The following is a 288,358-nucleotide window of genomic DNA, read 5'->3' as shown; positions in this document are numbered from 1 at the left end:
GTACTCACGGAAGATGATAACCAGTCCAGGGTCGGCATAGGTGGAACGTGGTCCGCCGCGTAGGGTGTCCGCGGAGACCCTGCGGAGCGTCACGTTAGGGACGAGAAGCCAGAAGGAACCCAGGCGGGTCGATTACAGGGTAGCGCGCCTCTTCCTTTCGGAGCCCCCCTTCGAGAAGGGGTAATGACAAGTAAAGGGACTTACCACTGGTAAACATCGTGCTCGGGACATAACCATGCTCACGCAGTCAGCACGGCGAACTCTGGATGTCCCCTGTAAGCCGCAGGGGCCCGCCACATTCGTCTCTTCAAGATGACATGCCCCCTCTCTCCGGAGCCCTTTGGGGGAATGATAATGGCAATAACACGACTTACCGCTGGAAACGCAGTGTCTAGTTGCTGTTCGTGATCAAACAGCGACTCCAGTGTAGCATGCCCATTTTGTCCGAAAACCCTCTTGGAGAAAGGCATAATGATACTGACAAGACTTACCGCTGGTAAATTTCGTGTCCGGTTGTTGTCAGTGATCACGCGGTAACTCGGCGAACTCTGGATGTCCACTGATTACATCAAGGGTCCGCTCCAAATGTCTTAAAGGAGACCTGCGTGCACAGAGAGAAGAGGGCTGTCCGTAGCCTTACGGCTTGACTCACCATTCCTAGCAGGCTACTTGTCATGCGGCAAAAACATCCAGGTCCTGCTCGGAGTTCACCAGAGGTGAAACGCCTGGGCCATCACCCGAGAGGTCGAAAGGCTACCGAAGGACAGGCAGTCTGGACCTGGGGATTAAGGTGAAACCTGGGGGGCCGCAGAAGATGATACCTGGCGGGTACGCTTCCGGCAGAGGAACCGGCCCCTGGTATGGGACTCACCTCCCCGAGGGGATTGCGCCAGTCCTGTGGATGATCTGAGAGAGCGTCGGCCAGGGACGCAGCGCATGCGCACCAACCCGAGGAACGCCAGCGAGGGGATTTAGCCAGAGCCAGGCGCCAACTATTCGGCAGTGGCGGGGAGCAGGGGCGTGCAGTGCCAGTGGCTGCGGTGGATGTAAAAAACAATTGAGGGAAGCGTAGACCTGAGCTTACCGGTCCAAAAAACAAATATCCCAAGCTGAGACCTGTAAGAGTTAATAAACTCAATCTACATATATAGTAATAACTCAACCCATGAACATAAAAAACCTACTATCGTTAAAAATTGTGGCTATTTTTGGGCCCATTTTTCCCTGATAAGGGATGCTGCAGCCTCAGCAATCCGCAGATCAGGAGTCTGCCCTGATCCTCTTTTTTTTTTTTATTTAAAATGGACGCTGAGGGGTCTGGGGGCGGACCCAAGAGAGCGGGAAAAACTATCCACCACCCCCCTAGTGATGCCTGGAGCAGAGCGGAGGGCGGAGGCAGAGAGGCCGGCGGCCAATAGCGCTGCGCGGGAGGCGGGCCTGGGACGCCGAAGACAGGGCCGAAGCCGGGGACTAAATTTTGAAGCTGCGGCGGCGGCGCAGTAGCGATGCGGCGGCAGCGCAGTAGCGATGCGGATCCCCCCGACCTCGGATGTCGGCAGGGAGCTCCGCGGACGTGGCCGGGGTGCCAGGCGGCTAGGCCCAGACCGGGGACTAAATTTGGAAGCTGGCGCCGCGGGCAGAGGCAGCGCCGGCGGACCCACTCACGAAGCGGCGGCGGTGCAGCGGCGATGCGGACCCTCCCGACCTCGGATGTCGGCAGGGAGCTCCGCGGACGTGGCCGGGGTGCCAGGCGACTAGGCCCAGACCGGGGCCTAAATTTTAGCAGCCGCCCGATGACCGGATGGGGACGTGGGGGCGCCCGGTGAGTAGGCCCGGACCGGGGCCTAAAGATTGCATCCGCCTGGGAGAAGGTAGGAGAGGGTGTCCTACCTGAAGGGCGGCGTCGCATCTGCCAGTGTGCAGGCGTGGAGCTCTGCACCCGTGCCCCTGTGCTCCGCACACCGGATGACTGGCTGCGGCAGCCGGAGAAGAATGAGGCAGGCAGGCAGGCAGGGAGGTGGACGCCGGTGGGGGGAGGAAGCCCCTCTGAAGTGTAGCAGCGCTGCGGGCCCCATCACACAATCCAGACGCGCTGCGAGGTCCAGTCCCTGCTGTATGCCCCTTGCACCCTTTGGGGTGATACCGCAGGGTGAATAGGGGGTGCTCAGTAAAGTTCAGCCCCACGTGCCAACCCGGGAGTGGTACCGTGGAATTGGACGGGGGAGAGGGCCCGACGACTCAAGCCTCTGCGACCCAGGGGAGTGGTACCCACACGGGCTGCAAGAGCTGAGGTAGAGAAACGATACCTGTAGAAAAAGAGAATTACCACAGATGAGAGCGACGAGCGTCGCCGAGAGAAAAAATGAAAAAATATACGCAAAAAATCAAGTGGCTGAAGGGGGCCCAGTCGGCCCACATCAGCCTCCTACGACACTAAGCAAAAAACTGATTGAGCCCGCCTCCGGCTCAGGGGTTATACTGCTGGGGAGGAGCTAACTTTTTCTGTTTACTTAGTGTCAGCCTCCTAGTGACAGCAGCATAACCCATGGTCCTGTGTCCCCCAATGAAACGCTAGAGAAATGTATATACACCAATCCTCGTTATGCAGTGTGATATGTATATACACCAATACTCGTTATGCAGTGTGATATGTATATACCCCAATCCTCGTTATGCAGTGTGATATGTATATACACCAATACTCGTTATGCAGTGTGATATGTATATACACCAATATTCGTTATGCAGTGTGCTATGTATTTACACCGATACTCATTATGCAGTGTGATATGTATATACACCAATACTCGTTATGCAGTGTGATATGTATATACACCAGTACTCATTATGCAGTGTGATATGTATGTACACAATACTCGTTATGCAGTGTGATATGTATATACATCAATACTCGTTATGCCGTGTGATATGTATACGGTATATATGTCGCATGTGTTAGATATACTTTGTATTGATTTTGTCATGTATAATGAGTCTGCTGATATGAGTGTCTGTTACGTCTGATATGTTGTACATCAATGTATCATTTCTGCAGATTTACAGAACTATTGCACACCGTGATGTGAGTCACAGTTTATGACATCCTGCCCAAAACGTCAATCTGTTTAACACTATAAGAGATGTCAACAAATTTGCCCGACTTTTAACAGTAAAAAGCCATTTTTTTCTGAAAATAAATCTGATACTGCAGTTGCATCTGGTGCAAAATGTATAGCCAATGACTTTATGGATTTGCAATATAATGCACAATGTGCCCTCCTGGACCTCCGGCATCTTCAGGGTGAGAACCATAATAATCTGTCTGATGATGAAATCACAGTTAATTTTGGGAATCCTTCATACTATCCATTGCAATCAAGAGTTCCGCTCTTCATTTATTCCAGCAATTAGTTGAAAAAGATGTTAAAGAATTGTCTGATGATACTAACGTACTCCCTTATACAATGCAAATCTATACAAAGATTTATTCACAGCTATCAAAGAATTAAAGAATAGAAATGTCACCAGACGATCAGATGCGGCTGGAGTTGTGGTGGTTCTGGACGCCATGTTATATCGGGATCAGGTACAAACTGTGAATAATCATAGAACGTATAGGAAGTTGCCGTTTGATCCAATGTTGGTGTGAAAAAGATACACTCTCTAAATTGGGTGAGGAGGGTAAAGCCTTGGAGATATTTAAGGATACATATAAGAAATATCTCATTCCTGAACAGCCAATAATTCCAGTATTTCACGGCTTACCTAACACATACGTGTGATTCCCCCACCATTACGCCCCATTATTGCAGGAATAGGCTCTCTGAATGAAGCCCTCAGCGAGTGGCTTGATGAACACGTGGGACCTTTGGTCACCAGGATATCTGGTTATTTGAGAGATAGCACTTCAGTTCTTAATATTGTTGATAAATTTATATGGGAGAGACATTTTTAATTTTTTAGTTGTGATGTGACTTATATTCTACTAAACTCCATCATTTGGTGAAACAAGCAATAAGTGTCATTTAGAAAAATACACTTCATTTTCGGATGAGGGTAATTTATAATCATGGTGTTGGAATATTTATGAAGTCACAATTATTTTTCTTCTGACTCTACATTTTATTTACAGTTGGAAGGAGCTCCAATGGGGTCCAGTTTCTCCCCGGCTCTCGCCATTCTGTTCATGGCATGGTGGAAGGAGAAATTTATTTATCACATCAACCATCCATCTTTTGGTGACATTGTTTGGTATGGTCGCTATATGGACGACTTACTGTTTGTGTGGTCGAGTCCCATAGCGACCATAACCAACTGTGTCGCTTTTCTTAACAACAATGATTGTAATTTGGGGATCACATTTGAGGGTCCAGATACCAAAATCCCCTTTTTGGATATAATTTTAGGAGGAGTTCCCAGTGCAGGCAGAGTACAGCCATCCTTATGTAGGAAAATAGTAACAGGCAATACTTTATTGCAATCTTCTAGCTGTCATCCCGCACACACCATCAAGGCTATACCCTCCGGTGAGTTTACACACGCTCGTTACATATGTTCAGATGACTCTGCTTTCTCACATGAAAGTGCAGTCATCAGACGCAGACTTATTAATAAAAAAATCTATACATACTGCATTTAATGATTCAAGTAAAAAGTCTTTACTGGGTAGAGTTGGTCGTAGAAATCATACAACTGGAGATTTATTACTAAGATTTAGCGCCCCATATAGCTTACTATTTAATAAAATAAAAAACCTTCTCTCTAAATTTCTATTTGTGGTTAGTCAAGACAAGACCCTGGGTAAAATGACTGAGGGTCAGGGTGGGTGTAGATATGTTGTTAGGGGGGGTAGATCCTTGGGAAACATTTTATCTCCTAGTCTTTTTCAGTCCACCTCTAGTAAATCCACCCGGCTCCCCAGTAAAGGGATCATAAATGCGCTGGTTCCGGTGTAATGTGTGTAAATATGTGATGAACCGTGAGTTGGATTTCTCATAATTTCAAGGTGCGATTTATGATATAAAGGATTTCATAAACTGTGACTCACATCACGTTATTTACTCCATTGAATGCACCATCTGCCAGAAAAGATATATTGGTTGTACTATTGGAAACACTAAAAAGCGAATAGCGGAACATAAAGCCAATATAAATAATAGGAACAGTTGGTATTCGGGTGCGGGTGACACTTTGTGACTGCACACAATGCAGACCGGGCAGGTATAGAAGAAGTCTACAGGTGGGAGGTGGCAGAAGGTTTCATTATTGAGGGAGGCTTTCTGGATACTCACATTAGACACCAGAGGACCAAGGGGATTGAACCTGAAAAATGACCTGTTATATACATTTATATATATATAATTTTTGATAGAATGTAGAGAATTGTTGGTGTATTGGGTTTAAAATAAAGTATAAGAAAATATTTTATATAATGTTTGTGCAATGATCAGCTCTGCATTACGTATATAATGATAAATGAACCATTTATATTTTGTTTCATACTATATAATTCCCTTCCAGCACACCTGGTTTGGTTAACCCTATGTGGTGGAGAATGTATGGAATTGGTTAATTCATCCTATGCAATGATTGGTCTGTGTGTGTTTATAACACTTAATATATTTGTATATAAATGAGTCCTTCCATTTTCTGTTTGTGCTATGAGTAAGGGCGCACCTTGCCCGAAACATGTCGGCTTTAAAATGGATCCTGCTTAAATTTTAATCCTTGGAATAAACTTTTGATTTTATTACCGTACAGATTGTGCTGGAAATTGCCTTTCTACTCTGCATTATAGAGATTACTACTTTGACCCCATAGAGTTCAGTGATCTGTCCATGTTCTTTGGTGCAATGTATGGTTATATCTACTTCTATGGAGTCTTTACATTAGTATATTGTACACTCCACTCTATTTCTCCTGGATATTCTATACATACTCTAATACTTAGTGGATACTTATACACATATATGTCTCCATAACTTTAGTATTACTGCTGTATATATTCCACTCTGCTTCTATGATGTCATTTTACCTTTACTCCATTTATTGTGGGTGTATATACAGTATGTGCATATTATGATGGGTCTATATAGCTTTGTCCCATGGTAAACATTATTAGTCTGATGTTTGCCTGTCCCCGTCTCTTCTTCATACAGACCTTGTCTTACACGCTGACCTTTGTATGTTATATTTGTATTCCATATATTTATACCTTTTGAGATATTTCTTCTGCCTCCTTTTCCTTTGGAATAAGGAATAACGTTTGGAACACCATTCTAAGTCCGAACTGGGTGCAAAAACCTAAAAAAACATCACTATGGGGAGATAAGGTATGCACACCAGTGACTATGTAAGGGGAATACATGGAATAGCAGAAACTGCTGTGTGAATACTGACTTGAAAAATCCAATAGCTATATGTAAAGTGAAAATGTGAAAAATGGAATCTGCATTACTGCCATGAACATATGAATCAAGAGAAATTTAGCTACTGAATTGATCAATGCAATAGAGCCCCAACACTACGCCAAAGTATTTCTCTACGTTGGGGTCCCTAGCTTGTGTGTGTCCTCTCATGCAGTTAAAAAACTTACCGTGTATGGGAAGCTGAGACCCAGGCTATATATGCGTATGATATGGATTGGCAATAGGTGTGGTTGGGGAGGGTCTCAGCCTGGGTCTCAGCTTCCCATACACGGTAAGTTTTTTAACTGCATGAGAGGACACACACAAGCTAGGGACCCCAACGTAGAGAAATACTTTGGCGTAGTGTTGGGGCTCTATTGCATTGATCAATTCAGTAGCTAAATTTCTCTTGATTCATATGTTCATGGCAGTAATGCAGATTCCATTTTTCACATTTTCACTTTACATATAGCTATTGGATTTTTCAAGTCAGTATTCACACAGCAGTTTCTGCTATTCCATGTATTCCCCTTACATAGTCACTGGTGTGCATACCTTATCTCCCCATAGTCCTTTTCCTTTGGAGACTTGAACCTGCAACGGTCGTTACAAAAGTTTTAAGAAACAAATTCTTGTGTGATAGAAATTATGTGTAATTGTGATGTAAAATAAAACCCTGAGGAGATAAAGGCCGCACTTTTTATACATCTGTGGGGAACAATCAGACCCTTCCTGAATTCCTACATCTAGATGGGTTTGCGAAATGGGTTTCATCAGGTGTTACGAGACTCAGCCGCCTATTGTCCAATAATGATTTTTGCTCGTTTCAGCAATTAGAAGGATGTAACCTCCTCATAGATGTTGTTATCGATATATTCAGATTTGATCCAGTAAAAAGATTTCATTACACAAAATAGAATTAAAAAACCTGAACTGCGGTTGTGGCGCCCCTGACCTGGTCAGGCACCACTGAGTACTGCACCCATGCTGGGGACAGTACAAAACAGGTAATCCAGAAGGCTGACCGAGGTGTGACTACACAGGCGCATAGTGATCAGGTCTCACACATGTACCTTTGGGAGGACCCCTGGGGATCCCAGGAGGGGGCGAAGCCTCCATCTCCACTCAAGGGGTGTGGTAGAGAGCCTGGTTGCTAGGTGACGTAGGCAAGAACAGGAGAGGAGGGAACAGTGAGCCGAAGAGAGTTGAGTGGTGAAGTTCAGAGAGAGCAAAAGCAGACCCTGTAGCTCTACACAATTCTGACAACGTACGCGCAGTGACTACCGACGGGGGAGAACGGTCACCTGGTAGTGCTGCCCGAAATCCACCCACAGCTAAAGAGAGAGCAACGGAGTGGAAAGTAAGGAGACTGTCAGGGAGATACCAGGCCCAAACGGGTAACAGGTCCCAGTGCAGGGATAGATCCACCTGTCCTTTGCCAAACCTGCATGAGGGGGCACTTTACACCCCCAAGACAACACCACAGAGTCCGCAGCCACGTAGCAAAGTGAGGGCCCATAGCTCACAGGAGGCAAGCAGCCGGAGTGACCTGGTCCAGGCTACAAGCAAACGGGCCAAAAAGAAGGGGAGAGAGGAACCAGCAACTTCCCTGGGCGACCCCAGCAGGGCTTCAAGCAGGGGTTACCCCAAAACGCAAAGGGCTAAGGAAGGCGAGTTGGTAGCCACCCTCACAAGTCAGCCTGAAGGACACCTGGTTCCAGCCTGGTTCATCCCAGCTACGCCCGGGTTACTCACCCTGCCACCATCAGTGAGTAAAACCCCTGAAAGACATCCTGCTTGTGCGTGTGAGTCATTCTGCGACTTGTAGTTCCACAGACCTACACGGGGCCCTGGGGCATGCCTCACTCTCAGGAGGCTATTACAACTGACTGCACCCACTATCAGCCCCAGGCACCCCTAACCTGCAGTGGCGGTCTCCACTGACCGCAATTCTGAGAGTGGCGTCACGACAATCAAAATAGAGGATTTCCTACCTGTGACAAGATCCAGCCGCGTGGAGTCCCTGAAGGTAATGCACAGCTGCACCGACACCGAACCTCGGGGTCCCACAGATCTGGCGTCACGAACAGGATAAGGACTAGACCTGTTCAGACAGGTGACCATGTGCCTGGGCGGTCCGCTTGGAAAATTGGAAGCGCCGCCATATTGCCACCATGAAAAGCGCGCTGAAAAACAACAGCAGCCCGCGCTGGGAGAAGTTACCGCCCACGAAGAGGTGTGGCTACCCAGAGATCCCCTGCAGGGTCCTGGCCTCGCAAGTGAGGAGAGAGGAGGCGTTCAGAGACGTCGGGAAAGAAAGGGAGCCAGAAGCCTGCTACTAGAAGAAGGAGACGCAGAGGAAATGGCGTCTGAACGCAGAGACCCAGAGCCAGGCTCCGCTGCCTGGTGGTATCGCAGATCCAGGGTCGTATGGCAGATCAGCGAGGGACGCACGGAGCTTCTGGAGATGGCTGCAGCGGTTCAGGCCTATGAGAGGGGAACCGCACGACGAGTGCCAGACCGAGCGGCGACGACTCAGACCCCGATGATGTTACCTATGGGTGAGTCCTGTGTTGCCCCTGTCAGCGCGAGTGCCCCGACCCCTGCTGCCATGCCCGCGGTCCCTGGAGAGATGCCCGGCGCGGCGACGCTGAATCAGGCCGCAGCCACGCCAGGTGCGGCCCGCCGAGCCCAGGCCGCCGCAACGATGCCCTGCCCGGCCCGCAAAGATCCGGCTGCCACCGCGACCCTCCTCCACGCCGCAGGTGCGGCCCGCCAAGGACCGGCTGCAACTGCGACGCCGAACCAGGCCGCAGAAGCGCCCAGCGCGGCCCGCCAAGACCCCGCCGCAGCGATGCCCTGCCCGGCCCGCCAAGGACCGGCTGCAACTGCGACGCCAATCCAGGCCGCAGAAGCGCCCAGCCCGGCCCGCACAGATCCCATCGCAGCTGCGACGCCGAACCAGGCCGCAGAAGCGCCCAGCGCGGCCCGCCAAGACCCCGCCGCAGCGATGCCCTGCCCGGCCCGCCAAGACAAGACTGTACAATTATCTACCCCGGCCTGCAAGGCCAGAGCAGACACCGCTCCCCAGTCCAAGGAAGTCCCTGCTGGGAAGTCCCTGCTGGGGGAGGACCCCGAATACTGGAAGCTGAAGGCTGATCTAGAGGCCCACTTCCCAAAGGAGATGGTGGACCGGTATCTGCTCCCTCCGCATACCCACAGGAAGACTCCTGCAACATTCATGCCAAAGGGTCCCCCGCCCTGGCCTGCTGATGAAAATCCATCCCTAGCGCTGCCACAAGAGGAGTGCCCAGAAGAACTAAGGGGGAGGGGAGGCCAGGAAGCTGAGAAGCTGACTCCAGAGCCATCAGCAGTGGATGCAGCACCAGTCCAAGAGCCAGAGATGCTGCCGTACTCCCGCTGGGAGGAAGAGGGCCCGACATCCTCCGCTGAGGAAGATCTGTCCAGATACATCACCTGGGAGCCTGCAAGCGGTGAGATAGCAGCCAGGCAGGACCCAGCCCGCAGGACACGGCGCCGCAGCAGGACAAGGGATCCACCTGCACAGCAGTCTCCCGAGAAGAAGGACGAGGTCACGGCCAGAGACTTAGAGGAAAAGCGGTTCTTGAGAAGGGCCAAATCCCAGGTCAGAGGCCCACTTTGTCGAGGAGTTGTAGAAGACTTCAGTCTAAGGTCTGGATATGGCTTTATAGTAGCACCTGGTGTAAAGGAGGGCATCTTTGTGAACAGAAGGGATGTAAGAGCACATTTACCTAGAGGACATCCAGGAAGAAACCTACAGATAGGAGACCCAGTAGAATTCACAAAGCACCAAGGAGAACGCGGATGGTACGCACTAGATGTCACACCATGCCCCAGAAATCCCTACAGTAAACCTGCTATCTCAACAACAGAAGATGAAGATACAGAAAAAGAAACAGACGACAGAAACACAGAAAATGTCAGGTGCCAAAGCCCAATAGGCAAAAGCCCTGGTGGAACGGAGTAGAGAAAAGTAAAGAAAACTACAGCAGTTTGAAAAGTTTTGCAACGTTCAAGTTTAAGCACGTGCCCACATGAACTTGTGTGAGAAACCCTTTTGCACTTTAACCCATGAACCTTAAGGCTATGAACTGGCTATAGCCACAAACTCTCGCAGTGTTTATAGTTACCCCAGAGGTACAACCACTACCAGGGAGCACGCCTGTTTATGGGGCCTGGCTCTCCACCACAAAGAGGGTACCTGGTCAGCACCAACTGTGGAGGCCGCCTCTACATCCTGCCAGAAGAGGCTGAAGGCGCGGCTCCACCAGGCCAGGTATACCCTGAAACCACCAGACCATGAAAGCCGCCTCTACATCCTGCCAGAAGTGGCTGAAGGCGCGGCCAACGGGAGAGGCAGATGGGAAGAAAGGTCTGGGGAAGCTGATGGCCCAGACCTGGTTACCAAAAGAAACCGGTGACCTGCCGCCTGAGAGGGTTTAGGGTGGGTTAACGGACTTGTGGGTGGAGGGTGGTGATGTATGGTACCTGATGGTTTTAAAACGTTTTACCATGTTTTACTGTTTTACGCATTTTAAAATGTTGTCTTGCAGCCCGAGGACGTGCTGGTGATAACTAAGGGGGAATGTGGCGCCCCTGACCTGGTCAGGCACCACTGAGTACTGCACCCATGCTGGGGACAGTACAAAACAGGTAATCCAGAAGGCTGACCGAGGTGTGACTACACAGGCGCATAGTGATCAGGTCTCACACATGTACCTTTGGGAGGACCCCTGGGGATCCCAGGAGGGGGCGAAGCCTCCATCTCCACTCAAGGGGTGTGGTAGAGAGCCTGGTTGCTAGGTGACGTAGGCAAGAACAGGAGAGGAGGGAACAGTGAGCCGAAGAGAGTTGAGTGGTGAAGTTCAGGGAGAGCAGAAGCAGACCCTGTAGCTCTACACAATTCTGACAACGTACGCGCAGTGACTACCGACGGGGGAGAACGGTCACCTGGTAGTGCTGCCCGAAATCCACCCACAGCTAAAGAGAGAGCAACGGAGTGGAAAGTAAGGAGACTGTCAGGGAGATACCAGGCCCAAACGGGTAACAGGTCCCAGTGCAGGGATAGATCCACCTGTCCTTTGCCAAACCTGCATGAGGGGGCACTTTACACCCCCAAGACAACACCACAGAGTCCGCAGCCACGTAGCAAAGTGAGGGCCCATAGCTCACAGGAGGCAAGCAGCCGGAGTGACCTGGTCCAGGCTACAAGCAAACGGGCCAAAAAGAAGGGGAGAGAGGCACCAGCAACTTCCCTGGGCGACCCCAGCAGGGCTTCAAGCAGGGGTTACCCCAAAACGCAAAGGGCTAAGGAAGGCGAGTTGGTAGCCACCCTCACAAGTCAGCCTGAAGGACACCTGGTTCCAGCCTGGTTCATCCCAGCTACGCCCGGGTTACTCACCCTGCCACCATCAGTGAGTAAAACCCCTGAAAGACATCCTGCTTGTGCGTGTGAGTCATTCTGCGACTTGTAGTTCCACAGACCTACACGGGGCCCTGGGGCATGCCTCACTCTCGGTAGGCTATTACAACTGACTGCACCCACTATCAGCCCCAGGCACCCCTAACCTGCAGTGGCGGTCTCCACTGACCGCAATTCTGAGAGTGGCGTCACGACAATCAAAATAGAGGATTTCCTACCTGTGACAAGATCCAGCCGCGTGGAGTCCCTGAAGGTAATGCACAGCTGCACCGACACCGAACCTCGGGGTCCCACACGGTCAGACATGATGCTGAGCACAATATCTAATTCACAGAGAACGTCTTGTGAGATTTCTGGACTTTATCAAGTGCCGCCATCCAAATATGTGGGAAATTATCCTCTTGTTATTAAGTGTAAATGGGAAAGGGACATTGGGCCGTTACTGACCATCAATGGACAAGGATTTTTTAAGGGGTCAGATGTATATCCCTAGTGGACATTGTAGACTGTCAGAACTATAAATCATCCATAGGGCATATATGACCTTCTGTTCCTCCACAAGGTCGGCATACGTACAGAGGATAAAGGTGGGAAGTGCTGAGCGGAAGCTGCGGATCTTATACACAGGCTGCGGATCTTATACACACGCATAAAGTTATTACAATTGTAAAATCCTAATCAGCAGGTTTGGTCGGAGACACCAAGGTTTTATATAAGGGAATATAGAAGAACTGACACTGGACACACGTGGGAAAACTGTGGTAGGACATTTATTGTTTCTTACACATAAATTGATAACATTTAGATGGATTCAGACGACTCCAACAAAACGTGATTAACAAAGTCATTACTACAGGACGGTATGAGAAGGGGATTTATTCTAAAAGAAAGTCTGGAGCCAAAAATGAGAGGATCTGGGCCCCGGGGCTGGAGACTTTGGGCTTCCAGCGTGTCAGTACAATACGGGGTCTTTGTCCCTGGAGCTTCTCTACTCGGTATAATGAGACTCACTGATCTTATTCGTATAAAAAGCGTCTGAGTAACATAGAAACTGCCGAAATATGAGGAGCTTGTCTCATCTATAAGTCACTGTATAAAGAGCTATGGAGACAGCGCTATTCTTCTGTATAACATATGTGATGTTACTGTAGCCCTAATATTTCTGTACATGGCGTCTCTGTATAGATAATTAGTGATGATTTTATAAACTCGATCACACCAGATGTTCCCACAAAGAAGGAATGGATCGTAGATGGAAATAACATTTGTAATATCAACATGTTTATTAATGTAGTATAGAGAAGTTACAGACATTGTTCAGACATGGAGATTTTGCGCTGAATGTAAAGCAGGCTTTACACGTTGCGACATCGGCAACGAGATATCGTCGGGGTCACGTCGTTAGTTACGCACACCCAGCGCCGTTACCGACATCGCAGCGTGTAACGCAAATGAGCAACGATCAACGACCACAAAAACGTCAAAAATCGTTGCTCGTTGTCACGTCGCTCATTTCCATAATATCGCTGCAGCGACAGGTACGATGTTGTTTGTCGTTCCTGCAGCAGCACACATCGCTGTGTGTGACACCGCAGGAGCAACAAACATCTCCTTACCTGCCTCCACCGGAAAAGGAGGAAGGAAGGAAGGAGGTGGGCGGCATGTTCCGGTCGCTCATCTCCTTCCCTCCATTTCTATTGGGCGGCGGTTCAGTGACTCTGCTGTGACGTCGCTGTGACTCTGAACGAACCACCCCCTTAGAAAGGAGGTGGATCGCCGGTCACAGCGACGTCGCAGGGCAGGTAAGTGCGTGTGACGCTGCCGTAGCGATAATGTTCGCTACGGCAGCAATCACCACATATCGGCTATACGACGGGGGCGGGTGCTATCGCGCTCGGCATCGCTAGCATCGGCTAGCGATGTCGCAACGTATAAAACCTGCTTAACTGTAATGAATGGCAGATCGCTGAGATTGGGAGTAAGGAAGAAAAGGGAGGAGGAATGTTGGGGATTTTTGGGGGAGGATTGTAATACTTTTGTCCATATATTGAATATATAAAAATATAATAATGTAAAATGCTCGATGCACATGGAATATTGCTTTTTATTTGATTTTTAAAAAACAGACGTCTATTAGTAACTGTATATATTATAATTCTAATGTAACTTCTAACGTGCTTTCCATTTCTTGTTTAGTTTTACTGTCACGTTTGTGTTTTCTTGTTCAATTTGTCAAATTTATATTTTCTCCACATGTGAATTTTTTTTCCCCAAATATATTTTATTTTAATTTTTTACATAACAATCAATACATATCACAAATCGGTGTAACACTACGATGATATTAACAACCACCACAAGCAAAATAAGGAAAAAGGAAAAGAAAAAAAAAAAAAAAAGACAGGGGGAAGGAGAAGAAGACACCAATTTGGTCTATTCTATAGGTAGGAGTCAATAATACAAATACATCAAAATCCCATGGGACAAATAGCCTATAATGAAAATGCCCTAATTTTTCGGAATTCGTTTTCTTCTCTCTACATTATGGCCAAGTGTAAACTCATAATGAAAATAAGGATTAATTTTCCTGACAAGCTCCTCAACCGAGGGAACTGAAGGGAGTTTCCACTTTATAGCCTGACATCGTCTGGCCAAGGTAAGTATATAAGCAAAAACAGTTTTCACATTTTCAGGGAAGTTATCGAGTCCTATATTCAAGATTGCCAGTGGAACATCCATTTTTAAATGAAGACGAGTTACACATGAAAGTAGATCAAAGACCTGCTCCCAAAATACCATAACTTTAGGACAGGACCACCATACATGCCCCAATGTGCCTTTATGAAGACAGGCTGTCCAACAGAAAGGGGTAAAATCAGGGCTCATGTGAGCCAATTTGCCTGGAAACAGATACCACCTTGTATGAATTTATATAATTTGTTCTAGGTGATTTATACAAGCTGACGTCCTATAAGTCTATTCCGAGGTGGCCCACCATTGTTGAGCAAAGAATGTGAAAGATAGCTCTTGCTCCCATTTTATCATGTATGACAACTTCACATCTTCCAACGGGGAGCTTAAAAAACTATAAAATTGAGACACCATTAATATTATATTCCCCTTTTGAAAAAGTCTATGTAGATCGAGAGGAGGTGAATTGTGCCCAATATCAGATCTAGTACTAAAAAGAAATCTCACTTGGAGATATTGATAAAGACAGCTTCAATGTAATCAAAAATTCTCAACCATCTCCAAAAAGGACGTTAACTGAGACTCTCTATAAATAGCCGCCAATTTAGAAATGCCACTCTCTTCCCAATTAGGAAAGCTTAAATAAGGGATATGGGTTTCTAAGAATCTAATAGAAATATTCAATAAAACAAAAGAGAGATTCCCTTCACCCCACCTCCTCCACCAATACCAAGGAGAGGAGATAGTAGGGAGGTCAAAAATTGCATTACATGTTTAATTACCTCTACTTCAAAAGGCTTCAAGTAGGCCATGTGATTTTTTCTTAGTTGTCAACAAATTAAAACCTTCTAAATATGATAATGGTTTCTCCCCATGTAAGATTTGTGATGTTTAAAAATAACCCATTTGTGTGTAAAATATTTCCCTCATTCTAAACATGTCATGGATTTCAGCCCTGTGTGAATTCTTTGGTGTTTTGAAAGATATGATTTATGGTTAAAACATCTCCCACATTCTGAACATGAAAAAGGCTTCTCCCCTGTGTGAGTTCTCTGATGTCTAAAAAGATGTGATTTAAGTGTAAAATATTTCCCACAATTTGAACATGAAAAAAGCTTCTCCCCTATGTGAGTTCTCTGATGTGTCACAACTTGTGATTTTTGGTTAAAACATTTCCCACATTCTGAACATGGATATGGCTTCTCCCCTGTGTGAGTTCTCTGATGTGTAATAAAATGCAATTTATGTGCAAAACATTTCCCACAATCTGAACATGAAAACGGCTTCTCCCCCGTGTGAGTTCTCTTATGTATAACAAGATGTGATTTATGTGCAAAACATTTCCTGCATTCTGAACATGAAAAAGGCTTCTCCCCTGTGTGAGTTCTGTGATGTATAACAAGATTTGATTTTCGGTTAAAACATCTCCCACATTCTGAACATGAAAAAGGCTTCTCCCCAGTGTGAGTTCCCTGATGTCTAAAAAGATGTGATTTATGTGCAAAAGATTTTCCACATTCGAAACATGAAAATGGCTTTTCCCCTGTGTGAGTTCTCTGGTAACTAACAGATTCTGAAGAAATTCTTTTCTCCGTGTGAATTTTTGGATATTCTGAAGCTGAAAATGGCTTCTGTGCTGTAAGAGCACTTTGATTTTTAATGCTGCTTTTGTGACATTTATTTTTCTTAATAGTATGTGATGCTTCAGAAGGTAAGACTTGTTTAATAAAATCAGATGATAAATCTTTGCTGTGAAGGGAAGATGGTATATCTAGAATAGAGGCATTCAGTTCAGTTATTTCTTGTGTGATATCAAGGTCATCTGATTTAACAATTGAAGATGTCACTTCTGCCTCTAATCTCCAGATACAGGCATCTGCCAAGAACAAAAATTATTTTCAATAACATATACAAATTTAAAGATATAATTTATAAAATAGGTTGTAATGCTGTTACCGGCATCCCTGCACTGTCCTGCACCTTTTCCCGGGGCATATCTCCTAGGAGTGCCATTAGCTCACGCTCACATATTCTTAAACACCTAACCCGGAAGTTGCTCATAACCTATGGCTGAGAGGCAATAGGTATTTAAGGCATCCTCTCCCTATGGGAGGTGCTTGGGCAACGTGGTCTATCCTTAGAGATGCGTTGATAGTTGTCAGTGACCGTGCCGCTTGCTGAGTCTTATCCTGTGTGTGTTAACACGTGTCTGTTTCCTAGTATCCACTGTAGAAGCTGCGTCTATCTATACCAGCTGTGCCTGTCATAACAGATGCACTTGCTTACACCAGCCATCCCAGCTGCACCCGACCACATCAATAACTGTCAGTATCCAATCGCCAACCCCTGCCATCACAGTACAAAGACTCTTTGGCGTAGCATCTGGTGGATACCTCCCAGCACAAGCCTTTTCTCACCATCAGAGGCTGAACATGTGAACTTATAGTGAACATGGTAAATAAAAAGTAATTGTGTAATTGCACCTCTTTTTGCAATTTCACTGCACTTGGAATTTTTTTTCTAATTTTTCAGTACATTATATGATAAAATGAATAGTGTAATTCAAAAGTACAACTCATCCTGCAAAATAATAATCCCTTATATGTCTATGTTGACTGAAAAATAAAAAAAAAAAGTTATGCTTCTTGGAAGTAAAAGGGAGAAAAACTAAAAATCGCCCGGGGATGAAGGTGTTACATTTTAGAAATCATGTGGGTGGGCTGCCCGGCCTCCATGTACCCACAGTGTGATAATCCTAACTTCCCTCATATGTTACAGTTACCCTGTGCCGAACTTTGGATATAAACGCCCCTATCAGCAGATTCATCAGAAGGGAGAGAAGGAAGATCCATCAATAAGATGCCGAGATTCTAGGAAGATGGAGTCATTGCTCTCAGTGGAGAAACAGTAAGAATCTTGTAGTTATGATACTTATTAATGGAAAATAAAGATAAAATAAATGATGTTACAGAGCAAGCTTTCCAGACTACTGAGGTCTCTTCAAGTACAAGATTATTATTTTATTTCTCCCACTGAGAGCAATCAATCTTTATTCACCTGGAGAACACGGCACCAAACTAAGAATATAGGACGTCTCCAGCATCATTACCCTCCGCTTTCTCTAAGGCCCGTTTCACACGTCAGTGAAAAACACTGACGTTTTTCACTGGCGTGTAAAACACGCACATGCTCCTCCGTGTGCCGTGAATTACGGCACACGTGGGTTGTCTAAGTGCAATCCGGGCTCCGTTCTCCGTGGCCCGTGATTGCACTTAGAGATTAACTCACCTGTGCGCGCTCCCGCTGTCCATGGTGCTGATCGCTCCCCCGGTGCAGCATCCGGCCGGCGCTGACCCCCGCAGCAGCTGCTTCCGGGTCGGCTGTGTCGTGCATCATGAATATGCGCGACAGTAATGAGCCGGCTCAGAAGCAGCAAGCTGCACGGGCTGCAGAGGACATCGCTGGAGCCGGGTGAGTAAAAATGATTTTTATTTTAAAAGCACGTTTTTTTTCTGGCACGTGTTTCACGGACCACACCACTGCGTGGTCCGTGGGACATCAGTGATGCCAGAATAAAATGGACATGTCTCCGTGCAGCAATCACGGACACGCGGGTACGCCGCATGGAGACACGGTCAGTGAAAAATCACTGATGTGTGAGCAGACCCATTCATTATAATGGGTCTGCGTATGTCAGTGATTCTGGTACGTTTGTGCTTTTTTAAACGTACCAGAATCACTGACGTGTGAAAGGGGCCTTAGGGGTCCACCATACAGATTAGATTTTTCTTCCCATGATTTTCTAAGTTGTCTGCACATTCTACATACGCTGTCATTTGGCTTTGCAGATTAGAGATCTGGGCAGCTAAGGGTCAATGTCTTCTAATTTCAGGGGATAGGATAGATCCTACCTGTAAGATCTGGCTGATACATATCTCACTCCAACATAAGGGTGCCCAATGCCCAAAATAATGGGGACAGTTTTGGGTGGAGGAGCATGTGGTGGTCTAGCAGCAGAATGGTGACCATTTGATATGACCGGACTACAACCCTGATAAAGCAGCCACAGCCGGTGACTGAGAAGAATCTGTGACTTCTCTGCATTTAGTGGTCACTACTCACCTGGGCGGTTATCTGTAGGAATCTCCTCTTTACTCCGCTCATCACCCCTCACATATGTCTCTGTAGTATTAATATGGGGCAGATCTTCCCCCTGAAACAAATATTGTAAAAGTCACAGACGGATGGAGAAGTCCCATCTATGATCAGCTCTAATCCTGCCATCTCCACCGCTCTCATTACACAAGTATAACACATATAATACTGGAGGATAAAACAAGACTGAGCACAAGACCTTCACAGCCGTCTACACATCATAGGGGGATTTCATGGCACCTTCTCTCCATCTACCTGATGATCCTGAGGAACATCGGGATCTTCTTGTTTACAGTCCTGTGGGAGAAGAGGACGGGGACATCTCTCTGGTGTTGTCCTCTTACTGGATAGAACTGGAGGAGACACATACAGGGACTGAATTCATTCCTTACATACAGATAATTATAGGCCGTGTGTATTTAGTCCTGTCTATTACCTGGTGATGTGAGGGGCTGGGGAACCTCCATCATGACGTCCTTGTACAGATCTTTGTGTCCTTCTAAATACTCCCACTCCTCCATGGAGAAATAGACGGTGACGTCCTGACACCTTATAGGAACCTGACACATACAATGATACCGTCACCCCCGATCCCTTCATAGCGTTACTGTATAATGTCCCAGCATTCCCAGCAGTGTCACCTCTCCAGTCAGCAGCTCAATCATCTTGTAGGTGAGTTCTAGGATCTTCTGGTCATTGATGTCCTCATGTATCGGGGGGTGAGGTGGAGGCCCCGTGATTGGGCTCAGGGGTCTTCCCCATCCCTCAGACACAGGGGCCTGACAGCGCTCACTAGAGGTCTTCTTCACTACTGTGTAATCCTGGTTATGGAGAGACACAGTAATAAATCTCACTCCAGACATTTCCAGAGTCCTCACCTCTCCAGTTCTGTCCATCTGTTATTCCCATAGATAAGAATGATGTAATGTGACGTCATCAGAATCTCTCACCTCTCCAGTAAGCCGGAAGAGGATCTCTAGGGTGAGGTGTAATATCTTCTCCGCCATCTTGTCCCTGTCCATATCCATCCTTCACGGGGCAATCAGGAGAATTCTCTTCTATGGAGCGATTGTTCTCCCCCAGCATCTAATGTGTATGGAGCCTGAGCCCAGTAATGGGGAATCTCCACACACCTCCACCTGCAGAGCCGCACACTAGATATATAATACCCTGCACCTACCTCCACCTGCAGAGCCGCACACTAGATATATAATACCCTGCACCTACCTCCACCTGCAGAGCCGCACACTAGATATATAATACCCTGCACCTACCTCCACCTGCAGAGCCGCACACTAGATATATAATACCCTGCACCTACCTCCACCTGCAGAGCCGCACACTAGATATATAATACCCTGCACCTACCTCCTCCTGCAGAGCCGCACACTAGATATATAATACCCTGCACCTACCTCCACCTGCAGAGCCGCACACTAGATATATAATACCCTGCACCTACCTCCTCCTGCAGAGCCGCACACTAGATATATAATACCCTGCACCTACCTCCACCTGCAGAGCCGCACACTAGATATATAATACCCTGCACCTACCTCCACCTGCAGAGCCGCACACTAGATATATAATACCCTGCACCTACCTCCACCTGCAGAGCCGCACACTAGATATATAATACCCTGCACCTACCTCCACCTGCAGAGCCGCACACTAGATATATAATACCCTGCACCTACCTCCACCTGCAGAGCCGCACACTAGATATATAATACCCTGCACCTACCTCCACCTGCAGAGCCGCACACTAGATATATAATACCCTGCACCTACCTCCACCTGCAGAGCCGCACACTAGATATATAATACCCTGCACCTACCTCCACCTGCAGAGCCGCACACTAGATATATAATACCCTGCACCTACCTCCACCTGCAGAGCCGCACACTAGATATATAATACCCTGCACCTACCTCCACCTGCAGAGCCGCACACTAGATATATGGTAGAGTCTAACTACTTTCACACATCCGGTTGTAGCAGTGCAGCACAATCCGGCGCTCTGCTGAAAAAACGAAACCGTTTTTATTGCCGCTGGTTTCGTTTTTTCCTGCATTGGCACCATATTGTGCCGCATGGGCTTGCGTTCCGTCCGTTTTTTGCCGCATGCGGCAGATTTAGCCGATGTGGCGGCCGGATGGAACGTTCCCTGGTACGTTTTTTGCTCCGGCAAAAAAAACGCATTGCGCCGCATCCGGCCGCTGCGGCGCATTTTTCAATGCATGCCTATGGACGCCGGATGCGGTTTCTTCCACTTCGCATGCTCAGTAGTGTGCCGCAACGGGAAAAAAACGGACGGGCCGCATGTAAAAACGTATGCAAAGGATGCGGTGTTTTCGCCGCATCCGTTGCATAGGTTTCACAGCCGGATTGAGCCGCAGTGCTCAAACCGGATGTGTGAAAGTAGCCTAAATCCCAGTGGCCAATGGGACCTCTGTGACGTCACGCCCATGTGACCGGCCTCTTGTGTGGGAGGAGCCTGTAGTTGCCGGCAGTCAGTGCGCAGTTGCTGTCTCCAGCCCTGGGTGTGTGATGTAACAGGAGGTAATATCTGATGGAGATTATCACATATGAGCCTCAGGGGGAAAATAAAAAGGAATTGTAGGTTAACGTCTCTGGGTGCAATAGTGTGCAGCAGTAGGTGCAATGCTCTGTCTGGAGGGGGGGGCGCGGCAATGCTCTGTCTGGAGGGGGAGCGCGGCAATGCTCTGTCTGGAGGGGGGGCGCGGCAATGCTCTGGAGGGAGGGGGGGCGCGGCAATGCTCGGGAGGGAGGGGGGGCGCGGCAATGCTCTGTCTGGAGGGAGGGAGGGGGCACGGCAATGCTCTGTCTGGAGGGAGGGGAGGTATGGCAATGCTCTGTCTGGAGGGAGGGGGCGTGGCAATACTCTGTCTGGAGGGAGGGGGCGTGGCAATGCTCTGTCTGGAGGGAGGTGGCGTGGCATTGCTCTGTCTGGATGGAGGGGGGCGCGGCAATGCTCTGTCTGGAGGGAGGGGGTGCGGCAATGCTCTGAAAGGAGGGAGGGGGCGCGGCAATGCTCTGTCTGGAGTAAGGGGGGCGCCGCAATGCTCTGTCTGGAGGGAGGGGGACGCGGCAATGCTCTGTCTGGAGGGAGGGCGCGGCAATGCTTTGTCTGGAGGGGGGCGCGGCAATGCTCTGGAGGGAGGGGGGCGTGGCAATGCTCTGAAGGGAGGGAGGGCGTGGCAATGCACTGTCTGGAGGGGGGGCACGGCAATGCTCTGGAGGGAGGGGGGGCACGGCAATGCTCTGGAGGGAGGGGGGGCACGGCAATGCTCCTTAGGGAGGGAGGGGGGCGCGGCAATGCTCTGTCTGGAGGGAGGGGGGCGCGGCAATGCTCTGTCTGGAGGGAGGGGGGCGCGGCAATGCTCTGTCTGGAGGGAGGGAGGGGGGGGCGCGGCAATGCTCTGTCTGGAGGGAGGGAGGGGGGCAGTGCTTTGTCTCACCTGAGATACATCGGTTTGCGAAAGTATACAACCCCCTTGGCATTTTTCCGTGTTTTGCTACCTCACAGCCTTGAATTTACCTTTTGCGTTTTTTTTTTTGTTTTTTTTCAGGTTTTACATCAGTTCATGTAAAGAACGTGCCGTCAACTGAACATTTTTTTTTGTGAAGCAAACTACAAATATTTTTTTAAAAAAATAATCAGTGTGCATAACTATTCACCCCCCTAAAGTCAGTATTTTGTGGAGTTTCCTTTATGTGGCAATTACAGCTGCAGGTCGCTTTGGATAAGTCTCTGAGCTTTACACATCCTGACACTGGGATTTTTGCTTCTTTCGTCTCCTTTATTTGATGGTTTCCTCTGGTGAGCAGCGTCTTCACGTCTGACCACAGAGTCTTCATTCCGCTGGTGAGCAGCGTCTTCTCTGACCACAGATTCTCCATTCCTCCGGTGAGCAGCGTCTTCACGTCTGACCACAGATTCTCCATTCCTCTGGTGAGCAGCGTCTTCACGTCTGACCACAGATTCTCCATTCCTCTGGTGAGCAGCGTCTTCACGTCTGACCACAGAGTCTTCATTCCGCTGGTGAGCAGCGTCTTCTCTGACCACAGATTCTACATTCCTCCGGTGAGCAGCGTCTTCACGTCTGACCACAGATTCTCCATTCCTCTGGTGAGCAGCGTCTTCTCTGACCACAGATTCTCCATTCCTCTGGTGAGCAGCGTCTTCTCGTCTGACCACAGATTCTCCATTCCTCCGGTGAGCAACGATCTTCACGTCTGACCACAGATTCTCCATTCCTCTGGTGAGCAGCCATCTTCACGTCTGACCACAGATTCTCCATTCCTCTGGTGAGCAGCCATCTTCACGTCTGACCACAGATTCTCCATTCCTCTAGTGAGCAGCCATCTTCACGTCTGACCACAGATTCTCCATTAGATTAAGGGTAAGTTTACACACTGCGTTTTTTTGACGCTGCGTTTTTGTGCGTTTTTTCCCGCAAAAACGCACACAAATGCAGCGTCCAAAAAAACGCCTGAAAAAACGCATGTGTTTTTGTGCGGTTTTGGCTACGTTTTTGCTCACTGCGTTTTTATGCATTTATCAGTGAACAATGCCATTAAAGATTGTTGGAAAAAAAAAAGTTCTGATGTCTGTTCCTTCTTCAATATGTTCTTCATTCTCCACTAGTGTATGCAGGAGAGCAGACAGCAGCTGCAGACCTACAAGGCTCAGCATGCTCCATCCAGGACTGTATGCTGGAGGGAGAGGCAGGGGGAGCAGAACTACAAGGCTCATCATCCTCCATCCAGAACTGTATGCAGGAGTTTTTTACCCCCCAAAAAAATGACGTGGGCTTCGCCATATTTTTGTATGCTAGCCAGGTACAGCAGGCAGGTACGGACTGTCCCCAACCCTCAGCTGCCTATTTGTACCCAGCTGGGAACCAAAAATATAGGGAAGCACTTTTTTTTTTACATAAATTTCATGAAATAATAAAAAAAATTAAAAAAAAATGACGTGGGCTTCGCCCAATTTTTGAGTCTAGCCAGGTATAACTAGGCAGCTGGGGATTGGAATCCGCAGTGCAGGATGCTCAAGCTTTCTGGGTACCCCCGCTGCGAATTGCAGTCCACAGTTGCCCCAGAAAATGGCGCTTTCATAGAAGCGCCATCTTCTGGCACTGTATCCAACTCTTCTAGCTGCCCTGGTGACGGGTGGCTCGCTGGGTAATAATGGGGTTAGTGCTAGTTATATATTATCAGCTAGCCCTAAGCCTGAAATTCATGGTGTCATGCCAATATTAGACATGGCCACCATGAATTTCTAGTACAGATAAAAAAAACACAACACACAGAAAAATATTTTTATTAGAAATAAAACACAACACAATTAGTGACTCCATCTTTATTGAACTTAAAGACACCCCCCCCCCCGCAGTAATCCTGCATCAAGGGTCCTGCGCCGTCCAATCCAGATCCAATATCATCTGAATCTGTTTGCTGGAAGGCAAAGCGATCAGATTATGTGTCAGGTTCAAGGACGTGAATCACACTGCATATCAGCTGATTGTATAAGGGCCGTTTATACGATCAGCTGATGCATTAGTGCAAAAAGAACTCACTTCTGTGCAGACTCCCGTCTGATCGCTGCAGGACCTGGCGGTAATCAGCCGCATCAGCTGATCGTTTAAGCCGGCCTCACAGCTGCACTTATACGATCAGCTGATGCGTCAGGTGACCGCATCAGCTGATCACCGGCAGGTCCTGCAGCTATTGGACGTGTCCCAGAAGTCTGCACACAGCTGGAGCAGGGATGGCTTTACCGGGAAGAGGAGCTGGGAGCGGACATGTACTGGGAGTTTGCAGACAGGTGAGTATGAGATTTTTTTTTTTTTTTTCTCTACTGTTCACTTTTGATTTTGCAGCTGCTTCCACCTCCCATCCGGACATGGCACCGCACGGGAGCGGACATGGCGCCGGACGGTAGGTGGAAGCAGCGGTGGCGGTTACAGGAGGATTCACGCTTCTGTGTTTACCAACACAAGGAATCCTCTTCCTGTACATGTCACTGTACTACCCACCCCTTGCGTTTATAGCTGCATTTTTAGTCATAGAAACACACTAAAACGCAGCTATATTTGCAATTTGCTTTTTTCATTGCGTTTTTGAATATCTCATTGAACTCAATGGGTGGAAAACGCAGTGAAAAACGCAAAAATACTTGACATGCTGCGTTTTTGTGGTCACCACAAAAACGCAGCTAAAAAAAAACGCTATGTGCAGACAGCAAAAATGAAAACTCATAGACTTTGCTGGTAAAGCAAAGTCATGCAGTTATCTGAACAAAAACGCAACCGAAAAACGTGCAAAAAACGCCGTGAAAAACGCACTGTGCGCACATAGCCTAAGGTCTGGCTGTGACACGGCCGCTCCAATACATTTCCACGTTTCCCCCTCCAGTGCGGCTTTAGCAGGAGCTTTGGGTCATCGTCTTGTTGGAAGGTGAAACCTCCGTCCCAGACTCATCACTAATCACAATCAATCATCAGGATGATAATTAAAGCTCAAACCTCCGACCAACATAAAACCACATTTTCCAGATGATGCTGATGTAAAGCCGACAGGAGGGAAACGTCATTTATTAACCATGTGAGGTCTGACTGTCTGGATTAAATGGATAATCAGTAAAAGTTTGGACATTACTATTTTGTTGGTCTTTTTGTAAAAATGATGATGTTTGTTTATTTCTAAAAATATCAACTTAAATTTACCATTTAATACAAATCGAATGTGATTGTATTTTTTTTCTATCTCCAAATCACTGCGACATCTTTAAAATATTGCAGTTATTACCACATAGTGAGCTATCAGATATTGTCTGGTCACTGAGGGGTTAACACCATATTTGCAGGTTAATAGCATTTTTAAATGAACAGGTTCCCTGTAATGTAAAATATATACTTGTATTAATATTGTATTTTCCAAAGTTTTATAATTAAACATATAAGCTTTATATTGTGTCAGATTTATTTTTAACACCTGTGTTTTTCTCCTTTTATTTTTTTAGGGGGTGGGGTACACACAAGGCTAGTACTGTGAAAACACACTGACAGAGCTCTGCTGTATCACTGTAAACTGATAGCAGAGCTGTGTACTGTATGGAGCATCATATAGGGCACATTATATTATGGAGCATCATATAGGGCACATTATATTATGGAGCATCATATAGGGCGCATTATATTATGGAGCATCATATAGGGTGCATTATATTATGGAGCATCATATAGGGTGCATTATATTATGGAGCATTATATAGGATGCATTACACTGTATGGAGGGCTATGTGGGACGCATTATTCTGTACAGAAGACTATATGGGGCACACTGTATGATATGGAAGGCAATGTAGTGGGAATTCTAGTATATAGAGGACTATATAGGGAATCTAGGTGGTTCAGTAGAATGAATATTACTTTCTAAGAGCTGCAAAGCTGGGAGAAAACATATACACCCACCACCCTTAGAGCCGTGTAGCTAATACCCATTACATTACATTAAGAGAAAAAATTACCAGCTCACCCACCTGGAGAACTACCAAAGAGGAACGGTGCAGAGATCAGGAAACAGCCAGACCGGGCTGCAGGCAATCACTGAACTTGAAGAAAAAGAAGGGATCCAGCATCCAAGTTCCAATTGAATTAAAAAATTTTCTTTATTCAACAAAAATAAAAGGGTTCTTCCATAATAATAAAATCCAGTTTACATGGCAGGGTAGAAAAAACAGAACGTGTTTCGGAGTGACAACTCCTTACTCTGAACCCAGGGTTTTTTCTACCCTGCCATGTAAACTGGATTTTATTATTATTATGGAAGAACTCTTTTATCTTTGTTGAATAAAGAAAACATTTTAATTCAATTGGAATTTGGTTGCTGGATCCCTTCTCTTTCTTCAAGTTCAGCCATTACATTACATGTACTTGATTATCACAGGTCCACAAATGAAGAGTAAAATATTCATGTAATGGTTCTTTACTCTAGTAACAGAGCAACCAATCCTGGATAAGACCAACGTTTCGGCCTTGTGGCCTTTCTCAAGGTCTCTACATGAAGGTTGCCTGGAGGAGTATGTCCTGCAAGCTGTTTCAGCCTGACCGACAGACTCCTCCAGGCAACCTTCACGTAGAGACCTTGAGAAAGGCCGCAAGGCCGAAACATTGATCTTATCCAGGATTGATTGCACTGTTACTAGAATAAAGAACCATTACATGAATATTTGACTCTTCATTTATGGACCTGCGATAATAAACTACATACTGTATAAGATTTTTTTTTCTCATGGACACGACATTATTTTGCTGGCATTATATTCAGGGATATTCTCAAAAATACCCATTACATTGCACCACTACTCCCATAGAAGTGGACAGAGGAGGGTCACACACATTTAAGGGAGTAATAGTGTAATGTGTGACCCACGCTTCGTTATTTACATTGCTATTCCCATCAAAATAGAGCGGGATCACATGTTTGTATGTGAGTAGTAGTGTAATGTGTCCACTTCTGTGGGAGTAGCAATGTAGTGGACGGAGCAGGGGTCACAGATTACACCACTGCTTATATACAAGTGGACAGAGCGGGGGTCACACATTACACTACTGCTTATATACAAGTGGACAGAGCGGGGTCACACATTACACCACTGCTCCCATAGAAGTGGACGGAGCGGGGGTTACACATTACACCACTGCTTCCATATAAGTGGACGGAGCGGGGGTCACACATTACACTACTGCTTACATACAAGTGGACAGAGCGGGGGTCACAGATTACACTACTGCTTATATACAAGTGGACAGAGCGGGGGTCACACATTACACTACTGCTTACATACAAGTGGACAGAGCGGGGGTCACAGATTACACCACTGCTTATATACAAGTGGACAGAGCGGGGGTCACACATTACACTACTGCTTATATACAAGTGGACAGAGCGGGGTCACACATTACACCACTGCTCCCATAGAAGTGGACGGAGCGGGGGGTTACACATTACACCACTGCTTCCATAGAAGTGGACGGAGCGGGGGTTACACATTACACCACTGCTTCCATATAAGTGGACGGAGCGGGGGTCACACATTACACCACTGCTCCCATAGAAGTGGACGGAGCGGGGGTCACACATTACACTACTGCTTACATACAAGTGGACGGAGCGGCGGGGGTCACACATTACACCACTGCTCCCATAGAAGTGGACGGAGCGGGGGTCACACATTACACTACTGCTTACATACAAGTGGACGGAGCGGCGGGGGTCACACATTACACCACTGCTCCCATAGAAGTGGACGGAGCGGGGGTCACACATTACACTACTGCTTACATACAAGTGGACGGAGCGGCGGGGGTCACACATTACACCACTGCTCCCATAGAAGTGGACGGAGCAGGGGTTACACATTACCACTACTGCTCCCATAGAAGTGGACGGAGCAGGGGTTACACATTACACTACTGCTCCCATAGAAGTGGAAGGAGCGGGGTTCACACATTAGACCACTGCTTACATACAAGTGGATGGAGCGGGGGGTCACACATTATACCACTGCTTACATACAAGTGGACGGAGCGGGGGTCACACATTACACCACTGCTCCCATAGAAGTGGATGGAGCATGGTAACTATGCTTCTGCTGTGATGACGTTACTTTGGGATATAAATCTGCTGAGATGTGGGTACGAGCTCTTATGGCTCCTGTATGTTTTATATTACAGAGGTGTAAAATGAATGCAAAGAGAAATGATTAGTAGCTGAACAGATGATGCCTGTAATGAGGATATCTTGGGGGACTGTAGAGAAACCTGATCATGGGAAGCGTGAGCAGAACATGGACGCTATAATGGTGACTGGAGCGGGGGGAAAAGCTGCCACAAGGCGCAAAGATGACACTTGAAAATGGAAATAAGCAACTTTACTAAAGGTAGAAAGCTAAAGATTTTTCCAAAGCTAAGTAAAGGCTATGTGCACACGCTGCAGTTTTGTTTCTTCAGCAAAAAAAACCATCCACCGGCTGAAAAAAACCAAAACGCATGCATTTCGGTGCGTTTTTGGTCCAATGATGGGGACATTTTTTTCTTTGCCATTTTCCCTATATTCAATGCAGAAACACAGGTCAGAAAGGCTATGGCTATGTGCGCACACTGCATTTTGTAATGACCACAAAGATGCACGTTGTTGGCCTAAAAACGCATAAAACAAATCGCATGTTTTGCCGTGTTTTTGATACTGCATTTTTTTTTTAAAGGAGAAAAAAAACAGGATAGGATAATTGGTAGCTAGAATAGATAAAACATAGAATAGATAAGAAAAAAAACAGACTAGATTCTGTTATGTCTATCGATAGAAGGATAGCTAACTTAGCCAGCTGTTTTTCTTATTTATTTATTTTTTTTATTTTTTTGGTAAAAAAATAATGTGGACTCTCCCCCATTTTTCATATCCATCACAGGAACAGCAACAGCTGCGGACTACAACCCTCAGCTGTTTGCTGTACCTTGGCTGGCTATGAAAAATTGAGGGGATCCCAGTTTTTTTTTTTATTTTTTAAAATGACGTGGGGTCCTTCCCCCCTCTTTTTCTAAAACTAGCTAAGGTGTAGCAGACAACTGGGGGCTGAGATTATTAGAGTGGGAAGGGCCATAGTTATTTGGCCCTTTCCAGCCTAACAATAGCAGCTCACAGCTGCCCCAGAAGTGGAGCATCCATTAGATGTGCCAATTCTGGAATGGGCTCTGGCTCTTCCCGTTGCCCTGATGCGGGTTAATAAGGAGTTAATAGCAGCCCATTGCTGCCACTAAGTCCTACCTTAGTGATGGCAGGCATCTGAGACACCCATAATCACTAATCTGTAAGTTAAAGGAAAATAACACAAACACCCCAAAACTCCATTATTTGAAATAAATGACAAAAAAGCCCCCTTTTTTACCACTTTATTAACCCCTAAAACACCCCTCCAGGTCTGACGTAATCCACTTGAGGTCCCACGACTCATCCAGTACTGCTACATCTGAATCTCACAGCAAGAGCCATAGAACATGACTGCTCGTATTGAGGTTCAGGCCGCGACTAAAGTGAGCCAAGCAATCAGTGGTGACATCACTCGGGTGATGTGCGGTCACAGCTGGAGTACTCAATCTGACCGGAAATCACATGAGTGACGTCACCGCTGATCCCGCAGCTCACTCCAGTTGCTGCATGGAGCTCACAGCGGGCAGTCTTGTTTTATGGTGCTCATTGTAAACTTCAAATGTAGTAGTGCTGGAAGCATCGTAGGACCTCGTGTGGATTACGTCGAACCTGGAGGGGTGTTTGGGGGTTAATAAAGTGGTAAAAGAGGATGCTTTTTTGTCTTTCATTTTAACTAAAGGACTTTGGGGAGTTTGTGTTTATTACTTTCACTTACAGATTAGAGATGGGGGGGGGGGGGTCTTATAGATGCCTGCCATCAATAATCTATGATTAAGTGGCAGCTATTAATTACTTATTACCCAATTGCCACTGCACCAGTGCAATTGGGATGATTCTGCAGACTGATATTTTTAGGCTGGGGCAGCCTAATAAACATAGGTCTCCCCAGTCTGAGAATACCAGCCCCCAGCTGTGGGGCTTTATTTTGGCTGGGTATGAGGGGACCGCACGCCATTATAATTTATTTTACTACATGATATAGACCAGCCCACCAGCGGTTGTGATGAGTTGTAGTCAGACAGCTGTCATTCAGCATGGGGGCGCTTCTGACTGCAACCAATCACAGCCATAAGTGGGTGTGGGAAGCAGTGAATATGTATGAGCCTAATGAGCAGCCCAGGAAGAAGAGAGGCTGTGGGAGTAGTGTGACAGCCGTGCCATTAAGTATGAAGTGCTTGTTCCTACCCCTTTGCGCCAGATTCTGGTTCCCATAGACTTTAAATCTGGCCAGTTACCGGGGATGAATCCCCTACCGACCTCGAGTCAGCGGGGGATTGATCTGCCAGTCTTCCAAAACGCAGGGACAAAAGTGCAAAAAGAATTGACATTCTGCTTCTTTTTTTCTGCAGCCAAAACTAAGAACAAAGAAGCGACGTGCGCACAGCCTGTCTGAATTCTCATAGACTTTGCTGGGGAAGGCAATGCATGCAGTTTTGGGCAACAAACTGCACCCAAAAATGGAGCAAAAAACGCAGCGTGTGCACAGGGCCTAAAGATGGAATTGCTGCTGGTCAACTTGCCAGACCTGTCACAGTGGCCGGTGTGTAATGTGTGGCAGACAGACAGGAGGTAGAGAACGGCCTCTGAGCGGACCACAGCCTTAGCTCTTCATTATATTATCTGGCCGGTGTGTAATGTGTGGCAGATGGACAGGAGGTGTGAGAACGGCCTCTGACCGCACCACATCCTTACCTCTTCATTTTATTACCTGGCATAACGTTACTCACTAGTGATTGATGGGCCCTGACAGAAGTTATGAAGCATTGAACGACCGCCCTATTACATGGAATACACTACTTTGCAAGCTGCAATCAGACACATTTGCCCTAGATGATGATTATGGCAGCTTGTACATCATTGTGAATAGATTTATTTCATAAAATTACCACTTTAAAGGGAAAAACCTTACATAGCAAAGTTTGTAATAGTGAGTTGAAAGAAAAAAAACATTTGCAAAGGGCGCCCTGCAACTAAAGGTCTTGTCCTGATTCACTCTTTTTTTTTCCCTTTGATCCCATGTATAACAACAACAAGGAACTTTAGTACCACTACACGAGTTCAGAAGTGTCTTCATCAAGACATTGGTCTCTTGCAGCCAATCACTGACCTCAGCAACTTGTTCCAGCTACATCGGATGAGCCATGGAGATCTGTGATTAGCTGCAGCAATGTTGAAGTGATGTCACAGCCAAACAGCATAGAACGTGAAGACCATGCTCAATCTGGTTTGGGACTGTAAGGGTATGAGCAGTCAGTGTTTGCAACGTTTTGGAAGTAGCGTGTTTCTTCTGACTCCAGAATGCTGTGTTGTACAGTACAAGCACAGTGGATGGATTTATAGAAATCTCCTGCCCACTGCGCTTCTTTTCTCTGCTCCATAAATTGACATGTGGTGTGGCTTTCTGAGCCGCAGAATGTCAATTTATGTTGCTGTGGCCTGAATGTTCTCCATAGGGAGAAAAAAGCAAAAGTAGGTAGCGCACAGAACCCTGATCGTAGGCACGGGCTGCTGCATTTTCCTGCGGAGCAACTCTCGCACTTCCACAGGCGGGCTGACACTGCGTCAGCTGCTTTACATGCAACCTACAAGCATAGGCTATGTGCGCACGTAGCGTTCTGCCCTGCAGAAATTTCTCCAGCGATTTGAACAGCACACGTGCGCTTCAAATCGCTGCAGAAAGAGTCCGTAATAAAAAAAAAAAAGCCGATTCCATGCGCTCTGAGTACAGCCCCTCCCATAGACAGAGCAGTTGCTGCAGGCAGAGCGCAGGAAAGAAGTGACATGTCACTTCTTAGAACGCACGCTTCGGGCAGCAGCCGAAGTGCTGCACTCTAAGACGCCACGTGCGCACGTCTCCTGCATAATCTTCATAGATTATGCTGGGGACGCAGGACGCATGCAGTTACGCTGCGGTGCAGATCGCAGCGTAACTGCATGCAAATATGCAACGTGCGCACATAGCCTTAGATTGTAGTCTTCCACATCACTTAGCCTATGTGAAAAAAATTAATGTCAACACTTTCAAATCTAGTACTACGAATATACTAATAGCATACTGATAGATGACAGACTGAACATGAGTCAACAGTGTGATGCAGCAGCAAAAAAGGCAAACACAATTGTGGAATGCATTAACAGAAGTACAGAGTCCAGATCACGTGAAGTAATTATCACTCTCTACTCTTTGGTCAGACCTCATCTGCAATTCTGGGCACCACGTCTTAAAAGATATCAACAAATTAAAGCAAGTTCAGAGAAGAGCGACCAGAATGGTGAAGGTCTACAAACCATGTCCTATGAGGAACGGTTACAGGATTTGGGAATGTTTAGCTTGCAAAAAAGAAAACAGAGAGGAAACTTAATAGTCTACAAATATCTGAAGAGCTGTCACACTGCAGAAGGGTCAGCCCTATTCTCATAGGCACAAGGAAAGACTAGAAGCAATGCAGTGAAACTGATTGGGAGGAGTCACATATTAGATTTTGGATTAAAACCTTTTGACAGTGAGGGTGATCAATGACTGGAACCACAAGAGGTAGTGAGTTCCCCTTCAATGGAAGACGTAAAAAGGAGACTGGACAGACACCTGTGTGGGATGATGTAACGTCCGGGTGGTGGAACCTCTGGACCGTACACCGGTTTCTCTTGAGGAGGCAGCCAGGCAGGTCACCCCGCCAGAGGGTCTGGGTGCACGGCAGTCGAAGCACTAATGGTAGCCGGACAGTCCGTAGGGGAGCAGGAAAGGTGGACGGAGTTCTGGACGGTGGTCCGGGTGACGAGGCTCAGAGTCCGAGGCCAGGTGGTAAGGTCAGGCGGGATCCGGAACTTGCTGAGCGATGGAACGGGTCCCCAAACGGAGCCAGGGACTGGAGACTGGCGGAGCTGCAGAGATGGTGGAACATCCGCCGAAGTCACCGTCAGGGTACGGGAATGAGCGTGGTTCGGAGCGGCTGGCGTGGCAGGACAGGCTCTACGAGACAGGACAGGGTTAATGCAGGCAAAAGCACAAGGCAAAGCAATAGGGGACCTGAACACTAGCTTGCTAAACACGTAGAACAGGCCCCGCCCACCAGGAAAGTGATTCTTAATATACCCTGTACCTGTCTATGCAATTTCCTGTTTCTAGGTGCTGGCCCTTTAAGAGAGGGTCAATGACCGCGCGCGCGCCCTAATGCGCATGCGCGAGGCCCGGGTGCCAGAAGCCAGAGGAGGGAGCGGTGAGTAGGAAGCAGGAGAGCCGGGCTGAGGCAGAGTAGCCGACGGGCGCCGGGAGCGGGGACCGGACTGCCTGGGGATCGCAGGCGATGGAGCAGGAAGGCTGCGGAGCGGGGGACCGGGAAGCCTGGCACGGGAGCGGCGGAGCGCGACCTGGGAGCGGGGAAGCGTGGCAGGGGAGCCGGTAAGCAAGGCAGAGGGGCCGGGGAGCATGGCAGGGGAGCCTATCAGGGGAGCCGGGGAGCGTGACAGATGATATAGTGAATCCTGCTGTGAGCAGGGAGTTGGACCTGATGACCCTGGAGGTCCCGTCCAACTATAACATTCTATAATTCTACTGCAGATAATCTACAGATACAGTAGAATAAAGCCCAATTGGCATGATGACATGGTTTTTAGCCAAGTGTGTCCATTTTAAAAATGCTCCTAGGGACCTGGTCCTTTACCCACTAGAGTTTAGCTTTCTCATAGAGAGCAGTAGAAATCCCAGTGGCCAGAAGAACCCGGTCCATTAGATCACTAAGTTTTCTATTAAATCACTCATTAGGACCTGGTCCTTTACCCACTAGGATTTAGCTTTCTCATAAAGAGCAGGCGACATCCCAGTGGGCAGAAAGACTCGGTCCCTCGGCCCCCTGGGAAATAGCCGACTCTGTATAGAGAAAGCTAAATCCCAGTGGAAGGAGGGACCAGGTCCTTCTAGCCACTGGGATTTAGCCACAACCACATATCTAGTGTGGGCTCTGCTGGTGGAGGTAGAGTCCTGCAGACACTGAGGAGCTGATCATGTGACCCCTGACTCCTCCCCTCCATGTGACATGATCACAGGTCCTGTAAGTGTCGCGGGCGGAGGGGCTGGGAACGCCGCTCGCCTGGGGGTTCGCTGGCGCTCGGGTCCGGTGCTTCTGCTCCTCGGTGGCTCAAGCACGGGGCCGGACCCGGGAGCTCGAGCAGCGCCTCCTCGCCCACGAGTGAAAGGGGAGGGAAGGTTGGTTGGTGATGGGATGTCGGTTGTGACGCCACCCACGGGTTGTGGTGATGATGGGCACCACCGCTGCTGGTGACGGGGGATCCCGGGAGCGATGGCGGAGAGCAGCTTAAGGTGTTATCCCCTCCGTGGGTAGGGGCTGTTGGTCCCGCGGCCCTGGTTGGGGAGTAGGGAGGAGGGGATAGGTGCAGGTGCCAATGCGGGGAGGCAGCGTGGATGCGGGGCAGCGCTGTGCCGGATGGCACTGGTGTACTCACTCAGGTAGTCAATAACAGAGTCTCTGGTAAACCAAACGGCTGGATGGACGGGGCCCACAGTCGGCTGCGGTATCTTCACTCTCCCCGGACGGGTTGATGGTGGCTGTCGTTCCCTGCACCTATGTGTAAGTGTTTGACCCCTATGGATTCCCACGGGTGGTCCGCTCCCCGGCTTGTACGTGTTGGGAGAGCCCGTTTTGCCCGCAGGCGCTGGCCCTTGGATCTCTAGCAGTTGGCGGTGGCTCTTATCCGGACGGGTTGGGCTGTTGCCTTCTGACGGGACTTGGTTGGGAATGAACTCCTGAGGTCCAGACCGCAATTAGAGAATTTGACCGTTACGGCGGCTTCCGAGCCTAGTCGGGGTCTGAGTCTGAGTACCGGTTCGGTACCGGCGGGCCAACGCCCGACCCCGGTCCTACGGTTTCGCAGACCTCCACCAACTCCTGCAGACGGCCACCACCGTCTGCGGACCTTGTTGACGGTGTCTGGGCTCCGACCCAGACACACACAGTCTCCCCTTCTCTCTCTACCACCTCTCCACTTCCACTCCAAAACTAGACTTAACAGTCTACTTTTTCCGCCTCCAGGCCTGTGAACTCCTCGGTGGGTGGGGCCAACCGCCTGGCTCCGCCCCACCTGGTGTGGACATCAGACCCTGGAGGGAGGCAACAAGGGTTTTGTTTCACGGGTGTTCCTGACCAGGTGAGGGTGTGTGTGTGTGTGTATGTGCTGTTATTCTGTGACCCCTGGGATCCAGGGCGTCACACTCCCCCTTGGTAAAATGCAGACCGTCCGCGGGCTGCCTGTCCACCACCGGTTTTATTTTTCTTCTGAAAAAGATAAATAACAAAGAACAGTATGCATTTTCAAATCTTCCCTTACGGGACGCATGTCACTTAAACGTTGCAAACATTAATGAAAACACTTTTAATAACACGGACAGGTCTCATTTCTTCCACTTCCCCACCCAAACAACCTAAACCTTGATGCTGCCCCTAAGAAGCGGGCAGCACCCCTTTTCCCCAGTCCGGAAAACAGAACCTGGTTCAGGTTGCCCAAGCGGTGTCTCACACCCGGCTGTCATTCAGGGGGCCCCACGTCCAGGGGGACCCCTGACCCCGGAGGATGGTCACCGGTCCTGTTGGTGACCGGACCCCAGCCTGCTCTGCTGTGGGTCCCTCCTCCAACCTGCCTCTCTGGAGGCGGTTAACGGGACTCCAGCCCACAATTATTTACAAGCCCACAAGTTCGTGGGTGGCCTGCTAGTTCTCGGCCGTGTTCATGAGTAGTTTCTCATGTGGGCATGGGCTTTTAAGGCAAGCATGTAACTGAAGGTCCCAACGGGGGCCAAACTCTTCATAGCCAACAGGCTACCACACTGTAGGTCCCAACGGGGACAACTGTTCTTCTCAATCAGGTGACAGTCTCGGATAATTAGTGCTCATTCATTCAGATATTTACACAATCAACATACGGCACCCCTAGATGGCAGTTTCCCTATACCTAAGCGGGGGCCTACCTAGGTTGGGACGTGTGGACCTTCTGGACCCAATGACGTCATTGGGGGGCACTGGGACAAAGGAGCCAACTGGTTCCTCTTCCCATCTGTCGGGTATGGCAGGTGGAGACCTACGGGGGCTTGGTATAGGTGCATCCCTGGGCACTGGTTCAAGCGGTTCACTGGCGGTTATTTCCCTTTCCACTTCTTCCACGGGTTGTGGGAACATTATCACCGGAATAATCACTGCACCATTTTGCATAGTCCAGTCTACGGGGAAGTCGCCCATCACTGTGTGGATCACCTCTTTCTTTTCCCCGTTCGGTATGGGGACTGGGACTTCATTTGACAATCGTAAGGGGTGTGGGCATCTCTTCAGGTGGTCCCTAGAAACTGTAGCCGTGGTTCTCCCCTGGTCGTGACTAATCAGATAAGTCTTCTCATTCTCCCATCCAGTGGGCTGTATGACATACGTGGTTCTTTCCCACTGATCATCAAGCTTATGGGTTCTTCTCTTCCGTTTCAGCACTACATCTCCAGGCTCAAAGGGAACAGCTGGGGCCCGTCTGTTGAAGCGTTGCTCTTGTTTTTCTCGGCTGTGACGAAGATTCTTTTCCACATATTACTGGATCCGTCGGTACTGCGCCTGCTGCTTGGTATCCCAGTTTGCAGTGGAGGGAAGAGCCTCCAGAGCGTCCAGGCCCATTTCCAGGTCCACCGGCAGCCGGCCCGGTCAGGCTCTCATCAGATACGCGGGTGCACACTTGGTAGAACCACAGGGAATGTTGTTGTACATGTCTACCAGGTCAGGCAACTTCTCCGGCCACAGGTTTCGTTCTTCCAACAGTAGTGTCTTGAGGAGACCCAGGACCAGGTGATTCATCTTTTCACACATCCCATTGGTTTGGGCATGGTATGGCGTGGTCCTGATTTTCTTGCACCCATACAACTGGCAAAACTCCTGGAACACTTCTGCTTCAAAGGCCGGACCCCGATCCGTGAGCACCCGCTCCGGGTACCCATGCGGTCGACAGAAGTAGGCCTGGAATGCTCTAGCTGCGGTACGGCCTGTCAGATCTTTAATTGGAACAACCACCATGAACCGCGAGTAGTGGTCCACGATGGTCAGAGCATAGGTATACCCGTTTCGGCTGGGTGTGAGCTTGACGTGGTCCAAGGCGACCAATTCCAGCGGTTGAAGGGTGACGATCGGCTGTAGGGGAGCCTTCTGGCTGGCTTCATCCCTTCTTCTCAGTGCACAGGGACCACATTCTCGACACCAGGCCTCCACAGAGTCCCGCATCCCACTCCAATAGAACCGCTCACTCAGCAACATCTCTAGTTTCTTCCAAACGAAATGTCCAGCACCATCATGGTATGCCTGCAGGACTTTGGGCACGCTGGCCTGAGGAACCACCAGCTGGCGAACCTTCTCATGAGTTTTTGGGTTGATCAGCTCCCGATACAGCTTCCCTTGATGCAGGTATAGCCGGGCTCTTTCTTTCCACAGCCGCTGGGCTTCAGAGGGAGCTGAGGGATCCATTTTGAAGGAGCCCTGTGCAATCATAGTCTTGACCAACTGGACGGCAGGCACCTGGTCCTGGGCTTCTTGCCACCCCTAGCTGGGTAACGGGTCCAGGTTCACCTGTTGCTGATTGACACAAAGTTTTTCAGCCGGTGGCCAGTGGAACGCGGGCAACTCGATTTCCTCGAGGTCGTTGTCTTCCGACCCCCCGTCAGGCAGGTGGGGCATTCAGGATAACGCGTCCGCGTTGGTGTTCTTGCGGCCGGCTCTGTATTTGATAGTGAAGTCATAGTTGGACAGCCGAGCCACCGACCGCTATTCCAGTGCGCCTAGCTTGCCTGTATCCAGATGGGTCAACGGATTATTGTCCGTGTAGGCAGTGAATTTCGCCGCCGCGAGGTAATGCCTAAACCTTTCGGTGATTGCCCACACCAGGGCTAGGAATTCAAGCTTGAAGTAGCTGTAATTCTCGGGGTTTCTTTCTGTGGGCCGGAGTTTTCTGCTGGCGTAGGCGATCACTTTCTCCTTCCCATTCTGGACCTGGGACAAGACTGCCCCCAGGCCCACATTGCTGGCATCGGTGTAAAGGATGAACTGGAGGCTGTAGTCGGGATACGCCAGGATCTCTTCCCCTGTCAAGGCTGACTTCAGCTGGCGAAAGGACTCCTCATGCTTCTCTTCCCACACAAATGGGGGTCCGGGGGCCCTACCACCCTTGGTCTGTCCCAAGAGGAGGTCTTGCATTGGGGCAGCCATCTTTGTGTACACCTTGATGAAGCGGTGGTAATAGCCTACCAGGCCCAGGAACTGCCTCACCTCCCTCACTGTGGTCGGCCGTGGCCAGTCCTGGATAGCGGTAATAATCTCAGGATCGGGAGCGACACCTTCTGCACTCACCACGTGTCCAAGGTACTGCACCTTAGGCATCAGCAGATGGCACTTGGAGGGTTTCAGCTTCATCCCATACTTAGCAAGGGATGCGAACACTTCTGCCAGGTGTTCCAAGTGAGCCTCGTAAGTCTGGGAATACACAATCACATCATCCAGATACAGTAGGACAGTTTCAAAATTAAGATGTCCCAGGCAGCACTCCTTAAGCCGTTGGAAGGTCCCAGGGGCATTGCACAGCCCAAACGGCATGCTGTTGAACTCGCAGAGTCCCATAGGGGTGGCAAATGCAGTCTTCTTGCGATCTTCTGGTGCAACCGCCACCTGCCAGTATCCGCTGGTAAGGTCGAGGGTAGAGAAATATTTAGCAGTTTTCAGCGCAGCCAGTGACTCTTCAATACAGGGGAGAGGATAGGCATCTTTATGCGTTATTTGATTGATCTTCCGGTAATCCACACACATTCTCATGGTGCCATCCTTCTTCTTCACCAGTACCAGTGGGGCTGCCCAGGGACTACAACTATCCCTGATGACCCCTGCCTCCTTCATGTTCCTCAACATGTCCTTAGCACATTGATAGTGTGCTGGTGGGATTGGCCTATACCTTTCTTTGATGGGTGGATGTATGCCCGTGGGGATATGATGTTGCACCCCTCTAATCCTCCCGAAGTCTAGCGGGTGTTTGCTGAAAACCTGCTCATACTCCTGTACTACCCTATAGACCCCCTCCTTGTGATGCGTGGGTGTAGCTTCAGTGCCTACCTGCCATTCCTGACACCACTCCTCTAGTTGTTCGGGGGGGGTGCCGCTATTAGTGGGGGGTGCAGAGGTAGGAGGGGTGGCTTCGTGAATGGCGTGGGGATCTATGGTAAGCAGCTTGGCAATAGTAGCGTAACGGGGAAGCCTAACTTCTTCCTCCCCACAATTCAGCACTCTCACAGGCACTCTCCCCTTTCTGACGTCAATCACTCCTCTGGCCGCCATCACTGTGGGCCAGTGTTCTGAAGGCGTGGGTTCCACCATCGCCGGGTAATCGCGCCCTTAGGGGCCCACTGCTGCCCTGCACCAAATCATCATCTCGCTCCTTGGTGGCACCACCAAAGCGGCCACGTTCATCACCCGCACTCCACCAATCCCTCCACCCGTCAAATTCACTTGCTGCCGATGCAGGAGTGCCCGAATCTCATGCTGTACTGCCCTCTGTCGGCATCCTCCTGCAGTGGCGGACAACTGCTGCAACAGACTCAGCACTTCCCCCATACAATGCTCAATTACATTAGTCCCTAGAATTACTTTTGGGTTACGGTCACTGGATTCATTCAGCACCACAATCATCCCTTGATATTTTAACTGGGTACGTCCCACAGTCAGGGTCACTTCTTTAAAGCCCACCTGTGTCATAGGGAGCCCATTGGCCGCAATAATGGTCAGACTGTCATCAGGAGGGGCAAGTTCACTATCATCCCAATACCGCTGGTACAACGTATATGGCATAGTGGTTACCTGTGATCCTGTGTCCAATAGGGCCATGTTCGGGATGCCGTCCACCGCCAGGGGGATGATGGGGCGGCCTTCCACGTACCGGTCTCGCCAATCGGTAGGGCCGTTAGGGTCTACTCCTGAGGATTGGCCCTTGGTTCCAGGGGTTGCACGTTTAACGGGCATCGCCGAGAGTAGTGACCAGGCTTGCCGCACCTGTAACAGGTAGGGGGTCCATACCGCTGGTCGTTGATCTTTTTCCGCTGCATCCAGGGGACGTCCTCCGGGGTGTCGGTGAGCTGGATTTTCTCCGGGGGCTTGACTCTCGTCGGGAGCTGGAGTGCAGCAAGGATCCGGGCGAGGTCTCCATCCATGCGGCGGACTTGTGCGGCCAGCTACTCCATCAGTCCACCGGGTGCTGCAGGGGCCGGTAGAGCCAGGAGGGGAGGTGCCACCGAGACAGGAGCGGTTTCAGCCGGCCACGGGGCTACATCAGGGGTGTCAGGGTTTGGGGCTTGCAGGGCCTTGATAGCCCGCTCTTTCAATATGGTAAAGTCCAGATCGGGGTGTTCCAGGGCCCACAGCCGCAGCTGCTTGCGGTCCTCCATGGACCCCAGCCCCTGCAGGAATTGTTCCACTAGCATCTTATTGCTGTCCACATAGTTAATGGTGTCCACTCCTTTCAGTGTACGGAGGGCAGTCTGGAGGCGCAAGGCATAGTCTCTTATGTTATCTGCAGGTCGCTGTCGGCATTGATAAAACTGCATCCGCAATTCAGCTTCTGTGCGGGTCTCGAAAGCGGTTTGGAGTTTCTCAAAAATGGTAGTCACTGAGGTCCGGTCTGCGTCGGTCCAGGTCTCCGTCTCCTGCTCAGCCGCGCCGGTTAGCTGCTCTAGCACTACCGCCGCCCGCTGCCTGACAGTCATGGCATACAGGTCAAGAACCGGTCTAATCTTTTTCCGGAAGGCCTGCAAAGCATCAGGCTTCCCATCATATTGCGGCAGCCAGGTAGCACCGGGCACATAGGGCAGGGAGATCGGCATTACCTGGGCGACCGCTGGACCCGCGCGCCCCCCCCCCCCCGTGTCTGCGGCGGGAGCGAGGGCTGCCATATTACCATCTCCAGGCGCAGCCGCGACCACGACCGGCGCCCCTCCGACAGCCCTGTCAGGCGCAGACATCTTTTTCTCGCCCCCCCTTAATTCTCTCTGGCACCTCATTCTCTTGGGGGCGGGGCTTCACTTTTCCACCTTCCCTGCTCGGGGAAGACGGCTCGAGCGGGAACTTTTCGCGCCCAAGATGGCGGAATTTCAAAATTTTCGGCCGGACACCGCCAGCGGGGACTGCAAGGCGCACTTCTACTGGTAAGTAGATGGGTAGGATCCTGTTCACAGCGCCAAGTTGTCGCGGGTGGAGGGGTTCTGGGAACGCCGCTCGCCTTGGGGAATCGCTGGCGCTCGGGTCCGGTGCTTCTGCTCCTCGGTGGCTCGACCACGGGGCCGGACCCGGGGGCTCGAGCAGTGCCTCCTCGCCCACGAGTGAAAAGGGGAGGTTTGGTGGTTGGATGTTGGTTGTGACGCCACCCACGGGTTGTGGTGTTGGTGGGCACCACCGCTGCTGGTGACGGGGGATCCCGGGAGCGATGGCGGAGAGCAGCTTAAGGTGTTATCCCCTCCGTGGGTAGGGGCTGTTGGTCCCGGGGCCCCGGTTGGGGAGTAGGGGATAGGTGCAGGTGCCGATGCGGGGAGGCAGCGTGGATGCGGGGCAGCGCTGTGCCGGACGGCACTGGTGTACTCACTCAGGTAGTCAATAACAGAGTCTCTGGTAAACCAAACGGCTGGATGGACTGGGCCCACAGTCGGCTGTGGTATCTTCACTCTCCCCGGACGGGTTGATGGTGGCTGTCGTTCCATGCACCTATGTGTAAGTGTTTGACCCCTATGGATTCCCACGGCTGGTCCGCTCTCCGGCTTGTACATGTCGGGAGAGCCCGTTTTGCCCGCAGGCACTGGCCCTTGGATCTCTGGCCGTTGGCGGTGGCTCTTATCCGGACGGGTTGGGTTGTTGCCTTCTGACGGGACTTGGTTGGGAATGAACCCCTGAGGTCCAGACCGCAATCAGAGAATTTGACCGTTACGGCGGCTTCCGAGCCTAGTCGGGGTCTGAGTACCCTGCCTTGGTGCTTGGCTTCAATCCGCTCCCCGGTTCGGTACCGGCGGGCCAACGCCCGACCCCGGTCTTACGGTTCTGCAGACATCCACCTACTCCTGCAGACGGCTACCACCGTCTGCCGACCTTGCTGATGGTGCCTGGGCTCCGCCCCAGACACACACAGACAGTCTCTCCTTCTCTCTCTCTACCTCCTCTCCACTTCACCTCCAAAACTCAACTCTAAACTACAACTCACTCCTTTTCCCGCCTCCAGGCCTGTGAACTCCTCGGTGGGTGGGGCCAACCGCCTGGCTCCGCCCCACCTGGTGTGGACATCAGACCCTGGAGGGAGGCAACAAGGGTTTTGTTTGACGGGTGTTCCTGACCAGGGGAGGGGGGGTGTGTGTATGTGGAGTTATTCTGTGACCCCTGGGGTCCAGGGCGTCACACATACGCAAGTAGAATCATCCCACTTGGCAGGAGAAAATGATCTATTTAACCCTGTTCCCATGTCCCCTGAAATGTAACCAGGGAATTTAAGCGTTCTGCTTCCCTCAACAACCTACTCCACAGAAAAACACAATGAGAAGAAGCTTCTTCTTTGATCAAAAGATTTTCAAACTCCATTAAGGGTCTGAGCCAAACCTGGGATTGAGACCACATATGTGACTTTTTTTTTTAATTAAATGTTTTTATTAAAGTTTTACAAGTTACAACCAAATGAATATTGGAGGCTACCCAGCCTCTACCCCCCTCCCAACCCTCCCCTCCCCAACAAACATTAAACAGTCTTGTAGAAGGGAGATAATGTCAAATCTGCAGCTCCACACATTCCTAGACAAAACGTCTTAGGCTGCTTTCACACTACGTTTTTTTAACATGCGTCATGAACATTTTTTTCCTGTAAAAGCGGATCCTGCTTTTACAGCAAATAAACGCATGCAAACGCATGTGTTATTTCGCAGGATCCTGTCACTTTAAGTTTATGGGCGGGCATTGGAGTCATGTGATCGGGAGTCAGTGGACCTGAACGTGATAGACTGGGAGCCGCTCGTAACCAAGGTAAACATCAGGTAACTTCCTTGCATACCTGATATTTATCTTTGTTACGAGCGTCTGCAGCTGCTAGGAGCCGGGCTCCCTGCACACGTAACCAACATAAACATCGGGTAACTAAGAGAAGCGCTTTCCTTGGTTACCCGATATTTATCTTGGTTATGAGTGTCTGCAGCTCTCAGGCTGGTGAGAGGGAGGTGAGGAGAGACAGAGAGGGAGGGGGAGAGAGGGACTGATCACCCGAGGCTGGTTTCTGTGCATGCTCAGTAGAGCAAGCAGGATCCTGCCTATCAGCATGCTAGCGTTCACATGCGTTTGCGTGCAGTATAGTCAGGATCCAGCAATTTGCAGTATTTGGACGCAGCTCAAAAACGCTACAAGTAGCGTTTTTGAAAAATGTTAAAAGCTGAAACTCGCTGGATCCTCACTATAACGCACGCAAACGCATGTGAACGCATGTTGACGCGAGTCCATTGCAAATGCATTGAAATGAAAACGCATTTGCACTGGATCCGTTTTTGCGTTAAAAAACGTTCAGGACGCATGTTAAAAAAACGTAGTGTGAAACCAGCCTTAAGTACCATTATTACATTTATCAATTAATCCAATTAGACTTTTGTTTTTCTTTGAGTTTTTGCTTTGTTTGGCATTGTACACAGTTAAATGTCATTTTTGATGAAGAATCTAACCTGTTCCCATGTTACTCTGTTCTCCCCAAACCTCCGTCATCATTATAGATAAGTTCTGCAGAAATTTTTCGCCCTTTTCCCTTTGTTATCAATTTAGAGTAAGCCCAATCTAAACCTAATCAGTTCCCTCGAAGCCAACCCTGACCCGTCTATCCATCGTGCCCATATTTTTTCAAATTTGATTACGCCATTTCTTTTCCGGTATATACTTTTCTCCACATTTATCACCCAATTAACTTTTTTGACATATTCAGATATTGTAGGACTGTGGTCCAAGATCCAGTGATGAGCGATTAGTTTCCTGGCAATATATAATAGTCTAGATACGACAACTTTGCCCTCCTCCTTCAAAGGTAAATCCTCCACGTATCCCAAAATACATACAAAGGGAGTTAAGCTCGTCTCTATCGTATATACTCTATTGATTAGTTCTGTCACCTCTCTCCAGTAATGTTCAATATCAGGACACGACCACATCATATGTAATAGATCTGCGGAACATATTTTGCATCGCGGGCATAAGGGGTCAGTTCTAACTCCAATATCAAACAGGAATCTAGAAGTGCAATATACTTGGTGAATAACGTACAGGTGTGACAGTCTGTATGCCTCCCCCAATGATAGACTAGAAATTCTTTCTAAAATTTCTACCCATTGGTTGTCCTCAATAGGTCCTATAGCTCGTTCCCATTTTTCTTTTGCGTTTACTGGACAACTCCGGTGCACCAGATATAATAGATCCCAATATAAACGAGAGATCACTCCCGCTGAGCCTCTAGAGGTTGCTATGCGTTGCATGACTTTGTTCTGCTCCAATGCTCTACCCGTAATAGAGATTTCTGCCTGATAGGCATGTCTCAGTTGCAAGTACTTATAAAACTCCGAATTTTGGATCCCAAACTCCGCTTGCAACTGAGGGAAGCCTCTGAGTTGGCCTCCTCCACAATATGTGTGAATCTATTTATCCCTCTCAAAGCCCAGCTCCCAAACCCCTCTAAATGATGCAAGTTAGGTAACCATGGAGTTCTCCATATAGAAGTATATTGTGAAATTTCCTGAATGTCTTGTAGTTTTTTAGTTTTATCCCAAAGTTTTTGGATTAGTAGTAGGGTTTGGCAACTATTAGCAGCAGCTCTGAAGCCTCCTGCCTCTAGAACCTCATATAGACTAGTGGAGTGAAAATATTGTTGTAGAATCATATACTGTGCCCCCCCTCCAGGGTCCTCCCATTCCCGAATGTGCTGAAGCTGAGCCGACAGATAGTAAACCCATGGATTGGGTACCGCCAGACCTCCACTACTTTTATCCCTCTGCAGGGTCTCGAGCCTAATGCACGGCATCTGTCCGCCCCAGATCAACTCCCGGAATAATGCGTTTACCTTATGGAAAAATCTTTGTGGGATCCATTGTGGAGAGTTGTGTAGCTTGTATAGTAGTTGAGGCATCCAGATCATTTGATCAGGTTAGTGCGGCCAACTGCTGAGAAGGGCAGGCGAGACCAGACTTCCTTCTTATCCTGAAATTTCGACAGAATAGGGCTTAGGTTGAGACTCTCAAAATCATCAACACGAGTGGTAACCGTTATCCCCAAATATTTAAACTGGGCAACACCCTGTAGGCCCGAGTGTACGTAGTTAGGTGAGTAATACAGACTTTTCCCAGTTGATTAATAGACCTGAGTACTTTCCAAATTCTTGTATAACCCCCATTGCCCTTGGCAGTGATGATGTTGCATTGGCCAGAAAAAGGAGTGTGTCATCTGCGTACAACGCTATTTTTTCCTCCTGACCACCCATCCTGAACCCTGCTATGTCTGGATTGGATCTAACCATTGCCGCCATAGGCTCAACGGCCAGAGCAAATAGTAAGGGGAATAGCGGGCATCCCTGGTGGGTGCCCCTACCTGGGTGGAAAGGAGAAATAAGGCATCCATTAACTTTGATCCTAGCAGTAGGGTTATTATATAGAAGTCTTACCCAGGAAATAAAATCCCTACCCAGTCCAAATCTGTCAAGTACTGCCCAGAGAAACTCCCACTCAATAGAGTTGAAAGCCTTAGCAGCGTCTGGGAGCAAATTACTCTATCCCCTGAGTTATCAACTGGCAATTGTAGGTTGAGGTGTAACCGTCGTATATTCACTGCCGTTGATCTGGAAGGCATGAACCCCGACTGGTCCGAATGGATTAGTGAAAGTATAACCTTATTAAGTCTGGAAGCTAGTACGTTAGCTATTATTTTGATATCTGTAGGTAACAGAGAGATAGGTCTATAAGAGTCAGGGATGAGGGGGTCCTTGCCAGGTTTAGGTATGACAACTATCACTGCACTTCTCGCATCGATTGGGGCAAGGAGCTATTTTTCGCTGCTTGCTGGAAGGTCGACAGCAGCTGGGGGAGCAGGATGTCTCCAAACTTTTTGTAAATCTCTGTGGGGATCCCATCTGAACCCGGTGACTTATTATTGGGCATGGAGGATACTGCTAAATGCAACTCTTCCAGTGTGAGTGGACTGTTTAGGTATACCCGGTCCTCAACTGAAAGTGAGGGCAAGGGGATGTCTTTCAGGTAAGAAGCTATCTGTTCCCTATCATATTGCAGTTTAGTACTGTAAAGTTGTTCATAGAATTCAGAGAAGGTAGCCAAAATTTGGTCAGGTTGATTGACTATGGTCCCGGTTTTGTCCCTTAGCGCCCCTACAAATGTGTTCCACTTTTGTGTTTTAACAATCACCCCTAATAAATGACCCCCTTTTTCGCCCTCTTCAAAGAATCTCTGTTGTGAAAAAAGTCTTTTGTTAGTGGCCCGTTCCTTAATGTGAGAGTCATATGCTTCTTGTGCCCCCTACATTCCAGTAAGTCCCGCGTATCCCCTGACAGAATGTACTTCTGTTCTGTCGTCTGGACCCGTTCTTTAAGAAAAATTTCAAATTGTGCCGACTTAATTTTAGATCTGCTCACCCCCTGTATCAGTGACCCCCTCAGACAGGCCTTCATGGCATCCCAAACAGCGTTAAGCGACATCTCCCCAGTACAGTTGTCCTGAAAATAGTATTCAAGGGCTAGTTCAACCGGGCCCACATCTATAATCTGTAGCCAAAAAGGATTAAAGGACCACAAGCTGCGGGTACGATCAAGCCCGGGTAAAATATTTAGTCGTGTCAACAGTGGGGAATGGTCTGATAAACCTCTAGGAAGGTATTCTGTTTTCCACCATTGGTAGTATACCCTCCGAGCCCAAGATCAGGTCTATTCTGGACAGACTGTTGTGTGTTTTGGAATAGCACGAGAATCGCTTGACTCCAGGGTTTCTGATTCACCACAGATCTGAAAGTGCCAGTTCAGCCACCGTGTCCCCAAATTTGGAGTTAGGATAGTGTTCTAAGTGAGAACCCGCATTGTGTTTGTCCCAATATGGGTGAATGATGTTGTTGAATTCCCCCGTGCACACCACCTGTACATTGGGGGGTCTAGCTAATCATTTCCGCAATTTTGTTCATAACCATATTATATGGAGGCGAAATATAAACTGTTATCAGAAAGAGCTCCTTGTTAAATATTTTAAAGCGCACGCAAATGAATCTGCCTTCCTGATCTACTGTGGATGAAATGATCTCAAATGGGATTGCTCTGTAGACTAAAATACTGACACCTCTGGAATGAGCTGTGTAGGTTGAGTGGAAACAATGGCCCTCCCAAGAGCGATACATGTATGCTATTTTGTCACCCTCCAAATGTGTCTCCTGTAGGCAGATGATTGCTGCAAAGTGGGATTTGACCTGTTCCATTACCGCTGCCCTTTTTTTGGGGTCCCCCAAACTGCAGACATTCCAAGAAAGAATATTAATCCTACCCGCCATCTTGGTGATATGCGTATGTAGTGCAGGCAGTCACACCTGGCAAAGAATTCCAACCTCCCCCCTCCTCCTTGAACCACATGAGAACCATTAGCATACATGTATATAAAAGCATCATTAGAGCTGCAGAAACATCCCCACCCTCCCCCCAGCATCTAACAGTTGTCTCACAACACAAAAGTTGACACTGAGGCACCAGTCCATCCTGAAGCTGAAACAAGAGAGACAATAAAACTCCCACTTCCCAAAATGGTTTCAGGCAAGAGAAAAAACCTGCGGAAAATGAAGAATGAATGGGAGTGAGAAAAACAAAAAACGTCTCTGGAAGTGGAAAAAGATAAAAAAAGGAAAGAAACCCAAACTTCTCTTGCAGGGAGTTCTGCTGGAACCAATCAATGGGTATCATATAATTTTGTCCACTGGGCCAATTCTGTGTAATCACAGCAGACAGTAAATTATTCATCACAATAAAGTTCTTAAAGGGTTACATATCAATGTTGTGGACTTTGCCTGAGCCATTGCTCATTGATGTCGAGCCATCTGAGAGCATCTTTAGGGTTTTCAAAAACGAATGTCTTTTGAAGTGCAGCTACCCTGAGCTTCGCTGGGTGCAGCATGGAGTATGAGACTTGTGCATTTCTCAGGCGTTGTTTGACATCTGTAAATTGGGCTCTTTTTTTTTTGGAAATTTCTACTGAATAATCCGGAAAGAAGGATATCTTGTGGCTGTCCACCGTTATGGACTCTTTGTTTCTAGCCGCTCCTCGGATCGCATCCCGGCCTCTGTAATGTAAGTAGTTTCACCAGGACAGGTCTTGGAGGAGCTCCTGGAGGCAGGGGTCTGGTGGGCACTCTGGGTTCTCTCTACAGCATACAGGGGGGATAGGACCTCTGCGCCAAATACTTTTTGTAGCCATTTCTCAAAGAATTCTGATGGATTTGTGCCTTCTGTTTTTTCTGGAACCCCTATCACCCACACATTGTTTCTCCTCAGTCTATTTTCTAAATCATATGTCTTGTTAAGTAGGAATGCCAGTTGCTGATCATGTCTGTGGGAATCACGGGTAACCTGGGGCATTATGTCCTCTAAGGCACCGATTCTCCCCTCTGACGCCGTCATGCAGTCATTCACTTTTTGGAGGCTCTGTCTCACACCTGATAATTCCTCCATAATTTGGCCCATCTGGAAGCTGAGTGATGTCATAGTGGAGCCAATTTGAGCTATAGCTGCAAGCATGTCCTTTAGAGTGGGCTCAGCACCCTGCAGAGTTGTGGCAAGCTCAGGGGGACATGTATTGTGCATGGATGCAGGGGGCTGTTCTGTAAGCCTTGCTGTAATGGTAAGGAGTCTGCTCTAGTTACTCCTTCCTCCTCCATTGTATTGTGACGGCTGTGCTGCTTGGAGCTCCTCAATTCAGTTCCTTCATCTGTGTGTGCCACAGGAGCTCCGCGCTCCGTGCCCCTGGCGTACTCAGCCAATTTTTCAGCAGCGTGTGCGGCCGCAGGTTTCCCTGCTTTGGAGGCTGGTGTCAGTGTCCCAGCGCCATTTTGTGCAGTACCTTCCATTCCCGCCGCCACCTACTTCTGCCTCCTGCTCTTCCCCCAGCCATGTAACCGCCATCCAAGTTGTGCGGTGAGTACAGGGTGGTCTCCGGTTGCTGCTCAGTTGTTTTTTATCTTCCACATGGCCCAGTGGATTACAGGATAACCGGCGGCTCCAGGAGCGCTCCATCTCAGCGTCTGTTCACCTCTCTGGCCAGGCCACGCCCCCCCAAGTGCAAGTTTTTAAATTCAATTATATACAATGTGATATACTTATGAGTTCCTATCTCCAATCTGGGGCTGCGCTTTTTAGTAAATAAAGCAGTGGGCAACCTGAGATTAGTGAATTGTCTAAATATAATCCAGTATCAAAACTATTCAAAAATATTCCGAAAGGCTCTCAAAAGGGCTAACAGTGTGCCAGCTAAAAAAGAAAATTAATATTCACTGCTCCCCACGCCATAATCACGCCCAGCACCAACCATGAGGTGGGCGGTATTGTTAGCGTGGGGAGAAGTGAATATTCATTATCTTTCATATCGGGTACACATGATCACCCAGCCGCCGGCTTACTGCTGTGGCTGGACAATCACGTGTGTCTACTATTAGAAAATGAATATTCACTGCTCCCCAAGCGCAAAATCCCGGCTGTGGGGAGCAGTGAATATTCTGGCAGCTTACGTCTGTGTCTAACTGGGGGCGCATGGCAGTAATGTCATGTGCTTCTCCGCTTACATGCTGAAGTCACTTGCCAGCATCAGAAGAGAACACCGTGCACAGGGAGAGCAGAGGGATGGTGAGTATAATCATTTATTTTCTTATGAGTGCAGCATGATGAGAAAATATATACAAGAATGGGCCCAAGATGAGGGTCATATATAAAGGATATAGACATATACAGTAGGACAAGGGACATATATACCAGGATGGGCAACATATATACCAGGATGGGATAAAGATGGGCAACATATATACCAGGATGAAAGACATATATACGAGTATGGGAGACACATATACCTGGAAGGGGCCTAGAATGGGGGACATTAGTACAGAATTGGGGGATTTTATCCCCGTAACAGTGTCAGTAGAAAATCCCCCCCCCCCCCAACAGTATCACATTTTTTGCATGAATCATTTTCCCTATTTTCCTACTTCAAAACCTAGGTGCGTCTTATGGTCCAAAAAATATGATACGTTTAAAAAGAAAAAGTGTTCTTTCCCTCACCAATTCTTACTTGAGCAATTGTAGATGATTTTTGGATAAATCCCTTTGAATTATAATACATCATGATGGCTTCTTCCGTGTGACTCATCTGACAACAGGACCTGATTAATGATAAAAAACATTTAGCAAATTCTGAAAGCAAGAATGGCTGCTCCGCTCTGTTGGTTTTCTGATAGTCGGCAAAAATTGATTTACCAGTTAAGCATTTCAAATATTCACAACATGAAAAAGGTTCCTTCCCTGTGTGGCTTCTTGACATGTTTAACAAAATCTGATTTCTGAGAATTACATTTTCCACATTCAGAACTTAAAAATTGTTTCTTTTGTGTGATATTTTTGATGGTAAACAAGACTTAATTTCATAGTAAAACATTTAACACATTATGGGCATAAAAACGGCTTCTCCCCTGTATGAGATTTTTGATGCCTAACAAGATCTGATTTCTGAATAAAACATTTCCCACATTCTGAACATGAAAATGACTTCTCCCCTGTGTGAGATCTTTGATGCACAACAAGATTTGATTTCTGAATATAACATTTCCCACATTCTGAACATGAAAATGGCTTCTCCCCTGTGTGAAGTTTTCTATGGTCAACAAGACTTGATTTCTTAGTAAAACATTTAGCACATTCTAAGCATGAAAATGGCTTTGCCCCTGTGTGAGATCTTTGATGCATAACAAGATATGATTTCTGAGTAAAACATTTACCACACTCTGAACATGAAAATGGCTTCTCCCCTGTGTGAAGATTTCCATGGTCAACAAGACTTGATTTCCTTTGAAAACATTTCCCACACACTGAACATGAAAATGGCTTCTCCCCTGTATGGGATCTTTGATGTCTAACAAGGTCTGATTCACAAATAAAACATTTCCCACATTCTGAACATGAAAATGTCTTCTCCCCTGTGTGAGATCTTTGATGCACAACAAGAGTTGATTTCCGAATAAAACATTTCCCACATTCTGAACATGAAAATGGCTTCTCTCCTGTGTGAAGATTTCCATGGTCAACAAGATCTGATTTCCTTTGAAAACATTTCCCACACTCTGAACATGAAAATGGCTTCTCCCCTGTATGGGATCTTTGATGTCTAACAAGGTCTGATTCACGAATAAAACATTTCCCACATTCTGAACATGAAAATGGCTTCTCCCCTGTGTGAGATCTTAGATGCACAACAAGAGTCGATTTCCGAATAAAACATTTCCCACACTCTGAACATGAAACTGGCTTCTCCCCTGTGTGAGATCTTTGATGCACAACAAGATTTGATTTCCGAATAAAACATTTCCCACACTCTGAACATGAAAATGGCTTATCCCCTGTGTGAGATCTTTGATGCTCAAGAAGATTTGATTTCTGAATAAAACATTTCCCACACTCTGAACATGAAAATGGCTTCTCACCTGTGTGAGATCTTTGATGCACAACAAGATTTGATTTCCGAATAAAACATTTCCCACACTCTGAACATGAAAATGGTTTCTCCCTGGTAGGAGCAGTTTCGTATTCGACATCCCTTCTGTAACTTTTATTTTGCTTACATTTCTGTGATAAATCGGAATTTTGGACTTTTTTGAAAAGATCAGATGATAGAGATTTCCTAGGAAGGACTGAAGATATATCTGGGACAACAGCATGCTCTTCATATGCATCATGTGTGATACTTTCATCATCTGTTATAAATTCTGAAGATATTAGAGGTCCATCTAAACTTCCAGTATAGTCATCTGCTAAAAATAAACACAATATGTCCGAGATGCGGGAGAGACGGTGCTGATTTCTGGCACATGATATGGGATTGCCGGGTTATCCTCTCCTATTGGAGCGAGATCATAATGACTCTTTCCGCCATATTTCAAAAAGCGGTTGCTATGTGCCCAGTCCTATGTCTATTTGGGGTGGTAGATGCACGCTCCTGGTCCCAAGATGAGAGTCTATTAATAAAGAAGGTTCTTTTTCTGGCCCGGAAAGGCATTATACTAAATTGGATGAGCACTCATTCCCCAACTAGAGCCTCTTGGATTGCATTGGTAAACGCAATAATCCCGTCAGAGCAATTTGTTTACAAGTCAAGAGGCTCCCCAATTAAATTTGACAAAATCTGGGGTAGATGGATGAGGTCGCCCTTGACTGGCGGATCTCCTGGTTCTCTTGCTGATAACCTACAATCGGTATTATTGCAATAGCCAGTAGTGCCCTGAGATGCAGAAAGGAGACACATGTGATCCGTGATGCAATATATGAGGGATACCACGAGTTCCCCGAAGCTTGGGTTGCTCTCTCCTGGACGATATGGGTTCTCTTGCCTTGAGTTGGATGTGTCTCGCGAACTAATACCTTTGCTAGGTTTGATGCTATTTGGATATGCTGAAAATAATGGACGTAGATTTGATTGTTGTTACTTTATTATTCTGATATACAACCAGTTTACTTGTACACTGTCTCACTGAACAATTTGCTGATTTATTCTTGTTTGTAATGCTTTACTTAACTTTCAATAAAACGAGTTTAAAAAAAAAAATAAACACAATATTATTATTTTATAATGAAATTATCTTGAAAGTACAATTATTTTTTTAAACCATATTTTGAATCTGTTGTCCAATTTCGACTTCTAAAGCCTGCTTTACACGTTGCAATTTCGCATACGATATCGTATGCGATTTGCAACACCCCCATCGTATGTGTGGCACGTTCAATTTGTTGAACGTGCCGCACAAACGATTAACCCCCGTCACACATACTTACCCGTCCATACGACCTCGATGTGGGCGACGAACGTCCACTTCCTGGAGTGGGAGGGACGTTCAGCGTCACATCGACGTCACGCGGCAGCCGGCCTATAGAAGCGGAGGGGCGGAGATGAGCTGGACGTAAACATCCCACCCACCTCTTTCCTTCCACATTGCCGACTGGAGCCGCGGGAGGCAGGTAAGATCTGTTCAATGTTCCCGGGGTGTCACACACTGCGATGTGTGCTGCCTCGGGAACATTGAACAACCCGACGTGCAATTCGTCAAGATTCAACGACGTGTATGCGATGAACGTTTTAACGTTCAATCGCAATCGCACGTACCTGTCACACACTACAATGTACCTTACGATGCCGGATGTGCGTCACTTACGACATGACCCCGCCGACACATCGTAAGATATATTGTAGAGTGTAAAGCGGGCTTAAAGCCTGCTTTACACCTTGCAATTAAGCATACGATATCGTATGCGATCGTACCCGCCCCCATCGTATGTGCGGCACGTTCAATTTGTTGAACGTGTCGCACAAACGAATAACCCCCGTCACACGTACTTACCCGTCCATACGACCTCGATGTGGGCGGCGAACATCCACTTCCTGGAGTGGGAGGGACGTTCGGCGTCACATCGATGTCACGCGGCAGCCGGCCAATAGAAGCGGAGGGGCGGAGATGAGCGGGATGTAAACATCCCGCCCACCTCCTTCCTTCCGCATTGCCGGCGGGAGCCGCAGGACATAGGTAAGATCTGTTCATCATTCCCGGGGTGTCAAATACTGCGATGTGTGCTACCCCGGGTACGATGAACAACCTGACGTTCAATTTTTAGGAAATGAACGACGTGCATGCGATGAACGTTTTACCGTTCAATCGCAATTGCACGTAGATGTTACATGCTACAATGTTACTTACGATGCCGGATGTGCGTCACTTACGACGTGACCCCGCCAACACATCGTAAGATATATTGTAGCGTGTAAAGCGCCCTTAAGGCTATGGGCCCACGGGACAACATACCCGCGGAGTTTGCTGCGGACAACCCGTGGATTTATCTGGATTTTCCAGATAAATTTGCAGGTTTATGCAAGTACAGACACTCCCCATGTTATCCTATGGGATTTGGGGAGTGCTGTATCAATGCTGCGGTATGTGCGGCTACAGAATATGTTGCAGCCGCAGGTAACTGCATGTCAATTATTCATGCGGAAATATCTGCGGATGTGCTGCCTTTCCGCTATGGAGATAGAGGGCGGGACTTCCGCGGGTATTTCCGCACTTGTCCCGCAGGTTTACCGCAACAAAAATGCTTGAATCCCACAGCAATGGATAGCTGTAGATTCCGGGGAGCAGCTGCGGTAAACCTATGGACATACCTGCGGCAAATTCCGCAGGTTCGTTGTCCCGTGGGCACAAGGCCTAACATTTACATCTTCGTTAATTCGGATCTCCCATTCCTAGCACCAGTTCTCTGGAATGTGCTGCAGTAAATAATTTGATTGATTGTGACAATGTGACTGCAGGATGATAATGAGGGACAGGGGCTCCTATACTGTCCCTTACACTGGGGGACCCTAAGTTATTCCTAACCTGTGGATTACCCCTGAAGATGGAGATGCCGGAGTCTCGTGCCTTACTATTCTCCTGACAAGATCTAATCTGTTATCCCCCCAGGGAAGGAAGGGGCAGGAATAGGATGGAAAAACAGATTAAAACAGATGGGAAACACAGATTAAGGCCTGTTTCACACGTCAGTGATTCTGGTACGTTTGTGCTTTTTTTTTTTAAACGTACCAGAATCACTGACATACGCAGACCCATTATAATGAATGGGTCTGCTCACACGTCAGTGATGTTTCACTGACCATGTCTCCGTGCAGCGTTCACGCGTGTCCGTGATTGCCGCACGGAGACATGTCCATTTTTTTCTGGCATCACTGATGTCCCACGGACCATGCAGTGGTGTGATCCGTGAAACACGTGCCAGAAAAAAACGTGCTTTTAAAATAAAAAACATTTTTACTCACCCGGCTCCAGCGATGTCCTCTGCAGCCCGTGCAGCTTGCTGCTTCAGAGCCGGCTCATTACTGTCGCGCATATTCATGATGCACGACACAGCCGACCTGGAAGCAGCTGCTGCGGGGGTCAGCGCCGGCCAGATGCTGCATCGCGGGAGCGATCAGCACCATGGAGAGCGGGAGCGGGCACAGGTGAGTTGATTTCTAAGTGCAATCACGGGCCACGGAGAACGGAGCCCGGATTGCACTTAGACAACCCACGTGTGCCGTAATTCACGGCACATGGAGGGACATGTGCGTGTTTTACACGCCAGTGAAAAACGTCAGTGTTTTTCACTGACGTGTGAAACGGGCCTAAGACAGTAGGGACACATTGCAAGCTTATAGAAATAAACAGTGAGACACTCAGGAGAAAAGCAATAGCAGGAAAGCAGCAACAAAAAAGATAACAAAGGTTAACGACACAACAGTTCACAGTAATAATGCACAACAAGTACCGATAATTCTGGATCACAACACCTCACCAGACCAATATAGGTAAACAATAGCTGGTATTAATGAGATAGTCCAGCCAGCATATACAGAAAGGGAGAGACCGATACTTTCTCCTCTACAGCATGTGATCAAAGACATTAACAAGCATCCCAGCAGAGAATAAATCTTACTAGCCTGCCCAAGCCCGTGGTTCCTCGCCTGCATCTTCCTGCGCTGCTCACAGACATCAGAGAAGATAACATGCAGAGTACCAGAATCTATCATTTCACAGATCCTGACGCCATCATGAAAGTTGTCAAAACCTACTAAAATCTCCTTGTTACATTGATCCACAACATGGACAATTTCAAAGAGGTTTTTTTTTTCAAAGACGAAAATAAAATAGTTAGGGACATATGCCAGATGTATAACGGGGTTGTCCGAGACTGTAAGGTTGACGGCCTATCCTAAGGCGGGCTTTGCACGCTGCGACATCGCAGGCCGATGCTGCGATGTCGCACGCGATAGTGCCTGCCCCCGTCGCAGGTACAATATCGAGTGATACCTGGCGTAGCGAAAATTATCGCTACGCCAGCTTCACACGCACTCACCTGTCCTGCGACCGTCGCTCTGGCCGGCGACCCGCCCCCTTCCTAAGGGGGCGGGTCGTGCGGCGTCACAGCGACGTCACACGGCAGGCGGCCAATAGGAGCGGAGGGGCGGAGATGAGCAGGATGTAAACATCCTGCCCAGCTCCTTCCTTCCGCATATCCTACGGAAGCCGCGGTGACGCCGGTAGGAGATGTTCCTCGCTCCTGCGGCTTCACACACAGCGATGTGTGCTGCCGCAGGAACGAGGAACCACATCGGACCGTCGCGTCAGCGTAATTATGAATTACGCCGACGCTGCAACGATGATACGATTACGACGATTTTGCGCTCGTTAATCGTATCATCAAGGCTTTACACACTACGATGTTGCATGCGATGCCGGATGTGCGTCACTTTCAATTTGACCACACCGACATCGCACCTGCGATGTCGTAGTGTGCAAAGTACCCCTTAGGCTTTGTAACCAAAGCAGGTAGCAGGGTCTTGCGGTTTGTGCAGATAAACAGTACAACTCCAATTCGTCAAGACCGGCGATGAACACTGAAAAATGATGTCAGGGACTGGAGTGAGATTTCTGGCATAGGGAACACCGCAGTTTGTTATCAATTAGAGAAGCGGTGGCATCACACCCTTCTTCTGGCCAAGCTCTGCCCATTTTGGTAAAGCTGGTTAAAATTGGCATGAAACCTCCAAAAGTCACAATTGTTTTCACAACTCTGTGTTGCACAAACTTTTTTGAGAACGTTTAAAGTGATTTATGCCAGAATTCTGCCATAATTGCTCTCATGAATCAGGGTCTAGGTGTAAAATCTCCTTCTGTAGGGGGTCTCCATTCCTTCCAGGGTAGTTTGCCAGTAGTTCACATTCTCTACAGCAATAATGTTATTACATCTTCTTTAGTAGATGAAAACTTTTACATCTCAGTGTGCGGCTGTAACTCTGCCCCCATTTTGGCAAAGCTGGTTAAAAATGGTGTGAACACTCACACACACACACATACACACACACACCAGCCTGTCTCCTCTTCAGCTTTAGACTCCTGCAATTAAGAGACCTTTGGTCACATGACGTGATGTCAAAAGGTTCCTTAAGCAGTCCTATAATTGGCATATAAACACTGGGGCCCCTAGGAGAATAAGGGCCCTGTGCAATTGCCCAGTTTGCTCTCCTTTTCCCCTAATACCAGTCCTGCATTCCAGCCTGTGTCCTGTTCAGTTTAGACTCCTGCAATTAAGAGACCTTTAGTTACATCATGTCACATGACTTTGAAGTCATCAAAGGTCCTTAACCTCTTCACGACAGAAGACGTACTGGGTACATCATGGATCGTCTGAGGTTAATCCCCGCAGCCTGCTGTGGAAAGTTCTCGACGATCCACGCACATATCAGCTGATTTAAACAGCTGACGTGTGCCTGCCAGACGTGAGTGGAATCGCGTTCCACCGGCGCCTATTAACCCCTTACATCTCGGTGTCAAAATCTGACAGCGAGATGTAACAGCGCGCCAACATAAGCATAACTTATCCAATGCCATCAGAAGAATTGTGATGTGATCACGTGACTTCCGATGGTTGCCATGGTAGCACAGGGTCTTGTGATGACTCCTGTAGCCAGGGCTAGATTAAGGTTGGTGGGGGCCCCTGGGTGGAAAATCTGGTGGGGGCCCAATAACGTAAACATTTTTAGCCATAACAGTAGAGCGCGAATTCTAGCATTAGATATAAATTGCTGTTCTGCCGCTTTCAGATTTACAGAACTACAATGCAGATACAGTCCAGGATAACTCAAAGCCGTCCACTTATACACAGAAAGTAGAGTTATTCACATTTTTTTTATTGATCCCTATGTTAAGACAACCAGGGATGGCTCCAGATTTTTGTGGGCCCCGGGTGAAAAAGTCTCAGTCGCCCCATACACACGCAGACACGCACATACAGATACATACATGCATACGTACATATACATATTTGAAGACAAATTCACAAAGATACATATAAACAGACATAATATATGCACAGTCATATACACCAAGAAAAAAGTGTATCAGTTCACCACAACAGGGGAAATTCTTAAGAGGAGAATCCGGATGGTGCTTGCTGGACAAGGAAGGCTGAAGACAATCAATTGAAGGCGGATCCCGGCACAAAACGTCCAAAAAATGGTCAGAAGTATAAATAAAACTTCACATTTATTCAGAAAATAAACGCAGTATAAAATAAGCTCCTCCGATCAATGTGTTTCAGACACGATCGTCCTCAGTCATGAATCATGACAAGAAAATGATTCATGATCATGACTAAGGACGATCGCATCTGAAACGCGTTGATCGGAGGAGTTTATTTTATACTGCTTTTATTTTCTGAATAAATGTGAAGTTTTATTTATACTTCTGAACATTTTTTGGACGTTTTGTGCCGGGATCCGCCTTCAGTTGATTGTCTACAGTCATATACACTGACATACATCGATACATACATCATACATACAGAAACAGACGCATTAGAGGTATTAATATGGGGAAGTCACCAGCAGCCTCACTCACCTCCCTGCTTGTTTCCGTCCAGCTCCTCCAGGGTATGTGGCTGTGCCGCACTGATTGGTGGCCATCACTATCAGACATGGCTGCACACTGACACTGCACTGCTGTATATACATCACAGGAGGGGCTGAGGGCTACAATATATACATTACAGGAGGGGCTGGGGGCATAAACATTACTGGGGGGGCAAAGATGTTACTAGAGTGGCAAACCGCTCTGGGGGCATACACAGTACTGGGATGGGTGGCATAGCGCTCTGGGGGACCAATGCAGTTCTGGTGGGACCGCACAGATAGCTCTGGGGGGCAGCACACACAGCTCTGATGCATACATGCACAGTCACACAGCTCTGCTTCACATACACACACACACTCACACATCCTGATAGCACTGTTGCACACATCTCTGCTGCAGATGTACAGACACAGCAGCACACACAGCTCTGCTGCCTTCATGCACACTGCACTACTACACACAAAGCACTGGTATATACATACACAAACAGAAGTCTGCTGCCCAAAGAGTAAATACTGTATAGACACAGCTCTGCTGCCTATGTACAACACTGCAATACACAAAGTACTACTGTATATGTAAGGGGTGGACAGACCCCTCACAGAGAAGCCTAGTTAACCCGGAAACGTTATTAATAAAAATGTTTTATATTTTATGTATGTATGTTGAGTTAGGGTACCCCCCTAGTGGCTGGGTGGGATGGCTGTCACCACATTGGGAAGGAGGAGCCGGCAGTTTAGGAGGGAAGAAAGTGTGTAACACAGGCAGTTGTCTCTGGGACAGGAAAGAAGAAGGAACAGCCAGGGGCAGAGTGTGGCAGCTGAAGTTCAGGGAAGCCGGAGAGGACAGGAGCGGGCGGAACCTCGTAGGGTGAAGCAGTCCGTTGTGGGTCCGGGCTGTGGGTAGCCAGAAGTGGGAGCCGGGCGAAGAGGAGTAGTCAGGCAAGTCACCCACTTGAGGGGACGCTAGGGCAGGCTTTCCCTCAGCTAAAGGAAGCGCCACAGCACTGTGTTTTGTTACTGCCAAGTGTGGAGAATTGCGAAGAATAAAACATGTTTGTTATTTGCATTGAACCATGCCTGAAGAGTATTTGTGCGCCGGACAACACCTGCACCACCACACTCTGCCCCACCAAGGCACCTCCTGTCCCCCCAGTGACGGCGACGCCAGGGGTAAGCCTGACAGAAGGGGCCACGACTACAAGGCCGGAGGCACCCCTGGCACCCCGTTACATTTGGCGTAGTCGGCAGGATCCGGATCATATGCAAGGGGACCCGCTCCAAGAAGATGGAGACCAAGTGGTGCCAAGGGCCCCTGATCCGGACTTTCAGCGAAGATTTCCAGTCCCATGGTGGGAAGAAGAAACAGTGCCTGAGGCGTTGGACCGGGCACAAGATGGCGGCAAGGTGGCCGTCGTCTGTGAAGAAACAGAAAGCGCGCGAAAAATTGCCGCCAAAAGAAGAGCCTGGGGCTGGCCGGTGCCGAAAAAGAAGTTCGGAGTACTTCGCCCAAAGAGGGGAGGTGCCGGTCCCAGGGCACGAACAAAGACATGTACAGTGGGCGGTGTTGTAAGAAGAAAGAAGTGCCGTCGCGGAGGGGTCGATCTGTGGTGTGAGACTAAGGGTGGAGCATCCTCAAGAGCGGGAAAAGTGAGCCCGCCTCCACTTCCTCTAGTCTCGCCACTGACCCTGACGCCATTACTGAGGACTTGCGCTGAAGAGAAAATGGAGAATCTGGACGAGAGCCATCAGAAGCAGATGGTGTCTGCGGAGGGATTCCCTGCCTACTTGCCGGCTGTACCCGGAGGACTGGGACGAGCCACCAGGGTGACTTGGCTCACGACGTGGGACGCGGAGACCGGTGCGACCACCACAGAGGTCCGGGCGACCTACGCCGCCCAACTACCGTCGGGGAGCCGGATGCTGGGAGCCCCATATCCCTGCCCAGAGGGACCCCCGCCAGCCGCGGTGGGGTCTGAAACACCTAGTCAAATCCGGGCTCCGGCGGAGACATACGCTCGGAAATTGGAGAGAGACGACTGGGGTTTCTACTGGGATCCGGTGCTGCCGTCTCCCCTACCGACCCGAAGATCCCCGTCACCTGAGCCGGACCCAGTGCAAGAGCGGCTGCTCGCTGAAACCGTCGCCCGGGAGATCATGGCGGGTCCCCGCGGCGAAGAGTTTGAGGGCCAGGATACCACCGGAGTGGTCGTCAAATTCAATCAGAGAGAGGGATATGGCTTTATCCGAGATGGAGAAACCGGTGACGATTATTTTTACAATCGCGTCAACCTGGATACAGAAGGCCTCCCACAGCGACTGCATACCCTGTACCCAGGGGAAAAGGTACGATTTCTGAGGGAAGTGGGCTGCCGGGGCTTGTTTGCGGTGGGGGTGCATCGTACGGCCACCGAGCAGGAGGCTGCCCAATGGCAGCAGGAGGTAGAATGGGAAGAACACCAGGCCCGGCGACAAGCGCAACGAAGACCGGTGCTGGCTGAAGCCTCCCGACCCCGACATACCGTAGCTGTAGCTCCGGCAGTCATGCCCGTGCAGAGTACCGACCCGGAGAAGGGAACCTCGCCGGTACTGGCGATTAACCAGAACATTACAACCCATCCGATGATTGTTATGGGCAGCCCGCCACCGTCCCGCGCAGCGACCCCCTCACCTCCGTCAGAGGCTGAGGAGCCCAAGCCGGAGCAGCTCACCAGTCATGAGCCTTTCCGGCGGCTGCGCCGACTACCCGGGCAGTCCCTGTCGGAATATATCCAAGCTCAGAGAGCTGAGTGGCAACGGGCCTACCACCCGGAATAAGCATCAAGACCGGAAGATGGCGGGCCTGTTTTGTTTTGTTTGATGCCGGCGTGTTCAGGCCGGAGAATGTTTTCTGTTCAAGTTGCTGATTCCAGAGAGAGCCTGCTTGCTGGACTGAGCCAGGGGCTCCTCCGCGTCAGGAAAAAGAGAAGTTCCGTGTTCCTGCGTTGACCACCAAAGACCGGGAGCGCTACTAAGCCTCCGGGCACACCAAAGACCGGGAGAGCTGCTACGCCTCCGGGCACACCAAAGACCGGGAGCGCTGCTAAGCCATCGGGGGCTGGACAGGTTCGCAGTTGATTGAACACGTTTTGTGTGGTTTTAAAAGTTGTAATTTTAGAATTGGAGCCTTGCCGGGAGGCTCAGGCTTAAAGAGGGGAGGTGTGTAAGGGGTGGACAGACCCCTCACAGAGAAGCCTAGTTAACCCGGAAACGTTATTAATAAAAATGTTTTATATTTTATGTATGTATGTTGAGTTAGGGTACCCCCTAGTGGCCGGGTGGGATGGCTGTCACCACATTGGGAAGGAGGAGCCGGCAGTTTAGGAGGGAAGAAAGTGTGTAACACAGGCAGTTGTCTCTGGGACAGGAAAGAAGAAGGAACAGCCAGGGGCAGAGTGTGGCAGCTGAAGTTCAGGGAAGCCGGAGAGGACAGGAGCGGGCGGAACCTCGTAGGGTGAAGCAGTCCGTTGTGGGTCCGGGCTGTGGGTAGCCAGAAGTGGGAGCCGGGCGAAGAGGAGTAGTCAGGCAAGTCACCCACTTGAGGGGACGCTAGGGCAGGCTTTCCCTCAGCTAAAGGAAGTGCCACAGCACTGTGTTTTGTTACTGCCAAGTGTGGAGAATTGCGAAGAATAAAACATGTTTGTTATTTGCATTGAACCATGCCTGAAGAGTATTTGTGCGCCGGACAACACCTGCACCACCACACTCTGCCCCACCAAGGCACCTCCTGTCCCCCCAGTGACGGCGACGCCAGGGGTAAGCCTGACAGAAGGGGCCACGACTACAAGGCCGGAGGCACCCCTGGCACCCCGTTACATATACACACACACACACACACACAACTCTGCTGCCCAAAGAGTACGTATTCACACAGCTCTATTGCACACACAGCTCTGTGAACACACACAGCTCTGCTGCTCTTACACGCTGTTTTAATTATCTCCTTTTTATACAAGGGTTGTAGCTTGTGCTGGGGGCAGTTGAGATACTGTATGTGCACACACAGATTTGGGGGGCCACACACAGCTCAAACACCCCCCCACCTTCTTATAATATACACAGCCCCTCAGCCCCTAATAATATACCAAGGTACAGACCCTGTTTTAGCCATCCATCCAGACCACCACAATGCACAGTATAGCAGACCTCGACCCCTCTTACCAGCTGTCATCACACATCGATCTTACCAGCCTCTGACTGGCCAGGAGCTCCATGTCGAGTAGAGAAGCCATGAATCACAGCACAGGAGGAGGAGAGTGCGGACCTGCACTGAGCTCTGCAGGTCTTATCTGGACAGCAGAGAAGACGCCGGGATCCTCTTCACATGATCTGCCAGGACCTGAACACGCACAGCGTGCTGCGTAGCCACGTCTGAAGCGGCTAGACAGTGCGCTCGGTGAAGAGGGGCCGGCCGGGGCTTAATAAACTTATGACGGCCCTGGTGGTGGGGGCCCCCTTAGAAGCTCTTGTGGTGGGGTGCCGGGGCTGGAGCCCTGCCTGCCCCGCCTATGATACGGCCCTGCCTGTAGCTATCATGAGTTACTTTCTCTCACTGCCGGCAGACAGACGTGTGTGAGAGTAAAGCAGCATTTCTCCAGATCTCAGCTGTGTAGCTGTGATCTGGAGAAATGGAAGAGCGATCAGACAGCTGATCGTTATAGTCCCCCAAGAGGCTAGTAAAATCCAAAAAATAAAAGTAAAAAAAAACAACTTAAAAATTCAAATCACCCTACATTCGGTCCATTGAAAACTAAAGAATTAAAAAAATAAAAAAAATACACATATTTAATATCGCCACAATCAGAAACGCCGGATCTCTCAAAATATAAAATCAATCAATCTGATTGGTAAACGGCATAGCGGCAAACACATTTTTTAACCCCTAAGATAAAAGTAAACCTATACATATTTGGTGTCTACAAACTCGTACTGACCTGAGACATCACACCGACATATCAGTTTTACCGTATAGTGAACATGGTGAATAAAATATCCCAAAAATTATTGTGCGATTGCCCTTTTTTTGCAGTTTATCCGCACTTGATATTTTTCCAATACACTATATGGTAAAACTTATGGTTTCATTTAAAACTACATAAACTACAATCCCTTATGTAGAAAGATTGACAGAAAAATAAAAAAAGTTATGGCTCTCGAAAGAAGTGGAGCAAAAAACCCCCACAAAAAAACGGAAAATCGCCCAGGGTTAAACAATCAACCTTAGAATACATCTGATAGGGTCCCTGAAAAACTGGGAAATCTGAAAAATTGCGCATTTTGACTCCTTCCAACGCTGGCCCTGACTGTAACTAGGGCTTATTCTTAGAGTAGGGCATATATTTCAAGCATTCTCCATAAATCCCATAAAATAATGCTTGGGCTTATTTTCGGGGTAGGTCTTATTTTCAGGGAAACAGGGTATTCATAAACCCTTTTCAGGTCTTTGAGTTGCCTTCATAATGTCATAGAGAAGACACTAGAAACAAACAGCAGAAGAAGCAGAAGCAAAGAAAATACAGCTGAAAAAAACAGAGCAGAAAACCTAAAAATGTAAACACAAAATTAGTGCAGAAAGTACATGAGTAGATATCTCTTACTGGATTGAGCTGGAGGAAACACATCCTGAGGAACATCGGGATCTTCTTGTTTACAGTCCTGTGGGAGAAGAGGACGGGGACATCTCTCTGGTGTTGTCCTCTTACTGGATAGAACTGGAGGAGACACATACAGGGACTGAATTCATTCCTTACATACAGATAATTATAGGCCGTGTGTATTTAGTCCTGTCTATTACCTGGTGATGTGAGGGGCTGGGGAACCTCCATCATGGCGTCCTTGTACAGATCTTTGTGTCCTTCTAAATACTCCGACTCCTCCATGGAGAAATAGACGGTGACGTCCTGACACCTTATAGGAACCTGACACATACAATGATACCGTCACCCCCAATCCCTTCATAGCGTTACTGTATAATGTCCCAGCATTCCCAGCAGTGTCACCTCTCCAGTCAGCAGCTCTATCATCTTGTAGGTGAGTTCTAGGATCTTCTGGTCATTGATGTCCTCATGTATCGGGGGGTGAGGTGGAGGCCCCGTGATTGGGCTCAGGGGTCTTCCCCATCCCTCAGACACAGGGGCCTGACAGCGCTCACTAGAGGTCTTCTTCACTACTGTGTAATCCTGGTTATGGAGAGACACAGTAATAAATCTCACTCCAGACATTTCCAGAGCCCTCACCTCTCCAGTTCTGTCCATCTGTTATTCCCATAGATAAGAATGATGTAATGTGACGTCATCAGAATCTCTCACCTCTCCAGTAAGCCGGAAGAGGATCTCCAGGGTGAGGTGTAATATCCTCTCCGCCATCTTGTCCCTGTCCATATCCATCCTTGAAGGGTCAATCAGGAGAATTCTCTTATATAGAAGATCTCCACTGAGAGGATCCGATATTGTAGGGACCTGAATGGGGAGAAGATGACGATGTAACATCATAAAGAATCCGGTGTAACAATTACTGGAGATAACCGTTCACTAGATAGGGATCATTGCCGCGCTGCCATGAGGAGTCCAGACTTAACTCTGCTGCCCCATTACAGTGAATGGATCTTTTGGGGGTTTCATCGGAATCATGTCATTTGAAGAATTACATGTAAACCTGTCATGCTAATAGGTTGAGGAGAAGGGCGTAACCTCACTGCGCCCTGAACCAGGCTTATCCGGAGGGGCATGATTAAGTGCATACCCAGTCATCACCAGAGCCTCTGAGGTTGGACTTTGTTGACAGTAGGCACCAGTTACCAATACAGGGCAGTCCCTAGTTGTTGTTTTTCACCAAGAAGCTGAGTGGTGTATCATGAGAAAGATGGCATGGGAACCACTGCCTCTAGGGAAGAACAGGAAGGATAAACCCTATCACTTACTCTGAGCAACCCTGTCTTACTCTAATCACAACCGTATCTAGTGAGCAGGGCAGGAGGAACACTAGTCCTCCTGTATAATAATGACACAAAAGGAAAACGACAGACAAAAGAAAAAGAAACTGCATTCCCAAACAACAGGTGGTGAAAAAGGAGGATGGAAAAAGAAATAAGTAAAAAGGGACATGATCAATAGGAAGACATCAAAGAAAATTTCCAAGCTGCAATCTCCAGGATCAAATTCAAAACAATTTATCTTTCTATGGCTCTCACCTCCATGCCAGGACCATAGAGAAGCAAGTTATCACTGGCAACTACTGAGGTAAAGTGGTGAGAACTTATACCGGGGAAATGAGGGGGGGGGGGGGGTGCAGAAATCAGAACAGCTGAGACAACTCAGGATGGTAAGCCAAGAAAGACACAAGGGTCTGCTTAACCCTAGGAGCGCCAGCACAAGGATAGTCTGCACAGCTAAGTGGAGGGCAAAGCAAATCCAACTAGTGCTGGCTTATGCTGTGACCTTCTGACCCATGGGATAGGGGCGACCTCTCTCTGTCTGATAACCTGGTGTCAAAACCCTGATGTAAGTGTTCAGTGTAGAGAACATGATAAATGTGATCCAAAAGTCACAGACAAATGGAGAAGTCACATCTATGATCAGCTCTAATCCTGCCATCTCCACCGCTCTCATTACACAAGTATAAAGCATATAATACTGGTCGATAAAACAAGACTGAGCACAAGACCTTCACAGCCGTCTACACATCATAGGGAGATTTCATGGCACCTTCTCTCCATCTACCTGATGATCCTGATGAACATCGGGATCTTCTTGGTTACAGTCCTGTGGGAGAAGAGGATGGGGACATCTCTCTGGTGTTGTCCTCTTACTGGATAGAACTGGAGGAGACACATACAGGGACTGAATTCATTCCTTACATACAGATAATTATAGGCCGTGTGTATTTAGTCCTGTCTATTACCTGGTGATGTGAGGGGCTGGGGAGCCTCCATCATGACGTCCTTGTACAGATCTTTGTGTCCTTCTAAATACGCCCACTCCTCCATGGAGAAATAGACGGTGACGTCCTGACACCTTATAGGAACCTGACACATACAATGATACCGTCACCCCTGATCCCTTCATAGCGTTACTGTATAATGTCCCAGCATTCCCAGCAGTGTCACCTCTTTAGTCAGCAGCTCAATCATCTTGTAGGTGAGTTCTAGGATCTTCTGGTCATTGATGTCCTCATGTATCGGGGGGGGAGGTGGAGGCCCTGTGATTGGGCTCAGGGGTCTTCCCCATCCCTCAGACACAGGGGCCTGACAGCGCTCACTAGAGGTCTTCTTCACTACTGTGTAATCCTGGTTATGGAGAGACACAGTAATAAATCTCACTCCAGACATTTCCAGAGTCCTCACCTCTCCAGTTCTGTCCATCTGTTATTCCCATAGATAAGAATGATGTAATGTGACGTCATCAGAATCTCTCACCTCTCCAGTAAGCCGGAAGAGGATCTCTAGGGTGAGGTGTAATATCCTCTCTGCCATCTTGTCCCTGTCCATATCCATCCTTCACGGGGCAATCAGGAGAATTCTCTTCTATAGAAGATCTCCACTGAGAGGATCCGATATTATAAGGACCTGAATGGGAAGGAGATGAGCCCATATGGAAAATTAATGGAGATAAGGGAGGTGAGATATCATTTGAGTACTAACAAATATTCAACATGAAATGTGCTATGTAATAACAGTAGGAAAAAAACAAAGTATCATATCAGATGGGAGATAAGTCGCCTCCCCCGGTCCCCCAATGTGGCCAAAATGCCTCCTCACCCGATCATCTAAAATGGATCATCCTTCTCCTCTGAGTTCTGTCATATCTGTCAGATGCGACATCAAAGTTCTCCCCAGGTCCAACCAGGTCACCCCATGTGCAGAGCGGCTCTCAGCCGGCTCCCTGCTAGTAGTGACACTGAGTTCACTGCAGCTCACACTGCCATGCTGTGGACCCGGGGAGTGTGAGTGCAGTAGCACCCACACTCCTCCCACGGAAGGTTTGCACTTCCAGAAAATGGGGGATACATTCTCAAAGTGTGCCATCCATATTCTGGAAGGTACAAAGTCGTCGTAGGACGTCCAAAATGGATTACGGCGGACCAGATATTTTTTACTTTTCAATCAATTGCTGAAAGAGCCAGGAATGTGTTGGGGAGTGTTTTTTACAAATAATTTTTTTTTTCTTTTTTTTATTACTCACTAGGTTAGTGATGTCAAGTATCTGATAGATGCCGTGACATCATTAACCCTAACCCCAACAACCCCATTTACAGTACAGAACTAAAGTTTGGACACACCTTCTCATTCAAAAGAGTTTTCTTTATTTTCATGATTCTTAAAATTGTAGATTCACATTGAAGGCATCAAAACTATGAATTAACACATGTGGAATGAAATACTTAACAAAAAAGTTTGAAACAACTAAAAATATCTTATATTATAGGTTCTTCAAAGTAGCCACCTTTTGCTTTGATTACTGCTTTGCACACTCTTGGCATTCTCTTGATGAGCTTCAAGAGGTAGTCACCGGAAATGATCTTCTAACAGTCTTGAAGGAGTTCCCAGAGATAGGCCAGGTCATCTGGTGTAGCATCCCATCACTCTCCTTCTTAGTCAAATAGCCTTTACACAGCCTAGAGGTGTGTTTGGGGTCATTGTCCTGTTGAAAAATAAATGATGGTCCAACTAACCTCAAACCGGATGGAATAGCACACCGCTGCCATGGCAATAGCAGCCATGCTGGTTCTGTATGCCTTCAATTTTGAATAAATGCCCAACAGTGTCACCAGCAAAGCACCCCCACACCATCACACCTCCTTCTCCATTCTTCATGGTGGAAACCAGGCATGTAGAGTCCATCCGTTCACCTTTTCTGTGTCGCACAAAGACACGGTGGTTGGATCCAAAGATCTCAAATTTGGACTCATCAGACCAAAGCACAGATTTTCACTCGTCTAATGTCCATTCGTTGTGTTCTTTAGCCCAAACAAGTCTCTTCTGCTTGTTGCCTGTCCTTAGCAGTGGTTTCCTAGCAGCTATTTTACCATGAAGGCCTGCTGCACAAAGTCTACTCTAAACAGTTGTTCTAGAGATGTGTATGCTTGCTAGAACTCTGTGTGGCATTGACCTGGTCTCTAATTTGAGCTGCTGTTAACCTGCGATTTCTGAGGCTGGTGACTCGGATAAACTTATCCTCTGCAGCAGAGGTGACTCTTGGTCTTCCTTTCCTGGGGCGGTCCTCATGTGAGCCTATTTCTTTGTAGCGTTTGATGGTTTTTGCCACTACACTTGGGGACACTTTCAAAGTTTTCCCAATTTTTCGGACTGACTTCATTTCTTAAAGTAATGATGGGCACTCGTTTTTCTTTACTTAGCTGCTTTTTTTCTTGCCATAATACAAATTCTAACTGTCTATTCAGTAGCACTATCAGGTGTGTATCCACCAGGCTTCTGCACAACACAACTGATGGTCCCAACTCCATTTATAAGGCAAGAAATCCCACTTATTAAACCTGACAGGGCGCACCTGTGAAGTGAAAACCATTTCTGGGGACTACCTCTTGAAGCTCATCAAGAGAATGCCAAGAGTGTGCAAAGCAGTAATCAAAGCAAAAGCTGGCTACTTTGAAGAATCTAGAATATAAGACATATTTTCGTTAAGTATTTCATTCCACATGTGTTCATTCATAGTTTTGATGCCTGAATCTATGATTTTCAGAGTCCTGAAAATAAAGAAAACGCTTTGAATGAGAAGGTGTGTACAAACTTTTGGTCTGTACTGTATGTCCGCATTTGACACCGCATTATGGCAATGGGAAGAGTCGGGTTGAAGCGCCAGGATTAGCGCATCTAATGGATGCGCCACTTCTGGGTGGCTGCGGCCTGCTATTTTTAGGCTGTGAAGGGCCAAATAACCATGGGTCTTTTCACCCTGAGAATACCAGACCATAGCTGTCCACTTTACCTTGGCTGGAAATCCAATTTGTGGGGTGTCATGGTGTGATATTGTGGGTTATGTACCATTTTGTGTGGGTTGATATTTTGGGTGTGGTGGTCTGTCTATTCGATATATTGTTTGTCCTGTTAAGTCAGGTTATATCCCCTTGAAGTGCTTCTGTGGCTAGGTCTGGGGGAGGGGGTCTGGAATCCACCCAAACTCTGTTTACCTGAGAGATTAGTGATTTTGGGTGAGACTTAGGGGTGCTTCACACACAGCGAGCTCACTGCCGAGATCGCTGCTGAGTCACGCTTTTTGTGACGCAGCAGTGACCTCATTAGCGATCTCGCTGTGTGTGACACTGAGCAGCGATCTGGCCCCTGCTGCGAGATCGCTGCTCGTTACACACAGCCCTGGTTCGTTTTCTTCAAAGGCGCTCTCCCACTGTGACACACAGATCGCTGTGTGTGACAGCGAGAGAGCGACAAATGAAGCGAGCAGGGAGCAGGAGCCGGCGTCTGACAGCTGAGGTAAGCTTGTAACCAAGATAAACATCGGGTAACCAAGGTGGTTACCCAATATTTACCTTAGTTACCAGCCTCTGCAGCTCTCACGATGCCTGTGCTGCCGGCACCGGCTCTCTGCACATGTAGCTGCTGTACACATCGGGTTAATTAACCCGATGTGTACAGCAGCTAGGAGAGCAAGGAGCCAGCGCTAAGCAGTGTGCGCGGCTCCCTGCTCTCTGCACATGTAGCTGCATTACACATCGGGTTAATTAACCCGATGTGTACTGTAGCTAGGAGAGCAAGGAGCCAGCGCTCAGTGTGCGCGGCTCCCTGCACACACAGCTAAGCGGTGTGCGCTGGTAACTAATGTAAACATCGGGTAACCATACCCGATGTTTACCTTAGTTACCAGTCTCCGCAGCTTCCAGACGGCGGCTCCGTGCAAGCGCAGCGTCGCTTGCACGTCGCTGCTGGCTGGGGGCTGTTCACTCGTCGCTGGTGAGATCTGCCTGTTTGACAGCTCACCAGCGACCATGTAGCGATGCAGCAGCGATCCTGACCAGGTCAGATCGCTGGTCGGATCGCTGCTGCATCGCTAAGTGTGAAGGTACCCTTACAAGAGAGATGAAACTAGATTGAACCTCTGAGGGAGACGCTGAGGCTGCGGCCAGCACCCCAGAGAGACTGTGAGAAACCCAGATTTCCCTGGAGAAGGACTGCTGGAGGAGTGTGACTGAACTCCGGGACATTTATGCCATTTCTGGACTAGTTTTACCCTCCGTGTGGTGAATTATTTGATGGTCATTCTATGTTGCAAGGAATAAATATGCTTGGGATTGTTCACTCATCTCTCGCTCTGTTGATTGTGTGATATGGGAGAAAGACCCCTTCACAGGGGGATCACACTTTTTTTTTTAATTATTTATAAATTAGAAAAACAGCATGGGGAGACCTTCACTTTGGAATACCAGCAAATATGAAGCTACCAGCTGTGGTCTCCAGCCGTCTGCTTTACCCTAGCTGTTTCTTGTTTTTTTGCTTTGTTGTTTTTTTAATTGTTTATTTATTTTTTAGCTAAATATAAGGTTAAACACCTTTTAGTGCCACATGAAAGTTACTAAATGGTGCCAGCTTAGAATATGCAGGGGAGTGGGACATTATATATGTGTTTGACATCTATTCATCCATCTATCCATCCTAGCTTATTAGGCTATTTGCCCACGATCAGGATTTGCAGTGATTCGGACGCAGAGTGTTTTGACTGTGATGTTGTGCAGTACAAGCGCAGTAGTGGGATGTTTATAAATCTCATCCCCATTGTGCTTCTTTTCTCTGCAGCATAAACTGGCCAGCGGTGCGGCTTCCTGAGGTCTACGCAGGATATCAGTTTATGCTGTGGAGATGACAGTGTTCTTCGCGGGGAGAATAAAGTCCGCAGCGGCCTGAACCCAGATTGTGGGCACGGGCTGCTGCATTGTCATGTGGACAACACTGGCATCTGCACAGAAGGGCTGACACTGCATCCTAGACGCAGTGTTGCCGGATTGTGGGCACACAGCCTAAAAGTGAGAAATTTGGCATTACAGCAACATTTCTGTGAACTACCCGTGGAGTCAAAATGCTCACTGTAACCCTGAATAAAATTCTTGATTGGAACAAAAAAAAAACAGAGGTTTTTGGCCACATGTGGGGTATCCCTGAGCTCAAAAAAATTTGGATAACAAACTGTGGGGTTTACTTTTTGATGTTTCCTCTTGAAAAAGTGAAACATTTGGTGTAAAGCAACATTTTTGTTAAATAAAATGAACATTTTCAATATGACGACCTAAGGTTATCAAATTCTGTGAAGTACCTGTGGGTTCAAAATGCTCAATATACCCCTGGATAAAATCCTTGAGGGATCTAGTTTCCAAAATGGGATCACTTGTGGGGGAGCTCCACTGTTTAGGCACCTCAGGGGTCTCCAAACATGACATGGCATTCGCTAATGATTCCAGCCAATTTTACAGTCAAATGGCGCTCCTTCCCTTCCGAGCCCTGCTGTGTGCCCCAAACAGTTGATTTCCAGCACATATGAGGTATCTGAATACTCAGGAGAAACTGCACAATACATTTTATGGTGTATTTTTTCCTGTTACCCTTGTGAATAAAAGCCATCTGGTTAAAGTAACAATTTTGTGGCAAAAGAAATCTATTTTTATTTTCACGGCTCAATGTTATAAAATCCTGTGAAGCCTCTGGGGGTCCCAGGTGCTCACCAAACATCTAGAGAAATTCCTTGAGGGGTCTAGATTCCAAACTTGGGTCACTTGTGGGGGGTTTCTGCTGTTTAGGTACCTTAGGGGCCCTACAAATGCTACATGGTACCCGCAATATATTTTAGCCAATTTTGCTTTCCAAAATTCAAATATAGCTCCTTCTGTTCCGGCTCCTCCCATTTGTCCAAACAGAGGTTTCTGACCACATGTGGGGTATCACCGCGCTCATAATAAAGTGGGTAACAAACCGTGGGGTCCACTTATTGGCGTCACCTCTTGAAACCTGTCAAAGTGACACCGGTAAGAATTGTAGAAAATGGCCGAGTCATAAAATACCAAACTCGCTCCATCATTAAGGGGTTAAACTGAATGTAAATGAGCTGGTCAGGAATAGCGGGAAACTGGTCCTGAACTGGTTAAAGTTGAAAATAGCTGAGACTTGAAGGGGTTAATGATAATGATGACCCCAAAATAATAGAGACCCTGCACCTACCTCCACCTGCAGAGCCGCACACTAGATATATAATACCCTGCACCTACCTCCACCTGCAGAGCCGCACACTAGATATATAATACCCTGCACCTACCTCCACCTGCAGAGCCGCACACTAGATATATAATACCCTGCACCTACCTCCACCTGCAGAGCCGCACACTAGATATATAATACCCTGCACCTACCTCCACCTGCAGAGCCGCACACTAGATATATAATACCCTGCACCTACCTCCACCTGCAGAGCCGCACACTAGATATATAATACCCTGCACCTACCTCCACCTGCAGAGCCGCACACTAGATATATAATACCCTGCACCTACCTCCTCCTGCAGAGCCGCACACTAGATATATAATACCCTGCACCTACCTCCACCTGCAGAGCCGCACACTAGATATATAATACCCTGCACCTACCTCCACCTGCAGAGCCGCACACTAGATATATAATACCCTGCACCTACCTCCACCTGCAGAGCCGCACACTAGATATATAATACCCTGCACCTACCTCCACCTGCAGAGCCGCACACTAGATATATAATAACCTGCACCTACCTCCACCTGCAGAGCCGCACACTAGATATATAATACCCTGCACCTACCTCCACCTGCAGAGCCGCACACAGATATATAATACCCTGCACCTACCTCCACCTGCAGAGCCGCACACTAGATATATAATACCCTGCACCTACCTCCACCTGCAGAGCCGCACACTAGATATATAATACCCTGCACCTACCTCCACCTGCAGAGCCGCACACTAGATATATAATACCCTGCACCTACCTCCACCTGCAGAGCCGCACACTAGATATATAATACCCTGCACCTACCTCCACCTGCAGAGCCGCACACTAGATATATAATACCCTGCACCTACCTCCACCTGCAGAGCCGCACACTAGATATATAATAACCTGCATCTACCTCCACCTGCAGAGCCGCACACTAGATATATAATACCCTGCACCTACCTCCACCTGCAGAGCCGCACACTAGATATATAATACCCTGCACCTACCTCCACCTGCAGAGCCGCACACTAGATATATAATACCCTGCACCTACCTCCACCTGCAGAGCCGCACACTAGATATATAATACCCTGCACCTACCTCCACCTGCAGAGCCGCACACTAGATATATAATACCCTGCACCTACCTCCTCCTGCAGAGCCGCACACTAGATATATAATACCCTGCACCTACCTCCACCTGCAGAGCCGCACACTAGATATATAATACCCTGCACCTACCTCCACCTGCAGAGCCGCACACTAGATATATAATACCCTGCACCTACCTCCACCTGCAGAGCCGCACACTAGATATATAATACCCTGCACCTACCTCCACCTGCAGAGCCGCACACTAGATATATAATACCCTGCACCTACCTCCTCCTGCAGAGCCGCACACTAGATATATAACACCCTGCACCTACCTCCACCTGCAGAGCCGCACACTAGATATATAACACCCTGCACCTACCTCCACCTGCAGAGCCGCACACTAGATATATAATACCCTGCACCTACCTCCACCTGCAGAGCCGCACACTAGATATATAATACCCTGCACCTACCTCCTCCTGCAGAGCCGCACACTAGATATATAATACCCTGCACCTACCTCCACCTGCAGAGCCGCACACTAGATATATAATACCCTGCACCTACCTCCTCCTGCAGAGCCGCACACTAGATATATAATACCCTGCACCTACCTCCACCTGCAGAGCCGCACACTAGATATATAATACCCTGCACCTACCTCCACCTGCAGAGCCGCACACTAGATATATAATACCCTGCACCTACCTCCACCTGCAGAGCCGCACACTAGATATATAATACCCTGCACCTACCTCCACCTGCAGAGCCGCACACTAGATATATAATACCCTGCACCTACCTCCACCTGCAGAGCCGCACACTAGATATATAATACCCTGCACCTACCTCCACCTGCAGAGCCGCACACTAGATATATAATACCCTGCACCTACCTCCACCTGCAGAGCCGCACACTAGATATATAATACCCTGCACCTACCTCCACCTGCAGAGCCGCACACTAGATATATAATACCCTGCACCTACCTCCACCTGCAGAGCCGCACACTAGATATATAATACCCTGCACCTACCTCCACCTGCAGAGCCGCACACTAGATATATAATACCCTGCACCTACCTCCACCTGCAGAGCCGCACACTAGATATATAATACCCTGCACCTACCTCCTCCTGCAGAGCCGCACACTAGATATATAATACCCTGCACCTACCGCCACCTGCAGAGCCGCACACTAGATATATAATACCCTGCACCTACCGCCACCTGCAGAGCCGCGCACTAGATATATAATACCCTGCACCTACCTCCTCCTGCAGAGCCGCACACTAGATATATAATACCCTGCACCTACCTCCTCCTGCAGAGCCGCACACTAGATATATAATACCCTGCACCTACCGCCACCTGCAGAGCCGCACACTAGATATATAATACCCTGCACCTACCTCCACCTGCAGAGCCGCACACTAGATATATAATACCCTGCACCTACCTCCACCTGCAGAGCCGCACACAGATATATAATACCCTGCACCTACCTCCACCTGCAGAGCCGCACACTAGATATATAATACCCTGCACCTACCTCCACCTGCAGAGCCGCACACTAGATATATAATGCCCTGCACCTACCTCCACCTGCAGAGCCGCACACTAGATATATAATACCCTGCACCTACCTCCACCTGCAGAGCCGCACACTAGATATATAATGCCCTGCACCTACCTCCACCTGCAGAGCCGCACACTAGATATATAATACCCTGCACTTACCGCCACCTGCAGAGCCGCACACTAGATATATAATACCCTGCACCTACCGCCACCTGCAGAGCCGCACACTAGATATATAATACCCTGCACCTACCTCCACCTGCAGAGCCGCACACTAGATATATAATACCCTGCACCTACCTCCACCTGCAGAGCCGCACACTAGATATATAATACCCTGCACCTACCTCCACCTGCAGAGCCGCACACTAGAGATATGGCTGCTCTGTGCTTACAGGACCTGTGATGATGTCACATGGAGGGGAGGAGTCAGGGTCACATGATCAGCTCCTCAGTGTATGCAGGACTCTGCTGTGCTGGTTGTCATGGTGCTGGATGAGGGGAAGTTTATGTGTGGAGTCAGGAGGGGTTTACAGTGTGGATGTAGCAGAGCCGCGTGTGTACGAGGTGTACGGAGCGGAGCCGTGTGTGTACGAGGTGTACGGAGCGGAGCCGTGTGTGTACGAGGTGTACGGAGCAGAGTCGTGTGTGTACGAGGTGTACGGAGCAGAGCGGAACCATGTTTAGACGAGGCTGAATGAGAAGTAATGGCCTGCACCCTCTCGGCTTTGGATGGGAATATAGTAATAAATGAAGCGCAGTAATAATCCTTCGCTGTCGCTGTAATCTCCGATATTCACTTTCCCACATAATTGGACAATTGGAGACTCTTCTGCCTTGGACACGTTTTCTGCAGCCGTCATGGAAGAAGTGGCCGCTCTGTTTCCGCCTCCGGCCTCGCACAGGTCTCTCCTCCATCAGATGCACAGTGATGTCCCCGCAGATCTTTCATTATCGGGAACAGATGGAGTCGGACGCCCCAGATCTGGACTGTATGGCGGATGCCGTCCGGTGGTGTCTTCAGTCTCTGAGGTTCTGCGGTGGTGACATGTGACGTGTGTGTCTGCCATTGTCAGGCTGCAGGAAAACATTCCTCTTCTCCTTTCGGACCCTTGTTAGTCATGGTTTCACAGTTGGCGGCGTTGTGATGTAACACTCTGAAGTGATTGTTTCTCCACGTTGTAGGAAATCCCCATGGATAACGTCATCTGCGCCCCAAACACTGAGGCCAGGATTTCCCGGCTGAGGACGGAGTCTTGAATGTCTTTTTCTGGGGCGAGCCCTTGTGCTGATATTCCATGGACTGACGTTTCGGCTCCGGTCCGTAGTGGTGTACACAAGCTTCATCTCCGGTCACAATTGAATGCAGAAAGGCGTCACCTTCATTCTCGTAACGTGAGAGGATTTCCTGGTAAATGTCCAGTCTGTGGCTTTCATGTCAGACGTCAGCATCCGGGGCGGCCATCGTGCACAGATCTTCCCATAACCAAGCAGAGTAATAATGTGACTACACGTTCCAGAGAAGGGCTGGAACGGGGCGCAGACGTAGTGGAAGACCGGACATGACAGGAGTTTGTAAGGACAAGACACATATAGGGGTTAATAGGAGTTTAAGCAGGAAAAGGTTAATAGACGTTTGGCACATTTACAGCAGGAAATGAAGGGGGAGTCATAGGATTTCAGAGGGTCACATGGATTGGGGAGACTGTTATAGGATTGGCTGGAAGCCTGTAGGAAGGGGTGTGGAAATGAAAGAGGAGTACCTGTTGTTATAAGAAGAGGAAGAGAAGCCCGGACATCTTGTCTCATGGATCCAGGACCAGTGAACAAGGACGGCATGATGGAGGTTCCCCAGCCCCTCACATCACCAGTTCTATCCAGTTCATCAGGTCCGGTGAACGACGGACCCTGCTATGGCGTCGGCTCTGAGGATGACGATGGAGGAGAGAGGCCGCGAGTGGCTGCAGAAGCAGCTGAACTCACTGCTGGGATGGAGCGTGGAGCCGGAGCAATTATCTACCCGACGTTGGCGCCCGCCAGAGCGCTTGAACCCCGAGGTCCTCAGGCAGCAGGGGAGGATGAGGAGCCCGATGGCAACGTCTCCAGCGATGAAGGAACAGCAGCGACACGTGGTCGGGTGGACTTCCTGGACCCGGACCAGGCTGGTGAGAGATTGCAGGCGGGGGGCGAAGCCTCCGCTTACAATTACAGGGCGGGGGGCCTGCGTCTGCAGCGGTGAGGCTCCCGGAGGTGTCCACAGCGGCACCTGCGGGGCCTCCGTGCTTGTCGGCGGTCAGGCCCCCTGAGCTGTCTCTGCAGCCGTGCCTGAGCGTCCTCAGAGATCCCTGAGGTGTCCGGAGCAGTGCCCGCGGGTCCTCCGGTGGGAACACGGGGGATGCGCTGCCAGCCTACAGAGCGAATGGGAGGCAGGGGCTGCGGGGCCACAGGCGCGGCCTAGTGGTAGCAGGCGCGGTTGTGTGGCATCGCAGTCCCAGAGGATGGCTCCGCCCCCTCCATTCAGCGCTGGATTATCAGGAGTCTGGAGCAGTGCTTGCCCTGGGTTGGCATTACGTCACCAGGGCAAGGCACGTAAAACAGTGACCAGGGGTGGGAGCAGCAGGACAGGTCCAGCAACGGCCGGAGGGCTGGAGCCCCCGCCGGCCTCTGCAAAATGCAGGCATCGACTACATCCAGAGGATGGATCGGAGGATAAGGACGGACTTCCAGACGACGGTCCCCAGCATCGATCCAGCGTCACGGCTGTTCCGACACCGGTGCAGAGTCAGCCTGGGGAGAATCCCCATCTATGTTTGTCTTCGTCTTGTGTGTCTCCTGTGTCATCTCTGTTTTCTGGTTTGAATGAGAATAGGCAGGTTATGGTTAGTGCTGGAAATGAAGCACAGATGCAGGGTTGAGTGTAGCTCATGTGCAGGGTTTTTCATTGAGTGTATGGTTAATTTCTAGCTGGTATGTGGTGTTACGTTTTGGTTAACCCTTCGGAGGGTCGGTCAGTTGTCACTGTTCAGTTCATGGTGGGGTTCATAAGTGGGGAAATTTAGTTGTCCGTGTCCGGGTTCCCCATTAGTGTCAGCAGAACTGGGTGGAATTTTAGTGGTCTTCTTATGTCGCAGTGTTGGGGTATTGTGTCTAGGTAGGGTCAGTGGACCATGGTGTTGGGTCTGATGAAGCTGCGTGGGGCGAAGTTTTTGGCTGTGTTTGATGTACCCTTGGGGGGTTCGTTTAATGTAGGACACAAAAAAAAAATTGTGACTAGGATTGGTGTGCCAGAAAATTTTCTTTCCTCCCGGGGTCTGGATTTAATATGGACCAAGTGTCGGCGGATGACAGTATGAGAGAAGGGGTAAACCAGGAGGGAAGGGGGGTTGACATCAAGTTTGACGTCAGTGACCGATTAACAACCAGGTTGATGGACATTGTAAAAATAGTCAATGCCATGATGGTACAAAAATGTCACCTTTAAGCATGAATGTGCTCTCTGAGGCACAAATCATGCACGATCAAATGTTTTGATAAAAATCAACAAGCGTACAGGGAATTATTGACTAGGAAGGGAGCAAGTATCGAAGTGATGGTACCGCCTCTAAGGGAGTAGTTGGAGTGGGCGCTGGTGGAATTATGGGAGAATGTTTGTTTTTTCCTTTTGTTTAAGAATACTTTTTGGCTGATATATCGTGTATCCCAGCCAGTTAAATTTAATGGTATCAGCGACGAGTTTGGTTCAATATACTATGTGTTTTGTTGACACCTTTGCATCTCCTCGGAGGTCTGGGACGTGGTACCCTGAGGGAAAAATTGAGGTGGATACATGTTTTTTTTCATTTTACCAATACATAGTGAATATTTTCATTGGTTGGAGCTGTTCGTGAATAAGGGATATTTTTGAAGATCATCATTTTCAATGGGCTGTTCGAGTTACGGCTCATTGTTTGAGTGCTTCAGTATATTTTGGAATGGGTGGTAAAGGATTATTCTTTGGGACAGCAAGGTTGCACTACCCAGATATTTTATGCAATGTGTCCTGCAGGCTCCAGCTGTGGTTGAGAATTTACAATGCGTGGGAGTTAGTTGCCATGGAGAGTTGTTTACCTGTGGATAAGGTTTTGGATTTGAGAGTAGAGGTACAGGTGGCTTTCTTTATTTTTTTTATTTTTTTTTTTTAAATAAAGAAAAATGTAAATTTGCATGTTGAGTCATGCACATGGGGTGGATTGGTGCCGTCAGTGGGCAGCAGCTACTGCTGTTGTCTGTTATACAGGCCAAATTCCGCCTGTCTAAAAGTTAAAGACAGATTTAGCAATTTGGTCTGCATGTTGGGTTAGTCTTTAAGAAAAATCGGTTTGGACGGATGATCGGGTATTTCAATTTTAGAGCTAATACATGTTCCAGGTGCACTTGGTTTGGGTAATTACTTTCAAGGAAGTGGTTTTCGGGTTCATGGCGGGAGACATGGAGAAAGCGACTTTGTTGTAATGAGCAGACAAGAAAAATGTCTGTGCGGCAGCACTTATTTACAAATGTATAGAATTTATTAACGCTTAGTCAGGTTTGAAACAGATGAGAAAAGGTTAAATACAAATCCCAATGTAGGTGAACTTCAATGGAGGACAAGCAGGTGGCGACCTTGCTCCACAGAGCAGGAGAACATATATTACGCATATAGTGTTAAAGAGGGGAAATGGCATTTACTGCACAACCTCTCACAGAGAAGTCTCCAAAGAGTCTCCTTGTAATGGGCCCCATTTGGGGAGTTAATTGCTATGGTAGTCGCCACTTAAGTAGGGTGCGCAGCAGTTCGTTATAAGAGGATAATTTTGTTGCAATCACTAAACAGTCGTGCAGGCGATTAATGGTGGGTTTGCTTCCTCTCTTTTGGTGGGGATCTTATTCATTTCATCTTCCAACAAGACAACAACCCAAAGCACACAGCCAAGAAAACCAAGGCCTGGTTCAAGAGGGAAAAAATCAAGGTATTGCAGTGGCCTAGTCAGTCTCCTGACCTTAACCCAATTGAAAACTTGTGGAAGGAGCTCAAGATTAAAGTCCACATGAGACACCCAAAGAACCTAGATAACTTGGAGAAGATCTGCATGGAGGAGTGGGCCAAGATAACTCCAGAGACCTGTGCCGGCCTGATCAGGTCTTATAAAAGACGATTATTAGCTGTAATTGCAAACAAGGGTTATTCCACAAAATATTAAACCTAGGGGTTGAATAATAATTGACCCACACTTTTATGTTGAAAATTTATTAAAATTTAACTGAGCAACATAACTTGTTGGTTTGTAAGATTTATGCATCTGTTAATAAATCCTGCTCTTGTTTGAAGTTTGCAGGCTCTAACTTATTTGCATCATATCAAACCTGCTAAATCTGCAGGGGGTTGAATACTACTTGTAGACACTGTATAAGTTATTACAAAGTTAATGCTTCTAAATCCCTTATTCTAGGTATCAATGTCCCTGAAGGGCTTAAGAAATCATTACAAAACTCTTATCCTTATAGTTGGGTCAATGGTGCTCTCCCGAATCTCGGGATTTTCCTATAATCTCAAGTTAAGCTATTGAAACATTATAATTTTAGATCCTTGAAGCAGGCCATCCAGAAATATGTTGCAACTTAAAATAAATTCCCCATGTTGTGGGTAGGATGAATATCTATAGTGAAAATTATGCTTCTCCCCAAAATAATTTACTACTTTCGCAATCACCCTATCCTCATTTCCTTGTCGACGTTGAAAACATTGAAATCTCTCCTAATGTCTTTTTTTTTTTTCCAATTTAAGATTTTATTAATTTTCCAGGAAATACAAAGTTAGAATATACATCCATACTATTGTAAATGAAACAAATCAGAAGTTAATGCGAGACCAAGCCTTTGCGGGCTTCGCAAAATTCTATGGATGGTAGAAATAGTATGGTACATAGATAATCACTTAAAACCTTAAGAAACAATAAAACGATAAATCAAGGAGAAGATATTAAAACAAGAGAAAGTCACAGAATCTAAAGAAAGAGGGGTAATGCAGAGAAGGGAGAGGATAGAAAGCAGAGTGAGGCGACCGGGACTGATACGTTGTCTGTTGAGCTAAAAATTTGTCAAGAATGTGGTGTGAGCTGTCTGGAAGAGAAAAGGCCAGAGTGCCCCCCGTCCGGAGGTTAAATTAGTTCAAGAAGTGTTTTACTAGACAAGAAAGATTCCCATTGGAACCACTTGGAGGCCGTTTCCGCCGTCTGCCCTCGGGATTGGGCCATCACCATTTCCATGCGGTGAATCACATTTACCTCTGTTATCCACTCATCTATCGTCGGAGGGTTGGAATCTTTCCAGCGCCGAGGGATCACGGTCTTGGCGGCCTGAAGAAGGTGGCCTAGGATCGATTTCTTAAAAACCTTTTCTGATACGTCAAAGATATACAGTAAAACTGCCTCCGGGCGACTGGGAACTACAATCCCTGTGGCCCCCCGTATGGCTGCCAGTACCTTGCTCCAAAAGACGGACAGGCTCGGGCAGTGCCACCAGATGTGGGACATGGTGCCTCCCGAGTCCCGAGGCTCCACATCGCCAGCAAGAGTCAGGTATTTCGGGGCACCACGCGTGTAGAGACGCCGGTACCCTGTACCACCTGGAAAGTATTTTATAGCTAGTTTCTTGCATCTTAGTGGCAATCACGGACCTTTAGGTCAGGCGGTAACAACGTTCCCATTGGCTCCCGGTAATCGTTTGGTTGAGCTCTAACTCCCAAGCTTTACAGAAGTGAGGAGGCAACACCTCTACTGTACTCGTCATAAGCTTGTACACCCTTGAAATAGCATGGCGCGTATCAGAGGAACCAGTGCATAGGTTTTCAAAAGGGGTTTGGGGTAAGGGGTGAGTCATGATAGTGCCTTGGGAAGCCAAGAAGTGCTTGAGTTGGGCGTATTCAAAATGGAAACGTAGTTTAAAATTACAACTCTCTACTATCTCCTGAAGTGGGATAATGGACCCCCTCGGGATCACTTGATTTAGCCTCAAGGCGTTCAATTTCGTGCTTCCTAGAAAATTCTTGGATGATGCACCCGGCAGAAACTCCGGGTTGTCCGTCAGTGGCATAAGGGGCCCTCTAGGTTGGATCATGAGATTACGTGACGACCCAGAGTGCACCATTTTCAAAGTCTGCTTGGTGCTATAAGACCTCTCAATCTTATGTTTGGTGAGGAGCGGCCAGGTCCACGGCAGGGTCGGTATTGATAAGGGGCATATTTCCTGTGCCAAGCTAACCCACAGTTTAGAACTAGAATTATGTAGAATGTCCAAGACCCTGGCTTGAGCGGCCTCCAAGTAGTACCGCCTACAAATCGGGCAGCCCCGTTCCTCCTGCACCCTTGGTCCTAGTCAAGACGCCACTTCCTATACGAGGGCGTCTTCCAGACCAGACAAATCTACCGAACATGCGCTGCATCTTGGCCCAATAGGTTGCCGGAACATAGACCGGGGCCGTCTGTATCAAATATAGCAATCTCGGGAGGGCCGTCATCCTGAGTGCACTGATCCTACCAAACCAAGATAGAGTGCCCCCATGCCACCGAGTCAGATCTCCCTCGAGCCGTGATAGAAAACTCTGGTAGTTTAATTGAAAAAGTCTGGACAGGTCAGATGGGATCTTGATGCCTAAGTATCCAATGCTACCATGGGGTGGCCATTTAAAGGGGAAGTTTGGTTTTATAACATTTACAGTTGATTGGGGCAAGGAGATATTTAGGGCCTCTGATTTATCAAAATTCATTTTAAAATTGGACCACTTACTAAACCGGTTTAGTTCCATCATTAAGGACGGGAGGGATGTGGTGGGGTTACCTAAATATACAAGAAGATCGTCGGCAAAGGCAGCGCATTTATGCTCCCGATTGGCGATCCTAATTCCCCGTATGTCTGGGTTAGCCCGGATGGCTGAAAACAAGTGTTCCATGACTAATACATATAGTAACGGTGACAAGGGGCAGCCCTGCCGGGTCCCGTTTCGGATGGAGAAGGGTCTCGACAGAGTGCCATTAATTTTAAGGAGAGCAGTCGGGGAGTGATATAGAGCCATAATTTTAGACGAGAAAACTGGCCCCAGGCCTATATGGTCTAGGGTCTGTGATAGCGACTTCCAGGAGACTCTGTCGAAAGCCTTCTCGGCATCCAAAGACAGTAACATCATGGGCAGCTTTTTATTGTGTGCGTATTGGATTAAGTCAAGGGTTTTTATGGTATTGTCCCTTGCCTCTCTACCTGGGACAAATCCGACCTGATCAAGGTGGATCAAGTCGGGGAGCAAGGGGCTAAGTCTATTTGCCAAAAGCTTGGCATAAATTTTTAAATCTACGTTCAGGAGTGATATTGGTCTAAAACTGCTACACGTCATGGGATCTTTTACGGCCTTTTGAATTAGTGAAATATGGGCCGTGGTGGAGTGGGGCGGAAAGGGGACTGAGTCCGAGATTGAATTAAAGGAAAGGAGTATTAGAGGCGCTAATTGTTCCGAGAAGGATTTATAAAATTTGGCGGGGAACCAGTCAGGGCCAGGGCTTTTATTGCCCGGAGTATCGCGAATCACTGCCAATAAGTCCTCCAGTGAAAATGGACTTTCCAGGTTGTCTATTATAGAACTGTCGGGACATCTAAAAGGTGAGGGCATTGAGAGATTTCCATCACTCGATCTATGGGGCTCGACAGGTAGATTATACAACTTGGAATAATAGTCATGAAAGGTATTTGAGATGTCTGGGGTGGCGTAAAGTAATTTGTCGCGTGAGTTCTTGATGCAGGGAATGAGGGTGTGAGCTCTGTCCTCCCTCAACGCGTTTGCTAACAGCTTGCCGGGCTTATCCCCAAACTCATAAAACTTCCCCTTTCCTACCTGTATCAGACGCTGATATGAGGAGTTAAGCAGTTTCTTAACCTCGAACCTAGCCTGCAGGAGTGCCTGTAAGTTCGTGGCCGATAAGGCTCGCTTGTGGATGAGCTCCAGTTCAGAAACCCTATGGAGAGCTTTTACTATGTCTTGGGCCTTCTCTTTCTTGATTCGGGACCCGTGATTGATAAAAATGCCACGTAGGACACATTTCAGTGCTTCCCACTTATAAGTGGGGGCTGTGTTATCTACTGAGTGGTCCTCCATGAATCTTGCAATGGAGGTCTGGATATCTGAAACGCAAAGCTCATCCAGCAGCAATGACTCGTTCAGACGCCACGACCCTCTAGGAGCCATAAGACAGGGGATCTCAATCATGCAATATACCGACGCATGGTCTGACCATAATATGCTATCCATTCTCGTGTGTTGGACCCAAGGGAGCACGCTATGTTGCACTAGTATGTAATCAAAACGGCTATATAAATCCTGAGTGTGGGAATAGAAACTGTAGTCTCTGTCTGATGGGTGTTGTATTCTCCAGGTGTCGAACAGTTGTATGCGTAGTAAAGCTTTTTTAATTCGTTTGATGGTGCTGTATGTAATACTGGATTTCCCCTTGGAGTTGTCTAAAGTAGGGTCCAGGGTGATATTAAGGTCCCCACATAAAATCACCGTACCCTGTATCAGGGGGGTCGCGGTATCGATCAGGCGGGAAATAAAACTATCCTGTTTTTGATTTGGGGCGTACGCATTAATTATTGTGAAGATGTGGGTCCCCACCCTCAGTGAAAGAATAATATATCTGCCAAGACTATCTGTCGTGCACTTTAGGATTTGATGTGGGAGGGATTTATGGATGGCTATCGCCACACCTTTAGAGCGGGAGTCAGGGCTGTCCGAGGATACCCATGTCCGGTAATATTTATTTTTAAGAATAGGGGCATGCCCTCGTTTGAAGTGTGTCTCCTGTAGACATGCTATTCTCACCTTCTGTTTATGATGATGATACAATATCTGTGTCCTTTTCTCCGGAACATTGAGGCCCCTGGCATTGAAAGAAGCGATGGTTAAGTCCGCCATCTATAAGAGAATAGATCATTAGAGATATTTAAGAAAGAGAATCGGACACGTTCAGCCCGGCCGCCGCGGATATGGAGAAGGGGAGACTTGAGGAAAGTAAGAAGTAGTGGGAAAAAAAGGGAGAGAGAGAAAAAAATCAAGGAGAACAACAGGCAAAAAAAGCCTAGCATAGTTAACTAAATCCGAACAAACGTTCCTAGGGAACATATCCGCCTCATCTAGGCAGGACAGAGGATCCCAACCTATTTGCGGAAAAAGGAAGTCAGACATATCTGAGCAGAGCTCTATATATACTCAGAAAGAAAAACATTATGGATAACCATAGACACCGGTAAAGGTAATAAATGCTTATGTAATACGGGCTATGAATAGACTGGAGGATAACATGTGGAAGCCACGTGAGCCTCATTACTGTAAGAGGTATAAGTCATACAGGCGTATTCAGCCTTTGGCTTCCTCAGCGTCAGCTAACGCGGGCGGCCCGCCCTGCGACCCCGTTCTCCTCTCGGAGGCAACCCCCTGCTGGACTCAGGAGGTGGAGGTGGTCTGGAGAAGGTAGGCCGTCCCCTGGGCACCCACGGCTGGAGTAGTGTAGTTGGCCAGGCTGCAATAGACATTGCAGGCAGATTCAGACTCTCGATAGGGAGGTCCTCTGGGGAACGCAGGACCATCCATCGGGAGTCCTTCTGTACCGATAGGGAAAACGGAAATCCCCACCGGAATGGCAGACCTCTCTCTTTTAAGACATTGAGGAGGGGTTTAAGAGTCGCACGCTGGGCCAGGGTGTGCCGTGAGAGATCAGGCATTATGCGAAAGGTAGAGCCATTATATGACAAGTTCTGTTTTCTCCTGGCTGCCTGTAGAATGGGCTCTTTTACAGCGAAAAAGTGTACTGGAGTCATCTGGATCCGGAGGGCGTAGAGCCCTATGGGCTCTATCAAGTTCAAGAGGCGCTCCAGGTGGTCTCTTTAGCAAGTTCTTAAAGATGGAACGGAGAGCAGCAGGGATATCAGGGGCGGCAATAGATTCCGGGAGACCTCTAATCCGCAGATTGTTTCGTCTGTTTCTGTTCTCTAGGTCATCCACATGTTGCTGGAGGGCAAATAGTTGCTTAGATTGGTTTTCTGCAGTTTCTTGGATAGATCGGATAGACACCTGAGAATCAGACTGCTGCTCTGTCAGGGTATCTACCCTGTTAGTAAGTGAAGAGAGATCTTGTCGCAGCTGGATATATTCTTGTTTACATTCCGCCACCACTTGATTAGCCAATGCTGCAATGTCATTCTTGGTGGGGATTGCTTGTATCAGAGACCGTAAGTCTGCCAGAGATGCCGGGCGATCGTCGCCCATCGAGGCGGCCGCGTGAAACATATTTGGGTATGCGTAAAAAGAGTCCTGAAGGGCCGGTCCACATGTCAGCGTCTGCGTGTTCTGGGGTTTTTTAATGCCGTTCCATACTTGTGGTACAGATGCGAGACGTATTGGGGGTGACCCCAGTATTCTGGGTCCCCCATTCACGGGGATTAATGGGCCCCCATCTAGGTCCCTGACTGTGGCTTGTCGGGCTCTCAGCCCAGGACCCAGTGGACCAGGGATCTGGTGAGTATGCTTCTCTCTGAGGTGCCCCCCAGGGCTCATTGGCAGCCATCTGAGATGTAGGTGGCCCTCCTCCATTGCCTGCTCCCCCTGAGGATCGTGTAGCTCTTGGTGGGTGACTGGGGGTGTTGTTCCCCCCACTAGAGTGCATCCCGCTCCCCAGGTCCACCTGTGGGCCCTGTACCTGGTTCCCATAGCACAGCCGGCCCGCAGGGTTTGCTGCTGCTCCCTCCTCACCTCTGGTCCCTGTGCTTGTTTGTGAGGACAGGAGCGGTGGTGTCAGAGCTGCAGCTTCTCCATGTATCGCCTGCTTCTTCGGTGCTCGGGCTCGCAGCGGTGAGTCATCTCCTGGGCCCGAGCACATGTGCGTCCGGCTCCCACACGTTGCACTCCCAGTTTCACAGTGTACGGCTGCAGGCAGGTCGCCGGAGGTGCCCGGTCGCATCAGAGGCACAGCGGAGGGTGATGCAGGTAGGACCGCAGCCGCGGGAGACCCGTCCTCCAGCCCTGGACTACCTGCTAGCGTCCCAGGATCGCGGCCGCCATCTTGGAATGGCGCCGCTGGTGGTAACGCCTTCCCAGTTGCGGAGGGTTCACCCGCTCCTGCCGCCGCAGTTAGTCCCTTGGAGGGTCCTCCTGGACCGCGGGGGATCTCCGTCTCCTCACCCCTTCTCTGGGTCCCCTGGATTTCTGCCCTCCTTGGTGCCGTGGCAGGGCTCCTTTCAGGCCCTGTAGGCCGCAGCTCTCTCTGTGGCAGTGAGCCGGTCTCAGGCTCCCGGGAGCGTGTTAGATAAGCCCCGATGGTACCCTGGGGTGCAGGAGGCTGCCCTGAGGTGCTGGGCTTACTGGGCTTGTTCTTTTTTACTGCCGATTTGCCCATTGTGGCTACTAAACCGGTTCTATGGGGGATTACTTAGAGGAGCTCTAGCAAGTAGCGTCCCCACTCAGCCATGTCCGGCTCCGCCCCCCCCTCCTAATGTCTTTTATCTGGAACTCTAAAAAGACTAGAGTGTCAAAAAATACTATTCCTCCCAAATGATCAATGGGGTTTGGGATGCCTCTATGTTCTACAATATTATAGAACCTCCCTATTGGAACAGTTGAGGAGCTGGTGGTCGGATGACTCTTCCAAAGTTTGGGTAGAAATGGAGTCCCACATGGTAGAGTTGCCAAAAATCTCCTTCCTAATGTGTTGTCGAGGATTTCTCTAAACTTCTGACCTACCTCCTAGCCTGTGATCGATGCGGGTGTGTATGTAAGAGGTTCTGCTATGATACAGTGATGCCACTGACAGGACAGATGAGTTTTCCAGAAACAACAAAAAAACAACAGCAAGATTTATTGTTACCAAACTCGCCCCTGTTTGTATGGGGAAGGAAAAAGAACTAATAACATAATCAGGGAATATCAAACAACTCATACAAGAGAACTAGGTTTCTAATTTCCTTACCAGGAGAACAGCCACATATTCTTGGTCTCTGAAAAGGGATATGTTCCCTGGGGCCAATAATGCCACCCCCCTCCCCTAAATAGGTCCAGATTTTACTCAGGGTTAGTTCCAAAAGCTGTAATATGTGTCTTTTCTCAAGGTTTACAATCTTAACCCTTTTCCCAATCAATAAACTCCCTGGGATCCCAATATTACCAAACTCAGCTGTACAGCTAAGCAGAATTCAACCCAAGTTTACCAACAAAAAACCCCATATTAAATAAATGACCATATTCAATTCCCATTTACATGAAATACAAATATTAACAATCTCATTTGACTAACATGCTCTGTTATCGTATCGACCATAATCTCTGGTCTTTCTCAAGGACTCGATAGGTTGTAGGATAACAGGTATCACATGAGGCGAAATGTTGTGCTTGTCTAATGGTCAACAATCAACAAGAAGGCCTTCACTCCCTCAAGTTAATGATCAGAATGTGAATGATCCTCTTATTCACACTGTCAAGAAAGGGCTATCCAATCGGTCAGGGGGGAACCCTTAATGCCACCAGGGCCGTTCACGTATGGTGACTGGACAGAGAGGTTAATCATAACCCAAAGCACCAAAAAAAGGAATGAGAAAACTCCAACTTATAAAGCCTGTTACTAAATAGGGGTTCGTCTATTTGAATATGGGAAGCCCCAAATGGGTTAATGTAGACACAGTCCCGGTGAATGAGAAGGAGTAAGGTGTAACTCAGGTGCAGTCTTACAAGACCTGCATTGGTGGTCCGCGTGGTATATGTGCCTGAAGGTGCCTGGGGGTAACCAGTTGGAGTTTTCTCATTCCTTTTTTTGGTGCTTTGGGTTATGATTAACCTCTCTGTCCAGTCACCATACGTGAACGGCCCTGGTGGCATTAAGGGTTCCCCCCTGACCGATTGGATAGCCCTTTTTTGACAGTGTGAATAAGAGGATCATTCACATTCTGATCATTAACTTGAGGGAGTGAAGGCCTTCTTGTTGATTGTTGACCATTAGACAAGCACAAGATTTCGCCTCATGTGATACCTGTTATCCTACAACCCATTGAGTCCTTGAGAAAGACCAGAGATTATGGTCGATATGTTGGACTTTGAACATGTGCTTATTTTTTTCACAAGAATAATATAAGTCAATAAAATCCTCAAAAGAACTTTTTTGTGAACATTCTTCTTCAGCAGTGGGCCAGATTCTTTTCTATTTACACTTCACAAACCGGCCGGCTCTTTTCAATGATCTCCTGTTGTTGGTTTTCTCTTTTTCACACTCTCCACCAAACAGAAATTGAGGATTATTGTCCCAGACATCACCAGTCACAGGAGCACACACAAAAACACTGCTCGTCCCAGTTTTGTCTCCGTCGCAACCAACCGACTTCTATTCACAACAAAACTTTACTCATCCTCAACTTGACTGACAGCGCAATGGTGCAATAAAAGTATTTTATAAATCAAGCAGCAAAATCGCATTTTCACTGCACAGTTTGGCAATTATTTACATCACAGTATTCACAAAATTATTCAAGTATTGTTTTTTTAACACTTCATAAAATTTAGAACAGTGAGTGTCGCTGACATCTAGTGGTCAGATGTCATCGTTACTGGAGTGCCTTTTGCTTATAGTCAACACCAACACACATATCTCTATGCACCTTCCTACATATACACATGGGTGAATAAAAGTTTGGGGGACTCGTTAGTCCCTTTTAAAATAAACAAACTCCCGCTAGCTTTGTTTAAATACATCATTCCCTCCATTAACCTGGACGGGTGGATTGTAAAGGGAATTGTTAAACTGGGCAATCTATTGCAATCTGACTCAATCTGACCATTTTCAGAAATTTTGCAATCATATGGTATTCATAGTAAAGACTTTTTTTTTATGTATTTCCAAATCAGGCATTTTGTTACCTCATTCAACTTACAAGAGCAACCTCTTAGGTCCCTCTATGAAGATTACTTTTTGAATAATAGGGACTCATCTAAAGGTATATCTAGATCCTACACTGCCTTCACCCTTCTTATGCTCTTCCCTCCTTCCCTTTTGTTGTAAAGTGAGAAAGGGACTCAGTATAATCCTTTTCTGAATCTGTATGGTTCTTCTCCTTCCAAATCAGTAAGAAAGCATCTCAATTCATTAATCACCTGGAAGCTTCTCAATAGGTGGTATTTTACCCCCTACAGACTTAGCAAAATATTTCCCCAATCTTATCCTATACGTTAGAGGTATCAGGACAAGGTGGGTACTCTTCTCCATGTCTGGTAGTCCTGCACCTGCATTCGAGACTATTGATGCCAGATTCATGGTCTGATTCAATGTATTCTACATACATATTTTCCGTAGTGTCCTGCCACAGCTCTCTTATTTCTGGATTTAGATAAAATCCTGATGGAGGATGCTGTGATCATTTCACATCTGCTTACAGTAGCCAGATCTGGGATCGCATCTAATTTGAAATCGGCTAAACCGTTTTCAATGCAGGAAATTCTATGTAAAATCCACAACAATTGAGTTATGGAACACATGATTGCTAGCCGTAAAGGCAGTCTGACCAAGTCTCAGTGGGCAAAGTGGATTCAGTACTCCAACTACTCCTGTGATTACTTTAGCTTTCTTTCTTTATTGTATCTGGATCGGTTGCTATATTCCGTTGTGAGTTGTCTTAGAACCTACTAAATGTTTTTTTCAGTTGTCAGGTTGTAGAAGAACATAAGCAATTTGATTTGTATTCCTATCATGGCACCTTTTCTTCTTTTTTTTTTCCCTGGTCTTCACTTTTCTGCCTGCTTTTTTATCCTCTCTTCACATTCCCTTATCTGTTTTTCCCTTTCCCTCTGTTATGGATAAAATTGTTATTAATGATATTGAAATGGTACTCTTTACGTTTAAGAGTCAAGACAGAATCTGCTTCTTGTATTCAACATACAGTAGATACTATGTTATGTCTTGGTATACTTTTTGAAAATGAATAAAGTTATAAAAATAAATCCCTCATTCTGAATTTGGCAAAAGTTTCTCCCTTGTGTGAATTCCTTGGTGTTTAGCAAGACTTGATATATCTCCAAAATATTTCCCACATTCTGAACATGAAAAGTGCTTCATCCTTATGTGACTTCTCTGGTGTTTAACAAGATTTGATCCTCGGGTAAAAAAATTCCCACATTCTGTACATAAAAAAGGCTTCTCCCCTGTGTGAGTTCTCTGGTGTCTAACAAGATTTGATCCTCGGGTAAAACATTTCCCACATTCTGAACATGAATATGGCTTTTCCCCTGTGTGAGTTCTCTGGTGTTTAACAAGATGTGATCTTTTGTTAAAGTATTTTCCACATTCTGCACATAAAAAAGGCTTCTCCCCTGTGTGAGTTCTGTGGTGGCTAACAAGATGATTTCTATTGTTAAAACATTTCCCACATTCTGCACATGAATATGGCTTCTCCCCTGTGTGAGTTCTCTGGTGGCTAACAAGATGTGATCTTTTGTTAAAGTATTTTCCACATTCTGCACATAAAAAAGGCTTCTCCCCTGTGTGAGTTCTGTGGTGGCTAACAAGATGATTTCTATTGTTAAAACATTTCCCACATTCTGCACATGAATATGGCTTCTCCCCTGTGTGAGTTCTCTGGTGGCTAACAAGATTACATCTATTGTTAAAACATTTCCCACATTCTGAACATGAATATGGCTTCTCCCCTGTGTGAGTTCTCTGGTGGCTAAAAAGATTATATCTATTGTTAAAACATTTCCCACATTCTGAACATGAATATGGCTTCTCCCCTGTGTGAGTTCTCTGGTGGCTAACAAGATGTGATCTATGGTTAAAACATTTCCCACATTCTGAACATGAATATGGCTTTTCCCCTGTGTGAGTTCTCTGGTGGCTAACAAGATGTGATCTCTTGTTAAAACATTTCCCACATTCTGAACATGAATATGGCTTCTCCCCTGTGTGAGTTCTCTGGTGGCTAACAAGATGTGATCTATTATTAAAACATTTCCCACATTCTGAACATGAAAAGGGTGTCTCCCTTGTGTGCGTTTGCTGGTAATTAACAGATTCTGAAGAAAATCTTCTCTCCCCTGTGTGAATTTTTTTATGGATTGTTTGATATTCTGAAGTTGAAAATGCATTCTTAACTGTATGAACACTCCGATTTTTAATGCCTCTTTTGTGACTTTTAATTTTTTTAATAGTCTGTGATGAATCAGATGATAGATCTTTGCTGTGAAGGGATGATGGTATATCTAGAATAATGGCATTCACTTCTGTTTCATTTTGTGTGATATCAAGGTCATCTGATTTAAACATTGAATATGTCAGTTGTGCATCTAATCCCCTGGTACAATCATCTGCAAAAATATAAGAATAAAAATTATTTTTAATAATATATATAAATTTAAGGATACAATTTACAAAATAGCTTGTAACACCATCAACAGCATCCCCTTACTATCTTGCCCCCTTTCCCATCAGTGGCTTCTATGTCCCTAGTCCCTATTGCCATCTCCCAGGGCCTGCGTACACCACACAGGTCTCCTGGGAGAGCGCAAGCATGTATTCTTAAAGGGTCAGCTTGCCATAACCTGGAATAGCATCTTAGCCTATGGCTGAGAGGCACTAGATATTTAAGGCACCCTCCCCCTATGGGAGGTGCCTGAGCTATCCTTTGAGACACTAGTTGTCAGATCCCATTTCGTTTGCGGAGTCATAGGCGGGCTTTGCACGTTGCGACATCGCAAGCCGATGCTGCGATGTCGCACACGATAGTCCCCGCCCCCATCGCAGCTGCGATATCCTTGTGATAGCTGCCGTAGCGAACATTATCGCTACGGCAGCTTCACATGGACTCACCTGTCCTGCGACCGTCGCTCTGGCCGGCGACCCGCCTCCTTATTAAGGGGGCGAGTCGTGCGGCGTCACTGCGACGTCACACGGCAGGAAGCCAATAGGAGCGGAGGGGCGGAGATGAGCGGTATGTAAACATCCCGCCCACCTCCTTCCTTCCGCATATCCTACGGAAGCCGCGGTGCCGCCGGTAGGAGATGTTCCTCGCTCCTGCGACTTCACACACAGCGATGTGTGCTGCCGCAGGAGCGAGGAATAACATCGGACCGTCGCGTCAGCGTAATTATGGATTACGCCGACGCTGCACCGATGATACGATTACGACACTTTTGCGCTCGTTAATCGTATCATCGAGCCTTTACACACTACGATGTCGCATGCGATGCCGGAAGTGCGTCATTTTCAATTTGACCCCACCGACATCGCACCTGCGATGTCGTAGTGTGCAAAGCCCGCCTTATACTTGTCTCTGTATCCCAGTATCTGCTGTGCCATCTGTACCTGCTGCATCTATCTTTACCACTATCTTTATCTGTGCCTACTGGACCTGCTGTATTTTCCAGTAGACCATGATGTTCAACCCTCTTTGTTCATTTTCCCTCCCATATATTGGAATAATAAGCCATCAGATAGTGTTTTGTAGGCCAAAATTATACCAAACTGCTAGTTTGTCACTGGAGAAATGGAGGGATTCCACAATGGTTGTAGCTCACAGACTCTTGATTATGAAGAGATATGGCTTCATAATCCAATCCAACAAAATCCCAATGCCAAAATGTCCTCAATGCTTCTCAGCCTTGCAATGTACCCAAACACTATTACTAGCCACATGTTTGGCGTTGCAAAAAACCACACAAACATTTATGGTTTCTGTATCTCGTGTATCTTTTTTTTTTTTAGATAAATGGAAAACCAATCAACCTCACATTACAGCTAAGATAAAGTAGAATATGCCACAGAAAAATAATCTCAGAAACACTGGGATCAGATTAAGCATTACAAAGGTGTTATCATGTAAAGTGACAGATGTCAGATTGGAGAAATGGGGCCTGGATAGAAAAAGAAAACTGGGTGCAGTGGAAAGCCATGAAATAAGAGCGGCTTTGGTACTAACTACTATAAAGAAACTGTGACTATAGACAATAACACATCTACTAAAATGACCGCCCTCCACCCCGACAGCCTTCACCGTCAGTAATTTAGTAACTAGAGGTGACACATCTGGAGTAATTACAGTATGTGGCTCAGGGGCTCTCTGCAATCCAAACTATTGTAGGGGCCAATATCTTCTGTCAGATGAGTTTCTTGAAGAAATATTAGACATTCATTTTCTGCCTCTCGGACTCCACAATGGACGGCTCCAGTACAAGGTCTTATATAATGGACATTTGTAGAATTCTAAGCAGAGAAAATATCTTTCAGACTCTTAAAGGTAAAAATATCAGAACTTTATGGGTTAATTATTTTCCCTTTTTTTTCTAATTACATTGTGGAAATCCTGTGGGTGGGCTGCTCGGCCTCCATGTACCCACTGTGGGATAATCCTAACCTCCCTCATATGTTACAGTTACCCTGTGCTGAACTTTGGATAAAAACGCCCCTATCAGCACATTCATCAGAAGGGAGAGAAGGAAGATCCATCAATAAGATGCCGAGATTCTAGGAAGATGGATTCATTGCTCTCAGTGGGAGAAACAATAAGAATCTTGTAGTTATTATGATACTTATTAATGGCGAACAAAAATAAAATAAATGATGTTACAAAGCAAGCTTTCCAGACTACTGAGGACTCTTCATCAACTACAAGATAATTATTTTGTTTCTCCCACTGAGAACAATCAATCATTTTTCAACTGGCGAACACGGCACCAAACTAAAGGCCCTGTCACACACAGAGATAAATCTGCAACAGATCTGTGGTTGCAGTGAAATTGTGGACAATCAGTGGCAGGTTTGTGGCTGTGTACAAATGGAACAATATGTCCATGATTTCACTGCAACCACAGATCTGCCAAAGATTTATCTCTGTGTGTGACGGGGCCTTAAGAATCTAGGACGTCACCAGCATCATCACCACAATGTTGTAGAAAAAGACATGTCCGAACGTCCAAAAATCATAAGTTGATCTAAAGCCGCTGGGCAAAATTTAAATACCTGAACATGAGATTCTTGGTTTAACATTCTGATCAGACTGTATGAAGCCCACTGCCACATCACGGCGAACCTCTGGATTGCTGCTGCTACAGTTATTGGCGCACAGCGCCGCACATTAAGGCATGGATGAGGGACCCACTCAGAGGTTTGCCGTGACGTAGCAATGGGCTTCATACAGCCTGATCAGAATGTTAAACTAAGAACCTCATGTTCAGGTATTTAATTTTTGCCTAGATCAAAGCATGATTTTGGGATGTGCGATTCATGTCTTTTTTTTCCGTGTGCTATTTTGCATTCTATTCCCCTCTGTTTTTTACTTGAATCAGCACTCCTCCCATTTGGCACAGGCGTTTTTAATTAGCAGGAGACTGCAAGAGGGGTCTGCCTTTCTTGCTCTCACTTCACACACTGGGAGCTTGTGGAAGGGGAGTGTACAGCTCCTTTCACAGTGTGCTGGTGCTGTGTGGTGATCATTACTGTGGCGGCTTTGTGTAGGTGGAGCAGTGGGACCTGGAGCCATGGGGGCTCTGCCTTGCAGCACGGTGCTGTGGGGCACCAGGTCACCTGCCCTGCTGGTGCATTGTCGCTGCTGCAGTGTTTAGTGCACGGCGCCACACCTTAAGGCCTGAAACACACATCTGTGAAACACGTGCGTGTTTGGCCCGTTTCCGTATATACCGGAGACACGGCCAAACGTGCACCAATGTTATTTAATGTTTGAGGACACATGTGCGTTTTTCATTAAGGTCCGTGGGTCCGTGTGCGTGCTACGTTTGTGTCTCCGTTTTGCACGGAAGCATGTCCGTTTTCAGCACGCAACACGCAGCACGGACCCAATGTCAGGCGTCTCCCCGAGATACCTTCCATGATTAATCTGTAAATTACAGTTAAAAAACACACACACCCGAAAAATCCTTTATTAGAAATAAAAAACACTAACAAAGTCCCTCAGCACCTATTTATTAACCCCGACAAAGCCCTCCATGTCCGGCGTAATCCACAGACCTCCAGCGTCGCATCCAGCTCTGCTGCATGCAGGTGACAGGAGCTGCAGAAGACACCGCCGCTCCTGACACCTCCACGCAACTAATGAGGTGAGTAGCGCGATCAGCTGCTGTCACTGAGGTTAATCGCGGCCACCGCTGGATCCAGTGGCGGCCACCGGGTACGCACACACGGACATTCCACACGCACATATTTAGATAGAACATAAAATATATTTATTGGCATACAACTTTATAACAAAAAACTAATAAATTGTAAATATGTAATATATATATATATATACATACACAAGATATATGTAATCTACTGTATATTAGTGTATTACATATTTACAATTTATTACATTTTTTTGTGTTCTAAAGTTGTATTCCAATAAATATATTTTATATTCTATCCAAATATCTTGATTATTGTATCATAAAAATTATTAAATTTCTGATGTTCACATACACATGTTCATGTACTACAATAATTTTTTCACTTAACCATAAGCAATATATGTAGGAGTCGGAGTCGTGAAGTTGGAGTCGGAGTCGGTGCAAGGGAAATTGAGTAGTCGGAGTCGAAGGTTTGGCTTACCAACTCCACAGCCCTGGTGGTAAGAAACACCAAGGGGGACTGAAAAGATGCATGCGCCTGATAGCGGAAATGCAGCGGGACCTGCTATGGTAGCGCAAGCGGCAGCACCCAGAGCCGAAGCGGTGGCGCCTATCATGCCGATTATCCTGCCGTATGTCCGAAGAGCTGAGTGGCTGCTCCAGTATGACGGTAAGCCAGATGCCTTACCCTGGTTTAAAAAGAAAATATGTACCGTACTGGACATGTATGTGATGACAGGCAAACAACGAGTGTCTGTTGTGCTGGGACAGTTAACGGATGCAGCAGAGCTGGAAGTAGAGTCCTGGTCAGATGTGGATAGGGAATCTGTGACTACCATCTTTGACAAGTTAAAAGTTGCTTTTGAGACCCGTACGGAGACAGAGCTGAGAATGGGATTTTACAACTGCAGGCAGAGACCCCAGGATAGCATCAGAGACTAAAGGTGGTGTCACACACAGCGACGACGACAACGACGTCGCTGCTACGTCACCATTTTCTGTGACGTTGCAGCGACGTCCCGTCGCTGTCGCTGTGTGTGACGTCTAGCAACGAGCTGGCCCCTGCTGTGAGGTCGCCGCTCGTTGCTGAATGTCCTGCTTCATTTTTTCGTCGTCGCTCTCCCGCTGTGAAGCACACATCGCTGTGTGTGACAGCGAGAGAGCGACGAAATGAAGCGAGCAGGGAGCAGGAGCCGGCGTCTGGCAGCTGCGGAAAGCTGTAACCACTGTAAACATCGGGTAACCAAGGGAAGACCTTTCCCTGGTTACCCGATATTTACCCTCGTTACCAGCCTCCGCCGCTCTTGCTGCTAGTGTCGGCTCCTGCTCTGTGCACATGTAGCTGCAGTACGCATCGGTTAATTAACCCTATGTGTACTGCAGCTAGGAGAGCAAGGAGCCAGAGCTAAGCAGTGTGCGCGGCTCCCTGCTCTCTGCACTGTGACATGTAGCTGCAGTACACATCGGGTTAATTAACCCGATGTGTACTGTAGCTAGGAGAGCAAGGAGCCAGCGCTAAGCAGTGTGCGCGGCTCCCTGCTCTCTGCACATGTAGCGACGTTATGATCGCTGCTGCGTCGCTGTGTTTGACAGCTAAGCAGCGATCATAACAGCGACTTACAAGGTCACTGTTACGTCACAGAAAACGGTCGATGTCGTTGTCGCTGTCGCTATGTGTGACACCAGCTTAAGCTTTGTGATTACAATCAGCGCTACGGACCTTGAAACATGTAGAGGACAGTAAGCAGCTGCGCCTGTGGGCCCTAGAACACCCGGACCTGGACTTTGTTGTTTTGAAAGACCAGACCATAAAAGCCCTGCAATTCCCTGTAATCACAGACTCTGTTCCCCAGTCCTGGCAAGCCAGTACCACACCTATGAGAGTAGAGCCCTCCTCCTTGACTGTAGTAGCAGCTAATGAACAGGGTGCGCCCCCTGGTGCTCCAAATGCTTATGTTCTCAAGTGCAGCAGCTGAGCAAGGATGTTGCTTTGATCCTGAAAGTGATGCAGATCAAGCCAGAATCCAAGCCAGTGGAAAGGATCCAGCTAGCTAACTCTTCTGAGGATGTCCCATGGATGCGAGGAGAGAGAATCCTATAGTCCAGAGGGAGCAGTGACCGCTACGACTCGCCTGGACAACCTATCTGACGTCATTGCACCATGGCGGCCATTTTGCAAGAAGCTGTCCTTTAAACCGGCAAACCCTGGGGCCAATGGCCAACCCTCAGGCTTAAGACGACAAGGCCCATTTGACTGGCGAGACCGGTATGTAGGAGGACGACCAATTCTGTCCATCACACTGGATGGAATTCCTACTTCTGCATTGCTGGACACCGCTTCCCAGGTAACCACTATACCATATGCACTGTATAAAAGATTTTGGTCAGATAATGAACTCACCCATCCGGACTCGGGCCTCACTATTTATGCTGTAAATGGACTACCAGTAGCGCAGGTTGGGTTCAAGGAAGTAACCAAGTAGAGTTAAAAGGCCAAGGCTTAATTGTAGTAGAAACTGTTGCCAATGACAGGAATCCGCAGGTGATTTTTGGCAACAATGTCTTTCAAAACTGTTTGGGAGAAGTGTTGTTTTTACTTCAACAGATTGCTGAAACTGCAGGTGCTGGGCAGCAGAGGGTCCTACAAAGAGACATCCGAGCTCTCCTGCAGAAACAACAGGTAAACCTGTCCGGTGGAGAAATTGGTAATATACAGGTAATAGACTCTGGTACCATTGTAATACCTCCCCGAAGTGAAATGATGATATGGTGTCGGGCAGCAATAGGCCTTAAAGGGCAGGACTACCAGGCGGTGGTGGAGCCCGTTTATTCAGAAAATTGGTCTACAGTCCTGACAGCCCAGGGAGTGGTTGACATTCACTGGGGAAGAGTACCCATGCGAGTACTAAATTGTGGGGAGGAGGAAACTAAATTGCCCAGGTACGCTACCATTGCCAAATTGTTCACTCTAACAGACGACTCCAACCAGGCGGTGGAATCCCTGATCCCAGCAGAGCAGGCAGAGGTTGATAATTACCAAAAGTAGCTGGAGGATTGGTGTCAGGAATTGCATGTAGGTAATGATTTCACCCCTACACACCAGATACATGGGGTTTACAAGGTAGTGCAATACGAACAAGTTTTCAGTAAGCATCCACTAGACTTTGGGAGAATCAAAGGGGTTCACCATCACATACCCACAGGGAATCACCCTCCCATTAAAGAAAGGTACAGACCTATGCCACCTAAACATTACCAGTGTGCCAAAGAGATGCTGAAGAACATGAAGGAGGCTGGGGTTATCAGAGACAGTTGTAGCCGCTGGGCAGCTCCATTGGTTCTAGTCAAGAAGAAGGATGGCACCATGAAGATGTGCGTGGACTATAGGCAGATCAAACAGATAATGCACAAGTATGCCTATCCACTTCCCCGCATAGAAGAATCCCTGACTGCATTGAAGGCTGTTAACTACTTTTCCACCCTAGATCTCACTAGTGGCTATTGGCAAGTCTCTGTCGCAGAAGAGGATCGGGAGAAAACTGCATTTGCCACCCCAATGGGACTGTGTGAATTTAACAGCATGCCATTTGGACTCTGCAACGCGCCTGGAACATTTTAAAAGGTTGATGGAATGTTGTTTGGGACACTGCAACTTCGAGACAGTGCTGCTCTACCTGGATGACATGATCATATACTCGAAGACCTATAAGGAACATTTAGAACATCTAGCTGAGGTATTTGAAGCATTGTCCAAGTATGGAATGAAGTTGAAACCATAAAACTTCCACCTATTCAAACCCAGGGTCCAATAAGATATTATTGTCCAAGATGGACATGTTGTCAGTGCAGAAGGAGTGGCACCAGACCCAGAAAAGAGTACACTTATCAAGAACTGGCCAAGACCAACCACCGTCAAAGAAGTCCATCAGTTCCTGGGCCTGGTAGGATACTACAGGAGATTCATCAAGGGTTACACAAAGATGGCAGCGCCTTTACAAGAGCTCCTGGTAGGCCAGGCCAAGAAGGGCAAAACTTCTGGTCCTCCATTTCAATGGGGTGAAGGGGAAGAAAACTGCTTCAGACAGATGAAGTTGGCCCTGACTGGTGACGAGATTATGGCGTATCCTGACTACAATCTACCCTTTGTGCCGTATACCGATGCCAGTAACGTGGAACTAGGAGCTGTGGTATCCCAAGTGTAAGATGTTAAAGAAAGAGTGATTGCCTACGCCAGCAGGAAGCTCCGTCCTACAGAGAGGAACCCTGAAAATTACAGCTCCTTCAAGTTGGGAGTTCCTAGCATTGGTCTGGGCTGTCAGAGCGGTTCAAGCACTATCTGGCAGCCACGAAGTTCACCATCTACACGGATAACAACCCTCTGACCCACCTGGATACAGCAAAATTGGGTGCACTGGAGCAACATTGGGTGGCTCGACTAGCAAACTATGATTTTACCATCAAGTATTGGGCTGGTCGCAAAAATGCCAATTAAGATGCATTGTCCAAGATGCCTCACTTACCAGAGGAGGGAGAAGATATGGACGAGCTAAAAGAGATTGAATTGCCAGCTTTCCACCGCCCTAGCGCCTCTCAATACCAGCAATCCTGTAACAAGCATCAAGAGGCGGCATTAAACCCATTACCTCATCACGAATGGAAGGAAACCCAGGATGGTGACCCTGCACTGAAATTGATCAAAAAACTGATCATACAACCAGGTTCATGCTCCTGATGCCCCACTTGAAACTCAGCAACTGTGGAAAGGAAGAAGCAGGCTGTGCATCCACCGAGGTAAACTATGCAGAAGTGTTACCAACCCTAATACTCAAGAAAGAGTGTGCCAAGTGGTAATCCCCAAAAGCCACATCCAGATAGTGCTGGAAGCCTACCATGATCGAGTGGGATATTTTGGCTGGAAAAAATTGGAAGCATTGCTGCTAGACAGGTTCTACTGGATTGGGATGAGACCCTCCATAGAAAATTGGTGCAGGAACTGTGGACCCTGTGCTTTGAGAAGGAAGGATCGTGACAGTCAAAAAGCACCACTGCAGCCCATTGTTACCAAACAGTCATTGGAGCTTGTGGCACTGGATCATGTAAAACAAAAACCCAGAACAGGCTACACCTACGCACTCACAATGGTGGACCATTACTCCAGGTTCTTAGTGGTCGTTCCAGTAAAAGACTTAACAGCAGAGACTGCAGCAAAACCCTTTCAAGCTCATTTTTGCAGACCTCATGGATTCCAGGACAGGTATTGACAGATCAAGGACCTGCATTCGAAGAAGAGATATTCCAGGAATTCTGCAACTTATATCGGTGCAAGAAGATTCGTACCACTCCATACCATGCATAAACCAAGGCATGTGTGAAAGAATGAACCAGATTGTTATTGACTTGCTGAAGACTCTACCACTAGAGGAAAAAAAATATGTGGCCAGAGAAGCTACCTGACTTAAGGCCGCTTTATACGCTACGATATCGGTACCGATATCGCTAGCGTGCGACCCGCCCCCATCGTTTGTGTGACACGGCCATATCGCTGCCCGTCGCGCACAAAATCGAGCACCCCTGTCACACGTACTTACCTAGCGGCGTTGCTGTGACCGGTGTACCGCCTCCTTTCTAAAGGGGCGGTTCGTTCGGCGTCACAGCGACGTCACTAAGCGGCCGCCCAATCAAAGCGGAGGGGCGGAGATGAGCGGGACGAACATCCCGCTCACCTTCTTCCTTCCTCATTGCTGGTGGGACGCAGGTAACGTGAGGTTCCTCGTTCCTGCGGTGTCACGCGTAGCGATGTGTGCTGCCGCAGGAACGACGAACTACATCGCCCAAGTATCAGCAACGATATTTGGGAAGAGGGGGGCATGTCACCGATGAGCGATTTTGAACATTTTTGCGACGATTCAAAATCGCTCATAGGAGTTACACACACAACGAGATCGCTAAAGCGGCCGGATGTGCGTCACAAATTCCGTGACCCCAACGAGATCGCTGTAGCAAAATCGTAGCGTGTAAAGCCACCTTTAGTGGATATCTACAATAACATCCCAGTAAGTTCAACAAACTGTACGCCAGCTTACCTCATGCTAAAACAAAAATACCGAATGCACAGCTCAGATGGTATGATAATTAAGACAAGGGTGCTGCAGCCTGCATGAAACAACATAAGTGAAAAAGGAGAGGAAAAGCTCATGCATAATGGGCGCGCAACCCAATTGTGTAAATAACCAATGACTGTCCATATACTTATATAAATAACAGTTTTTATTTAGTCCAAAAATACACACAACACACAAATATCATAAAACCAATTAAAATGTGCAGGAATAGCACAGGTGCAAACACGTTCCCCCTATGACCAGATGGAACAGGTATGACCACACGTAAAGTCATACAAGGTACCATACATAATCATCAACAGTAATGGTTAGCTATACCTCCTATTTATATCAATGGGGTTAGCATAACCCTCAGGGTTTATAACATGAAAAAAATGGTGATAAGGACATACGTGGCAAGGCCCACGCGTATCGCTGCGGACAGCTTCATGATGCAGCGATACGCGTGGGGCCTGCCACGTTCCCTCTGGTGTTGCCATGACCTCTGTTCCATGCTCCACAACTGGGTATTATATTATTATGGCCTAATAGATACCTCCATCTCTATTATCCCTCCTGATTAGGTGACGATACTGACATATATGACCCCTGCTGTGTATTTACTAGATCTCATTGTTAGATTCTGGTGGGCTTTATGCCCCATATGAGTTCCGGTACAAGAATTGATATTTCATGGTTGGCCATCAATCAATAATTTATTGGTGTTACTGTACAGGTTCCATTACCAGGGATATATCACTTTTGCACACTTATGTGCCCGTGGTCTGATATTGTACAGCACATGATTATCGGGGTATATGCGTTGTATGTCCTTATCACCATTTTTTCATGTTATAAACCCTGTGGGTTATGCTAACCCCATTGATATAAATAGGAGGTATAGATAACCATTACTGTTGATGATTATGTATGGTACCTTGTATGACTTTACGTGTGGTAATACCTGTTCCATCTGGTCATAGGGGGAACGTGTTTGCACCTGTGCTATTCCTGCACATTTTAATTGGTTTTATGATATTTGTGTGTTGTGTGTATTTTTGGACTAAATAAAAGCTTACCTCATGTGCGCAGATCTGGAAGATTACCAGCTGATCTTGAAATGGAAGTTATCATGCCAGAGCTTGATCCATCAGAAACTGACTGGAATACCAATCGCCAAGCGCAGTACAAAAGAATACAAGAATGCGTTCAGAGGAGCTTGAAGCAGAGTCAAGAAAGACAAGAAAAGGACTATAACAAGAATGCAAAAGCTGATCCACTAACCCCTGGAGAAATAGTTCTGAAAAGGAAGAGAAGAGCACACAAACTTGATGATCAGTGGGAAGCAAACTCTACACTGTGCTACATTATAATACAAACATCAAGAAAGCTTGTTCAATTGCCCAAGATCAAGGGAAAACTACATATACATTATCAAGAGATTATTTGAAGAAATGTCCAGAACAATTAAAACCTTAAGAAGTGATTTCCAGTATACCTGAAGTACCAGAACAGAAAGAAAAGGTAATTCTCCAAGTATTGTGTGTCTTTCCTGAAAACTGGCCTTAATACAACGGAGCCATAATTGTACCAATGATTATATTCCCACAACCAGTGGAAGAAGTCATTCAAGAAGAAGTAATCCCAGCTCCAGAAGAACTACCTGCTGTAGTAACACCAGAGGAGCCTACAAATAGCACATCTGTCAATCACACTGGAAGATTGAGAAGTGTCAAACAGTTAGTTCACTTAGAGACACTAGAGTGACACAGACACCAGATACTAGTGCACCATAAAGACAAGTTGACACCCCAGGATTACGTAGGTCTACCCATAGCAACCTAGGTCAACCTCTGCTCAGGTACAGAAAATTAGGTGTTTAAAACAAGATGTACATAAAGTTAAATATGAAATGTAAATAATGTTGATTTAGCTGATTTAAGATGTTTTGATAAAAATGGATAATAGAAGATAAAACTTTAAAATGTTGCATTCTACCAGTTTGATTTGATAAAAATGGACCCAGGCTGCAGGACTGGCGGCAGCCAAAAACGTTTCCTGTAAATAGTTGCACCAGTTGTGCACTACCAGAGTACACCCGACCAATGGACCCTAACCAGCACCGCCACCATGGAGAGGCAGACGGGAGGAAAGGTTTGCGGCGGAGTAGGCCGAGACCTAGTCATCAGAGAAATGCAGTGACTAAACTCCTGCAAGGGTTTTGGGAACCATAACCTTTGGGTGGTGGTTAAAAGGGAAGGGGTACTCCAGTTAAAGCAACGTTAAATCTTGAACCTCCCCTGCGTGGGAAGACCTGTTATGTTGTTATTATGCAAAAATTAGAAAATGTATCCAGTTTCACTTGCAGCCCGAGGATGTGCTGGAATTAACCAAGGGGGGAATGTAGTGCCCCTGAAGCCATCAGGGAGCTACAAGATACTGCATCTCCAACGGGATGCAGGGCCTACCCCCTAGGGACCTAGAAGTCCACTGTCGGTAACACACAAACACTGCAGGTAATCCCAGTTTTCCCCAACATTCCCCCATAGCATGGTACAAGGCTAGGGTGGGACCAATGGATGGCCGCCTAGAGGTGGAGCCAATCCAGTCCACTAGTTGACCAGGTGGGAGGGGCGGACGGTGGACAGTCAGAGTGAGAGAGAGAGGCAGAGGAGACGGTGGAAGGGAGCAGACGCACTGACCAGGAGTGAACAGTAACCTGAGGGCCCAGTCGCTTAATTGCCTGTGTAGTATGGTGGAGTACTCCTGGAACTACACACCTGCACAGTGAGGGAACCAGCAAGGACCTCACTGACTTTGACGTCCGGGACACAGTAGCAAAGGGAGAACTGGGGACAGGACCAAAGACTCCAACCCTACAGGGTTCACGCGACCATCATACAGACTGCAGTGGAAGATCACCAGCTGCTCTACGCCACGGGGACCCACCAACCAGAGATAGGTGCAGGAGAAGAGGCCACCAGATTACTAAACTGGCACTAAGTGGACCTGAAGTTGAAACCAGCTGGCCTCGGGTGACCAGTTACCAACAGAAAGTGTGTAAAGAACCAGTTGCACTAAACCCTTTGTGTAGACTACCTTCTTCCGACACCCGTCACATCACTTACCTACTCTCTGGGGCCCGGCCCTGCTTGCGGAGGGCCTAACATCCAGGCTGCAATTAACACCAGCCCAGGTAGTGGACATTGTGAGGCAGCGGCTCCATCTACATAGCCGCAACACCGCAAGTGGCGTCATGAGTGAACATTATTCAAATCTTCTGTAAATATTCCCCTTTTCAAAAAGCACCCAGGGCACGGGACCGGACAACGGCCACCAAAGTGATATTCCCCAGACATACACTGCCCGGAATCAAGTAGCCCATAACCCTGGGCGACACATCAACATCTTCTAATTTCAGGGGATAGGGTGGATCCTACCTGTAAGACCTGACAGATATCACTCCAACAGAAGGGTGTCAATGCCCAAAAGAATGAGGACAGTTTTGGGTAGAGGAGCATGTGCTGGTCTAGCAACAGAATGGTGACCATTTCCTATGGCCGGACTACAACCCTGATAAAGCAGCCACAGCCGGTGACTAAGAAGAATCTTTGACTTCTCTGCATTTAGTGGTCACTACTCACCTGGGCGGTTATCTGTAGGAATCTCCTCTTTACTCCGCTCATCACCCCTCACATATGTCTCTGTAGTATTAATATGGGGCAGATCTTCCCCCTGAAACAATATGTCTCTGTAGTATTAATATGGGGCAGATCTTCCCCCTGAAACAAATATTGTAAAAGTCACAGACAGATGGAGAAGTCACAGCTATGATCAGCTCTAATCCTGCCATCTCCACCGCTCTCATTACACAAGTATAACACATATAATACTGGAGGATAAAACAAGACTGAGCACAAGACCTTCACAGCCGTCTACACATCATAGGGAGATTTCATGGCACCTTCTCTCCATCTACCTGATGATCCTGAGGAACATCGGGATCTTCTTGTTTACAGTCCTGTGGGAGAAGAGGACGGGGACATCTCTCTGGTGTTGTCCTCTTACTGGATAGAACTGGAGGAGACACATACAGGGACTGAATTCATTCCTTACATACAGATAATTATAGGCCGTGTGTATTTAGTCCTGTCTATTACCTGGTGATGTGAGGAGCTGGGGAACCTCCATCATGACGTCCTTGTACAAATCTTTGTGTCCTTCTAAATACTCCCACTCCTCCATGGAGAAATAGACGGTGACGTCCTGACACCTTATAGGAACCTGACACATACAATGATACCGTCACCCCCCGATCCCTTCATAGCGTTACTGTATAATGTCCCAGCATTCCCAGCAGTGTCACCTCTCCAGTCAGCAGCTCAGTCATCTTGTAGGTGAGTTCTAGGATCTTCTGGTCATTGATGTCCTCATGTATCGGGGGGTGAGGTGGAGGCCCCGTGATTGGGCTCAGGGGTCTTCCCCATCCCTCAGACACAGGGGCCTGACAGCGCTCACTAGAGGTCTTCTTCACTACTGTGTAATCCTGGTTATGGAGAGACACAGTAATAAATCTCACTCCAGACATTTCCAGAGTCCTCACCTCTCCAGTTCTGTCCATCTGTTATTCCCATAGATAAGAATGATGTAATGTGACGTCATCAGAATCTCTCACCTCTCCAGTAAGCCGGAAGAGGATCTCTAGGGTGAGGTGTAATATCCTCTCCGCCATCTTGTCCCTGTCCATATTCATCCTTCACGGGGCAATCAGGAGAATTCTCTTATGTAGAATAAATCCACTGAGAGGATCCGATATTATAAAGGACCTGAATGGGAAGGAGATGAGCTGATATGTAACATTAATCGAGATAATAATGAAGGGACGATATCATTTGGGCAGTAAAAAAAAATTTCAACATGAAATGAAGTTGCACCTAAAATGGTATTAATGAAAACATCAGTTCATCAAGCAAAAAACAAGTCCTCACTCAACTCTGATGTCGGAAAATGGAGACACAAGCCGATTTTTTAATGTTTTTTATTTTTTTACAAAAGTCTGATTTTTATTCACTACTAGAGATGAGTGAACCGGTTCGGTTTTCGGTACAAACTCAGACTTTTGCAAGATAGCAAAGTTCAGGTTTGGAGTTTGGGGGTTTACGTATGGAAACCGCTCTCATGTGATCAGGTGTATTGTGCACCAAGAAATAAAACTGAAAAAACCCGCCCTCCCCTGTTAGTGATCTGTTTATGGCTGCATGTGGGCGGAGACCCGAACTGCCAATCAGTGACTTCAAATAACGTCCAGGTCAAGTCCAAGTCCAGAACCGATCTTTAGAAATGTTCAGCTGGACCAGCAGAAGCCGAACGTCCATGGGTCCGCTCATCTCTAGTCACCACTTAGATAATAAATGTCTGATATTGCCGTAATCACACTGACCTGGAGAATCACGCTGACCGCTCACTTCCAGCACATCGGGAACGGAGTAAAAACAATGATGGAATTACTTTTTTCCTCAACATTTCACCGCACTTGGAATTTTTACTTAATTTCCAGTAAGTTTTATGGTAAAATTAAAACCCATGAGTCATTTAAAAAAAAAAAAAAAAAAACAACTATCCTTTATACGGCAATGTGGGTGGAAAAATAAGAGTAGCACAGCTACACACAATCATGTAGCAACGGAGAGGAAATCCGTCCATCTCTACATAAGGCACAGACGGTTTATTACTGCCTCTGCCTTCTCTGTCACTGTATACACAGCTCTGCGGTGCAATGCAGCGGGAACAGTGAGTGACCTGACAGCGACACAGATCTCTGTGTGAGAGCCCATCCACCATCAGTACTTGCCATCTGTAATTGTTTAGGGCCTAGTGAGTGCAATTATTTTTTTGGGGGGGATATTTGTTTTCTTTTGGTGGTGTCTGCTTTCTTTGATAAAAGTCCTGCTGTATTCTTTACCTTTTTAGATGTTTGGACAATTCATTATGGAACCACAACCAAGGTGTATTTTTGGAGTACGGCTTATATTTTAAGTATACTCAAGAAAACCCCCAAAAATCCTACTAGGGCTTATTTTCCGGGTACATCTTATTTTCGAGGAAAAGGTAGAAAGAACTGATGGTGCCTCCTCCCCCATATACAGAGGATATGGTCACCGCTGAGAAGTTATATCAGCCCCAATTACAAGGTAAGGAATATGAAAATAAATACTGAAATGACCCCCCTCCCACCTCTTCCAAATGTGTGAAATATAGGAAAATACCACTGTCAGTCCAAATCTCTGTTATTGGACCCGACCAGGTAAAAAACAGCCATATATACAAAATAACAATTGTTACTAAATAGCTAAGAAATATGTAAATGTGATCCTAGACATATATTGAGACGGCGTCCAGCTTTCAGTCATAGGGGTGGCACCGATGTGGTTTTAGTCACTGCTCAGTATACCGCGCTCTCGGCACTGACTGACAGCAGGTTCCAATGCTCAGCGGCTGTCAGTCAGTGTGGGGGGAAGGGTATATATGTGGTAATAACAGACATTTCCCTTATATTCAAACTAGTATCACTCGACATCAGACACAATGCTGAAGTTGGTTTCCTATTCATCCAGTTTCTTATTCGAGGCTGAAGTTGGTTTATCTTTTTTTTTCAGTTTTTTATTTTTTTGTCTTTTTTTTTTTTACAGGTTTAACAAACATAAAAAAATTCTAATAAAATACAATACAGCGAGGAGCCCTGATGTGAATACACTTAAAAGCAGCAAAAAAAAAAGTATAAAACTGGCACAAAATGGGCATCAAAGTGACATCAAAGCTCTTTTTTCACAAGGGTAACAGGAAAAATGCAGCATACAATTTATAGTGCAGTTTTTCCTGAGTACACAGATACCTCAAATGTGATGGAAATCAAATGTTTGGGTGCACGGCAGGGCTCGGAAGGGAAGGAGCGCCATTTGACTGTAAAATTGTCTGGATTCATTAGCGAATGCCATGTTGCGTTTGGAGCTCCTGAGCTGCCTAAACAGTGGAGCTCCATCAAAAGTGATCACATTTTGGAAACTGGACCCCTCAAGGATTTTCTCCAGGGGTATAGTGAGCATTTTGAACCCACAGATACTTTATAGAATTTAATAAACTTAGGTCATCATATTGAAAAGTTTCTTTTTTTTTTTCCCACAAAAATGTTGCTTTAGCACCAAATCTCTCACTTTTTCAAGCGGCAACACCAAAATGTGGACGCCACAGTTTGTTATCCAATTTCTTATGAGCGCAGGGATACCCCACATGTGGCTAAAAACCTGTTTGGACAAACGGGAGGGCTCATAACAGAAGGAGCACCATGTGAATTTTGGAAAAATTGAAAAAAAATTACAGGAACCATGCATTTTCAGGACTTCTAAGGTGCCTATACAGCAGAAACCCCCACAAGTGACCCCATTTTGAAAATTAGACCCTCAAGGATTTCATTCGGGGGTATAGTGAGCATTTTGAAACCACAGGTGCTTCACAAAAATGTTGCTGTAATGCCAAATTTCTCACTTTTAGGCTATGTGCCCACGACCCGGCGACACTGTGTCTAGGACGCAATGTCAGCTTTCGTGCAGAGATGCGAGTATTGTCCACTGGAGAACGCAGCTGCCCGGACCCACGATCCAGGTTCAGGCTGCTGAGGACTTTAGCTCTATTTTCCCTTTGGGCGAAACTCTCGTCTCCACAGCATAAATTGTCATGCTGAGGCTCAGGAAGCCGCGCTGCAGGTCAGTTTATGCTGAGGAAAAAAACAAGCACAGTGGGCAGGAGATTTCCAAAAATCCTTCCATTGCGCTTGTACTGCACAGCGCAGCATTTTGGACGCAGCGAAAAGACTGTGTCCAAAACGCTGCAAACACTGATCGTGGACACAGCCTAAAAAGCTAGGATGGATGGATGGACAAACACATATCTAATGTCCCACCCCCCAGCATAATCTAAGCTGGCACCCTTTAGTGACTTTCATGTGGCAGTGAAGGGTGTTTACCTTATATTTAGCCAAAAAATAAATAATTGAAAAAACCTATGTGGGTTCCCCCCATTTTTGATAGGCAGCTAGGGTAAAGCAGATGGCTGAAGCCTGCAGATCACAGTTGGCAGCTTCACCTTGACTGGTAATCCAAAACAGAGGGCACCCCACGCTGTTTTTTTTTTTTTTTAAATTATTGATAAATAATTGAAAAAAAACAAACAAAAACATGGGTTCCCCCCAAATTGGATCACCAGCCAAGGTGAAGATGACAGTTGGCATCTGGTATTCTCAGGATGGGAAGGGCCATGGTTATTTGGCCCTTCCCAGCCTAAAAATAGCAGCCGTCCCAGCAGTGGCGCATCCATTAGATGTAACGATCCTGGCACTTCACTCTGGCTCATCCCGTTGCCCTGGTGTGGTGGCAAACGGGGTAATAAATGGAGTTGATACCAGCTGTGTAATATCACCTGGCATCAAGCCCTGGGGTTAGAACCGCTCTGCGCATGCGGCCGATAGTTTTCTGAGGAGGAGTAGGGATCGCGAGGACGGAGCAGCAGCTGGTATCAGGAGACCGGGGGAGGACCGGGGAGTGACAGATGATGACTTAGCTGGACCTGGGGAGGACGTTTCGGTCACATCAGACATGTCACATGTGACAGAAACCAGAGGAGGAGGATGAATGCAGCATGCGGCCACCATCTTAGATGATCAGTATGGGGAGGGAGAATGGGGGGCATTTTGGCCAGACGGGGGACCGGGGGAGGGGATTTATCTCCATCTGACATGTCTGATCAGGCAGTGCTGGCTCCTCCCCTTTCTAATATGAAAATGTGCCTGATCAAGAACCGGAGTAAACTGGTCTGGAACTGGACATGAAGGGGTTAATGATAATGATGACCCCAAAATAACAGAGACCCTGCACCTACCTCCACCTGCAGAGCCGCACACTAGATATATGGCTGCTCTGTGCTTACAGGACCTGTGATGATGTCACATGGAGGGGAGGAGTCAGGGGTCACATGATCAGCTCCTCAGTGTATGCAGGACTCTGCTGTGCTGGTTGTCATGGTGCTGGATGAGGGGAAGTTTATGTGTGGGGTCAGGAGGGGTTTACAGTGTGGATGTAGCAGAACCGTGTGTGTACAAGGTGTACGGAGCAGAGCCGTGTGTGTAGGAGGTGTACGGAGCGGAGCCGTGTGTGTACGAGGTATACAGAGCAGAGCCGTGTGTGTACGAGGTGTACGGAGCAGAGCCGTGTGTGTACGAGGTGTACGGAGCAGAGCCGTGTGTGTACGAGGTGTACGGAGCGGAGCCGTGTGTGTACGAGGTGTACGGAGCGGAGCCGTGTGTGTACGAGGTGTACGGAGCAGAGTCGTGTGTGTACGAGGTGTACGGAGCGGAGCCGCGTGTGTGCGAGGTGTACGGAGCGGAGCCGTGTGTGTACGAGGTGTACGGAGCGGAGCCATGTGTGTACGAGGTGTACGGAGCGGAGCCGTGTGTACGAAGTGTATGGAGCAGAGTCGTGTGTGTACGAGGTGTATGGAGCAGAGTCGTGTGTGTACGAGTTGTACGGAGCAGAATCGTGTGTGTACGAGGTGTACGGAGCAGGGTCGTGTGTGTACGAGGTGTACGGAGCAGAGCCGTGTGTGTACGAGGTGTACGGAGAGGAACCGTGTGTATATGATGTGTACGGAGCAGAGCCGTGTGTATATGATGTGTACGGAGCGGAGCTGTGTGTATATGATGTGTACTGAGCGGAGCCGTGTGTGTACGATGTGATCCCATTTTTATTTGCATATATAAGCGTTGTCAGGGGCTCATAAAGTGCGGCACTGGAAGCTGTAATCAGACATTAGCAGAGGTGAGGGAAGATCGGTGACGAGGAGCAGAAGAAGCCGCAGCAGGAGACGTCCTGGAGACCACAGACAGTCGCTGTGCACATAATAACAGTCTTACTACAAGGCACAGGTTTATGTCTTGATCGGCTTTATATAGGCCTAGGAAGCTCCACACATGGAGCACGCTGGGATACCTGCAAAGCCCAATGTGGAGCACAGGAAAGTTCAGCAGACCGGGGTGTAGGGAGAAGAGCCCAGACCCAGGACAGAGGGGTGACAGGACCCCCTCAAAGGGACTCTCCCAAAAGAGTTCATAACTGCGCCATTGGGAGCCATGGTCTTGGATTCTGTGAAGGACTCACAACATGAAGTTGTTATGAAAATATTAATCTCATATTGTTAAAAATATACTCTTAAATATATTTTTCTTCAATTACGTGATAAGACGCATGAAAAATAGACTACAAAATGTGTAAAAAATAAATGTAGTTTATATATATAAAAATGATTGCTAAATTATAAAGTTGTAGTTCAGTTACAGAAAAGGGAAAAAAAAATATACTGCATTAGCTTACGTAAAAGAGTTCAATGAGTCCATACTGATCAATAGAAAATCTTCATCCATCTCTCCTTGGATCCTGAATGGTAAAGCAGGGGTGATATACTGTAGGCTTTTCAGCATGTGTTCATCTTGCAGCCTGGAAGGATACTGGGACAGCTGACGACGTGCAGGAGCAGGAGTAGCCCCCTCCATCGTGTCATGTTATATGACAACTGTTCAAACCATATAGGGAAATTACTGCTGGACGCATGTCACATGATGTAATCTCTAGAAGCTTCCAGATGGAAGGATATATATATATATATACCATGTCAGCACTTATGTATATTCAATATGGATATCTTAATATTTATTCCTTATAAGAACTTTATCAATAAACTATGCCCTCCAAAATAAACAGAACTGTGAACATATATGTCCTACTATAAAATGTTTGATAACTAGATGTATTAATTTTAATGTTTTAACAATTCCCCCTTGAGGTGGGTGAATTATTATTATTATTATTATTATTAATGAAACCCCGAAAATGAATTAATACATCATTAAAATAACAGATCTTTTTCCCTTATTTGGCGATAATGGATTAATATCAATAATAATAATGAATAATAATCAATTTGCATTATTCATGTTGTAAGTTCAATAATATAATAATGTGGATTAATGTTATCGTAGGCCGTGACTGATAATCATATAAAATATATAATTATACCTTCCTAAACCTAAAAAGATGCAAAACAAATCCGGTCACCATATGATGTCCTCTGGAATGATTTCTTCTTATCTCCGATGTAATCCGGCATATACATAGTCTCTTAAAAATAAATCCTTTGATAAAAGATGAATGGTTACCAATTTAATACTATATTGCATTTATCATCGTTAGATCAAGTCCATAAACTTTATTCTTTATTACAAAGTCCATAGCCAATGTTGATAAACCACAGTTCATAAGTGTAGAAGAATAGCATAAGTCTTTGATGTCTGTGCAGTGTAATTTACATTTGTCACCTTTATCCTCCACGCTGCCTGTTGTCAAATCCTGGAACAGATGTTAAGACGTTCTTGGTCAGCATGACATGGGTTAACTTTAACACGTTATTGCTCTCCTTAGTAACTGTAGTGAGGTCTTAAGGCACAGACCATGTGTCAGGGTTGTCCATCCTGGAACCATAAGATCACTGTGTTTCTGAGGTCCCGCAGTGGTAAGTGTATTGTATGTAACACAGCCTTATTTGAGACGTTACCTTTTAGTTTCAGCCTTTTAAACCTTTTTGTAGAATCCCTTTTAACTTTAGAAAAATTAATAAAAGTCTTTTTATCTTCTGTAATCTTGATTGAAGACTTCATTCCCTAATCTAAATACCAAATATGGCAATGATACTATCACTAATAAATGTCACAGCGTATCATAACTCTAAAACTATAATACCATGTCATTATTATTATCGTAGAAGTATTAATATAATTGATACTTAGAATGATTTAATAATACTGCATAACGGTATAGACGATAGTATTCTCATGTAATAACCTTTTTTTTCATTGGTGTAATTACCTTTCCAAACCCATAGGTGGCAATGTGTTGAATGTAACCAAAATGTAATATAAAATAATATATTATGTACCTATAACATGTACCATGTTATAAATATAAAAGGCAACAATGTGGCTTATTTAGTTAGATCATTTGTAAAATTATAAACCAAAGCAAATAACCTTTTAGAAAAGACTGGATGATTCCATCAAAACACAATATTATTCATTATAAATTATTATTGATTAAGAAATATAATATATATTATTTGTAAATATAGGAAGGTAAACCTAGATGTACCTCGATCTTCCATCTTTATTACTCTAATTTAATTTATTTGATTTGTCTATTATTTATTAAATAACCTACTGTATAAGAAAATGTGTAACTATAAGTAATATTTCATCCTTATTGTGTTAACATACTAATATAAGAATAATGTATTACTAGGAAGTAAACAATTGTATATATTGATGAAGGAAGTGTTCTTTTCTTCCAAAAATTGGAACTTTCCCTTTTAATATGATTTATATTTAATAAAGTAATATTCTTATATTAGATATTACTTAACTAAATATTGAAGTGTTTCCTCAATTGAGATATTAAAATTAGAAGGAAAAATAAAAAATTGTAGAATTTAAATTTTGATAAAAAATTTGAATATTGAATAAAAATAATCAATATAAAAAATAGGAATAGAAGGAAAAATGAAAATCGGAATAAAAATTGGAATAAAAAAATAAGGCCTTCTATGTATATGACACTTATGTCCTTAATAACACATAATCTTAATATTACCAATACCTTGTATGATTTCCATACCTGTCATATTAGTAACCTATAAAAATAATTAAGTCATGTAACTTTGCAGATAATACTCTTCTCTTAGTATATAAATGCATTATGATATACTTCAAATATATATATATTTTTTATTCCCAATTCTTCCTTTGTACCTGATTAATATTAATTATTAAAATATTATATAGACACATATATTAATCAAATATAAAAATGTAATTAAAACCCAACCTTTTCCTTTTAATATCATGAAATATGATGTTATAAAAATTAATATGTCAAGATTAAATTAAAATTTATGTTGTATATCTTCAAAACCATATTATAAATATTACTTCCATATTTGAAAAGAAAAATGATTAAATGATTACCAATCTGTGTATCAGTAAAAGAAGTAAGTAACACAAACCTGTATAAAAATCAAAATGTTAAAACCTTATTCTAGAATGTAATTCTTCAGAATAAACCTTTAATAAGGATCCTAACATCTCTATACTAAAGAAATATGTCTATGAATAAGCTATATTCTGTATAAATTCCTTCATTATTTATACTTATGTACTATAACTTATTTACTCTAAATAATATACATACATATAACCTTGAAGTAAAAAAAAAATGTTTCCCCTTCTTTTCTTTGGAAGCTTCAAAGACCTCTTAAACAAGTAATTGACGTTGGCAGCTGCTCAGACAGTCAATCATTCATAGACACATCTATGCACACAAGACTGTCATGGTTCTTTAACATATACATCCACATAGAAACATTGACAGACACATATCCCTGTTTTTTCAAATTTTCCTATGCGCATTTCAAACAATAATATGATACCAATTTGAAGTACTTCTTGAAAAATACGAATTCCAATGTATTACATACTCATGAGTAACAGGTAGCATTAATAGTCACATATTGTATGTTTGATCATAAGACAGACAGACACTTATTATTAGCTCAGTAATTCAAGTGTCACATGCTCTGGTTACGTGCAAGGAACACCATTCCAATACAGCAAGCAGGGTTAAATACTCCACTCCAAAACTCAGATCACACTTCTAATAGCTCTAAGGAAGATATATTCAAATTACTGAAAGAAATGTTAAAATTAATGGTCCTCTGGCAATTGGTACCTGAGAAAATAATTATTATTAACCATGCTTTCGCGATTAGCCTTACACAATAAGATATATGTTACCTGATTGAGGATAAGAATAAATTTATAAATAAAAAGTTAATACTTCATCAATCTGCTTTACTGAGAAATTCTGAGGGAAATAAAAGAATAAAATTATCATATTTATGATAAAAAAGTGAAACACAGAATAAGTTACTTTCTCTTATTATTACATTTTAAATATTATTATTCATATACAGAGATCAAATTATTATTTATAAAATTAAACTATCTTTTAACCCCTTCAGCAACCAGCCTGTTTTCACCTTAAAGACCCGGCCATTTTTTGCAATTTTGACCAGTGTCACTTTGACAGGTTATAACTCTGGAACACTTCAACGGATCCTGGCGATTCTGACATTGTTTTTTCGTGACATATTGTACTTCATGTCAGTGGTAAATTTAGGCCGATATGTTTTGCATTTATTTGTGAAAATTTTGGAAATTTGGCGAAAATTTTGAAAATTTCGCAATTTTCAAAATTTGAAATTTTATGCCCATAAATCTGAGAGATATGTCACACAAAATAGTTACTAAATAACATTTCCCACTTGTCTGCTTTACACCAGCGCAATTTTTGAAAAAAAAAAAATTCCGTTAGGAAGTTAGAAGGGTTCAAAGTTCATCAGCAATTTCTCATTTTTCCAACAAAATTTACAAAAAAAATTTTTTTAGGTACCACATCACATTTGGAGTGATTTGAGAAACCTAGGCGACAGAAAATACCAAAAAGTGACCCCATTCTAAAATCTGCACCCCTCACTCTGCTCAAAACCACATCCAAGAAGTTTATTAACCCTTTAGGAGCTTCACAGCAACCAAAGCAATGTAGAAGAAAAAATGAAAATTTTACTTTTTTAACACAAAAATGTTACTTTAGCCATAAAAATTAGTATTTTCACAAGGGTATCAGGAAAAAATGTATCCTAAAATGTATCGTGCATTTTCTCCTGAGCATGCAGATACCCCATATGTGGTGGAAATCAAATGTTTGGGCACACGGCAGGACTCGGAAGGAAAGGAACGCCATTTGAATTTTTGAGTGCAAAATTAGCTGCACTCATTAGCGGACGCCATGTCGGGTTTGAAGACTCCCTGAGGTGCCTAAACAATGGAGCTCCCCCATAAGTGACCCCATTTTGGAAACTAGAGCCCTCAAATATTTTTTCTAGATGTTTGATGTGCACTTTGAACCCCTGGGGGCTTCACAGAAGTTTATAACCGTGAGCCGTGAAAAGAAAAAAAATTTTTTTACCACAAAACTGTTGCTTCAACCAGGTAGCTTTTTTTTTTATCACAAGGGTATCAGGAAAAAATGCACCATAAAATGTATTGTGCATTTTCTTCTGAGTACGCAGATACCTCATATGTGGTGGAAATCAAATGCTTGGGCACACAGCAGGACTCGGAAGGCAAGGAGCGCCATTTCACAGCAAAATTGGTTGGAATTATTAGCGGACGCCATGTTGAGTTTGGAGACCCCCCTGAGGTGCCTAAACAATGGAGCTTCCCCACAATTGACCCCATTTTGGAAACTAGAGCCCTCATGGAATTTAACTAGCTGTTTAGTGAGCACTTTGAACCCCTGGAGGCTTCACAAACGTTTGTAATGTTCAGCCGTGAAAATATTTTATTCTCTTTTTTACCACAAAATTGTTTTTTCAAACAGGTAGCTTTTTTTCACAAGGGTATCAGGAAAAAATGCACCATAAAATGTATTGTGCAATTTCTCCTGAGTACACAGGTACCTAATATGTGGTGGAAATCAATTGTTTGGGCGTACGGCGGGGCTCAGAAGAGAAGGAGCGCCATTTCACAGTAAAATTGATTGGAATTATTAGCAGACGCCATGTTGCATTTGGAGACTCCCTGAGGTGCCTAAACAATGGAGCTCCCCCACATGTGATCCCATTTTGGAAACTAGACCCCCCCATACAAAAAAATTAGTTTGGCGAAATAAAAAATATAGACATCAGTAAAAAAAAAAAATGAATAAAAAAAAAAATATGAGCGCCTGCCACTAAGACCAGTGCCAAACGTGAGAGCAATGCACGAGTCTCGCATCGCATCATCCACTCCAGTCTGGAAGCGAGCAACTGCGCTGGATAATGCGATGCGAGAGGGCGGGGCGGCAGATGAGAAAGGGCACAGCGGATGGAAGATGGGAAAGGGCGCAGCGGATGGAGGAGCGGCATATGATGGGAAAGGGCGCAGCGGATGGATGATGGGAAATGGCACAGCAGATAGAGGAGCGGCAGAGGATGGGAAAGGGCGAAGCGGATGGATGATGGGAAATGGCGCAGCGGATGGAGGAGTGGCGGAGGATGGGGGGGAGGGAGGTGAGATGGGGATACCTACTTTACAGGATGGATCTAGGCAGCAGGATCACAGCAGACAGAAGAGGCAGCAGATGAAGGAGGCAACAGATTGAGGAGTGTGAGAGGGGGCAGTAGATGAAGAGGATGGGAGAGAGCAGGCAGCAGATCGGGGAGGGGGGCAGAGTCTGATGGGAGAGAGAGATGGCACATGGAGGAGGGGGGGGCCCTTTGGGGGAGGGGGGCCCCCAGAACATGGAGGGAAGAGGGTGGCGGGTGGCTTGCAGCACATGTGGGGGGAGGGTTGCTTGCAGCACATGTGGGGGGAGGGTGGCTTGCAGCACATGTGGGGGGAGGGTGGCTTGCATCACATGGAGGGGGAGGAGGTGTAGTAGCGATGGAGAAGGGGCAGCCAATGAAGGAGGCAGCGGCGGCCGATCGGGAACAGTGGGGGCCGATTCGGGGGCAGCAGCGGCTGAAAAAGGTGGGTGCGACGGCGGCGGGGACAGTGGCGAGCGTGTTGGCGGGGACAGTGACGAGCATGGCGGCGGGAACAGTGGCGAGCGTGGCGGCGGGGACAGTGGCGAGCGTGGCGGCGGGGACAGCGGCGGATCGGGAGCAGCGGCGGGGCGATCGGAGACAGCGGCGGGGCTGGTGGTGGCGATCGGAGCCGCGGCGGGGCTGGCGGTGGCGGGCGGGGCAATCAGAGACAGCGGCGGGGCTGGCGGTGGCGATCAGAGACAGCGGCGGGGCTGGCAGGGCGATCGGGGACAGGGGCGGGCGATCGGGGACAGGGGCGGGGGTGTGAAGATGTAATTTACCCTCTCACTGTATATGCTGTGATACTATGTCATGATATGTATATTTCCCTGGTTGTATTAGTTGTAATTCATGTATTTTCTTGGGGGAGCTACTGGTCTCAATGTGTCTCTCTCATACAATTGTAGTCTTGGCATCTAATTTGATTATGTAAATAGCCTGTCCTCTTCTTTCCAGAGTTGTGTATCTAATCTGTAATTGCATTGGCCAGTGAAGGAATAGTCATTGTTCTTTACAGCAGGGGATCCCTTCATCTACTGTGGCTGGCAGACATATTGGAGCCCTGTGATGGACCAAACCATTGATGATAGGATGTGTGACCCCTACCCCCTGAACAAACATGGTGGGCTGGTCAAGCAGCACAGACAATGCATTTCCCTTTTTGTAACTTCAGAGTGAGCTGAAACTTGAAGAGAGCAGGAGTCCCAGCCTGGGTGGCTGTGGACACGGACGGAGCTAGGCCTGTGTGGCGGCCCGTGGGATTGTGTGGAACTCTTTGGACTACTGTAAGGACGATTGCTTTGTTATCCGGTCCGAGGATTGTCGGGAAGGGCCCCCGAATCTGTTTTACGTGGACTTATCGTGTGCTGTTCCAGTGTTCTTGTGAATAAACCTGTTGGATCGTCCCTCGGCCTCGTCCATCCTTTGCTCTCTTGTACACCCCCGTCACAAACTGGTTGGCAGCGCTGGGATCAGAGCAGAAGGAATGGAGGACAATGGCTCAACATCAGGAACCAGCACTGCAGAGTACAAGACCTGGACTTTGGGGAGCCTGCAATCAAAGGCCCGTGAAGTAGGAGTTCGTTTCAAAGGACTCTCCAAGGAGCAGCTGATTGAGGCGCTAGAAGGAGTCTGCTCGCAAAATGACGTGGAGGAAGGATCCTCACAGCAAACGGAAGAAAGACGGCAGCCGGAGGTGAATACCCAAAAAAGTCAATGGGTTGTGTGGTACAAGGAGGAGATGGCACTGCTTGGAGATGAGGCCACCATAGAAGATAAGAGGGAGGCCATGCGTGGAGCTAAAGAGAAGGAGCGCAGGATGGAGGAGATGGCACTGCTGGATAAGGAGCTCGCTGTGGAAGCCGCGAGAGGTTCCAGACAGACTGTAACCCCAGCACCCATCATGAGGGAACTTCCCAGGGTGTCCCGCAAAGACTTTAAGCCGTTTAATGAGGCTGCAGGCGACATTGAGGGCTTCTTCCAGGACTTTGAGCATCAGTGTCGATTAATGGAAGTCCCGGACAGGGAGCGTGTCCGGCATCTGGTTGGGCTCCTAGAGGGGGGAGCTGCTGAAGCCTATAGAGCTATGGACCCTCGGTGGAACTGTGAGTATGCGGATAGTAAACAGACTATTCTAGAACATTATGCTGTGACCCCAGACACTTACAGGACTAAGTTCCGTACATTAGCCTGTGATGGGGAAGTGTCTTTCAAGATGTTTGCCCACAGACTGAAACAAGTATGCCATCGCTGGCTGGAGGGAGAGGAGGCCTTATCTTGGGAGACCTTCCTCCAGGTCATCCTAAAAGAACAATTCTTTGCCCAGTGCCCCGCTGAGATCCGGGAATGGGTGCGTGAGAGAAAACCAGCGACAGTGGAGGAAGCTGCTGCTCTAGCTGATGAGGTGCTCACCATCAAGCCTCAGTGGAGGGTTCTGTTGGAGGATGGAGAGACGCCTAACAGCTCCACAACACCGGATGCCCCCAGTTATTCTGTCCCCATTGTTCCCCGTTCCTCTAAGCCACCACCTGTTGATACCCGTGTTAATGTGCCTCCAGTTGCTTCTACTGCACTTTCTGGAATACGCCGGGGTCCCGGGCATTTGCAGGCCTCATGCCCAGCCAGCCCATGGAGGAATCATCCTCAAACCCCTACAGCACCTTCAGGTGGGAGCCGGCCTCCAAGTTCCCCTACCCCTTACCCAAGAGGACGCCTTGGATGGAGGGAGACCCAGCGCAGATGCTATCAATGTGGACAGCCAGGGCATCGGCAAGTGTCCTGCCCAGCTGTTCAAATGAGGACTGATCCTGCACCCAATCGGATTGTTAATTATTTACAGCCCAGTGCCATGGAGGAAGATGTGGCACCGTTATGTGAGGACTGGCCTAGTGACTCAGCCCCCCATGTTGCACCACCAGGAGTTTACGGGGTGCGACCCGCAGTTATGACGACTTCTGCTCATCGAGGTAAGCACTTGCAGGAGGTTGTGCTGGATGGACAGAGACTTGTTGGATTTTGTGACTCGGGTGCTTTCCTCACACTGGCTGATCCCCGAGTGGTTCGGCCTGAGGCAATCCATAGAGGACCTGGGATTGTTATTGAACTGGCTGGTGGACAATGGAGGACTATTCCCACAGCCACTGTGGATCTGAACTTTGGTTTTGGGGTCAGGCGATGTGTGGTTGGGGTGATGGGTGGTCTGCCTGCAGCTGTTCTCCTGGGCAATGATGTGGGAGAGCTACGATGCCAATTCGTGGCTGCATGAAGCCACATGTAAGTAACGCTCTGCCTGTGTGTACTTAACCAGTGACCTGTAGAGGTCCCTAGTACGTACACAAGTTGGGAGGGGGAGGGATTGTGAAGATGTAATTTACCCTCTCACTGTATATGCTGTGATACTATGTCATGATATGTATATTTCCCTGGTTGTATTAGTTGTAATTCATGTATTTCCTTGGGGGAGCTACTGGTCTCAATGTGTCTCTCTCATACAATTGTAGTCTTGGCATCTAATGTGATTATGTAAATAGCCTGTCCTCTTCTTTCCAGAGTTGTGTATCTAATCTGTAATTGCATTGGCCAGTGAAGGAATAGTCATTGTTCTTTACAGCAGGGGATCCCTTCATCTACTGTGGCTGGCAGACATATTGGAGCCCTGTGATGGACCAAACCATTGATGATAGGATGTGTGACCCCTACCCCCTGAACAAACATGGTGGGCTGGTCAAGCAGCACAGACAATGCATTTCCCTTTTTGTAACTTCAGAGTGAGCTGAAACTTGAAGAGAGCAGGAGCCCCAGCCTGGGTGGCTGTGGACACGGACGGAGCTAGGCCTGTGTGGCGGCCCGTGGGATTGTGTGGAACTCTTTGGACTACTGTAAGGACGATTGCTTTGTTATCCGGTCCGAGGATTGTCGGGAAGGGCCCCCGAATCTGTTTTACGTGGACTTATCGTGTGCTGTTCCAGTGTTCTTGTGAATAAACCTGTTGGATCGTCCCTCGGCCTCGTCCATTCTTTGCTCTCTTGTACACCCCCGTCACAGGGGGGAGCAACTTACCGATGGGCACCCGCAGAGACCGCTCTCCTCGGCTTTCAGGGACGGATACAGGTCACAGACCCCAGATCCACGGTGATTGGAGAGATCGGTCACAAGACCGGTCTCTCCAATCAGAGCTGGGCGTGGGTGAAGCACCGATCACCCAGCTCCAGCCAATGGCCATTGCTACAGCAGCAGTGATCAGGGCTGGATTTCAATGTTCCAGCCATTTTCAATGGCTGGAACATTACAGTGACTGTAATTGGCTGAGCGGCGTTCGTCAGCCAATCACAGCCTCTGTAGGTTTGGGGAGGAGGCACCACCCCTCCTGAGGTCAGGCAGAGGTCCCCTCCTTCCCGAATCTACCGTTTAATTAAAGAAATTGGACTCCCCGGGGCTCCGGGACCGCGATTTCGCCATGACGTACTGGGTACGTCATGGGTCGTTTAGCACCATGTCACCGTGACGTACCCAGTACGTCAAGGGTCATTAAGGGGTTAACTAAATGAAAATACAACTTTGATTATTCTATCACTACTTTATTATATATATATATATATATATATATATATATATATATATATTATTTATATATATATATATATATGAATCTATAGAAGGTATGTATTACATGGATACATTGTATATGAATAATAATAAATATCGAACAATAAAATTAATTTACCCAGAAATCCCCTTTATTTAGCCGAAAACCAAACCTAAATTTTTCTTCAAAGATTCAATCTATTATATTCATTTTCAACCTGAAGGAATCTCTGAAATTATTTTGTAACTCAATTTTTTCCCTTAAATGAGAAAGAATGTCTCTCTCTGAAAGACCACCCAGCTGTCGCTGGCTGTCAAATTCTCTGGACGACATTTTTTCTTTCAATAGTGACCAGGGGAGAGAATCTGCACAAGACACCTGTTTCTGTCTTTCAAAGCTTTTACTCATGATTTGTCTGGGATCATCAATATCTGATCCTGTGACCAATCCCTTCACTAGAGACAAGGGAAACAAAGGTTTTCCCTGTGGAAAAAGATTTTTATATGGTAATAATTGTGATGGATTGTATGATTTGTAATTTATATGCAATTTCCTGCGAATTTCATACATTTTGTCACAGAAATATTTGGATCTGGGAGACACTGTTGGTTTTTCACAGAATCTCTCCCTTTTTCGTGTTGGTTTTTCAGAATTAATTAATTTCTGTTTTGATTGACTTTGGTGATTTCTAACAAAATCGATAAATGTCGTACATTCGAATAGGGACTTTTTCTTTAATGCCACATTACAGGCTGCATTGTCAAGGAAATTAAATTTCTTGATGAATAAATGTATCATTCCATTCAGTCTGACATTTGGAATGACCGCCCTATATAAACGTTCAAAAACGGACATAAATGAGAACGTACTTTCATTCTGTTCAATTTGTAATTCCTTCAACATCTCATAATCTGGATTCGCTTCATTCCTTTCACAAAAAATGAGATTTTTCAGCCTTATGATATCATTATCATTTGAACAATCAAATGTCTCATTGTCAGAAGACTTTTTTAATACCAGCTGTCTGAAAAAATGTTGGGGTATCCACATACGAAATAACTGATTCGTCTCACTATTGGTTAAATTTAACTTTTCAATACTACTTTCAAATATTTCTGAATTTCTACATACATTTATTTTGGAATTATATGCAGGAATTAATTTGCATAAGTCCAAAAGATTCTTTCTAAGTTTGATCCCTAACTTAGTCTGTTCTATTTTTAGAAACTGATCGTCGCCATTTTCTCTCTGCACGTGTCCTACTTTGACAACTTTTTGCATGTCTCCTACTCTGGCTCCTCCCCCTTCTGGCTTCTCTACGTCATTTCCTGCTTTTTCTCCAAAGTCTCGAAGACATGGCACATGTCTACGGCCATTGTCAAGATTCTGATTTGCAAAATTACAGTCTAAATCTGACTTTTCATTTGCAACATTACAGTCAGAATTCACAATATCACTGACTGACATTTCAGGTTCTAAGCAGTCTTTGGATTTCTCTATCACTGACTTTCCTGACATTTCAGGTTGTCTATTTCCACCATTTTTACATTTTTCTAAGATTAACTTTTGAAATTCATAAACTAAATGACAGACATTCCTGATTTTCTGTTTCTCTCTATTAAAAGACATTGCACATTCTACATGTGAATTCTCAAGTTCACACTCCCCATAAAGGCATACCCAGAGCTCCTCTACATTAGAAATATCTGAGTAAGTGAACTGAAGTTTACTTTGCTTAACATAAGAAGAGATAAAATCCATTTTCTTACCTGAAATGATCAGATGATCTGATGGATGATCCTCTAAGACTCGATTCACCTTGTTCAGCACGTCCAATACTTCTTATGGACTGACTTTATCTTTCTTGCTCAAAGACACGTCAAAGGTTCACTTCTGTGGTTTTGTAACTCTTTAAAGTTCATTTAAAAAACATTCATGCGACTTGAACTTATCCGTATTTTCTAGGTTCTACGTGATTTTTATAAATTGTCGATTCCTGATACTTTGCAGGAGATAATTAATTACTTCTGACCCCACTTATGCAAAGTAAAGGAAGTAGTACAAAAATTTAAAGAAAAAATCAAGAATGGCTGGCTCTCCAAAATGTTAAAAATATACTCTTAAATATACTTTTCTTCAAATACGCGATAAGACGCATGAAAAATAGACTACAAAATGTGTAAAAAATAAATGTAGTTTATATATATAAAAATGATTGCTAAATTATAAAGTTGCAGTTCAGTTACAGAAAAGGGAAAAAAAATATACTGCATTAGCTTACGTAAAAGAGTTCAATGAGTCCATACTGATCAATAGAAAATCTTCATACATCTCTCCTTGGATCCTGAATGGTAAAGCAGGGGTGATATACTGTAGGCTTTTCAGCATGTGTTCATCTTGCAGCCTGGAAGGATTCTGGGACAGCTGACGACGTGCAGGAGTAGCCCCCTCCATCGTGTCATGTTATATGACAACTGTTCAAACCATATAGGGAAATTACTGCTGGACGCATGTCACATGGTGTAATCTCTAGAAGCTTCCAGATGGAAGGATATATATATATATATACCATGTCAGCACTTATGTATATTCAATATTGATATCTTAATATTTATTCCTTATAAGAACTTTATCAATAAACTAAGCCCTCCAACATAAACAGAACTGTGAACATATATGTCCTACTATAAAATGTTTGATAACTAGATGTATTAATTTTAATGTTTTAACACATTAATATTCAATAATCTGTATTCATTATAATTCGTGTTATAGGAATTTTAATCTCATATTAATAGCTGGATATTATCAGTAATTGTAGTTCTCTGTACTCATGATTCTGTATCTGCTGATGTATGATGAGGGGGAGTGTTAGCTTTATCTAGGCTTCTCCTGTCTGGCAATAGGGCAGAAGATAAAGATTTATTGAAGACCAAACAAAGTCTTATTTATAATAGATAATGGTCACAAGTTCGTTATCTGGTGAGCTGGGAATTAAGGGATTTATATGTTAAAGCTAGGGTGATATGTCATTGCTTGCAGCGGTTTCTTTGAAGCATAAAGGTACCGTCACACTTAGCGACACTCCAGCGATCCCACCAGTGATCTGACCTGGCAGGGATCGCTGGAGCGTCGCTACATGGTCGCTGGTGAGCTGTCAATCAGGCAGATTTCCACAGAGATCAGCCACCAGCGACCCGTGTAACGACACTGTGCTTGGTAACCATAGTACACATAGGGTTACTAAGCAAAGCGCTTTACCCGATGTGTACCTTGGCTACGTGTGCAGGGAGCAGGGAGACAGCTTCTAGAAGCTGCGGACGCTGGTAACCAAGGTAAATTCCGGGTAACCAAGCAAAGCACTTTGCTTGGTTACCCGATGTGTACCTTGGTTACCAGCGTCCGCAGAAGCCGGCTCCCTGCACATTCAGATCGTTGCTCTCTTGCTTTCAAACACAGCGATGTGTGCTTCACAGCGGGAGAGCAATGACCAAAAAATGGTCCAGGACATTCAGCAACGATCGGCGACCTCACAGCAGGGGCCAGGTCATTGCTGGATGTCACACACAGCGACATCGCTAGCAAGATCGCTGTTGCGTCACAAAAACCGTGACTCAGCAGCGATGTCGCTTAGTGAGACGTGGCCTTTGCTATAAAAAGACAGATGTTTCCCTGACTAGTGAGCAACAGGAGATGCTAGACTGAAGGATAACAGAGGATGAAGTAAGACAAGTCATAGCAGGTGCCTCTAATGGCAAATCTCTGGGCCCTGATGGTTATACCGCTGAATATTATAAGATTTTATTCACAGACCTGATATCCATCCTTACTAATGTTTTAAATGTAGTTTTCCTCCAAGGGATCCCCATAGACCGGTATACTGATTCACGCACCAGAGTTATCCCTAAATCAAATAAAGACCCACAACTGCCACAGTCTTACCGCCCTATCTCACTTCTCAACCACGATTATAAACTGTTAGCGAAAATTCTGGCAAGCCGCTTACAGGTCCTACTGCTGGATCTTCTCTGCGAGGCCCAGACGGGTTTTAGCCAAGGGCGAAGCAGTATGGCAAACATACGATTGGTGGTCGCGGCTACAGTCCTTGCCCAAGATCCATCGCAATCGGCTGCAATGCTGATGAGTCTGGATGATGAAATGGCCTTTGATAAAGTAGCATGGCCCTTCTTATATGAGGTTTTAGGTAGGGGAGGAGTCTGCCCAAAATTCCAACAATATATTCAATACCAACATACAAATGCCACCACCTGTGTGACAGTAAATACTTATACCACACCACCAATAGACCTCTTCCGAGGAGTCAAACAGGGGTGCCCCTTGTTGCCTCTTTTATTTAACCTCTCTGTTGACCCTTTACTACGTTATCTGTTGCAGACCCCTACCTTTAGGGGACTCAAGACTGGCTCTAGGGAGTAAAAATTGCTGCGTTCGCAGTTGACATCTTATTGATCGAGGCCAACCCTAAACAAGTCCTAGGTTCACTTTATACAAGACGTAGAAGCAATGGTTGACTTATCGGGTTACACTATAAACTGGGATAAAACAGAGGTAATGATGCTACGAGCCCCCCAGGCCATTGTGGGCATTGAGTTCTCCCTGCCAGTGGACTACCTGCTCTTTACAATATCTGGCAGTGAAAGTGACGAGGCTCCCGGCCAGCTTATATAATACTAATATCAAACTGTATATCGACAATTTAGAATCCACTCTGGTTAAATGGAAAATCTTCAGTTTCTCGTATCTGGGTAGAGCTAATCTAATTAACATGATAGAATTTCCACATCTTCTCTATCTTTTTCACACTCTCCCAATCTATTTGGCTCCTAAGGAGGAGAAGCGAATCAGCTACCTATATCGCTCATATATTTGGGAGGGTAAAAACCCCGTATAGCTTATAAATTACTCCAGAAGTTGAAGAGAAAGGGAGGAATAAATTTCCCCGATATTAAACACTATAATCTAGCATTTCTAATCCGGGCGGTGATGGATTGGTTGGGGGGGACATCTTGCTACACCCAGCATGACTTGGAGTGCTGCTGTCGCGGTCAGGGGGTGCGCTGCTCGACCGCGCTTGCGGCTCGGGTCCGGCTGCTGCTCGGTGGCTCGAGCGGTGGGCCGGATCCCGGGGACTCGAGCGGCGCTCCTCGCCCGTGAGTGAAAGGGGTGGTTTGTTGGGGTTTGGGATGTCGGTTTGTGACGCCACCCACAGTGTGTGGTGAGGTTGGGACACCACCGCTGCTCTGTACGGGGATCCCAGGAGCGATGACAGGGAGTAGCTGGGATGGTTTTCTCCCCTCCGTGGGTAGGGGGATTTTGGTGGTCCCGGGGCCCGGTGATGTTGACTGAAAGGTGGATGGCGGGGTTTGGCGAGGTGCAGGGTCACGGGCGCAGCGCGGTGCCAGACGACACGGTGGTACTCACTCAGCCAGTAACGTACACGGAGTCTCTGGTAAAACAAACGGCTGGATGGACGGGTCCCACAGGTGGCTGCGATGGTCACTCCCGGTAGGTTGGCGGTGACTGTCTCTCCCTGCACCGGTGTTGTGTTTTCGGCCCCGATGGCTTCCCACCGGTAGCCCGCTCCCCAGCGGTGTATTTGCCAGATGAGCCCCTTTTTGCCCGCAGGCGCTGGCGCTGGGATCTCTAGCTGTGGCGGTAGCTGTATTTCCCTTCACGGTTGAGCGGTTGCCTTCAGTCGGGTCTTTACTGCTGGGAAACCCCGGAGGTTCCTGTCGCTGACGGATTTGACCGGTTTAACGGCGATTCCAAGCCTGGTCGGGGTCCGTAGGCCCTGCCAGATTGTGCTGGCTTCTCTTCGCTCCCCGGTCCGGTACCGGCGGGCCACCGCCCGTCCCTGGTCCTTACGGTTGTGCGTCAATCGGCCTCTCCTGCAGACGGTCACCACCATCTGCCAACCTTGCTCTCCGGTGCCTGGGCCACGTACCCGGACACGGTCAGTCTGCTCCAGCTCCTCAACTACTACCTTCACTTTCCCTCCAGGAACTTCAACTAACTTGCTTTTCCCGCCTCCAGGGTTGTGAACTCCTCAGTGGGAGGAGCCAACCACCTGGCTCCACCCCACTTGATGTGGACATCAGTCCCTGGAGGGAGGCAACAAGGATTTGTGTCTGACTCTGATGTTCCTAACCGGGATGTGGGGTGTGTTGTTGCAGTACCTGTGACGTCCTGGCTTGTCCAGGGCGCCACACTGCCTTACACCAAGGCCAGCTCTCCACGCTCTCTTACACCTCCCATACACCGAGCTGTCAGTTAAAGTGAGAGCAAACCCTCTTCTGATTTCTACATGGAGGGCATGGCAGAAACTACGCCGGCATTTTCAGCTCTCTCCTCAGATGTCGCTCTATATCCCACTCACTGGTAATCCACATTTCCAACATGGTTACTCTCACCCTGTCTTCTATCGTTGGCATTCTCAGGGTATAACTTTAGACACTTGATCCAGAGGAACATCGCATGTACTCAATAGAGGCGCTGCAGGCTGAATATTCTATTGTCACATTCCTGTGTTTCATCACCTACAGGCTAGAGGTTATGTAACACAGCTATTGGCGGCTCTCCCTGAACGGGAATAAAGTCTTCAATGGGAGCAAATCAGTTCAACCTCTTTGATTAATAAGAAATTCCCCTGTCACAGGTAATGGAAGCTGTAGGTAGACAGGCGGACATCATGTAGCAGATATCCTGGAAAACCAGGGATGAGCAGCAAAGGCAAAAGCTGCAGTAGGCAGTAGAAATCCTGAAGACTACAGACAGGCTGCAGAGGTTCTGAAAGCCACAGGCAGACAGGTAACTGAGCCGCAGAAGTCCTGAAGACCTCAGACAGGTGCAGACATACTGGAACCAAAAGGCAGATTGGTAGCTGAGGTGCTGGAATCCACAGATAGTCTGGAGATGTTCTGGAGACTTCAGACAGGTCGCTGTGCACAGACAAACTAAAAGGCTACGTGCAAAGCCCAAAATGGTGCACAAGAACGTTTAGCAGACCGGAAGAAAGGAGCAGATCCCAGACACAGGACAGGCGTGTAACAAGTGTGTGTTATCATCCAAATATCCAACAATGATCCATAAAATTGTGACAACTCTGAATTTTTCTTATCCTTACATCTATGGATTATTTTTTTCTATTGATCTATTATCCCCTTTATCAGTGAATACCATTTATTTTTATCCTTTATCAAGTAAAATAATAATTGCAGATATTGGAAGTCATTCTTTTATATTGGCCCAAATCTTTACTTAAGGGCTGTTTCACACATCCGGCATTTTGCCGGATTGCCATATCCGGCCCACTCCAGTGCAGTGCAATACTGTACAATGGCATTGTGGTAAGCTGTGGTCACATGACAGCATGCGACCGGAGCTTGCCGCAATGCTATTATACTGTACTGGACTGTACTGGTGTGGGCCGGATCTGGCAATCCGGCAAAATGCCAGATGTGTGAAAGCACCTTAACATTACACAATGTACATATCACATTCCTCTAATAATGGGGACAATCTAGTTAGACCTTTATCAATCCATTCTGTGACATTCCCAAAGTGCTCACAATTCCTGTTCTTCCAGATCAGAGCACAACATAAGTAATAACCTATACTAAAATGGATTTTATTTATTTCCAACAGAGATCAAATATTTTTCCACTCCAAATTTGTCACCGGTTTGTCCCAGGAGTTCCACTTCTAGGGGGAGATCGATTGCCGCCGTTCTCTGCACCATTTGGCTCATAGCGCAATGTCGGGCAAACACCTTCTGATGGTTTATAGACACTGTTTGATGTCTTAAGGCTGCTTTACACGCAGTGAAAGCCCCCTCCTCCTTTGTTTGTGCGTCACGGGCAAAACGCTGCTCGTGGTGTACAATATCGCTAGTACCCATCACACTTACCTTCCTAGCGACGTCGCTATCGGCGCCGAACAACCTCTTTTTTAAGGGGTAGGTTTGTGTGCCGTCACAGTGACGTCACACAGCGGCCCGCCAATAGAAGCGGAGGGGCGGAGACCAGCCGCATTAACGACACGCCCACTTCGTTGCCGAAGGACGCAGGAACGCTGTTGTTTGTTGTTCCCGGGGTGTCACACATAGTGATGTGTGCTGCCTCAGGAACGACGAGCAACCTGCGTCCAGCACCAGCAACGATTTTTGAAAATGAATGACGTGTCAACAATCAACGATTAGGTGAGTATTTTTGATCGTTAACACTCGCTCATAGGTGTCGCTAGCGACGCCGGATGTGCGTCACGAACTCCGTGACCCCAACGACATATCGTTAGCGACATTGTTGCGTGTAAAGCCCCCTTAATTCTCATTGTATAAGAAAAAGAAAAAATCCTCTCCAATTCAAACAAGTAAATCTCAAAGAAAATCCCTCACAATAACTATTGCGCGGACACTGCAAAATTCTACAGATCTGGAATCTTCAGACTGTAATCCTGATAATTTATTCTAATATGTCATTCAGAGAATTCTGGAATTCAGAAAATGAAGAGGAGGAAGGAGAACCAATAAGAAGGATATGAGAAGATCTCCAATACGGAACAAGAAAAAATGAACTTGAATATGAATGAATTTATGGATAATGTGTGATGAGTGTGTCCCGCTCTGAGGAGACCTCTGGCAATTCTAGGATCAGAAGGTCACAGCACCTTATTGTACGCAGGTCTACAACTTGATTTGAGTGAATCTACTTTCTTTTAGTGCTGTAGGGGTTAAGGACTCTTTCCTGGCTGGCTGTCCTTTGTAGCCTTTATCTCAGGTTCGTCTCTTTTCTGGCCACTGCCATTCGTTATAAAAAGTCATATATCTTACCATCTTACCCCGGTTATAGATTCTCATTTTAAGCTGACCTCTTTGGAAGGAGCCTGTCTTTGAAAGAAGCTGAGGAGTTGTGATTATTGCTGCTGTGGTGTTTAGCTGCATTGGAAGAGCTTGAAATGTCTTTGCTTTCTATGTCTATTTTCCCTTTATCTCCTTTACCTGTTGTGTTAATGCCGTATTGAGACTACTGCTCTTGCCTGCCTTCTCACTAGCCAGAGCGAATGAGTGCCTAGGCACGTGATGACGATGGGGGGGAAGGACCCGTATAGGGACATTAGGGAGCGTAGGGTACAGACTCAGGTAAGTTGCAGGAGATGTCTCCTCTCCGTATCGTCATGCCCTTCCTTTTTTACCATTTCCATTGTTACCCTTGTGTTACGCTGCAAACCGAGTGTCTGTACGCTCTGGCATGACGTAATATTTTGGTTTTGACAACCACAGTTTTATCGGTTGAGCAGATCGAAGTCCTGGACAGGGGTTTAAATTTTGTCCCAGCCATTTTTTTTGCTGAGGATAGAAACGTTTCAGGTCAGAATTACTCTAGTGATAAATTTACAGTGAAAAAATTTGAAGGATTCTCCTTCTCTGAACAGAAGAACATTGTAATGCTAAACTAAATGGAGGAGGATCATAATTTGGAAGAATTGGTGGAGGATCATGATGTAAAGACAAAGGTCTCAAACCCTCATTATTATCCAGTAAAATCTCGAGCACCATCATTACACATGTTCCAGAATATAATAGCAAGGAACCAGTTGGCTCCGCACTGTTACGTCTCCTCTAATAAAAATAAAGTATATAATGTAACAAAAATTCAATTTATTGCCGATTGTCAACTTAAAATAACAACTATTTGGTTATACGGACGTCAGACAAGGCGGGATGTATAGTGCTATTGATGCCTCTTTATATAAAAAATGAGAATATGACATTTTGGAAAATAATACTACTTACCGTAGATTACAATCAATCCAGCTGATGTCTTTTCTATATCATTATATAATATGTTGGATGAAGGTTTGAAAATTGGTTTTTAAATAAACATATAATAAAATTACTTTTTATAAATGTCAAACGTGTTTTTCTGTAAACTTGCCGGGTGTGATGGCGGCATCAGACGCTGTTCAGACCACAGGCTGTGACACTCCGCACTATACTCTCTCTGTGCTTCTGAGCTGCACAAGCGAACAGCTGTGTCCTCATTAGTGATCGGACTAGCAGGAGTTAATTTCCTGCCTACTTTTCAGATTAAATATATAACATTTAATAGCGTATGGCTTCAGGATGTGGTTTCTAGATTAGGAGGAACAAAGCTACCTGTAACATGTGTCCAATCGACCTGTATAAGCAGAGTCCCTGATTCCAGCGATGTGTCACTTACTTGGCTGCTTGCTGAAGTTTTGATAAAAATCAGTTTTATCTGCTTAAGATCTACCAGTTCTAGAAATGCTGCTCTGTGAATAACCTCACCCACACCACTGATTGGCAGCTGTGTACAATAAGCATAGACAGAAAGCTGCCAATCAGGTGTGGGGATGGGGTTATAGAGAGCTTATGGAGATAGAGGATACATGGCAGCAGATTTACTAGTTATCTAGTGATAAGCCCCTAGCGATAATACAGTGACTTTATCAAAACTACACCAATAAACTCAGAAAATTATACATCATTGGAATCAGAGTCCCTGTCTGTCACATGTGACAGACAGTCCTGTGGTGTCCGGCAATAGAAGGTCACAGCGTCTGGCTGTGCAAAATGGTCCCTGACTTTCTATTGTTCCTGCTGTCAGTATTCAGTGTACTAGGTATTTCCTCTGCTGGGTTTTCATCCTTTTCCCTTTGGGACCCAGTGGAGCTCCTCTTCCTTTCAGCTGTTAATTATCTGTATTTCCCCTTGGGCTTAAATTCATTAATTTTCCCTGGACTTGTGCTAGTGATATTCAGTGTTATCATCATCATCCATCATTCATCATTCATCAATCATCATCATCTAGCACCATTTATTCCATGGCGCTTTACAAGTGAAAAGGATATACATAAAAAACAAGTACAACAATCATGAACATTACGAAAACAGACTGGTACAGGAGGAGAGAGGACCCTGTCCGCGAGGGCTCACAGTGTACAGGGGATGGGTGAGGGTACAATAGGTGAGGACAGAGCTGGTTGCGCAGTGGTATAATGGACTGAGGGTTACTGCAGGTTGTAGGCTTGTCGGAAGAGGTGGTTCACAAGCCCTGGATGCAAGCAGGCGACTTGCATGAATCAGTAGGATCGTTGCTGCTCAGTTTACTGAACTTCTTACTGAGTCGTCTAGAGATCAGTTATTGTTTTCCCTTGTTTGTTATCTATTTGTGTCCTTTAGTGCCTAGTGGGGTTGACGAAGAGCTCATCCCACCTAGGGCTCAGATCAGGGTCAGCCTAGAGTCACGTATCCGGCTCGGTGCATAGGTGTGGAACCTATCAAGGGTGGTGAGGGAACCCGGTGCCCAGCGGTAGGCTTTGTCAGGGGTCACTATCTCCCCCTTCCCTAGACACAGGGTTTCCCTTTCACCTGGTACTTCCTCATACCTAGCGTGACACTGACTTTATATTATTCTGATTTTTAATTAAGAAATAAACACTTAGTGACAGAATCCCTTCAAAAAACCCCAGCATAGGTATCATAAATGTTACTTACTCTTCATTAGGAGATAGGCCCCTTTCAGTTCTGGTCTCTTCTACACTCATAATCTAAACTGTAATAAAGGTTTGTGGGCAGAGATGAGCGATCCCGAACAGTAAAGATTGTACAGAACACAGACTTTATAAAAAATATAAATCAGTGATCGAGTTCGGGTGCTTTATGTATCCTAACCACTATCTAGCATCAGTGTGCTCGGGTACACTCGGTACTAACCACAGTGCGAGCCGCTTGAAGAGTTTCAATGGCTTTCCCTGGGGGTAAAAACATCTTTATAGACTTTACTCTCCTGGAAATGCTCTGTTTATGGCTGGATGCATGTGGGCAAAGACCGAAATACCCAATCAGTGACTTCCATTGGGATTCAGGTTAAGTCCGGTTCCCAAACTGAACTTTAGATAAAGTCCATCTGAAAAAGCCGAACCCGAACTTCATCGGGTCCGTTCATCTCAATTTGTGGGTAGCCCTGCAAAAAAAAAAATCCCTTGGATATCAGACATAGAAAATCATTAAGTTTTTTTACTACACCAATTATTCTTTGTAAAGGGATCGTTTTTATAACATAAAGGGCCCAATTTATGCGGGGACCACTCCTGATTCATGAAGTGGTGCATGCCTCTTCATGAATCTGGAGCGTTTGATGAGTGGCATGTGCCTCCTTGTGCCATGCTAGAAATATTACTCCCATCAGACACTGGAGTGAGATTTCTGGCATAGGGAACGCCACAGCTTGTCATGAATTGAAGGAGCTGTGGTGTCATGCCCATCCCACCCAAGCTCTGCTAATTTTGCAGTGAAAATGCCAAAAGCCGCCAAAATGTGGCACAACTATGAATTGATCCAAACTTTTGTGACTTTTCAAAGCTTTTCTACCACTTTTTTTGCCATAAAAGCTTTGATAAATTGGGACCAGAGTATCTTAACAACTTCCACATATCTAGGATGCATAGGGTGATTCAATTCTCTCCTGTCACGGCTGGGTATAGAAGCTATACTGGCTGTATAGTACACTACAAAAGAGAAGGGGAAAAGAATGCCCTATTAGTAGGGAAAGGGGGAGGTGGTGACCCCTGACAATAACGTGCATCTCACCCTCCCCAACCCTATAGAGGTCCTGCACATTTCGCTGAGCAGGAATACATCACCCTAGGCAAACCCTGATCTGGGCCCTATGTAAGGATGGTGGGTATGAGCTGTTCATCAACACCACTAATGCTAAGGGAGACAAACAGAAATAATACAGGGGAAAAAGATGCTACCATGTGAGCCCATTTACATAGCAAAAGTCAAAAACCCTTTTCTTAAGAGCAGTTACCACAAAAGCCTTTGGAACAACAAGAGGAGATGACCACTGCAGACCACAGCCAGGAACAACTATAAACCACACCCAAAGCACTCCAGGGTGAGGTTTATAAAGGAAGTTAGAGGCTGGCACCCGAGTCTGCTACTGCAGAAGCAGAACTGTCAGATAACAAGACGTGCTGCCAATCTCTGGGATTTTCTGATTGATTGCTCTCAGTGAGAGAAACAAAATTATAATCTTGTAGTTATGATATCTTTTATCTGCCCCCCAATGGCTTGCCCGAGTTTACCAAGGGCTAGACTAGGAAATCTAAAACAAACCATGGAGGCCGTAGGAGGAAAGTTTAATAAACAAGTGTACTGGAAGGAAATGCGTAACTCCAAAAGCCGCTGCCGTAAAGGTAAAGTTGACTGTGAATCATTCACAATTACCACCTGCCCATCCATCTGTTAGACCACTATTATGATTGGGGGTCCCAGGTAGCGCTAGACAATTGTCTATTGGAGGCCAGAATGCTCTCCTGCACCTGCATGATGTGACAAGTGCCGAGACGGTTTCCAGTGTGCGCGCACCAATGTCAACAGGGTTAGGGTACTTTCACACTTGTGTTGTTTTCCTTCCGTTACAATCCGCCCTTTTGGAAAACAGCGGAATCCGTTAACGGATTCCGCGGTTTCCCATAGACTTGTATGGATGACGGATTGTGCCAAAAGGACCTGCGTTGCTTCCGCTGGGCGACGCTTCGTTGCTTCCGCCCAGCGGGAGGAACGCAGCATGTAACATTTTTTTGAGCAGCGGAATCCTTAGTATTTCACTGCGCATGCTCTTTTTTTTTTTTTTTTTTAAATCACAAACTTTATTTTGTCTTGCGGTGGCCGAACGTTCAGCTGAGCGCCTGCCCGCCGGCATGCCCGGCCGCTGGCAAGTGAGAGCGCTCAGCTGAGCGACCGGCCGCTGGCTATTGAGAGCGATCAGCTGATCGTTCACAATAGTCTGCTGCCGGTAAAACTGTAAAGAAGAAAAAAAAAATAAAAAAAAAAAAAAGCTTTCCGTTGTTTTGTACGATCCGTAGCATCCGTTGTGCCACTATATGCAACACATCCGTTGCATCCGTCACACAACGCAATGCTACGGAAGCCGTCCAACGCAAGTGTGAAACTAGCCTTAGCTATGAAGAAAAGTCAGAGAGAACTCCCTACACTTGGGTCTCAAAGAGAAACTGGCTCAAAAGCTGAAGGCTCATGTGCTGTGAGATCCTCTGCAGTAAATAGGAGCTGGAAAGAGAAATCATGCAAAATAGGGTCTTATCCAAATAAAATCAAAGGTGAAACATCTCAGAAAGGCTCAGCTTGTGTGGGTGTGCAAGTCTCAACCACCATAAAATGCCTGAGGCCACTGCGGAACCCACGTGGAGATACAAACAATGGAAAGAAGAAAAGGGTTAATCTCCTGCGCCGCCAAACCATTCCAAATGATGTAGATAAAATGTGATTTATTGATCAACGCGTTTCAAAGCCCTCAGAGGCTTCTTCATCAGGACAATCATATACAGGTAAAAGGCACATATATATATCGTCTAGTAAATGAGGGGGCGGGTGCTCACATTGATCAGAGAAAAAATAATCAAATGACATGTTACAGAAAAAATAACACAAATATGTTGTTAATAATTCTCATAAAACCACTGTAAAGAAATACAATGTGATAAACACCAAATAAATAGATAAATACAAATCAGTAGGGATCAGAACCCCAAAATAAAAAGGGAAAAAGGACGTGTATTTATCCATTAATAACCATAGGAGCCACCAGAGAAGATCGGTGTCATAATCCAAATCGCTTGTAATGAGTAACAACATTGTGAATACAAGAACAGAAATGACTGCAAACACAAATGTATAGTTCTTATAAATACACATATTAGCTGAAATCAGCCATTTAGCTCCAGCAACAGCTTCTTTTCTCATTCTCCTCACTCTAAACTTGTTAATAGTAAAAAAAAACAAAAAAACAAAAACCTATAGATTTGCTCAGGACATGAATATCTGATAAAAAAAATATTATAATAACTACTAATTAACATCACGTAAAATGTATCAACAAACATGAAGCAAAAATAAAAAGGGGAAAACACCGTGAGGAGAGTGTATGAGAACTCCCCATACTGTGAAGTCAGTCCCTTAGAGGTGGTATAGGACGCAATGAGCCCAGGACCAGTGTAGGGCTACACCCGGTCAGGAGGGTGATAAAGAAAACGAACCAACGCAATTAACCCCCAGTAGTCCCCAATTCAGATTGAAAGAAAAAACAACTCCAACATAGTAATAAAACCATCACAGCAGGAAACATTCTGGAGGAGGGAACCAAATAAAGGTAAGAGATACATAGACCCTGTGTAGACCCTGTGTATATATCCATCATTCATTCCATAAGTAGTAAGGCAGGATGATCATTGAATGCATCAAAACTGTTGTATTAATATTTAAAGGGGCAGCTTGTGGAGTGAGTTGTGCACACAATTGCGTGCATTTAAAAGGGATAAATCTCATATGATTATCTACTGATGAAGAGAATGCAAAATCATATACAATAAAACTAAAACAAATAGTAGTACCCACCCTCAACGAGACAGAATGGATACTATTAAGTCTAATAAAAGGTAATAGTATAAAAAATAAATAGTATCTATGTATTTATTAAATTGGTTGGTAAAAATATCCATATATCTAATAGTTTAATATCATGCAATGATTAATCATTAAAAAGTTAAACGATGTAACAATAGAATCCAGCATTCAGTCCAGGGCGGGGGAGGGACAAGAAACACTATTAGATTTCCACATGGAGAATAGATAATGGACTTACATATATTAACTAGTTAAAAATAATTATTTAAAAATATCCGTAACTTCATTCAGACCCAATGGATTCAAAGTCTTCAATTTATGGATCCAGAAAGTTTCCTTCCGATTCAAAGTCTGAATACGGTTAGGAGCTTCCACTGGGATTTGCTCATTTTGGGTGATCCTGAGCTTATTGTGAACCAGAGTACAATGCCTCGAGAGTCCATGGAGCAAAAACCCTTTGGCAATATTGTGCCTATGAGAATTAATCCTCCGATGCAGGGGTTGTGTCGTCCAACCTATATACTGTTTACTACATTCATAGTCTATCAGGTAGATCACAAAACTCGATTAGCAATTGAGGTGTTGTTTAATTGGATAACCCTAAAGATGTATCAACAGGCGAACAAAAAGTGTTCCTGTTGTGACAAATGGATTTGCAGCACATGCATTGCGGTGTCATACATTTGTACGATCCCCTTGTTCTGATAACCGGTCCACTCCTGTCACCCCCAACCTTTAACCTGCTGGGGGCCAAAAGATTGTGAAGTGTTGGTGCTCTTCTAAACGTAAGTGCAGGAAACCTGGGAAGCATTTTACCCAATATTGGGTCATTAGTCAAAATGCTCCAGCGTTTTTGTAGAATGTTCCTTATTTTTATGCTGTCAGAACAATATGTAGTGACAAAATTGGTACTGTGGGAATAATCACAATCAGACAGTTTTGTATGTAATTAAATCTCCCTGATTCAATTTGCTAGAATCAACAAAAGCTTACTTGATTAGCCTTTTGGGATATTGCTTGTCCAAAAACCTCTCAGAAAGGATCTTATGGTCATGTCACACACAACGACAGCGACGACGACGTCGCTGCTAAGTCACCATTTTCTGTGACGTAGCAGCGACTTTGCTAGCGATGTCGCTGTGTGTGACATCCAGCAACAACCTGGCTCCTGCTGTGAGGTTGCTGATTGTTGCTGAATGTCCTGGATCATTTTTTGGTTGTTGCTCTCCCGCTGTGAAGCACACATCGCTGTGTGTGACAGCGAGAAAGCAACGAACTGAATGTGCAGGGAGCCGGCTTCTGCGGACGCTGGTAACCAAGGTAAATATCGGGTAACCAAGCAAAGGCTTTTCTTGGTTACCCGATATTTACCTTGGTTACCAGCTTCCGCAGCTTCTTAAAGCCAGCTCCCTGCACATGTAGCCAAGGCACACATCGGGTAACTATAAGCAAATCGGTTTGCTTATTAATCCGATGTGTACTCTGGCTACGAGTGCAGGGAGCCAGCGCTAAGCGGTGTGTGCTGGTAACCAAGGTAAATATCGGGTAACCAAGTGAAGCACTTTGCTTGGTTGCCCGATATTTACCTTAGTTACCAAGCGCAGCATCGCTTCCACGCGTCGCTGCTGGCTGGGGGCTGGTTACTGGTGAGATCTGCCTGTTTGACAGCTCACCAGTGACCATGTAACGACGCAGCAGCGATCCTGATAAGGTCAGATCGTAGTCGTGATCGCTGCTGCGTCGCTACATGTGACCTAGGCTTTAGACTGCTTCACAAAATCAGCATGCAGGGTACAATTTTTTTTTATTCGCTTAAACTGATTGGATGGTATGTTGCGCATCCATTTATAGTAGTGCCCACTATTATAGTGAACATAACGGTTAGCATCGACCTTTTTAAAAAACGTCTTGGTCAGAATGCGATTCCCATTGTGAAAAATGGTAAGATCTAGGAAGTCTACACTAGTATTGCTCAAGATTGGTGAAAATGTTAGGCCCCAGTTGTTGTTATCTGTTGCAGACATGAAACTATTGATATTACTGGCAGAGTTGTCCCAAATAATAAAAAGGTCATCAATGTACCATTTATATAGCACAATGAGACCTGATAAATCATTGTTAAAGATAAAAATAAACTCGAAGGTGGCCATAAACAAATTTGTATACGTAGGTGCCACCTTCGAGTCCATTGCGGTCCCGAGTGTCTGTTGGTACATGTTATCAATGAATGTGAAGAAATTATTATTTAGAATGAATGACATGCCTTACAAAATAAAAAAATTCCGTATTGGAGGAATCCTGTCATCTGTTTCCAGAAAAAAATCAAAACATAATAAACCCAAATTGTGGGGAATATTAGAATAGAGACAGAGACATCCATGGAGATGAAAACAAAAGAATCTTTCCATGGAATGTCATTAACCAAGCCTATAAGTTGGGTAGAATCCCTTAGATAACTGTCCATTCTATTAACATGGGGGTGCATTATAAAGTCGATGTATGACGCTAAATTGGATGTTAAGGAACCGATCCCTGAGATTATCGGACGACCCGGGGGTTTGGATAAATCTTTGTGTATTGTTGGCAGATGGTAGAAAAATGCCATAGCAGGGTTAACTACTGTGAGGAATTTTTCTCGGTCTTAAAATATTAGAGGCAATGGCTCCTTTAATTATGTTGTTATATTGTAAAACGGCTAGTTGATAATCCTTTTGTGTCGCCCGCCGGTAATTTGTGGGATCAGATAGGATTCTGAAAGCCTGTGCTATATAGTCTGATTTATTCTGTAGGACATCTCCCCCCCCTTTATCCGCTGGTCTGATGATATTATTATTCCCTTTTAGAGAGCTTAATGCCCTCTTTTCAGATCTGGATAAGTTATAAGGAATATTTCCGCATTGGCTTTTTAACAGGTTGAAATCCTGAAGCACCATTTCACATAATGTGTGTAAATTGTGTCCTTTACTTTCCGTTGGATAAAAATTAGAGGTCCTTCTAAGGTCAGAGTGTAAGAATTGATCGGTGACCAAATCACCTAAAGGTGCACTATTGGATGTCGCCCTACCTGCCATAATGGTATAGTGTCTCTGCAGAGTCAATTTTCTAATAAATGTCTGTAGATCGGTAAATAAATCAAATTGTTTTATATTAAAAGTGGGACAAAAAGAAAGGCCCTTATTAAGTAAAGAAATTTCAGCAGTAGTAGGTGTATAATCTGAAAGATGAAATATATTATTTCTCTTATTTCAGCATCCAGCAGATAAACTTTTTTCCCTTTTTTGCTTTGTTTTGGCTCCAGCTCTGGTCCCTCTGTAACGCTTTTTCTTTTTACCGACTTTGGAGTTAGATAATTGATTATCACATTGTTCTGACCGGGGATGGCCTTGGGTAAAAAAAGCACTAATGTTGCAGCATAAGTGGAATTATCAATAGTGATAAGTTTATTATGATCAGGTAGTGTAGAGGATGAACCAGGGGTTGCAGTAAAATCCTATATATTATCATGAATGGTGAGATCAAGCAAATCAAATGAAGTATTGTTACATGTATTAGATACTAGAGGGTTAGTATATGTATCAGATGCCAGAGGGTTAAGGCCCAGTCACACACAACGACTTCCCAGCGATCCCGAAAAACGATGCGACCTGATAGGGATCGCAGGTAAGTCGCTGGGAGGTCGCAGGTGAGATGTCACACAGTCAGATCTTACCAGCGATGCAGGAACAATACAGGTCGCAGTAGCGACCTGTATAACGATCTCAGCAGTCACTGTGACCCTGTCACAGTGTCAAACACAGCGATGTGTCCTGCCCAGCAGGACATCGCCTTTGAAGAAAATGGCCTGGACCATTCTGTAACGACTAGAGATCTCACAGCAGGGGCCTGATCGCTGGTAGGTGTCACACATAACAAGATCGCTAACGGGATCGCTAATGCGTCACGGAAACCGTGACTCAGCTGCGATCTCGCTAGCGATCTCGTTATGTGTGACGGTACTTCTTTTAGATACAGAGTCAACTATTCCAATCTCCTCAAAGGAATTAGCTGCCATCAAAGAAACCAGAGATCTCTCTTTCCTCAATTTATCAACTTGCGTCTGAATTATAGCCAAATCCTGTTGTGTATCAGTGTTCAATTTGTCTGTATTGGTATCAAAAACCTTATTAACATCTAAGGACAGAGTATTTGCCCCCATAAGTGTTGTTCTAGTAGTTATAAGAGCAATAGAAGAAATGTGTACTTTAATAACCTCAATAGAAGAAGGAAGAGATGAGTATTTCTCAAGGACTGTAGGGGGGTAGTGGTCCATACAGGAGGGGTCGCTTGGACAATGTTTTGTGAACTATTGTCTCCAACACTGGCTAGCAGTGGAGAAGACACACTAGGATCAGCAGAATGTGATCTAATGCTACTGAATTGCTGAAACCTATATATCTTATATCTACTGTTGGTGAAACCCCTTGTGTGGTTAGAACCACTCACGGTGGAGCCTTTTCACACAGGCTTCTCCCCTATGTGAATTTTGTGATGTCTAACAAGGTCTGATTTCTGAATAAAACATTTTCCACACTCTGAACATGAAAATGGCTTGTCCCGTGTGTGAAATCTTTGATGCCCAACAAATTCTGATTTCCGAATAAAACATTTCCCACATTCTGAACATGAAAATGGCTTCTCCCATGTGTGAATTTTCTGATGCGAAACAAGGTTTGATTTCTGACTAAAACCTTTCCCACACTCTGAACATGAAAATGGTTTCTCCCCTGTGTGAGATCTTTGATGCATAACAAGTTCTGATTTCCAAATAAAACATTTCCCACATTCTGAACATGAAAATGGCTTCTCCCCTGTGTGAGATCTTTGATGCATAACAACATTTGATTTCTGGTTGAAACATTTCCCACACTCTGATCATGAAAATGGCTTCTCCCGTGTGTGAATTTTCTGATGTCTAACAAGGTCTGATTTCTGACTAAAACCTTTCCCACACTCTGAACATGAAAATGGTTTCTCACCTGTGTGAGATCTTTGATGCATAACAAGATTTGATTTCTGGTTGAAACATTTCCCACACTCTGAACATGAAAATGGCTTTTCACGTGTATGAATTTTCTGATGCAAAACAAGGTTTGATTTCTGACTAAAATCTTTCCCACACTCTGAACATGAAAATAGCTTCTCCCCTGTGTGAGATCTTTGATGCCTAACAAGATCTGATTTCTGGTTGAAACATTTCCCACATTCTGAACATGAAAATGGCTTCTCCCCTGTGTGAAATCTTTGATGCCGGACAAGTTCTGATTTCCAATTAAAACAATTCCCACACTCTGAACATGAAAATAGCTTCTTCCCAGTCTGATATTTTTGATAATCAATAAGGTTTGATTTTCGAGCAAAACATTTCTCACATTGAGGAGATGAAAACGGATTTTCATGTGTCTGAACTTTTTGAAGGTTAACAAGATGTGATTTCTTGGTAAAACATTTCCCACATTTTGAACATGAAAATGGTTTTTCCTTTGAATGAGCCATTTCATGTTCCACATCCCTTCCGTAAGTTTTCTTTTGCTGACAATTCTGTGATAAATCGGAACTTTGGACTTGTTTGAAAAGATCTGATGATAAAGCTTTCCGAAGAAGGACTGGAGGTATATCTGGGACAACAGCATGCTCTTCATATGTATCATGTGTGATACTTTCATCATCTGTTATAAATTCTGAAGATATAAGATTTCCATCTGAACTCCCAATACAGTCATCGGCTAAAAATAAACACAATGTTATTATTTTTTAAAGATATTATCTTGAAAGTACATTTACTTTTTTAAACAAGAACCTCATAAATTAAATTAGGAAATAATGTATTCTGATTGTGTTGTCCAATTTCGACATCTTAAGGCCACTTTACACGCTTCGTTTTATCTGACGATATGGCGTCGGGATTAAGCCTGTTTTACACGAGACGATAGATTGTGCAATAGCACAATCGATCGTACCCGTCCCCGTCGTTTTTGTGTCACGGGCAATTAGTTGCCCGTGGCGCACAAACTCGTTTAACCCCCGTCACACGTACTTACCTTCTGGACGACCTCGCTGTGGGCGACGAACGTCCACTTCCTGGAGTGGGAGGGACGTTCGGCGTCACAACAACGTCACACGGCAGCCGGCCAATAGAAGCGGAGGGGCGGAGATGAGCGGGATGTAAATATCCCGCCCACCTCTTTCCTTCCATTAAGCCGTCGGGTGCCGCGGGACGCAGGTATAGCTGCTGTTCATCGTTCCCGTGGTGTCACACGGAGCAACGTGTGATCCCACGGAAACGATTAACAACCGCCGCCATTTTAATTAAACAATTTTATGAAACCTAGCGACGAGTACACGACTCACGATTTGTGAGTGATACTGCGTCGCTCGGAGGTGTCACACGAGACGACGTCGTGCGGTATGCCGGATGTGCGTCACGAAAACCGTGACCCCAACGACACATCGCACAATCTATCGTCTCGTGTAAAGCCCGCTTTACAGTTTGTGACGCACTTTCGTCATCGTTAGCGACATCGTTGCGTGTGACACCTACGTGCAACTCCGAATGATTGCAAATAGGGTAAAAAAAAACGTTGATCGTTGACACATCATTCAGTTTCAAAATATTGTTTGTCGTTTGGAACGCAGTAGACATATTGCTACGTTTGACACCCTGCCAATGACGAATAACATCCACATGACCGCCTTGGTCAAACAATATATCGCTGAACGATGTAGCGTTGTTTGTGAGATGTGTACATGTGACCGCTACTAAACGACCTATGTTAGATCTCGGCAAATCATAACAACGATCTTGGGTGTCAAATCGCTAACGAGATCACTAGCGATGTCGTTGTGTGTATAGCAGCCTTAAGAGTTACATCTTTGTTAATGTAGATCTCCCATTCTTAGCACCAGTTCTCTGGAATGTGCTACAGTAAATAATCTGATTGATTGTCACAATGTGTTTGCAGGATAAGGAGGGACAGGAGGCTCCTATACTGTCCCTCACCCTAGGGGACCCTAAGCTATTCCTAACCTGTGGATTACCCCTGATGATGGAGATGCCAGAGTCCCATACCTTACTATTCTCCTGACCAGATCAAATCTGTTATCCCCCTGGGGAGGGAAGGGGCAGTAGTATGATGGAAACACAGATTAAAACAGACAGGACATATTGCAAACTCACAAAAATAAACAGTGAGAGACTAAAGAGAAAAGCAAGAGCAGGAAGGCAGCGATAAAAAGAGAACAACAACAGCTCACAGCAATAATGCACAACAACTATCTGTAAGTCTGGATCACAACACCTCACCAGATAGTATAGGTAAATTATAGCTGGCATTAATGAAACAGCCCAGCCAGCATATACAGAAGGGGAGCAAATGATACTTTCTCCTCTACAGCATGTGATCAAAGACATTAACAAGAAGCCTACCAGAGAATAACTCTTGCTAGATTGCCCAAACTTGTGGTTCAACGCCTGTGTCTCCCTACACTGCTCATGGACTTGAGAGCAGTTAACATGTTGAGTACTAGAATCTATAATTTCCACAGATCCTGACACCACTATGACAGTTGGCAAAACCTGCAAAAATCTCCTTGTAACATTGATCCACAGCATAGACAATTTAAAGAGATTTTTTTCGAAGACTAATATACACCGTGTGCAGAATTATTAGTCAAATTGTATTTTAGAGGTTTTTTTATTATTGATCAACAACTATGTTTTCAATCAACTCAAAAGACTCAAATATGAAAGCTTAATATTTTTGGAAGTTGGAGTGGTTTTTTTTAGATTTGGCTATCTTAGGAGGATATCTGTTTGTGCAGGTAACTATTACTGTGCAGAATTATTAGACAACTTAATAAAAACCAAATCTATTCCCATCTCACTTGTTTATTTTCACAAGGTAAACCAATAACAAATAATATAACTGCACAAAATTTAGAAATAAACATTTCTGACATGCAAAAACAAAACCCAAAAATATTAGTGACCAATTTAGCCACCTTTCTTATGATGACACTCAACAGCCTACCATCCATAGATTTTGTCAGTTGCTTGATCTGTTTTCGATCAACAGTGCGTGCAGCAGTCACCACAGCCTCCAGACACTGTTCTGAGAGGTGTACCATTTTCCCTCCCTGTAGATCTCACATTTTATGAGGGACCACAGGTTCTCTATGGGGTTCAGATCAGGTGAACAAAGTGGCCATGTTATTATTTTTTCATCTTTTAGACCTTTACTGGCAAGCCACACCGTGGAGTAGTTTGATGCATGTGATGGAGCATTGTACTGCATGAAAATCATGTTTTTCTTGAAAAGATACCGACTTAATCCTGTACCTCTGCTTGAAGAAGTTGTCTTCCAGAAACTGGCAGTAGGTCTGGGAGTTGAACTTCACTCCATCCTCAACCCAAAAAGGTCCCACAAGTTCATCTTTGATGATACCAGCCCATACCAGTACCCCACCTCCACCTTGCTGGCATCTGAGTCGGAGTGGAGCTCTCTCCCCTTTACTTATCCAGCCTCTGGCCCATCAAGAGTCACTCTTATTTCATCAGTCCATAAAACCTTTGAAAAATCAGTCTGAAGATATTTCCCAGTCTTGACGTTTTATCTTATGCTTCTTGTTCAAAAGTGGTTGTTTTTCAGCATTCCATACCTTGGCCATGTCCCTGAGTATGGCACACCTTGTGCTTTTTGATACTCCAGTAACGCTGCAGCTCTGAAATATGGCCAAACTGGTGGCAAATGGCATCATGGCAGCTTCATGCTCGATTTTCCTCAATTCATGGGCAGTTATTTTGCGCCTTTTTTGCCCAACACGCTCCTTGCGACCTTGTTAGCTATTTGCCATGAAACACTTGATTGTTCGGTGATCGCACTTCAAAAGTTTGGCAATTTCAAGACTGCTGCATCCCTCTGCAAGACATCTCACAATTTTGGACATTTCAGAGCCCGTCAAATCTCTCTTCTGACCCATTTTGCCAAAGGAAAGGAAGTTGCAGAATAAGTAAGCACACATTATATAGGGTGTTGATGTCATTACACCAGACCCCTCCTCATTACAGAGATGCACATCACCTGATTTACTTAACTGGTAGTTGGCTCTCAACCTATACAGCTTGGAGTAGGACAACGTGTATAAAAAGTATCATGTGATCAAAATACTCATTTGCCTAATAATTCTGCACACAGTGTAATAGTTACAGACAGATGCCGGATATTTAATAGGGACTGGACTGTAAAATTGAATGCCTATCCTTAAGCGGGCTTTACACGCTACGATATTGCTAGCGATATCATACGCACAAGCACCCGCCCCTGTCGTGCATGCGATTTCGTGTGATCGCTGCCGCAGCGAACATTATCGCTACGGCAGCGTCACACGCAATTATCTGGTCGGCGTCGTCGCTGTGACTGCTGAACAATCCCTCCCTCAAGGGGGAGGGATGTTCGGCATCACAGTGACGTCACCGCGACGTCACTAAGCGGACGGCCAATCAAAGCGGAGGGGCAGAGATGAGTGGGACGTGACATCCCGCCTACCTCCTTCCTTCCGCATTGCGGCCGGCGGCAGGTAAGGAGACGTTCCTCGCTCCTGCGGTGTCACACACAGCGAAGTGTGCTGCCGCACGAGCGACGAACCACATCGATAATCAACCATTACCGATTTTTGGTTTTGGGACGACCTCTCCATGGTGAACGATTTTCACCATTTTTGAGGTTGCTTAAGGTCGCTGGTAAGTGTCACACGCTGCGATATCGTTAATGACGCCATATGTGCGTCACTAGCAACGTGACCCAGACGATAAAACATTAACGATATCGTAGCGTGTAAAGCCCCCTTTAGGCTTTGTAACCAAAAGCAGTAGCTTAACACCCTTCTTCTGGTCAGCCTACAAAAGTCGCACAATTCCAATTTGCTCTCCCTTTCCCCTAATGCCAGCCTGTGTCCTGTTCTTTAGACTCCTGCAATTAAGAGACCTTTGGTTACATCATGTCACATGACTTTGGTCATTAAAGGTTTTTAAACAATCAACATTAGAATACAACTGATGGGGACCCTAAGAGAGTGGAGTTCTTGAGAAATTGCGCAGTTTGACTCCTCCCGCCGCTGGCCCTGACTGTAACTAGGGTTTTTATGAGTAGGGCTTATATTTCAAGCATTCCCCAAAAATCCCATAAAATCATGCTATGGCTTATTTTGGGTTTTGTTTTTTTTTTCGGGGAAACGGTATTCATGAACCCTCTGCAGGTCTTTAAGTTGCCTTCATAACAACATAGAAAAGGCACTAGAAACAAACAGCAGAAGAAGCAGAAGCAAAGAAAATACAGCTGAAAAACCCAGAGCAGAAAGCCTAAAAATGTAACCACAAATTAGTGCAGAAAGTACATGAGTAGATATCTCTTACTGGATAGATCTGGAGGAAACACATCCTGAGGAACATCGGGATCTTCTTGTTTACAGTCCTGTGGGAGAAGAGGACGAGGACATCTCTCTGGTGTTGTCCTCTTACTGGATAGAACTGGAGGAGACACATACAGGGACTGAATTCATTCCTTACATACAGATAATTATAGGCCGTGTGTATTTAGTCCTGTCTATTACCTGGTGATGTGAGGGGCTGGGGAACCTCCATCATGACGTCCTTGTACAGATCTTTGTGTCCTTCTAAATACTCCCACTCCTCCATGGAGAAATAGACGGTGACATCCTGACACCTTATAGGAACCTAACACACACAATGATACCGTCACCCCCGGTCCCTTCATAGCGTTACTGTATAATGTCCCAGCATTCCCAGCAGTGTCACCTCTCCAGTCAGCAGCTCAATCATCTTGTAGGTGAGTTCTAGGATCTTCTGGTCATTGATGTCCTCATGTATCGGGGGGTGAGGTGGAGGCCCCGTGATTGGGCTCAGGGGTCTTCCCCATTCCTCAGACACAGGGGCCTGACAGCGCTCACTAGAGGTCTTCTTCACTACTGTGTAATCCTGGTTATGGAGAGACACAGTAATAAATCTCACTCCAGACATTTCCAGAGTCCTCACCTCTCCAGTTCTGTCTGTTATTCCCATAGATAAGAATGATGTAATGTGACGTCATCAGAATCTCTCACCTCTCCAGTAAGCCGGAAGAGGATCTCTAGGGTGAGGTGTAATATCCTCTCCGCCATCTTGTCCCTGTCCATATCCATCCTTCACGGGGAAATCAGGAGAATTCTCTTCTATAGAGCGATTGTTCTCCCCCAGCATCTAATGTGTATGGAGCCTGAGGCCAGTAATGGGGAATCTCCACACACCTCCACCTGCAGAGCCGCACACTAGATATATAATACCCTGCACCTACCTCCACCTGCAGAGCCGCACACTAGATATATAATACCCTGCACCTACCTCCACCTGCAGAGCCGCACACTAGATATATAATACCCTGCACCTACCTCCACCTGCAGAGCCGCACACTAGATATATAATACCCTGCACCTACCTCCACCTGCAGAGCCGCACACTAGATATATAATACCCTGCACCTACCTCCACCTGCAGAGCCGCACACTAGATATATAATACCCTGCACCTACCTCCACCTGCAGAGCCGCACACTAGATATATAATAACCTGCACCTACCTCCACCTGCAGAGCCGCACACTAGATATATAATACCCTGCACCTACCTCCACCTGCAGAGCCGCACACAGATATATAATAACCTGCACCTACCTCCTCCTGCAGAGCCGCACACTAGATATATAATACCCTGCACCTACCTCCTCCTGCAGAGCCGCACACAGATATATAATACCCTGCACCTACCTCCACCTGCAGAGCCGCACACTAGATATATAATACCCTGCACCTACCTCCACCTGCAGAGCCGCACACTAGATATATAATACCCTGCACCTACCTCCACCTGCAGAGCCGCACACTAGATATATAATACCCTGCACCTACCTCCACCTGCAGAGCCGCACACCAGATATATAATACCCTGCACCTACCTCCACCTGCAGAGCCGCACACTAGATATATAATACCCTGCACCTACCTCCACCTGCAGAGCCGCACACTAGATATATAATACCCTGCACCTACCTCCACCTGCAGAGCCGCACACTAGATATATAATAACCTGCACCTACCTCCTCCTGCAGAGCCGCACACCAGATATATAATAACCTGCACCTACCTCCACCTGCAGAGCCGCACACTAGATATATAATAACCTGCACCTACCTCCACCTGCAGAGCCGCACACTGGATATATAATACCCTGCACCTACCTCCACCTGCAGAGCCGCACACTAGATATATAATACCCTGCACCTACCTCCACCTGCAGAGCCGCACACTAGATATATAATACCCTGCACCTACCTCCACCTGCAGAGCCGCACACTAGATATATAATACCCTGCACCTACCTCCTCCTGCAGAGCCGCACACTAGATATATAATACCCTGCACCTACCTCCACCTGCAGAGCCGCACACAGATATATAATACCCTGCACCTACCTCCACCTGCAGAGCCGCACACTAGATATATAATACCCTGCACCTACCTCCACCTGCAGAGCCGCACACTAGATATATAATACCCTGCACCTACCTCCACCTGCAGAGCCGCACACTAGATATATAATACCCTGCACCTACCTCCACCTGCAGAGCCGCACACTAGATATATAATAACCTGCACCTACCTCCACCTGCAGAGCCGCACACTAGATATATAATACCCTGCACCTACCTCCACCTGCAGAGCCGCACACTAGATATATAATACCCTGCACCTACCTCCACCTGCAGAGCCGCACACTAGATATATAATAACCTGCACCTACCTCCACCTGCAGAGCCGCACACTAGATATATAATACCCTGCACCTACCTCCACCTGCAGAGCCGCACACTAGATATATAATACCCTGCACCTACCTCCACCTGCAGAGCCGCACACTAGATATATAATACCCTGCACCTACCTCCACCTGCAGAGCCGCACACTAGATATATAATACCCTGCACCTGCCTCCACCTGCAGAGCCGCACACTAGATATATAATACCCTGCACCTACCTCCACCTGCAGAGCCGCACACTAGATATATAATACCCTGCACCTACCTCCACCTGCAGAGCCGCACACTAGATATATAATACCCTGCACCTACCTCCTCCTGCAGAGCCGCACACTAGATATATAATACCCTGCACCTACCTCCACCTGCAGAGCCGCACACTAGATATATAATACCCTGCACCTACCTCCACCTGCAGAGCCGCACACTAGATATATAATACCCTGCACCTACCTCCTCCTGCAGAGCCGCACACTAGATATATAATACCCTGCACCTACCTCCACCTGCAGAGCCGCACACTAGATATATAATAACCTGCACCTACCTCCACCTGCAGAGCCGCACACTAGATATATAATAACCTGCACCTACCTCCACCTGCAGAGCCGCACACTAGATATATAATACCCTGCACCTACCTCCACCTGCAGAGCCGCACACTAGATATATAATACCCTGCACCTACCTCCACCTGCAGAGCCGCACACTAGATATATAATACCCTGCACCTACCTCCACCTGCAGAGCCGCACACTAGATATATAATAACCTGCACCTACCTCCTCCTGCAGAGCCGCACACTAGATATATAATACCCTGCACCTACCTCCACCTGCAGAGCCGCACACTAGATATATAATACCCTGCACCTACCTCCACCTGCAGAGCCGCACACTAGATATATAATACCCTGCACCTACCTCCACCTGCAGAGCCGCACACTAGATATATAATACCCTGCACCTACCTCCACCTGCAGAGCCGCACACTAGATATATAATAACCTGCACCTACCTCCACCTGCAGAGCCGCACACTAGATATATAATACCCTGCACCTACCTCCACCTGCAGAGCCGCACACTAGATATATAATACCCTGCACCTACCTCCACCTGCAGAGCCGCACACTAGATATATAATACCCTGCACCTACCTCCACCTGCAGAGCCGCACACTAGATATATAATACCCTGCACCTACCTCCACCTGCAGAGCCGCACACTAGATATATAATACCCTGCACCTACCTCCACCTGCAGAGCCGCACACTAGATATATAATACCCTGCACCTACCTCCACCTGCAGAGCCGCACACTAGATATATAATACCCTGCACCTACCTCCACCTGCAGAGCCGCACACTAGATATATAATACCCTGCACCTACCTCCACCTGCAGAGCCGCACACTAGATATATAATACCCTGCACCTACCTCCTCCTGCAGAGCCGCACACTAGATATATAATACCCTGCACCTACCTCCACCTGCAGAGCCGCACACTAGATATATAATAACCTGCACCTACCTCCACCTGCAGAGCCGCACACTAGATATATAATAACCTGCACCTACCTCCACCTGCAGAGCCGCACACTAGATATATAATACCCTGCACCTACCTCCACCTGCAGAGCCGCACACTAGATATATAATACCCTGCACCTACCTCCACCTGCAGAGCCGCACACTAGATATATAATACCCTGCACCTACCTCCACCTGCAGAGCCGCACACTAGATATATAATAACCTGCACCTACCTCCTCCTGCAGAGCCGCACACTAGATATATAATACCCTGCACCTACCTCCACCTGCAGAGCCGCACACTAGATATATAATACCCTGCACCTACCTCCACCTGCAGAGCCGCACACTAGATATATAATACCCTGCACCTACCTCCACCTGCAGAGCCGCACACTAGATATATAATACCCTGCACCTACCTCCACCTGCAGAGCCGCACACTAGATATATAATAACCTGCACCTACCTCCACCTGCAGAGCCGCACACTAGATATATAATACCCTGCACCTACCTCCACCTGCAGAGCCGCACACTAGATATATAATACCCTGCACCTACCTCCTCCTGCAGAGCCGCACACTAGATATATAATACCCTGCACCTACCTCCACCTGCAGAGCCGCACACTAGATATATAATACCCTGCACCTACCTCCACCTGCAGAGCCGCACACTAGATATATAATACCCTGCACCTACCTCCACCTGCAGAGCCGCACACTAGATATATAATACCCTGCACCTACCTCCACCTGCAGAGCCGCACACTAGATATATAATACCCTGCACCTACCTCCACCTGCAGAGCCGCACACTAGATATATAATACCCTGCACCTACCTCCACCTGCAGAGCCGCACACTAGATATATAATACCCTGCACCTACCTCCACCTGCAGAGCCGCACACTAGATATATAATACCCTGCACCTACCTCCACCTGCAGAGCCGCACACTAGATATATAATACCCTGCACCTACCTCCACCTGCAGAGCCGCACACTAGATATATAATACCCTGCACCTACCTCCACCTGCAGAGCCGCACACTAGATATATAATACCCTGCACCTACCTCCACCTGCAGAGCCGCACACTAGATATATAATACCCTGCACCTACCTCCACCTGCAGAGCCGCACACTAGATATATAATACCCTGCACCTACCTCCACCTGCAGAGCCGCACACTAGATATATAATACCCTGCACCTACCTCCACCTGCAGAGCCGCACACTAGATATATAATACCCTGCACCTACCTCCTCCTGCAGAGCCGCACACTAGATATATAATACCCTGCACCTACCTCCACCTGCAGAGCCGCACACTAGATATATAATACCCTGCACCTACCTCCACCTGCAGAGCCGCACACTAGATATATGGCTGCTCTGTGCTTACAGGACCTGTGATGATGTCACATGGAGGGGAGGAGTCAGGGTCACATGGTCAGCTCCTCAGTGTATGCAGGGCTCTGGATGAGGGGACGGTTATGTGTGGGGTCAGGAGTAGACATGACCGGTCCTGAACATTATTGTTCGGTGTTTGTAGTGAACCCAGAATTAGTTTTCGGAGTTTGGGTGCCTTAGGAATGTAACCACTGGAGGGAGTAGCACTGTGCTCTGTGCTCTGTGCTCGGATATACTTGGTACTCGGTGTTCGCTGCTTGGCGCTCGGTGCTCGGCCCACTGGGAGTCGCTTGCAGTGTATGAATGTCTCGCATTATATAAAGTGGATATCAAAAAGCAAATAAGAGGCTAAACCATAACTTTTAATAAAAGAGACCTAATACCGAGGCCAATGTAACCATAAGCATCCCCGACTGCTATCAGGATATAAGGCGTAGACCCCGCCACACAAGAGACAGCCTCTCAGGGATGCCACAAATATAACAAACTAAACAAACAAAAAACAAAAAAAAGATAAATATATATAGATTGTGTTTCCACGCCTTATATCCTGATAGCAGTCTGCTTATGGTTACATTGGCCTAAGTATTAGGTCTTTCACATAATTTTATTAAAAGTTACATTTTTGCCTCTTATTTGCTTTTTGATATTTATTCATCAGTGGCATTGAACACATTTGCTGTATTCTATTAGATAAAGTAGAGAATAAAATTAGAGAACAACAAACAATTTCTTAAACGTTGCGGTCATTGTGTCGTCCTATGTGATTATATACCCTGTTTCCACGAAAATAAGACATTGTCTTATATTAATTTTTGCTCCCAAAAATGCACTGATCTTATATTCAGGGGATGTCTTATTTTTCCATGAAGAAAAAAATCACAATTATTGATGAACAAAAAACCCTGAAACTTTATTATCTGCTGTACAGTAGTTATCACAAACCAGCAGAACCAGACAAACCGTGAATCCTATGAAGAATGTTTTACTGCCATTACTTCCATGTACCACAATCTATGGCACATTTATTGATCACAATATTTAACAACACAATGCAAGATTTATTCAGTGACAGTCATGTCATCATCTTCTGGAACATCATCATAACAATCCAAACTTTCAATTGTTTGGTGAATTTCTTGTGACTCCATTTCTTTCAGAATCATTGGCCCAAATCTCTCATGTTTGGCAATAGCATTGTCGTTAAATGAGCTCCTCTTGTCCAGGTCGCTGCTTGTAGTGCATTTGCAATGCAACTGTCAGTGATTTTGTCCCATGAATTTTTCACCCAAGTCACAACCTCTTGCAGTTTAGGCTTCACAAAGTTTCCACGCTGATTTCTCTCCATTCTGTTATCAATGTAGTCATTGATTTCCATGCGCAAATTGTCCTTGAATGTCTTGTTTACCGCAATATCCAGAGTCTGGAGATAGGCCGTCATTCCTGCGGGAATCATTATCTGATCTACGTTTCTGTCATGAAGAAATGTCTTCATATCTTTAGCGCGGTGTGTGCTGGCTGCATCCCAGACTAGCAGACCTCTTTGTCTCCCTCGCATAACATGTGTCAGCATTAAGTCGACCCACTTCCTCATAATTGCTTGCGTGGCCCAGGCTTTTTCAGTTTCAAGAACAAATATGCCTGAAACACGTTCAAGCTTATCCTTCTTGCCCTTAGACATTAATAAAGGTGGGACTTTAGTGCCATCCAGATGAATTGCCAATACGCAGGTAACACGTGCACTTTCGTAAGCAGTGGAGGGAATGTACACTGAGGAGGAACCACCTGTTCAATTGTTGGTTGAGATGCTTGGCCCATAAACACTGCCGTTTCATCCGTAGCAATCATATTGGAAAGATTGTATTTAGAGAAGTCAGTGTCATCAATAAAGGACTTGAATGGAAATGCACGTTTAATAATTTCAGCATCTTCCAGCCTAAACAGTGTTGTGGCTCTTCTTACAGACAGTTCACTTCGCTGAAGGAAGCTATCCAGCCAGTGTTGTGATGCTTTGAATTCTTCGGGGGCTATTTCGAAATGTGGGGCCATTGCAAGTGCAATTTCTTTAATCTGAGCCCTATTCACAACCAAAGTCTTTGCTCTCCTGTCAATAACCCATTCACAGATCAGGTCTTCCAGCTCAGAAAATAATGGATGCCGACCTGACCCACACTTGCGCTTTTTAGCATTTCCGTTGTTCATTTGTTGACTGAGGTTACCGTAATCTGCTCGCCATTTTCGGACCAATCAGATATTCAGCATCTTCTCTTTGCAGAAAGCAGTAAGATTTTTGCCCTGAGAGTCCTCCACGATTCCTTTCTTGTACTCGACGGAATAGCTCTTTCTTTTTGCGCTCATGTCTAGGGGTAAAAATATACCAACAATGTTTATTTCTTGTACTTTAGACCCTTCAGCAGAAAAGTAGACACCCACATGTCAGTCAAAAAACAACAAAGAAATGGAATACAAGGCACTTCTGTAGCTGGTGCACAAGTACCGTAGGATCCAATCCCATAAGCAATGACAAAAAGAACATGGCTCTCAAATCTGGATGCAAAGAAGTTGTTTTATTCCCTAACACTGAATAGCACAAACGTTTCGGTCATTAACAGACGGCTCACTTCAGCGGTGGACACCGCAAGGTTAAGATAAGCACCACCCTCTTCTAGGATACTTCTCACTGAATCCCCTCTGCACACTGAGGAAGGTCTGTTAATGACCAAAACGTTTGTGGTATTCAGTATTTGGGAATATAAATTCACCTTCTTTGCATCCAGAGTTGAGTGCCAAGTGTTTTTGTCAGTCAAAAACAGACGTTTTTCACTGACGTGTTAAAGACGCATATGGCCCTCCGTGTGCCATGATTTTGCTACACGTGATCTTCGTCTGCTACCGTATCCGTGATACTGTAACACTTGGAGATCAAGCACTCCTGTCCACGCTGCTGCTATCCGTGGTGCTAATGTCTCACACTCTGCGGTCTCCGGCCCTGCTGTCTTTTACTTATGGGTCGCGGTGCAGTTAATATTCATGGGAATAATTACCGTAGCCGGGCTGAAAGTAACAGACAGCAGAGGCAGAAACAGCAACGCTGGAGTCAGGCGACTATAGAAAATCATTTTATTTCACAGGCACGTGTTTTCTCCAGTACGTGTCACACAGATCACATCAATGGGTGGTTCGTGTGACATCAGTGCTGCCGGAGAAAACCAGACATGTCTCTGTGCGGAAAACACGGACATGCGGGTGCGCCGCACAGACACACAGTCCGTGAGAAATCACTGATGTGTGCGCAGACACATTGATTATAATGGGTCTGCATATATGTCCGTGATTCTGGTACGTATGGTATAAAAACTATACCGTAATATACGTACCGTACCAGAATCACTGTGTGTGAGGGAGGCCTAAAGAATCAAAGAATCAAAGTGACACACTGAGTGCCTGACTCACACAAAGAACCACTAAAAATAAGGGCCGTAAAGTACCTGGCTCCCACACACGGTCTAGAGACTGTAATGGCCAAATTGTAAAGATCTCCCACACACGGTCTGGAGATTGTAACGATTTCTCACAGCAGCTCTTGGACCACTTGTGAAGCAGGGACGGTATTGCAGCTTCCAGCCACCGGAGGAGCTCATCACATCAGCTCCCCAGGGATAGAGCATGAGATATGGCTGCTATCGGCCACCAGGGGGCGCTCACCACAGGACAGCGCAGGAGGGACAGCATGCTGTTCGCTATGGCGGCAAGCAACAGGTTAATGGCAGAGTGTGTACAGGGTTGGCGGCAGGTGACGAGCCTCTTGCCTGCACATTTACAAGTGATGGCCGCGGTGTGAGATATGACAGCTCCCGCCACCAGGGAAGGTCACCACAGGACAGCGCAGGAGGGACAGCGTACCGTTCGCTATGGCGGTAAGCGACGAGATAATGGCAGACTGTGTGGGGGATGGCGGCAGATGACAGACCTCTTCCCTGCAGATTTACAAGTGACGACTGCAGAAATTTATATTGGAGTTGGGTGACGGTCATGTCATGAATGCAGCTGCTCTGCAACATTGAAGGTAGGGGACAACGTCAGCGGGCTACAAATTATCATATATCTCGGCAGCACGGTGGCTCAGTGGTTAGCACTGCAGCCTTGCAGCGCTGGGGTCCTAGGTTCTAGTCCAACTAAGGACAACGTCTGCAAGGAGTTTGTATTTTCTCCCCGTGTTTGCGTGGGTTTCCTTCGGGTACTCCGGTTTCCTCCCACACTCTAAAAACATACTGATAGGGAATTTAGATTGTAAGCCCCAATGGGGACAGTGTTGCTATTGTATGTGAAGTGCTGTGGAATTAATCACTATATAAGTGAATAAATATTATATTATTAATATATTATCTGCATGCCCTGCATGTTGTTCTGTTCGGCAGGCATGTTTACAAATGGACACTTTCCTAGGTCTTTTTCTGGGGATGTCTTATATTTGGCAAATCAGCAAAACTTCCACTAGGTCTTACTTTCAGGGGATGTCTTATTTTCGGGCAAATATGATACTAACATGAGGAAAGGATTTTCCACTTATTTCATAATTGAATTTATTGTAAAGCACATAATAAAAATGTAAATGAGATAAATGTAAAAGAACACTGATCAATATTAGAGAATATTAGAGAACACTTTCAGCTCCTGCAAGTTATTGTTGTTAATCTGTACCTGGTGCTAATTTCCTTAATTATCTGACAAACCCTATGTAACTGGCAGCCTAACTTTCCAGTTTTCACTGACCTTGTAAAAATGGTGTGCCGTTCCAAAGTGACTGAAACCCTCCAGTAGCAGGTTGTCCAGATGAAAGCCAAAGGAGTGACTTTATCAGCCATAGAAAGAGAAGTTGGTCCTTCTATGTCTGTGATTTCTAAAATATTTCATCTTTACAACATCACAAACTTTTTCAAGCCCCCCAAGAAGGCTGGTCGCCCTCGAAAGACAAATGCAAGAGAGGACTGGATAATGGGGAGACTCTCCATGGGTAATTGTTTCAACACTGGAGCTGGAATTGCTCGCCAGTTCAGCACTGAACAGAGTAAAGATCTGTCGTCTACAGTGTCACAGCGTTTAAGAGCATTTAGACTTAAATCCCACTCTGCAGTGACCAAACCTCTCATTAGCAGAAAGAATTACAAGGCTAGACTCACCTTTGGTGAGGAGCATGCTGTGTGGACAGAGGAGAAGTGGTCCACAGTTCATTTTAGTGATGAAAGCAAATTTAATTTTATTTGGGTCTGATGGGAAACATGTATGTTCGTCGACAAACTGGGGAAAGACTGAACCCCAAGTGTGTGAAGAAGTCAGTGAAAGGCGGTGGAGGAAGTGTAATGGTTTGTGGAATGTTTTCAGCAGCAGGACTTGGACCTCTCATACAGCTACATGGCAGAGTGAATGCAAGTGTGGATCAGAAACTTCTTCACAACATGTGGACCCTTAATTGCGCTCATCACTCAATCAGCCAGCAATTTTCATGCAGGACAATGCCACCTGTCACACAGCAAAATGGGTAAAGCAGTTCCTTGAAAACATTGACACACTGAAATGGCCGCACTGAGTCCTGATCTAAACCCAAAAGAAAACCTCTGGAAAATCCTTGGTGACAAAGTTATGACCAAGAAACCCACAACAGTCAAAGAACTGTGGAAGAGACTGGAAGAAGAGTGGACCAAAATCACACCAGAGCAATGTGAGAGACTAGTGATGTCCTGTGGTCATAGATGTGCTGAAGTCATTCACAGCGACGGCCTGTACACGTCCTACTGATTGGTGACTGTTATCTTCTGAAAATTCAGTTATAATCTTTCTCTGTGTTACAGTTGTGACGCCCTGGCCTATCAGGTCGTCACAGGGTATTGTGCAATCTGCCCTTCTGCACAGTATCCACATCCTCCTTGGTTACGAGTCCCTGGCCTTTGGTGTTGCTAAGAACATGCTAATCAAAATCCTAGAAACACTCTGCACCACACCCACCAGACACACCATTGGGTAGCCTGAAGGGAATAGGGCCACTTGGGGGGTTGGTAGGGAGGGTCTGGAGTGTCAGGAGCAGACAGTTGTGGAGTGACTCTCAAGAGGAGAGGTCATGAGACAGTTGAGAGAGGAGTACTGTTGGAGGAGGTTGGGAGCAGGGCTCCTTGAGAATACTAGGTGGCAGACATTTGTCTGGGCCTGGTAGGAGCTGGAACCCCGCTCGCAGGGGATCATGACAAGGGGCACAGAACTGCCGAGGAGGGCAGCCGGCGGCCTTGTGCCATCTCCGGGCAGGGGCCAGGGCACGACGGGGTAAGTGGACCTAGGCCGGGAAGTAGCTTCAAGTGTCCTGGTAATTCACCCGACGAGGACGGAGCCTTCAAGATTCGTTCTCCACCTGCTACAAAATCGGGGTACTAGCTCAATGAGGGGAATATGACTTTCCCAATGTACAGTCCAGAAAATCCCAAGCTTGAACCCTCAGAGCAAGCTCACTCTGTTAGCCATACGGGTGAGCGGGACCCGACTAGTTCTACATTACAGGGGCCAATCAGTAGAAAGATGCCAAGGAAAAGGCCATAGTCTAACAAGCAACACCATCGGGCACGGGATCCAGGCATGCTCCCTCCCTGCTGCAGCGGTGCTCAGAACTTTGGTTTACAAGTTGTCGGTGTCAGCATCATTGTACTGAGTGAGTACGCAGTGACCCTTACCTCCCCAACGGCATCCCTTTGTCAGCATCACCGAACCCCGGGGTATTCCCCCCTACCCACGGAGGGGTTAAACACCTGGCTGCCATCCCATCGCCACTGGGTGCTCCCAATGGCAGCGGTGGTACTCCACCTTAACACACACTGTGGGTGGCATCATAAACACACAACCCCCTGTAAATACCCCCCTTTTATTTCGAGTGGCCGCACGACTCCTCCCGGGTCCGGAGACCCCTCGAGCCACCGCGGATCCGGATTCGAGCAGTTCTGGCTGCTGACACGGGGGCGGTACACAGTCATTGCTGTTCTCTAATTATGATCATCACGTTTTGGGCAAAACAAAAGTTTTATGTTGATAAACTTTGGATCTTTTGTAAAACCCTGCGCTAGTGGCATGGTGCATCCCTTACACAAAACCTTCAAATGTTCATCAATGTAGATTACATTATTTCTGAAAAAAGCATGTGATCATACATTGTTCTCTAATTTTGATCTCCAGTGTACAACAGTAATAGGATGCAAATTATGCAAAGATATATGTGTATAAGTATCCACTAAGTATTACAGTATGTATAGAGTATCCAGGAGGAATAGAGTGGAGCGTACAATATACTAATGTAAAGAGTCCATAGAAGTAGATAACTTCCCACTATTGCCACTATTATGGGGTCATAGTAGCAATCCCTATAGTAACACTCACATGTAAAGCAGAGTAATAGATGTTATCAGAGAAACAGCCCTCTGGCGCCCCCATTTTGTCAGGACAATTACTGAATTGACAGACAATAAGTAAATTAGGCTGTGGCTGTTCTGCTTTAGCGGTTATAGAGGTGTTGACAGTGAGGGTAATGTATATATGTCACCAATTCCAGCTCATGGAATATATACAGTTAGGTCCAGAAATATTTGGACAGTGACACAAGTTTTGTTATTTTAGCTGTTTACAAAAAATCTTCAGAAATTCAATTATATATATAATATGGGCTGAAAGTGCACACTCCCAGCTGCAATATGAGAGTTTTCACATCCAAATCGGAGAAAGGGTTTAGGAATCATAGCTCTGTAATGCATAGCCTCCTCTTTTTCAAGGGACCAAAAGTAATTGGACAAGGGACTCTAAGGGCTGCAATTAACTCTGTAGGCATCTCCCTCGTTAACCTGTAATCAATGAAGTAGTTAAAAGGTCTGGGGTTGATTACAGGTGTGTGGTTTTGCATTTGGAAGCTGTTGCTGTGACCAGACAACATGCGGTCTAAGGAACTCTCAATTGAGGTGAAGCATAACATCCTGAGGCTGAAAAAAAAGAAAAAATCCATCATAGAGATAGCAGACATGCTTGGAGTAGCAAAATCAACAGTCGGGTACATTCTGAGAAAAAAGAATTGACTGGTGAGCTTGGGAACTCAAAAAGGCCTGGGCGTCCACGGATGACAACAGTGGTGGATGATCGCCGCATACTTTCTTTGGTGAAGAAGAACCCGTTCACAATATCAACTGAAGTCCAGAACACTCTCAGTGAAGTAGATGTATCTGTCTCTAAGTCAACAGTAAAGAGAAGACTCCATGAAAGTAAATACAAAGGGTTCACATCTAGATGCAAACCATTCATCAATTCCAAAAATAGACAGGCCAGAGTTAAATTTGCTGAAAAACACCTCATGAAGCCAGCTCAGTTCTGGAAAAGTATTCTATGGACAGATGAGACAAAGATCAACCTGTACCAGAATGATGGGAAGAAAAAAGTTTGGAGAAGAAAGGGAACGGCACATGATCCAAGGCACACCACATCCTCTGTAAAACATGGTGGAGGCAACGTGATGGCATGGGCATGCATGGCTTTCAATGGCACTGGGTCACTTGTGTTATTGATGACATAACAGCAGACAAGAGTAGCCGGATGAATTCTGAAGTGTACCGGGATATACTTTCAGCCCAGATTCAGCCAAATGCCGCAAAGTTGATCGGACGGCGCATCATAGTACAGATGGACAATGACCCCAAGCATACAGCCAAAGCTACCCAGGAGTTCATGAGTGCAAAAAAGTGGAACATTCTGCAATGGCCAAGTCAATCACCAGATCTTAACCCAATTGAGCATGCATTTCACTTGCTCAAATCCAGACTTAAGACGGAAAGACCCACAAACAAGCAAGACCTGAAGGCTGCGGCTGTAAAGGCCTGGCAAAGCATTAAGAAGGAGGAAACCCAGCGTTTGGTGATGTCCAATGGGTTCCAGACTTAAGGCAGTGATTGCCTCCAAAGGATTCGCAACAAAATATTGAAAATAAAAATATTTTGTTTGGGTTTGGTTTATTTGTCCAATTACTTTTGACCTCCTAAAATGTGGAGTGTTTGTAAAGAAATGTGACAATTCCTACAATTTCTATCAGATATTTTTGTTCAAACCTTCAAATTAAACGTTACAATCTGCACTTGAATTCTGTTGTAGAGGTTTCATTTCAAATCCAATGTGGTGGCATGCAGAGCCCAACTCGCCAAAATTGTGTCACTGTCCAAATATTTCTGGACCTAACTGTATATACCTCGGTACAGTCACTGGTAACCCCACAATAATGCCAAGTAAGATACTCACTGCCACCACTAATCGTTTATAGGTAGACTGGACACCCATCACAGATAGCATAAGGCAAATTTGGGTTCTTTGTTTATATAGGGCAAAATAAACAAATCTATTACATTTTATATATTTAATCCAAAAGAATAGGCAGTGTTTATAGAAATATACAAGATTTTACAGAAGGGAACAATACAATACTATATAGACAATCACATAAAATAAAAGAGAAAAATGAAAGAAAATTACACCTGGTTACGGATATAGCTCAAATATAGGGGGAGAGGCACTCCAGAAGAAATCAGACAATCCCATACAGAGCTATATATTCCTTTAGGCATTCACCAAGATTATAATGGAGCACTCAACTCACCGGATAATATACAAATATATCAAAAATTTATTAAGGAATAATTCAGTGCAAAATTTCATAAAAACATATAAAACCAGGACACTCACTCCAGGGACCCAATAACATGATGCTATAACAAGAAAAATGCAGATACATAAAATGCATAGAACCAACCATACATATAGCAATACAGGTCTATACAGAGCCCAAGAATATAAACCTTTGTTGGAGCCGGCATGAAGCTCCCCTGATGAAGCTCTTTGGAGCGACACGCGTTGGGTCGGTGTTCCTATTTTGACACTCCTATATGGCTGCCATCTTGCCTTGATTTAGGTGATATTCTCCTGGACCCTCTTGGGCTATTATTCCCTGGTTGATGCCTGTTTATTTCTTTGCTCTGCTTAGGCCCAGAATTTTGGGTTCTTAGGCAGATCTGCAGTGCTAGATTTTGTCCTTTTGCCTGTTTTTGCCTTGGTGACCGGCATTGTTATCCATATTTATACCACATTATTGGGTTCTTGACAGATTGCCGGCTCCAACAAAGGTTTATATTCTTGGGCTCTGTATAGACCTGTATTGCTATATGTATGGTTGGTTCTATGCATTTTATGTATCTGCATTTTTCTTGTTATAGCATCATGTTATTGGGTCCCTGGAGTGAGTGTCCTGGTTTTATATGTTTTTATGAAATTTTGCACTGAATTATTCCTTAATAAATTTTTGATATATTTGTATATTATCCGGTGAGTTGAGTGCTCCTTCCTACCTCTTTCTCTTTCCTCATACATTGTTTGGTAGGATTGCACCCTCACTTTCTCATTATTTCCAATTGTGACTGTAGCTGTGCAGCTCTGTCTCTTGCTTAGTTCCAAGATTATAATGGGGCACTTGATTTTATTCAGTACGTAATGCCCACAGAACCTCCCCTCTGGTGACCTATGTCAGGGCCAGAAAGGGCATGTGCTCCTGTGTCCAGATAATTAAGGAATTGTCACTTTTCTTATATCTCCGCCTCTGAGCGTTCCACGCGGAAGATATTGCCATCATATTTCCTATGATGGTTTTAGCAGATCATGGATAGTAAACATTACGTGGCTGGTATGTTCTAGTTGGCAGATATTAATTTGAGGCTCATACGTATGTCCAATAAGTAAAATAAAATATGTCTTATGGGTGTCCCTAAACCCTGAGGCTGAAGGTGTGCCCACCATATTTGTGTGACTTATGTACCGCTCAATATTAGTAACGTTACATAGGTGCCAAATTTACTGGGAGAACAGTTTTCATCCCAGCATCTGTATTTGTGAAGGAAGCCACTACTCTGCCTCCATATACACAATCTCCAGCCTGACCGTCTTTCTTGGCAGTTTTAATTACTGATGGACACCAACGGTCCTGAGGTTCAATGAGACTTGCTTCCTTAATTATGTTGGTCACATAGCTGCTAGGTGAACATTTGCTGGTGCCTACCGTTCATGAGAGGGAGGGGGTCACTCCTAGGTTTGGAGCAGTGAAAACATCTTTGCTTATTACATCTTCATGACAATGTGCATCCCCGCACCCTAATGGGTGATTCATTCTTTCTTTGTTCGGGAGGTGTCTAAAGAGGGAAAGGGTTCGGTATATATAGACCTGCTGGTGGCTGGGAGCCTATTATCAGTGGAGGGGGTCATAAGAGTAAGCCACATGACCAGTCACATGGCTGGCAGCTAATTAGCAATGGAGATGTCATGAGGGTAAGTCACATGACCAGTCACATGGCCAGCAGTCAATTTTCAATGGAAGTGTCGTAGGTAGGGATGATCGAATCCGAACTGTAAAGTTCAAGGTTCTTACGAAACACCAGGTGTCCGGGTCTCGCACCCGAGCACAGACTTTTAATTTACTTCCATTTGTCATCTGAATAAAACTTGTTGAAATTCTGCAGCACAGCCAACCAGCAAGCTTTTAGGTTGCGGGCACGTCCAAAGCCATCGCAGCCATGCCGAGTATTAGCATGGCTGTAACTGGCCGGCGTACCTTGTGACCAAGCTCGTACGAAGGCCGGATCACAGGCTGTGCAGCCATTTTGCTGTGAATAACACAGGGGTAGGACGCTGTTATAGTCAGGGATGGTGTTAGGTTCCAGTGTGGCATACTGTTACAAAAGGCTCTGTATTGTGACTGTGCACCAGTATTTGTGGGCTCAATCTCTGAACATATTGTAGTGCATCGCAGTAGGTCCTGTGTAGGAAATATTAAACAAGCTCTATTTGGCCTCTGCACACTACTTTTTGTGGGCTTAATCTCCAAAAAAGTTCTATTACTGCACTGCACAAGACTGTGTGTGGATACTTAGAATAAAGGATCACTTGGAAATTTTTCTGAATTTGGGGGTGCAGAGCTTTCTTAAAAATTACTCACAAGTCAGAGCTTTTGCGGAAAGTGCATTCTCACTCTGATGCTTGCCTGCACTACAGAGTCAGTTCAGTCTTCCCAATCAAGGCCTCATATGCGACGTACCAACAAGGTGGAACTCCATCTTACATCTGCTGGAGAGACTGTGGATCTCAGGCAGTCTTGGCTGTCAGAGTCAACCGAGAAAAAAGGCTGTTTAGAGGGTTTTTTAAAATTGGGTGCTCAGTGGTGAATCTCGGATAATCTTGTTTTTGAGAATCAAATGTGAAATCAGGCTCTGTAAAATTTAATAAAATGTAGTCTGAGCCTGAGGTGGAAACTGATTTGGTGCATGTCCTAACACCACAGAGGATTGATGCATGTTTCTCTGTGTTGCCTCCTCCTACTACTCAGCTTCCTACACCTTCTGCTTATCCAGTCAGTGTAACAGTTGGACGACCAACCGCAGCACAGCCTGTTGGAAACAACAGCAGGCTGTTCAGAGACTCAGCTGCTTGGGGTTAAAGTCCCCCACCACACTGGAGCTGTGGATGGACTTTGTAGGGACCTTTTTAAAATTGTTGTTCTGTAGGGAACATATTCTACTTTTGGCTGTGGGGAGAACTCTGAAAAACAAAAAAGCTCTGTGGGGGCCGTTTTAAATTTGTTTCTCCGTGAAGGAAATCTTATATTTTTGTCTGTGAGGATGAACTCTGGCAAGAGGCTCTGTAGAGGCCTTTTAAATTGGGTTCTCTGGGGGGGGGGAATCTTTAAATTTTGTCTGTGTGAGTCAACTGTAGAAAGATGCTCTATATTTAAAATTGTTCTGTGAGTAAACTCTGCCTTTGTTGTATGTCTGGGTCAACTCTGAAAACAGGCTCTGCAATGGACTTTTTAAACATTGTTGCTCTGTGGGGGAACTCTTCCAAGCCTCGCACTGGACCACCAGCTCAATCCAAATCCAATTACCAGCTTTTTTTTTTTAAATTATAATTTTTATTGATTTTCAAAAGCAAACAAATCATTACATAGAAACAAATAATATTAATATTAATAATATCAATAATATTATCAGCAAAATGACAAGAAAATTGTATATCACTCCTTTTACAATTCAGTGCTACAATATCTAATCAATGTTCACAGTATTCACAGTAAGACTCAGAATCTTTAATACCTCGCGGAAACCCTTATAGCTAACTACATGAATGAATTTGCAACCATATTGTTAAACTGTCCTTCTTCCCCCCACCCCCTGCACCACCCTCTGCTCAAACGCACTCCCACATAGTCACCTTCAACCCCCACCTCCAATCCTCCAAGTGTACCACCTAATTTCTCAGAGTGATACCACGCCGTCTCCTTAAATGGTGACATTAAGCATTCTATTAACTCCAAAATGTAGTAGGTTATAATAAACTCCCTCCACTACCCAGTCATCCCAACTTCCTTCCAATAACCAGCTTTTTTTTTTTTTTTTTTTTTAAACATCTTTTTTTTTTTTATTTAAATTTTTAAACATAACAGAAAGGGAAGCAATAAACTTGTTCAAAGAATTAGACAGTGTACATGACATTGATATGCTCAACATTTGAGCAGTGTACCTTGTAGATTACTATAGTGGTAGTTACAACCTTTTTAATTTAAGCTATATGAAAAAAAGGAAAAGAAGACATGTACACAAAGAGACAATGAACAATGAGTGAGAATGTGAACCCCTCCACAATTATGCCTCTGTGATGGTATCAGCCACCGATTCCATATAATGCACATTAAGTAATTGCTGATGTCCCTAAAGCCCCCAATGTCCCCCCCAGGTCTTCCAGACAGTACCATTCCGTATGGCGAAAAGGACTGACTATTTTCAGAATTTCCTGAGGACTATAGTGGAACCCTATAAACTGTTTCCACAGCGGAAAAACTTTCCCTGCTGATTTTTCTTTGCTCCTTTCAACTTCTAGCAATTCCAGCCCTAATAATTGTTTCATTTGAGATATTATTGATCCCATTGATGGAATATTTGGTTTAAGCCACTCGCTAAAAAGATTTCGTAAAGCCACAATTAAAAATGTGTGAATATTTCTAGGGATCTTCACTTTATCTATCCCAAGTTGAGATTCAGATTCAGGGGGACGAAGCTGATGGAAAAGCAAAGCCTGTGGCGATTGTGGAAGTTTTGTTCCCCAACATTCCTGGATCTGGTCTCTTATTAGCTTCCAGTAAGTTACTACTTCTGTGCATTCCCACACCCCGTGCCAAAGGTTTGTAAAGGGCACCTTACATTTAGGACATGCTGTAATTCTGTCAGGGCAGCTATGGGAAGGCGGGATGTTAAATCCATACAGCGCTGTGTGCATGAGTTTAAAATAAGTCTCCCTCCATCTCTCACACAAGATGGATTTTCTCACCTTTTCCCACCCTTGCAGTATTGTCTCAGCTATATCCAGATCTCCAGTCCACCTCTCCCATGTCCTGAACAGTTTACTGTGTCTTGCTTTCAAAAATTTGTGTCTTATGTTACCATACAGTGAGGAAATGCTCACCATCTGGGTGCATTGGCCAATAATTTCATCTAGGGCATGAGAGGTAGCTTCCTTTTCTAACTGTCTGAGTCTGGATTGACAGAAAGACCGGAGCTGCAGGACCTGCATGAAATGCTTACTATGTATCTGAAATTTGGGCATGATTTCTTGTGGAGACATCCATTTTTTATCCTCTAAACTCATAATACTCCTTCCGTAAATGGTCACTTGTCTGTCCAATTAACGTCCTGATCTCTGCTCCCTGGGGGAATTCGGGGTGGCCAAATATTGGCATATGTTTAGAGATCAAGAAGGGGAGTTGGAAAGCTTTCCTTACTATTTTCCAGCACATTATAGTGTCCCTTAGTAGAAAGGAGGATTTTACCGACTGTGGCAGTTTGGCTTGTTTAGTGTGGATAAGAGTGGTTAGGTCCCAGGGGGCGGCTAATTGTCGTTCTATATGTGTGTTTGAGTAACAACTCGTGTCGTGCATCCAATCCACCACATGCCTGAACAAAGAGGCGATATTGTAAGCCCGTATGTTTGGGAAATTAACCCCTCCTTCATTTCTTAATAGCATCAATTTTTCTACAGCGATTCTGGGTCTTTTACCTGTCCAAATAAAGTGTGTAAAGGCCTTCTTCAATTTGTTTATGTCTGAGTGTTTTAAAATCAGGGGTAGGGTTTGCAAGGGGTATAGGAGTCTGGCAAAGCTAATCATTTTGATCAAATGACATCTACCCAGAAGGGATATTGGTAAGTGATTCCACCTTTGCAATTCCTCCAATATTTTACCTATCAGGGGGGTATAGTTTAGTGAGTATAATTGATCTGGTCGCCTCCCTATCTTTATACCCAAATACGATATATGTGACTTTGAGACACAGAGCTCCAAACCCAACTTCCTCCAGTGCTCCAGGGGTGTTTTTTCTCCTAGTTCTAAAAGTTCGCTTTTGTTAATATTGATCTTGTAGCCCGAGTATTCCCCAAATTTCTGAATAAAATCAAAAATATCTCTTAACTGTGTTAGTGGTCATGACAGGAACAATATGACATCATGTGCAAAAAGAGCAATTTTGACTATATCCTTGCCTACTTTAATTCCGTCAAATAGATCAGTCTCCTCCACATATCTAGCAAAGGGTTCCATGGCCAGGTTAAATAGCAATGGTGACATTGGACAGCCCTGTCTGGTCCCTTTGTGTAGGTGAAAAGGAGCAGAGAGGAATCCAGGAGTATGTATTCTGGCTGTAGGGCTGTTGTATACCCCGTCCAAGTATGTTCTAAATTTGCCTTTTAAATTGAAAGTGTCCAGCGTCGCCCCCAACCATTCCCAACTGACATTATCAAATGCTTTCTCTGCATCTAGAGTTAGGAGGGCTGGTCTGTCACCTGAGTGTTGCTGTCGTCCCACCACATCCAACACTGTCAAAACCTTCCTTATGTTCTTAACTGCAGCCCTCCCTTTAACAAACCCCACCTGAGCCGGTTTCACCAACTGAGAAAGCACCCCTGCCAAACGCTCAGCCATTATTTTAGACATAATTTTTTGGTCTAGGTCAATTAGTGAAATAGGTCTGTAGGAGCCTGGCTCTAGGGGGTCCTTTCCTTGTTTCGGTATTACTTTGATGTACGTCTCTTTGGATCTGACTGAATGTCCCCCGTTGTCAAAATAGTGTTGTAATAAGTGGCCAATGTCGGGGAAATCTGTTCTTTAAGTGCCTTATAAAACTCCCCACTATACCCATCAGGACCGGGTGCCTTCCCATTCTGAAGATGACTAATAGTTTGCTTTACCTCCTCTTCCTTAATATCCGCATTAATTACATACAACTGCTCCAGTGAAAGTTTTGGGAGAGATAAATGTTGGAGGAAGGATCTGCCCTCTGTTATGTTGGTATGTGAGGATTTATATAGGTCTTTATAAAAGTCTTGTAGTATGGCATTTATGTTTTTGGGATCGGAAGTTACCTTTCCTTGTCTTGTCTGTTTTATTCTGACTATGGGAGATACTTGAGAGTGCCCCTTCGCTAATCTCGCCAATAATTTACCCGCCTTGTTACCATATCTGAGTAATTCAACTTCTTGTCTAGTTCGATACATCTGCTCCCTTCTGTCTAACCACATCTCAAACTCTTGTTTCACCAGTTTCCAATGTTCTCTATTTTGAGCTGAGGGATTCTGCAAGAACTCCGTGTAAGCATGTCTGAGTTTTGCACTTGATTCAGAATACCCCTCCTTCACCTTTTTCTTGAGGGAAGAGACATACAATAAAATTCTGCCTCTCAGCACAGTCTTTGCCGTATTCCAAAACAGAGCAGTTTGATCTATGTGTTCTCTGTTGTCAAATATAAACTCCTCCCACCAGCAGCGCAATTTGTCATTAAATCCCTCATCCTTCGTAAGGAAGGCTGGAAACCTCCATATAAAGTCTGTCCCCCTAACCACCTTGTCCGTCAGTTCCATACCCACTGGGGCATGGTCTGATATGACCAAATCATATATTTCAACCGATTTCAGTCTATTCAATAAACTCTCAGAGGTCAAAAGATAATCGATCCTTGACCAGGATTGGTGGACATGGGAAAAATGAGTAAACTCTCTAGCGTCAGGATGTAGCCAGCGCCAGACATCCCTCAACCCAGTCTGGTTAAGAAGAGAAGGGAGTGCATTTTCTTCTCTATGAGGGGCCCTGCTCTGGCTCCTTCTGTCCTCATCTATTTTATGTACTGTGTTAAAGTCACCACCGGTGATTATCAGAGGTGAATTGTCAAGAATAATCTTCCTTTCTATATCTTCAAAGAAGGATTTATTTGAACTATTAGGACCATAGATGTTTTGTATAGAATAGGTTTCTCCCCCATGATCTATAGTGACCCGAACCCACCTCCCCTGGTCGTCACACTCCTGGGACAATAGCTGAAAAGCAAAATTCCGGTGGCATAAGATCACTACCCCTGCATGTCTCCCCTGTGCTGCCGAACCCACTACAGTCCCAACCCAGAATCTTTTAAGTCTGAAAAAATCTTCTTTTCCCAAATGAGTTTCCTGAAGAAGAACTATATCTGGGGAGAATCGTTTGAGGTGTCTCAATACCTTAGATCTTTTATTCGGGGACCTCAGGCCTTTTACATTCCAGGAAATGATAATCATAAGGGTCCCTGTGGAATCTATTTACTGCTTTTTACTGGTCGCTTGTGGAGGTGTTGCACAGCACTCTGAGTCTCTCAGTGACTCTTAAAAGAAAGAAGAAGATGTTAGAAGAAGAAACAAAAAACTAGAAAAACACAGCAAAGCAATCAACACTTAGTCAACAGTAACTTTAAATTCGTAGTGCACTGTAGTGTGTTCCCAATTCTACACACCACCAAAAGTGCTCTGGACTTCACTTTTTTCTGAAGATGAGTGTGCTTGGTTACACAATCATAATAAAGAAGCTCATCTTGCACCATAGGAAATAGATACAAAAGAATACCAGGGTGCCGTCCATATCTCTTACTTACACCCACCCAATTTGACCAAGTCGGTTATTTCGTTACTTCCCTCGCCGAACCACAGGATACATCCCCAAGGAAGGAGGGTATAGATTGTGTGGACAAGCATCCCCCGGCTCGGCGAGTCACCCATGTCCCAAGGCAGCCCATAATCCTCCCCCACTAGATCCCTGCCAACCTTTGCTCACAAAGATAGTTTGTTCAATAACTTGATATCCCCACCAAGACACTGCGGCATAACTCCAGTCTATTAAAAGGAAAAGTAGGTAAGAGGATGAATCAAGGCGTCAGACAGACTGTCACTGAGGTTTTTCATCTTCTGTGGTCCGTAGATCTCTGAGATTTCGGTGACTGTTGCCGTTCGTCCCCCTTCTGATCTCTTCTTCTCTCTGCAATTTTTGCCGATTGTAATATTTTTTCCATGTCTCTTTCTGCATCCTTTGCCGAGTTGTAAACAATACTGTTGCCATCCTTTTGAAAAATCCTCAGCAGGGCCGGATACCGAAGCGTAAAACTTCTTTTGGCTTGAAATAGGGAGACACAAATCTTGCTAAAGGCTCTTCTTCGCTTGGCCACGTCTGCAGAGTAATCCTCGAATAAGAGGAGCCTCATACCTCTTATGATCAGTGGTTGAGTTTGCTGTCTATAAGCCCTTATGATGTCAAATTTATCGTTATAGTCTAGAAATTTCATAATCACTTGGCGTGGTCTTATTGCCTGATCTCCGGATTCTCGATTATGGGAACGCAGGTCTGGGCCCACCCTGTGAGCTCTTTCAACTCTACATCCTCTGTTGATTCCCAAGGCTGTCGGCAGATCCCTTTCACACAAGCGTTGCAGTTCGGCAGTCGGGACCGCTTCAGATAGCCCCACTAATCTTAGATTGCTGCGTCTGGATCTATTTTCGAGATCTTCAACTTTGTCTGTTAGTCGTTTTGTCTCTGCAACAGTTTCTTCCAGCTGTGAAGACATTTGTTTATTTTCCTCCTCCAGAGATGACACCCTCTGCTGCAGCTCCTCTATTTGTCCTTTATGTTTGTTTAGTTCTCCCCGGAAGTTATGGAGGACATTCTGGATAGCTTGCTCCAAGGTTTTCTGAATCCCTGGCATGATGTTGGCTGTGACCTCCGCCGCCATATTTTTGTAGTCTATCGTTTGCGGTTGCTGGGCATCCTCCCTGCTGCCATCATTAGGATTGTTTATTGAGTCATCACTGAAGGCACTGTGGAGTGATTGAGATACATCTGCAAGGACTTGTTCCTCCAAAGGGCTTGATGCCATGTCTCCCTCCCTTTTGCTGCCTGCTCTGACCTCTGCTTGGCAATAATGGTCTGATTTTTGCGCGCTACGTAGAAGGTAGCGATCCATAGGTCGCTGGTCCGCTGGCTGGGAGAAAAGTTCCTCTTTATCAGGAGGGGAATACCCAGTTGAAAATTGAGGATCCTGTTTTAGGATTTATTTATTTACTTCCAGTCCTCTTAGAAGCCAGCAACCATTACATTGGGTGCAGTTCTTTATGTTGGCCACTGGGGGAGAGTGTTATTTGAGATTTTTTTTTTTTTCCTTCAAAGTGAGGTGCTATGACTGCCTCAGTCCACCAGATGTCGCTCTTTTCCCCAAACAGCAGTTCACTGAACAATGGCTGGCGTTTGAAAGCAGAGTTGTTTCCCGCCCAAATATGGTCGAGGTGATCAAAGGAGCCTGGAGCAGTCTAGCAGCCACCTCCTCCACTCCTCTGCTGCCTCTTTTCTGCCAGTCTGTCCTCTGAGAGTCCCTGGTCTCTCTCCTGCCTCAGATCTTCCTCAGCCCAGGTGAGAGCACTGTCTGGCTTGCCCCCAGGGAATGAGATCACCAGTGGGGGGTCACTCCAGTGCCTCAGAATCACGGGCCTGTCCCAGAGGGGGGGGGGGGTAAGGGTATATGCAGGGCTCAGGTCTCCAGCTTCCCTCACTGCACGATCTATAGTGGCACACTGCTGCAGAGCTACTCTCCTACCTCCTCCACGTTGCTTCAGACAGAGAGGTGATTGCAGTGTCTGCTCCCCCGCTCTCCTCCACGGCCAGAAAGTTCTCCGGTCTCAGATCTAGCAGATGCTCGAGTGGTGGGGGTTATATGCAGGGATGGCTAATACCCAGTGGCAGGTCTGCCTTAGGACGCTGGATGGGGACGGATCTTGCCCTGGCTTTCAGTTTGATCTCTGGCTGATGCTGGAGCTCTTCACTGCACGTCTTACATCCTCAGCGCAGGAGCCGGAAGTCCCACCAGCTTTTTAACTACTCCAGCTATAGTGTGAGGTACTGGACCTGAAATTTGGCTCTGTGGGGAAACTGTGAAAACAGTCAGTGTAATAATCTGATAGGCATTCTCTCTGTATACTGGCCATGTAATACTCTACAATTTCTGGAGTGCAAACAATATAGGGGACTTGGCTGTGGTGCTGCTGCTAGTGGTGGAGGTGGAGCTGCTGCAGATAGAAGACATGATCTCTCTGTGTCTGCAACACACCCAAACTAAATGTCGCGGGCGGCGGGGCGCTGCGCTCACCACGCTCTGGTCCGGCGCTGCTGCTGCTGCTCGGTGGCTCGAGCGTTGGGCCGGATCCGGGGACTCGAGCGGCGCTCCTCGCCCGTGAGTGAAAGGGGTGGTTGGTTGGTGTTTGGGATGTCGGTTTGTGACGCCACCCACGGTGTGTGGTGAGGTTGGGGCACCACCGCTGCTCTGTACGGGGATCCCGGGAGCGATGGCAGGGAGCAGCTGAGATGTTTCTCTCCCCTCCGTGGGTAGGGGGTTTTTTGGCAGTCCCGGTGCCCAGAGGTGTTGTCTGGAAGGTGGGCTGCGGGGCTTGGCCAGGTGCAGGGTCGCGGGGCAGCGCAGTGCCAGACGACACAGTGGTACTCACTCAGCCAGTAACGCACACGGAGTCTCTGGTAAAACACACGGCTGGATGGACGAGTCCCACAGACGGCTGCGACGGTCACTCCCGGTAGGTTGGCGGTAACTGTCTCTCCCTGCACCTTGGTTGTGTTTTCGGCCCCGATGGCTTCCCACCGGCAGCCCGCTCCCCAGCGGTATGTTGGCTAAGGGAGCCCCTGTTTGCCCGCAGGCTCTGGCCCTGGGAGCTCTAGCTCTGGCGGTAGCTTTCTCTCCCTCACGGGTTGGATGGTTGCCTTCAGTCGGGTCTTTACTGCTGGGAAACCCCGGAGGTTCCCGTCGCTGACGGATTTGACCGGTTTAACGGCGACTTCTAGCATGGTCAGGGTCCGTAGGCCCTGCCGGATGGTGCTGGCTTCTCTTCGCTCCCAGATCCGGTACCGGCGAGCCACCGCCCGTCCCCGGTCCTTACGGTTGTGCGTCAATCGGCCTCTCCTGCAGACGGTCACCACCGTCTGCCAACCTTGCTGTCAGGTGCCCGGGCCACACACCCGGACACGGTCAGTCAGTTTGCTCCTCACTTGCCACTTCCCTAACTGCACTCTTACTCTCCCTAACTGATCTGCCTTCCTTTCCCGCCTCCAGGCCTGTGAACTCCTCGGTGGGTGGAGCCAACCGCCTGGCCCCGCCCCACCTGGTGTGGACATCAGCCCCTGGAGGGAGGCAACAAGGATTTGTGTTTGACTTAGATGTGCCTAACCGGGGTGTGGGGTGTGTTGTTGCAGTACCTGTGACGTCCTGGCTTGTCCAGGGCGCCCCATTCCCTCTTGGTTAAGCGCAGACCGTCCGCGGGCTGCTCGTCCATCACCGGTTTTATTTTCACAACTAGAAAAATAGAAAAAACGGTAAAAACATATAAAAACATAAGCATTTTTGTAGAAACTTCCCATAACGGGAGGCACGGTACTTTTAACGTTACTAACGGTAGTCAATTTTATTAACAAATGGCTTCCGCTCTTCCCCCCCGCCCAAACAACCTGGCCCTGATGCTGCCCCTAAGAAAATGGGCAGCACCCCTTGCCCCAGTCCAGACCCAAGTTGCCCGAGCGGGTACGGTCTCTTTCAGGGGACCCACGTCCATGGGGAACCCCTGACCCCCGGAGGATCGCCACCGGTTCAGGTGGTGGCCGGGCCCCAGGCTACTCTACTGCGGGCCCTTCCTCCAATCTGCCTCTCCGGAGGCGGTCACAGTAATGCTAACAATTATATTTACACTCCACCAAGTTTGTGGTTGCCCTGCAAGTTCTCGGGCTTGTTCGTAAGAAGTTCCTTACGCAAACGGTTGCAGAAAGTCCCTACGGGGACAACTTGCCGGCAATGGCCGGTTCAATCAAGGTGTTAATCTGGTCATAGTTCGGTTGATTTCTTTTATTTTATCATTCGGTTACATTCAACAACAGTACTGATAGTCCCAATGGGGACAACTTGCGGCGAGGGAACCGCTGCCATCACTGCTCGCTTTCTTGCTCCTCATCCGGCCCCGGGTGGAAAAACATGGGTACCAGCCCCTCCAGCGCATAACAAGCGCGACGGGGAAGGGCCGCCCGATATCCATTATTTCCGCTCCGTGGAATGTAGGTGGCCTCCATGTCGTGCGAGCCAGCGACTCCCTCTTCATCCAAAACAGGTTCCGTGTCCAGCCCGGAGTCACTATCATCCGTTCCTGCGCCAGGCGGGTTGCCGCCAGCTGCCGCAGTCTCCGGGCTCGTCACTCTTTCGGCTGCCGTTGCAAGGGGGCGCAAGCCAGACAGACCAGCAGCGGCGGGGCACACGGGTAGGAAGGGCAGAGGCAGTATGGGGGCCAGGGGCAGACCGGGTCCCTCAGCCGCGGTGGCCGGTCCCTCAGGGACACAGGGGCGTGGGTCACTCACCAGCTCCTCCATCATGGCCTCCATCCCGTACACCCGGGCGACCGCCGGTACTTCCTCCATCTCCGTGGTCCACCGCTCCATCAGCAGACATATCTGGCTCCGGTAGCGCTGACAGATTGCCGCTGTTCGGGCCCTGAGCCATGCCGCTGTTCCAGCCACCGGCTCCACAATGTCTGCGTGGCTAGACGGAGCGGACATGTCGGTAGCGGTGTCCTCCAGGAACCGAAGTATCGCCGCAGAGTCCTGGCGTCCCCGCTTCTCTACAGCCTCGGCTACATGCGGCCGGCCGCCATTCGTCCCCCCTTGGTGTTTCTCTGGCACCTCCTCTTCAGGGGCGGAGCTTCGGCTCTCGCGCCTCCACTGCTCGGGAAGACGCTCGAGCGGGGACTTTTCGCGCCCAATATGGCGGCTTCCGAAAATTTTCGGCCGGACACCTCCGGCGGGACATAAGGCGCACTTCCACCAGGCGGTAGAACGGTAAGGATCCTGTTCGTGACGCCAAGTTGTCGCGGGCGGCGGGGCGCTGCGCTCACCACGCTCGGGTCCGGCGCTGCTGCTGCTCGGTGGCTCGAGCGTTGGGCTGGATCCGGGGACTCGAGCGGCGCTTCTCGCCCGTGAGTGAATGGGGTGGTTGGTTGGTGTTTGGGATGTCGGTTTGTGACGCCACCCACGGTGTGTGGTGAGGTTGGGGCACCACTGCTGCTCTGTACGGGGATCCCGGGAGCGATGGCAGGGAGCAGCTGAGATGTTTCTCTCCCCTCCGTGGGTAGGGGGGTTTTTGGCAGTCCCGGGGCCCGGAGGTGTTGTCTGGAAGGTGGGCTGCGGGGCTTGGCCAGGTGCAGGGTCGCGGGGCAGCGCAGTGCCAGACGGCACGGTGGTACTCACTCAGCCAGTAACGCACACGGAGTCTCTGGTAAAACACACGGCTGGATGGACGAGTCCCACAGACGGCTGCGGCGGTCACTCCCGGTAGGTTGGCGGTAACTGTCTCTCCCTGCACCTTGGTTGTGTTTTCGACCCCGATGGCTTCCCACCGGCAGCCCGCTCCCCAGCGGTATGTTGGCTAAGGGAGCCCCTGTTTGCCCGCAGGCTCTGGCCCTGGGAGCTCTAGCTCTGGCGGTAGCTTTCTCTCCCTCACGGGTTGGACGGTTGCCTTCAGTCGGGTCTTTACGGGAGATTCCCGTCGCTGACGGATTTTACCAGTTTAACGGCGACTCCTAGCCTGGTCGGGGTCCGTAGGCCCTGCCGAATGGTGCTGGCTTCTCTTCGCTCCCCGATCCGGTACCGGCGGACCACCGCCCGTCCCCGGTCTTTACGGTTGTGCGTCAATCGGCCTCTCCTGCAGACGGTCACCACCGTCTGCCAACCTTGCTGTCAGGTGCCCGGGCCACGCACCCGGACACAGTCAGTCAGTTTGCTCCTCACTTGCCACTTCCCTAACTGCACTCTTACTCTCCCTAACTGATCTGCCTTCCTTTCCCACCTCCAGGCCTGTGAACTCCTCGGTGGGTGGAGCCAACCGCCTGGCCCCGCCCCACCTGGTGTGGACATCAGCCCCTGGAGGGAGGCAACAAGGATTTGTGTTTGACTTAGATGTGCCTAGCCGGGGTGTGGGGTGTGTTGTTGCAGTACCTGTGACGTCCTGGCTTGTCCAGGGCACCACATAAACACCTTCCTCTGGTGCACACAGGCGACAGGACGTTCCTCAGTGTGCCACAACATCCAGCACCACCATGGCCCCAGTACCAATAAACAAAATAGAAACAGTTTTATCCCATTTTTCCTTGCTGTATTATTCAGCCATGGCTGCCTTCTTGAACACTCATTTTTTATTGTTCTCCTGGAACACTCAGTCAACATCATTGGGGAGGCGCCCAAGGCAAAGCGGCTGGCACTGGCGGTAGTATGCCTCACAGTGGACAGCCAGCTCGATCCCAAATCCAACTACGAGATTTTTAACCGCAGCGGCTGTACTGTACCCTACTGGGGTTGAAATTTTGGCTCTGTAGGGGGAACTCTGAAAACAGGCTCTATAAATGCCATTTCTTAAACATGTTGCTCTGTGGGAGAACTCTGACAATCTTGGCTGTGTGGGTGAACTGGGAATACAGGCCATATAGGGTCCTTTTGATAAACTTGTTGCTCTGTGAGGGAACTCTGACAATCTTGGCTGTGGAGGTCAACTGTGGAAAGAGGCTCTGTTGGGGCCTATATTTAAAATGTATTCACTGTGGTAAAACTCTGGCAATCTCTGTGGGTCACTGATTAAATTTGTATTTATTCATTTACTTGCTATTTAACCATGATTGCTATGGTGACAGAACACCATTAATTAGTTTCTCTATCCATATTTGTTTTCAGGGCAATTGCATTGCTCTTCCCCCATTTTGATTCCTTTTGCAGCTCCCCTAGCCCTTACTATGACCCTTTTACAGACATTTTTTTCAGCACTGAAGATAAAGTCTCCATTGACTTATACGGGGTTCAGTGGCTGGCGTAAAGTTTGGGTCAAGTCCGGTTCCTGAGCCAAACTGTTTTTTAAAGTCAGGCCAAACCCGAACATCCAAGGGTAAAATCATCTCTAATCCTCACCCATCCCTTGTAGACTGTGAGCCCTCGTAGGCAGGGACCTCTGTTCACCTGTACTAGTCTGTACCTTGCACTGTTCATGAGTACTGTACTTGTTTTTATTATAACATATTTGTTATATTATAACATATTATAACATATGTTTTATTTTCACATATAAAGCACCATGGTATAAAATGTGCTATAATAATTAATAAAAATATAAGCTGGATGGAGCTTAAGAGATGGAAAATGTTTACATATTTTACATAGGTGATTAGGAAAAAATATTTACCCGATTGGGGTCCGATTGTTCCAAAAGGAGAGTCTCCAAAATGTTTAGTGGTTCTTTTTTGTGAGTTGTACTGATGATTTCATTACTCTCTGACTTGTAATGGCTCCTCTTTGAAACCAATTTTGTAGGCAAAGGATGGACATCTGTTATCACTGTGAATGTGTCTAAGGCATGTGCCCACGGGACAACGTACTTGTGGATTTTGCTGCGGAAAACCAACGGATTTATTTGGATTTTCTAGATAAATCCGCAGGTTCTAGCAAGTACAGACACTCTCCATGTTACCCTATGGGATTTGGGGAGTGCTGTATCAATGCTGTGGTATGTGTAGCTGCGGAAAATGCTGCGAATTGTTCGCAGCCGCACGTAACTGCATAGCAATTATTCATGCGGAAATATCTGCGGAATTCCCGCTCCTCAACCATGGAGATACAGGGCAGGAATTCCGCAGGAATTCTGCTCGAAATCGGCACTGTTTCCGCAGGTTTACCGCAACATCTCCGCAGATGTACCTCAGCAATGGATAGCTGCGGATTTCGGGGAGCAGCTGTGGTAAACCTGCGGAAATACCTGCGGCAAAGTCTGTGTGTACGTTGTCCCATGGGCACATGGCCTAAGGGTTTGGAAGAAGAAAATGTCAGATCTTTACAGAAAAAGCTGATCTGAGGTGCAGGTAATATATGCATGGAAAGGTTTACGACCTGGTGATGGCCTTCTCATCTAGTCTGAAGACACATCGCTCCATCGTGGTATTTATGTTTCCCAACTGATTTCATTGTAATCTCATTGGTTCTTCTGTCCTCATTCTGATGTCTAATAATTTTTGATGATCCACTTTCAAGAGAAGACGAGACGCTATGGATGAATTTTGCTGTCCGGTCAACAGTGTTTCTTTTTTGTTGCCATCTGAAGACCCTATGAGATTCACAGTCATTGAGATCCCTTTGAAATTTTTTTGTTTTTTATGGAACTTATTTCCTTTTCCCATTTTTTGAAATTTTACACTATACTTCCATTAATAATTGGCTGCTGTCCATGTGACTGGTCATGTGACTTACACTTTTGACACTTCCACTGATAACAGGCTGCCGGCCACTGGCAGGTCTATGTATACCGAACAGTTTCCCTTTTTTAACACGACCCCTAACAAAGAAAGGGTGAAACACTCATTAGGGTGCGGGGATGCACATCTATCTCTCTGCTTTACATGTGAGTGTTACTATAGGGATCACTACTATGACCCCATATAGTTCAGGGATCTTTCCATGTTCTTTGGTGCAATGTATGGTTATATCTATTTCTATGGACTCTTTACATTAGTATATTGTACGCTCCACTCTATTTCTCCTGGATATGTGGCGCCCTGGACAAGCCAGGACATCACAGGTACTACACCAACACACCCTACACCCCGGGTAGGTACATCTAGGTCAAACACAAAATCCTTGTTGCCTTCCTCCAGGGGCTGATGTCCACACCAGGGGGTGGGGCCAGGCGGTTGGTCCCCGCCCGCCGAAGAGTACACAGTCCTGGAGGCGGGAAAAGGAAGGGAGTTGAGTTCAGTTAGGGAAGTGGAAGGAAGAGGAGTGAGGTGGTAGTGGAGCTGACTGACGGTGTACGGGTGTGTGGCCCGGACGGAACAGCAAGGTTGGCAGACGGTGGTGACCGTCTGCAGGAGAGGCTAATTGGAGTGAACCGTAAGGACCGTGGACGGGCGGTGACCCGGCGGTACCGGACCAGAGAGCAAAGAGAAGCCAGCACCATCCGGCAGGGCTTGCGGACCCCGACCAGGCTTGGAGTCGCCGTAAAGTTGGTCAAATCTGTTAGCGAAGGGAACCTCCGGGGTTTCCCAGCAGCCAAGACCCGATTGAAGGCAACAGCTCACACCGTAGAGGGAAACACAGTCACCGCCAAGGCTACAGTTCCCAGGGCCAGAGCCTCCGTGCAAAAGGGGCTCCTTCAGCACCCATCCAAGCTGGGGAGCGGGTTACCGGTGGGAACCCATTGGAACCGTAAACACAACATAGGTGCAGGGAAAGGCAGTCACCATCAACCTACTGGAGGAGAACAACCGCAGCCGCCTGTGGGACCCGTCCATCCAGCCGTTTGTTTGACCAGAGACTCTGTGTGAATTACTGGCTGAGTGAGTACCCCCGTGCCGTGCAGCACAGCGCTGCCCCCGCGACCCTGCACCTCCCCAGGCCCCGTAACCCGCCTGCCATCCATCCCTACCCCTCACCGGGCCCTGGGACAACCAAACCCCCTACCCTCGGAGGGGAGAACCAACATCCAAGCTGCTCCCTGTCATCGCTCCCGGGATCCCCGTCCAGAGCAGCGGTGGTGTCACAACCTCACCACAACCGTGGGTGGCGTCACGGACAATATCCCTAAAACCCAAACCATCCCCTTTTCACTCACGGGCGAGGAGCGCCGCTCGAATCCCCGGGATCCGGCCCACCGCTCGAGCCACCACCGAGCAGCAGCAGCAGCAGCCGGACCCGAGCAGTGGAAAAGCGCAGCATCCCCTCCTCCGCCCGCGACAACTTGGCGTCTCGAACAGGATCTTACCGCTCTGCCGTCTGGTAGAGGTGCGCCTTGTGACCGCCGGAGGTGTCCGGCCGAAAATTTCGAGAAGCCGCCATTTTGGGTGCGAAAAATCCCCGCTCGAGCGTCTTTCCGAGTAGTGAAGGCGCGAAAGCCGAAACCCCGCCCCTGTAGAGGAGGAACCGGAAAAAGACTAAGGGGGACGGAAACAAGATGTCTGCACCCGACGGAGCCGCTGGTGGAGCGGCGGTCGCAGCCGCAGCGGCACCCACGGATGGAAACGGGCCCGCCCAGGCCCCGGCAGCACTGGCGGGAGGTGTACCCCCTAACTGATAAGCAACGTGCAGCGGTAGTGCTGGGGCAGCTAACCGGCGCGGCTGAGCAGGAGGCGGAGACCTGGGCCGAGGGGGACCGGTCCTCTGTAACCACCATCTTTGAGAAGCTACAGACTGCCTTTGAGACCCGTACCAAAGCCGAGCTGCGGATGCAGTTTTATCAATGACGGCAACGGCCCGCGAATAGCATTCGGGACTACGCCTTGCGTCTACAAACTGCCCTCTGCACATTGAAGCGGGTAGACACTATTAACGATGCGGACAGCAACAAGATGCTAGTGGAACAGTTTGTACAAGGGATGAGATCCTCGGAGGACCGCAAGCAACTTCGGCTCTGGGCCCTAGAACACCCTGATGCTGGCTTTGCCGTGTTAAAGGAACGGGCCATTAAAGCCCTACAGCCTCCAGCATTGGAAGTTCCTGAGACAGCCCCATGGCCAACTGAGACGGCTCCCGTCGTGGTGGCCCCTGTCCTCCTAACACCTCCAGTACCCGCAACCCCAAGCGGCATGATGGAGGAGCTGGCTGCCCACGTCCGCCGCATGGATGGGGACCTCGCCAAAATCCTTGCCGCACTCCAACCTCCGACCAGGTCCCAGCCCCCGGCGAAGATGCAGCTCGCCGACAGTCCCGAGGACGTTCCCTGGATGCAGCGGAGAAGGGCCAACGACCCACGGTATGGACCCCCTATTTGTCACAGGTGCCTCAGGCCCGGCCACTACTCCCGACGGTGTCCATTAAACAAGCAACCCCTGGGGCCACGGGCCAATCCTCAGGAGTAGAACCCCATGGCCCCCCAGACTGGCGGGACCAGTACATCGGAGCCCGACCCATCATCCCCATGGCAGTGGATGGTATCCCGCTGATGGCTCTCCTGGACACTGGATCACAGGTAACCACCATACCCTACACACTGTATCAACGGTATTGGGGAAAAGATGAACTGGCCCCCCCAGACGCCAGTATGACACTGATTGCCGCTGATGGACTCCCCTTGACCCCAGTGGGGTACAAACAAGTGGCCATGACTGTGGGACGAGCTGAACTGCAACACCAGGGTATGATTGTGATAATGAATGAACCAAATGATCATAACCCGAAGGTAGTGCTAGGCACTAATGTGATGGAGCACTGTATGAGTGACGTGCTGACCCTACTGCAGCAGCTGGCCGCCACGGCGGCGGGGAGCCGACAGAGCTGTGCAGCGTGAGATCTGGGCCCTGATGTATCGCCAACATGTGAACTCGACAGGGGCAGAGATTGGTGGAGTGAGAGTGATGGATGCTGCCCCTTTGATCGTGCCTCCCAGAAGCGAGATGATGATTTGGTGCAGGGCAGCGGTAGGGCCCCAAGGGCGCGACTACCCCGCCATGATAGAGCCCATGTCCTCCGAACACTGGCCCACAGTAATGGCTGCCCGGGGGGTGGTAGATGTCAAGAAGGGGAGAGTGCCCGTGCGAGTACTGAACTGTGGGGAGGAAGAGGTCAGACTTCCCCGGTATGCTACCCTTGCCAAGTTGCTCACTCCGGATCCCCACACCATCCACGAGGCCGTCCCCCCAATCTCACCACCTACTGCCCACACTCACCCATCCCAAGGGGAGTTAGACGAGTGGTGCCGGGAGCTACACGTAGGCACTGACGATACCCCTACACATCACAAAGAAGGGGTATACCGGGTGGTACGGGAGTATGAGCGAGTTATTAGCAAACATCCTCTAGATTTCGGGCAGATTAAAGGGGTCCAACACCACATCCCCACCGGTGAACACCCCCCTATTAAAGAGAGGTACAGGCCTATTCCCCCTGCACACTACCAATGTGCTAAGGATATGTTGAGGAACATGAAGGAGGCAGGGGTTATTAGGGACAGCTGTAGTCCCTGGGCCGCCCCGTTGGTGCTGGTTAAGAAGAAGGATGGCACCATGCGGATGTGTGTGGATTACCGGAAGATTAACCAGATAACGCACAAGGACGCTTACCCTCTGCCCCGCATTGAAGAGTCCCTGGCTGCGCTGAGAACCGCTAACTACTTTTCCACCCTTGACCTCACCAGTGGGTATTGGCAGGTGGCTGTGGCGCCAGAAGACCGAGAGAAGACTGCCTTCGCCACTCCCATGGGACTCTGCGAGTTCAATATCATGCCGTTCGGGCTGTGCAATGCCCCTGGAACCTTCCAACGGCTGATGGAATGCTGTCTGGGACACCTAAATTTCGAGACTGTCTTGCTGTACTTGGATTATGTGATTGTGTACTCCCAGACGTATGAAGCCCACCTGGAGCACCTAGCCGAGGTGTTCGCGTCCCTTGCTAAGTATGGGATGAAGTTGAAGCCCTCAAAGTGCCATCTGCTGAAACCTAGGGTGCAGTACCTAGGGCATGTGGTTGGTGCGGAAGGTGTCGCCCCTGACCCCGAGAAGATCACCGCCATCCAAGACTGGCCGAGACCGACCACGGTGACGGAAGTGAGGCAATTTCTGGGCTTGGTGGGATATTACCGTCGCTTCATTAAAGGGTACACAAAGATGGATGCCCCCATGCAAGACCTCCTCGTGGGACAGACCAAGGGCGGTAGACCCCTAGGAACCCCATTGGTGTGGGAAGAGAAGCGTGAGGAATCCTTCCCCTAGCTGAGAGCGGCCCTGACCGGGCAGGAAATCCTAGCGTACCCGGACTACAGCCGCCCATTCGTCCTCTACACTGATGCCAGCAATGTGGGCTTGGGGGCTGTTCTATTCCAGGTCCAAGACGGAAGGGAAAAGGTAAAAACAAAAAAGTGAGCTGGAGTATGAGCTGGTATACATGGAACTTGTGAGACCATGTTCATGGAAGGGAAAAGGTAATAGCTTATGCTAGCCGAAAGCTCCGACCGACTGAGAGGAACCCTGAGAACTACAGCTCCTTCAAGCTTGAGCTCTTGGCCCTGGTCTGGGCTATCACCGAGCGGTTCCGCCATTACCTGGCCGCAGCCAAGTTCACCGCGTATACAGACAATAACCCGCTGACCCATCTAGATACGGCCAAGCTTGGCGCGTTGGAGCAGCGGTGGGTGGCCAGGTTGGCCAACTATGATTTCACCATCAAGTACCGGGCCAGCCGTACCAACGTCAATGCCGATGCACTCTCCCGGATGCCCCACCTGTCGGAAGAGGGGCCAGAGGATGATGACCTCGAAGAGATTGAGTTTCCTGCATTTCACCGGCCATTGACTGAGAAGGTGTATGTCCATCAATAACGGTTGAACCTGGACCCGCTGCCCAGTCAGGAGTGGCAGGAAGCTCAGGACCAGGCACCGGCTATCCGCCTGGTCAAGACCCTGGTGGAACAGGGCTCTGCTGGGATAGACCCTGCCGCCCCTGCCAAAGCTCAACGCCTGTGGCGAGAACGGACTCGGCTGTACCTACATCAAGGGAAATTGTATCGTGAGCTGATTAATCCGAAGACCCACGAGAAGATCCGCCAGCTGGTGATTCCCCAGGCTAACATGTCCACCGTCCTGCAAGCATATCATGATGGTGCTGGGCACTTCGGGTGGAAGAAGCTGGAGATGTTGTTGAGAGAGCGGTTCTATTGGAGTGGAATGCGGGAATCTGTAGAGGCCTGGTGTCGAGAATGTGGCCCTTGCGCGTTGAGAAGGAAGGATGAGGCCAGCCAGAACACACCCCTACACCCGATCATTGCGCATCAACCGCTGGAGCTGGTTGCCCTTGACCATGTAAAGCTCACCCCCTGCCGAAGTGGGTACACCTACGCCCTAACCATGGTAGACCACTATTCAAGGTTCATGGTGGTTGTCCCAGTTAAAGACTTAACCGGCCGTACTGCCGCTAGAGCGTTCCAGGCTTATTTCTGCCGACCACATGGGTATCCTGAGAAGGTGCTTACCGACCAAGGTCCGGCCTTTGAAACGGAGGTGTTCCAAGAATTCTGCCAGTTGTATGGCTGCAAGAAAATCCGGACCACGCCTTACCATGCCCAAACCAATGGCATGTGTGAAAAGATGAACCACCTGGTCCTGGACCTCCTTAAAACGTTGCCGCTAGAAGAGCGGAACCTGTGGCCGGAGAAGCTACCTGACCTGGTCGATATGTATAACAACATCTCTTCCAGCTCGACGAAATGCACTCCAGCATACCTGATGAGGGCTCGCCCTGGCCGGCTACCAGTGGATTTAGAAATGGGGTTGGAAGCCCCAGAAGCGCTCCCTTCAACAGCTGAATGGGACACTCAGCGGAGGGTGCAGTACCGACAGGTCCAGGAATATGTTGAAAAGAACTTGTGTCAGAGTCGGGGAAAACAGGAGCAGTGCTTCAACAAGAAGGCGTCTGCTGGTCCCTTCCAGCCTGGAGATGTAGTGCTGAAGCGAAAAAGGAGGACTCACAAGCTGGATGATCACTGGGAACAAACCCCGTATGTAATACAACCCACAGGATGGGAGAATGGGAAGGCTTATCAGATCAGCCGTGACCAAAGGGGAACTTTGGCCACGGTTTCCCGAGACCATCTAAAGAAGTGCCCACCAGCATTGAGGGTAGCGGATGAAGCTCCAGTTCCTAGACCAGTGGAGAAAGAAAAAGAGGTAATCCACACCATGATGGGTGACTTTCCAGCGGACTGGCCTACGCAGAACGGCGCAGTGATTCTTCCAGTAATACTGTTCCCACAACCCGTGGATGAGAAAGTAATTGAAGTGATCAACCATGAGCCAGTGCCCAGGGATGAACCTGTACCCAGCTCCCCTGCGCCTCCGCCTGCCCCACATGATAGCAGGGAGGAGGAACTGGTTGCTCCCCCTGCCCCATTGCCGGTCACCACTGACACCGGGCCCCGAAGGTCAACTCATCCCAACCTAGGTAGACCCCCACTTAGGTACAGGGAAACTACTCTTTAGAGGGGGCTTTGTGTGTTGAGAGTACCGTTGTTGTAGAAAGTTTTGGACGCTGAATGATAAGTACAGCTAATCAACCGAAGATGTGACCTGATTGAACCGGCTATTGCCAGCAACTGTTGTCCCTGTGGGGACTGTCTACAATCTGTGCGTAAGGAACTGCTTACGGACAAGCCCGAGAACTTGCAGGGCAACCACAAATTAGTGGAATGTAAATAAATATGTTGTTGGCATGTTACCGTTACTGCCTCTGGCGAGGCAGATTGTAGGAAGGGCCCGCAGCAGAGTAGGCTGGGGCCCAGCCACCACCTCAACCGGTGGCGATCCTCCGGGGGTTCAGGGGTTCCCCATGGACGTGGGTCCCCTGAAAGAGACAGAACCCGCTCGGGCAATCTGGTGATGGACTGGGGCAAGGGGTGCTGCCCACTTCTTAGGGGCAGCATCAAGGCCAGGTTGTTTGGGTGGGAGAGAGCGGAAGCCGTAACCGTTATTAAAATCTTGGTAACGTTTAAGAAATGTGCCTCTCGATGTGGGAAGATTGAAAAATACTTGTTTACATGTTTTACCATTTACTACTTTTCCTACAGTTAAACAAAAATAAAACCGGTGATGGACGGGCAGCCCGCGGACGGTCTGCATTTTACTAAGGGGGAATGTGGCGCCCTGGACAAGCCAGGATGTCACAGGTACTACACCAACACACCCTACACCCTGGCTAGGTACATCTAGGTCAAACACAAAATCCTTGTTGCCTTCCTCCAGGGGCTGATGTCCACACCAGGGGGTGGGGCCAGGCCGTTGGTCCCCGCCCGCCGAGGAGTACACAGTCCTGGAGGCGGGAAAAGGAAGGGAGTTGAGTTCAGTTAGGGAAGTGAAAGGAAGAGGAGTGAGGTGGTAGTGGAGCTGACTGACGGCGTACGGGTGTGTGGCCCGGACGGAACAGCAATGTTGGCAGACGGTGGTGACCGTCTGCAGGAGAGGCTAATTGGAGTGAACCGTAAGGACCGTGGACGGGCGGTGACCCGGCGGTACCGGACCAGAGAGCAAAGAGAAGCCAGCACCATCCGGCAGGGCTTGCGGACCCCGACCAGGCTTGGAGTCGCCGTAAAGTTGGTCAAATCCGTTAGCGAAGGGAACCTCCGGGGTTTCCCAGCAGCCAAGATCCGATTGAAGGCAACAGCTCACACCGTAGAGGGAAACACAGTCACCGCCAAGGCTACAGTTCCCAGGGCCAGAGCTTGCGGGCAAAAGGGGCTCCTTCAGCACCCATCCAAGCTGGGGAGCGGGTTACCGGTGGGAACCCATTGGAACCGTAAACACAACATAGGTGCAGGGAAAGGCAGTCACCATCAACCTACCGGGAGGAGAACAACCGCAGCCGCCTGTGGGACCGTCCATCCAGCCGTTTGTTTGACCAGAGACTCTGTGTGAATTACTGGATGTGTGAGTACCCCCGTGCCGTGCGGCACAGCGCTGCCCCCGTGACCTTGCACCTCCCCAGGCCCCGTAACCCGCCTGCCATCCATCCCTACCCCTCACCGGGCCCCGGGACAACCAAACCCCCTACCCACGGAGGGGAGAACCAACATCCAAGCTGCTCCCTGTCATCGCTCCCGGGATCCCCGTCCAGAGCAGCGGTGGTGTCACCACCTCACCACAACCGTGGGTGGCGTCACGGACAATATCCCTAAAACCCAAACCATCCCCTTTTCACTCACGGGCGAGGAGCGCCACTCGAGTCCCCGGGATCCGGCCCACCGCTCGAGCCACCACCGAGCAGCAGCAGCAGCCGGACCCGAGCAGTGGGAGAGCGCAGCGTCCCCTCCTCCACCCGCGACAGATACTCTATACATACTATAGTACTTAGTGGATACTTATACACATATGTTTCCATAACTTGCACCCTATTTCTGCTGTATACAGTGTGTCCACCCATATCCTGTCCACCGCCATTAACTTGAGAACGCCGGCAGCTATAGGCATAGAAGTGGTGTCTAGGTATAGTTAAGTATCCATGCAATGAAACCACCTATAGCGCCACCTGGTGGAACACAACGGAGTTAGCATTTTTATCTCGAAAACAGAACAAGATAGAGAAAAAAAGTGAATTACAAAGTTCTAGGGCATCATCAATTCAATACGAATCGACACCTTGCATACAGAAATGCTATGATATGAAACCCATGACACCCCAAAACATTGGATGCTGGTCACGCATATGGCGCTCATTTAACTTTGATGCTCACTGTGGCCACCGTCTGCTGCAATGCACATCTAGACTCTGGACAGCATACTGTATCTTGCTGCACGTTGTTCAATATGGTAGGTAACACGTTTGCACAAGCATCTGTGATACGTCGTCGTAGGTCCTGCAATGTTGATGGAGGGGTCACATACACATGCTCTTTGATGTGACCTCACAAAAAGAAGTCCAATGGGGTCAGGTCAGGTGAGCGTGGAGGCCACTCCACACAGCCACCATACCCAATGACTTGTAGGAACGTCTCCATGAGGTATCGCTTCACGTCCGCAGCCTTGTGAGTTTTACTCATTCTAATCATAGCATTTCTGTATGCAAGGTGTCGATTCCTATTGAATTGATGATGCCTTACAACTTTGTAATTCACTTTTTTTCTCTCTCGTTCCGTTTTCAAGATAAAAATGCTAACTCCGTTGTTTTCCACCAGGTGGCACTATAGGTGGTTTCATTGCGTAGCGCATAGATACTTTACTATACCTAGACACCACTTCTATGCCTATAGCTGCCGCTGTTCTCAAGTTAATGGCGGTGGACAGGATATGGGTGGACACACTGTATATTCCACTATGCTTCTACCTTTACTTCATTTATTGTGGGTGTATATATGTGCATATTATGATGAGTCTATATAGCTTTGTCCCATGGTAGACATTATTACTCTGATGTTTGCCTGTCCCCGTCTCTTCTTCATACAGACCTTGTCTTACACGCTAACCTTTGTATGTTATATTTGTATTCCATATACAGTATTTATACCTTCTGGGATATTTCTTCTGCCTCCTTTGCCTTTGGAGACTTGAACCTGCAACGGTCGTTACAAAAGTTTAAACATAAAATCATTGTGATAGAAATTTTGCGTAATTGTGATGTAAAATTAAACCCTGAGGAGATAAAGGCCGCATTTTTTATTCATCTGTGGGGAACAATCAGACCCTTCCTAATTCTCACATCTAGATGGGTGAGAAATGGGTTTCATCAGGTATTACGAGACTCAGCCGCCTATTGTCCAATAATGATTTCTGCTCGTTTCAGCAATTAGAAGATGTGACGACCTGGGCCCTGAACGTCTTGGGGCACACATCTGGCAGCGGGATCAAGACACACACAAGCACTTTGTCACTTAAACAATCTCGGTGATTTATTCACATCCTCATAAACCACGCAGTGTAATGGGCCACAGCCACTCTCCCGCAGGACAACGTCTCACTGTCTGTTTAAACTGCCGATTGTTCATACAGTTCATTCTCTGGCATCAGCCAGTAAAGTCCCCCTTTCTGGGGTGTTACCTGCCAGTAGGTTTGCAGGCTGTCAGTCTTCCTGCATCCAGTCCAGGGAGACTCTCACACTGGGCTCACCATCCAGGCCCTTGTACACGTTCCAATTCCTCAAAGCCTCAGTGGATTCTGCAGCTCCCTGACATTTCAGAGCCCTCACTAGCCCTGTATGCACAGGATCTCCTGCACATGTGCTCCAACCAAGATGGCTCCCACCAGCACACGGAGATCATGTGGCAAACGACAACTCCATTAAATCCCATGAGACACACCTACGTATAGGAGGTATGCGGATGGTCAGTCCCGCCCACCACTTCTGACCATCCCATGAACCCAGCCCTGAATGTGTACAACAATCCTCATGGAACTACAAGTTCCAGAGAAACATTCCAGGTTCAGATCGCAGAGGATTTCCACCTCTGTGACACATACCGGCCATCTGCCACATTGCCGGTTGCATCCTTACAAAGAATTTAACCTCCTCATAGATTTTGTTATCGATATATTCAGGTCTGATCCAGTAAAAAGATTTCATTACACAAAATAGAATTAAAAAACCTGAACTGCGGTCAGACATGATGCTGAGCACAATATGTAATTCACGGAGAACGTCTGGTGATATTTCTGGACTTTATAAAGTGCCACTATCCAAATATGTGGGAAATTATCCACTTGTTATTATATGTAAATGGGAAAGGGACATTGGGCCGTTACTGACCATCAATGGACAAGGATCCTTGAAGGGGTCAGATCTATATCCCTAGTGGACATTGTAGACTGTCAGATCTATAAATCATCCATAGGGGATATATGACCATCTGTTCCTTCACAAGGTCGGCATACGTACAGAGGACAAAGGTGGGAAGTGCTGAGCGGAAGCTGCAGATCTTATACACAGGCTGCGGAGTATAAATACTTTTTTGGAGTAAAGTTATTAGAATTGTAAAATCCTAATCTGCAGGTTTGGTCGGAGACACCAAGGTTTTATGTAAGGGAATATAGAAGAACTGACACTGGACACGCGGGAAAACTGCGGTAGGACGATTATTGTTTCTTACACATAAACTGATAACATTTAGATGGATCCAGACGATCCTCCGACAAAACGTGATTAACAAAGTCATTACTACAGGACGGTATGAGAAGGGGGTTTATTCTAAAAGGAACACTGGAGCCAAAAATGAGAGGATCTGGGCCCCGAGGCTGGAGACTTCGGGCTTCCAGCGTGTCAGTACAAGACGGGGTCTTTGTCCCTGGAGCTTCTCTACTCGGTATAATGAGACTCACTGATCTTATTCATGTAAAAAGTGTCTGAGTAACATAGAAACTGCCAAAATATGAGGAGCTTGTCTGATCTATAAGTCACTGTATAAAGAGCTATGGAGACAGCGCTATTCTTCCGTATAACATATGTGATGTCGCTGTAGCCCTAATATTTCTGTACATGACGTCTCTGTATAGATAATCTTACCCTAGCATTATGAATTGGGAAAAGAGGAAGGGCAAAGGGGGGGGGGATTTTATTTATTTATTATTATTATTTAAGTACATGGAGGAAGAAATGAAGAACATGACTCCGGAATGTCTGACTGAAGGCCTTTGACCTTCCCCAACGACCCCCTACCCCCTAGGGTTCTTATCTAAAATAAACACAAACACTGTGTGACGTTGGAATATAAAGGCCACAGCAGCCCCATTTATTCATAACATAAACATCAGCCATGTAACAATACAACTCTTCATTGAAGAACCCGAAAAGGAAGGGGGGGGTACCTGAAGGTTAACCAAAATGTTCTTTGCAACATCAGCCCGTCTCCTGACCCTCAGCCGCAACACACCGACTCGAGAGCCCAAGCCAGATGTTGCCCCCACTATGTCCCGCTGAGACTCAACCCAGCAAGGACCCGTTTACCAAACAATTGCACCGCTAGAGGTAACCCGCTCCGGCACTGGGTTCCGTCCTCTCCTCTGTGCAAACCCCCACCTTCAGACACCCCCCTCCTTTCCGCCGCTGCGACAAATACGATCTTCCTTCTTTTCTTCATCGATGTCGAATCCACAATTAGGGCGGGCGGGCGGGAACGATTCCAGTCACCGTCCAGGTAGGAATGGCCCACCCCCCCTCTGACCTGCCCTATATACTACCCCCTATAGCCACCACCCCCTGACCAATCACACTGACCCCTGATCCTAACTGCCCCTTAGCACCACCCCCAAATTTCGCGCCCAAACTGACTTTCTCCATTAACCCCTTATTAACCCTATGGCCTGGCATCCCTCCTAGTCATGTAGCCCTCCCTTAAGCCCCTTCGGGTCAGCAGTCCGGGCTCTTCCTTGACTCCGGAATGTCTGACTGAAGGCCTTTGACCTTCCCCAACGACCCCCTACCCCCTAGGGTTCTTATCTAAAATAAACACAAACACTGTGTGACGTTGGAATATAAAGGCCACAGCAGCCCCATTTATTCATAACATAAACATCAGCCATGTAACAATACAACTCTTCATTGAAGAACCCGAAAAGGAAGGGGGGGGTACCTGAAGGTTAACCAAAATGTTCTTTGCAACATCAGCCCGTCTCCTGACCCTCAGCCGCAACACACCGACTCGAGAGCCCAAGCCAGATGTTGCCCCCACTATGTCCCGCTGAGACTCAACCCAGCAAGGACCCGTTTACCAAACAATTGCACCGCTAGAGGTAACCCGCTCCGGCACTGGGTTCCGTCCTCTCCTCTGTGCAAACCCCCACCTTCAGACACCCCCCTCCTTTCCGCCACCGCGAGCGCGCATGACCCCTTGTGCGCGCAAGTCCTCCCACACCAACAAAGCCTTCTCAACCCCCTCCATCAGCCCTAAGGCCCAAATATCATTTCCCACCGAATTTAAATGGACCCCGTCCCGGCGCAACTAGTCGGCGGACGCCGCTTCCAACTCCGGGTGCCGAACAGAGACACCCCCAACCCGGGAAATGAACCGCCCAATCTCCCGATTCACTTTACTTCGCGCCCTGTTTACTGCTTCCACTGACCTGGCGTGCCGCCATGTCAGCCGCGCGACCATATCCGACCAGACAATTATTAGACCCGGGTGGGAAGACAGGAGCCGCAGGCAGTCACATTTTATGTCTTGTATCAGGTCCCTGGAAGCCCGGAGACCCAGGTCATTCCCACCCGCATGTAGTACCACCACGTCCGGTGCTCTGTCCAGCTGCGAATGGTGGCGCCAGGTAGGCAACACCTCACTCCACAGCATGCCCCTGACCCCGATCCATCGCACAGTAGCCTTTTCCCTGGGAACCCCCAACTGGCGTCCGTCCGGTCGTATTCCCGCACGAAACGCCCCCCAATACACGTATGAGTGGCCGAGCACCCACACCAACAACGGGAAACCTACAAAACAAAAGTGACAACACAGGAAGGGGGGGGGGGGGGCACGAGGAAGAAAAGATGGGTAATGATTACCAAACCAATACCGCCCCCGACCCCCCCCCCCTTCCCCACCAATATCTCACAACAAGTTCGGCCGGACGTAAGATCTAAACCTGGCCGAGTCCCATCGTCCAATCTTACGGAGAGCCTGCGCGCCCAGACCCCAACGAGCCGCCTGAGTCGCAGCCCCAATCCGAAAGGAATGCGACGCGAACTCAGCCTCGTTGAGACCGCAACACTGCAGGCACCTCCGAAAGATGCAGACAAATTGGTAACTCGACAAGGCTGACCCGTCCTGGTGGGACAAAAGGGACCCCGGGCGAGCTCCCCTCACTTCTAAAAACGCCGACAGCCATCTGACAGGGCACTCCGCTAAACCAGGTACACCCCATAGTTCCACCATCCGACCTCTACCCAGCTGGTCCGTCTTTGACCGTCTCAAGCAACACCGCACCACATCCATACCGCATTCCACGTCCTCCAACAACAAACCTCCGTGACTCCTCGTGTTTCTGCTCACCAGTTCACTAATTCTAAACGCCCCAAAGAAGGCCAAAACAAAAGCGGTCCCGAACAACTGGCATTCATACTCCGAACAGCACACCCGAGGCAAAACCGACAACAGCTTGCCCAGCAGCTCAAAAGATACCGGGCGCCGAAGGTCTCGGCGCGCCCCCGCCCTCCGGTAACCCTTCATCACCTGGCGCACCCAGAAATCCTTCGTAACATCCTTCCAGCCCAATAACTTGAAAAAGAAGGAAATGCCCGCTAACCTGCCCGCCACGGCCGACCACGAAAGGCCTTCTTCCTTAGCCCTGCCCAACATGAACAAAACTAAATAAACTCTGTCACCTTCAGATACATGACCTCCCACCTCATCAACCAACTCGAGCCAACGGTCCCACGCTGAATTATAGCTGCGCCACGTACTGGGTGCCACCGAATGTTGGATCAATTCCCAGGCCGGCTGCAAACCAGGTCCCACAACCAGACGGGCCACACGGTCTCCTGCTGCTCCGCGTCCGGCGCCAGCATTCGAAAGCGGTCCCACTGGAAGCGAGATAAAGCATCAGCCACAGAATTCAGCACCCCCGGCACATGTACAGCGCAGACCCACAAGTTCAACTCCAGACATTTCAGCACCAAATGACGCAAGAGATCCACCACCGGGGGGGAATCAGCTGTCAACTTGTTAACACACTGAACGACCCCCAGGTTGTCACACATGAAACGCACCTTCCTGTCTTTCAAATCCTGTCCCCAAACCTCTAAGGCCACGACAATAGGGAAAAGTTCCAACAGGGCCAAATTCCTAGTCAGACCGCAAACCCGCCACGAATCAGGCCACCTGCCGACGCACCATCTCCCCCCAAAATATGCGCCAAAACCACTGGATCCCGCCGCGTCCGTATACAGCACCAACTCCTCATTTGACACCACCTCACGAAGCCACAATGACCGTCCATTATACAGCTGCAAAAAACGGGACCACACTCTCAGGTCCGCCTTATGCTCCACCTTCAAACGCACAAAATGCAAAGGGTGCAACACACCGGTGGTGGCTTGAGCCAAGCGACGGGAAAAAACTCTCCCCATCGGCAAAATTCTACACGCAAAATTCAGCTTCCCCAACAGGGACTGCAAGTCCCGTAAACGAATCTTCTTGGCCTCAATGGCCCCTTGAACGCAACGCCTCAAATCCACCAGCTTGTCCTCCGGCAAGCGGCACTCCATGGCAACCGTATCCAGCTCTATACCCAGGAATTTCAAAACCGTAACCGGACCCTCCGTCTTCTCCGGCGCCAACGGAACGCCAAAGCGGCGAGCAACCTGCTCCACTGTCCGAAGCAAAAGGGAACACTGCGAGGATCCAGCAGGTCCCATGCACAAAAAGTCGTCCAAGTAATGCAACACTGAATCTAGACCCGCCTCCTCCTTAATTACCCATTCCAAGAAACAACTAAACTTCTCAAAATAGGAACATGAAATTGAACAGCCCATAGGCAAACAACAATCTACATAAAACTTGTCCTCCCACCAACACCCCAACAGGTGAAAACTGTCCGGGTGCACCGGCAACAGGCGGAAGGCCGCTTCTATATCCGTTTTCGCCAAAAGCGAACCACAACCCAACTTCCTTAACCATTCCACAGCCTTATCAAAACGGACATACGAAACCGAAACCAGCTCAGGATCAATACCATCGTTCACCGACCGGCCAGTAGGATAGGACAAATGGTGGATAAGCCGAAACTTGTTAGGTTCCTTTTTCGGGACCAACCCCAACGGGGACACAACCAAGTCCGGCAATGGAGGGGCATCAAAAGGCCCCGCCATCCGTCCTAGCTCCACCTCCTTCCGTAACTTATCCGCAACAATCTCACCATGTAGGCGAGTCGACTGTAAATTTTTTAAACGAATCTCTCCCGTCTTAACCACTGACGGTATCTTGAAACCAAAACTAAAACCGTCACTCAACAATTCCGCCGACCCCCGATCCGGGTATCTACTTAGAAACGGCGCCATCCGATCTACCCTCACCGGGGTCCTCCCTTTTTGACGAAGACTCAGCGGCCTTTCCTTTTCCCTTCCGGAAGCACTTAAGGTGACTGTGGGCGCCACCACAGCCCGAACACTCGTGCTTGAATCGGCAGGAAGAACCAAACCGGCATTCCTTCTCATTGAACTGCCAGCAAACGCCCTTTTTGGGCCCCGGCGAGGTGCCAAATGATCCCCCGCCGGTGCCCCCTGGAAAGGACTGTGATGCCGACTTCGGCGCAGCCATCAGCCGCATCCATAGACTAATTTCTTTGTGGTCCCACCGTAAACTGGGTCTGACCGCCTTCCTCTGGCGAAACTGCTCGTCATATCTTAGCCAAGCAGTCCCCCCATAGGTCCTATACGCCTCACAGATAGAATCCAGATAACAAAAAAGCGCCGAACAGTTATCCGGAGCCTTTTCCCCCACCACACTGGCCAGTATCACAAAGGCCTGCAACCAGTTCTGAAAAGTGCGGGGAATAAGGCGATAACGCCGCCGTTCTTCCTCGTCCTTTTTGCTCTCATCCGGTTTAACCCGATCCAGATTAAACTTTTCCAACGGAAGCAATGAGAATATTTCAACATATTCATCCTTCCATATTTTTTCCCTGGTCTCCTGCTTCAGATGCGCCCCCAACGGGCCATCAAAGCAGACATACACTTCCCCTCTCGCCTTGTCATCCAATCGAACAATGTCCACTGCAGCCGCAGCTGCGGCAGCGGGAGCCGCAGCTGTGGCCGCGGGAGCCGCCACCACCGGCTCACCAACCGCATTGCCACTAGCAACCCCTCCAACCGCAGGAGTCGCAACCTACTGCCCCGTCGCTCCCTGCCACACCAAGCTAGGGCCCCCCACAGGGGCAAACAAACCCCTGACCAACCTCAACAACTCGGATGCCACACTGCCGTCACCCGTCACCGCATTCACGACCCGCCCACCACTCGGGCCACCAAGTAAACCACCCGAACCACCAACCACATTCACGCCCTGCACGCCATCCATATCACCAGACACACCATCCATAGCCAAACCAGGTGCACGAGAAATAGAAGAAACCGTGGTCTTACCAGGATGACTCCGAGAAGATCCCGAAACAGCCGTCACATGTCCTCCGCGTCGCACTCCAGCCGCTTCGCCGACCTCCACGATCTGGTCCCCGGTGTCGTCCTCCGCGGCGTCCTCCTCCAAGGTGGCCTCATCGTCCTCACTGGACCCAGGGCCAGGGAGCCCGCCGTCCGGCAGACTCGACCTTAGGCCCCGTCCGCCCGCAGCACCATCCATCCTCCGCGACGATCCAGCCGCTGGCTCCGCCACATAAACACCGCCTGGGGCATGCCGTCCGGCATCCCCGCGCGCTCCGGCTGATCCCGACGCTGTCCCATCGTTGTCCCTCCGCTGCGATCCCAGGCCGGGCCCCGCTGATCCGGGCCGTCTCCGTACGGACTCCCCCGCCGACACTGGGACCCCATGCTCCTGCATGGGCCCCGCTCTGCTCCTGGACCTTGCTGCCGCCGCCACTGTGGCCTCATCTGCGCCCCGCGATCCCGCTGGCCCACGCAACCCAGCTGGCCCCCGTGACCCCGCTGGCTCATACGACCCCGCTGGCCCACACGACCCCGCCGACCCACGCGACCGCGCCGGCCCACGTGACCGCGGCGGGTCAGGTGACCGCACCGGGTCAGGCGAGCCTGCCGGATCGCGGGGACGCGCCGGGACGGGTGAGTACGCGGGGTCACATGACCGCGCCCGGTCAGGTGACAGCGCCCGGTCAGGTGACAGCGCCACCCCACGTGACCGCGCTGCCCCACGTGACCGCGCCGCCCCACGTGACCGCGCCGCCCCACGTGACCGCGCCACACCACGTGACCGCGGCGGGTCAGGTGAGCGCGCTCGGTCAGGTGAGGCCGCCGGAGCACAAGGGGACGCCGGGTCACGTGAGCGCAGCGGGCCACGTGACCGCGCCCGGGTCAGGTGACCGTGACGGGTCAGGTGACCGCGCCGGGTCAGGTGACCGCGCCGGGTCACGCGGCCGCGACGCGCACGTCACTGCCGTGCGCCGCGAACCGGAAGAGGAGGGGAGGCCGGCCGTGTCGCTCACCGCCCCGTTGCCTTGGCGCCCGCGGCCCGACTTCCGGCCGGGGCCTCGCGACGTCCCGGCTCCCGGATCCACCGCCGCACATCCACTTGGGCTCCGTCTCCGCTGCCGGCTCCTCGGCGTCATCTCCGGGCTGAGGCGCTCCGGGGGCCGAGTTCTTCGCTGCCGCTTCGGAGGCAGGGGGGTCACATCTTCGTCGCCGACGCCTGACCATCGCTGGAGCTGCTCGTCCATCCAACGCTGTCCACGCTGCTCCGCCATCCTCTTCATCTGTGCCATGAAGTCCTCCATCTTCGGGATCCAGCCACAACGATTCCAGTCACCGTCCAGGTAGGAATGGCCCACCCCCCCTCTGACCTGCCCTATATACTACCCCCTATAGCCACCACCCCCTTACCAATCACACTGACCCCTGATCCTAACTGCCCCTTAGCACCACCCCCAAATTTCGCGCCCAAACTGACTTTCTCCATTAACCCCTTATTAACCCTATGGCCTGGCATCCCTCCTAGTCATGTAGCCCTCCCTTAAGCCCCTTCGGGTCAGCAGTCCGGGCTCTTCCTTTAGATAATCAGACTTTATTGGAAAAAATGTTTTGAGTGACATGTTATTGGGACAATTTAGTAAGTATTTAAAATCAAAGTAAACCCTATTATATGTATTGGGGAATAGAGAAGGGTGTCAGTTCCCAATGATGATGAAAAATTTCTAAACTTAGCGGAAAGTGATTATAGAAACCCGATCACACCAGATGTGATGAATGGATCGTAGATGGAAATAAAAAAATTGTTTAAAAGAACTGAAGTCTTCAGTGGTTGATGCCTTTTCAATGGGTAACTGAAAAGATGTAATAATAGCAGCTTTTGAGACTACTCCGGTCTCTTCATCAGGCTCAGTATAACACAAGATCTGAAGAGTCACATATTTATACACAACAGGACATAGAATAGTGCAGTAAATAAGACAAGTTATGTGAAGCAGAACTATCAATATGGGAAGGGGACAATCAGTTGTGGCAGTAAATATTGCAGCAGTTTATAGATAAGGAGTGTGAAAGTTTTATTGTCCTCTGATTGGGGTCTGGTCCTGAGTTGTGATGCCCCCAGATGGTCTGAGGAGCACATTTCTTAACTGATGTAAAAAGACATAAATCCATGTGACAATTTCATTCCTGCTCTGAATGTGTCAAAGGTCATCATAAGTTTGTATTCCCATAGTCTTCTGTCTCTCTGGGATTTTAAATTTCCTTTCAATACCAGCAATTTCATGTCCATGATGCTGTGATCTGGGTACAGAAATGTTTGGCCACAGGTAGATCCATCCATTTTTCTCTAATTGTGTGGTGATGAGAATTGATCTTTGTCCTGAGCTGTTGTCCTGTCTCCCCTAAATACAGAATCCCAGTGGGACATTTGGTACATATAATTAAGTACACCCCATTAGATGTGGTGCAGCTGAAGCTACCTGGGATCTTGTAGTCCTGATGTGATCTGGGAATCTTTATCTTGTCCGTTGTAAATATAAATGGACAGGTTTTACATGTTTTCTGGTTGCAAGGAAATGTTCATGTTGTTATTGGAGAGGATCTGACGATGATGCTTCTTAGATTCGGGGGCTGCCTAAAACACAGAATTGGGGGGTCTGGAAAAATAGATTTTAATCGGGCAGCTTTTTGCAGTATTAGGGTAAGTTCACACAGTGCGTTTTTCGCGGCGTTTTTGCGCATTTTTAGGGTGCGTTTTTGCCCAGAAAACTGCATAACTTTGCTTCCCCCAGCAAAGTCTGAGTTTTCATTTTTGCTGTCTGCACACAGCGTTTTTTTTCAGCTGCGTTTTTGTGGTGACCACAAAACGCAGCATGTCAATTATTCCCGCGTTTTTCACGGCGTTTTTCATCCATTGAATGCAATGGGATGTTGAAAGACGCAATGAGAAACGCAAATTGCAAATATAGCTGCGTTTTAGTGCGTTTCTATGACTAAAAACGCAGCTATAGGGGTGGGCAGTAAAGTGACATGTACAGGAAGAGGATTCCTTCTGTCAGTAAACACAGAAGTGTGAATCCTCCCGATACCGTCACCGCTGCGTCCACCTCCCGTCCTGTGCATGTCTGCTCCCGTGCGGCGCCATGTACGGGCAGGAGGTGGAGGCAGCTGTGAAAACAAAAGTGAACAGTAGAAAAAAAAATGTCATACTCACCTGTCAGCAGACTCCCGGTGCCATGCCCGCTCCCAGCTCCTCTCCCGGTACCGCCGCTCCGGCTGTGTGCAGACGGCCGGGGAACCTCCGATAGCTGCAGGACCTGCCGATGGATCACCTGATGCAGTCACCTGACGCATCAGCTGATCGTAAGTCTCGCGGTGACGCTGACGCCGGCGCCCGGCCAGCTTAACCTGTCAGTGGATGCTGTCAGGAGACTTCATCCCTGATTACCGGCAGCTCCTGCAGCAATCGGACGGGATCAGACTCCGCTCCAGGAGCTGCCGGTAATCAGCACATAAGTCAGTTGTTTGTTTTTTTTTCGTTTTTTTTTGCACTGATGCATCATCTGATTGTATAAACGGCTTTTATACAATCAGCTGATGTGTGATGTGATTCACATCCTGGAACCTGACACATCATCTGATCGCTTTGCCTTCCAGCAAACCGATCAGATGATATTGGATCCAGATTGGACGGCGTGGGACCCTTGACCCAGGATTACTGCGGAGGGGGGTTCTTCATTTCAATAAAGATGGAGTCACTAATTGTGTTGTGTTTTATTTATAATAAAAAATATTTTTCTGTGTGTTGTTTTTTTTTTATCTTTACTAGAAATTCATGGTGGCCATGTCTAATATTGGCGTGACACCATGAATTTCGGGCTTAGGGCCAGCTGATAATACACAGCTAGCCCTAGCCCCATTATTACCCAGCGAGCCACCCGTCACCAGGGCAGCTGGAAGAGTTGGATACAGCGCCAGAAGATGACGCTTCTATGAAAGCGCCATTTTCTGGGGTGGCTGCAGACTGCAATTCGCAGCGGGGGTGCCCAGAAAGCATGGGCACCCTGCACTGTGGATTCCAATCCCCAGCTGCCTAGTTGTACCTGGCTGGACTCAAAAATTGGGCGAAGCCCACGTCATTTTTTTTTTAATTCATGAAATTCATGAAATAAAAAAAAAAAGTGCTTCCCTATATTTTTGGTTCCCAGCCGGGTACAAATAGTCAGCTGGGGGTTGGGGGCAGCCCGTACCTGCCTGCTATACCTGGCTAGCATACAAAAATATGGCGAAGCCCACGTCATTTTTTTGGGGGGGGCAAAAAACTCCTGCATACAGTCCTGGATGGAGGATGCTGAGCCTTGTAGTTCTGCAGCTGCTGTCTGCTCTCCTGCATACACTATTGGATGGAGTATTCTGAGCCTTGTAGTTCTGCAGCTGTCTCCTCTCCTGCATACACTAGTGGAGAAAGAAGTGTGTCGCCAGGGGTTAAGGAGATACCCAGAACCGGGCCAAGGGGTTGCTTCTGGAAAGGGGATCACGGTGTCGTGACCCGGTCCGTGCTCCCTGGTTCCACAATAAAAAGGGGGGTTATGTTCGTGACGCCACCCGTGGAATGTGATCAGAGATGACCACCGCTGCTGCAGAACCTCCGGGGGTGATGGAAAGCAGCTTGAGATGGGACGGCTCCCCACGGGTAGAGCCTTTTCCCCGGGGCAGTGTGATAGTAGTCTATGGGGGGAGTGCAGGACACGAGCACAATAAACAGGCAGACTCACGGTTTTGCAGTTTCTTTGTCCTTTACTGATGATGGTATTCAGCAGAGTACTGTCCACGGAGTCTGTGAGGGGTTCAGGGTTTCTCCCACCCAGCCGGGTCGTTTTGGCTTCCTTGCCTGCACTGTGTGTCTGTGGCCCTGCTGCTGTGTGAACTATGCAGCTGGCTCTGCTCTGCTCTGCTCCTAGGTACCGACCTGACAGGCAACTCGAGTCCTTACTAGTATGTTCCTGAACTCTGCGTTTGTTGCTTGTGTCTGTGGTACAGGTGAAAGATCTGGAATCTTCACTTCTCTGGTGGTAACTGTGCAGTATGTAACCTGCAGTCTCGGATCCAGCATCCGTTCTGTGTGCTCCACTGGGATGAGCTCAGCAATGCTCTGTCTCCCAGGAATGTTCCTTTGTGTACTCTGTCTCCTTCCCTCAGACCCTCAGCTAGGCCTGGAATTGGTCAGTGGATCCTGAGGTGAGCTAAAGCCAGCTTCCAACCTGCAGATCCTTTCTCCTCAGTGCTCTGCACTCAACTTCCAAACTGAAACTACTGACCATTTCCTTCCCCCACCAGAATATACAGGGAAGCAGCTTGGTCTCCCCCTTCTGGCCAGGAGGTCTTGGTGTTGTGTGTGGGGAGTTAACCCTTTGTGTTGTTACTGTGGCAACCCTGGGGTGCCACATTCCCCCTTAGTGAAGAACAGTACTCCGGGACTGTGAAACAAACAAACAAGTTATCACAACAATTATATATATACAGAGTCTCAAAAGGAAAAAATACAAAAACCTTAAAGTTCAAAAGAGTCCAAAATGTCCAAGAATATGTAAGTGTTCATACAGGATAGTCTCTGTAGGTACTGGGCTTATTGGTCTTAACGTTGCAATTATATAAAACATTTAAACAACCAAACGCTTCTTACAGGTGTCTCTACTCTGGTCGTAAGTGCAGTAGGCCTCACGGCCCTCGGGCCACCAACAATGTGATCAAGTTGTAACTCTCCGTGCTGCCACCTTACACCACTCTTCTCTCACCTTTTCTGTACACTAAACTGTTACGGTTTCTCATATAAACATTATAACATATGTACATTTTATATGCAATTCCACATTAGTCTTTATATCTTACTGGTATCTGACCCTGAGTACTACGCTGTGACCTGCGTACTGCTGGTGTACTGGGTGTACTTAGCATAATGGTGTGAGTGGAAGTGTACCTATTTGGTGTTTCTGGTACTTGTGAGGATGGGGGGCTGACTGTAGGACTGGCAAGCTCACTGGGACCAGGAATCTGTTCTTCCTCTACGGTTTCAACTTCCAGTTCTTCTTGTCTTGGGACTTCTTGTGGTACGGGTTCTGATGGTGGTTCCACCACTTGAGGGAAGGCGATCATTGGGACTACTTCTGCTCCATAGTAATTTGGCCATGTTTTTGGGAAATCTCCTAAGACTGTATGGAATACATCTTCTTCCTTCTTGCCAGGTTGTACCTGTAAGGGTAAGGTGACGTCTGGTGTCTTCAGGGTTTCAGGACACGGTTTGAGTTGATCTCTTGACACGACAGCTGATGTCCTTACTTCATCCTTACTGATGAGACACACTTTGGGATTATCCATACTGGATGGTAAGACTGTATATGGGGTGGTTTCCCACTGATTATCCAATTTGTTCGTGCGTCGTTTCCTCTTGAGAACTTGGTCACCAGGTTGCAATGGGGTTGCTAGAGCATGTTGGTTGAAGTTTCTCTCTTGTCTTCCCCTAGCTTGTTGGAGACTTTTCTCTACGCACTCTTGTACTTGGCGATACTGCTGCTGACGTAGGGTATCCCAATTGGATTCTTGAACTTCCGCATCTGGCTTCAGAATTCCCATATCTAAATCAATTGGCAGTTTACCGGGCCTTGCACGCATGAGGTAAGCAGGAGTGCAGTTTGTAGAACTCACCGGGACATGATTGTACAAGTCCACCAAGTCTGGCAATTTCTCTGGCCATTGATTTCTTTCTGACTCTGGTAAGGTCTTCAACAGGTCAATCACAATATGGTTCATCTTCTCACATAAGCCATTTGTTTGGGGATGGTATGCTGTTGTGCGGATCTTTTTACAGCCATACATGTTGCAGAATTCTTGGAAGATCTGTGATTCGAAAGCTGGAGCTTGATCTGCAAGGACTTGTTCTGGGTAACCATGGGGTCTGCAAAAGTACGTCTGGAATGCTTTAGCTGCTGTTCTAGCTGTAAGGTCTTTCACGGGTACCACCACTAAGAAGCGTGAGTAATGGTCCACGATGGTTAAGGCATAGACATAGCCGGACCGGCTTGGTGACAACTTGACGTGGTCTAATGCGACTAGCTCGAGTGGTTGCTTGGTTACTATGGACTGGAGTGGAGCTCTCTGGTTCTGTTGATCCTTTCTTCTAAGGTTGCACGGTCCGCATTTTCTACACCAATCTTCAATTGATTTTCTCATGCCAACCCAGTAGAATCTTTCTCTTAAGAGCACTTCCAACTTTTTCCAACCAAAATGACCAGCACCGTCGTGGTAAGCTTCCAGAACCATCTTGACGTCTCTCTTGGGCACAATGATCTGCCAGACCAACTCATGTGTTTTTGGATTGGTGTGCCTTCTACAGAGCTTCCCTTGATACAGGAACAATTTACCTCTCTCTTTCCAGAGATGTTGTGTCTCAGCTGGGGCATTCTGATTAGGGTATGCACCTTGTTGTGTAAGCAGTTCTTTCACTAGCTTCACAGCTGGATCGCTGTCTTGTGTGTCAGCCCATCCGTGGTGTGCTAATGGGTTGAGAGTTGCCTGCTGTTGTTTTTGGTAGACACTCGGTTGATACTGTCCCACCTTAGGATGGTGAAAGGCCGGCAGCTCAATTTCTTCCAGTCCCTCCGGTTCCTCTTCCACGTCCCCCGAGGGTGGCATCCGGGATAAGGCATCTGCATTCCCATTCTTGTGGCCTGCCCTGTACTTGATGACAAAGTTGTAGTTTGACAGTCGGGCTATCCATCGCTGTTCCAGCGCACCTAGTTTTGCAGAGTCCAGGTGGGTCAACGGATTGTTGTCAGTAAAGATGGTAAATTCTGCAGCTGCCAGGTAGTGTTTGAAACGCTCTGTTACAGCCCAAACTACTGCCAGTAGTTCTAACTTGAAGGAGCTGTAATTCTCAGGGTTTCTTTCTGTAGGCCGGAGCTTCCTGCTTGCAAAGGCAATAACTTTCTCTTTGCCTTCCTGCTTTTGAGACAATACTGCTCCTAGTCCTACGTTACTGGCATCCGTGTACAAAATGAAGGGTTGATGGTAATCTGGATATGCCAGGATCTCTTCTCCTGTCAGTGCCCACTTCAACTTCTTAAAGGACTCTTCTCTCTCATCACTCCACTGGAAAGGAGGATTTCGGGCTGCAGACTTCTTTGACTGTCCTACCAGGATGTCTTGTAGGGGAGCTGCTAGCTTCGTGAACCCTTTTATAAATCTTCTATAGTAGCCCACCAGTCCCAGGAATTGCCTCACCTCTTTCACGCTGGTGGGTCTTGACCAATCTCTGATCACGGTAACTTTTTCAGGATCTGGTGCTACCCCTTCTGAGCTCACGACATGTCCCAGGTACTGTACCCTTGGCTTTAGAAGGTGACACTTGGATGGCTTGATTTTCATGCCATAGCCGGATAAGGCTTCAAACACTTCTGCCAGGTCTTGTAGATGCTGTTCATAGGTCTTGGAGTAGACTATGATGTCATCCAGGTACAGGAGGACAGTTTCAAAGTTCTTATGTCCTAGGCAGCACTCCATCAGTCGCTGGAAGGTTCCAGGTGCGTTGCAGAGTCCAAACGGCATACAATTGAACTCACAGAGGCCCATCGGCGTGGTGAATGCTGTCTTCTCCTTATCAGCCTCAGCCACAGGAACTTGCCAATACCCACTAGTCAGATCTAGGGTGGAAAAGTAAGTAGCGGATTTTAATGCAGCCAATGACTCTTCTATCCTAGGTAATGGGTATGCATCCTTGTGTGTAATGCGGTTGATCCGTCTGTAGTCTACACACATCCTCATGGTCCCATCTTTTTTCTTAACTAGCACTAGTGGGGCTGCCCAGGGGCTACAACTGTCTCTTATTACCCCTGCTTCTTTCATTTCTTTGAGCATGTCTTTGGCGCATTGGTAGTGAGCCGGTGGTACTGGTCTATTCCTCTCCTTTATGGGTGGATGGTTACCTGTGGGTATAGTGTGCTCTACCCCTTTGATCTGCCCAAAGTCTAATGGGTGTTTGCTGAATATTTGTTCATATTCTTTCACTACCCTGTATACTCCATGCTTTTGATGGGAGGGTGTAGAATCGGTGCCTACATGTAGCTTTTGGCACCAATCCTCCAGCTTTCCCTCTGAGCCATTGTCTTCCGCCTGACTTGACGGCTTCAAGGGCTCAACGGTGGTGATGGCGTTGTTATCAACCGTATATAGCTTAGCCATGGTAGCATACTTAGGTAGGGTGACCTCATCTTCCCCACAATTTAGAAGGCGTATTGGCACTCTCCCCCTGTGTACCTCAACTATTCCTCTGGCCGTCAGTACAGTGGGCCTACTGTCTGAGTACACGGGTTCTACCAGGGCCTGATAGTCTCGCCCTCTGATGCCTATTGCGGCTCTACACCAGACCAACATTTCTGTTTTGGGAGGAATTACAATAGGTATTGGGTCACTTACCCTTGCACTGCCAATTTCACCTCCTGACATTTCTACCTGCTGCTTCAGCATCAAGGCTTTAATTTCCTTCTGCAGGAGTCTCTGTTGCCCGGGTTTGGCAGTCTCGACGATCTGCTGCAAGACAGTAATTACCTCTGCAAAACAATTTTCAATTACATTCATTCCTAGCAGCATAGTTGGTTCACGTTCTCGTCGGTCAACATCAACAATGATAATACCCTGATTCTGCAATTCTACTCTCCCAATCTTAATGGTCATTTCTCTGAAACCAACCTGTGGTACTAATTCACCATTGCTAGCCCATATATTCAATGCAACATTAGATGGACCACTGCTAACGTCTGAATCAGCCCAGTACCTCTTATAAAGGACATGCGGAATTGATGTTATTTGGGAACCAGTGTCCAGCAAGGCGTTGAGCGGAATGCCATCCAGCACGATGGGGATGACTGGACGTCCCCCCACATACTTGTCGTGCCAGGGTGAAGGACCTTGAGAGTTCATTCCTGAGGAGCGGCCCGCCTCCCCAGGGGATCCCCATTTAAAGCACATTCACGGGCAAAGTGACCTGGCTCATTGCAACGGCGGCAAATGGGCTGTCCATCCGGCTGGTAGCGGTCGCTGGGTCGTCCTCTCGTCGCTTGGTATCTCCTAGGCCTCATCCACGGGACATCCTCCTTGCTGGTCGCCAGCTCAATCTTGGGTGCAGACTTGGATCCACGCAGCTCCTGGACGATTCTAGCCATGGAAGCAACAGTGTCTGTAAGGGCTTCAAGCTTTTGATGTAGAGCCTCATTAGTGATCGGCTCCAGGTGGTTAGCAACAGCCGCTGACATGGCCGATGTCACCGGCACCACTGGCTGCTGGGGTGCCACTGTAAGGTGTTGAACAGAGTCTATATCCTGCGGCTCCTCCACCTGCTGGAGGCGGATGGCTCTATCCTTTAGCTGGGCAAATGTTAGTCCTGGATCCTGGATCACCATCATGCTCAGTTGTCCCCGGTGGGAAGGGGATGAGAGTCCATCCAGGAATTGGTCTATCAGCAGCTTATCTGCTCCAGGGGCTAAGGCAGGTTCTGCTAATTTAAGTGCTCTGAGCGCCTCCTGCAAGTTTAAGGCAAAGTCTCTTGCGCTCTCTCTAGGTTTTTGCTTGCATCCAAAGAACCTCATTTTAGCCCGGCTGCCAGCAGTGGATTCAAAAGCTGCTTTTAGTCCAGCTATTATATGCTCTACAGTGTCCTTTGCATCGTCCGGCCAGGATGTAGCCTCCCGCTGGGCATTGCCGGTTAACTGTCCCATAAGCATACCAACACGCTGAGCTTCTGTCAGGGGGTACATGCTGTAGTAGATTTTTAGCTTTCCGATAAAGTCATTAAGTGTGTTGGGCTCGCCTGAGTACTGTGGCAGCCACACTGCACCCGGTGTGTACGGCATCAGGAACGGCATGATAGGTGCCGCTGCACCGCCGGGTACAACAGCGTCTCCCTGCTGCGACATCTTTGCGCCCCCTTAGTTAATTTCACCAGTCTTCTTGACAGCAAGCCTGGGACACTTTTCTGCGTTTTCGTTCGGGTCGCAGCACCGAGCGCACCTCCTCTGCAAGCGGTGGGCGGAGTCTTAGTCTAGGCGCGCTGTTCTCCCGCGCGTAGCAGCTAATGGCGCGATTAAAGATGGCGCCTGGAAAATTTTACCAATGATGTTTTTGGATTTTTCCAGGTATCTTTGCAAAGTTTAAAGTCCGTTCTTTGTTGCAACAATTCACAGTGCAAGTCTTTTATGCGATGCAATAAGTCTTTACAGGCACACGTCACCCGGGTTGCAGCCGGGTCCAGTCCGCATCCTGTTCGTGACGCCAAAGTTGTGTCGCCAGGGGTTAAGGAGATACCCAGAACCGGGCCAAGGGGTTGCTTCTGGAAAGGGGATCACGGTGTCGTGACCCGGTCCGTGCTCCCTGGTTCCACAATAAAAAGGGGGGTTATGTTCGTGACGCCACCCGTGGAATGTGATCAGAGATGACCACCGCTGCTGCAGAACCTCCGGGGGTGATGGAAAGCAGCTTGAGATGGGACGGCTCCCCACGGGTAGAGCCTTTTCCCCGGGGCAGTGTGATAGTAGTCTATGGGGGGAGTGCAGGACACGAGCACAATAAACAGGCAGACTCACGGTTTTGCAGTTTCTTTGTCCTTTACTGATGATGGTATTCAGCAGAGTACTGTCCACGGAGTCTGTGAGGGGTTCAGGGTTTCTCCCACCCAGCCGGGTCGTTTTGGCTTCCTTGCCTGCACTGTGTGTCTGTGGCCCTGCTGCTGTGTGAACTATGCAGCTGGCTCTGCTCTGCTCTGCTCCTAGGTACCGACCTGACAGGCAACTCAAGTCCTTACTAGTATGTTCCTGAACTCTGCGTTTGTTGCTTGTGTCTGTGGTACAGGTGAAAGATCTGGAATCTTCACTTCTCTGGTGGTAACTGTGCAGTATGTAACCTGCAGTCTCGGATCCAGCATCCGTTCTGTGTGCTCCACTGGGATGAGCTCAGCAATGCTCTGTCTCCCAGGAATGTTCCTTTGTGTACTCTGTCTCCTTCCCTCAGACCCTCAGCTAGGCCTGGAATTGGTCAGTGGATCCTGAGGTGAGCTAAAGCCAGCTTCCAACCTGCAGATCCTTTCTCCTCAGTGCTCTGCACTCAACTTCCAAACTGAAACTACTGACCATTTCCTTCCCCCACCAGAATATACAGGGAAGCAGCTTGGTCTCCCCCTTCTGGCCAGGAGGTCTTGGTGTTGTGTGTGGGGAGTTAACCCTTTGTGTTGTTACTGTGGCAACCCTGGGGTGCCACAGAAGAACATATTGAAGAAGGAAATTACATCAGACCTTTTTTTTTTGTTCACTGATAAAAAAACGCATAAAGACGCAGTGAGCAAAAACGCAGCAAAAAACACACCAAATCGCGGCAAAAACGCGGGCGTTTTCGCCACGTTTTTTGATGCAGGTGCATTTAGGGTGCGGTTTTTGCCGCAAAAAACGCACAAAAACGCAGCGTCAAAAAAACGCAGTGTGTGAACCTAGCCTTAGTTGTAGTTTCCGTGCAGCTCCTCTTGAGGCCAGAATCACACTTGCTAGTGCCTCGCGTGTAACTCGCGCGAGTCTCTCATGGTAGAACCCGGCTTGACAGGAGCGGGTCGGTTGCATGTATCTCTATGCAGCTCAGACGCTCCTGTATGCATAGTGTGCGGCCATGCCGGGTTCTGCCATGAGAGACTCGCGCGAGTTACACGCGAGACACTAGCAAGTGTGATTCTGGCCTAACACCTCCAGATTTGGATTGTAGGTGATTACAAGAGGTACCTGGTTGTTTTCTTCTTTAGTTTTAAGGGTACTTTACACACTGCGACATCGCTAGCGATCTCATTAGCGATGTGAAATTCTAGAGCGCAAGTGTGATCTTTCGTTAAATAACCTATGTGCGATCCCGAAAGATCGCACTTGCGATCTAGAATATCACATCGCTAAAGAGATTGCTAGCGATGTCGCAGTGTGTAAAGTACCCTTTATAATGTAGGAGATGGTTTCTTGATATTCTGGTGGCTCTTGTAATCTGGTTTTCAATTGTTCTTGGGTAGTAGCCTTCTCAGGCCCTCAAGGTGATTGTCTCTATCTGCAGTGTTGGAACATATCCGATTGTATCTGATGGCCTGACTGTACCCTATAGAGTTTTTTTTTATGTGTTTTGGATGAAAACTGTCCCATTTTAGGTATGTTGGACGGTCAAGTGGCTTCTTGTACAGGGATGTCTCTATTTCATTGTTCCGTAGTTTAATGATGGTGTCCAAAAAGTTGATTTCAGTGCAGGAGTAGCTAAGTGTTAATGTCGCGGGCGGAGGAGGGGACGCTGCGCTCTCCCACTGCTCAGGTCCGGCTGCTGCTGCTGCTACTGCTCGGTGGTGGCTCGAGCGGTGGGCCGGATCCCGGGGACTCAAGCGGCGTTCCTCGCATGTGAGTGAAAAGGGGGTTTGATTGTGGGGATTTGATATTGTCCGTGACGCCACCCACGGTTGTGGTGAGGTGATGACACCACTGCTGCTGTGGACGGGGATCCCGGGAGCGATGACAGGGAGCAGCCTGGATGTTAGTTCTCCCCTCCGTGGGTAGGGGGCTGGTTGTCCCGGGGCCCGGTGATGGAGTAGGTAGGGATGGATGGCAGGCGGGTTAAGGGGCCTGGCGAGGTGCAGGGTCGCGGGGGCAGCGCTGTGCCGCACGGCACGGTGGTACTCACTCAGCCAATGATGTACACAAAAGTCTCCGGTAAAACAGACGGCTGGATGGACGGGTCCCACAAGCGGCTGCGGTGTTTCTCCTCCCGGCAGGTTGATGGTGACTGCCTTTCCCTGCACCTGTTTAGTGTAATCGGTTCCGATGGGTTCCCACCGGTAACCCGCTCCCCAGCTTGAAGGTTGCTGAAGGAGCCCCTTTTGCCCGCAGGCTCTGGCCCTGGGAACTTTAGCCTTGGCGGTGACTGTGTTTCCCTCTAACGGTTGGACTGTTGCCTTCTGTCGGGACTTGGCTGCTGGGAAACCCAGGAGGTTCCCTTCGCTAACGGATTTGTCAAATTGCACGGCGACTCCTAGCCTTGCCGGGGTCCGCAAGCCCCTGCCGGATGGTGCTGGCTTCTCTTTGCGTACCGGTCCGGTACCGCCGGGCCACCGCCCGTCCACGGTCCTTACGATTAGCTCCGATAGGCCTCTCCTGCAGATGGTCACCACCGTCTGCCAACCTTGCTGTTCCGTCCGGGCCACACACCCAGACCAACTTCAGTCTGCTCAACTACCACTTCACTCTAGCCCTGCCTGAGCGTAACTGAACCTTTTCCTGCCACCAGGACTGTGAACTCCTCGGCGGGCGGGGACCAACCGCCTGGCCCCACCCCCTGGTGTGAACATCAGCCCCTGGAGGAAGGCAACAAGGGTTTTTGTCTGACTTCGGTGTGTCTGACCAGGAGTGTGGGGTGTGTTAGTGTTGTTACCTGTGGCCCCTGGCTTGTCCAGGGCGCCACATTCCCCCTTAGTAAAATGCAGACCGTCCGCGGGCTGCCCGTCCATCACCGGTTTTATTTTCACAAACTGAAAAAGATAAACGGTAAACATATTACAAGTATAATAACATTTTCCCACATCGGGAGGTTTATTCACTTAAACGTTGCTAACGGTAACGGCTTCCGCTCTCTCCCACCCAAGCAACCTGGCCCTGATGCTGCCCCTAAGCAAATGGGCAGCACCCCTTGACCCCAGTCCAGCACAAGTTACTCGAGCGGGTTCTGTCCTTTCAGGGGACCCACGTCCATGGGGAACCCCTGAAATCTCCCGGAGGATCGCCACCGGTTGCGGTAGTGGCTGGGCCCCAGCCTCCTCTGCTGCGGGCCCTTCCTCCAATCTGCCTCTCTGGAGGCGGTAACGGTAAGCCATAAAAATATAAAACATATTTACATGCCACTAGTTTGTGGTTGCCCTGCCAGTTCTCCGGCTTGTCCGTAATAGTCTCTACGCGGTGGTTTGTAAGGGGGTCCCAACGGGGACCAGTTGCCGGCAACGACCGGTTCCAATCAGAGTTTCAAATCAGGTAACATATTCAGTTATCATTCACTTATCATTCATTAAAACTTCTACAACGGTACTGTCAACACACACAGAGTTCTTGTGGTCCCAACGGGGACAACTTTCAGGCGGAGGACCGCTGACGCTCTTTCTCACATAAATGCGGGCATGCACATCCGCAACTCCTGCTCAGGAGCCAGGCCCACCTGGGTGCCCTCGGCGCCGGCTACGACCGGCCTCTCATACTGCCGTGGGCCCCACCGATCAGTGGCCTGCTCTGGGTCAGCCTGTGTGGGGGACGGGCCCAGCTGGAGTCCCTCCGTGCCAGCTACGACCGGCACCTTCAGCAATGAGGGACCCCGCTGTGACGTGGCCTGCTCTGCCGCTTGGCAGCTACATCCCCACCGTGCCTCAGCCGAGGCCGGAAGTCTGGGAGCGGTCAACGTGTCTTGTGGTGCTAGCTTCTGGGCGAGGACCGCCTTCGTTGCGGCCGGGCGGACTGCCGGAGCCGTCGTCATCTCCGTCGCGGCCATGCTCAGGGCCGGAGGGGACGTTGTTCGCGGTGCTGGGGCGATGGTGACGGCAAGGCCGGAGGGCCCAGTAACTGGTACGTAGATGGAACGGGCTCCGCTGCCCCAGACTGAGGCAGCGGGTTGGTCGGGTCGTTGGCTGCGGACACGGGCGACGAGGGAGACGGTGTGGTGGACGGGAGCAGGCCGGGCCCCTCAGCCGCAGTGGCCGTTCCCTGTGGGACATAGGGGCGTGGGTCGCTTACCCGCTCCTCCAGGATTATCTCCACTTCGCGCCGCCCATACAACTGCAGCCAGGCCCTTCATCCCTGACGTCCACTTCGCCAGCATGAAGTGGACCTGGGCCTGGGTCTTCCGACACATCCTGCCGCGTTGGGGTCCAGGAACGGGTTTCTGCAGAGTCCTGGCGTCCCTGCACTCCACAGCTTCAGCTACATGCGGCCGGCCGCCATTCCGTGCCCACTTAGTCTCTTTCCGGCTCCTCCTCGACAGGGGCGGGGTTTTGGCCACTCCAGTCCAATTTTTCGCGCCCAAGATGGCGGCTTCTCAAGTTTTTCGGCCGGACACCTCCGGCGGTCACAAGGCGCACCTCTACCGAACGGCAGAGCGGTAAGATCCTGTTCGTGACGCCAAGTTGTCGCAGGCGGAGGAGGGGACGCTGCGCTCTCCCACTGCTCGGGTCCGGCTGCTGCTGCTGCTACTGCTCGGTGGTGGCTCGAGCGGTGGACCGGATCCCGGGGACTCGAGCGGCATTCCTCGCCCACGAGTGAAAAGGGGGTTTGATTGTGGGGATTTGATATTGTCCGTGATGCCACCCACGGTTGTGGTGAGGTTGTGACACCACCGCTGCTCTGGACGGGGATCCCGGGAGCGATGACAGGGAGCAGCCTGGATGTTAGTTCTCCCCTCCGTGGGTAGGGGGCTGGTTGTCCCGGGGCCCGGTGATTGAGTAGGTAGGGATGGATGGCAGGCGGGTTACGGGGCCTGGCGAGGTGCAGGGTCGCAGGGGCAGCGCTGTGCCGCACGGCACGGGGGTACTCACTCAGCCAATGATGTACACAAAAGTCTCCGGTAAAACAGACGGCTGGATGGACGGGTCCCACAGGTGGCTGCGGTGTTTCTCCTCCCGGCAGGTTGATGGTGACTGCCTTTCCCTGCACCTGTGTAGTGTAATCGGTTCCGATGGGTTCCCACCGGTAACCCGCTCCCCAGCTTTAAGGTTGCTGAAGGAGCCCCTTTTGCCCGCAGGCTCTGGCCCTGGGAACTTTAGCCTTGGCGGTGACTGTGTTTCCCTCTAACGGTTGGACTGTTGCCTTCTGTCGGGACTTGGCTGCTGGGAAACCCAGGAGGTTCCCTTCGCTAACGGATTTGGCAAATTGCACGGCGACGCCTAGCCTTGCCGGGGTCCGCAAGCCCCTGCCGGATGGTGCTGGCTTCTCTTTGCATACCGGTCCGGTACCGCCAGGCCACCGCCCGTCCACGGTCCTTACGATTAGCTCCGATAGGCCTCTCCTGCAGATGGTCACCACCGTCTGCCAACCTTGCTGTTCCGTCCGGGCCACACACCCGGACCAACTTCAGTCTGCTCAACTACCACTTCACTCTAGCTCTGCCCGAGCTTAACTGAACCTTTTCCCGCCTCCAGGACTGTGAACTCCTCGGTGGGCGGGGACCAACCGCCTGGCCCCATCCCCTGGTGTGAACATCAGCCCCTGGAGGAAGGCAACAAGGGTTTTTGTCTGACTTCGGTGTGCCTGACCGGAAGTGTGGGGTGTGTTAGTGTTGTTACCTGTGGCCCCTGGCTTGTCCAGGGCGCCACATTAACTAGCCCAATCAGAGGACAATAAAACTTTCACACTACTTATCTATGAACTGCTGCAATATTTACGGCCACAACAGTTTGTCCTATTGCATACTGATCGTTTTGCTTCACGTAACGGGTCTTATTTACTGCTCCATTCTATGTCCTGTTGTGTATAAATATGTGACTCTTCAGATATTGTTATAGTGAGCCTGATGAAGAGACCTGAGTAGTCTGGAAAGCTGCTATTATTACCATCTTTTCAGTTATCCATTAAAAGGTATCAACCACTGAGGTCTCTCAGTTATTTTAAACATTTTTTTTTATATCTACTGGCTAACACGGAACAAAGATATATTTTACTTGTATCAAGATGGAAATAGTAAATTGTAATATGAGCATGTTTATTATTGTATTATAGAGAAGTTACAGACATTGTTCAGACATGGAGATTGTGCGCTGAAAGGGGTACTTTGCACACTACGACATCGCAAGCCGATGGCAGCGATGCCGAGCGCAATAGTCCCCGCCCCCGTCGCAGCTGCGATATCTTGTGATAGCTGCCGTAGCAAACATTATCGCTATCACAGCTTCACATGCACTTACCTGCTCTGCGACGTCGCTCTGGCCGGCGAACCGCCTTCTTTCTAAGGGGACAGGTCGTGCGGTCTCACAGTGATGTCACACGGCAGGCGGCCAATAGAAGCAGAGGGGCGGAGATGAGCGGGACGTAAACATCCCGCCCACCTCCGTTCTTCCGCATAGCCGGCGTGAGCCGCGGGACGCAGGTAAGGAGATGTTCCTCGCTCCTGCGGCTTCTCACACAGTGATGTGTGCTGCCGCAGGAACGAGGAACAACATCGTACCTGACACTGCTGCGACATTATGGAAATGACCGACACTACACCGATGATACGATTTCGACGCTTTTGCGCTCGTTAATCGTATCAAAAATGATTTACAAACTCCGATATCGACAGCGTCGCCGGATGTGCATCACTTTCGATTTGACCCCACCGACATCGCAGCTGCGATGTCGTAGTGTGCAAAGTACCCCTAACTGTAATGAATGGCAGATCACTGAGATTGGGAGTTAGGAAGAAGAGGGAAGAGGAATGTTGGATATTTTGGGGGGGAGGGTTGCAATACTCTTGTCCATATAGTGAATATATAACAATGTGAAATGTTCAATGCACATGAAATATTGCATTTAATTTTTAGAAAACAGACGTCTATTTGTAACTGTATATAATTCTAATATAACTTCTAATGTTGTTTCCCTTTCTTCTTTACTTTTTTGCCTTTACGTTGTCTCTGTTGTGTTTTCTTGTTCAGTTTGCCATTAGTGATGGGCAATCCTGATCTGTAAAGATTGGGAATCGTACCGATCACATAGTCATCGTGTACATGATCCTGATCACGAGCTTTCCTGGGAAGCTCATGTTACAGATCGGGTCAAATCACCTTTTTAAAAAACATTATGATCATACTTACACGTCCCAGACCGCTTCTGCATCCACGTCCAATCATTGCTGTGCCCTCCAGGTAACCACCAGTGACTAAAGGACCTTCCGAGACATCATAACCATGTGACCAGTCAGGTGTGAATGTTGTATTACCTCATTGGCTACAGACTGGACTGGGAGGGCACAGCAATGATTGGACTCGGAAGCAGAAACGGACGGGAGACAAAGTCTGCGGGACGCGTCATGGGACCTGTAAGTATAATGACAATGTTTATTAATTACTATATTCTTTATTTTACAGCCTCCCCATCACATGACCGTAGTCCAAGATCAGTGATCGGACACAAGACCGTGTTATCTTGATCCCAATCTTTACAAAACGATCGGGCGAGGTTCCCCGATCCCAATCATAGGGGGGATCACCCATCACTATTTGCCATATACAGTGCTGCTCACCATTATTGGCACCTTTTCATTTTTTTCAGACTGTACAATATCTTCAGAAATAAATGGAAATGCACCAAAATTATTTCCTCAGGATTTTTAATTAGTGGTCCAAAATACAACAATAAAACCTTGTTTGTCACTTACATGCTGCAATTTCAAAGAAGAAACAGAATAAACAGCATGTGCAGCAATAAAGGCCCCTAATAAATACTTGGTTACACCCCTAATACATACATTATTGTACACCCTTTGGCATTGATGAGCCTCCAAACACTTCTTGTAGCCATCTACAGTGCCTTGCGAAAGTTTTTGGCTCCCTTGAATTTTTCAACCTTTTCCAAATTGTCACTCCCGGAAAGGAGACAAACTCTAGCGCCACCTATTGGAAATAGCAATCCTAAAAGTCAAAAGTGGCCTTTTAACAAGCCTTTTCATATGACCTAGGATATATGCCAGATCAGAATCCCATTTGCAGACACGATGTTTCAGGGTGATTGCCCCTCGTCAGTGCAAAGTGTGGGTAACTCACATTTCAGGCTTCAAACATAAAAGATAAACATTTTAATGTTATGGTGAAGATTCAACAAGTGGGACACAATTGTGAAGTTGAACGAAATTTATTGCTTATTTTAAACTTTTTTAAAAAAATAAATAAAGAAAAATTGGGGCGTGCAATATTATTCGTCACCTTTAAGTTAATACTTTGTAGCGCCACCTTTTGCTGTGATTACAGCACAAGTCACTTGGGGTATGTGTCTATCAGTTTTGCACATCGAGAGACTGAAATTCTTGCCCATTCTTCCTTTGTAAACAGCTGGAGTTGAGTGAGGTTGGATGGAGTGTGTTTGTGAACAGCAGTTTTCAGCTCTTTCCTCAGATTCTTGATTGGATTCAGGTCTGAACTTTGACTTGGCTATTCTAACACCTGGATACGTTTATTTGTGAACCATTCCATTGTAGATTTTGCTTTATGTTTGGGATCATTGTCGTGTTGGAAGACAAATTTCCGTCCCAGTCTCAGGTCTTTGCAGACTCCAGCAGGTTTTCTTCAAGAATGGTCCTGTATTTGGCGCCATCCATCTTCCCATCAATTTTAACCATCTTCCCTGTCCCTGCTGAAGAAAAGCAGGCCCAAACCATGATGCTGCCACCACCATGTTTGACAGTGGGGATGGGGTGTTCAGGGTGATGAGCTGTGTTGCTTTTACGCCAAACATATCGTTTGGCATTGTGCCCAAACAGTTTGATTTTGGTTTCATCTGACCAGAACACCTTCTTCCACATGTTTGATGTGTCTCCCAGGTGCCTTGCGGCAAATTTTAAATGACACTTTTTATGGATATCTTTGAGAAATGACTTTGCCACTCTTCCATAAAGGCCAGATTTGTGTAGTGTACGACTGATTGTTGTCCTATGGACAGACTCTCCCACCTTAGCTCTAGATCTCTGCAGTTCATCCTGAGCGATCATGGGCCTCTTGGCTGCATCTCTGATCAGTCTTCTCCTTGTTTGAGATGAAAGCTTGAATGGACGGCCAGGTCTTGGTAGACTTGCAGTGGTATGATATTCCTTCCATTTCAAGATGATCGCTTGCACTGTGCTCCTTGGGATGTTTAAAGTTTTGGAAATCTTTTTGTAACCAAATCCAGCTTTAAACTTCTTCACAACAGTATCACAGACCTACCTGTTGTGTTCCTTGGTCTTCATGATGCTCTCTGCGCTTTAAACAAAACACTGAGACTATCACAGAGCAGGTGCATTTATACGGAGACTTGATTACACACAGGGACTTATATTTATCATCATCAGTCATTTGGGACAACATTGGATAATTAGTTGTCAAAAAACTATAATTTTCAAGAAAAACATTTCTCACCTTCTAGGTATGATAATGGCTTCAACCCTTGTGAGTTTTGTGATGTTTAAAATGATGCCATTTGTGTGTAAAACATTACCCTCATTCTGACCACAAAGGTTTCTCCCCTGTGTGAATTCTCTGGTGAGTAACAAGATGTGATTTTTGGTTAAAATATTTTCCACATTCAGAACATGAATATAACTTCTCCCCTGTGTGATTTCTCTGGAACACAGACTCTGAAGAAAATATTTACTCCCCTGTGTGAATTCTTCTGTGTTTAATAAAACCTGATTGATCTGCAAAACATTTCCCACATTCTGAACATGTAAAAGGCTTCTCCCCTGTGTGAATTCTCTGGTGTATAACAAGATGTGATTTTTTGTTAAAACATTTTCTACATTCAGAACATGAATATGGCTTTTCCCCTGTGTGAATTATCTGATGTGTAACACAAGCTAATTTACGTGCAAAACATATCCCACATTCTGAACATGAAAAAGGCTTCTCCCCTGTGTGAGTTCTCCGATGTGTAACAAGATGTGATTTTTGGTTAAAACATTTTCCACATTCAGAACAAGAATATGGATTCTCCCCTGTGTGATTGCTCTGGAACATAGACTCTGAAGAAAATATTTTCTCCCCTTTGTGAATTCTTTTGTGTTTAGTAAAACTTGATGAATCTGCAAAACATTTCCCACATTCTGAACATGTAAAAGGCTTCTCCCCTGTGTGAATTCTCTGGTGTGTAACAAGATATGATTTTCTGTTAAAACATTTTCCACATTCAGAACATGAATATGGCTTCTCCCCTGTGTGAATTCTCTGATGTGTAACAAGATGTGATTTACATGCAAAAGATACCCAACATTCTGAACATGTAAAAGGTTTCAACCCTGTGTGAATTCTCTGGTGTGTAACAAGATGTGATTTTTGGTTAAAACATTTTCCACATTCAGAACATGAATATGGCTTCTCCCCTGTGTCAGTTCTCTGGAACATAACAGACTCTGAAGAAAGTCTTTTTTCCCCTGTGTGAATTTGATGGATTTTTCCATATCCTGAAGTTGAGAACGGCTTCTCCTCTGTAAGAGCACTTTGATTTTTAATGCCTCTTTTGTGACTTTTATTTTTCTTAATAGTCTGTGATAAATTAGAAGATTGGACTTTTTTAAAAGAATTAGATGATAGATCTTTGCTGTGAAGAGATGATGCTATATCTGGAATAGAGGCATTCACTTCAGTTATATCTTGTGTGATATCAAAGTCATCTGATTTAAAAATTGAAGATGTCAGTTGTGCCTCTAATCTCCTGGTAGATTCATCTGCCAAGAATAAAAAATAATTTTTAATAATATATACAAATGTAAGGATATCATTTATAAGATAGCTTGAAACTTGTTACAGACATCACTGCATACTTACCTTCCCGGCCGCCCCACGGTGTCTTCCATGGCTTCTATCCCTGCTGTCTCCCAGGACCTGCGCATGCCATGCAGATCTCCTTTGAGTGTGCTTAAGGCATCCGTGCACCTATTCTTAAAGGTCCAGCGTACCCTAACTAGGAAGTGCCTCTCAACTTATGGCTAAGAGGCACTAGGTATTTAATGTATCCTCCCCCTATGGGAAGTGCCTAGGCAACATGGTCAGATCCTTAGAGAAGTGTTTCTAGCTCTCAGTTCTTGTTCCATTTGCGGAGTCTTATGTTGTGTGTTTGCGAACATGTGTCTGTATCCTGGTATCCACAATGCCCGGGAAACCTGCTGCATTTATCTATCTATACCAGCTGTGTCTACCATATTTGCTGCACCTGTCGCATCAGCTGTATCCACTGCACCTGCTTACGCACCCAACCACATCAGTGACTGTTAGTAGCCAATCCTGGATCCCAGGGGTCAGCTGTTGCAGTGACAAGGCTCCCTGGAATAGCCCTTGGCATCTACCTTCCAGCACAAGCCTATCCTCACCATCAAAAGCTCTAATGAAGCAGAGATATCTGCTTAGTTATGCTCCTCTTGGTTGAGATGGTGCTGCGGCCCAATGGGCCCACTCCCGTTCGTGCCCACAAGCATAACAGTTTGCCTAGGCCATGGATCCCACTGGCTCCAGAACGCTTCATCTCGCAGCAAGATTGTCCGTCGATGGGAACAAGACTGGATCCTGAACTATTTGCAGTCAGTGGACACCTGCTTGAAAGCCTTCACCCCAATGCCTCCACTCGATCTTGTCCCGGTTGTAGTCGCCACCCGGACACCATATCCAGCTCCAAGCTTTCATCCTCATCTATGCTCCTCTGCGGTCTAACGGTGACCCCAAGCAATGAAGAAAGATTCATAAATCAGTGCTCCATGCACTTTGAACTTTTATTAATTTTGGACATGTCCAAAGTAGCCTTTATGATGTTAGATATGAACAGTGGGCCCCTTACTTAGATCAATTAATTATAGTAGAGAATTCAGCCTGTTGTACTGGATCTGCAAATCTTTCAGGGGGCATTCTGCAAGATAATCGAAGAACCGGGTAGAATCTACACTCCATAGACTTTGCCATGAAATTCTCACCATAGGCCACTATGCCATTCATTTCCGCACCTCCAAACTAGGCTGGAATAATGAGGCACTGGTGGCTTCATTCTGTAGAAACAAAGACGAGCTGTCGGGCCATAATATACCATATTACCTGGACTACTTGGTATCTCTGGCTGTCCGCATATATCTCAGGTTCTAAGAACTGCAGTTCCTGCTGCTTTCTCTAAGCGCATAAAGGTAGATTACGTGAACCTGGCAAAGCCTCGTCCAGTGAACCATCGCAACACAGTCACATACGTTTATGTCCTTTGAAGCCAGGAAACTTCCAAGCCTAGGGTCCGTAGGAGACGCTATCCTAGATGAAAGCAAGTCCGCTCTGTATTTATTCATATCTGTATCCGTATCCTGTGGCAACACCGATTCACTGAGTTCGCCTATTCTGGACTCTAGTTCTGCCGGAAACTTCATAAAACAGCCCATTGTGGATCAATAACAGATTCCAATTCAATGACTTCAAGCTCCTATAGCAGTTTCATCTGTGGATGTAAAACTTCTGTAGGAGACTAACCTGTTCATCACTGAGCAAGTTGAACTCTGGGTGGAAATGCTGCACTCAAGGAAGATCGCCTTCTATAAATTTGCAGGGTTGTCGCACCCAATACTACTGGCTCTTGCATGGCTTTAGATTATCGAGTCTGCCTTGGACTGGCGATCCGGAGATGTGCTCAGATGGAGTCAGCCCTGTTCAAAAAAAATGTCTCATTTCAGTCCGTCATGCCCGATGACCAGTGATGCCCTCAAATCTTCTGGGTCTGCCATCCGCCTGCTGCGTTTATGCTGATGTCTTTGACAAGAGGAGGCTGAGACTCTACCTCCACGCAGGCCATATGATTGCCTTATCAACATACTTTCTGGTTTCTCACCCCCCCTTCGGCCATGTCTACCCTCTGTCCCAGGCAAAAACCCAAGCCTTCCCAGAACAAATCAAGGAAAATCTGGCAAGGGCATTTGTCCAGAAGTCCTTATTGGATGGAGCCGGGTCCTTCTTTGTATAAAAAAAAAATTGGTTCCCTACACCACTGTATAGATTATAAAGGTCTCACCCAAATCAAGGTAAAGAATAAGTATCAGCTGCTGTTTATACCGGACGTGTTCAGCCATATCCAAGGTTCCAGGATCTTCTCCGAGCTCGACCTCCATGGTGCATACAACCTTGTCCATATATGGTCGGGAGACAAAAGGGAAGCCTGCCTTTAATAGCCATGGCGGCCACTATGAGTTTTGGGTAATGCCATTCGGACTCTGCAATGCTGTGGCGGTTTTCCAGGAATTAGTAAACCATGTCTTCTGAAATCTGCTCTACTCAAGCGCAGTGGTGTATCTGGATGACATTCTGGTATTCTCACCCAATCTGACAACGCACAGGAGTAATATTGGCCAGGTTTTACATCGATTGTAGGAGAATTGTTTATATGCCAAATTTGAGAAGTACCTTTTTGAATGCACTTCATTTCTTTTCCTGGGCTACGTATTCTCAGACACCAGTTTTAATATGGATCCGGAGAAGGTGTCAGCAGTTCTGAAGTATGGGTTCGTCCTAACGGAGTGAATGTGATTCAGTAGTTCCTGGGTTTCACAAATTATTACTGCCATTTCATTCCTCAATTCTTGCATCAGATTCTCCCTATCACGGCCCTGACTCACAGGGGGGAATCCTAAGATGTGTATTTCTGAAGGGGAGAGTGCATTCATCACCCTCAAGTAGACATTCTCGTCAGCTCCGCCACTGCATAGGACAGAGATTAACAGACAAGTTCTTCTTAGAAAAGGATGCTTTGTCCTCCAGGGCCGGTGTGATCCCCACGCAGAAGTCGGCTTCCGGTAAGTGGGTAATCTGCTGCTTCTTCTTCAAGGGCTTCTCTGCTCCTGAGGGCAACTAGTCAATTGACAACCGAGAATTGTTGGTGATCAAGATAGCTCTAGAGGTGTGGCGATACTGTCACGGGACAGACAGGCTGCAGAAGGTCGCTGCATTTTACTGCGCAAATTGCTCCTTGATATTTCAGTCTTTCTTCCCTGATGTGAATTGAGTTTCAGTTATGTTCTCTGTCAGGGTTAATGCTTTCCCCTCTAGGAACCTGCAAACACCTTGGCAATTCAGCTGCTAATCCTGATCCCGATGCCCTGTGTCCATATATACCTGCATTACACCTTGGTTTGTTGCCAGAGATAGAGTTACTCCTATGCTGTCCGAATTGTTGCTGTACATCTCCCAAAGTCATCCTGGATATAAGTTGTCAGTTTGTATTCCCCTGTTTGTTTTCCCTTTATGTTCTTTAGCACTTAGTGGGGTTGACTAGTGCTCATTCCATCACTTCCTAGGGTCCATTGAAGGGTCAGCCAGGGTCTAGGTATCCTGCTAGGTGCAGAACCTATCTAGGGACTTCAGGGAAGCCAGTGGCCAGCGGAAGGTTATATCAAGAGTCATCAGCTTCCCCTTCTATGGAGACAGGGTACCCCTACTTACCTCGCTCCCTTTTCGTCATTTGCCCGGTATTTCCCCATACCTAGTGTGTCAGATGCCTACTCGCAGGAGCAGTGCATCCTGTTGTCATGTACTCTGACCACAAAAAACTGGCCTACCTACAACAGGCTCAGAGACTGAATCTGTGCCAAGCCCGATGCTTGCTGGTCTTCACTCGTTTTGACGTTACATTTCCAGATGGTCGAAAAGAACGTCAAGGTGGATGCACTATCCATGTCTTTTCTGTCAGCCAACAGAAAGAAGAGCCTTAACACATTATTAAGCCCTTGAAGATGCTCACGGTAGGTCCAGTAAGTGTGTCTCGCGTACAATATAGAAAAACGTTTGTGGTGGAGGCAGACAGGAAGCGTGTCTTGCAGTGGGGTCACTCCTTAAAGCTAGCCGGTCACTCTACTAAGAAGATAACTGCTTATCTTGCGGCACTGCTGGTGGACAATGCTGTGTAAAGATGTCGTAGAATTTGTTTCAGCCTGTCCTTTGTGTGCGCGTAATAAGACCCCTAAAAAGCTTCCGGCTGGGCGACTACTACCTCTACGTCTTTGCAACACATATCTATGGGCGTCATCACCGACCTGCCGGTGTCTTCTGGTTGATCCATCATCTGGGTAGTACCCTGTTTTCCCGAAAATAAGACACTGTCTTATATTTTTTTGCCCTGAAAAAGCACTAGGTCTTATTTTCAGGGGGTGTCTTATTCTCAAGAAGACATGGTTGTGGGTACGTTTACCCCCCACAAAAAGCAAACCCCTCCCTTCCCAGGATCATCATACTTACCAGCCCCGGGCGTCTGTGTGTCTCCCAGATCTCCCTGTGATCTCCCAGCAGGTGTGCTGCACACCGTCCTCCCCTACATCTGGTTGACACTCGTATAGATCATATCACACTCACACACACTCATACAGAGACACACACACACATCAGATTCCACATCATTCCTCCCTGTGATCTCCCAGCAGCTGTGCTCCCCTACATCTGGCTGACACTCGCATACATCAGATCTCACACACACATGCACTCACATCACATGCCACATCATTCCTCCCTGTGATCTCCCAGCAGCTGTGCTCAACTGCATCTGACTGACACACACACACACACACACACACATCAGAACACAGTTACACATCAGATCACTCAGTCACACATCCGATCGCATACACTTACAAAATCGCACATACCTGTACAATCGCGAGCACACACTCACAACATCCGGAGATACTACGTGCTTCCAGTCATGTGATCCTCCGGCAGGTCCTGGAAGCTCCCTGCACAGCGTCGCAGGTCCTTATGCCGCCGAGAAGTAAGCAATATCGCTGGATGTGGTGAGTGTGTGTGTGTGTGTGTGTGTGTGTGTGTGTGTGTGTGTGTGTGTGTGTGTGTGTGTTCGGCCGCAGGACCATGATGCGCTCACCTGCTCCCGGTCGGCGTCTGGTGAGTATGATAGCGGGGCCTTCTATCTTCTTTCTTCTGTCCTTTGGGGGTGCCCGCTGGTTATAATGAAGTGTCCTGCAGTGTCTTTAACTTTTTTACCGCTGCATGACACATCATTATTGGCCGTGGCTAGGTCTTATTTTCGAGTTATGTCTTATATTTAAGCATCCCTGAAAACTCCTGTTAGGTCTTATTTATGGGGAAACACGGCAGTAGACAGGTTCTCTAAAATAGCCTACTTCAAGCCGTTGTCCGGTCTTCCTTCTGCTTCTATGTTCACCGAGCACATCTACTTGCACGGCCTAAAGGGTACTTTACATGCTGCAATATCGGTAACGATATCGGTAGTGAGCTTACCCGCCTCTGTCGGCTGTGCGTCATGGGCAAATCGCTGCCCTTGGCGCACAACATCGATAACACCCGTCACATGGACTTACCTTCCCTGCGACGTCGTTCTGGCCGGCGATCCGCCTCTTTTCTAAGGGGGCGGTTCGTGTGGCGTCACAGCGACGTCACACGGCAGCCGTCCAATAGCAGACGAGGGATGGAGATGAGCGGCCGGAACATGCCGCCCACCTCCTTCCTTTCTCATTGCCGGTGGACGCAGGTAAGGAGATGTTCGTCGTTCCTGCGGTGTCACACATAGCGATGTGTGCTGCCGCAGGAACAACGAACAACATCGTACCTGCAGCAGCAATGATATTTGGAAAAGGAGCGACGTGTCAACGAGCAACGATTTTTCACGTTTTTGCGCTCGTTGATCGTTGCTCCTTGGTGTCACACGCTGCGATGTCGCTAACGGCGCCGGATGTGCATCACTAACAACGTGACCCCGACGATATATCATTAGCGATGTCGCAGCATGTAAACCACCCTTTACTCTCCACATTGTGTCAGATAGAGGCGTCCAAGTCACATCTCAGTTCTGACAAATTTCCTGTGGTACTTTATTAATGAACACCACAGCGATTGGGTCAATTGGGTACCATGGGCGGAGTGCTCCTATAATAATCATGTGAGTCATCCAGTAACTCTCCATTCCTCATCGTATATGGACAGCAGCCCAAGAACACTCTCCCTGTGGTTATCACCTCCGGCAATCCTGCCTCCGATGTTCTTGTCAAGGGGTTCTCCAAAGTCTAGGTGAAGACCAAGGCCTTCCTGGAGCAGTCCTCCAATAGAATGAAAAGCCATGCAGAAAAGAGATGCCTGGATCCTCCTTCGTTCTGTCCTAGAGTCAAGGTGTGGCTCTCTTCAAGATATGTCAGTTTCAAAATACCTTCTTTCAAGTTGGGTCCCCGCTTTATTGGTCCCTTCTAAGTGCTTCAAAAGATCAACACTGTGTTCTATAAGCTGAAGCTTTTAGCCTCCTTGCGGAATTCCAACTCCTTTCAGAATCCCAACTCCTTTCATGTGTTCTTCCTCAAGCCTGTCGTCCTGAGCCTCTACTTCAAAAATCCTGGTACCCTGCCTTCACCGGTAAGTGTGGAAGGTGTCTTTGAGGCAAAAGGCATCCTTGCCATGAAAAAAGTGAAAGGTAAAACTTTCTTTTTGGTTGACTGAATGGGGTTTGGTGGAGAACAGTAATGCCCATCTTCTGCTGAAAAAGATTCCTTTCAGGCCTGGAAAAGGGGGGGGGGGTGTTGGCTTAAATTTCCCCGGTCCCTGCCACCGTTTCCCAGGGCCTGCACATGCCATGCAGGTCTCCTGGGAGCACGCTTAGGGCATTGGCACACCTATTATTAAAGGGCCAGTGTGCCCCAACCCGGAAGTGCCTCCTAGCCTATGGCTGAGAGGCATTAGGTATTTAAGGCATCCTCCCCTTAGGGGAGGTGTGGCGCCCCTGAGGCTTCAGTCACCATAGAGGTACTGCACCTCAGCCAGAGGTGTGGTATCCCATCCTAGGTAAGGAGGAGGTCAATGCCGGTTCATGCAAAAGCACAGCCCACTCACTTAGCAACACATCACCAAACATTGTGAGGGCGTGATTATACCTGAACCAGACCGGGGGGTGGGGACAGCTGATTGGGAACAGAGGTGTCGTGTAGAGGAAGTTAGAACAGTCTAGAGATCAAGTCAGATGAGGAGCAGTGGAGGAGCTAAGACCCATGGTCTGGAGTTGGTACCACTCGGCCCGGGCTCAAACAGAAGGGTCCCAGAGACCACGAGAATTACTACACTAGCCCGTGGCCTTGTTCTACACATAATCAAGTGGAGGGACATGGTCGCAAATCAGGGACTGGTTCCTAGGCTAGCGGAGATTAAACCCACGGGCTCCCTAGTAAAACCAGTGACTGAGGTGACGTCAAGCACCACAGCTACCACCGCACACGAATTCGCTGGAAGGTGACCCAAAAAGGACCAAAGGGATAGCGCTTCACGCGGCCTGACAGCATTCATGAGCACTGGAACAGGGTTCAGTGAGAGAGTACGCACAGCTGGAGGGAGAAGCCAGCGCAGAAGTCGGCCAGGGAAAGAATACATAAAGAAAAGTGCACTGGCCACAACCTCCAAACTATCCGGGAGGCTACAGTGAGTAAACACCTATTGACTGCACCCCTGAGTCGCTCCATTATTCGCCTGCGCCCGCCATAATAGACTACTACTACCACCCCCACCTGCCCTGGGGCCCAGCTCTACCTGTGGAGAGTTACACCATCCAAGCTGCGTCACCATCAGCCCCAGAGGTTCCCCAATCCTGAAGCGGCGGCACCTATATTGCCGCATACCACAGGTGACGTCACAAATCAACCATCATTCCGTATATCTTTATTAAATGACACCGCCAGGGTCACAGAACCGGGCCATGCCACCACGTTGCCCGATCAGCAGCAGAACTGCAGCTTGGTGACGAGTCACCCACGGCCCCAGTGGGCACGTCAGAGGTACTTGGGCAACGTGTTCTAGCCTCAGAGACATATTGCTAGTTGCCAAGTCCTATTCCGTTTGCGGAGTCTTATGCTCTGTGAGTGAACACGTGTCTGTATCCTAGTATTCGCTGTGCCTGGCGACCCTGCTACATCTATCTATATAAGCTATGCCTACCGTACATACTACATTCATCTATACTAACTGTGCCTGCTGGAGCAGCAGTGACGGTCAGTATCTCATTGAGGAAGAGATTGTCCATCAATGGGAACAACAAGACTAGATCCTGATCTACTTGCAGTCAGTGGACACCTGCTTGCAAGCCTTCCGCCCAGCACAAACCTATCCTCACCATCAGAGGCTCTAGTGAAGATGAGGTAGTCACTTAGGTACGCCCTGTGACGACATGGACTCTCATGGGTTAAAGTTTCTTAACATTCAGCCAGACTATTGTTCTTATGTGTGCTAAGTCATGTTTGCTTAGCTATTGCTCTCCAGACTTTTCCAGTAATCATTGTATTGTAGTTGTGTATTGATAATGTAATTACCTTAGTAGCCATTGTCTAGTCGGTGACTTGCCGACTCCATGTAGATATACTGAGTCTTTCTATGCACATCATTTAAATGAACATTATCCATGCAGCTTGAAATTCATCCAATGGGAGAAGCAATCTTGTCCAACCAATCGATGAGGACGCAGTGTATCCAAGTGGAAGGCTGTGGCTATAAAAGGGATTTCTTTAAGCCACCAGGTGGTTGTTGATGGATGCTGATGGATCCAGTCTAAGCTCTTTGGAGCTGACTAGAGGATCAGGATATCTTATGGCTTCAATCTAGGGACTCCGGTTCCGGTTGGAGACCATATCCACAGCCTAGGGATTTCGACTCCGGCTGCCAGGATTGTAACATCATACCAGGACTACCTAAGGAGGACACTCAGGTTGGGACAGTTCAGTCACCTGTTACAGACTTTGCAGACCTCACACAGCTTCCTAAATCTGGCATTATTCCTTTCTCGGTGGGTGCCCGCCAAAAGCGGGGTGCTGCTGGATTGGAGTAAATAGCCTTGGAACCTCTGAGGCATGGACATTCTAAATCCCTGGTGAGCCAGCGGAAGGGTGAGACTCTGTTGCCTGTTACATTTGTGTGTTTTGCTGGTTATGTGTTATGTGCCGTTAATTGTTTGGGGATCCAATAAAGTCTAATTATTGTGGTTCCCTCATCCTGTGTTGTCTGAGTAGTGTTACGCCCACGGTTAAGGAGGCCGGCGTTCAGTTGGGATGAGCCCTGAGCCACGCTGTCTTTCTAAAGGCGGCGGGTTTTAGTGGACGAGAGCACCCACTGAGCCTCGTGCCCACACGCCCCTCCTGGTTGAGCCAGTGGGTCAACTCATGCTTTCAAACGCAAACATAACATAGTAAAGAAATTACAAGGTATACAAATTGTAATTATTTACTCCAACAAAAACCGTTTACAATTTAGCAGTAGACCTCAGAGCAGGAACCAGTAGACCATGTTCATTTTGCCTCCCATATATTGGAATAATAACCAAATAATATTTTGTAAGATAAAATTATACCAAACTGCTTCTCTGTGAGTGGAAAAATGGAGGGTTCCACAATGGTTGTAGCTGAAAGATTATTGATTATAAAGAGAAATTGCTTCATAATCCAATCCAGCAAAATCCCAAAGCCAAATGTCCTCGATGCTTCTCAGCTTTGCCGTGTACCCAGACACTGTCAGTAACCACGTTTGTCATTGCTATAGGGAAGAACCCACATAAACATTTACGGTTTGCGTGTCTCGAGGAGCACAAGATGGCCACTAGGTGTTGGGCACTAAAATGGCAGATTTGCAGTGTACACTCTACAACATCTACTCCATGCTAATTTCCAGAGACTGCTTGTAGGGTCAAAATATGCATTTACACTAAAGAAGAATATGGTAAATGCTATTTACTGACTATATGTTGTGGTATCACTATTTGTTTTAAGAGCATCCAAAAGCAATGTTTGATCACTTCTAATTCTTTTACATTTTTGGTGAATTTCAGTTTTTGTTTAAATAAATGCAAAACAAATCAACCTCACATTACAGCTAAGATAAAGTAGAATATGCCACAGAAAAAAATCTGAGAAACACTGGGATCAGATTCAGCATTACAAAGGTGTTATCATGTAAAGTGACAGATGTCAGATTGGAGAAATGGGGCCTGGATAGGAGCAGAAAACTGGCTGCAGTGGAAAGCCATGAAATAAGAGCGGCTTTGGCAGTTGTGTAACTAAAGTTCGATGGGCCCCGGTGCAAAATTCGGACCGGAGTCCTACGTCCACTCAGGGTACAGGGTAATTACGCTGACACTTGTCTCTTTCCCTCAGCGCCAATCTTTCCCATACTCTGATATCCTGACAAAATATCCGATATTATAATGCATCTCATAGTCCTTCATATATTATAATACACTCCCCATAGTTCTCCACATACAATACACTCCCCATACACCTTCCTATCATATAATACACTCCCCATAGGCCTCCATATAGTATAATGCACCCCTTAGTCCTCCATATAGTATAATGCACCCCTTAGTCCTCCATATATTATAATGCACCCCATATTCCTAAATATAGTGTTATGTAGCCCCCATATTGTATTAGGCGCCACCATATAGTAGCATACAACTTCGATCGTGTTTAATGCACCCCCATAGTCCTCTGGCCACTGTGATTAAATACATATTCACTTCTCCTTGTTCCCCCGCTACTGTGGTCTCCTCAGCGTGTGTCCAATCTTCTGCCACTCTGCACATCTCAGCACAGTGTGCAGTAGTGACATCATTGCGCTCTAGTGTGCTGACACATCAGAGCGCAGACACAGTGGGTGTTTGCACCGAGCCCCACAGCGGTTGTGTGGCCTGCCGCTATTGGCTGAGATCCCTGGGCCGCCTAAATACCTGCGACCGCAATCGTTCCGTCCCTGGGCTTTGGTTCTAACTACTATAGAGAAAAAATGTGACTGTAGACAAGAACACATCTACTAAAATGACCGCCCTCCCACCCGACAGCCTTCACCGTCAGTGATTTAGTAACTAGAGGTGACATCTGGAGTAATTGCAGTATGTGGCTCGGGGGCTCTCGGCAATCCAAACTATTGTAGGGGCCAATATCTTCTGTCAGATGAGTTTCTTGAAGAAATATTAGACATTTACTTTCTGCCTCTCAGACTCCACAATGGACGGCTCCAGTACAAGTTCTTATATAATTTGTACAATTCAGAGAAAATATCTTTCAGGATCTTGAAGGTAAAAATATCAGAACTTTGTGTTAATTACTTTCCTTTTTTTCTAATTAAATCTTGGAAATCATGTGGGTGGGTTGCCCGGCCTCCATGTACCCACAGTGGGATAATCCTAACCTCCCTCATATGTTACAGTTACCCTGTGCCCAACTTTGGATATAAACGCCCCTATCAGCACATTCATCAGAAGGGAGAGAAGGAAGATCCATCAATAAGATGCCGAGAGTCTAGGAAGATGGCGTCATTGCCCTCAGTGGGAGAAACAATAAGAATCTTGTAGTTATGATACTTATTAGGACCTGCCGAATCACATTTGTGCGACACGGTGTGCCGTCGTCCTCACCCCACTGCCTCTCCTCACCTGCCCCCACTTTTGATGTATCTGCTCTGCGTTCACAAATAAACTGTGGATACTGAAGTACGGTGATCGCTACCTTTCTTTCTCTGGATGGATTATACTTATTAAATGGTGAATAAAAATAAAATAAATGATGTTACAAAGCAAGCTTTCCAGACTACTGAGGCCTCTTCATCAACTACAAGATTATTATTGGTTTCTCCCACTGAGAGCAATCAATCTTTATTCACCTGGCGAACACGGCACCAAACTAAGAATCTAGGACGTCACCAGCATAATTACCCTCCGCTTTCTCTTAGAAAATCATGGGACGAAGAATCTAATCTGTATGGTGGACCCCTAAGTTGTCTGCACATTCTATGTACGCTGTCATTTGGCTTTACAGATTAGAGATCTGGGCAGTAAAGGGTCAACATCTTCTAATTTCAGGGGATAGGGTGGATCCTACCTGTAAGATCTGGCTCCAATAGAAGGGCGTCCAATGCCCAAAATAATGGGGACAGTTTTGGGTGGAGGAGCATGTGGTGGTCTAGCAGCAGAATGGTGACCATTTTCTATGGCCAGACTACAACCCTGATAAAGCAGCCACAGCCGGTGACTGAGAAGAATCTGTCAAATAGGAATAACGTTTGGAACACCATTCTAAGTCCGAACTGGGTGCAAAAACCTAAAAAAAAAAAAACATCACTATGGGGAGATAAGGTATGCACACCAGTGACTATGTAAGGGGGATACATGAAATAGCAGAAACTGCTATCGGACTTAGAATGGTGTTCCAAACGTTATTCCTATTTGTTAGTATTTTTTCGTTTGTGAACCCTCCCCAACCACACCTATTGCCAATCCATATCATACGCATAAATAGCCTGGGTCTCAGCTTCCCATACACGGTAAGTTTTTTAACTGCATGAGAGGACACACACAAGCTAGGGACCCCAACGTAGAGAAATACTTTGGCGTAGTGTTGGGGCTCTATTGCATTGATCAATTCAGTAGCTAAATTTCTCTTGATTCATATGTTCATGGCAGTAATGCAGATTCCATTTTTCACATTTTCACTCTTGCATATAGCTATTGGATTTTTCAAGTCAGTATTCACACAGCAGTTTCTGCTATTTCATGTATTCCCCTTACATAGTCACTGGTGTGCATACCTTATCTCCCCATAATAATACCATTGAGAAGAATCTGTGACTTCTCTGCATTTAGTGGTCATTACTCACCTGGGCGATTATCTGTAGGAATCTCCTCTTTACTCCGCTCATCACCCCTCACATATGTCTCTGTAGTATTAATATGGGGCAGATCTTCCCCCTGAAAGAAATATTGTAAAAGTCACAAACAGAGGAGAAGTCCCATCTATGATCAGCTCTAATCCTGCCATCTCCACCGCTCTCATTACACAAGTATAACACATATAATACTGGAGGATAAAACAAGACTGAGCACAAGACCTTCACAGCCGTCTACACATCATAGGGAGATTTCATGGCCCCTTCTCTCCATCTACCTGATGATCCTGAGGAACATCGGGATCTTCTTGTTTACAGTCCTGTGGGAGAAGAGGACGGGGACATCTCTCTGGTGTTGTCCTCTTACTGGATAGAACTGGAGGAGACACATACAGGGACTGAATTCATTCCTTACATACAGATAATTATAGGCCGTGTGTATTTAGTCCTGTCTATTACCTGGTGATGTGAGGGGCTGGGGATCCTCCATCATGACGTCCTTGTACAGATCTTTGTGTCCTTCTAAATACTCCCACTCCTCCATGGAGAAATAGACGGTGATGTCCTGACACCTTATAGGAACCTGACACATACAATGATACCGTCACCCCCCGATCCCTTCATAGCGTTACTGTATAATGTCCCAGCATTCCCAGCAGTGTCACCTCTCCAGTCAGCAGCTCAATCATCTTGTAGGTGAGTTCTAGGATCTTCTGGTCATTGATGTCCTCATGTATCGGGGGGTGAGGTGGAGGACCCGTGATTGGGCTCAGGGGTCTTCCCCATCCCTCAGACACAGGGGCCTGACAGCGCTCACTAGAGGTCTTCTTCACTACTGTGTAATCCTGGTTATGGAGAGACACAGTAATAAATCTCACTCCAGACATTTCCAGAGTCCTCACCTCTCCAGTTCTGTCCATCTGTTATTCCCATAGATAAGAATGATGTAATGTGACGTCATCAGAATCTCTCACCTCTCCAGTAAGCCGGAAGAGGATCTCTAGGGTGAGGTGTAATATCCTCTCCGCCATCTTGTCCCTGTCCATATCCATCCTTGATGGGTCAATCAGGAGAATTCTCTTATATAGAAGATCTCCACTGAGAGGATCCGATATTGTAGGGACCTGAATGGGGAGAAGATGACGATGTAACATCATAAAGAATCCTGTACAGCAATATAATTACTGGAGACTTTATATCCGATCACTGGCTGCAGAAATAACGCTAACAAAGTATGGTATGAAGAAGACAACGACGACGACAATTCATGGTTTTGGGCTGTGGGAAACGAAATGAAAATTCTTCAACCAATAATATTGAGAAGCGGCTTTTACTCCACATGTATGGCACGTGACTAATTTATTAGTATTCATCTGTTGGGTTTTTGTATGTTTGTGGGGTTTTAGATTTCCTGATTTTTTTGGCCGCTTCTTAAACTACAATTATTTTAATAGTTACTGTGGAAAATTGGTACTGAAAAAAATTTGGATGTGTGGATGGACGAACAAAACCAACCAGGGCCAGGAAGCTGCTGCCAAGGCAGATAACATAATAGGATGCAGTGAACGAGGCACAGATTTTCCGGACTAGAACCGTTTTGCCTCTATACAAGGCACTAGTGCAGCCACACTTACAATATTCTGCACAATTTTGGGCACCAGTGAATGAGGAGGACATAACTGAACTAGAGCGGGTGCAAAGAAGAGCGAACATTAACCCCTTCACGACCGCGGGCAGTAAAATTACGTCCTATTTTAACGTGACTTAGGCTATGTGCGCACTAGAAATGTGAATTTTCTCAAGAAAATTTCTTGAGAAACTTCTGGGAGTGGAAGATTTCCGCACCTGCGGAAAAATCCGCGGCAAAAACGCATGCGGATTTGCCGCTGATTTGCCGCGGATTTACCGCAGGTTTGTCCCTGCAATAAATAATAAAGATAATCGATAGACAGATAATGGATAGAGGGAAAGATGGATAGATGAATAGATAGATAGATAGAGGGATAGATAGATAGATGAATAGATGAATAGATAGATAGATAGAGGGATAGATGGATAGATGAATAGATAGATAGATAGAGGGATAGATGGATAGAGGGATGGATAGAGGGATAGATGGATAGATAGATAGATAGATAGAGGGATAGATGGATAGATGGATAGATGGATAGATAGATAGATAGATAGAGGGATAGATGGATAGATGGATAGATAGATAGAGGGATAGATAGAGGGATAGATAGATAGAGGGATAGATAGATAGAGGGATAGATGGATAGATAGATAGATGGATAGATAGATAGAGGGATAGATGGATAGATGGATAGATAGATAGAGGGATAGATAGATAGATAGATGAGAAAAACCTATATAATGTTCCACCTCCCTGCATTTTCTAAGCTGGCACCCTTTAGTGACTTTCATGTGGCACTAAAGGGTGCTTAGCCTTGTATTTAGCCATAAAATAAATAAATAATAAAAAAAAACGACGTGAGGTCCCCCCATATTTTGTAGCCAGCTTGGGTAAAGCAGACGGCTGCAGCCTGCAGACCACCGCTGGCAGCTTCACCTTGGCTGATAATCCAAAACAGTGGGCACCCCACGCTGTTATTTTAAATTATATAAATAATTTAAAACAAAAAACGTGCGGTCCCCCCCATATTGGATCACCAGCCAAGGTAAAGCGGACAGCTGGGGTCTGATATTCTCAGACTAGGGAGGTCCACTGTTATTGGACACTCCCCAGCCTAAAAATAGCAGGCCGCAGCCGCCCCAGAAGTGGCGCATCCATTAGACGTGCCAATCCTGGCGCTTTGCCCCAGCTCATCCCGCGCCCTGGTGCGTTGGCAAACGGGGTAATATATGGGGTTGATGCCAGATGTGTAATGTCACCTGGCATCAAGCCCTGGGGTTGGTGAGGTCAGGCGTCTATCAGATACCCGACATCACCAACCCAGTCAGTAGTAATTAAAAAATAGACAACAAAAAAAGTTTTATTTGAAAAAACACTCCCCACATAGCTTCTTTAACCAATTTATTGAAAAGAACAATCAATCCACGTCCGGCGTAATCCAATAGGGGGGGGGGTCCCACGGCGATCCATACCATAGTCGCTGTCCCAGTCAATGAAGAACAGAATGTTCCCCATTGGCTGGGAGAGCAATGCAGTGACCTGAGCTAACATCAATAGGTCAGCTCAGGTCACTGCAGGGGATGCCGAGCGCTGCCATCAGGAGCATAGATGAGATCATTACCTACAGTGACGATCTCCTGCACTGCTGACGTCAGCGCTGTCACTGACTGCGTTGTCAGAAGTATCGCGAGAGCCCGTGACGTCACCGCTAGTGACAGTCTCGGGCCGCTCGTGAGACGGGCATAGACAGCGCTGACGTCAGGAGGCAGGAGATCGTCACAGCAGGTAATGATCTCACCTCCTGACAGCAGCGATCGTCATCCCCGCGGCTCCCAACACTGCAGGGTGTCAGTGTCTGCCTGCGCTGCCGCGTGACAGGCTGCTGACACTGCGGGCAGACACTGACACCCTGCAGTGCAGTGTCAGTGTCTGCCTGTGTCAGTGTCTGCCTGCGCTGCAGCGTGACAGGCTGCTGACACTGCGGGCAGACACTGACACCCTGCAGTGCAGGCAGCCGCGAGGCTGGAGCGGGACACAGACTGCACGGGCACCTGGAGGTCGCACGGAAGTGCTTCTGTGCGGCGTCCAGGGAGTGTGACGTCTGCTCCGCTTCCTCTTCCTGGCATAATGACATCGCTTCCTGCAAAACCGCAGGCAGCGATGAGCATTCCCGCAGGTAATTCGCGGCTATTCCGGGGGTATACCGCACATCATTGCTACCTGCGGAATACCCCCGGTACCTGCGGAAATTAATGGACATGCACATTTTCTCAAGAAAGTTTCTCGAGAAAATTTTCTCAAGAAATTTTCTTGAGAAAAATCCGCACAGTGCACACAGCTATTTTTTTTTCTCATTGAATTTCATGGGAAATGTCTGCACAAAGATTGCAGACATTTCTCAAGAAATTTCCGGGGGAAATCCGCGGGTAAATCCGCAGGTAAAAAGCTCTAGTGCGCACATAGCCTTAACGACCAGGGACGTAATTTTACGGCCTAAATTTCTTTTGAGTGCCGTGGCCATAGCAACGGCTTTCAAATGATGTCCCCTGCTGTTTCTTACAGCAGGGGACCTTTGCTTGACCCCAGGGGGGGTGGCATCGCCAACCCCCATCGACGATCGATGTGATTGGCTGTTCAAATCTGAACCGCCAACCACATCGTTTGCACTAAGTTCGGCAAAAATAATGCCTGAATTAGTGCGATACTGGGAGATCCGGCTATGAGGGGCTGAATCAGCTTCACCACATCATAGCCGGAGCTCTAACATGTCGCCCACAGCCCCTGCAGCACTGATTGGAGCGATCGTGCTATGACGCGCAATCGCTCCAATCAGTGTGCAGTGGGGCGGTCTGATCTGCAGGTGGCCGCCCTCCCCAGGCCTGTGCTGGTCTGGGGAGCCTCCCCCAACATGTCTGCAGCGTGCACTGGCTGGTACTTGTGGTACCACGCAATCGCTGCTGCTGCCGCCGTTGAGGTCACCGCTCCTGCTGCACGTGAGTACTGTGCTCACCTTGCAGCACGTGCGCGCTCCCGTGACGCCCCCTGCGCGCTCCCGTGACGCCCCCTGCCCGTGCAACCCTGCGATCTGCTCCCCCGACATCCCGATCTGCTCCCCCCGCGATCTGACTGCCTCCCCCATTATCTCTATTCTGCTTCTGCAGCTCCTTCTCCGGTATCCCACTCCCCCTCTGCTCTCCCCCACTCCCCCTCTGCTCTCCCCCACTCCCCCTCTGCTCTCCCCCGACGTCCTCTTACCTGTCTTCACCGGGTCGCCCGAGGTCTTCCCTGGCCCGATCACATTTGCCTCCATCGCTGGGTCCTTCCTGGGTATTCTGCAGAGCTGTCCAATGTCCTGCCTGCTGCTCCTGTAAAACCGTCCATCTCGCTTGCCTTCTGTTCCTCCTGCAGTTCTTCTGGTCAGTGATCCTCCTGCTAATCCTTTGGGTACTGTGAGTATAAGTTTTGTTTTTTTTTTTTCTTTCTGTATCCCCTGTCCATTTTTACACCTCATCCGTCCGTGCGTCCCGAGCGCTGATCAAGGATGCAGATAACGTATCTGCATCCGTGATCCGTTTTCGGCGGGACTTTTTTTTTCTCGTATCCCCGACGCTTTTTGTATCGCATCCGTCTGTGCGCCCCGCCGAGCGCTGATCAGGGATGCACATAAAGTATCTGCATCCCTGCTCAATTTTTGGCGTGATTTTTTTTCCGTATCCCCGACGCTTTTTGTATCGCATCCGTCCGTGCGTCCCGCCGAGCGCTGATCAGGGATGCACATAACGGATCTGCATCCATGGTCAGTTTTTGGCGTGACTTTTTTTCCCTATCCCCGACGCTTTTTGTATTGCATCCGTCCGTGAGTCCTGCAGCAGCCGATCAGTGCACTGCGTCTGAGTTTGAAAAGTCAAATGGCGTTCCTTCTCTTCTGAGCCCCGCCATGTGCCCAAACAATTACTTTCCACCACATATGAGGTATCTGCGTACTCCGGAAAAATTGCACAATACGTTTTATGGTGCAGTTTTTCCTGGTACCGTTGTAAAAAAAAAAAAAAAAAAAAGCTACCCGATAGATACAAAAATTTTGTGGTAAAAAAAAAAAAATAATAATTTTCACGGTTCAACGTTATCAACTTCTGTGGAGCCCCTGGGGGTAGAAAAGGCTCACCAAACATCTAGATAAATTCCTTGAGGGGTCTAGTTCCAAAATGGGGTTATTTGTGGGGGAGCTCCACTGTTTAGGCACCATAGGGGGTCTCCAAACGTGACATGGCGTCCGCTAATGATTCCAACCAATTTTGCTGTCAAATGGTGCTCCTTCTCTTCTGAGCCCCGCCATGCGCCCAAACAATTACTTTCCACCACATATGAGGTATCGTCGTACTCAGGAAAAAATGCACAGTAAATTTCATAGTGCATTTTTTCCTGATACCCTTGTGAAAATAAAGCTACCTGGTTCAAGTAACAGTTTTGTGGTGAAAAAAAAAAATTGTATTCATGGCTCAACATTATGAACTTCTGTGGACCCCTTGGGGCTCGCTAAACATCTAGATAAACTCCTTGAGGGGTCTCGTTCCAAAATGGGGTCACTTGTGGGGGAGCTCCACTGTTTAGGCACCATAGGGGGTTTCCAAACGTGACATGGCGTCAGCTAATGATTCCAACCAATTTTGATGTCAAATGGTGCTCCTTCTCTTCTGAGCCCCGCCATGCGCCCAAACAATTACTTTCCACCACATATGAGGTATTGTCGTACTCAGGAAAAAATGCACTATAAATTTCATGGTGCATTTTTTCCTGATACCCTTGTGAAAAAAAAAAAAAGCTACCTAGTTTCTAGTTTCCAAAATGGGGTCACTTGTGGGGGAGCTACATTGTTTAGGCACCTCAGGGGGTCTTCAAACCCGTCATGGCGTCCGCTAATGAGTGCAGCTAATTTTGCACTCAAAAATTCAAATGGCGCTCCTTGCCTTCCGAGCCCTGCCGTATGCCCAAACATTTGATTTCCACCACATATGAGGTATCTGCGTACTCAGGAGAAAATGCACAATACATTTTATGGTGCATTTTTTCCAGATACCCTTGTGAAAAAGAAAGCTACCTAGTTGAAGCAACAGTTTTGTGGTAAAAAAATGTTTTTTTTTCTTTTCACGGCTCAACGTTATAAACTTCTGTGAAGCCCCCAGGGGTTCAAAGTGCTCACCAAACATCTAGAAAAATTATTTGAGGGCTCTAGTTTCCAAAATGGGGTCACTTGTGGGGGAGCTCCATTGTTTAGGCACCTCAGGGGGTCTTCAAACCCGACATGGCGTCCGCTAAGGAGTCCAGCTAATTTTGTGTTCAAAAATTCAAATGGCGCTCCTTCTCTTTCGATCTCTGCCGTGCGCCCAAACAATTGATTTTTACCACATATGGGGTATCAGCGTACTCAGGAGAAAATGCACAATAAATTGTACGGTGCACTTTCTCTTTTCTCCCTTGTGAAAATGAAAATGTTATGGCTAAAGTAACATTTTTGTGTTTAAAAAGTAAAATTTTCATTTTTTCCTTCCACATTGCTTTAGTTCCTGTGAAGCATCTAAAGGGTTAATAAACTTCTTGGATGTGGTTTTGAGCAGTGTGAGGGGTGCAGTTTTTATAATGGGGTCACTTTTGGGTATTTTCTGTCACCTAGGTTTCTCAAAGTCACTCCAAATGTGATCTGGTCCCTAAAAAAATTATTTTGTAAATTTTGTTGGAAAAATGAGAAATTGCTGATGAACTTCCTAACGAAAAAAAATTTTGTTTCGAAAATTGCGCTGATGTAAAAGTAGACATGTGGGAAATGTTATTTAGTAACTATTTTGTGTGACATATCTCTCAGATTTATGGGCATAAATTTTCAAAGTTTAAAAATTGCTAAATTTTCAAAATTTTTGCAAAATTTACGACATTTTCACAAATAAACGCAAAAAATATCGGCCTAAATTTACCACTGACATGAAGTACAATATGTCACGAAAAAACAATGTCAGAATCGACAGGATCCGTTGAAGCGTTTCAGAGTTATAACCTGTCAAAGTCACACTGGTCAGAATTGCAAAAAATGGCCGGGTCTTTAGGGTGTTTTAGTGGCCGGGGGAGAAGGGGTGAAAGGAATGGAAGGTCTGCAATAGGAGGACAGGTTAGCAAGCTTGGGATTATTCATTTGGAAACACAAAGGCTACGGGGCGATTTTATTACAATGTACAAGTATATCAGGGGCATTACTGAGATATTTCTAATGAGCTTTTTACAACTGAGGCCTGCAATGATGACAAGGAGGTTCAGTCATAACCACAGATGGGGATTCTTTACTGTAAGAGCAGTGAGAATATGGAACTCTCTGAGACACATGATGTGATAATTGTTGATAGACTACAAAAATTCAAGGCGGGCTTGGATGCCTTCCGTAAAAAGTATATTATTGCAGGTTATCAGTACTAGATTTTGTGATGGGACATTGATCCAGGGAACAAATCTGATATTTTTAGAGTCATAAATGAATTTTGCCCCTTGTAAAAGTATTCACACCCCCGGAATGTTTCCACTTATTTTAGCGTCATACCCACAAATCTAAATGCATTTTATTGTGATTTTATGCCATATACTAGCATTAAGTAACAAGTTTTTGTGAAGTGTAAAGGAAATGATAGATGGTTTTCTAAATATTTTAAAAATATAAATCTGAATATTGTGATGTGCATTTGTATTAAGACCCTTGTAGTATGATGCCCCTGAGTTACCAATTGCCTCCAGAAGTCACATAATTAGTAAATTGAGTCACCTGTATCATTTATTCTCAGTATAACTACAGCTGTTTTGTGAAGGTTTCACAAGTTTTGTTTTTGTTTCAGAACATTAGGGATCAAACAGCATCTTGAAAACCAAGGAACCCACCAGACAGGTCAGGGATAAAGTTGTGGAGAAGAGTAAAGCAGGGTTCAGTTATAAAAAAAAAATAAAAAATAGCAAAAGCTCTGAACAGCTTACTAAGCACTTTTCAATCCATCATCCAAAAATGGCAGGAGCATAGTGTGGAGACACGAGGGTCAGTGGATACATTTGTCCGCTGGCCTGGCTGTCTTCAGAAAGACTGCTCGGACCAGGGTTCATCCTACTGAACGCTCACACTCATTTTTTGTGGGCAGAACACTACTCAGACAACACAGGGTGAGGGAACCACACCTTGGTGAGACGTTATTGGTCACCAACAGGCAAACACATATCGTACATTTCCAGCAAGATCACAAGATGGTACAAGCGACAGAGTCTCTCCCATCCGTTGGCTCACGAGGGATTAGAATCTTTGTGACTTCGGGGCTTCCTGGGCCAACTATCCCAGTCAGCAGCACCTCGCTTTTGATGAGCACCCACTGAGAGGAGATAGCTGCAAGGTTAGAAAGATAACTGAGCACAGCAAGATATGTAGCCAGGCAACTGAATTGTCCTCACCTGGGTTCTCCAGGTACAATTTTGGGCTCAGCATTGAGCAGTGAAGCACATCTGTGATCTTCCAGCTAAAAATGTGGATTTTAGGCTGAAGTCCTGCAAAATGAATGTGGAAAGAGGAGCAAAGCCCTTTTTATACCCTAAGTTCTCACTTCAGAGTATTTTATCTTACAGGATTGGTGGGAGATGGCTGTTCTCTCATTGGTTCAGTTCAATTCGACTGCATAATATTCCTCTAATTGACATAGTCAAAGAGGCTGATGCAATCCATATTTAACAGGATATAGGTTTCCAGTCAGTCTGATGTTAAACAATGGCTAACTTCTCTTGATTTTGCAATCAAAGAAACAAAAGGTCTGGCCTAATTAAGAACAGTTCACCCCTCACACAAATCTCCAGATGCTCAGTTGTCACATATAGCACAACTGCAAAACGACAAAGACATGGCCGTCCACCTAAACTGACATCCCAAGCAAGGAGAGCAGTAATTATAGAGAAGCAGCCAAGAGGCCTATGGTCAGTAGAAAAGCAGGAGAGATCCAGAGCTCAGGGGGAAGATCTGTCCACAGGACAACTATAAGTCATAAACTCCACGAATTTAACCTTTATGGAAGAGTGGACATTTTTAAAAGCAAACATAAGAATTGAAAATTGCTTCACAGACGTCTTCATCCAATTTACCTGAGATAGAGCTGTTCTATAGAGTAGAAAGGGCAAAAAATGTCACCTCTAGATGTGTAAAGCTGGTAGACACATCCCCCAAGAGACTGGCAGCAACAACTGTAGTGAAAGGTTTGTCCTGCAAAGTATTCACTCAGGGGGCTGAATACTAATGCACATCACAATTTTCAGAGTTAAATTTCTTAACATATTTAGAAATCCGTGTATAATTTCCTTTATACTTCACAAATGTTTGCTACTTTGTTGTTATCACATAAAACCCCAATAAAATCCACTTGTTTTTGGCTATAATGTGAAAAAATGTGGAAAGGTTCACCGGTGTGAATAGTTTTTCAAGGAACGGTATGTCTACTTTCAAAAAACTATGACATTTTGTCACGAATGTTTTCCAGTCCACAAACGTGCCGCCATGTAGGAAAACATGAGACTTTTGCAGTAAATAGTCAAACACAGGTCACAGGAAAAATACAAAGTGTTTCTACTGTGAGCAAAATTCATCATCCACTTGCTCCATTCTGAAGAATTTGACACAAAAAAACATTAATACGAAAAAACAAAAAAAAGGGACTTAGAAAACACCACAATTGATGAGTTGGATGTAAGTTTTGTGGTGCGGAGCCCGTTATACCGGCAGACGGGATGTGACCGGAGGCAGAAATATTCAGAGAAGGGAAAGATTTTACACTTTCTAGATAAATCCTCTCTTCCCGGGATGTAACGGCCTCTAATGCCAGGATCACACGACCGGATAAAGAATCATCACAGCTTCATCCAGAAAACTAGGACAAGTCTTTTCTTATTTGTCATCCATATACAATCCGGTATTTACAGCCGCTATTAATAATTTACAAGACCATTTACAGCTTCCTCCATTACAGAACTGCAATGTACCCGTAACACAATGTCTGCTGTATGGCGGAGCTGGTGGGAATCTGATGGTTTGTGCAGACACAGACCTGAATGGACGAGTCTCCTCCGATTTACAGAAGACACTAGAGGATACTGGGATTATTCTCACACGCAGATTCTGTCAGTGAGAAAGAAAAATCCCCATCTGCACCGCCACATCCAATAACAATGGTCTGAGGGCGAGACGTTGTGTTATTTTATGGACAGCTCTGAAAATACAGTAGTGTGAACGAGGACTAAAAGGAATCATCAAAGCTCTTATCTCTCCTAATCCTGCCATCTCCACCGCTCTCATTACACAAGTATAACACATATAATACTGGAGGATAAAACAAGACTGAGCACAAGACCTTCACAGCCGTCTACACATCATAGGGAGATTTCATGGCACCTTCTCTCCATCTACCTGATGATCCTGAGGAACATCGGGGTCTTCTTGTTTACAGTCCTGTGGGAGAAGAGGACGGGGACATCTCTCTGGTGTTGTCCTCTTACTGGATAGAACTGGAGGAGACACATACAGGGTCTGAATTCATTCCTTACATACAGATAATTATAGGCCGTGTGTATTTAGTCCTATTACCTGGTGATGTGAGGAGCTGGGGAACCTCCATCATGACGTCCTTGTACAGATCTTTGTGTCCTTCTAAATACTCCCACTCCTCCATGGAGAAATAGACGGTGACGTCCTGACACCTTATAGGAACCTGACACATACAATGATACCGTCACCCCCGATCCCTTCATAGCGTTACTGTATAATGTCCCAGCATTCCCAGCACTGTCACCTCTCCAGTCAGCAGCTCAATCATCTTGTAGGTGAGTTCTAGGATCTTCTGGTCATTGATGTCCTCATGTATCGGGGGGTGAGGTGGAGGCCCCGTGATTGGGCTCAGGGGTCTTCCCCATCCCTCAGACACAGGGGCCTGACAGCGCTCACTAGAGGTCTTCTTCACTACTGTGTAATCCTGGTTATGGAGAGACACAGTAATAAATCTCACTCCAGACATTTCCAGAGTCCTCACCTCTCCAGTTCTGTCCATCTGTTATTCCCATAGATAAGAATGATGTAATGTGACGTCATCAGAATCTCTCACCTCTCCAGTAAGCCGGAAGAGGATCTCTAGGGTGAGGTGTAATATCCTCTCCGCCATCTTGTCCCTGTCCATATCCATCCTTCACGGGGCAATCAGGAGAATTCTCTTCTATAGAAGATCTCCAATGAGAGGATCCGATATTGTAGGGACCTGAATCAGGAAAAGATGATGATGTAACATCATGAAGAATCCGCTGTAATACAATTACTGGAGATAATAAGGGGAAACATATGAGGAGAACATTCTGGGGGAACATTATACTGTGTGAGGGCAGAAAGGGGCCGAGGACCGAGGGCAGAAAGGGGCCGAGGACCGAGAGCAGACGAATTTCCTCACTTCCTGCCTCTCATAGTTGGGTCAAAATACAGGATAAACCTGGCTTTACTGTGAGAGAAAAAAAAAAAAAAAAAAAAAAAAAAAAAAAAAAAAAAAGGTGCACGGAAAAATAGAACTAATTGTATAGAAAATAGTTCCGGCACACTTCAAAAAATGCGAGAGAGGAATCTAATGCTTCAAAGTATTTTATTTTACTTGCGCATGCAGGCAAAGTTAAAAAAAAAAAGCGATGTGTTCCCCAATATAAGTGTATCACTGTGTCTTTTATATTGTACTCTTACATTTGTATGTTATTTTTCTGCTTACTCATCTTAGGCTGTTCACCCCATATCCTCATATCCTCATATACCCAGCGAGAAGCCACAGTTTGGAGCTTGAGAAACCTTTTGTCACTCATTTTTTTCTTAGGTGGGTGGACACTATTTATTATATTCCGTACTCTTGGCATCATTCTGACCAGTCTTGTATTTGTTCCATTTAACACTAGAAGGCCCAGGAATTTCGAGCTTCATAGGGTTCCAATGGTAGAAATGTTAAATGACTAGAGATGAGCGAACCGGTCCCGGTTCGGCTCGAGGTCGGTTCGCCGAACGGAGGTCCCGTTCGAGTTCGGCTCGTCGAACGTTCGACAAACCGAACTCGAACTCGAACTGCATGGGAAACAATGGCAGGCAATCACAAACACATAAAAACACCTAGAAAACACCCTCAAAGGTGTCCAAAAGGTGACAAACAACTCACAACACAACACAAACACATGGGAAAGTGACAAGGACATATACTCATGCGAAAACAAAACAGCTGGACAAGGAAAAAGAGGAGGACACACAGATATATGAGTATATGCAAGGAAACATCGATTCCATTATTGTGCAACTTGAGCCCTGCTCATTTTAGGATTCCAATCTTGATAAATTGCCTGAGCTCGCCACGTACGCCTTGGGGATCTTGTCGTGTCCTGCAGCCAGCGTTCTCTCGGAACCTGTCTTCAGTGCTGCTGGGGGTCTGCTGGCAGATAAGCACACGCGTCTGTCCACTGACAATGTGGACATGGCTCTCAGAGGACTTTTCTTCCCCTGGCTCAGCTAGGGGAGGCGAAAGGCACGCGTATTTTTGAGAGTGCTTCATGCAAAGCATCTTTTTCTTTTTCAAAAGGGGGCTCAACCGATGCCAGTCAAGTGGGGTGTGTGTGGCCCAGTTAGTGGAAACGAGGGAGACTGTGGTTGGAGCCCCCCCGCTGTGTTTCTAAAAGAACCAAGATGAACAAGTCATGGCTCTCAGAGGACTTTTCTTCCCCTGGGTCATCCAGGGGACGGGAAAGGCACGCGCATTTTTGAGAGTGCTTCATGCAAAGCATCTTTTTCATCTTGAAAATTGGGTCAACTGATGCCAGTCAAGTGGGGTGTGTGTGGCCCAGTTAGTGGAAACGAGGGAGACTGTGGTTGGAGTCCCCTCGCTGTGTTTCTAAAAGAACCAAGATGAACAAGTCATGGCTCTCAGAGGACTTTTCTTCCCCTGGGTCAGCCAGGGGACAGGAAAGGCACGCGTATTTTTGAGAGTGCTTCATGCAAAGCATCTTTTTCTTTTTCAAAAGGGGGCTCAACCGATGCCAGTCAAGTGGGGTGTGTGTGGCCCAGTTAGTGGAAACGAGGGAGACTGTGGTTGGAGTCCCCTCGCTGTGTTTCTAAAAGAACCAAGATGAACAAGTCATGGCTCTCAGAGGACTTTTCTTCCCCTGGGTCAGCCAGGGGACGGGAAAGGCACGCGTATTTTTGAGAGTGCTTCATGCAAAGCATCTTTTTCATCTTGAAAATTGGGTCAACTGATGCCAGTCAAGTGGGGTGTGTGTGGCCCAGTTAGTGGAAACGAGGGAGACTGTGGTTGGAGTCCCCTTACTGTGTTTTACATGCTTTTAGAAGGGCATGACATGGCTTAGAGGTTGACTTTCAGCATCTGGAAACTGTTGGCTACCAAAATGCTGCCTTTCCAACCTTTTTAACCGAGGATTTTCGAGACCTTATGCCCATCACAGTGCCCCAAGAGCCGATGCCCAGGCGCCACTCCTTCTCCAACAAAGGCGTGCACGCGCTACACCAGCATGTTGCACTAAACATCACTGATTCCTTGAGAAACTCTGTGTGACAGGGTGCATTTCACCACAGATAATTGGCCCAGTAAGCATGGACAGGGGCGTTACATGTCGCTGACTGGGCAATGGATTACTGTGGGGAGAGATGGAGAAGGGTCTGCTGTACAAGTCTTGCCGTCCCCACGAGTGGTTTCAATCCTTCTTCTGTATGTAGAAGTTAATACACTGCTTCTGCCTCTTCAACCTCGTGTGGGTCCTCCACCTTGGCGCAAACCCTGTGTGGTCAGGCCACCCTTCCTTGTAACTGCGCACAAGGAATACCACACACCTCCTTACTATGCTGGCAGCAGAGCTCAATGCCATCAGGCGGTCAAAGGTTTACTTTGAAATGTATGGGAAATGTGAGTCACACCGCTGAGAAGTTGTGGACGGTTAGCTCTGGAGACCGAGTTTCATCAATGGTTGTCTCCACTCAACCAGCAGCCAGGGAAGGCCGGGTGCGACAATGATGCAAACATGGGTGCGGCCCTTCGCTGTGACAATGTGACACACGTGCCTTGTGTGGTTCACGTGTTGAACCTGGTTGTCCAGCAATTTTTAAAGCACTATCCTGGCCCACATGGCCTTCTGCAGAGAGCACGGTGTAACGCCTTCCTTGATCCACACACTCAGATGGGCTGTAAATGATAGGCTAGAGGGAAGCCACTCACCAAGCAGGACCCCTAGAACCCTGAAACCCTTTAACCCCTATACAGGGATTAGGAATTACACAGGGCCCAAGGTGATTAATACCTGTGGAAGGCTGCAGTTCCAGAGAATAGTAGTCAGGCAGGGTCAAAACATTAATTGAGCAACAGGAACAGAATGGGACGGCCAGGAAAGAATCAGAAAACAAGCAGAGGTGAAATGCGGATCGGCCAACAAGGTACATAAACAGCAAGCAGGAAAAGTAGTCAGGTAACAAGCACACAAAATCATAAAACTGAACTGGGGGTAAAATTAACCAGAGGTTCATAGCTATGTCTGGCAGTGGTCTGCAGACAGGATGGGCATAAAAAAGGGTGTGGTGTCTTCCCATTGGTTGTAGCTGAATGATGGTATTTCATCTGTGAGATACCCACCAGCTACATTCAGCCAGAGATTCTGCATCTGTCAAGGTAATGCAGCCCAGTGGGTGAGCATAACCTGCGTCCACCTGCGCCGCTGGCATCGACTCCTCTCCCATCATCAGCACTATGCATGAAAGGAACACGTTGTCACCTGGCGACCGGAGTACAAATTGACGGAGCGTACTCCGTTGGTGACTTAACAGCCGTGTGCGGCAATGATGCAAACCTGGCTGCGGGCCATCGTCAGGGCAATGTGACACACGTGCCTTGTATGGCTCACGTGTTGAACCTAATTCTCCAGCAATTTTTAAAACACCATCCCGGCCTACATGGCCTTGTGCAGCGGGCACGCTCGCTATGTGCTCACTTCCATCGTGCACACACAGCAGCTCAACAACTTTCGTCGCTACAGAAGTCTTTAGGTCTGGTGGTTAAACGCCTGAAATGCGATGTGCCGACACGCAGGAATTTGAATCTGCACATGTTGCAGCGTTTGTGGCAGCACCGCCGAACCCTGCTGCAATACGTTATGACATATAGCCTGGGATAACTTGATCCAGAGGTGGTGCAGATCACGCTGCTGGAGTGGTGTCAGATCAAGGACCTATGCACCCTGCTACACAGTTTACAAATGTCGACGAAGATGTTTAAATCACTGGCAATGTCATTCTCAGCGCGACAATTCTGGTCATCTACATGATGGAGCACACTGTAATTATTATTCGGAGTCAGGTGTTGAGACAAGAGGAAGGGGAGGAAGTACAGGAGGAGTCATATGCGGAAGGGATAACAAGATCTACGAGGTCCAGATGGTCAGCGGCACCTATGCGGCAGTCATGGTGAGGGAGAGGGATTAACAAGGGCGCATAGTATCAGCAAAAAGTGTTGAGGAAGGTGCAGGAGCCCATGAAGAAATGGAGGACGAACTGGCGATGGGCATGGAAGACTCAGCAGATGAGTGAGAGCTTGCTCACATTTCGGTTGTGCGAGGTTGTGGGGAGAGGGCAGAGGAAGGAGGCACAATTCTCACCTCTCTGCCACCAACACACCAAGGACTTGGTCCTCCTGGATGCACAAGACACATGAGCGCCTTCTTGCTGCACTACCTACAACATGACCCTCGGATTGTACGAATTCAAAGTAATCCTGACTACTGGGTTGCCACACTGTTAGATCCCCGGTACAAGACAAAATTTGGCGAAATAATTCCTGCCATAGAAATGGACGCACGTACACAGGAGTATCTGCAGAATGTGGTACGCAATCTTAGATCTGCTTTTCCACTAAACACCAGTGCTGCACAGAGTGAATCTCAACGCTTTCTCATGGATAGGAGGAAATGGTCTTTTACTTGTCCACATCTGAGGGAACGAGGGCTGGCTGCTGTGCTGAGATGGCGTTGAGTACGGTGTCCCTGCAGAGTTGCACTTTTGGTCATATACCAAAATGAGTTGAAAAAGGACAGATGCTGGTGGAAAGGGGAACAGGTGTGTTGGAAAGGGGAAAAAAGTTTTGGTCCGTGGATTTGGTGGTTAAGCAACAGTAACATTTGCTGAAGAAACACCATCTGTTACAGTGGGACTGGCAGATTTGGATAAGGTGGTATATACACTATGTTACCGCTATATAACGAAAATTAATAAGAAAAGAAAGAGAAAGGTATATATCCCCATCAGCAGTCAGTGTCCACCGTGCTCCTAGTTGGAAAAGGAGAGGTTGGCAACTGGAAGGTTTGGTGGAGGATACAGAGCTGTGTGGCTATGAAACTAATAGTAGCCTGAACCGAGTTAGACGCCATTCGGATCTGGAGACTGGGAGCCCTGTTAGCGTCACAGGGTCCACATGCCCACCCAGCCCAGGAACTCCCTGTTAACAACACAGGGGCCATTGAGTACGCTGACCGTGTGAGTAGGGGCCACACCTGTGGACAGCAGGCGCATCAGCAGCAGCAGGCCTGTTAATGCCACTGGGCTGCACAAGCAGGACTGGTAGGACAGGAGCTGGTCTTAACCGTTCTGCGTTACCAACTGTGGTGGTGGCCTGCATCGACACCCTATCCCTGCCTACCTCTGGCCTAAAGCCGCAATGGGTTCAACACATGGAGGTGTGCTCTTTCGGAGCATAATAGAAGACTGCGCACCTCCTTGTTGGCTCCAGCCCCTTTTATAACCTGGGTCCGCCCCAAACCAGGGTGAACCACAATGCACCTCCTGGAGACAAAAGTAGAGTGACACGTCATGAGTGGCATAACTAGCGTCCTATTTGGAACCGCAACTTCAATGATGACCTCATGGCTGCCATGACCCAAACACCTCACCAGTCATCGTCTGACCATCAATAATGTGGTGACAAGCCATAGGGGTGGGCCTCTGCAAGCCATTTGGGAGGACACCTGATGCCCTGTGATCTATATGGGACCCCCACATCAGGGGCAGGGCCAAAGAGTTCATTACCGGACCTAGTCTTTGATGCAGTAAGTGCCTGAGCATGCTCAGTAGCATGAAATACAGTCTCTGAAAAAAGACTATCAGCTTTAGCATTGTGTCTAGGCACAAAACAGGACTTAGACCCGGCACGGAATGCAAGTACCTGTGCAAAGAGGGTTTTCACACTAAGTGTGGGAGCATGCGCTGTATCCCGAAATGAAGACTTAGCGTCAGGAATGTCACATTCAGGCTGAGCAAACTCACTAGGCGAAACACTGTAGTTAGGCTGCAGCTGGGGTAAATCGGCACACGCATGCGCACTAGCTGCCTCTCCACACTTAGACGTGGAGGAGAAATTGCTCTTCGGGTGTGAACTTGGAGATGCTGTCTATGAACAGAAGGAAAAGCTAAAGGAAGCCTCACTTTCTATCCCTCCGAATGATCAAATGCAGCAATGAATTCCCTGAGTTTGCTATAACATTAGCGTAGCAAAATGTGCATGAGGGTGTCATGTAGAGGTGCTAGAAATAGCTTGGCACCAGTGGGGCACTAATGGAATACAACAGCCAGTTCTATGATGCCACTAAATGGCAGTATTTTTTGCTATCATTATAGCTTATTAAAAACAGAGCAGGAGGGTGTCATGTAGAGGTGCTAGAAATAGCTTGGCACCAGTGGGGCACTAATGGAATACAACAGCCAGTTCTATGATGCCACTAAATGGCAGTATTTTTTGCTATCATTATAGCTTATTAAAAACAGAGCAAGAGGGTGTCATGCACAGGTGCTAGAAATAGCTTGGCACCAGTGGGGCACTAATGGAATACAACAGCCAGTTCTATGATGCCACTAAATGGCAGTATTTTTTGCTATCATTATAGCTCATTAAAAACAGAGCAGGAGGGTGTCATGCAGAGGTGCTGCACATAGATTTGCACCAGTGGGGCACTAATTGAGTACAACAGCCACTTCTTGTATGCCACTAGGTACACTGAGTGTTTGCTAGTATAATGGCTTAGTAACAATGAGTTTGAGTGTGCAATGCAGGCAGAGGTGCTGCAAATATCTGTGCACTACTGGGACTATACAGAAGTCCAATAGCCACGTTTAGGATGCCACTAGGTACACTGAGTGTTTGCTAGTATAATGGCTTAGTTAAAAAGAGTTTGAGTGTGCAATGCAGGCAGACGTGTTGCAAATATCTTTGCACTAGTGTGACTAGACAAAAGTCCAATAGCCACGTTTAGGATGCCACTAGGTACACTGAGTGTTTGCTAGTATAATGGCTTAGTTATAATGAGTTGGAGTGTGCAGAGGACAGGAGGGTACAGTGCCAGGGTTGTGGGGCTCTGGGTAGAGGAAAGGAAGCCTGCCTTTCTATTCCCTCCTAATGGGGAAATGCAGCGACGAAATCCCTGACCTTGGCTACACAGACGCTGTCTCTGTTTTCAGGACCTGTCACCTATGGCTCTGACCCTGCCGGTACGAGCCCTTAAAAGGACTGATGGAAAGTGCTATCCCTATGCTGTCCAGCGCTGTGTATGGAGCGCATACAGCTGTATCGGCGATAGGACTCAGGAGGACGGAGCTGCGCCAGTGATGTCTGACACCAAGGACGCAGAAGAGATAATGGCGTCCTGGAGGAAAATGTCCGGTTTTATAATGCAGGGACATGTGACATGGACATCCTATCACACATGCCGTTGCTTCTCTGGCTAAAAGTCCACTTAGCTGTGTGTGTGTCTGGGATTGGCTGACATAATGGCCATCCCCACTACACGCGCGCGCTTAGGGAAGGAAGACAAGGGAAAAAAAAAAAAAATGGCGATCGCCATTATACAAACAGCAGTGATCTGAAGGCACTGTTCACGCACACTATACACTGAAATGTCATAATAGTGTGAGTCACAGAGTGACTTACACTATTACAGCGGAAAGCCAGCTAGGAATTAGCTGTTTTTTTGCTGCTAGAACCGTTCTCGAACGTTTCTAGAACTATCGAGCTTTTGCAAAAAGCTCGAGTTCTAGTTCGATCTAGAACAGGCCCCAAAATCACTCGAGCCTAGAACTGGAGAACCTCGAACCGCGCTCAACTCTATAAATGACCCCTCTCTGGGACTTGTAGTGTTAAATGAGAATAATTAATATTAATTCATAAATTGTATAAACTCAATCATTCCCCTTTCTCATGTATTTGTGCAAATCATCACATTATTGTTCCTTTATCGTCTTACAGCGTCAGTTTGATGCATTCTTTTCATTAGTGATGTTTTGTATAAAGCTTTGTAATGTATGTTATTGACTGTCATCATCTAAAAGAATCTGTTATGTTTTTGTTAACATTAGATCCTCTTGTCCTTGACAAAAAACAAAATTGATAGTTGAGACGTTGGACATTTTTTGCCGATGCACAAGTAAAATAAAATCCTTTGAAGCATTATATTCCTCTCTCGCATTTATTGAAGTGTGCCGGAACTATTTTCTATACAATCTCATAGCTGGGTCGACTGAATCTATCACAGACAAAGGAATAAAAGCTTCATGATTCATAGAAATCAGCGAGAGAAAAACACCACGAAAGTCTCAGCGCTGAAGGGGTTAATGCCGCCTGTAACCAATAATGGGGAATTTCCACACACCTCCACCTTCAGAGCCGTTGTCATGGGTGACAGTCATGTGGTTTCTGGCTATAGAAGGTCACAGCATCTGGCTGTGCAGAATGCTCCCTGACTTTCCATTGTTCCTGCTGTCAGTATTAATTTCCTGCTGGATTTATCTCTCCCCCTTTTGGACCCAGCAGGAGCTCGTATTACACCAGATCATCAGCATTGTCTGGGTGCTTAAATACCAATACTTCCTTGGACTGATGCTGGTGAGAAGTTTTTAGCTCATTCAAGCCTTGGTTGCAAGCAGGTGGCTTGTACTCCTCTGTGGTATTGCTGTTGAACTTCTACCTGTGTCACCTGTACATAAGTAGTTCATGTACTTTCCTGTGTCCTCCTTGTGTCTTCTTTAATGTTTAGTGGGGTTGATGAAGAGCTCATCCCACCCGTTCCCTATTTAGGGCCCCGCAGTAGTTATAGCTAGGGTCAGGTATCCGGCTCGGAGCAGAGGTGAGGAACCTATCTATGGTGGTGAAGGCCCAGGGACCAGCAGTAGTTATAGCTAGGGTCAGGTATCCGGCTCGGGGCAGAGGTGAGGAACCTATCTATGGTGGTGAGGGACCCAGGGACCAGCAGTAGTTATAGCTAGGGTCAGGTATCCGGCTCGGGGCAGAGGTGAGGAACCTATCTATGGTGGTGAGGACCCAGGGACCAGCAGTAGTTATAGCTAGGGTCAGGTATCCGGCTCGGAGCAGAGGTGAGGAACCTATCTATGGTGGTGAGGGCCCAGGGACCAGCGGTAGTTATAGCTAGGGTCAGGTATCCGGCTCGGGGCAGAGGTGAGGAACCTATCTATGGTGGTGAGGACCCAGGGACCAGCAGTAGTTATAGCTAGGGTCAGGTATCCGGCTCGGGGCAGAGGTGCGGAACCTATCTATGGTGGTGAGGGCCCAGGGACCAGCAGTAGTTATAGCTAGGGTCAGGTATCCGGCTCGGAGCAGAGGTGAGGAACCTATCTATGGTGGTGAGGACCCAGGGACCAGCAGTAGGTTTGGTCAGGGACCACTATATTCCCTTCCCCTAGACACAGGGTTTCCCTTACCTTCCTTTTTGCTGTTCGCTTGGTGCGTCCCAACCCCGTATCCAGCGTAACAGCCGCACAGTATACATGTGGCTGCTTTGTGCTTCCAGGACCTGTGATGATGTCACATGGAGGGGAGGAGTCAGGGTCACATGATCAGCTCCTCAGTGTATGCAGGGCTCTGCTGTGCTGGGTGTCATGGTGCTGGATGAGGGGACGTTTATGTGTGGGGTCAGGAGGGGTTTACAGTGTGGATGTAGCAGAGCCGTGTGTGTACGAGGTGTACGGAGCAGAGCCGTGTGTGTACGAGGCGTACGGAGCGGAGCCGCGTGTGTACGAGGTGTACGGAGCGGAGCCGCGTGTGTACGAGGTGTGCGGAGCGGAGTCACGTGTGTACGAGGTGTGCGGAGCGGAGCCGCGTGTGTACGAGGTGTACGGAGCGGAGCCGCGTGTGTACGAGGTGTACGGAGCGGAGCCGCGTGTGTACGAGGTGTACGGAGCGGAGCCGCGTGTGTACGAGGTGTACGGAGCGGAGCCGCGTGTGTACGAGGTGTACGGAGCGGAGCCGCGTGTGTACGAGGTGTACGGAGCGGAGCCGCGTGTGTACGAGGTGTACGGAGCGGAGCCGCGTGTGTACGAGGTGTACGGAGGGGAGCCGTGTGTGTACGAGGTGTACGGAGCAGAGCCGTGTGTGTACGAGGTGTACGGAGCGGAGCCGTGTGTGTACGAGGTGTACGGAGCGGAGCCGTGTGTGTACGAGGTGTACGGAGCGGAGCCGTGTGTGTACGAGGTGTACGGAGCGGAGCCGCGTGTGTACGACATGTACAGAGCAGAACCGTGTATGTACGAGGTGTACGGAGCGGAGCCGTGTGTGTACGAGGTGTACGGAGCAAAGCCGTGTGTGTACGAGGTGTACGGAGCAGAGCCGTGTGTGTACGAGGTGTACGGAGCGGAGCCGTGTGTGTACGAGGTGTACGGAGCGGAGCCGTGTGTGTACGAGGTGTGCGGAGCGGAGCCGTGTGTGTACGAGGTGTACGGAGCGGAGCCGTGTGTGTACGAGGTGTACGGGGCGGAGCCGTGTGTGTACGAGGTGTACGGAGCGGAGCCGTGTGTGTACGAGGTGTACGGAGCTGAGCCGTGTGTGTACGAGGTGTACGGAGCGGAGCCGTGGGCAAATTTTGACCATGCCTTTAGCCACACCCATTTAGAAGTAATGGTCATTCAGCAGATGCCCCAGACTGTTCATTCATGACTATATGACTAGAGCAGCCAGGATTTTCTTCTATTTCTATGTGTCACTCACTATATGACATGTTGCTTATTTGTGCCTATAAGGCTGTGTTCACACGCTGCATAAATCCGGTGTTTTTTGTGTCTGTACCAAACTACACAATAACAATTTTCTGTTTTTTCCATTTTTGCTGCATTTTTTCTGCCTTTTCGCCATTATTTAATGTGTTTTTGGTTCAGATGTGAATCTGCGTTTTATGTGTTTTTCTTGTACTGAGAAGCTTTTTCCTGCATTTTTTTAAGCTCTACATAGAAACCTCTAGAAAAAAACAAAACAAAACCGCAAAGTCCAGCGGCGTCTTCTCCTGGAATCACATCCACTTTACTTGGACAATTAAACACAGCAGAATAAATGTGCAAAACAGCAGAAAAAAAATGCAGTATTTCCACTACATGTTAACACGGACTAAATGTCCAAGCAAAGTGGATGAGACGTCCTGAAATCTCCGGCCTCGGTATCTGAAGATGCCGCTGAACTGTGCGGATTTGAGGGTTTTTTCTTTATAACCTTCAGGATTCACATCTGCAACAAACATGTAATAAATAAGGGACAATGCATAAAAAACACCGTGGACACACAGTAATCAGAGAAGAATGTTATTGCGCTCATGGTGCGGACACCTGCAGGAAAAATGCAGCATTTACGCTACGCGTGAACACAGCCTCAGTGATACATTTTTATTATATTTTTTGTGGGTTTTAATCAAGAAAAATAATAAATTGCGCCATTTTTTTAACGCCATTTACCGATCCCCATAAATAATCTGATCGCTGTGTTGTTCGGGTCGTTATGATTACAGGGAGACCAAATATGTCTATGTTATTCGCTGATTTGTGATGTTTATTATTTTATACAAAGTGTAATAAAAATTACATTATTCTAATTTTTTTTATTACTTTTAGTTATTTTATTAGAAGAAAAAAAAAATCTCTTTTCCTTTCCCTTTAGAATATAGGACACAGACGCTGCTCTGTACAATGGAGCTCTGTGTCCTGTGTAATCTGTGTAAAAGGCTACATTGTAGGTTCATCTATATAAATCCTCCCTCTGACATCATTGTTCCTTGTGGCTGTGAAGATGTAATTTACCCTCTCACTGTATATGCTGTGATACTATGTCATGATATGTATATTTCCCTGGTTGTATTAGTTGTAATTCATGTATTTCCTTGGGGGAGCTACTGGTCTCAATGTGTCTCTCTAATACAATTGCAGTCTTGGCATCTAATGTGATTATGTAAATAGCCTGTCCTCTTCTATCCAGAGTTGTGTATCTAGTCTGTAATTGCATTGGCCAGTGAAGGAATAGTCATTGTGCTGCACAGCAGGGGATCCCTTCATCTACTGTGGCTGGCAGACATATTGGAGCCCTGTGATGGACCATACCATTGATGATAGGATGTGGGACCCCTACCCCCTGAACATGGTGGGCTGGTCAAGGAGCACAGACAATGCATTTCCCTTTTTGTAACTTCAGGGTGAGCTGAAACTAAGGGAAGAAGGAGCTCCCAGCCTGGGTGGCTGTGGACACGGACGGAGCTAGGCCTGTGTGGCGGCCCGTGGGATTGTGTGGAGCTCTTTGGACTACTGTAAGGACGATTGCTTTGTTATCCGGTCCGAGGATTGTCGGGAAGGGCCCCCGAATCTGTTTTACGTGGACTTATCGTGTGCTGTTCCAGTGTTCTTGTGAATAAACCTGTTGGATCGTCCCTCGGCCTCGTCCATCCTGTATACTCCCGTCACAAACTGATTGGCAGCACTGGGATCAGAGCAGAAGGAATGGAGGACAATGGCTCAACATCAGGAACCAGCACTGCAGAGTACAAGACCTGGACTTTGGGGAGCCTGCAATCAAAGGCCCGTGAAGTAGGAGTTCGTTTCAAGGGACTCTCCAAGGAGCAGCTGATTGAGGCGCTAGAAGGAGTCTGCTCGCAAAATGACGTGGAGGAAGGATCCTCACAGCAAACGGAAGAAAGACGGGAGCTGGAGGTAAATACCCAAAAAAGTCAATGGGTTGTGTGGTATGAGGAGGAGATGGCACTGCTTGGAGATGAGGCCACCATAGAAGATAAGAGGGAGGCTATACGCAGAGCTCAGGAGAGGGCAGCATTGCTGGAGAGGAGATTTGCTGTGGAAGCAACTAGAGGCTCCAGACAAACTGTACCCACAGCACCCACTATGAGGGAATTCTCCAGAGTGTCCCGCAAGGACTTTAAGCCATTTAATGAAGCTGCAGGTGACATTGAGGGCTTCTTTCAGGACTTTGAGCATCAGTGCCGATTAATGGAAGTCCCAGAAAGAGAGCCAGTCAGACACCTGGTGGGCCTCTTGGAGGGTGGAGCTGCCGACGCCTATAGAGCTATGGACCCTCAGTTGAATTGTGAGTATGGGGAGATAAAACAGACCATTCTGGAACATTATGCCGTGACCCCAGATACTTATAGGACTAAGTTCCGTACATTAGCCTGTGATGGAGAAGTGTCTTTCAAGATGTTTGCCCACAGACTGAAACAAGTGTGCCATCGCTGGCTGGAGGGAGAGGGAGCCTTAACTTGGGAGACCTTCCTCCAGGTCATCCTAAAAGAACAATTCTTTGCCCAGTGCCCCGCTGAGATCCGGGAATGGGTGCGTGAGAGAAAACCAGCGACAGTGGAGGAAGCTGCTGCTCTAGCTGATGAGGTGCTCACTATCAAGCCTCAGTGGAGGGTTCTGTTGGAGGATGGAGAGACGCCTAACAGCTCCACAACACCGGATGCCCCCAGTTATTCTGTCCCCATTGTTCCCCGTTCCTCTAAGCCACCACATGTTGATACCCGTGTTAATGTGCCTCCAGTTGCTTCTACTGCACTTTCTGGAATACGCCGGGGAGAGGAAGTAACAGAGTGCAGGTGTTATGTTTGTAGGCATCCCGGACATTTGCAGGCCTCATGCCCAGCCAGCCCATGGAGGAATCATCCTCAAACCCCTACAGCACCTTCAGGTGGGAGCCGGCCTCCAAGTTCCCCTACCCCTTACCCAAGAGGACGCCTTGGATGGAGGGAGACCCAGCTCAGATGCTATCAATGTGGACAGCCAGGGCATCGGCAAGTCTCCTGCCCAGCTGTTCAAATGAGGACTGATCCTGTACCCAATCGGATTGTTAATTATTTACAGCCCAGTGCCATGGAGGAAGATGTGGCACCGCTATGTGAGGACTGGCCTAGTGACTCAGCCCCCCATGTTGCACCACCAGGAGTTTACGGGGTGCGACCCGCAGTTATGACGACTTCTGCTCATCAAGGTAAGCACTTGCAGGAGGTTGTGCTGGATGGACAGAGACTTGTTGGATTTTGTGACTCGGGTGCTTTCCTCACACTGGCTGATCCCCGAGTGGTTCGGCCTGAGGCAATCCATAGAGGACCTGGGATTGTCATTGAACTGGCTGGTGGACAATGGAGGACTATTCCCACAGCCACTGTGGATCTGAACTTTGGTTTTGGGGTCAGGCGATGTGTGGTTGGGGTGATGGGTGGTCTGCCTGCAGTTGTTCTCCTGGGCAATGATGTGGGAGAGCTACAATGCCAATTCGTGGCTGCATGAAGCCACATGTAAGTAACGCTCTGCCTGTGTGTACTTAACCAGTGACCTGTAGAGGTCCCTAGTACGTACACAAGTTGGGAGGGGGAGGGATTGTGAAGATGTAATTTACCCTCTCACTGTATATGCTGTGATACTATGTCATGATATGTATATTTCCCTGGTTGTATTAGTTGTAATTCATGTATTTCCTTGGGGGAGCTACTGGTCTCAATGTGTCTCTCTAATACAATTGCAGTCTTGGCATCTAATGTGATTATGTAAATAGCCTGTCCTCTTCTATCCAGAGTTGTGTATCTAGTCTGTAATTGCATTGGCCAGTGAAGGAATAGTCATTGTGCTGCACAGCAGGGGATCCCTTCATCTACTGTGGGTGGCAGACATATTGGAGCCCTGTGATGGACCATACCATTGATGATAGGATGTGGGACCCCTACCCCCTGAACATGGTGGGCTGGTCAAGGAGCACAGACAATGCATTTCCCTTTTTGTAACTTCAGAGTGAGCTGAAACTAAGGGAAGAAGGAGCTCCCAGCCTGGGTGGCTGTGGACACGGACGGAGCTAGGCCTGTGTGGCGGCCCGTGGGATTGTGTGGAGCTCTTTGGACTACTGTAAGGACAATTGCTTTGTTATCCGGTCCGAGGATTGTCGGGAAGGGCCCCCGAATCTGTTTTACGTGGACTTATCGTGTGCTGTTCCAGTGTTCTTGTGAATAAACCTGTTGGATCGTCCCTCGGCCTCGACCATCCTTTGCTCTGTTGTATACTCCCGTCACAGTGGCTCATCAGCTAGGAAAGCCAGGAGGCTGCTGGACACATGTGTGAAAGTTGCTGGTTTTAATCCAAGTGGGTGAAAATAATGAAATTTTTTTATATATATATTTGTATTTTTTTTCTCATTTCTTTATAGTAATTTTATGAAAACAAATTAATCTGACTTTTTCCTTCATCCGCATAGATAGATAGATAGATAGATAGATAGATAGATAGAGACGCAGTGTCTATCTATTATCTATCTATTATGTATCTATCTACAATGTACAGTTAGGTCCAGAAATATTTGGACAGTGACACAATTTTCGCGAGTTGGGCTCTGCATGCCACCACATTGGATTTGAAATGAAATCTCTACAACAGAATTCAAGTGCAGATTGTAACGTTTAATTTGAAGGTTTGAACAAAAATATCTGATAGAAATTGTAGGAATTGGACACATTTCTTTACAAACACTCCACATTTTAGGAGGTCAAAAGTAATTGGACAAATAAACCAAACCCCAAAAAAATATTTTTATTTTCAATATTTTGTTGCGAATCCTTTGGAGGCAATCACTGCCTTAAGTCTGGAACCCATGGACATCACCAAACGCTGGGTTTCCTCCTTCTTAATGCTTTGCCAGGCCTTTACAGCCGCAGCCTTCAGGTCTTGCTTGTTTGTGGGTCTTTCCGTCTTAAGTCTGGATTTGAGCAAGTGAAATGCATGCTCAATTGGGTTAAGATCTGGTGATTGACTTGGCCATTGCAGAATGTTCCACTTTTTTGCACTCATGAACTCCTGGGTAGCTTTGGCTGTATGCTTGGGGTCATTGTCCATCTGTACTATGAAGCGCCGTCCGATCAACTTTGCGGCATTTGGCTGAATCTGGGCTGAAAGTATATCCCGGTACACTTTAGAATTCATCCGGCTACTCTTGTCTGCTGTTATGTCATCAATAAACACAAGTGACCCAGTGCCATTGAAAGCCATGCATGCCCATGCCATCACGTTGCCTCCACCATGTTTTACAGAGGATGTGGTGTGCCTTGGATCATGTGCCGTTCCCTTTCTTCTCCAAACTTTTTTCTTCCCATCATTCTGGTACAGGTTGATCTTTGTCTCATCTGTCCATAGAATACTTTTCCAGAACTGAGCTGGCTTCATGAGGTGTTTTTCAGCAAATTTAACTCTGGCCTGTCTATTTTTGGAATTGATGAATGGTTTGCATCTAGATGTGAACCCTTTGTATTTACTTTCATGGAGTCTTCTCTTTACTGTTGACTTAGAGACACATACACCTACTTCACTGAGAGTGTTCTGGACTTCAGTTGATGTTGTGAACGGGTTCTTCTTCACCAAAGAAAGTATGCGGCGATCATCCACCACTGTTGTCATCCGTGGACGCCCAGGCCTTTTTGAGTTCCCAAGCTCACCAGTCAATTCCTTTTTTCTCAGAATGTACCCGACTGTTGATTTTGCTACTCCAAGCATGTCTGCTATCTCTCTGATGGATTTTTTCTTTTTTTTCAGCCTCAGGATGTTCTGCTTCACCTCAATTGAGAGTTCCTTAGACCGCATGTTGTCTGGTCACAGCAACAACTTCCAAATGCAAAACCACACACCTGTAATCAACCCCAGACCTTTTAACTACTTCATTGATTACAGGTTAACGAGGGAGACACCTTCAGAGTTAATTGCAGCCCTTAGAGTCCCTTGTCCAATTACTTTTGGTCCCTTGAAAAAGAGGAGGCTATGCATTACAGAGCTATGATTCCTAAACCCTTTCTCCGATTTGGATGTGAAAACTCTCATATTGCAGCTGGGAGTGTGCACTTTCAGCCCATGTTATATATATAATTGTATTTCTGAACATGTTTTTGTAAACAGCTAAAATAACAAAACTTGTGTCACTGTCCAAATATTTCTGGACCTAACTGTATGTATTATCTATAGCTATCTATCTATTATTTATCATGTATTTATCTATTATCTATCTATCTATTATCTATCTCTAACTATTATGTATCTATCTCTATCTATATTATCTGTCTATTTATATTATCTGACTATCCCTCTACCTATCATGTTTCTATTTATCTATAAAGTATCTATCAAATCAATTACTTATAACCCAAAATAATAGAGAGTAGGAGTATTAATGCAGAAAACCAAAAGAAAAGCTCCTAAAAATATCTTTATTACTATTCAATATTAAAATCTTAAGTCATAAAAACCAAATTGCTTTTAAATTTATCCTTTTTGGTGGTGGGTCTCCCGCTTGCAACTGACGAGCTGCAGGGAGAAAATAGGGAGAGACGACGAGGAGCGGGGGGTACCCAATAACTTATGGTGCACCTCCGCTGGTAGGTAGGTGAAAGGGAGGGATAGAAAGCTCTGTCCCCTTTCCCCCTAGAATTATAGAAAAACTACCTGGCAAAGAATTACAACTACTAAAGTTTCCCCTACCTTGAGAATAGCAAATAACTAACACTATCCTCACTAATCGTCTCTATCACCTCTTTACACCCACCATATGTGACCAGTCTATACTACGATTATTTAAAAGCAATTTGGTTTTTATGACTTAAGATTTTAATATTGAATAGTAATAAAGACATTTTTAGGAGTTTTTCTTTTGGTTTTCTATCTATCAAATCAAATAAGCTTTAATGGCAGGACCAAATACAAATTAGTTTTGCCAAAGCAAGTGTACATTAGGGACTGGGACTGTGGGGATGATGGTTAGGGACTGTATCAGTAGTGTGTATTACACATGATCCATCAAAAGTAATCTGACAGGTGCCTCGCCCCCTATCAAACTGTATCAAGCTGTCATGTGGCACGCCCCTTATCTATCAAAGTGTATGAAAATGTGTTCTCTTTTATTGACTAGCGATATATTTATTGGTTTTTGATATCAAAATCGTGCTGGTATAATTCACAATCTATAATATAATGTGAATAATATTATAGAATGTGAATTACACTACAACTTACAAATATCTAATATTATTCACACTGTGTATTTGGTTTTGATTGGGCATATTATGTATATGGCCAATTATACTATTACCCGTCCTGTGCTATTAATCAGCTTTTATAAGTCCCCGAGTATAAAGTTATACTGTTTGCATAAAAGACAGACACATTAAAAGTTTAAATTCTTTATTGATCAAATGTTATTTGCATTCAGTAAAATGTCAGAGCATTACAATTAAATCTGTATTAAAACAGAAGAATATAAAAGTATTACAAGCAATGGCATAATACACTATTTAATAATATACAAATATATATTAATTCTCTTAAATAATAATTTACTGCATTACAATTCAGCAGTCCGGCTGTTACATTGTGAGCCACATTGATTGTAGTATCGGAAGAGTCCTTTTTTTAGGCATCAAACTTGCTTGTGTGATACCTAATGGAGAATGTAAAGATTTAATTGGACGGCGGGATGTGGATAGAGTCTGAGGTTTAGATAAACCACTAGCTTCATTTATAGGCAATTTTAATCCGTCTAAAAGCACTCTAGTAGTGGAATTACCCACAATGGTAGATGGTATATTTAACTCGGCCATTGCCTGCATAAACGTATTCCATCCCTGTGGTAAATTCCTGTTAGTCAAGGCATGACTCTGTGTTGTATTACGTACTAAATCCAGCATGTTAGATCCAGGTATTACAGATCCTTTGAAAATAAACTCGCTTTTATCATTCCATGTTGCAATATTTTTGTTCTGCAGCAGTCTGTTTAGTAAAAATTCAGCATTCTTTTTATAGCGCAGGTTTACATGACTTACAATTTCAATGACAGTTTTGTTTTCATAAGGGTCTTTGACATTTGCCGATGATCAGACTCAGGAGTGTTAATGATCTTTAAAGTTGATAGCTCCATTGCATCATGTTTAGCATTAACCAAGTATCTCTGTAGTATCTCTGTAGTACCTCACTATATTTTTTAATTTTCACGTCATCAGGTATGTCATGACGCTGTAAAATTTCACTAATTTCATCATCAAGGCGGCAAATGACATTCTGCCGTATGTTGCCTGTAATAGGGGGGCTTAGTTTGATTAGATATTGTTTGGGGACTAGATACATTTTCTCTGCATGTTGCATTATTTTCCGGTGAGTAGACTTGTTATTATCGGGATTGCAAAGCCTAAAAGAGGACCTATAAACCCGCCGGTCTGCTTTAGTAGACGTTTCTTTTTCTTTATGGGCTGTGATTTATCACTCAGGGTTCTTATAGCTTTACGCCACTTCTTTAGTATATTTTTTTACGCTCTTTCAGAGGAATTAGGCCTTTTAAGATGTTTAATGCAATCTCTCCAATGGCTATAATTAAATCACGCTTTGCATTGCATAAAATAGTTTTTCTGACAGCAGGAGTTGCCTTCACCAGCGTTTTTTAAGAGAGCCCAGTTACTGCAGATTCTCTCAGACATCTTTACAACACTGCGTACATTTAGTGTAAAATTCACTTTTTAGAAGTATTTTTCTTTTGAACATACACAGCTGGCCAAGCTGGTGGAAACAAGCCTGTCCTTAAGCGCAGATCCTCAGGGGTATTGGCTCTCAATTCTAGCAGCAAATACCCATAAGGTTCCCACGTGAAATCCTCAAAAGCTTCTAAGAAGAAGCGTGTTTTTCCGGGGTACATTTGGCGAGCTAAAGTTACAATTTGTAATTTATCTTAAGGGTTATTATAAAGTACCATGTACTTTGTGTTCAAGTTTATCGTCCGACTTTTCTTACCCTGACAAAATATGTTTTGTACCAGGTAGAAAATACTGAGGTTTCTGTGGTGTACATACTTGGTAAATGCTTTTTCTATCTCGCAGTTATCACTAGCACTCTCCATTAGGTCATCAACAATAGTCAAATTTACCTTGTCAGGCGGGAATAAGTCATCATCTACGAATGTATGCGGCAGACCCTCCACAAATCTGATGTTGGGAAAAGAGAGAGAAATTTCGTCATATAGTTTTGGCCAGCACGAATAAAACCAAACAATATTATCTGGTTTGTGTGAGTAATGAGTATCAATATTATTTAACAACTGTTTTACAAAATAACTTTTTCCAGAATTAGATCGCCCTACTAGAATACATGAGAATGGGTGCTGCAGTCTCGGGTCCATCATGATCTGCAACTAATAGCCGAATGGAAGGGTGGTAAAATCGTCTAACAGCCGGCGCTTTGTGTAAACACACTTTTGTGTTTTGCGTAATGGCCTTGTCTCAATGTACCAGTACTTTTTATTTCTCACAATACCCGGATGTTCAATGATAATTCGTCTCTGTGTTTCTGAGTCAGAATTACGCGGGTAGTCCAGAACTAGATCTTTTAGACTGTTGAAATTAATAGATTGTGTGTTAGCAACATTTAGTGTTATATCCTTCACTTTTAAGACAGTTTTGCCAGTGTTGAGTTTGTAGCCGTAGGTTTTTGGTCCTGCAGATACAAATTCAGTGATGTACGTGTCATCAGGTATCTCACTGGTCAATTCCCCTAGGTAATCACCTAAAGTCAGGTTCCACTCACCAGGTTTCTGTACAAAAATTACTGAATCTGTGTCATGATAAAGACACCTTTCCTGCTACCTGTCCAGCTGAGAATACAGCTCTAGTCGGGCATACACCATTGTAAAACAGGCGATAAAAATGTTTGTGTTTTTGTTGACGGTGTCGTGTCCCTTTACATATTTCCAATTGATGGTGGCTGTTTCATCATCAATAAAATGAAGCATTGAGATGTCATAGTACGGTAGAAACACACTGGTAAATTAGATCTCTGTGCAAACTTGCCCCTTAAAGTATTTAAGAACAGTTTAGAGATCTGTCTCTTAAGCCAGCTTTACACCTTACAATTAGGTGTGCGATCTCGTATGCGATGTGACACGCCCAGGTCGCATATGCGATTGAATGAGATTGCACGTAGGTCGTTCATTTGCTGTCACACGTGCGTTAGTAGTTATGTTAAATTGATCAATTTTGTGTGCGATCTTTTAGATCATGTGTTCTGTGACGTATGCATTGGGCACCCTTTTTTTTTTTTTTTTTATTATTTATTGACTTGCCAAGCGTGTGTATGTGTAGGGATGCGTTTTTACTGTCATCTGCCATTCAGCTCTGCTACATGGCCGCTGACAGCAGCCACAGACAGCCATGTAGCAGAGCTGAATGGCAGATGACAGCAGACACAGACAGAGCCGCACAACCAGAATGAACTCGGGTGAACCTCACCCGACTTCATTGTCATGCTGCGGCTCTGTCTGTGTCGCGCCCTGATTAGCGGTCACCAGTGAAGGATTCACCGGTGACCGCTAAACTCCTGAGTAACTGAATTGAGCAGCCCTCTCTCATATACTCACCGATCCCCGATGTCCGGCACTGCTGGACCATCCTGGATTACGCAAGGAGGGCTTTTTGGGGCTGATTAAAGTGGTGAACCAGGGGCATAAGTCTTCCCGGGCGGTATCTGGGCCAGGGTGACAGGAGCCACCGGAATGATTTTACTAGGGCAGATGATGGGCTGGGATGTCTCCTCCTCCTGTTCCATGGGCAGGAATGACCTGGACAAGGCATCTGCGCGTACATTCTTGTCCGCAGGTCGGAAATGGAGCTGGAAATCGAACCTGGCAAAGAACAAGGACCACCTGGCTTGCCGTGGGTTCAGTCGCTGAGCGGACCGCAGGTATTCCAGGTTCTTGTGGTCCGTGTAAATGATCACGGGGTACACTGCTCCCTCTAGAAGGTAGCGCCATTCCTCCAGAGCCAGTTTGACTGCCAATAGCTCTCGGTCACCGATGGTGTAGTTGCGTTCAGGCGCTGAGAAGCTCTTGGAGAAGAAACCGCAAGTCAACATCTTCCCGGAGGAAGACTTCTGCATGAGCACTGCTCCGGCTCCCGAGGAGGAGGCATCCACCTCCAAGGTGAACTGTCGGTTTAACTCCGGACGGTGGAGCACAGGGGAGGAGGCAAATGCCCGCTTCAGAAAGCCAAACGCGGCGTCGGCCGCAGGTGACCAGTCCTTTGGATTAGCCCCCTTCTTGGTCAAGGCGGAGAGAGGAGCAGTCAGAGCCGAGAAGTGAGGGATGAACTGGCGGTAATAGTTTGCGAATCCCAGAAAGCGTTGGATTGCCTTCAGTCCAGAAGGAGGGGGCCAGTTGAGAATGGCAGAGACCTTCCCCGGATCCATCTGCAGACCGGTATCGGAGATCACGTAACCCAGGAAGGGAAGAGAAGACTGCTCGAAGACACACTTCTCGTACTTGGCGTACAGACGATTCTCCCTCAGTCTTTGAAGTACCAGCTGCACGTTCTCTCTGTGGGTCTGGAGGTCCGGAGAAAAGACCAGGATGTCATCAAGGTATACCACCACACAGACGTAGAGAAGGTCTCGAAACACGTCGTTCACCAATTCCTGGAAGACTGCTGGTGCGTTACACAGGCCGAAGGGCATCACACAGTATTCATAGTGCCCATCGCGAGTATTGAACGTGGTCTTCCATTCGTCCCCTGAGCGGATGCGGACCAGGTTGTAGGCACCCCGAAGATCCAACTTGGTGAACACACGAGCTCCTCTAAGCCGATCAAACAATTCGGGGATGAGCGGCAGGGGGTACTTATTTTTCATGGTGATTTGGTTCAATCCCCGGTAGTCTATGCATGGGCGTAGGTCGCCCTCTTTCTTCTTAACGAAGAAGAAGCCTGCTCCAGCAGGAGAGGAGGATCTCCGAATGAATCCCCTTGCCAGGTTCTCTGTGATGTAGGTAGACATGGCCCTTGTTTCGGCAGGAGACAGCGGATATATCCGTCCTCGAGGTGGTGTAGTTCCCGAGAGCAGGTCTATGGCACAATCGTACGGACGATGTGGCGGAAGTACCTCTGATTCCTTTTTGTCAAAGACGTCCGCGAAGGACCAATAGGCCGAGGGCAGTCCCGGTAGGGACTCTGGAACCGGAGGTCGTCGGATGGGTTGTATAGTCTTCAGACAGTTCTCGTGGCAAGAGGAGCCCCATCGGGTGATTTCACCAGTGCCCCAGCTAACTGACGGGTCGTGTGTCCGTAACCAGGGGAGTCCCAGCAGGATTTGATGGGACATGTGTGGGAGGACGTAGAGAGCGATGTTCTCGGTGTGCAGGGCACCGATACGCAGTTCCACCGGCTTGGTGATCCACGAGATGGTGTCAGAGAGGGGTCTCCCATCCACAGAGGCAATCACGAGGGGTTTGTCAAGTGGAGTAACAGGCACCTGGTACTTGTCCACCGTGGCCTGCTGGATGAAATTGCCTGCTGCACCGGAATCGAGGTACGCCTCGGCCGTGAACCGCGTCTCTCCCGTTGTCACTTGAACAGTCCACGTAACTGGGTCTGAGAGAGTCCCAGCACCTAGGGTGGCCTCTCCTACCAACCCTAGGCTTTGGAGTTTCCCGGCCTCTCTGGACAGGAGCGTAGAAGGTGTGTGCCCTCTCCGCAGTAGAAGCAGAGGCCCTTGGCGAGCCGTTCTGCTCGGCATTGTTCAGACTGCCGCAAACGGTCGATCTGCATGGGCTCGTGGACGGAGACACCAGATGAAGTTGACTGAAGTACGGCGGGCTTCTGCGGAGGAGAGGAATGCCGTATCGGACGTCTCTCACGGGACACCTCTTTGGAGCGTTCCTGAAAACGAATGTCTACTCGAGTTGCTAGGGTAATCAGGGCATCCAGGGTGGACGGCACGTCACGACCAGCCAGCTCGTCTTTAATTCGACCCGAGAGACCTTCCCAGAAGGCGGCGGTTAGAGCCTCATTGTTCCACCCGAGTTCCGAAGCCAAGGTGCGAAAACGGATGGCATACTGCCCCACCGTCATGGTGCCCTGACGTAGCCTGAGGAGTGATGAGGCAGACGCAGAGGCGCGTCCGGGCTCGTCAAAGGTGCCACGAAATGCCTGCAGGAACTCCTGGATGTTGGTGGTGATCCTCCTTCTCCCACAAGGGGTTCATCCAGGCCAGCGCCTCTCCCTCTAGATGGGACATCATGAACGCGACCTTGGCTTGGTCAGAGGGAAAAAGGTGCGGCAGCAGCTTGAAATGGAGAGAGCATTGGTTGATGAAACCCCTGCAGGTCTTGGGATCTCCGGCGTACCGGGGTGGTGAGGCCAAACGAAGTCTGGAAGCATCCGAGGAGGCTGCCACGGGAGCTGTGGCCGTGGATTGTACAGTGGAAGCTCGAGATGCCGAGGATGTGACCGACGCTTGCAGCGTGTTCAGACGGGCGTCCACAGAAGTCATGAAGTTCAGCATGCGGGTCTGGGTCTCACGCTGGCGTGTGAGTTCTTCCTGCAAGGCCGCTAGTGCTTCGGCGGGATCCATGGCCTGTTCTTACTGTTAGGGCCAGGTGGACGGGCAGACCCAGGAGGTGGATCCACTGGGCCGAACACCTTAATGAAGGCAAGGGGTCCGGTAGCCGGAGCACTACGGGTAGCAGGACAGTCCGTGCAGAAGAGTGGAATGGAGGAGTCCCTGGGACCACGGAGTCACTGATGGTAGTCCGGGTGACGGAGCTCAGGTTCGGAGGCCGAGATGTTGTCAGGCAGAGTCCGGAACCGATGGAGCGAGAGGACGGGTCACCACAGGGATCAGAGATGGAACGGACTGACGGGATGGCAGATAGTCAGCGTTCGGGAATCGGCAGGACCGGATGGCGAGGCAGGAGCGGCTCTAGAAGAGAGATAGGTAAGTATGGCACAGAGACACAAGGAGACCTGACTCCCAGCTTAGGAAACACGAAGAACAGGCCCCGCCCACTTGGACACTAAACCCCTTTATACCCTGTACCTGTGTATTCAATTTCCTGTCAGTGGACGCTGGCCCTTTAAGAAAGGGTCAATGACCGCGTGCGCGCCCTAATGCGCATGCGCGAGGCCCGGGTGCCAGAAGCCAGGGCAGGGAGCGGTGAGCAGGAAGCAGGAGAGCCGAGCTGGGGCTGAGTAGCCGACGGGCGCCGGGAGCGGGGACCGGGCCGCCTGGAGACCGCAGGCAATGGATGCTGGAGACCGGGGAGAGAAGCAGGGAAGCCGGGGAGCGTGGCAGGTGAGCCGGGGAGCAGAGTAGGGGACCCGGAGAGCGTGACAGCATCGCGGGGATCTAAAGGTTTGAGGAAATCCATTTGGAGAAGAAATGATTGAAGGTTGGAATCTTTTTCAATCATTTCATTCCACTCATGCTCCCAAATTAATCTCACAGTGTACCCGCAGTACTGCAAGTAACGCTTTTTAGCTAGAAAGGCATAATATAATTGACCGTAGGATGTGTTTTGTGACCTTGTTTGTATCATTTTTATTATAACACACAGGACATCTATGGTAAAAACATCCCTGAAATTCAAAGGCTATGTTTTGATTGTTAACATAGGCATAACCGTCTAAAAAATATTTCCCGACTTGTTTTTCACCTCCTCTCAAAGCATGCTGAATGGCGATGTTCTCTGTGTGTGCTACATACATGAGCCACTGTATAGCGGGTGATGAGAAATGTTTTTTTGTTTTGTAATAATTCTCACCAGGTAAAATGGCGATGGTATGTTTTGGAAGAAATTTAAATCTGTACATTGACATACAGATGCCAAGGTGATGAGCTGAAAAGGATCAATGCATCTGGTCACTTCTGTTTTTTTCTTTTCTCGCTTACAGTATATTTTAACATTTTTCCTCGTCATGTCCATAACACGTTCCCTATAGAGTTCACACGAGTGTCTCAGAATCTCAACATCTTGCTTGCAATGAGATTTTAGCTCAGACTTAAAGTCAAAAATAGTATCTGCCTGGGTCTCATACCACTCCATAAATTCACCTTTCTCACTAGGTGTCATATACTCCACGCTGTAATATTTAACAGCGGGTAGGGGCCCACATAGTTTTGATTTTCCTTAGCGTTAAAAAAGTGTGGAAAATGTAGTTTTTAACCTGAAAAACCCATAGCCTGTGGTAGCTTACTAAGCTTCATGGGAATGAAATTGAGCGAGTCTATGAACCTTATTCCCAAATCAGGCAGCGTCACACACAAGAGGCGTCCACCTTGGGCTATCAGCTTCACTTGTAACTTTTCAGAAATCAGCTCCTGAATAATAAAGTAAAAATCGTATCTGCCAGCATTGTGGGCTAAACACGGATAGCCTGAAAATTGTTAAAAACTGAACAAAGTCATAAGTGCATGATTTACCTTTAAACTCCCAGGAAGAGTGGTCAAAGTCATAAAACATATATCGATCTGACGCATCCTTTGGTACATATTGCTGCACGTAACAAAGATGGTCATCAAACCTATTTAGGCAAATGCTACAAACAGAGCAACGCAGTCCGCTACATTTATGCTCACTCTCGCTATTTCTGTACATAAAATGGTGACAATCACAAAATGTTTTAAGCTTGCAGAATGTTGGGTTATCTACAGCTAATTGCGTGTGGTGATCTAAGCAGTCGCTTGAGCGACAATACACCCGGCAGATAGGACACCGGGGTTGTTCCGCACTAGTGCTTTCCACACAGCCCTCTTTTTGACAAGCTTTACAAAATTACTGATAAGAATGATTATACAGTGCCTAAAAGTAGTATTCAACCCCCTGCAGATTTAGCAGGTTTGATAAGATGCAAATAAGTTAGAGCCTGCAAACTTCAAACAAGAATAGGATTTATTAACAGATGCATAAATCTTACAAACCAACAAGTTATGTTGCTCAGTTAAATTTTAATAAATTTTCAACATAAAAGTGTGGGTCAATTATTATTCAACCCCTAGGTTTAATATTTTGTGGAATAACCCTTGATTGCAATTACAGCTAATAATCGTTTTTTATAAGACCTGATCAGGCCGGCACAGGTCTCTGGAGTTATCTTGGCCCACTCCTCCATGCAGATCTTCTCCAAGTTATCTAGGTTCTTTGGGTGTCTCATGTGGACTTTAATCTTGAGCTCCTTCCACAAGTTTTCAATTGGGTTAAGGTCAGGAGACTGACTAGGCCACTGCAACACCTTGATTTTTTCCCTCTTGAACCAGGCCTTGGTTTTCTTGGCTTTGTGCTTTGGGTCGTTGTCCTGTTGGAAGATGAAATGACGACCCATCTTAAGATCCTTGATGGAGGAGCGGAGGTTCTTGGCCAAAAGCTCCAGGTAGGCCGTGCTATCCATCTTCCCATGGATGCGGACCAGATGGCCAGGCCCCTTGGCTGAGAAACAGACCCACAGCATGATGCTGCCACCATCATGCTTGACTGTAGGGATGGTATTCTTGGGGTCGTATGCAGTGCCATCCAGTCTCCAAACGTCACGTGTGTGGTTGGCACCAAAGATCTCGATCTTGGTCTCATCAGACCAGAGAACCTTGAACCAGTCTGTCTCAGAGTCCTCCAAGTGATCATGAGCAAACTGTAGACGAGCCTTGACATGACACTTTGAAAGTAAAGGTACCTTACGGGCTCGTCTGGAACGGAGACCATTGCGGTGGAGTACGTTACTTATGGTATTAACTGAAACCAATGTCCCCACTGCCATGAGATCTTCCCGGAGCTCCTTCCTTGTTGTCCTTGGGTTAGCCTTGACTCTTCGGACAAGCCTGGCCTCGGCACGGGAGGAAACTTTCAAAGGCTGTCCAGGCCGTGGAAGGCTAACAGTAGTTCCATAAGCCTTCCACTTCCGGATGATGCTCCTAACAGTGGAGACAGGTAGGCCCAACTCCTGGGAAAGGGTTTTGTACCCCTTGCCAGCCTTATGACCCTCCACGAACTTGTCTCTAATGGCCTTGGAATGCTCCTTTGTCTTTCCCATGTTGACCAAGTATGAGTGCTGTTCACAAGTTTGGGGAGGGTCTTAATTAGGCAGAAAAGGCTGGAAAAAAGAGATAATTAATCCAAACATGTGAAGCTCATTGTTCTTTGTGCCTGAAATACTTCTTAATACTTTAGGGGAACCAAACAGAATTCTGGTGGTTTGAGGGGTTGAATAATAAATGACCCTCTGAATAAACTTTTCACAATTTAAAAAAAAATAAAAAAAAAAGAAATAACATTCTTTTTTGCTGCAGTGCATTTCACACTTCCAGGCTGATCTACAGTCCAAATGTCACTGCCAAGTTAATTCCGAATATGTAAACCTGCTAAATCTGCAGGGGGTTGAATACTACTTGTAGGCACTGTACTTGTGATGAAACACTGACTTGCATCTTTCACAAAAGTAAGGCTCACCGATAAAACCCTTCATATTTTTGATACCATAGTAGTGATTATCATGATGCAATATGAATACGGTTTTTGCCTTAGCTGTATTACCTGTTTGAAAGTAACACCAATCACCCTGACTGTAGTACAACACTTTAATGTTGATGTCCAGATGATTCTCAAAAACTGAAATATCGCTAAAGCCTACTAGCTGACTCTCAGGGATGTCCAGGGCTGTGTGTATGCTTTTAGCGCAGCTCAATAAAATGGCGTCACTGATATCTGTGTCAGCCATCAATGCAGATACGCTAACAGCAAAACACAGATTTGTGTTGTAATTGTTAGTCATACAGCCCGCGTCTCTTTTGTTTAAAGATCTGGCTGCTCGCTATAGATTTCAGACGTCTATTCAAACCGCCGCGTCTGTTTTTAATAATTGTCACGACTAATTTCAGGGAATTTGATGCTCTGCATTCTTTATTACTTTGCAGTGCGTGAGCAACAGAATTTAAAAATAATTCAGAACTAAAATCCTCCCGTGTTTGTTTTGTAGTGAAAATGGAGTCTAACGTGTCACCGCCTTCAAGTCTTAACTGAACAAAGTGACCAGGCTCGATGTCTCTGATGATTCCATACAGTAATGATTGAATGGCATCATGGACAACATTCAGGGCCTCTTCAAATGAATGTATAAGCTCTAAATTTACAAATTTGAAATGATCGGTATACATGCGGAGCTGTCTTTCATGGTGATAAAAATGGTGTAAAACGACAGGATTATCAGTGACCTGTACATTATCGCTACTAACATTAAGGTCCTGTACATTATTACCTTCAGTATTATCAGCAACAGCATCAGTGCCAACATGGTCATGTACATTTTCAGCGTGTGTTTCAATATGTGAGCCGCTTTGTCAACTTGGAAACGCAATGTTGCTGTAATCTACAGCTATATCTTGGGATTGTAAAGACTGGTTCGGGTGGTGTATCGGGGCCTGTGGATCTTGTGTAGTTATTGTGCCCTCTTTGCGCCTTCTCACCGCTAGTGAGTGTCTAGCACTCATTAATAGCTTTACAGTTCGTTTAACAACTCTAGACCTATTAGGCCTATGTAAAGGAATTTTAGGCATTTTATGCATTCCATATCCAACCATTTTTAGTCACAACAATTTATTTGAATCATCAGATGGTACATCTCCATACTGCTTTGTGAAAGCATGTAGCTCGGCAACATTTTCACGTGATGCGGGTGCTGATAATAACCTATCATAGATATCACAGAAAAAATTGATATGGCTCCGTGCATTTCTGTATTCGATGTACTTTGCCGCCATCTTGTGAAACATTTTAATTTCATCTCCGTACCAGTCAGTGGAACTTATGCATGGTTCCGCTGTGTTAAGTTTTTGCCTTTTACTTTTACTCTGTCCTGAATGTGATCGCCTCTTCAAAGGGTTCACAATACTAAAATCACGACGCACAGTCTTACCATCAGCTAACTGCTCGATTTCTCTATTGAGCGCTTCACGAGCCACTTGAGCCAGGTCAGTCGTTGGAACGCTCTGTGTTGCTGGCGCAAGACGTTCTGCTTGTGTCAGGTCAATCATGGTCATGGTCTGTGTTATTGTGGGTAATGGTTTTTTAGCGGTCTTGATTGAGCGTTGCTAGTATTTACGGGACATCGGTATTGGACATGTCTTTTCACAATGTTTGGCTGGCACAGCGTTTCCTTCTTGTCCTTCCACACAAATTGAGGATAGAGACCATGTTCTCACACACCAGTTAGTCACGTGTACTTCGAATTGCACTGTAGTGGTGTTAGCGTCACGCTCCACTAGTGGTTGTAGAACCAAAGTAGCTGTTTTTTTCTGGACATCTTGTGTAGCTAAAAGAAAAGAGTTATAGCTGTGTCAGATACATGTGAAACAGCATGATAGATTGCATATTCAAAGACTGTATACAAATATCTAAATATATACTTACAGGTGTGAGGAGGTGAACGGGTAGTTGATGTCAGCATATTAGTTGCCGCATCACTGGTTGGCGCAGTGCGAATACTTGTTTTCCTAGGGAAGATGGTTGTATTCTCTTTTGAAAATAAGATTTTTTCCCCATCAGTTTACGGCCTGTTCCTACGCCGCAAATATAGCATTAACTTCCCTTTCCATAGCGCTTAATAACAAGGGGTCAAGATCAAAATCCATAAACTCATCTTAAGAAAGAGGTAAAAAATATAAAAATAATATACAAAGCAAACCCGACAGATGTATAAAGAAATAGTATTTACTCCATCCCATATATGTATGTATGTGTATATATATATATATATATATATATATATATATATATATATATATATATATATATATATATTTATATATATATATACAGTTAGGTCCAGAAATATTTGGACAGTGACACAAGTTTTGTTATTTTAGCTGTTTACAAAAACATGTTCAGAAATACAATTATATATATAATATGGGCTAAAAGTGCACACTCCCAGCTGCAATATGAGAGTTTTCACATCCAAATCGGATAAAGGGTTTAGGAATCATAGCTCTGTAATGCATAGCCTCCTCTTTTTAAAGGGACCAAAAGTAATTGGACAAGGGACTCTAAGGGCTGCAATTAACTCTGAAGGTGTCTCCCTCGTTAACCTGTAATCAATGAAGTAGTTAAAAGGTCTGGGGTTGATTACAGGTGTGTGGTTTTGCATTTGGAAGCTGTTGCTGTGACCAGACAACATGCGGTCTAAGGAACTCTCAATTGAGGTGAAGCAGAACATCCTGAGGCTGAAAAAAAAGAAAAAATCCATCAGAGAGATAGCAGACATGCTTGGAGTAGCAAAATCAACAGTCAAGTACATTCTGAGAAAAAAGGAATTGACTGGTGAGCTTGGGAACTCAAAAAGGCCTGGGCGTCCACGGATGACAACAGTGGTGGATGATCGCCGCATACTTTCTTTGGTGAAGAAGAACCTGTTCACAACATCAACTGAAGTCCAGAACACTCTCAGTGAAGTAGGTGTATCTGTCTCTAAGTCAACAGTAAAGAGAAGACTCCATGAAAGTAAATACAAAGGGTTCACATCTAGATGCAAACCATTCATCAATTCCAAAAATAGACAGGCCAGAGTTAAATTTGCTGAAAAACACCTCATGAAGCCAGCTCAGTTCTGGAAAAGTATTCTATGGACAGATGAGACAAAGATCAACCTGTACCAGAATGATGGGAAGAAAAAAGTTTGGAGAAGAAAGGGAACGGCACATGATCCAAGGCACACCACATCCTCTGTAAAACATGGTGGAGGCAACGTGATGGCATGGGCATGCATGGCTTTCAATGGCACTGGGTCACTTGTGTTTATTGATGACATAACAGCAGACAAGAGTAGTCGGATGAATTCTGAAGTGTACCGGGATATACTTTCAGCCCAGATTCAGCCAAATGCCGCAAAGTTGATCGGAAGGCGCTTCATAGTACAGATGGACAATGACCCCAAGCATACAGCCAAAGCTACCCAGGAGTTCATGAGTGCAAAAAAGTGGAACATTCTGCAATGGCCAAGTCAATCACCAGATCTTAACCCAATTGAGCATGCATTTCACTTGCTCAAATCCAGACTTAAGACGGAAAGACCCACAAACAAGCAAGACCTGAAAGCTGCGGCTGTAAAGGCCTGGCAAAGAATTAAGAAGGAGGAAACCCAGCGTTTGGTGATGTCCATGGGTTCCAGACTTAAGGCAGTGATTGCCTCCAAAGGATTCGCAACAAAATATTGAAAATAAAAATATTTTGTTTGGGTTTGGTTTATTTGTCCAATTACTTTTGACCTCCTAAAATGTGGAGTGTTTGTAAAGAAATGTGTACAATTCCTACAATTTCTATCAGATATTTTTGTTCAAACCTTCAAATTAAACGTTACAATCTGCGCTTGAATTCTGTTGTAGAGGTTTCATTTCAAATCCAATGTGGTGGCATGCAGAGCCCAACTCGCCAAAATTGTGTCACTGTCCAAATATTTCTGGACCTAACTGTATATGTATATATATATATATATATATATATATATATATATATATATATATGTATATATAGATATATATACTCATAGCTTACCGCTCATAGGTTGTTGTAAATTAGCGTCGCTTACTCCTGCAGTAGTATTAGCATCAGTTACCACCTCTGCAGTCACGCCAGCACCAACATCATCATTTATAGCACGTACAAATACGTCGGAAACAATGCATTCCATTAAGTCATCTTAAGAAAGAAAGAAATAATATAAAAATAATATGCAAAGCAAACCCGCCAGATGTACTGTATAAAGAATTAGTATTTACTCCAGTTCATATATATAAATATACAGATATATATGCAGCTTACCGCTCATAGTTTGTTGTAAATTAGCACTGCTTGCTCCCGCACTAGTATTAGCATCAGTTACCACAGCCGCACCCACACCAGCACCAACATCATCATTTATAGCACGTACAAATACGTCGGAAACATGGCTGTCCATTAAGTCATTTAAAACAAGAAAGAGATAAATCTAAAATTAGTGTACTAATCAATTTTTCAACCAGAATGATGTAACATTTACAGTTATATTCATAATAATACATACCCAATTGTTGGGCATCGGGAAGGCTATCATCAAATTGATCCATAGAATATTGTGCTTCCATCTAAAATATTAAGCCTGTGTGAATTTTCCATAGTAATTGATACAAATCTATAATAAGGACAAATACACTTTATATACTACAGTATATAATAAATATTCATATATCTATAACTTTGAATGTTGTACCTATGCAATATATTAAACAGTTGGATAGATTACATAGTTATTTAGGTTGAAAAAAGACCTAGGTCCATCTATTTCAACCTTTCTCCACCAGTTCTACATTTTGTCCCTAAGTCACTTATAACCGACAATGTTGTGTGCACTGAGGAAATCATCCAGCCCTTTTTTAAAAGCTGTTATAGTATCTGCCATTACTACCTCTTGTGGTCGGCATTCCACAGTCTGACTGCTCTAACTGTAAAGAATCCTTTCCTATTTAGCTGCCAGAATCGCTTTTGTTCCACTTGTAGTAAATGCCCCCTGATTCTTAGTATTGTCTTTGGAAGGAATCCGGAGGAAGAAAGCGGCAGCTCACAAGGTAGGTGGCCAAAAAACTTTATTCTGCTATCGCAGACAAGCTCAGGAACAGTGGGGAGAGGAAGGAGTGCAGGGACGGGGAACGGACGACAGCCTGTTTCGCGCTGTGAGTAGCGCTTTGACAAGTCCTGAAAGGTGCAGTCAGCTGATCCTCTTTATTAATCATCACAGCTGACGTACGTGACGTTAAAAAGCAGGATGGTGCTGCTAATACAAATATACAATAGAGCTGCGATAACGCAACAGCGTTAATAGAGACAAGCACAGGCAAACATGAAGGAGAAAATAAAGGAAAAAGTTCCATTCATAATAGTAATTGCGAGCGTTTAAGCATAATGTTATTTCCTTATTTTAAATCCATTTGTCTGTGCAGCATAGAGAGCGGAATAAAAAAGCATGATTGTTATGCCAAACTGGGAGCAGGAGAATGGGAACGATTAGAGGATATGAATGTCAGAGATGTTTTACCATAAACGGAAATTCTCAAATCCAATCTAATTTTTTTCTGATATTTTGAGAAAATGAAAAAATTATCTTCATAGGATAAATGGACATATATCATTTTTATCAATTCTTTTTTCTCTCAAGAAAGGGGATAACCGGTAGATTTCGGTCTAATTAGATCCATTCTCTCTGGTACAAGACATAAGGATATGTGCAAAACCCTGATGTCATATTATTTTATTTCTTTTTATATTTTAAGTGTTATTATAATTCTTTGTTTTATTGAGTTGGTTGCTTTTTATTGTTTATTTAACTGACATCTGTTCATGGCATGATCAGGGAAAAGAATAATGGAGAAAATAAACGACAAGAAGACAAGGATGGGGGGGGGAGGGGAGAAATGAACTTGTCAGTTAGATACCAGATCTAGATGCATAACTCCTTATATTCTAACTTGATATAAACTTTTTCTCATATATATTAATCTTCCCAATATTAGTCATCATTAATTACAGGATGACTAAAGAAGAAGAATATTATTGGAGAATATGCCCTACCCTACTGATCATGCCATTAAAGAAGTCAGCATTATTTTCATAAAGCAACTGTACCTAGAGAGAGGAAAGAAAGAGAAGGGAAAAGGGGGGGGGAGAGGGTGGGAAGGAGGGAGGGGAGGTAAAGGGAGGGGAGGAAAAGGAGGGGGGAAAGGAGGGGAGGGGGAGGAGAAGATGTACCTAGGAATGTGTTCTCATGCTTAATAAGAGAATGCAATCTAAGTTGATCCAGGGGATTAGGGCATCACAGAGATCTTGAGGGACAGCAGGGCCCATATAGTTTATTGAATGTGCTTCATAGGAACACGGCCATGTCATTATGGTCGTTAAGGCCTAAGGGGCCCATGGCTCTGGTTTTGATTATTAATCGCGATTCTTTTTGCAGCAACAACTTATAAGTGTCCCCTCCTTTTCCTGAGGGGGACACCCTAAGTACGCCTGCGAATCTGAGAGCTTCTGGGTTTCCTGCGTGATGTTCCCTTACATGTTGGATTAGTCTGGGAGAACCATTCCCAGACTCTATGGATTTAAAGTGCTCACGAAAACGCACATACATGCAACGAATGGTTTTGCCGATATAATAACGTGAGCAGGGACAAAAAATGACGTATACTATGTTCTTTGTTTTGCAAGAGATGAAATCCTTGATGGTAAGTTTTATGTCTCCAATTACCAATGTTTTTTGAGTCAAATGAAAAGGGCAGAATTTGCAGTCACCGCACTTAAAATTACCCACCATGGGGGTTTTATTCAGCCACGTAATTTTTTGATCTTCCCATCTGTTGTGTACTAAGATGTCACCCAGATTCTGACTTCTTTTATAGGTGACAAGGGGGCCTAATGCGACCCTATCTTTTAAATCTGGGTCATTTTCTAGGACGTGCCAGTGTCGTCTTATACTGGCTTTTATTTGATTATCCATAGGACCGAATTTTACATAGTTATATAGTTACATAGTTACTAAAGTTGAAAAAAAACCTAGGTCCATCTAGTTCAACCTTCCTCCACCAGTTCTACATTTGGTCACAAAGTCATTTATAACCAACAATGTTGTGTGTACTGAGGAAATCATCCAGCCCTTTTTTGAAAACTGTTATAGTATCTGCCATTACTACCTCTTGTGGTAGTGTATTCCACAGTCTGACTGCTCTAACTGTAAAGAACCCTTTCCTATTTAGCTATCGGAATCGCTTTTCTTCCACTCGCAGTGAATTTAAAACTGAATAGAATTTTTTTATTATTGTTGTTCATGATTTTATCGGATTTTTTAGTTTTTTAGTTTCTGATTTTGAAAGCGTGCGTGACTTAGCGGCCTCAATGATAGACGGGGGATACCCTCTGTTGTTGAGCCGTTTTTCAAGATCCAAAAATTGCATATCCCGAATATGACTATTATTGTTGATCCTATCGATACGCAAAAATTGGCTATAGGGTAAAGATTTTTTCATATGAGTGGGGTGGAAACTGTTGTAAGGTAGAAGGGTGTTTTTTGCTGTCGGTTTTCTAAAAACTTCCCGAGTCAAAAAGCCATTATTTAGTGTTAATTTTACGTCCAAAAATTCAAGTTCTGAACCCCCAAAAATGCAGGTAAATGTCATATTGTATATATTGTTGGTATTTAGATAGGTTACAAAATTTTGAAACTCCACCTCGGATCCGTCCCATACTATAAAGATGTCGTCAACATATCTTAGGTATTTTTTAATATGTTTCAAAAAAGGGTTCTGCATATCGTAGATCACTGTATTTTCCATGGCAGCCAAAAATAAATTTGCAAAAACACATGCGACGGTGGTCCCCATAGTGGTACCCCCGCATTGTTTGTACCACTGAGCACCAAATTTGAAGGTGTTATTTTTGAGAATGAGATTAAGGGCTTCCTCAACGAAGTGGATAGTTTTTGTTCTAGATGCAGACTGGAAAGTAAAGCCCCTATTGTTTGCACACCCAGATCTTGCGGGATCCAGGTGTACAGGCTTTCTATGTCAATGGATGTGAGGTGGAAATTTTCCTGCCAGACAAATGTATCTAACACATCCACGAACATATTGGTGTCCTTAATGAAAGCCGGGATTCTTTTCAACAAAGGGTTTAATAACCAGTCCAGATATTGTGAAATAGGTTAAAAAATGGAATTAATACTAGAAACTATCGGTCGGCCTGGGGGTGTTGTTTTATTGTTATGAATTTTCGGTATGCAGTACCAATGTGGTGAGGACGGACACGAGGGGACTAGTTTTTGAACTTTATCTTTAGAAAGGAAGCCTTCTGCTACTTTTTTATTAAAAAAGCTACGTAATTTTTCTTTATGTTTACTTGTGGGGTCGAACATTAGTTTTAAATACGTGGACGTGTCATTCAGTTGTTTAGTGGCTTCCGCCAAATACATACTTTTCGGCCATATCACAGTCCCACCCCCTTTATTGGGTCTTCGAAAGATTACATCATCCCATAGGCTGATGGTTTTTAATGCCTTTTCTTCAGCAGATGTTAAGTTGTGGGGTGCCTCATGATAAATTAAAGCCTCCATATCGCGCTTAACCAGGTTTTGAAATAAATCGATAGTGTTCCCTGGTGCTACGGGGGGCAAAAATTAGATTTAATTCCACCGCGGAATGGGGCCTTTGGAAGGAATAAGCCATGTGCCAGTCCTCTATATTGACCACACATGTATTTATACATAGAAATGAGATCTCCTCTGAGACGTCTTTTTTCTAAGCTAAACATATCTACCTTTTTCAACCTCTCATCATATGGGAGGCCTTCCATTCCTTGTAGTAGTCTAGTTATCCACCTTTGAACTGATTCAAACTTCTGAATGTCCTTTTTAAAATGTGGAGCCCAAAACTGGATCCGATATTCCAGATGTGGCCTTACAAGTGATTTATAGAGGTGTAACAATACATCGGGATCCCGGGATCTAATCTCTCTTTTTATACACCCTAAAATCTTGTTTGCTTTAGCAGCTGCTGCCTGACATTGAGTGCTGCTGTTCAGCTTATTTGTAATAAGAATACCCAAGTCCTTCTCCTGTTCTGTAGTCCCGAGTTTACTTCCATTTAATGTATACGCAGCTATAGGATTACTCAGTCCTAGGTGCATTACTTTACATTTATCAACATTAAATCTCATTTGCCAAGTATTTGCCCATTCTGACATCTTCTCCAGATCTTTTTGTAATATTTTACTATCAAGGTCAGTTTTTAATATCCTACATAGCTTGGTGTCATCAGCAAAGACTGACACTTTACTATCAATCCCATCCACAAGGTCATTAATAAAGAGATTAAAAATGATTGGTCCTAGCATAGATCCCTGCGTTACCCCACTACTGACTATAGCTCATTTAGAGTAAGTACCATATATGACTACTCTTTGTTTCCTATATTTTAGCCAATTCCTTACCCATCTACATATAGTTTCCCCCAGTCCCAGCTTCTGAAGCTTCAGTATAGCGCTTTTATGTGGTACAGTATCAAATGCCTTTGCAAAGTCCAAATAAATCACATCAGCTGAATTACAAATATCCAGATTTGCACTTACCTCCTCATAGAACCCCAACATGTTGGTTAGACATGACTTATCTTTTATGAATCCATGCTGTCAGTTATTATATTATTTTCTGCAATATATTTCTGCATATCAACTCTTAAAATGCCCTCAAAAACTTTGCACACTACTGATGTCAGAATTACTGGACGGAAGTTGCCTGGATCCACCCTATTACCTTTCTTAAATATCGGTACCACATCAGCTATCCTCCAATACTGAGGAACCAATCCTGTTACAAGAGAGTCTAAAGGGGGCTTTACACGCAACGACATCGCTAACGAGATGTCGTTGGGGTCGCGACATTCGTGACGCACATCCGGTCTCGTTAGCGACGTCGTTGCGTGTGACACGTACAAACGACTGCTAACGATGTAAATTACTCACCAAATATCGTTGCTGGTTCAGGACGCAGGTTGTTGGTCGTTCCTTAGGCAGCACACATCGCTATGTGTGACACCCCAGGAACGAAGAACAACACCGTATCTGCATCCTCCGGCAACGAGGTGGGCGTGACTTTCATGCTCCTGCTTTCCACCCCTCTGCTTCTATTGGACGCATGCCGTATGACGTCGCTGTGACGCCACACGAACCGCCCCCTTAGAAAAGAGGCTGTTCAACGGCCACAGTGACATCGCTAGGAAGGTAAGTATGTGTGAAGGGTGCCAGTGATTTTGTACGCCACGGGCAGCGATTTGCCCGTGACGCACAAACAACGGGGGCAGGTGCTTTCACGAGTGACATCGCTAGCGATGTCGCTGCGTGTAAAGTAGCCTTAAGACGATGAGCTACAGCGGTCTGTCAATTACTAAGCTCAATTCCCTTAATATTCATGCATGAATGCCATCTGGCCCAGGGGATTTGTCAATGTTTTAACTAACTCAGACGTAGGTGTACTTCTTCTTGTGTTAAATTAATTATATGAGATGGTAACTTTGATTTTTTGACTTGTTGAATGATCCCTGGAACTGTCTGTTCCTTGGTGAACACGGATGAGAAGTGACTGTTTCATATCTCAGTCTTTTCTTTGTCCTCTATAATTAACTTGTTATTATATTTTAAGGGACCAATACTATTCTTTGTTTTTCTTTTGGCATTAATGTATTTATAAAAATATTGGGGATTTATTTTAATATCCTTGGTCATTTTTGTTCCTTATGCTATTTCTGTATTATCAGCCTTCAAGATTTTGAACGCCATTTGTTTTATTATACTTTGTACAGTCTTTTTTACCCATAGTGGTTTTGTTTTTATTCCTGGACATTTTATTACTAGAGGGTATACGTTTTTTACAGGACTCTAGTAGTATATCCTTAAACTTACCCCATTTATGTTCGGTATCCCCAGTTACCATGACATTGTCCCAATCTACACAATTAAGCTTTTCCCTTAATTTGTTGAAATCCGCTTTTCTAAAATTCTAGGTTTTAGCATTTCCCCTTTCAAATGTTCTATTGAAGCTTACCATATTATGATCGCTGGTGCCCAAGTGCTCCCGGACCTGTAGATCTGAAATTATATCTGGTCTATTTGACAGGACCAGATCTAGAAAACTATTTCTCCTTGTTGGTTCATCTATCATCTGAGAGAGGAAATTGTCTTGAATTGTAGATAAGAGCTTACAGCTTTTAGCACAACCAGAAGATTCTATGTCCCACTGAATGTCTGGATAGTTGAAATCCCCCATAATAAGGACCCGATTATTATTATTATTTGTTGCCTTTTCAATTTATTGCAGTATTTCACCGGCCTCCTGTTCGGGTATGTTAGGAGGCTTATAGCAAACTCCAATTAGTAGCTTTCCGTTACTCCCCTCCCCATGTATATTTACCCATACTGACTCTGCATTGTTGCAGCTCCTCACAATGTCGTCATTGAGCACAGGTCTTAGGTTAGATTTGATAAATATACATACTCCTCCACCTTTTTTGTCTTTCCTGTCCTTCATGAATGTAGTATAACCCTCTACGTTTGTCATACAGTCATGGCTCTCGTCCGGTTTCCGTAATGCCCACCACATCATAATCCATGATTGATATAAGAGTTTCCAATTCATTTTCTTTGCAAGATTACTTGCATTTGCCAGTAGATATTTAATACTATTAACACATTCCTTACTCTTTGCCTCCCTACTTTCCTTGCATGTCCCAGCCCCCCCAAACTTTCATTGACCCCTACTGTCTCTACCTATCCCCTTATTTGCTCCACTACCCTCGCTCCCCCAGATCCTAGTTTAAAAGTCCCTCCATCAATCTGAGCATTTTGTCCCCCAGCACAGCTGCACCCTCCCCATTGAGGTGCAGCCCGTCACTACCGTAGAGCCTGTAGCCGACTGAGAAGTCAGCCCAGTTCTCCAAGAACCCAAACCCTTCCTTCCTGCACCAATTTATAAACCACATATTTATCTCCCTAAGCTCCCGTTGTCTTTTTAGTGACGCTCGTGACACCGGTAGTATTTCTGAAAACCCCACCTTGGAGGTCCTGGACTTCATCTTCTCGCCTGGTTCCCTGTAATCATTTTTAAGGACCTTCCACCTGCCTCTAACTTTTGTAATTAGTACCATTGTGCACCATGACTGCTGGGTTTTTCCCAGCCCCAGCCAGCAAACTGTCTATACGATCCACAATATATCGAAACCGAGCACCCGGCAGACAACACACTGTTCGGCATTCACGGTCTTGTAGACAGATGACCTTGTCTGTCCGCCTAATTATAGAGTCCCCGACCACCAACATCTGTCTGGCCTTTACTTCTCTGCTATTTCTCTCCTTCCTACAGCAGTCATTTTCCTGGTTGCTAGGAGCAACGTCCTGCTGTAGTGATCCTAGTCCTGGGTCTGCATTCCTAATATCAGCCACACAGGCATATTTACTAGGTTGTGCCAGATCAGGACTGCGCTCCCTGACACTTTTTCCCCTACCTCTTCTTCTGTTACCAAGCTACCTACCTCTGGGTCCTGACCTTCCCCACCTCCACCCTCCTCCATAGCACTGGCCCTAGCCAGAGCCACTCAGTGAGCTCTTAACTCCTCTCCAGGTTTGCAATGCTCCTGAGTGTTGTGAGCTGCATATTTAGATCAGTTACCTGGGCTTCCAAATATGTAACACGCTGACATCGAGTGCAGACATATTCACCCTCCAACGGCTGCTCAAGGCAGGCATACATCTGACAAGACACACACCTGGTAGCATTGTCCATGGAGCCGCTATTAATGGGGATGAACAGTGCAGATAAAAGTAGAAAAACAAAGAAAAAACAATGGGAAACTTGTAAGGAAAACTCCAAACTCTGCTCTTGTGTCACACTATGATATTGTGCTTATACTATGCACTT

The 288,358-nt window shown here is 46.9% G+C and overlaps 2 protein-coding genes, 1 long non-coding RNA gene and 1 pseudogene across 3 annotated transcripts; all 4 read right to left on the bottom strand.

Moving 5' to 3' along the window:
• Nucleotides 1–14,984: 14,984 nt before the first annotated feature.
• LOC142259297 (uncharacterized) lies at nucleotides 14,985–16,172 on the bottom strand (the record flags this gene model as incomplete). The annotated part of the gene is made up of 1 exon (XM_075331770.1): nucleotides 14,985–16,172. A coding segment is annotated over one exon (684 nt), but the record flags the coding sequence as incomplete, so codon positions are not given.
• Nucleotides 16,173–16,332: 160 nt separating this feature from the next.
• LOC142259292 (uncharacterized) lies at nucleotides 16,333–19,056 on the bottom strand. Its single transcript, XR_012727938.1, has 3 exons — nucleotides 18,973–19,056; nucleotides 18,685–18,775; nucleotides 16,333–16,438 (listed from the first exon to the last, which is right to left on the bottom strand). It is a non-coding gene; the product is annotated as an uncharacterized LOC142259292 (long non-coding RNA).
• Nucleotides 19,057–51,124: 32,068 nt separating this feature from the next.
• Nucleotides 51,125–67,553, bottom strand: LOC142259296 (uncharacterized; annotated as a pseudogene).
• Nucleotides 67,554–90,297: 22,744 nt separating this feature from the next.
• On the bottom strand, nucleotides 90,298–235,405 carry LOC142259295 (uncharacterized). Its single transcript, XM_075331769.1, is given in 14 exon segments — nucleotides 90,298–93,559; nucleotides 107,058–107,151; nucleotides 143,752–143,947; nucleotides 144,241–145,504; nucleotides 150,190–150,280; nucleotides 156,886–157,269; nucleotides 157,383–157,701; nucleotides 157,817–157,957; nucleotides 171,760–172,953; nucleotides 173,314–173,371; nucleotides 174,091–174,851; nucleotides 220,907–222,119; nucleotides 235,045–235,135; nucleotides 235,332–235,405. Coding segments are annotated over 12 exon segments (6,750 nt in total). The 5' UTR covers nucleotides 221,797–222,119; nucleotides 235,045–235,135; nucleotides 235,332–235,405; the 3' UTR covers nucleotides 90,298–92,201.
• Between the last annotated feature and the right edge of the window lie 52,953 nt (nucleotides 235,406–288,358).

This window comes from Anomaloglossus baeobatrachus, assembly GCF_048569485.1.
Source record: "Anomaloglossus baeobatrachus isolate aAnoBae1 chromosome 5 unlocalized genomic scaffold, aAnoBae1.hap1 SUPER_5_unloc_6, whole genome shotgun sequence".
Taxonomy (NCBI): Eukaryota; Metazoa; Chordata; class Amphibia; order Anura; family Aromobatidae; genus Anomaloglossus; species Anomaloglossus baeobatrachus.
This window is presented reverse-complemented; position numbering and strand designations above follow the sequence as displayed.